At 44.8% G+C, this 262,880-nt stretch overlaps 1 protein-coding gene, 3 long non-coding RNA genes and 1 pseudogene across 16 annotated transcripts; 3 read left to right on the forward strand and 2 right to left on the reverse strand.

The window, feature by feature from the left end:
• Positions 1 to 48,652: 48,652 nt before the first annotated feature.
• Positions 48,653 to 53,030, reverse strand: LOC108349045 (uncharacterized). The gene is made up of 3 exons (XR_001836395.3): positions 52,244 to 53,030; positions 50,888 to 50,997; positions 48,653 to 49,870 (listed from the first exon to the last, which is right to left on the reverse strand). It is a non-coding gene; the product is annotated as an uncharacterized LOC108349045 (long non-coding RNA).
• Positions 53,031 to 54,117: 1,087 nt separating this feature from the next.
• Positions 54,118 to 87,449, forward strand: LOC134484107 (uncharacterized). Of its 2 annotated transcripts, none has more exons than XR_010061452.1 (3): positions 54,118 to 54,269; positions 86,004 to 86,132; positions 86,926 to 87,449. It is a non-coding gene; the product is annotated as an uncharacterized LOC134484107 (long non-coding RNA). The 2 variants fall into 2 exon arrangements; XR_010061453.1 differs by lacking the exon at positions 54,118 to 54,269 and adding an exon at positions 83,585 to 83,724.
• Positions 87,450 to 88,764: 1,315 nt separating this feature from the next.
• Add3 (adducin 3) lies at positions 88,765 to 196,547 on the forward strand. 12 transcript variants are annotated; one of them, XM_006231600.5, is made up of 16 exons: positions 88,765 to 89,009; positions 95,005 to 95,045; positions 165,521 to 165,732; positions 175,160 to 175,298; positions 178,860 to 179,011; positions 179,860 to 179,940; positions 180,754 to 180,903; positions 181,381 to 181,524; positions 181,631 to 181,729; positions 182,775 to 182,957; positions 185,416 to 185,673; positions 186,994 to 187,113; positions 188,075 to 188,161; positions 191,869 to 191,992; positions 193,666 to 193,761; positions 194,415 to 196,529. In XM_006231600.5, the coding sequence occupies exons 3-16, from the start codon at positions 165,538 to 165,540 to the stop codon at positions 194,702 to 194,704; spliced, it is 2,118 nt and encodes a 705-aa protein (XP_006231662.1). In that variant the 5' UTR covers positions 88,765 to 89,009; positions 95,005 to 95,045; positions 165,521 to 165,537; the 3' UTR covers positions 194,705 to 196,529.
• Positions 196,548 to 212,265: 15,718 nt separating this feature from the next.
• LOC134484836 (uncharacterized) lies at positions 212,266 to 216,216 on the forward strand (annotated as a pseudogene).
• Positions 216,217 to 217,816: 1,600 nt separating this feature from the next.
• LOC134484110 (uncharacterized) lies at positions 217,817 to 225,332 on the reverse strand. Its single transcript, XR_010061459.1, has 2 exons — positions 219,017 to 225,332; positions 217,817 to 218,678 (listed from the first exon to the last, which is right to left on the reverse strand). It is a non-coding gene; the product is annotated as an uncharacterized LOC134484110 (long non-coding RNA).
• Positions 225,333 to 262,880: the final 37,548 nt, after the last annotated feature.

The raw sequence follows: 262,880 nt of genomic DNA on the forward strand, positions 1-262,880 counted from the left end.
GGTCTCCTCTTGCCTTCGTGCTGGGGGAACCCCAACGAACGTTGGAACAATAAACCTCTTGGGGATTGCAGCAACTCTGGTCTCTGTGGTCTTATTGAGTGGGGGGTCTTCCAACAAACTCTTACAACATCTACCTGTGACTCCAGTTCCATGGGTTCTAACCTTCTGGCTTCCACAGACACCAACATGCACATGAAACACACACACACACACACACACACACACACACACACACACACACACAAAATAAAATTAATCAACAAATCTTTAAATTCTGATCAAACAGCAACACTTTAAAAGGATGTTTTCAGTGTCTTAAACCGATTGTGTTTGGCTTCCTTTGAAATCTCAGGTTGGTCGGGTGACACTGCCCTTCCTCTGTTCAGTAACAGGCAGCACAGAGGGAGCAGCCCCTCCCCCACAGATGAGGCAGCCCGCCCTCAGGCTGCTAAGTGGGCTGCTATTCTTTACCTGCCCAAGCTTTGCCCAACATCTGATTTGTGACCCCCCCCCCCCCCCCCCGAGAATCTAACAAAACATGCCCTGGGTTTCAACTCTGCTGAAACTGTCCTTGCAGTTGAATTAAACAACTTCTTCAGAATGCTGTCACCATTGGCTCTTGAACAAACTCCCTCCCAACTTAACACCAACTAGCAAGTCCCCCATTCTTCTTATTTTGCAACTTAGGGTTTTCAAGTGCTGGGGCAAGTCACTGAGACTTGGCAGAACTTTGGCAGAACTGTTAGGTCTGATGTCATGGGTGTCCCTTGCCATATGCAATCTCATTACTAACTCAAACCAGCCAAACAAACAAACGGAGCCGAAAAACAGACCAACGGGCTGCTTGAGCCTCAAAACACCGCGTTAAAATACTCAGAGAAAAATAAAACAGCTTAGTGCTTAGGCCCACATCCAAGAGTGAAAAAAATCACCATTTCTCATTGTTAACTATCACTTGCCCTCCTCAATTTCCCTGGTAAAATAAACTGGGTGCCCCTAAAATATATATTAATATTAATGACATAGTCACGAGAGTGTGTGGTGTGTGAGCACGTGGGAGAGGTCATGGGGGAGAAGGATAAGCACTTGGGGGGAGGGGTACACACACATACACATGGAAGCCAGAGAAGGATGTTGGGTGTCCTGTTCTACCTCTCTCCACCTTAGTCCCTTGAGACAGAGTCTCACTGAACCCAGAGCTAACCAGGCTGGCTAGCAGACCCAGATGATCCTGCTGTCTCTGTTCCTCACACTGCTGCCTCCTTATGTGGGCCCTGGGGATTTGAACTTCGAGCTCATTCCTGACCCGTGTGCCCGCTCCTTATGTGTAACACTCGTTCCTCTTCCTCACTAGCCTTTTTCTTTTAATGTCTCTCTTGCTTCTCTTAGATATTCTCTTTCATCCTTGCGTTTCTTTTTATTGGGATACAGTGCAGTCACTGTATGAGGGGTTTGTGTGTTTGCAGAGTTGCACAATCATCACCACAGTCCACTTCAGAGATTTTTTTTTTTTTTTTTTTTTTTTTTTTTTTACCGAGGAACAGTGCTATTTGGCCATAACGCATTCTAAAAACAATGTTTCACTAGGGAGGGAATTGCTGGATCGTGTCATGATCCTGTGCTTAATATTTTGAGAAACCGACACAATGTTCTGAAGTGATTGTGAGAGTTTGCATTCGTAGCAGTCGATGACAAGCTGGGTCTTGTCATTCTTTGCTGATATGAATCTCACCCTTCCATCCACTCTCCCCGGATCGCAGATGAAATTCCTGGCGGTACTTGCCACTGGGAATCACAGTGGCATTTTATTTTAGGGTGACCCTTGTTTAGCCTCTCCTTCTAGGAAACGTACTGGGGGGAAAGCAGCCTTCAGAGATTTCCTTACAGTTTACAAACCATTAAGTTTCCACAGGATGGAGTAAGCCTGCAATCTGAGTGCCCAGTCCGGATAAGTCAAATGCAAACAAAATAGAGCTAAATTTAAGCCATAAACGTGGAATTTTGGAAGTAGAAGTCCTAAGGATTCATTCTCCATCGGCTTCCTTTCATAGATTTTTTTTTTAAATCAGAACAAGACTGAGACCTGACCTGATCTGTTCACACTGAAGTCCCAGACAGCTCTGCTCAGAAAACACAGAAGCAGCAACCACTTCCAGAGCAAGGACGACATACATGCACGAGAAGATTCCGAAACGTTCAGGTGTAATGCATTCTAAAACTGAAACAGAAAGCTGGTAGCTGATTCTAGACAATTTTCAAAAGTGTGTTACTTTTATATAAAAAAAAACTTAGATTTTGCCTAAGGAATAGAAAGCTGGTTGAACTTTTAGTAGCACTTAACCATTCTTGTAGAGGACCTGAGTTCAATTTCCAACAACCATGTGTCTGCAAACCAGTCTATAACATCAGCTCCTGGGGAAACATCGCCCTCTTCTGGCCTCCTCAGGTACTGCACTCACACACACATACAGAAAACTCACGTGCACATAATTTAAAAGTCAATCTTTAAAAGAACTTTGCTTAGATAGTTGTTGCTATGGTTTGGGGTACGATTTGTTCCCCTAGAGGTTTATAAATACTAAGAAATTGTGTGTCCTTTAAGAAGGAGAACCTAATAGCAATTCAGTAAATTATTTGGTACATCGATGTTGGTGAGGATTAAGGGTTCTGAGACCCGGGAAGTTCTTGTAAGAACCAGTCGCTACGAAAGAGAACCTGACTCCCCCTACTTTCTTGCTTCCTGTCTCACCACACGATTCTGACTTGCACACTGTCCTGCTGATGTGAGATGTCTACCTACAGGCCTTCAAGACAGGCCAGCAAAGGTCGGCATGTACTGAGCGTCCGTAAGTAAAAGGAAAATAAAAAAATCTTCAACACACAACACAGTCTCTTGTAGTTTCTTATAAAAATGGAAATTTGACTAATACGGCTTGCCAATTCATAAAACAAAGAGATTTGACGAACCTCATGTAAAATGGATATCCAAAATATCCACCGATACCAGGCCTAGTGTGGTGGTGCATTTCTGTACTCGTATCCCTCGGAGGATGGAGGCAGGAGGTTCAAGACTTCAAGGTCATCCTCAGCTACACAGTGAATCTGAGGCTAATCTGGGCTATGCGAGACTCTGTTTCAAAACACCCATGTGCGAACGCACATGCACATGAACACACACACACACACACACACACACACACACACACACACTTTTAAAATTACAATAAAATCATCTAGAGTAGAGTGACACAGTCCAATGTTGGCCCAGTAGGCTTGTGTGTTGTCCTACATGCCTCCCTATTCCCTGGAAGGATCTAAATTTAGGACATCTCCCCAGATAACAGGACTGATGTGAGGTGAGACATCCACTGACTTCAGAATTCTCATCATACAGAGATCTAGGAGAGAAGGAGAGAGAGAGAGAGAGAGAGAGAGAGAGAGAGAGAGAGAGAGAGAGAGAGAGAGGAGATACCAGACAAATGAACACCACAGCCAACAAATCTTTGCCTGTTTGCAGGCCTGTCAGAGAAACAGCAGCTTAAGGGCGGGCTCTGTGGGGCCTCCCTTTGGCCTACATTTACAAAATGAGCAGCAGATCCAGCAAGACTTCTGCAGAGAAAGAAAGACAGCATGGTGCCCAAGTTCCCTCATGGGAAGGTCTGGGAACAGTGTGCATTCTTTGACCCGAAACCCTTCACCTTCTCTCCTGCGAGAAGCTGGCTGTGTTTCCAGAAAGTGCTCTACAGTGCCGCACATCAGCCCTCGTCACCATCACTAACGGAGGGACGCCCAGGCCTGGCAGCCCCACAACTCCAGTGTACTCCAAACCCTGCCCCAGTGCGGCTTCTCTCAAAGCAAAGACTGCTGCCGCCTGCCCGTCCCGCACAGTCATGTAGGGGGTGTGAAAGGACACTGCCCATCCTCAGCTTCCTTTTGATCCTCGGAAGTGGCCAGAACTCTGCCTTCTGTAGGGTCATAGGAGCTGAGAGGAGTTCTGAATGCCGGATGCCTGGTTGATTCTTACTGGCTGTGGATGCTTTGGTAACGCGTTTCCTCAGTGGCGCGAGGGAAGGAATGACCAAAACTCCGAAGACCAAAGAAAAGAAACAAGAAAAGCACGTTTTACTCTCTGGTGTACAGAAAGAACTCTGTTCCCACGAGGCATTTTAAAAGACCTCAAGTCTCTACATCTAGGTAAATCATACGCTGTCACAGCAGGCGTCATCTTTGGAGGCCATCTATTTGACTGAACTTATGAGACAAGCAGTTTGCTCTCCCCGCGACATGAGGTGATTGCCCCGACCAGCATGCGGTCCCATCCGTCTAAGGTTCCGTCAATGCCCTCATTGTAGGAAGCAAGGCTCGCACACCTGCACATGCCAGAGTCCATTCGCCCCTCACCCCAGGGGCGGGAGGCCTTGCTGTTATGCTAAACAGTCACCTTTCCCGGATTCTTGGCTCGCTTTTCAAACCAGCTTCAGAGGCCCCTGGGTGAGGTTGGGAGGCACTTGAGCTCAGAAAACGCGTGGGAGAGGAAGATCTACACTCGATACTCCCTCTCTTGGCCTGCAAGCTGAGTGTACCCGGAGTGGGATGGACAGCTCAGGGGTTAGAGCGCGGCGCAGCTGTGAAAACAACCTGTCCCAGCTCCGTCACAAAGAGGCTCCAGCAGCTTTGCGACAGGGAGGAGGTCCCAGCCTAAACGGAGGAGCCAAACAAAAATCTGCTCTTGTGTGACCTCAGCACAAGGAGGTCACCGTCCTTCCTTTGAAGTTCAATGTGGGAGAGGGATCATGTGGGTGTAAATTCATGGAGGAAAGTAACGATTAAAAAAAAAAAAAAAAACAGGGTTGGGGATTTAGCTCAGTGGTAGAGCGCTTGCCTAGCAAGCGCAAGGCCCTGGGTTCGGTCCCCAGCTCCGAAAAAAAGAAAAGAAAAAAAAAAAAAAAAACAAGAAAAGACTCTAAAGATTTTTCTTGGGGTGGGTAGATGGCTCAGTGGATAAAGCTTTTGCTGAGAAAGCCTGAAGACCAAATTCAGATTCCCCAGGACCCACATAACAGCCAGGTAGGCATGGTGACACACTTACAATTGCCGTGCTCTAGAGAGTGACAAGGGGTCCCTGTCACTAGTTAGTTAGCCAGACCATCCTACAGATGCGTTCCGGGTCCAAATGAGAGCCTCGGACTCAGTAAGATCAGAGTGACCGTGGAAGACTCTGCGTTAGCACCCTCCTCCACACAAGAGGAGCATCCGTGGGTGACCAGGCACGTGTCCATGCACGCATACACATGGGGAAAAAATATGTCCTCATATACTTGGCAGGTGAAAATGGGCTTAACCTTTAGAACTAAGCTAAGGACATACTGGCAAATGGCAAGATAAAATAAAATAAATTGTGGCACTATGTACAAATAACAGTATAATGTCATTTTAGTCTTCTTTTTTTAATTTTTAAAAATTATGTATTTATTTATCTTATATATGTGAGTACGCTGTCGCTGTCTTCAGACACACCAGAAGAAGGCATCGGATCCCATTACAGATGGCTGTGAGCCACCATGTGGTTGCTTGGAATTCAACTCAGGACCTCTGGAAGAGCAGTCAGTGCTCTTATCCACTGAGCCATCTCTCCAGCCCCCAGCCCATGCACTCTTATTCCTGCTCTGTCCCTATAGCCAAAGAAGAAGTAAAAACCCACCCAACTGCCCCCACAAGGTATTTGCACAGTATCCAAAATGCCCGGTGAAGATGACTCTGATGGAGAAGGATTTGTTTCAGCTGGCGGTTTTGGAAGACTCCATTCATGAACACTTGTGAAGCCCAGCTGCGTGGCAGTGGAATCAGATGGCCAAGAAGCAGCTTCACATTGTGGTAGAGCAGGACATAGAGAAGCAGGACAGGATACACCCAAGAATACACCCCAGTGACCCACTTCTTCTACCCAGCCTAGCTTGCTCCTCGAGTTTACAGAGTGTCCCAAAATGGTACCACAAACCAGAGAGCTAGGCTTCAACCCACGGGCTCGAGGCAAACATTTCCTGTTCGAACTTTGACTATAGAATGAATGAGTGCACTGCTGTGGGTCCACAGGGCTAAGAAACGGAAACCCTTAAGAATGAAAAAAACACACTCCCACATCCTCACTCCTGGACACGGTGAAAGAGTCTGAGAGATAGGCCCTGGGACTAAAGAGAGCCTGGGCCCCTGAAGCATTCCCTCCCTCCTCCTCCTCCTCCTCCTCCTCCTCTCTCTCTCTCTCTCTCTCTCTCTCTCTCTCTCTCTCTCTCAAATATTTTTTCACACAATATATTCTAATTATGTTCCCCTCCCTGGCTCCTCCAGTTCTTCTCCCATTCCTACCAAGATATTATAAATAAAAACAAATCAGAATATGACAAAAACAAACCAAAAAAGAGCCAAAGAAAAAGCACAAGAAACACATATAGACATAGACATGCATTTGCACACAGAGATGCAGAAATAACAAAAAACAAAAACAAAAACAAAAGCCATAATATACATGCAAAGGATCTGTAGTGTGTGTGTGTGTGTGTGTGTGTGTGTGTGTGTGTGTGTGTGGTGTGTGTGTGTGTGTGTGTGTGTGTATACTTTTTTAATGTCCTAATTCAACAGCCAAAGATGTTGACTTTCATTTGTTTTGGCCATCCACTGCTGGGCATGAGGACTGCCCTTAAGAGTGGTTTGTGTCCCCAGTGAAACTCTCTTCGGAGAAAGCTAACTTTTCCTTTGCAATGGCTATGAACTGGTGATAGCATCTAGGTTAGAGACTGGGGTTGTCCCCACCTCTCCTTTCAGCTCCAGGATCTCACCGGGCACGGACTCATGAAGGTCCTGTGCATGCCGCCTCATTCTCTCTGAGTTCGGATACACACCAGTCCTATTGTGTCTAGAAGGCCTTGATTACTTAGTGTCCTCCATGCCCTATAGCTCTTAGACTTTCTGCCTTCTCACGTACAGAGTTCTCTGAGCCCTGAGGAGAGGGATTTGGTGGAGACATCCCTTTCAGGGCCGAGTCTCCCAAGTTCTCTTGTTTTGCATCATGTCTGGAGTGGATCTCTGTACTCCTTCCCCTCTGCGGCAGGAGGAGGTTTCTCGGATGATGGATGAACAAAGCACACATCTGTGAGTGTAGCAGAATGCTGTTAGAAGTCATTTTATTGCTATGTTCCTTTAGAAGAACAGTAGTACTGGGGTTTACCCTATGCCCCTGGCCTATCTAGTCTCAGGTCTGTGCCCCTCAAGCAGTGCCGAATATGGGTTTCATATCGTGGAGTAGACTTTAACTCAAATCAGACATTGGTTGGTTCCTTCCAAAAGCCTTGTGTCATAGCTGCACCAGCGTATCCTGCAAGCAGGTCACTCTTGTAAACCAAAGGATTTTTAGCTAAATTGGTGGCTACTTTCTTTCCTTTGGTAGCATGCAGAGCCCTTCCCAGGATCAAGAGCACTGGCAGGGGTGTAGGGTCCACCTTGACGACTCTGCATTCAATGAATTGTGTCGTGTGCTCTTCATCAACGGAGGCCCACCATCAGCTTATACGGAGCAACCAGTAGTCATGGCGAGAGCCTGGGCTGTTTGGGGTTCCCATGGGACCCCTTTGACCAACAACTCAATTATATGTAACCCATTCCCAGGACTGGAAGCTTCATTTGGCAGCAAGAGTACCAATTGGGGTTCTGCCTCTGTTATTTGGCATTTCATTCAGATCCCTTTGAGATTATATATATATATATATATATATATATATATATATATATATATATGTATGTATGTATGTATGTATGTATGTATGTATATGCAACATCTATTGCACAAGATTTCCAAACAACACCTCAAATGGCCCTTAGTTTTAGCTGTCCACCCTCCTGTATTCTCTCCTCACTCCTCTCTTCACTTTTCCTCACTTGATCCTCCCATCCCAGTCCCCAGTCCCTCATCCATCCATAATTACCTATCCTCCCTTCTTAGGGAGCTCCATCCCCTGGCCACCTCTATCTCTTACTGTCAGCCTAACCTCGATGGTTATACAGATTGTAGCTTGCTTATCAATGACCTAACAGCTGACATCCACGTACAGGATAATACATTGCACATTTGTCATTCTGAGTCTAGGCTACCTCTCCAGGATGCTGTTTTCCAGTTCCATCCAGTTCGTAATACCCCACTGTGTAAATGGATCACTTTTTAAATCCATCCGTCCATGAATGGACATCTAGGTTGTTCCCAGTTCTGGCTATTATGAATAGAGCAGCATTGAACCTGACTGACCCAGTGTCTTTGCAGTAAGATGAAGCCTCCTTGGGGCATATGCTCAAGAGTGGCTGGAACTTGAGATAGATAGATAGATAGATAGATTCTCATCTTCCTGGGGAACCACAACATCGATTTCCACAGAGGCTGTATAACTTTGCACTCCCACCAGCGATGGATGTGTCCCCTTACTCCACAGCCTTGCCAGGAAGAGCTGTCATTCGCCTAATGGATCTTGGCCATTCTGATCTAAGTAAGATGAAGTCTCAAAGTAGTTTTGATTGGAATTTCCCAGACGATGAAGGACGTTGTGCATTTCCTTAGGTGTGCCTCAGACATTTGAGATTTCCTCTGCTGTGAACCTTCTGTTCACATCGATGCCCCATTTTTAACCCGGATTATTTGTTTTCTTGATTTCCAGTGTTTTAAAAGTATATTTTGGATATTAGCTCACTATCAGATGTAGAATAGGTTTTAAAAAAAATGTCTGTTCTGCGGGCTGGTGATTGTCCCACTGGCAGGTCCTTCCTTAGCTGCAAAAGCTCCTCATGTTCACGAGGTCCCGTTTGTTAACTGTTGATCCAAATGCCTGTTATCAGTGTTCTGTTCAGAAGGCCTTCTCCTGCCAGTGAGTTCAAGGCTGCTTCCCCCACTTTCTCTTCTTTCAGGGCCAGTGTATCTGCTTTTATGTTGAGAGCTTTGACCCACTTACATTGAGTTTTGCGCAGGACGGTAAGGATGAATCTATTTGCATTCTTCTACATACAGTCATCTAATTTGACCACCGCCATTTGCTAAAGATGTTGTCTTTTTTTTTCTAATGCATATTACTAACTTCTTTACCAAAATCCAGGTGCCCATAGGTGTGTGGATTTATGTCTGGGTCTTCAATTTGATTCCATCAATCTGCTTTTGTGACAGTACCATGCTGGTCTCACTACTACAGCTCTGTAGCACAATTTGAGATCAAAGATATCTCTAGACGTTCTTTTCTCATTCGGGAATGTGTTGCTACACAAAGCTAAACATTGTCCTTTCAATTTCTGTGAAGAGCTGCGTTGGGATTTTGATGAGGACTGTATTGAGTCTGTAGATTGCAGACGTGGTGGGGTAGCCCTTTTTACTATATTAAGCCTCCCAATCCATAAGGGTTCCTAACTTCTAATGACATTCTTTCTTGAACGAGTCTTGTTTCACAGATATATTAATTAGGTAAAAACTCATAGCCCATGCACTTTTCTGTAGATATATTTCAAGGGACAAGTGCTTTAAGATGCTTTTAGAAGAAAACACGGGATCCTACAGACTGACTTTCTTTCTTTCTCTCCCTCCTCCCCCTTTTCATTTTTGTTTTTCCTTTTAGGGAATGCTGGGGATTAAGTGAACATTGCATCTTGCATACACTAAGCACGAGTTCTACCACTGAGCTACATCCAATGATTTCATTTTTCATTTTTATTTTTGACACAGGGTAGCCCTACATTGCCCAGGATGCCTTGAATTGGGAATTCTCCCCCCTCCCCTTAATCTCCTAACTTGATGGGATTACAGCCTCCACCACTGGGCCCACTTTAAAATAGTGTTGGATCTGGGCCCGAGATATAGCTCAGTTGGAAGAAGCATGTTTGGCAAGCATAAGGCACTAGGTTTGATTTTCAGTACCAATAAGCCAAGGGTGGTAACACATGTCCGTAATCTTAACACTTGAGGGGTAAGAAAAAAAAAAGATCGGTTGGGGATTTAGCTCAGTGGTAGAATGCTTGCCTAGGAAGCGCAAGGCCCTGGGTTCGGTCCCCTGCTCCAAAAAAAAAGAACCCCCCCCCCAAAAAAAAGAAAAGAAAAAAATATCTTTTTAATTTCTTATATTAGATCCATAAAGTGTGTGTGTGTGTGTGTGTGTGTGTGTGTGTGTGTGTGTGTGTGGTTTTTGAGACAGGGTTTCTCTGTGTAACAACCTTGGCTGTCCTAGAACTCACTAGACCGGGCTGACCTGGAACTCACAGAGATCCATCTGCCTCTGCCTACTTAGTGCTGGGGATTAAAAGCAAGCACCACCATGCCCAGCCAAAATATATATTCTTTTTTTAAAAGATATTCATTTATCATATATAAGTACACTGTAGCTGTCTTCAGATACACCAGAAGAGAGCATCAGATCTCTTTACAGATGGTTGTGAGCCACCATGTGGTTGCTGGGAATTGAACTCAGGACCTCTGGAAGAGTAGTCGGGTGCTCTTAACCGCTGAGCCATCTCTCCAGCCCCAAAATATATATTCTTTAAAAAAAAAGTTTGATGAATTCAATTGCACAAAAAATATCTTAAATTAAGAAGGAATCAGAAACAGCGACAGCGAAAATGCTGTAAACAGTATATAAGAAATTGCATCATAAAGTCGGAGTGTTCATTTTGCCAGGATCTGAGACATTCCTTTGCAAGTGGTATTCCTTGGATCCTTGTAACCGCCTCTCAAGGACAATGCTGTGATCATCCCTATTCGAAACTAATATTTGAAGACACTCAGGCACTTCCCTACAGTCATTTTACTGCAGGAAGTAAGAGTCAAGTTTAAGAAGCAGTTGAACTCAGGAGGGTCTGGCATGTAGGCGTGTAGGCGTTTGTCAACCAGGTATACGGAAGGTTAGGGGTCTGAATTGAGGGCTAAGATTGGGGTCCAACTTCCTATCTCCACAGCGTTTTCAGATAGAGTGAGTAACTACGGTTATGGTGCCCAGTAAGCTTAGACCAATGGTGTCACAGCATTGGTCTTGCACTCTGCATTCTGATTGGTCCTGGTCTCTGGAAGGCAGCCCAACCCCTGAGCACAGCTCCTCCCACCTAAGGATCTACCTTTCTCTTTAATTAGGTCCAAGGTGGATCATACTTCCGAAGACAGTGTGTCTTCCCTAGGCTGTCCTGCGAAACTTTCCCCAGAGTGACTGTTCATTTTGCCCTGTCCAACGTGGCGACCACTGAGTCATAGATGACTCTTCTACACCTGCAGTGAGAGGCGTGACTAAAAGCTTCTGCCTGTGGCTAGCAGCTACCACACGGGACAGTACAACCTTAGGCTTCACTGACTGTTGTTTTGATTAGATTTCTTCCAGAGCTGAGTACAGCGGTTGATTGGTTTTCTGTGAATCCTGTCTTTGGATGTGATCCATTAGCATAAGAAAAGAATTAAAAACAAGGAAAGTCTACTTGTGTGGCCCAAGGATCAGTGCTGAGCCCCAGAAGAGAATCATCACAATGAATTCCTATTAACAACAGTTTCTGGCTCAAAATAACAGAAGGAGAAAACACAGCCCCGGGCATTTGGATACTAAGCAGCAGATGTTCCCGTTTCAAGGTCCAGGTAGAACGCGGATTCCAGGAAGGAGCTAATAGCTTTATTGCGGTACAAGTCCTCACTTAGGGCCCAGCTGAGGGCAGACATAAGTCCTGGCCAAGTATTCAGAGCCCTCTGAGGCCTCTCTGTCATTCCCTATAATCCTCCTGCAGCTCAGCCTGCCGCTCAACGTTCCACAGTGCAGGTCCCAACCGGAATCTGGAGAGGTGACGTGTTCCTCCAGTCAGGGGGAGGGGAGATGCCTGGGGAGCTAACTAAAGGCACTGAGGAGGACATTCCTGAAGGCCTTGAGCTCTGCTTTCCCTTAGGTAGGCCCTTAACACCGTTGCTGAGACTTCCTCTGAACAGATCGCAGACTAGCAGAAGGTGAGAGAGCAGGAGCTGAGCGGAGACACCTCTGACACCGGTGCAATCACCAAAGCTTGTCCCTTAGGGCCTGTAGAGAAGTTTCTGTGAGACAGCGTTCGGAATAGGGCAGTGCACGATCACCATTAGACAAAGGAAGCTCTAGGGGCCCTTGACAAGAAGCAGGAAAGGGCTAAGAGGACTATTAAAGAAAGGTTTCCTCTCATATCCCGGATCTAATGGTGACGTTTAGACAGATGACAGTGATGTTTCAAAACAAAGACAGGAGTGACCTAGAGACTGAGGGGTGCAGGCACCATGCCTCCGTGGTCTGTCTGCACATTAGGTAGTCCAGGAAGTATTCTGTAGGGTATGGAGAGGCACTGGCCCATTTCTTTAGGTTAAGGTGAAAGGTAAAGATAAGGAGAGAGCGAGCCTTTATCACACAGGATGCCCCAGCTGCCCCCTGAAGATGTCCCTAGGCTGGATCCTAGGGAACAGCAAAAGCAGGAACTTAGCGGATGACTGAGCACATTACAGAAGACACCTTGATGTGCTGTCAGTCCTTCCTGCTCCAGGAAGAGGAAGTGGATGGGGTTCTTATGCTGCATCCAGCCTGTGAAGTAGATCCCATGTCTGCCTCCCCCAACACGCACGCACACCTAGCCAAAGACAGGAGGTAAAAGGTTCTGATTTTTTTTTTTTTTTTAGATTTATTCATTTATTATATATAAGTGCACTGTAGCTGTCTTCAGACGCACCAGAAGAGGGCATCAGATCCCATTACAGATGGTTGTGAGCCACCATGTGGTTGCTGGGAATTGAACTCAGGATCTCTGGAAGAGCAGTCGGGTGCTCTTAACCACTGAGCCATCTCTCCAGCCCAAATGTTCTGATTTTTAAAAAAGGCACTTGCCATCTCTCTGTGAAGCTCTTTTCAGGAGACAACAGGACGTACCCTCCTTCCTCCTGCCCTCTTTCTCCTTCACCTCCAGGCTCTGCCTCAGCAGTGGTCCCCACTGGTCCCCACTGACTCCTCTCCTTCATCAATTACTCTACAGATGCTAGCGACCTGTTGACACTGAATGGCACAGAACCAGCTAAGGCTCCATCTCTGTGATGTCCTTCTCTCTTTCAGGGACTTCTTTTCTCATGAAGCTTTCCTGGGACACTTTCAGACAATTCCGAGTCGCCGCTTCTCCCTCCCGTCCTTGTAGGGATCAGGCTCCCTTCTCACTCAGCACGTGCATACACTACCCCGGGCTCTCACCATGTTCCCACTCACCTCCCCCATTCTCAACTTCCACATTGGTATCTCCAACCCAAATCCAATTTTCTGAGTCCTGGTTCCTGAAACCTGAACGGCGTGGCCCAAACACTCAGCAGGCTTTACGAACACAATAGACACAAAACACAGATTGTCTTCCCTCCCCCTGAAATGCCATTTTCTTCCCGTGCTTTCAGATGTTAGGTATCAGTCTACTCATTAACAAAACACAACCCCTAAGCAAAAGCACATCTCTCTGTCTGTCTGTCTGTCTGTCTGTCTGCCTGTCTCTGTCTCTGTCTCTCTCTGTCTCTCTCTCTTTCTCTCTCTCTCTCTACACACACACACACCCCATGTACCTCTCTCTGATACCAGGCATGGCTATCAACACACCGCCTCCCTTGGCCAAGAAGTTTGTTTTACGGTAGGTAGACATTCATCCTCCCACCATCCCTGACATAGCCCGTGAGAGGCGATACTCACTGAGAAAGAACCGCTTCACTTGTATAAACCCCTGGGAAGCTACATCATCACCCTCTGTGTGAACAGGATGAGAAAATTCTGGACACCATTGAACAACGAGAAGCCATTCTATGATCAATGGGCAGCAGATAAGACAAGACAAAGCAGGGACCCTGGAAATCCAAGAACAAGAGAAAAGCTGTCTCTGGTAGCACTGGTTGAACTACTCCATCAAGCCTTGCCTGGCAGACATGACCACTGGGGTTGTTAATAAATTCTTTGGAGGGGAGGTCTGAGGTGTAATTTAGTGGTAGACCACTTGCTTGGGTTGAATCCCTAGTGACACTAAATAAATATATAACTATGTAAATAAAAAATGAATAAGGGGCTGGAGAGATGGCTCAGTGGTTAAGAGCACCAACTGCTCTTCCAGAGGTCCTGAGTTCAATTCCCAGCAACCACATGGTGGCTCACAACCATCTGTAATGGGATCCGATGCTCTCTTCTGGTGCGTCTGAAGACAGTGACAGTGTATGCATATACATAAAATCAATAAATGAGTCTTTAAAAAAATGAATACACCCCTTTCGGTTTTAATAAGGTAGGAATTGAAGCTAGTACTTGCGACCAAAGTCTCCCTTATTAGATCCTTCGTAACCGTTGAAGTGAACTCAGCCCTGAAAGGTCATGAGCTCTGCATTCGCTTCTGGATAACAAAGCTCCGTGGTGTAGCTAAACTGTGTTTCCTCATGAAGTTCCCCAGTGTCGTAGCTACACGTCTTAGAGGCCTGCAGGAATCAATCGCGGGCCTCGTGAAGCGTCTGAAATCGATAGGACTTAGCTGAGTCCTTATTTCAGTTTCCCTGTCTCTACATCCAGGTGATAAAACATGCTCCCTTCTCCCAGCCCTGTGATCACTAGTCATAAAGAGCATTCAACTTTGTGTGGGTTTGTTTTCCACCATCAAGAAGCACAGGCTGTGAGCCTCTGCAAAGCCTCCTCACCTGCTGAGGGGCAGCATCTCATGAGACACTTGGGAGAAGCCTCTGTGTCGGTAACATTGAGATGATCTCTACTGAGGTGTCAAAATCAGAGGTCAAACTCCCACTCTTCACTCCCAAAACGAACTCATGAGGCAACAGTAATGCCTTGGAAATGAGAGTGTGGAATTGGATCGAGAACTTTTAGCCACGTGGTTCTAACATTGGCAAAATGCGGCCCACTGGGAAGTGTGTCATGTGTGTCTCACTCACCATCCACACACCCGGTTTACTGAAATGGCTTACTCTGTCTGTTTTGTCTCCTTAGATTCCATAATAGACCTAGAAAACGACCCACTTGGTTTCTGCCCCATATGTGATCATTTAGTCACCAGATAAAAAACACATATAACCTTATATTTACGAAAAGCCTTAAACAGTACAAGAGCTGTACGTAGCCTCTATGCTATTAGAATCTACTTTCCTATCAATAATCCCGAATTATTGAATTATTACTTATTGCTTACGATATGTTGGAGATGGATTCTAATGCCTTGATTCAATCGGGAATCTGCATATCCAAACATTGAAGGTTCTTGTCCCCAGTTGGTTTTTTGATCAATCAATAAAGATGCCAGCAGCTAACGGCTAGACAAAGGAGATGCGGGACCATTAGAGTTGCGTGGACTAGGGCACAGGGTGGAGGAGACAGAGATCACCATGATGTGATCGGAGAAGGAAGAGATTTAGAGCTGCAGAGGAAAGATCATCTGAAATGTAGGTGAGAAGAGAAAATGGCCCCAGAACAGCTGCCCCTGGGCAGCAAAGACCACTGGGCCCCACAAAAGGTAACGGGCAGCAGAGTTAAAGGTCGATTTAGAAGGTGTTGAGCCAGGAGTACCAGAGGGAAAAGTATGTTAGCAGAGGGAGGATTAGCACTGCCCAGCCTTTGAGTAGCCAAGACATTTCAAAAATAAGCTTGTGTGTGTGTGTGTGTGTGTGTGTGTGTGTGTGTGTGTGTGTGTGTTTCATTAAAGAATTGAGAGTTCCTAGGGAGGTAGCTGGAAGTGGGCAACCCGAGGCAGCACAGAGTGGTGTAGCATAAAATTCACTGACACAACTTTGGTCTTAAGTCCAATTGGCCAGCCCTTAGGGCCACATTCTTCCTGAGGCACCTAACCCATGACCCATGGTGACTTCTCCTTCCTCCTCCTGTACCTTCTTCCCAAGTTCATGTAACTAACCCCCCTATGCCTCTTCTACCCAGCTATTGGCTGTTGGCATCTTTATTTACCAATCAGAAATAACTTGGGGGCAGGGTCATTCAGCATCTTACCTTTGGACTCTCCTGTCTCTGGGCAACCAGTGGAGGCGGGGCAATCAGCATTAGAATACAAGCACCTACAGGCCAACCCACTACACAGAGCACTTAGCATGGCTGCTGTTCCTCAGACCTGAGCTTGGTTGCCAGCACCAATGTCAGGAGCCTCACAATCGCCTGTAACCGCCTGTACCTCGGCTCCAGGCAGTCTAACAGCTCCGCAGGCACCCACACACCCCGGCCTAGTCCAGCCACCCCTACCTACACCTCAACCTACCTCTAGGATCCTGCCAAGCCCCCCTCTGCCTAACCGCCAGCCCACTGACCCCTACCATGCCACATCCAACCTCTCCACCCAGAAAAATCTCACCTACACTCCAGGCTTGTACAAGGACGCACATCCTGTACACCAGACCAGGCCACCAGATTTCACTGTACCTAAGCCATTTCTGACTTCTAGTCTCAACTCTCTCTCTTCCCCCCCCCTCTCTCTCTCTTTCTCTCCCCCCCCCCCTCTCTCTCAGACTCAGAACTAACAAAAGAGGTCTACATGCCTAGATCTTATGGGAAACACACATACGATCAAACCAGGATGTCTCCTCCAACCCAGTCCTGTAGAAATGTCTGCCAATGAGAATTACCTGGATGGACCCCAGGGAATAGAATTTAAAGCAACAACCATAGACGTCATGGAAGAACTGCAGGAGTTTGAGGATGACATGAGGAAACAGCTCAAAGCAATGAAGGAGAAAGGACTTAAGGAGGATGACTGCTCCAGTGATGCTAAAAAAAAAACCCCACAAACCAGGCTGATGGAAACGAAAATAACAATCCAAGGCTTAAAAATGGAATTTAACAAAGAGAAGGAAACACCGAAGGGGCCTCAAGCTGAATGAAGACGAAATTGAAACCCTCCCCCCCAAAAAAAAACACTACTAGAAAACTCAAAGAAAAGCTTCACAGGTAGAAAGAGTCAAGCAGAAGAGAGGACAGGTCTCAAAGATAAGGAAGATGATGTAGACCAAATAAGCAAGGAGTATGAAAATTAAAGAAAGATTAAGGGCTGGAGAGATGGCTCAGTGGTTAAGAGCACTGACTGCTCTTCCAGAGGTCCTGAGTTCAATTCCAGCAACCACATGGTGGCTCACAGCCATCTGTAATGGGATCTGATGCCTTCTTCTGGTGTGTCTGAAGACAGCGACAGTGTACTCATCTAAATAAAATAAATAAATCTTTAAAAAAAAAAAGAAAGATTAAATCTTCAATTCCATTCTTAACCACTGAGCCATCTCTCCAGCCTCCCTATTTTCTCACAACAATCTTCCCATTCTCCTTTAGAGACTATCCACACCTACCCTCTGTCCATGTGGCTCAAATGAGCCTGAACCTACTTCAAACCCTAATCCCTGTCTTAGAGAAAGTAATAGAGAAAAGGTTCAGCCCTGGTTAATCCAAAATCCTTTGCCTGGAAACAGTGTCCCTCCAGCAGGGATTCCAAATTCAGTCCAAGGAGTCTTGGTCCTGGGACTTATGTTGAAGTCATTAAGGAAAGAAAACTGTTTTCACGGAAGGTGCTAAGATTTGAAAGCTCAAGCCTACGGCTGCCAGGCGCCATTTATCACTCACCGAGAGACTCAACTTGTCAATGTCAATACGAGAAAAGAACAGATGTTAGGGATGGATGGAGTCTAAGTCCTGACGAATCCATCTGACAGAAGCCTGCACTCCTGCCTACCCGTTTATTCCACAAATCAATGTCACCCTCAAGGCAGTTTCGGTCAGCATTTTGTTACATATGTGAACAAATACAAATTCAAAGTCTGAATTAGCACAAAATAAGTTGGAAACGAAATTGCTCTCACTATAACACATCTCTCCCTTGCGTGCGATCTACGTTTGTGAGTGAAAGTGGAGAGTAAGCCAACACCAGCAATGGCTCGGTCTCCACAACTCTAGAAGTGGGGAACTAACATCTGAGCCTGCTAATGTGTCTTGTCCATACACGAGTCATCTGTCTTCACAGAGTAAAGATTGATTAAAAAGATTTTTTTTTTCTTCTGAGACAGGGTCTCCTGTAGGCCAGGTTTGCCTCAAACTCTCCATGTAGCAGAAAGTGAGCCTGAACTTCTGATCCTTCTTCAGAGTTGGGGATTGCAGGCGTGAACCACCACACCCGGTCGATACGATCACCTCTTTACTGGGCACCTCTATGTTCCTTCCATCTCTGCAACGTCTAGGGTGTGTAAACGTCTGTTACCATTGCAGCCTGTTCCTTTCACAACCTCTCTGTTTCCCAAAGCACCCTGCCCTGTTTACATCCATACAACCCTGAACAGCCAGAGATGAATACAGCACTGTTTTACAAAACCTGAAAGTCCGCCCTGAACCAGATCAGGGAAACCAGCTCCCTACCCTCCTCTTGGGAGGGCAAAATGGGATCAGAAACAGGAAAGTCCTTGGGAAGGGAAGAAAGTCTATTGATGCCAGATGTATTATTACAAAGCCAAACCTAAGCACACAGTGACCTTGCTATCACCCCCAGAGATGAGATACTTAAACATCAGTCCTGCTCCATCTCTCTGCCCGGAGGAAAGTATGTGGGGGCTTTTCCAGCAAGGTTAAGCCTTGCATGTGTCTGACATCACATCACCTTTTCCAGAAGGGACCCATCAGGAACAGAAGAATGACATCTCCTTTATTCTTTAAGAACAGCACCCTCCGATTACATTCAACCCAGGCCAATCCAAACGTCAGAGGATAATTGTAGAGCTGTCAGAATTCAAAATTTATAGGCCGTGTGGACATATGTGATGGTTTGCTGAGGGAAATGGATTCATCGTGTGTGCAATCTATGGCAGCAGATAAAACATCCTGACAATATTACACACTTGGGGGTGCAGGGGCTGAGCGTACAATTTTGAAGGCATGCTGTTATGACATTTTGGAAATTCCAGAATCTGTACTGAGCAGAAGCAGAGGTTACAGCAGGGCTCCTCCGTTCTGCAGCTGTGCAGGACCACAGAGAACCCATCCGTTCCACAACACGCACTGCATGTTCTCTTTTCTCTCTGTCAAGTCATGGAGTTCGTTAAAGGGGTGTTTCATAAAAATTCGATTGTGGTTTAAGACAAGTTCGTGTGACAATAATAGTGATCCTTTCCGAGGTTCTTAAAACAATGCAAATAACTCTATTTAGTTTTAAATTCCAAAACTGTGGAAATTGTAAGCCGAAAGCCAAACAAAAGGTCTGCTTACTTCTCTCCAGCTGCCAGTATAAATGCCTGCTCTGTGTGTGTGTGTGTGTGTGTGTGTGTGTGTGCACATGCGTGTATGTGCATGTGTGCACGCAAGTGTGTGTGTGCACGTGTGTGTTCTCACTTGAGACTTCTGTACATTCATGCATGCATGGATGTGTGCATGTATGCATATGTGTGTGTGTAGAAACCACAAGAGGAGAACATCTGGTGCTCTTTACATCCATGTCTTTCCTTCTGTCTTACTCTCTTGAAACAGTTCCTCACTCTCTGCATTCTGCAGCATGTAATTTTTTATTTTTATGCTTTTGTTAGTCTGGTGACCCACAACCCCCAGCAGTCCACCCCCGCACTAGAGTTACCGTCGAGTGTGGCCACATCTGATTTTATTTTTTAAATGTGAGTGGCCCTGGGGATCTGAACTCAGGTCCTCGTGATTATACAACAAGTGCTGTTACCCGCCGAGCTATTTCCCCGGCCCCTAATGTCTGGCCTTTCTGTCAGGAAGAACCTTGTATTCTAACATGCATTTGATTTCTAGTTGGAAGAGGTTAGCGCGTGAAACTCTCACAGAAAGTGCAGCTTCCTCCTCCTCAATGCACTTCAGATCTCTGAGGGCTTCTTCTGTAGAGACTTTCACACATCTGCTATTTTAAACCTCACAACAGCTCAAACAGAGGATTAACCATCACACCCTCATTTACAGAAGAGAAAACGGAGGCCTTGAAATGCTTGCCCGGTTTCCAAGCAGGTGGTTTTGGCGTTTGAATTCAGAGGTTTCCACCAACACCACAGGCATCCAACCTGACATAGGCAGGGGGCACTTAACGCATTATTCACTGGTCTCCGAGCATGTACTAGTCCCTGTGCCCAGCACTAGTTTGATGTCATGGCCGGTATTTTTTCAAAGGTAGGTAGTGGCACATGACACAGGCCCAAAGCTCCAAGTTGGGATCAGAATGTGTTGGCATTTGAAGTTTTGCTTCATGCTAAAATATGGATGTGAGGAAAACTCCCTTCCCTCATGGGGATTGACCAGAACAAGCAGACGGGGAGGTCTGTCTTTCTCAGTGAGGTTAACTTGATCCCAGAAATGGTGGTGGTTCACTCTAAGCACAGAAACAGAAAGAAGGAAGGTCAGCCAAGGAGGCAGATCTCTCTATGAACCAAGGAAAAGCAAAAACAACCAGAATGGTCCAGCTGGGTTTTAAAGAGCTTGGGTCTTGGTGTGGGAACGGGACTGCTGTGTGTGGATCATTTCCAGGGGCGGGCTAGCTCTGGACTCTCGTAACTAGGGCTCACAGGTCTCTGGTGTCTGGCCATTGCCAGGGCTTAGCAACCTCCCCGCCTACCCATAATGCCCCTGTTGCCACTAAGCGGCCCTCACTACCTTCTCCTCACCAAAGCTACTTTTCAGGTCCTCTGCTGAACCACGAGCTCACCTTTCTGTCTCTTGCTCTCTATGTGTCTTTTGGCTTCTATTCTACTGACTAATTCTCTCACATGATGAGTTCGGACTTTTGAGACAAAACATCTGGTTGGCTGCTCTCATCACGGTTGGCTTTTCATGTAGAACTTTTGCACCGGACTCCCTGATAGGCTGTGAGCTGACCTGCGTACTAGCTGTCCTGCCTGCTCAAAGGCTCGTCCGAGTGCTTATTGGCTATAACTCTGGAGCTGGAGCTGGAGATAGGTACGGTCCTATGGAGCAGAGCAAGACCACACCTACCTGTGCGTAAAGAAGAGCCGAACAGGCTGCGGCCTTAGCTCTGTGGCAGAGTGCTTTCCCTTACAGGAGGCCTTGTGTTCTATCCTCAGTGATGCAAAACTGACTAATAAAGATTTAAAACCTTAAGTCCGAGCCTGTCTCCGCCTCTCCTCCCCAAGATTGGGTTTTTCTGCGTAACGTTGGCTGGCTTAAAACTCTACACGGACCAGACTGACCTCAAACTCGTGAACATATTCTTGCCTCTGCCTCCAAGGGTTATAAATATAATGAAGATATAAATGAAATGTATATGAAATATATAAATTGTTTATAAGTGAAATAAATGTATAAATATAAACGTGCTGGGATTATTAATATAATAAATACATATGAAATATATAAATCATTTACAAAGGAAATAAATATGTAAACATATAAATAAATATATAACTACTAATGTGCCAGGATTATAAATATATATACCACCCAGCCGGGACCTTAAGTCTATTATTCCATCAAAGAACAAGAGGGTTTTCAGATAAATTTCAAGATCCTCGGTTAAATCTGAATTTACTTTACAAAATTTTACTTTATTTTATGTGCATTAGTGTTTTGCTTGCATGTGTATCTGTGCATGGGTATCAGATCCCTCTGGAACTGGAGTTTCAGTTGTGAGATGCTATGTAGGTGCTGGGAATTGAACCCTGGCTCTTTGGAAGAGTAGTTAGTGTTCTTAACCACTGAACCATCTCGCCGACACTTAAATCTGAATTCTGATAAAATGTTCTAACAGCGGTGCATGCCAAAACAGTGCATGGGGCATGCAAACATTATTTACTGCTTATCTAGGTTTATGGCGTACCCCGCATTGACCTGTTAAATACAGACATGCTCTATGAGGGGGCCAGGAGGGTTCTTAGGATGACAGCCCAGGCATTGGAATTTAGAAAAACATAGCTCAACAAATGCCAGGGCTTGGCAAGTAACTCAGCTGGGAAAAGCACTTGCCATGTGATCCGAGCTGGAGCCAAAGAACCTAAAAACAGCCAGATGTAGTAAAACACATCTGTAATCCCAGCATTCCCACGGCCAGAAGGGACGCAGAGACAGGAGCATCCAACTAGCTAGGAGTGCACAGAGCGGCAGAAACAGAGAGAGCCTGCCTTCCCAAGAGGAAGAAGAGAACAGCCTCCTGAAAGTCATCCTCTGACCTCTGGAGAACTGCTGTGGCACAGGTGTGCCGTAACACATATGTGCGCACGCACGCTCACACACACACACACACACACACACCCCACAAGTATAACAGCAATACAATAAATAAACTTTTATATAAAATAAAAAAAATTTAAAATTGATGTAATCCCTCACCTGAAACATAAAAGGGACTGTTAAGATGTGGCACGTTAGTGGCAGCTGGCCATCATGACGTGGACCCTCCAAATAACTTCCATGATCTTTGCCACAGAAATTGTCAAGGAATTTATGAGGGGGACTTCAGCCTGGCCTGATTAAACTGACCCGGTTGGAGAGACTGAGAGTCCTTGTTGTGAGACCAGCATAGCACCCATTTCAAACTTGACAGCCTGCTGTGGGTCCATAGCCTGGTTCCGGGTCAGCAGCAGCGTCTCTGGCATTAGCACTGACTGGACTTTGACTCCTTGTCTTAGGTATATGGCCTCTCTCCCGTTTTCTAAATCTCTGCTAGCAAATATGACTATTGAGAGGATGGTGAATGGTCTGGGTACTGCAGATGCTATGGATTAAGATAAGCATGAAGGGCTGGGTGGTGGCTTCGTCGATTAAGTGCCTGCCACGTGAGCACAAGGACTGAGTTCAGGTGCTCAGCACCCACGCAAGGAACTCCGTGAGCAATGCTTTGCATCTACAACCTTAGCATGTGGGGAGGGGAAGGCAGATGCAGGACTTTACTGGGTAGCCAGTCTAGCCACTCAGGGAGCTAGGGAGCTAGCTAGAGTGTGCGCATGCACACACACACACACACACACACACACACACACACACACTCACACCTCAAAGGGAAAATGATAAAAATGGAATGAGGAATGTGTGTTGCAGCCACCAAGTGAAATTGTGATGAAATGGATGTAGCTTATGGCTCTACTGATGCGTAACAGATTCTGATCGTGGAAAGACTCAAACACGTTGGTCTCTGCCAATGGCTTGCTTATGACTCTAACTGCCTTTAGAGTTCAGGGTGCTGTGTATCCAAAGAAGATAGAATGGATCTTTAGCAAACGGAGTCCTTAGTAAACAGTTGCAGGTTTATTACACTCTTCTGGACACGAATAGCCCACCACCCTCCTTCCCTCTGTTAGAAGGCTACCACATCCGTTCCCGTCTCTCAGAAGACAGTCTGCAGTGCTCCCTCCCAGTTCTCACGTCTCGCTCAACGTCCAGGACGCCAGGCCACGAGGATGCAAGCGCTTACTCAGTTTTACATGTAGCTCCTCCTGGCTCAGCACTATATTGTCTAAAAATCCAGTTAAAATTACTTTAGTTGATACTTTATCACTGTCATTTTTGTTACTGTTATCAACCGTAATGTAAATATCCGTGTTTTGCGGTGGCCTTGGGTCTTAGGTTGGTTGACCCACAAGGCTTGGGGACCCACAGGATGAGAACTTCTGCTCTAACATCTCCACTGCCCAAGGGTGGAAGAAAAACTTGATAATAGCCATTAAGACATCTGTTATACAAAGAAAAAACAAACAGGAAATGCATAGTTTTTACGTTAACAGTGAGCACTGTATATAAAGATTCTCTCTGGCAGGCTAAGCCCCTTGCTATCTATCTGCCCCTTGTCTTACTCTCCGGTGGGGCTTCCTTGTCTAGTTTTCCTTAGTGTCTCCTACTGTACTCTCTTAGTGATCCCTCCTCACTCATTATAGGTGGGACGTTGTCAATGGGTCACTTCTGGAGTGACCCTCAGGAAGACCGTCCAGCCTCCAGAACCTACTTCCTGCTCAGAGGAATTTAGAACAGGAGGTAAAGGTTTGACTAACCAGAGATTATTCATCTGAGTTGGGATCTCTGTAACACAATCCCCTCAATAACAATAACCTTCCCATTTCTTTGCTTCCAGTAAATTCCAGACTCCAGGGACCACACCCAAAGTCTTTTCCTAGCTCGAGCTCTGAAGTCTAAGTTATTTGCTTTCTTGTCTCAGTAGCTTTCTTTGGACCTAGCAGCAGCTACCTTTAGAACCATCAGAACAATCAGGTTGGGTGGAAAGGCTCTGACCTTAACTTGAACTTTGCTGTAGGGGTGAGCTGCAATATTTAATTCTTAATGGTCTTTCTCCTCTCGTGTGTGTGTGTGTGTGTGTGTGTGTGTGTGTGTGTGTGTGTGTGTGTGTGTGTGTGTTTTCCCGTTTTAATCCCCATTTGGGATCCAGAATCAACAAGCTTTTCTAAATCTTGGGACTCTTTTTATCTTCTATTTTTCTTCTTTTACAGTTTATACTGGTAACTTCTTGCCAAAGATAATCATTTTTTTTAAAGTAATAATTTGTCACAAGCAGCAAGGAGTTGAACTCAAGCACTTGAAAATTCTGAGATCCTGTCTCTTTATAAGGGCTTCCTCTAGAAATGCAGATACCTGACACACCTGGTTAGATTGACGTGTGATGGCAGATAGCCCGGTTAAGACAGACTGCCCCTGCCACCGCACACTGCGTGCGGAACCCTGTTTTTTTTTTCAGCCTACGCATTTTTTTCCATCTCCCGTTTTGTCACCACCTGTTTTGGGCTTTTCACATATTTTTTTTTTATCTTCACACATTTTCATTCCTGTCGAGAGACCAGTTTCTGTACTGCTCCGATAGCTAATCGGATGTTAGAAAGAGATCCACACTATATAATGATTTAGAGACAATAGAAATCTGTTTCCTATTTGCATAACGGGCAGTTAAGTTATGCTTGCTCTATAGTAATTCAGGCATAAGACTCCTTTTCCTGTCTCTCTGGAACCAAGTGCCCCATAGAACCGTTAAACCCTGTTTGGAGAAGTGTGTGTGTGTGGGGGGGGTAATTAGAATGAGTTTTAGATAACCCACCCAAGGCCTGGCTCGAACAAAGGAGAGGAAAGGAACGAGGGCTGACACATTCCATCTATTCAGAGAACACCCAAAATAGTCACATAAACAAAAGACTAGACAACAGGTACAGGATGCCAGAGACCATGAGCCCAGGACTCCGAAGAAGCCACAGAGAGAAGGAAGACCTATGGGTGCAGAAAGCTGTTTCCTAAGCTAGGTTTTAAGTGATCTCCATGGAAACAGGGGAGCCTGAGGGAGGGAACCCTGGAAGTCAAGCCTGCATGTCTTCATGATTAGACACTCAAGGCACTTAACCAACGTCTGATGACAGAGAAGGTGTCTAGAACAAAAGCCTTTACGATTTAGGTAGGTACTGGACTCCTGCAAAGATCACAGAACAGACACCTTACTTAAATAGCAGCCCACGTGCTCAGTCTCCCTGAGAACTGCTCTCTGCTTCCCTCTCCCCAACGGGCTCCCCAAGGAAAGTCACAGTGTGGATCCCTGTGTCTATAATAAGATGTCTCCAACTCAAGCATATCTGATTGGACAGGAGTGGAAAACTGACCCCAAGCAGATGACCAAATGTTTTCCCCCAGGAACGTGGAATTGGGACAGTGAGAGGCAGTTAGTGAGATGGTGGGAAAAGCCTAGAAAGGCCTAGAACATATGTTCATGTAGGTTGGGGACTATAGAACTTTTGTGGATTTCCAGATACATAGCCTGTAATGTAAATGTGACTTCTAGAGTCACATAACATACAATTTAGACAACTGAATTTGACAACCCTGCCGGAGCTGTAAGTCTAAAATAGCCACATTTGATTATGTACTTGTAAATATATAAATATGGATATAAATATATATATATCATACACATTTTATAAAGTTATGCTATTAACAGCTCGAAACAGGATGCATGTGAGGGATGGAGTTTGCTTTCTATGGAAAAGTACCTTGATGATCTATTCAGAGTTTTTCAGAAGCAAATGTGTATTGGTCCCATGACATCAGAAGTGGGGAAGTCACTCCGCTTGAGGCAAAGGAAAAACATCCAAGATTTCTAATTTTCTCCTGAAACAGGGAGAAAACTATTTGAACAACACTGTTTTAGATGAAAGCTGAAAGTCCTCTCCCTGGAATATCAGTCTTAACACAGGAGTAGAAGCTATTGGGGGTAACAGAAAATGTCACTGGAAATGTGAAGGAAATGGAAAATGTTGACTTTCCAAAACAACTCAGACAAAGAGATAGATATTTGTAGGGAATCCTTCAATAAGCCTCACTGTGGGCAGATAAGCCCCATGGGACGTGAATGCATAAAAACAGAGTTGCTTTTGAATTAACAGCTTCAGCAGACTCTCCTCAACCAATGGAAGAACTCAAGCCTAGAAGTGAACACATCTAGGGCCAACTGCTTTTCAACAAAGTATTAAAAGTTAGAAAACCTGCACACTCTTCAATACATGATGCTGTGGATTGGACACACACACACACACACACACACACACACACACACACACACACACACACACGAAAGCAGATCCAATACCTCTCCAGTTCCAAGAAATCAACACCAGTTCTCTTAAAACTGTGTGAGTGGGTACAGGTGTGGGAATGGGTGTAGGTTTGTGCACGTGAGTGCAGTGTCTGTGGAGGCCAGAAGAGGGTGCTAGATCCCCTGGAACAGGAGTTACAGGTTGTAGTGGGCTGCCTTATGTGGGTGCTTGGAACAAACCTAGGTCCTTTGGGAGAGCAGTATTTGGTAAGTTGCTGAGCCATCTCTCTATCCCAGATTGGAGATTTAAATATAAAACCTAACAAGGAAAAGTGAGGCTGACATACAGACCAGCCGGCAGTGTGGTTGTGTTAAGTAGACCCTGCCATGTCAACAAGTATACAAAATGTTACAATTGCTCAAAACTAAGAGCTCATGAGGTGGTGGGTGACTACAAAATGACAGTGCTTTCCAGACACATCAGGGTAGCTTCACATAGAACTCACTGTGAGGACAACATGCACAAGACCTATGCAAGCTCAGGCAGGACAAGTTCTACCTCCAGCCAAGGAGCTATTAAAAATCAATGGCTATTGGAAGAGGGGGAGTCAGAGTTCTTTAAGGGTGCAACCTCTGGTAGGGTGTAACCAGGTGCCTGTGTAATACAAATTGGACTTGATAGTCTTAAAAGGAGATCAGGTAATGGGTGGAGAGATGGCTCAGCAGTTAAGAGCACTGACTGTTCTTCCTGAGGACCTAAGTTCAATTCCCAGCATCCACATGGTGGCTCACAACCATCTGTAACTCCAGTTCTAGGGGATCCAATGGGTGCATCCTCTGGCCCCCAAGGGCACTAGGCACACAAGTGGTACACAGACATAAATGCAGACAAAACACCCACACACATATAATGCATTTTAAAATGATTTTTTTAAACAAGAGAAGACATAAAATTGGATGAGTAGGGAAGTGGGGGTGGATTGGTGAGAAGTCAGAGGAGGAAGGGTGAATGGGATGGAAATATATTGTGTTAAATTCTTAAAGAATAAGTTTTAAAAAGAGCATAAAAGTGGGGGGGGAGGTTATGTTTTACTTACACAGCAGTCAAAAGATAATCTTCCTCTGAGTAATGACTCAGAGCCCAGGGACTGCATGCTGGGGCTGCACTGTCCCCTAGGACCCAGAGTGTGATCTTTATTAATACTCAACCAGCAGAAGACTTAGATCAAGGTGGAACACATCAGCTTCTTGGCCTGAAAATGACTTCCACCATAGTCACTTGGATGTTCTCGGCTAAAGTTCACACATATAGCAGGGTCTAAGTGAAGAATAAGGCAAACTGTTCATCCTGAGGTACGCCATTTTATAGAGAGAGCAACAATGTGTTACTCAGCGCTACAGAGTAGCAGTTTGCTGAGGTGCTCTATTTTGAACACAAGTGCTAAACAGAATCATTTGGCCTTGTCTGTCTAAGTAAATAACAGACTTTGATACACACAAATATGGAGAAGAACCACTCTCTGAATGGAACAGTTACAGGGCACAGAATGATGAATAATACCATGCTAATAAAACATGACCTGTGAACTTGTTGAATTAAACCAGAGTTTCATAGCTGTAGGAACTTACCGGACCATATCAGAGAGACGGAGCACATGACACTAGTACAGGGTCCTGTAGAGGTGGCTGCGCTGGTAACATGCTTGCTACACAAGAACGTGACTTCAATTCCACAGAAAAACAATTTAAAAGCCAAGCACCAGGGAGGCAGACACGGACACATGCCCACAGAGATACCATGTCACCATGTCCCCCTGAGGAGTGACCCCTGGAGGTTGTCCTCTGGTTTCCACACAATGTGTACACACACTTGCACCTGCACACACATTTGAAGCAACAACAGTGCAGTGCTGCTGGTCTTCCTCTAGAAGCAGAAGGAAGGAGGAGCGTGTTATCCCGTGGATCAGTTCTGGAGGGGTGCTCATGAACACTGTCCAGCCTGCGTAGATCATTTCCTGCTCAGAGGAGTTTAAGACGAGAGGAAAAGGCTAGACCAATCAGAGAGCACTCATCTGAGCTTGGGATCTCTGTAATACAATCCCCTTGGTAACAATAACCTTCCCGTTTCTTTGCTTCCAGTAAGTCCCAAATGCCAGTGACCACACCTAAAGTCCTTTCCTAGAGCTAGTTCTGATGTCTCAAGTATCTGCTTTTCTTGTCTCAGTATCCAGTGACAGCCACCATTAGACCATTGGAACAATTGGTTTGCGTAGGACTCCACCCTTAATGTGATCTTCGCAGAGCAGAGTTAGTAAACCATCTTCTCTCTGAGAGAGAGAGAGTGTGTGTGTGTGTGTTTCTGTGTGTGTTTCAGTCTTATTCCCAAGTGGAGATCCAGAATCCACAAGATTTTTCCAACTGGGAGACTGTCTCCTTTAATCTTTGCCGTTTATTACTAAGGATCATGTTTCTCTTGTCTACAATAAGCAGGGAGGGACTCAACTCAAACACACACACACACACACACACACACAGAGAGAGAGAGAGAGAGAGAGAGAGAGAGAGAGAGAGAGAGAGAGAGAGAGAGAGATTTCTTTTAAAAGGCTTTTCCTAGAGCTATAGTCCCAGTAAATGTTTGGCTGTACTTTCAGATTTTGGTAGTCAACAATCTTAAGAACTATTTTGCACCATTTTTACGCCTACTCTGGGGTTGTTTCTTCTCTCGTTGTACAAGTACTGAGTGCCCTTCGGGGGGTGTCTTATACACTCTGACTCCCTTTCACACACATGTTTTTACATTACTTAAGGTAGAAAAGCTGTGCAGTGACTCAGACACAACACAGATCTATTCGCCAGTTGCCCAACAGTGTGCTGCAAATGCTTCGGTCATTTGGCAGCTCAACTCCAAGCAGTAAAGACTCCCGTCCTGGGGAAAGTTTGTTGTCGTTTTATCCACCTTCAGGAGGTAAAGAGACTGTAAAGAAGTAAGTGTATTTGTCCACTGCAACTTCTGGCCCCCAAAACGTCCACATAACTTCCACTAGTGTCCCACTGGCATTATCTCAGTCACGTGACCTCTCCCGATTATGAGAGAAGCCAAGAAAATTAGTCCCTGACTGAGTAGACTTTTTCCAACAACAATTCTGTAGTTCCAGAGGTCAGGCGGTATCTGGCCCGCTGCCTGTTTTTTGTAAATAAAAATGTCTTGAGACATAGCCATGCTCGTTCATTTACGCATGATCTATGGTTGCTTTTACGCTATTACAGTGGAACTAAGAAGTTGCAACAGAAGCCGTATGATCCTCAAATCCTAAACTATTTCCTATTTGGCACCTTAACGCAAAACAAACATTGTCCACCTCTTGGCTGTAGTTTGGATCTTGACTGTCCTCCAAAGGCCTGTATGTTACAGGAACCAGTCTCTGGTACTCTTGGGAGGTAGTGACGCTCTTAAGAGATGGAGCCTAGTATAACGAAGCTATGCTGGGAGGCTCGAAGGAGATATTGAGAGCCTTACCTTCCCCTTCACTTCCTAGCAGGGGTGAAATAGGCAGCTCTTCCATCATGAGTCCCCGCCCAGCATGAGTCCCCACCCATCATGAGTCCCCGCCCAGCATGAGTCCCCACCCATCATGAGTCCCCGCCCAGCATGAGTCCCCACCCATCATGAGTCCCCGCCCATCATGAGTCTCCACCCATCACGAGTCCCCGCCCATCATGAGTCTCCACCCATCACGAGTCCCCGCCCATCACGAGTCCCCACCGCACGTACTTGTGCTACATCGGTCCCCCGTGGAGGCCAAGAGACCAGGAATTGAAATCGCTATAGCCATGAGCCAAAAGCGCCCTTTCCTCTTCAAAATTGACTTGTCACAAGTTGCCCTCACAGAAAGCTGCCCACCATACGTTCTTTTCCCTATGAAGTCTGAAACTTCTGTGACAGTCCCATACCATGCTAGGGCCCACCACCTGGACACCAAAAATAAAGCCAACCTCACAGAAGGCAAAGAGAAAAAATGAAGAGAAGCCTGGTGACCTCATTTGAACCTGAAGCCAGCTAGCCTCAAGCTTCTCATTTAGTTGATACAATATGTCTTTTTTCTCCATTTAAACTGGGGTTTCCTGTCTTGTCACAAAGGGCTCTCTACATGATAACCCCTCTCTCTAGCAACAGCAGGGGATGTAAGAAACAGAGTCTCCTTATGATTAAGACATAGAGATGAAACCAGCCCGATTTAATACTGAAATGGGTCTGGCATGAACCATGGCCAAGTCTACAGAGACAGGCGACCAACACGTGACACCTGCCTGGGTTAACCCTGCAAGCTTTTCGAGACATGGATGGCAGAGAGCCACCTCTAAATATTTCACGTCTCTGTCTGAGTCAATCAGATTTCCCAAAGCAGGTGAGGCGAGAGTAAAAGATACAGGTTCAGAGAGGCAGCTGCTTGGTGATCCCGGAGCCCCAGGAGAAAACTTGGCCAGGAAACAAAGGAGGAGAATTTTAGTCCAGCCTGTCCTGGAAAGGCTCTGTCACCTCACGCAATGAAACCTAATAAGCAGTCTCTCTTCTAGGCCAAGCCCTGGGAGCTCTCTGCAGGTGTACTGGCAGGGTATGGCGGGCTGGCAGAGGCCAGATGGCTTTGTTCCCCTGGTGCCTCCTCCTTAGAAGTTCTCATTACTGCAGGAGCTGGTGGTATTATATAACAGAAGCTCAGCCTGATTCCACTAGAGTGAACAAGAGAGAGGAAAATACCCAAATAGCTTAAACATACCACAGACTGGGAGACCATATATAGAACCCTTTAGATTTCAACAGACAGCGCATTGAAGTCCTTGTGTGCTCTAGGCACTCTATGAGGTACTCCTTAGAAAGGCAAACACTCTTCCATGATAAGATCCTTTTAGAGTAGGGCCAACAATAGTGATGTCTGCATTTCTAATAATTCCTGGCATTAGCCAAGTAACTTCCTTTCATGAATCTCTAAGAGCTTAGCAAACATTTTCTGTGAAAAAACTTCACCCCTACCCTGTCCACACACACACACACACACACACACACACACACACACACACACACCCTCCCTCATAGAGAGAGAGAGACAGAGACAGAGATGGAGAGAGACAGAGAGACAGAGACAGAGACAGACAGAGACAGAGAGACAGACAGACAGACAGACAGACACACACACACAGAGAGAGAGAGAGAGAGAGAGAGAGAGAGAGAGAGAGTCTGTGCTTATATTTAAAGATTTAAAGATTGCCCCCTGAATAAGCAAAGGGAGATCACACACACTCCCTTTTAATTAACAAACATATCCACCTGTAATTAAATGTCCCCTGAGGCATGAATAAGAGATTCAAAACCCAGGAGATAGCTATGAATTCAGCTGGTTTTTAACCCTTTGTAAAAGCATGAGAACACTGTGGGAAGAATGTAGTTTCTGCACTAAGGTATGTAGGGCAAGAATGCTCTAAGAGATTGAAGCCCAGAAGCGCAGAGGCTCGAGTGAGTGGATGTCTGTGTCGACGCTTGCAGGAAACTCATCAGACCCATCAAAGCCCCTCTGGGTCAACACATGGGGCCTCAGGTTAGAGGCACAACAGAGGAAGTTTTATTTGGGAAAATAAATAGCATCTAGAGGCAAAGAGAAAACTTAAATTATAATCCTCTATGACTAAACACAAGGCTGAATTGAGCTGAGGGGTGAGGCAAGTTTAGGAAAACAAGTCAAACACCGAGAAGGTCAGGCAGGCGGAATGTTCAAGTACAGGGTAAATGAAGCAAATGCTTCTGGGACAGAGTCATTCTTCTTGTTTGTAGCTATAGGCCTGGCAGATCTGGAATACTCAAGGCAGGCCAGCAAGCTGCGAACTTGTAAGTAAGTAAGAGTAAAAAAGCAAGAGCTGGTGTTTCTGGCTTCGGTATGAAACTGGTGGAGTTAACTAGCCAATCAGATTTTTAACTCCGGCAGTTTCTCAAGTGGTAAAACAGAATTTCTTCCTTTCCAGGAAATCTTAGTCCTTTGCTCTAAAGGACTTCAGCTAACTGGGTGAAAATAATAATAATAATAATAATAATAATAATAATAATAATAATAATAATAATAGATCAAATTAAATTAAAATTTAAAAGATCACCAATAAAAGCAAACTGCTTTATTTAAAGTCAATGAATCTAAATTTAAAGTCAATGAACCGGGGCTGGGGATTTAGCTCAGTGGTAGAGCACTTACCTAGGAAGCGCAAGGCCCTGGGTTCGGTCCCCAGCTCCGAAAAAAAGAACCAAAAAAAAAAAAAAAATAAAGTCAATGAACCGTATCTACAAAGCGCCTTTGACAGCAGGATTTAAACAAGTATGACCACAACTCAGCCCAGTCCAGATGACTGACGGGAAAACTAAGTATCTGCTGGGTGGCATTTAAATGATTACTAAGTTACTGATTTACAAAGACTTGGAGCTAGAAGGTACTCTGTAGATGGGAAATTTAACACTGAACAATGGCAAGAAGTAACAGTAGGTCCAGAGACAGAGCTCCAATTGCCAACTCCCAGGAGGTTTCTCCGCCTGCCTTTCAAGGAGTACCAGTTAGATGACATTCTCATCATTCCGATATTTATTTCTTCAATAGCCTCATGAGAACATTAGGGATAGCAGAGGGCTAAACGCAACAACAAAACTCAAAGGCTTCCAGCCGACTGGGAAGCAGATGTGGATCCAGAGCCTTGCCCGTTGTGTTATTTCGGAACCAGCTACATCCACCCAGCAATTGCTTTGGGAATTCTCATTTGTGTTTCTGTCCATCTATTCTAAAAACTAGGTGGCACCAAGACAGAGCTGTGTATCAAGACGGGGATGGTCACTCTTCCATTCCTTGGGCCCCAAATCGTGGACTCAGCTTATTTCCGATTTTCTGTGAATGAAATAACAGTGTTTGCCCTGCAGAGCCATCTGGCCGTGCACAGCATTCATTGTTTGTCTCCACCCCACCCCCAACTCCCAGCATCCCTCTGAAGTCAGAATTCCCCTGTGGCTGGGGTGGTTCCAGGATACGCTTAGAGGAACACAAAACTTGGCAAAATAATAATAATGATAATTACTATTATTATTATTAATAATAATTCATAAGAGCATCATCAATGCAAACACTCTTTCCACAAGAGGACAACTGCCAGTCTAGTGCCTTTCAGTGGAAGCCAGGGTGTAGTTGAAGAGATCACCAGAGACTAAGGTGCAAAGAGACAATGGATGCTGTCCCCCAGCCCCCACTTTGCTTACTGCTCTAAAAACCACGCTTTGCCGTGTGTAGTTGTTACTGCACGGTTCTCACCACGGACAGAACAACAACCAGGGAAACCTCTACCCTCAGTTGAGCAGGCGTCTGTGGAGTTGACTGGGGTGCAGTGAGTAGCTGACTGAATACTTATGTGCTGCGTGCAGAACGTTTAGGGTGTTTTGCATGAATGAACTCACTGAATCATCACGACGGCTCTACGATTATTACCAGTTTTTAAATGGAGGATGAAGGGAGGTTAAGCCAGAAATTCAGTTCCCTACGCAAATGCCATAGTCTATACAAGTGAAGACGAATCTTTACCTTCCGGTCTTGACATCTTTTTGCTGTCGTTGTTTTTCGAGACAGGGTTTCTCTGTGTATCCCTGGCTGTCCTGGAACTCAATTTGTAGATCAGGCTGGCCTTGATCTCAGAGATCTACCTGCCTCTGCTGAAACTAAAGGCTAGGGCCACCGTGCCCAGCAGATTTTAATGTCTTTGAAATTGGGAGATGCCCTACAGTTGATGGTATACTACCATTATGTCGTCCTTAACCATGAATCTTTATGTCTTCCTTATTGATGCACCTTATAGCCAATGGTCTCTTATGCTTGACACCTGATGTATGATAAGGAGGGGACCAGAAATTCTGGCTCTGAGCTTTGTATTCTCAGGCGCCTGCAAGGGAATTCCCACCTGCCCTGGTGAGAAATGTTGGGAATAGAGGCTTTGATTTTAGAGATTAGAGAGCACACCACATAGGACTTTTAAGACGTCCTCACAACTTCCCTCTCTCTACAATTAATCATTATTAAGCCTAATAGACAGCTCAGGGGATATGGGCATTTGACAAACAAGCATAAGGACCTAAGTTCAAATCCCCAGAACCCACATAAAAAGCCAGGTGTGGCTATGTGATCACCTGTAACCCCAGCACGGTGGCAGACAGAGGCAGGAGGATTACTGGAGTTTTCTGGGCCAGCCTAGCTTCAGGTTGCAGACTCTGATCAAGAGACTGAGGCAGCACTGAGGATACTGGCCATCCTCCTCTGGCTTGGCACGTGCATGCTCGAATCCCAAAGTCCAATAAGGTAAAAACAAACACTGTGTTCAGCCAGTGCGGAAACTCAGTAGAGCCAAGACAGCCTAAGGCAGTTTCTGAGCCTTTTACTCTTTAACCCTAACTGCTTTGCGTAAACGAAGATTTCATGCTAGTTCCAGGTCCACTACTTATATGTGCTACCCTACTTATCCCTACTCAGGAGAAGACTATCAGCCCAAAACTGCCCCAAATTTTCCTACACTGTGTACAGCTAGGAAAGGGGCTTCCTTACTTATTTATTTTGTTTGTTTATTGCTGACCAGTCTTGCAATATAGGTCAGGCTGGCCTTGAACTCACCTCAGTGTCCAGAATGACCTCCATCCTTTTGCTTCAGCCTTCTGAGCACTAGAATAGGTGTGTGTGTGTGTGTGTGTGTGTGTGTATGTGTGTATGTGTATGTATGTGTGTATGTGTGTGTATATGTGCGTCTGTGTGTCTGTATGTGTGTATATGTGTGTGCATGTGTTATGTGTGTATATGTATGTGTGTATGAATGTGTATATGTGTGTATGTGTGTCTGTATGTGTGTGTATATGTGTGTGCATGTGTGTGTATGTGTGTATATGTGTGTCTGTGTGTGTATGTATGTGTGTATGTGTATATGTGTGTATGTGTATATGTGTATATGTGTATATGCATGTGTATGTATGTATGTGTATATATATGTGTGTATGTATGAGTGTATATGTGTGTATGTGTGTCTGTATGTGTATGTATGTATGTGTATATGTGTGTATGTGTGTATGTGTGTCTGTGTGTGTGTATATGTGTGTATGTGTATGTGTGTGTATGTGTGTATGCATGTGTGTATATGTGTGTGCATGTGTGTATGTGTGTGTATATGTGTGTATGTGTGTATGTGTATGTGTGTGTATGTCTGTGTGTGTGCATGTGTGTATGTATATGTGTGTGTGCATGTGTGTGTTTGTGTGTGTGTATGTGTGTGCATGTGTGTGTGTGTATGTGTGTGTATGTCACACCCACCCCCCAGGGATGACTCACCCTTCTCTAATCTTCTCAAGAGTAACAATGTTTACACAGCAGTAAATGTAAAGCCAGGGCAAGTCAGAGGCCGGAGAAGGAGAATCAGTTTTAATGTGTGTGTTGTTTAGAATTGTTTTGTTTCATATTGGGGTTGGTAAGGAACTCTACTTTGAAAAAAAAAGAGAAAATGTGCAATTTTAGCCAATTTCTTATTCCTGGTTTTTCTATCAACAGCACATTGATTTTGTTGCCCGGGAAACTGATGGGAGTTTCTGGAGAACTAATCACTTCCTTCCAAACCAAGCGGTCACTGCACTCTGTGTTTTCAACTCTATTTTTATGGGCAACAAAGGCCATTCCTTGTAGCTCACCTGAGTCTCCCTGGAGTCTGAAACCTGAACCCCTACTCATTCCGGGATTTCGCGCTTCCTGCCGCAAACCATATGTGAGCCATGAGGGGAAAACCCTGTAGTTGATGCTGGGAGGGGAGAGGGAGGAGAATGAGGTCACAAATCCCTGCAGGACGCAATCGCAGCTCCATCCCAAGGCTGCTGGAAAAACTCAGTCCAATAAATTAAATGGCTTGTTTTTCCAGCCCTTTGACTTCACTCTTTAGCTCTTGGTGGTTGAGTCCCCTCTTCCCACTCCTTCCAGCTTCTGCAGATGCTAGGGGCCCCGCAGTGTAGCTCATCTGGATTTTGTTCTCTGCACCTGGAAAGTTCTTTTAATTATATGCATTTTTCTCTATCACACACACACACCCTTCTTTGATAGAGACACCAGTTGCCGGGGAGAGATGGATCCTCAAAAGCCACTAGCCCAGACCCAACAGAGCAGAGCATGTTAGAGACTTGTGTGGTGGTCCTATAAGGTTTTTGAAGGAAAGATACTTGGAGAGTGGGGGAGGGGTGCCTTCCCAAGGACCTTAGAGTGGTGTGGGGAAATATAAATGCTCAACGGCATGTCCCAGCACGCCCCTCCCCCCTCCCGCCCCTACTGGAATGAAGGCTGGAAATCCACTAGTAGAGAGAGCCGGTGATCATCACTAGCTCTCGAACAGATGATGACAAATCTCCTTTTAAAAAAATGCCAGCTAGCAGAACCAGGCATGCTGTCACATGTCTTTAATCCCAGCACTGGGAAGGCAGAGGCAGGAGAATTCACTGTAAGCTTGAGGACTGCCTGGTCTACATACAGAGTCTCTGGTTAGTCAGAGCTCTATGGAAACTCTGTTTCAAAATCTAAACAAAACATGGCGGGCAGAGCAGAAGAGAGATGGAGTGAGACTTGAAATCTCACAGACCTGGATCCGATTCCCGGCCTCCAGCTTGCCAGCCGGGCAACCTACTGTGAGTGACCAAAGTAGACGCCGTTTTCTCTTAGATGACTAGAATCGCCATGCAAAAATACGAACACTGTGAGAATTAAGACACGGCAGGTACACTCGGTGCTTAAAACCTAGAGGCACGGAGAGATGCCCTGCTCGGTGCCAGGACAGTGGCAGAGCAGAGTGGAAAAGCAGCGCCCTCGTCCTGAGGCAGCCTCTCTCGAGACCCGCTATAGACTTGTTTTCTTCCCTACAACAAACACTCAAACATTTCTAATTGCTCTGCGCACCTCAGCAGCACAGCTTGTCCACTTCTCTGGAAGTTACAGCTGCTTGTATTCTATGTGGAGACAGAGAGTACAGAATCCTTTCAGGAATTGGGCTACTTAAGCCAATGCAGGCTAACGCTAGGAACCGTTCACACGGTTTTCCTATCCTTCTGCAACAGACTTAAAGAGGTTTCATTCCTTTGTCTCAGCTCTGTCTTGTGACATTGTTTCTACTCTAAGGACCCCGTAGACTTCATTGGCTCTGTCTCTGCTCCCATCAGTCCTTGCAGGTGCCGAGACACCTTTAGAAGGACCACTCATCCTTGTACATCTGTGCCAGAGCTGTCTCCTAGCCTCTTTGAAACTCTGATTGCCCAGTTCCCTGTGTCCTCCCTGCTCAGAACTGCGGCTATGCTGACAATGGCCACCCTAAGGCTTCACAGGGGACTTAGCTGCCCTTGCTCTCCTGTTTGCTAAGTCTCTACTTAGACTAAGGCTATGGATAGAGCACAGGGTGACCTGTCAAATTGGAATCTCGGACAAACAACCAAAAACCTGTGTCTCAAGAGTCACATCTCATGTTGATTTTGATTCATCTGCAGCACGAAGGCCAGACTCCCACCCAGGCTTCTGCACCTGAGATACACAGCACGCAGGTGAAGTCAGTTCTGGACGATACCATCCATGAAATCTGACCACAGCAACAGCAATAACGGCTGAGATGCCCAAAGCAGCTACCAGGATAAACACTTCACACCAATTAGGTCAAAGTTAAAGCAGGTAAAGGTATCACAACCATGCCTCAGGCAACGCAAGACAGGACAAGTCGCTTTTTAAAGATTTGTTTTATTTTTTTATCTGTGTGTATGTGTGTTTCTCTATGTGAGTATATCTTAAAAGTATGCAGGTGCCCGGGGAGGCCAGAAGAGGGTGCTGGGTCCCTGGAAATAGAGTTATAGGTGGTTTTGATCCAGCCGTTGTGGGTGCTAGGAACAGAACTGGAGTCCTCTGAAGAGCAAGTGTTCCTAACCCCTGGGAAATCTCTCCAAGACCAGAATACAGTTCTTTTATTTTTTCGAAGTAATACAGTTTAAGGTCAGAGTGTGGCGCTTTGTGGCATGCGGTCCAGCAATGTCACTGACTATCCCTATGACCGTGGGGTTTTTGTTCGGCTGGTATTTTGATTTGGTGGGGGAGGGTTGTTGGTTGGTTGGTTTTGGCTCCATGTCTGTTTGTAGCTATGTACACGTGAGTGTAAGCAGAGGCATTGGATTCCCATGGAACTGGAGTTACAGACAACTGTGAGACATCTGATATGGGTATTAGGAAGTGAACTCAGACCCTCCGAAAGGTAGCATATACTCTTAACCACTGAGCCATCTCTCCAGCCCGGACATTGGGTTTCACATGATCTCTCCTAATTTATAAAATGACGGCCATAATAGCTCTTTCCTCCTGGAATGATGGCTAAAGATTAAATGTGGGAGCGTATTCAGGGCCTGTCGTGGTGTTCAGCACACACTAAGTCCTCGGGCAATGGTAGTGATGGTGGTGTTAACAGTACAGAGGACAATGCCCTTATGAGAACCGAGACAGCCTCTTTGGCTGAGTAGTTAGTACAGCCGTCAAAGGCTGACAAGCTTGTCAGTCAGGGGATGTCTTAGCTAATTCTCTGGTTGCTATGACCAAACACCTGATAAGAAGTAATACCAGGAAGGAAACGTTAATTTTGTCTTACACTTTGCAGGATACAGTCCGTCACAGCAGGGGAGGTGTGGCGGCAGATTCAAGGCAGCTGGTGAGATTGTCTCCACCGTCAATCGGCAAGCAGAGAGTAGACAGGAAACACAGCCAGGCCATAAAACCTTCATGCCTTCCATGGTTACCCTCTTTCTCCAGAGGAGCTCTACTTCCTAAAGGCTACACAAGCTTCCAGAAGAGTGCCACCAGTGGGGCAGGCACCAGTTGTTCAAACATGAGCCTGCGGGGGACATTGAACGTCCAAGCACACGGGAGATTGCTAGGAAGAAGAAAGCAGCGTGTGTTCTGCAGGTATGGTGAATACACTGTAGTTTGTGGCTTCTATCTGCACTGGATTAACTCAAAGTCTTCACCATCAAAATTCAAATAAAACCTTCAGTTCTCAGAGATTCCTTTTGGGGTGTTTGTTTGTTTGTTTGCTTGATTTTGTTGTTGCAATCTTGACTAAAGCAATTTCAGGTCTCAAGATACAAACTGAAATTTCAGCGATCGAGTTGACAGACAAAAAGAAGGAACAAAAGGGAGATACTGGATATAGTCTGGCATTTGTTATCTGTGGCTGTGGGTTAATTTCAAACTCACCACAAGATGCATTTACCAGGACACTGAGATACTGAGAATCGGTCTATCCATCAAATAAAATGTTGGTATTAAAACCTCGAGGAACCTCTCCAAAAGTCCCTCCCACTTCCTCCCCGCCCCCACCTGCCCCCCCAAGGACAAGGGCACTGAACCAGGGACATGGTCCTTGGGGGCTTTTAGCCGCATCTGAGTTTCTGCTGAGGTTTCTGCCCAGAGCTATGACTGTGGGAATGAAACCAGAGAGGGTGCCAGATGGCAGGGTGTGGGAAGCCCCAGGCTGGAATAGGATGGCCAAGATAAACAATCGACTGGAGGTCTGACAAACGCATGGGTAAACACCCAGACCAAAGTCAACAGAGATGGCGGAGCCAACCCATCTCCAAAACCAGGAGGTTTTGACACATGAGTTCAGCCCCAAGCGCTTGAAAGGACTTGTGCGGATCTGGTTCTGAGCCCCCTCCGCCCCCCACCTTTGAAGGAAGCTCAGGAGGGAAGAGGGGTGCACGGCTCGTGTAACACCACAGAGAAGGTTGGGTTTTGCCGTCAGAGCCCTCTGTAAGATTAAAATTCCACAAATGGCTGCAAGCCGGCTTACGCTGAAAAAGTAATTTTAACTGTACGTGCGATAGTAGTCAGGTGTTTATGGTTTTTAAAACCCACTTGTGTTAGAGCTGTGAGGTGAGGGTGTGGGGGTATCAGATCCTCTGGGAGTGGAGCTACAGGCTCTTCTAAGCCACCTGACATGTGTGCTGGGATCCAGGCTCGGGTCCTCTAGGAGAGTAGCCGATACGCCTAATTGCTCTGACCCATATCTTGGCTCCTAGAATGGAATCTACATAGATAAATCTAAGCCTCACGTTAGTGAGCAGGGTGTGCGGATGGTTAGTAATTACGATGCCCATTCCCGGTGATCTAAGCTTTACCAGTATGTCAGAAATAGGTGGCTGAAATCCTAGAGTACTGCCAGCTACGCAGGGGCACCCCTTTATCCTGGCTAAGGAGGCAGGGGCAGTTGGATCTCTATTAGCTTGAGGACAGTCAGGTCTACATAGCAAACATTGTATAGTTAGACCCTGTCTCAAAAATACTAAAACAGAAACAAAATCCAAAGTCTCTCCAAAACACCCGAGGTCTCAACTGTAGTTTCTTGTAAAAATCAAACAAACAAACAAACAAACAAAAAAAAACCCAACAAGTTAAATACTTTCTTACTCCATTAAGCTCTGAAAACTCAATGGCTTTCCCAGTCCAAAGTTCTTCCATCATTCTCCCCAAACATGCCACAGTCCTCCCCAAACATGCCACGGTCCTCCCTAAACATGCCACAGTCTTCCCTAAATATGCAACTGTCCTCCCCAAACATGCCACGGTCTTCCCTAAACACAGTGGGTCTGTCACAGCAACACCCCAACTTCTGGTACCAATTTCTGTTGGATTTTCTATTGCTGTGATAAAACACTATGACCATAAGAACTGGGAGAAGAAAGACTTTCTCTTATTCTTCCACAACACAGTCCATCTTCCAGGGGAGCCAGAGCAAGAACTCCAGCAGGGCAGGAGCCTGGAGGCAGGATGATGAGAGACTGTTGCTTACTGGTATGTTCCTCTTGGCTTGCTCAGCCTAGTTTCTTATTCCATCCAGGATCACCTACTCAGAGGTGTCACCATCCACTGTGGGATGGACCCATCCACATCCGTGTCAATCAAGAAAATGCACCATGAACCGGGCATGGTGGCACACACCTTTAATCCCAGCTCTTGGGAGGCACAGGCATGTGGATCCTACGAGTTCAGTGCAGCTAGGTCTTCACAGTGAGTTCTAATCTAGCCAAGACTACATTACGAGACTCTCTCTCCCCTGTCTCAGAAGTTTGCTCACAGGACATTTTCTCAACTGAGAAACGGCCCTAGCTTGGGTCAGGCTGATACAAAGCTAGCTAGCACACAGGAACTGAACAGCGGCCTTGTCCGGCAGCTCCATTTCTACCCACTGAGTCATCTCACGAACCCCTCAGTTATTTTTTAAGGCGTGAGAGATACCAGTTCCGGGTCTGCCAAGAACACCAAGACAGAAAACACACGCAAGACAAAACCAGTTGGAGCCAAGCAATAACTTATTCCACAGCTGAGTATTTCGTGACAAGACATCAGTGTTTTCCTGGAAACTCAAAAGCGATTGATGTGGGTGACCCAGCTGGTTCGGTACTCTCGCTGCTCTGGATAGCGAGATTGTGAGGACTGCGCTCAGCAAACGTTAGGTTCGGGAGAAGAGCTGATGGTGTGAGGCTAAAAGCTGTTTCAGCAAACCAGTTCGTGCGGGTTGGCTGATGACCCCCCTTGCTAGTCAGCGCGGCGTCGACTCAGCCAACGCAACAGTAGTAAAGCGTCCAGCACGCTGTCCCAGAAGCCTCTCTGCAGCCAGTCCTCACTGGCTTCATCTACTTCCTCTCCGCTTTCTCGGAAGATTGGGGTTTTCTTGTTTATTTGGTTTGTCTTCTCGATCCCTGATAAATTTGAATTAAAGCCGCTCTATGGTGTGTGCAAAGTGTTTAAAAATCCTTGTTTAAACTAGAATAAGTGATTCAACTTTGAAAGTAATACACAGTCAACATTTTCTGACCGGCAAAAGACCCCAGAGCCCGTGTGACCAAAGCCAGTGTTTATATAACAACAACAAAAAGCCTGGTGTGTATTTGCTCTCGTTGGGGGCTGGGTAGAAATGCCCGACCATCCCTCTACTGTGCAGTTGTCACGATCCGATCACCACTGCACAACCTCCCTTAGGTTAGCATGTGTGATGTCGCGTTGTTTTTAAAGCCTGAAGAGTCCGATGATGCCGTACAGCTTGCTCAGAGCGGGGAGGCGGGGTGTGGGCCCGGCTGCTCTGCTTTCTGGGCCCAAATCAATTATGCTCTAATCAGGACTGTTTCCGGAACTCGGCTGACTGAGGTTCAGAATGAAAAGGAAAAATTGCTATTTCTCCCCCAGATCTTGTTTGCATTAGCAGACTCCATCGGAGACACATCCTGTTTGACCCCTGGTGTGTCCGGGGAGGGGACTGCTCTGTTTGACTTGACTGTCACTGATCTGAGGCCCTTTTTCTTCTTTTTCAGGAAAGGCTCACAAGATCCTTAAAACTTAGTCATCATCCTCATTCTGGAAGAGCACGCTGGGCAAGCTATTCATGTTTCTCAAAGAGTAGTTCCTGGTGCAGCAGAACCCCCGGGACATTTGTTCAAGACTCCGATTTTGGCACAGTCCTCAAAAGATGCTAGCCTGATGAACTACCCAGATAATTCTGAACTGCAGCCAAGCCAGAGAGCATCCATCAGGGTGAGGACTGCCCAGCCCCAGGTCTTCCTTTTTCTACCAGTCCCAGGCAGGCCAGGCTTCCCTGTTTGTGGTCTACTGCTGCAGAAATGTTTTTTCTTTTTCTTTTTCTTTTTCTTTTTCTTTTTCTTCTTCTTTTTCTTTCTTTTTCTCTTTCTTCCTTCCTTCCTTCCTTCTTCCTTCATTCCGTCCTTCCTCCCTCCCTCCCTCCCCCCTCTCTTTCTTTCCTTCTTCTTCTCCCCCGCACCCCTGGTTTTCAAGACAGGGTTTCTCTGTGTAACCCAGGCTGCCCTTGAACCCACTCTGTAGACCAGGCTGTCCTCCAACTGTCAGCCTGCCTCTACCTCCCAAGAGCTGGGATTAAAGTCACATTTGGCACCGTTACATGTTTTTTTTTTTTTTTTTTTTTTTTTTGGTTCTTTTTTTCGGAGCTGGGGACTGAACCCAGGGCCTTGCGCTTTCTAGGCAAGCGCTCTACCACTGAGCTAAATCCCCAACCCCACATCTTTTTTTTTTACTTATTTATTTTTTATAAATACACTGTTACGGTCTTCAGGCACACCAGAAGAGGGAATCAGATCTCATTATAGATGGTTGTGAGCCACCATGTGGTTGCTGGGATTTGAACTCAGGACCTCTGGAGGAGCAGTCAGTGCTCTTAACCACTGAGCCATCTCTCCAGCCCCAGTTACATCTTTCTAAAGGTATCATGTGCTGTTTGTTAGAGAGTTATTGCTCAATGTATTTACTTTAGAATTTTAATATGTAATATTCCCTGTACAAAATTCAAGACATACATTAACTCCTTCATCGACCATGGGGAAAGTCTCTCCCACCTAACTAACAGTTCTTTTCCCCATGTTCTGTTACTGATATCTAAGTCTTTAATCAAACCTCTAGGAGTGTACAGGCAGATAAATTAAAAAAAAATCCACTCTTTATGTAGGAGGTAGCATTTCACTTTAGAACATTTTATTTTTGCCTGTTTGGCTAGAAGGTGTGTGTGATGGGCCAATTCACATTACAAACAGTACAATCTTTATCAGCCAACGTCTCTGTTCATAGCTCTTACAGCTTTGCTCAGGAATACCCTTATGGCACCTGCTTGGGTCTCTGAGGCCTGACTGCAATATTCATTCATTCATTCATTCATTCAGGAAGAGACCAAAAGAAGCACTACACTGCAAGATCCCTACCTGAACTCCCTGTGTAGACCAGGCTGGCCTGGAATTCACAGATATTCTCCTGCTTCTACCCTCAGAATGCAGACATTAAAGATGTGTGCCACCAAGCAGGGTTTACTTGAGACAGAATCAAAGAGCAGTAAGGAAGGGAGGATCTATTGGCTTGTGTGATGGTTTGCATTTGCTCAGTCAAGGGAGTAGGTGTGGCCTTGTTGGGGAAATGTGTCACTGAGGGGATGGGCTTAGAGACCCTCCTCCAAGCTGCCTGAGGACGCCCAGTCTGTTCCTGGCTTCCTTCAGATAAAGATGTAGAACTCTCAGCTCCTCCTGCACCATGCCTGCCTGGATGCTGCCATGCTCCCGCCTACTGGACTGAACCTCTGAACCTGTAAGCCAGCCCTAGTTAAACGTTGTCCTTTATAAGAGTTGCCTTGGAAAAGGGGAGGGGAATGGAATAGGGGCCTTATGGATGGGAAACCAGGGAAGTGAATAACATTTGAAATGTAAATAAAAAATGTCCAATAAAATAAAAGAGTTGCCTTGGTCATGGTGTCTGTTCACTGCAATCAAACCCTAACAAAGACAGCTTTAAGAAAGAGTGTTTTGAAGATACTGGAGGAGGAACTTCAGTGAGAATCACAGGAGCAGCATCTCAAGCATAGAATAAGTTTTAAATTGCCATTCAGAAGATTAGGGCAGAGTCTTAAGCGACGCCGCTCTGTCTTCCCCTGCCCAGGAAGGGAACCACTCATTTGTCCAGCATGATCCATATTGCATGGTGTGTTCATATCATGGAGAGAGGGAAAGAGAGTATGTGAGAGAGCGATCACACAATTACAGTACAACCCATCTGCTATTGTTAGTTGTTTTTTTTTTTTTTCCTTCGGAGCTGGGGACCGAACCCAGGGCCTTGTGCTTGCTAGGCAAGCGCGCTACCACTGAGCTAAATCCCCAACCCTGCTATTGTTAGTTTTATTGAAACTCTCTTGTGCGTTCTAAATGATGGCAACATTACCATTGGTTTGCATGTGTGGGGAAACAATGTCTACAGGGCCCAGTAGCTCCCTTTCCTTCAGACATCTACTACAAGTCTTGGACTACTACTGTTTATGAGAAAGAAATAGGGCTTAAGAGAATATAGCTGAGCTCTTTATGTATAGTGTTCAGAAATTACACAGAAAGGATTCAAAAGAATCTTTCACACAACTTTCGTTTGGGGCATTCACCAGAGAAGACTTCTTGAGCATGGGTTTAAGCCAATCGAAAGTCTTTATTAGCCAGCCAGCAACTGCCCTGAGTGTTTGGTATCCTGGTGTAACACTGACCCTTTCTAGGGTGAGCTTTTAAGCAGAAAAACCATTGTTATGAAACATAGTGTGGCCAGGACGGTATCCTTAGTGGGGCCAGGACGAGATATGCAACTGAGGAATTATACCATGCAACAGATCTGGTGTGATATTGGGGTTATTAGGGGGAGGGAGAGGAGTGAGGACCTGGGGAGGGATAGATGCAAACAAGTGGGCATGTAGTCGGACAGACAGACAGATGGGAGCAGAGGCATGAGGGGATGAGGGGAGCAGAAAGAAAGAGGAGTGCAGGGGCAGTGAGGACAACAGGAAGGGTTGGGCAGGGGAGAGAGAGAGAGAGAGAGAGAGAGAGAGAGAGAGAGAGAGAGAGAGAGAGAACGCTGCTGAGTGACAGGCAGGTCCTTTTATATGCAGTACTCACGGGTCATGTCTTAAGCAATTGCTAGGTCCTTGAGGGCAAGCCAGTTGAATGCCTGTATACTGCCCCTGATTTGACATAATTCAGTTAACAAGAACAGTTAGCCAGAAGCAGAACTGCAGAAGCCAATAGGCAAGGTTAGTACATTCAGAGACTTTCCCGTAACTATGGGCCTTGATGGATTAGGCCTTTGTTTTAGTTTTGACAGGCTGTGCTGTCGAGTGCTGAGTTTTACAGCCTGAATGATGCTTCCACCTTTTAAGACTTTTTTGTAAAGGAAGGATGATGAGAAGGAGAAGATTTACTTTTCTTTTGTGGGTGTTTTGCCTGCATGTATGCATGTGTAGCCCTGTGTTGGTCAGAAGAGGGTGTCAGGTTCCCTGAAACTGGAGTTACAGGTGGTTGTGAGCTGAGCTGCCATGTGGGTGTTAGGAATTGAACTCGGGTCCTTGCAAGAGCAGCCAATGCTCTTAACAGCTGAGCCATTGCTTTAGCTCCAGAAGATCTCTTCCTCCTCCTCCACTTCTTCCTCCTTCACTTCCTCCTCCTTCACTTCCTCCTCCTCCTCTTCCTCCTCCTCCTCCTTTGCTTGCCCAACAGGTTTTGTCACTAAGAATCTCTGCTCGCTTTGGTATTGGAGCACACAGTACCTAGTTTCAAGAAAGCTTCAAGGTCTGTATGTAGGTGGGTGACTAGAGTTTTGTTTAACATGCGTGAGGCCCTGCTTTTGTTGTGGGGTCCCTCCAGGGTTCACCACCAGCAGAGAACAAACCACAAAGGGGTGAGAATGAAAACTGGACACAGCCTGACTCGGTCGGTCAGACTGGATCAAAACCTCTAGAGAGTCTGAGCTGTGGTTTATCCTTCTTACACATTTAAGCACTGTAAAGCTTTGGGAAACCTTTTCCACTTGATAATCCTCACAACCAAGGTTTGCGGGTAGCCACATGGAAACTTCCAAGCAAGGACGCAAAGCACCTGTGACCTTTGCGATGAGAATGAATTCTATTGGCTGATAAACAGAGCTGAGATCTAGAGAAAGGATTTGTCATAAGCAGTGGATAGATTCTATTACTGGAGAATGAAAGTACACGGGGCCTTTTTTTTTTTTTTAAATAGGGATGAGTTCTGTTCAGTGAGAGGCAAAGCCCAGGGTAGGTCTAAACAATTCTCCAGATTTGGGGGGCATTCAGGTGGAGGCTGGCTCCTAATAGAACAGCACGAGATCACCGGGTGTTTTACCTTGACCTTCCAGGTGCCCAGACATCATTTCTTTCATGAAGGCCTGTGTGCTTATCAGTCCTGGTTTCTTCATTTGACTCTCCAGCATGACATAAACCAAGCATGGCGGCATGTGCCCGTAATCACAATATTTTGGAGGTAGGGGCAGGAGGATTATAAGTCCAAGACTGTATTTGGCTACAAGAAAAAAGTTCGAGGCCATCCTAACCTTTGCAGGACTGTAATGGCCAGTTTTATGTCAATCTGACAAAAGCTAGAGTTATCTAAAAGGCAAAAACCTCAACTGGCATTTTCTTTCTTTCTTTCTTTTTAATTGCATATTTTTATTTACATTTCAAATGATATTCCCTTTCCCAGTTTCCCAGACATAAGCCCCCTAGCCCATCCCGCTCCCCTTCTTCTGTAAGGATGTATCCCCTCCCTGACCACACCCCTTCTCACCTCCCTCCCCAGACATTCCCCTACACTGGGGGTCCAGCATTGGCAGGACCAAGGATTTCTCCTCCCATTGGTGCCCAACAAGGCCATCCTCGGCTACACATGCAGCTGGAGCCCTGGGTCTGCTCATGTGTACTCTTTGGGTAGTGGTTTAGTCCCTGGAAGCTATGGTTGGTTGGCATTGTTGTCCTTATGGGGTTACAGCTGGTTGTGAACCATCTGATGAAGATGCTGGAAACTAAACCCATATCTTAGAAGAGCAGCAAGTTCTTTTTTTTTTCCAAGACAGGTCTTACTCTACAGCCATGGCTATTTTGTCACTATGTAGACAGACTGGACTGCTCTTGGACTTACAGAGATCCTCCTACCTCCCCAGTGCCACAGCGCTCAGCTCCAGTAAGTGCCACTACTCAGTGAGGAACCTCTCTAACTCCTCCTCTTCTTTTAACTTTTTTTTTCTTTTCTTTCTTTCTTTCTTTCTTTCTTTTTTTTTTTTTTTTTTGAGATAGTGTCACTGTCCCAGTTAGGGTTTCTACTGCTGTGATGAAACGCCATGACCAAAGAGCACATTGGAGAGGAAAGGGTTTATTTGGCTTACGCTTCTATGTCACTGTTCATCACTGAAGGAAATCAGGATGGGAGCTCAAACAGGGCAGAAAACTCGGACACAGGAGCTGAAGCAGACGTCATGGAGGGATGCTGCTTACTGGTTTGCTCCCCTCAGCTTGGTCAGCCTGCTTTCTTATAGAAACCAGGATCGCCTGGCTGGGATAGCACCACCCACAGTGGACTGGGTTCTCTCACTTCAATCACTAATTAAGAAAATGCCAGAATCAACAAATGGCATCTCATAACACTGCAAAGCTTCTGTAAGGCAAAGGACACTGTCATTAGGACAAAATGGCAACCAACAGATTGGGAAAAGATCTTTATCAATCCTACACCTGATAGAGGGCTAATATCCAATATATACAAAGACTCTAGAGAGCCAAATAACCCTATTAAAAATGGGGTACAGAGCTAAACAAAGAATTCTCAGCTGAGGAATGCCGAATGGCTGAGAAGCACCTAAAGACATGTTCAACATCCTTAGTCATCAGGGAAATGCAAATTAAAACAACCCTGAGATTCCACCTCACATCAGTCAGAATGGCTAAGACCAAACACTCAGGTGACAGCAGATGCTGGCGAGGATGTGGAGACATGTATTATTCAGATTTCATAGACTGGAAAAAATTAAATCCCTTTGAGGGTTCTGGTTTGCAGCTACCCAATATGTGTGTATTTGTGTGATCGTGTGATTGTGTGTGTGTGTCCACACTCTTCAGGTTATTAGAAATTATCTAAATATTATCACTATCACTTAGTGTGTCTTCAAATCCCCCAAGTGCCCTGATACAGAAGTCCCATAACTGCCGTATAATTCCATCTGCAGATGGAGGTGACTTTCTGGACTCTGAGCCAATGTCCCATGCTTGCCCCATGATGCAGTGCGCTACTCGTAACGAGTAAGCTCTTGAGGGGAGAGCCCACTGGGTGGTGCTGAGCAAGATTGGTCATCAGACCTAACACCCAAGCTGAGCAGTTAGCACACGATGGGTGAAGAGGACAGGAGCCCAGGAGAATGGCCTGTGGCTGAGAGCTTGAAGTGCGCCACGCTCTTCGGAAGGAGAGCTCTCTCTGTCCTTCTGTCTCTTTCTCCTCTTCCTCTTCAAGGTTCATCTTTAGTTTGAGTTATGTATTATGTTGGACATGTACACATGAGTTCAGGAGCCTATGGAGGCAAGACGTCAGATCCTCTGGTGCTGGAGTTAAGTCACAAGCGCTGGGAATCCAACTCAGGTCTCTACAAGAGCAGCCAGTGCTCCCAACCACTGAGCCCTCTCTCTAGCTCACGCAAACAGTCCAGTTCTCACGGCTCATCGATTCCGCTGAAAGTCGGGTGTCGATCTGAGCGAGCGAAGCTCCCCACCAAAAGAAATGAAGGCTCAGAGAGGCAAGGCAGACAGTGACTGGGGGAGCCCTGAGCGCCCAGGCTCTGAGGTGAGACAGTCCCTGTCAGGTCTGCCTCTGGCAGCTCGCATCAGCGCATCTGTGGACGAGTCGCTTAGTCGCACGGAGCCACGGTGAGAACTGCGAAGATAATGGTTATGAAGATAATAGCCATGCCTACTTTCTATCCTATTGTGACACACGTGTAGGGCAATTGTGCCAACAGGAGTCTCAGGCAATAAACAGCTTCAATTGTCACTCGGGGTTCTGAGAGAACTTGACCTTAGAAAGGTGTGAGAATTATTTCAATAAGCCTTTTTTATTGTCATTTTAGAATGATTTTAATCTACAGAAAGTTACAAAGGGGGTTGGGGATTTAGCTCAGTGGTAGAGCGATTGCCTAGGAAGCGCAAGGCCCTGGGTTCAGTCCACAGCTCCGAAAAAAAGAACCAAAAAAAAAAAAAAAAAGTTACAAAGGTAACAGAGTTCCCCATATGACCTTTTTTTTAAATGTTGACATGTTAACACTAACATGGTTTATCTGTCATGACAAAAAGTCAACCTTGGTACTATCATTGACTAAACTCATTTTATTCAGGATGCAATCTAAATTATCACATTTCATATGAAAGAATTTTTTGAGTTAACCCAACAAACAGCGTCATTAATCCATTAGTGTTCTTGTTGATAAGATCCTCATATACCTTTCAGAAGCACTTGAGGGTTCCTGAAAACCATTTATTCTCTCAAGAAGCTTTTAAAAAATTACACACACACATGCACACACACACACATACACGCACACACATACACACACATTTACATACACACACATGCACACACATACACATACACACACATACACACATGCACACACACACTTACATACACACACATGCACACACACACTTACATACACACACATGCACACACACATACACACATACACACACATGCACACACACATACACACACATGCACACACACATATACACACATACACACACACTTACATACACACACATACACACACTTAAATACACACACACACTTACATACACACACGCACACACACACACGCACACACACACACACATGCACACACACACACACACACACACACACACACACACACACAGGGCTAGAGAGATGGCTCACCAATTAGAGCTCCTGCTGCTCTTACAGTTCCCAATGTCCACATGGTGAGTCACGACCATCCTTAACTCAAGTTCCAGGGAATCTTATGCCCTCTTCTGACCTCCATGGGCCTCAAAAATAAAAAATTAAATGAAAGAAAAAAGTGTTGGTCTCTTAATTGGCACAACAAATCCTTCTTTCACAGCTAATGAAATTGATACCAGTCACCATCTGCTTGAATTATCACGGCATTAATTTAGTCAGATTTGGCCCAGCAAAAATGCCTTAGCAGGTTAAAGCACTTGCTCCCACTCTGGAGTGCTATCCCCAAGTCCCACAGGGTGGAGGGAGAGAAGCAACTCCCAGAAGTCTTCCTCTGAGTGCTACACACAAGTACACACACACACACGCATGCACACACACGCACGCACACACACTAGATGATAGATAGATAGATAGATAGATAGATAGATAGATAATGGATAGATAGATGGATGGATAGATAGATAATAGATGGATAGATGGATGGATGAATAGATAGATAGATAGATAGATAGATAGATAGATAGATAGATAGATAGATAATGGATAGATGGATGGATGGATAGATAGATGATAGATGGATAGATGGATGGATGGATGGATAGATAGATAGATGATGGATAGATGGATGGATGGATAGATAGGTGATAGATGGATGATAGATAGATAGATGATAGATGGATAGATAGATGGATAGATGGATAGATGTAATTGTGGCAGTTTGAATGATAAATGCTCTCCCATTGGCTTATATATTTGATCACTTGGCCTCCGACCGGTGCTCTTTGGGAAGGTAATGGAACCTTTAAGATGTGAGCCTTGCTGGAGGAATTGTAGCACTGAGGTCAGGCTTAGAACTGTATAATCGCACCCCACCTCCTGCTTCCTGTGCTCTCTCTCTCTCTCTCTCTCTCCCTCTCTCTCTCTCTCTCTCTCTCTTTCTCTCTCTCCCCTCTTCCCCCCTCCCTCCCTCCTTCCTGCTCCTGCTACCATGCCATGCCCTCCCCACCATGAAAATTCTCTCCCTCTGGAGCCATAAGCTAAAATGAAGCTTTTCTTTCTTCAGCTGCTTTTGCTCGTGATATTTTATCCCAGCAACAGAAGAGTAAAAAATACGGCAATTTAAAAAATGAAGGTAATGCGGTTTGACTTTGCATAATCTTCTCCTCCAAGGTGGCACAGTGTCTGACACAGAGTAGATACGTGCAAAGTGTGCATTGCACAGCCGAGCGTGCTAGTGCATTTGTGTCCCCTCCTGGCTTGATCTGCTCACGCGCAGCGGCCGTTCCCACGGAGTCGGCCTTGTTTTGAAAACGACCTCTCTTTAGAGCTTACCTTTGCCTCCACACATAGAGCCTGTTTGTACAAGACTAGACGGAATCCGAGCAAATAAGATTTCCCGTTCGGCAAGCCACTCATCTCACCGCTGTCTTTCATGCAGCAAGGCTCATCCCCGAGAGGGAGATTGATTGCGATGTTGAAAATAAATGTTTTACTCTCCTCTCTGAAGAAAAAAGAAATATCCGTGTGCACAAATTCAGTTTCTGGGGAGCTACAGCAGTTCTTGTTTTTAATAAAAAAAAAAACGTATTAAACACAGATGCTGAGAGTCACCAGGGCCACTGTGCCCACCAGAAAGAGACTGGTAGGAAGTTCTAGCTTACCAAGAGCTTCCTGGCGTGACCATGTAGATCTCCATCAGCCCTGATGGGCCTCGGGGCTAACTTATCATAGCACAGATATGGCCTTCTCTTCCTGTACTGAACTCGGCACCACAGTAAGTCATTAGGTAACCATTTATTCTCCTCAGAGCACATATTACATTACAGCCATAAACTATCTACTAGACCACTGTTGCTGAAAGCGCTCCCGTGGAAAACTTAGCTTATTAGGACTAAAGAACTGGGGGTGGGGGGAGGCAGAGACCATAGCTCAGTTGGTAAAATGCTTGCCTAGAGTGCACAAAGCCCTGGGTTCAATGCCCAGTGTCGTATAAAACCAGATGTGGTGATGCACACCTGTGGGAACGGGAGGATCAGAAGTCCAACATCATCCTTGCCTACATAGTGAACTAGAATCCAGTCTGGGGTCCAGGAGACTGCCTTAGAGACACACGCATGCGCGCGCGCGCACACACACACACACACACACACACACCCCACACACACACACACACACACACACACACCACAGAAATCATTACAGACAGTCTCTAATCCGTCAGTCCTAGTGCCTGCTGCCTCTTCCTCAGAGAAACTGAGATAATAAAAATAGCGACTTGCCTCCAGTAGTTGCTGAGGTACTCAAGTGTTTCTGATGGCCGCTGACCGGTTGGTTGTACGTCACTAGCCCTCTTATACTGGTTGCTAAAAACACGTCTCAGTGGCCGAGGATTCTGAAGGGCAGAGCGTCAGACACAATATAAGCTGAAATCAGTTGCTATAGAAGAAGCGACATAAGCAAACCCTTGAGTAACCCATAAGGACACAGATACCAAGTACATCTGAGAGCTCCAAGTCTTGGTTCCTCTTGCTCCCGGATCCCATGCAATCCCTGTTTGAATGTCACTGAGGTCAAGAGAGTCTCTAAGACGGTGAATCGCTTACACAGCTTTCTGATGATGAAGGAAATGAAATGTAAATTTGAACATAGGAGTGCCTTTAAAAACTTGAAGTCGGTTGCATATTCAAAACTGCTAAAGGTTTTCTAAATATGCAGAGGAACCCAGCGACTCCAGGATCAAGCCCTCGACACAGCTGTGCCAACAGACGTCGTGCTCATAGAGCTGAGGGCAAAGGTCACCTTTAAAATGTTTGTTTGGTTACGAGTTGGCCCAGATTTCCAAAATTTCAGGCTCATTTTGTTGCTGAGTCTTATTTTATTGATTTTAATTTAAAATTTTTTTTTTTTACTTTTTGATGAACTTTTGACCCAAATTGCTTTCGCAATGTTCCATCATTTAGTGCAAGGCCATTAACAACTGGTTGAAAATGCACACGTGTGCACATACACTCCATATATTACATTTCCAAGCCAATTGAATTACAGAAGGAACCAATTTGGAAAGTTATTAAATTAAAACCCTAGAAGAGAGAGATGGGTTTTCATTGCTAATGGTTGGCATGACAACTTGGTGTGCTGGTGAGTGAGATGTGCTGAGGCCTCCTGGTTGGAGACTTTGACAAGCTCAAGGCCAGGGCTCTGCCTCTAAATCTTGTTGCCAAGGTAATACAGCATAGGCCTGGATCCGCTGAAAGGGATGCCTCAGCCATCTCGTGCCAGCAGGAGCTATCTGATTAGAAGAGAGCTTTCAAAAGGAAGAGAAACAGTACTTTTGCAGAACCCAGAGGAGAATGCAAAGGTGAGATATTGGGGACATGACCAGCAGGGAATCTGAAAGGGAAGCAGCCAGTGGTGCCACTCAGCTGCTTCATGAGCAGAAGGCCGGTGGTGTGTGAGGGCCCTCGGGCAAGAATTCCAGCCTGCCAGGCCTTTGTGACTGTGACAGGACACTGTCCTAATTTGACTCCATGGCTCAGGTTCAACAGAATAATCTCGAGAGCCCTAGGCACTGTCCCACCCCATCTGTCCATGGTGGACTTTAATTCGACAGGTCTTCTTCTCCGATAATACACTCAGGAAAATGGGTCCTAAGGGACTTTATAGGTTACACATATTTTAGGATTCAAACCCACAGGTGATCTGAATGCCTTAGAGCATCTAAGCGGCCTTCGGACATTCATCTTACTCACGCCTTGGTGCTTTGTGTTACAGGATAGTAGCCATTGATTCGTGGTCCAATGGGAGCCTCAATTCCCCAGTTGCATATGCCAGTTTATCTTGATGTTACTCACGATGAAACTATGGTCCTTAAAGGTTCTTTTGCTCTCAGAATGAGTGACAAGTCTTCAAATACATGACCCCACAGGGGTCTGATCCGGGCTCCGGAAGAAACCCCCTATAATTCCCAGGACTTGATAGCAATACTCAGTCAGGAGCGATGCATGTACCGAAGGATAGCGGGTAGACTCTGAGAGGAGTTCAGAATCCCCAACCAGTAGTTCCGATCTAACGCTCCTTGCTATTTAGCCACCCTATTATTTCATAAACAATACGGAGGAAGAAATCCACAATATTTATCTTGGCCTGTACAAATAATTTGCACTCTATAAACTGTAATGGAAAGACTATTACCCTTGTAGTCACAGCTGTCCCTGGCTATCGGCAAGGGATGCCCTCCGGTTCCAAGGTCCACAGGTACGCAAGCCCTGTGCAGATGATTGTGTAATATTTGCATATGAACTACACACATCTTCCATTCATTTTACATCATTTTTGGATCGGCCATCATAGCTAATACAATACAATCAATTGAGTATACTGCATCCTTTAAGGAATGGTGACAAGAAATCTGCCTGTGTTCTGTGCAATTTGGTTGTTTTGGGGTTTTTTTGGGGGGGGTTGTTTTGTTCTTCTAAGTGTACCAAGTCAAATTCCAACTCCTTCCTCTGCAAGTGATTTGCTAAATGAATTTGGCCAAGTTATTTGACATGATTGGTCCCTGATTCTTAAGAGTTTTGTGTGTGGTGGTGGTGGTGGTTAGGGTTGTTTGTTTTGAAGACACGGTTTCCGTGTTTCACAGGCTGGCCTCAAAACTACTTACTGCACTACACTAACTTTTCTGCCTCAGCCCCCTAAATAGCTGGGACTACAAACACGCACTGTGCCCAACTGATTTTACACATCTTTGGAACAGGTCAGCGATAGTAGCTTTTATCTGAAGGGGCCACTTCTCTTCCTACAGTGTACAGCCAAAGCACGAAGGGAACTTCAAACAGATCCTCTGGCCTCCCTAATCTCTTACCAAGCCAGCGGTGTGCTTTCCAAAGGCTGTACATGTGATTCCGGTTTGCAGTTTTGTTTAAGAATCACCGGAGAGTAAGGATAACTTATAAAGATGATCTGGCTTATATATGTGAGTTGTCATTGGCTCACTAATCAATCAAAATGGGGTACAGTTAAGCCCATTATATATAATTTCTTCAGTTTTATCTTCACATGTGAATAGGACAAAGCTCCTTGGAATGTAGAGAGAGGCTGGCGTTGCACAAAGCAGTTACATTTCCCCCATCACCATTTCACATCTTTAGAGATATCCGAGCTTTAAATGAAAAGCTCTTTGAAGTTCGTGGTTTGCAATATTCCCTTCAGTCTTTATTGATCCGAACAGAAGGATAATGACATTTATCTAATGCTCACGGGCACTTACTGTAAGAGCTCTATAAGGGTTAGTTCATTTGATCTTACTTCCTGGAATAAATGCACTGTGGAGCGGTTACATGAACTGTCTAAGACTCCAGGAGAAGAGGTGGAGGTGAGCTTTGAACCTGCGAGCTCCACTCTTAGTCACTCAACCGCTTGGTGAATTGGGTGCTCCCAGTGAATAGACAGGCAATCTCTTGTCCTTAGTTTGTTTATTCTATTCATGATTTGTATACACACTCGTGGGGGCCAGAGTTTGATGCCGGGGTCTTCCTCAACCATTTTTTCTGTCTTATTGTCTGAGACAGGATGTCTCACTGGACTTCACTAATTCTGCTGGAATGGCTGGCCAGCAAGTCCCCAGAGTCCTAGCTCCATCTCCCCAAACCAGGATTCCAGGGGCTGATGCTGTACTCGGTGTCTGTTTGCTTAAGACAGACAGGGGCTCACTGGAACTTACTATGTGGACCAGGTTGGCCACGAACTCACAGAGATCCTCCTGCCTCTGCCTCTCCCTCCAAATGGTGATACGTCTACACTCCATGATATCTCTTTTTAAAAATAATTTCTTCCGTTTTTGAGACTATAATTACATTATTTTCTCCTTCCCTTTACTCCCTCCAATCCAAACCCTCGCATATAACCCTCTTTGCTCTCTCAAACTCATAGCGTCTTTATTCATTGATTGGTGGCAGTGCTGTGTGTGTGTGTGTGTGTGTGTGTGTCCCTATATTTTCCTAACTACATATGTACATATGTACAACCTGCTCTGACTACCTAAACATGAGCTGAACAACACCAGCAGACATGCTAACTGCGATGCGGGCAGCTCTGGAAGACTCATCTACGCAAAGAACTGCAGGCCCCCGAGAAGTGCTGAGTAGAGAAATAGTCTTCCAGAGATCACACCAATGGCTTATCCAATACTACGTGCTCATTCCAGATAATATATACATACCGCTGGCTTCTTACGTTGGTGCTAGGAATCCGAACTCCAGTCTCTATGTTTGCGTGACAAGAAATTCACTAAGTTACCTTCCTAGTCCATGTCATCATTTCTTAACATGTATGCCTGGAGTGTACCCAGACCACTCCCACTAGAATCCCAAGGAACAAGTGGGCACCAGGGAAAGACGTTTAGAAATACACTCATCAGGTGACTTGGGTTTAAGAACCACTGGCCTGGATCGTTGTTTGTAGGTCACTAGCACTGAGAGTTCTGATGGTGTTAAGAGCTGTGGGAGTTAAAGTTGTTTGCCAGAATCCATCCTCAGGTACAGGCCCAGGGGCAGAGAATCAGCCCATAAGTCCCTAACTGGGCCAGCTGTACAAAGTACAGGCTCTACTCAGGAGGGCTACTCTCTCGCACACAGACAGCATGACTTTGCAGGGTCCAGATCCCATTGCCCAACTCGAGGGCAGAGCTCATGCTGACAAGAGGAAGGGCTAGTACTGGCCTGGAACTTTGATGCTGTTCTTTTTCACCATCCAAATACCACAGAGGCTCTGTGTCCCTGTCCCAGAAGGGCAGAGGCAGAGCAGGCTGTTTGGAATGCAGTTGGCTACCCCAACCTCCCACCCCCACCTCCCCATCCCCCACCCCACCCCCCCCCCACCCCTACCTTCCTACCCCCCTTCCCCTGAGGCCTTGTACTGAGCTGATCTTGCAGACTCTCCCAGAGTTCACCGGGTGTCTGTTTCAGATGGGAGTTGAAAAAGAGGCCAAGAAGGTAACCTGGAAGGGTTATGTCTTCAGGAGTTTGAAAATGTCTTACAAAGCTTATGGGGATGTAGGTTGGTTTATACAGCAAGCCTCACTTTTTAAAAATATACAATTCCATAATTTTTAAATGATTTGTTTCTATTATATGCGTATGAATATTTTGCTGGTATGCGTGTCTTGTATCACATGTACTCCTGGTGTTCAGGGAGGGCTATAAGAGGGGGTTGGGTCCATTAAACTAGAGTCATGGACCGTTGTCAACTGTCAGGTAGGAACAAAACCCTGTCCTCAGCAAAAGCAGCCAATACTCGTAGCTACTGAGCTGCCTCTCTAGCCCCTCCGTGAGTTTCCGAAGGCGGTTTTACTTATTGTCATACTGATTTTATGAGTTCTGAGTACTATGCATAGTCAGGTGCTGGGCATTGGGTAAGATACAGAACTCTTGCAGGCCCTTGGAAAACTTCCAATGTAGTCAGTCCTGTTCCCTTTGGCCCTGAGCCCTTGGCCGGCAATGATCTGTTTATTAATTCATTGATTGGTAGCTGGCATTTGAGCTATTTCCAATTTGGGCAAGACGCTGAAATTTCAGTAAGCGGGCATTCATTGAGCCTGCCTACCAAGAGACTCTAGAAGATGAGAAAATAGTTTATGTTTTCAGCTTCTTATAAAATATGATCGCTCCTGGAATTCAAACTAATAGCCAACAAAGGAAGATGGTACTTGGGCTGACGAGATGGTTCAGAGAGAGAAGGCATTTGTGGCCAAGCCTGAAGTTCAGTCCCTGGGACCCATACGATGGAACGAGAGAACCAACTCCTACAAGTTTATTCTGACGACTCCACGGGTACACATACTTATACATACACTATAAAGATAGATGATAGATAGATAGATAGATAGATAGATAGATAGATAGATAGATAATAGATAGATAGATAGATAATTTTTTTAAATAAAAGAGCTTCGTGTATGCTTCTAAAATCAAACGTGAACGAGATGGAGCAGGCTCCCGGATAGTATTGGATTGCCATCCAGAAAAAGGAAGTGATCTTTGCTGGTGGACTCCTGATGTGAAGGTGTTGAAACACATGGGGGCGCTCTAACCAACCAGCGCTACAAGCCCACCCCACCTCCACCCCATTTTTAATTCCTGTTCTTACACAGGTTGTTTGTTTTTTGTTTTTTTGGTTTTTTTTTTTCTTAGTCTATTGAAATGCTTCTATGAAAATCCTGATGAATTCTCACAACTCTTACCCTTGGTCTCTTTGGCCACTCCTGGATGTCTGGAAACAGTTTGGCGTCAGTGACCGACCCTGTGTTTAACTAGATGTCAGGGGAGGGGGTGGGGAGAGGAGGTTGGGGGGAGGGGGTAGTGGACCCAACCAGGGTTTTACGCAGGCTCCAGTCGGTTTCCTTGCTTAATTCACATGGAGAGGTCCCCAAAGCGTCTCATAAATTACAAAGAGAACTGGGATTGTCCCTAAAGTTCCTCTGTCATTACTTCTCAAGTCTTCCCAGAATGTCTTCAAAAATAATTGCTGGGCAGTGTTTCAGGAAGACTGGTAACTGCCTTGCTGGTGGGTCGGCACCTTGGCTGTTTCAGCAGCTCAGGCCCTTCGAAGGAACCACAGGGATCTTAGCAGAGAAAGGTTAAGTAAGAGCTTAGCTCTCACTGGCTTTTTGGCTTTTGAGTGGCTGTTCAAAGCAAATAACAAAAAGAAAAGAAAAATGTTCTGGATGCGTTTAAATTTTTTTTTTGAGAATCGATGACTCATTTAGTAACAAAGCACAAAATAAAAGACACTTCATAAAAATTGCACTGGCACAGAGCAGCGGAGCTCAGAGTCAACTCTGTGGTGAGGGTGCATGATTTTGGAGCAAGACCAGGTGGGGCTAGGGGTCCCCCCTATCTTTGGAAAAGCATTTGATCCATTACAAGCAAGGGAGTCTTTGCACTAACAGAAGAAACTGCTCACTTGAGAGAAGACTTTTACTCTGCCAAAAGGACCCAATCTAAAATATGACTAATTGTTTTAAACAGAAATTTATCTCTGGCTGTTATATGCAAATTGTGCAATATCACTGTCTTAAAATTAGGGAGATCGTGAGGAGATGCCAAGGACAGGGTGTGACCATCATATGACTTTTTAGGCCATTTTACTCCTATCTCCTATGCTGGGCTTTGCCCATAGGGACCATCCTAGTATGTTCTCTTTTCCTTGTTTGCTTGGCTTAAGATCTGAACCATTACAAGAGTTGGGAGGGACCTTCACTCTCCACACTCCTTCAAACTAGCATTTTCCCACTGAGCACACTTTTCCCACTAGCACACTCCTTCAAACAGCATTTTTCCCACTGAGCCTTCTTCAGAGGGCTCAGAATACAATGATGTTGTGTTAAAAGCATAGGCCGTAGTTAGGAATGTAGCTCAGCGGTAGACGGTTGCCTTTCATACCTAAGACCCCAAGTTCAATTCCCAGCATAACAAAAGATTAATTAATCACATATAACGAATCATTGCTGCTTATGTATATACAAGTAAGTTCCTTAACGTCTCAGTCTCAATTCCCCTTCAGTGTAAACCGCCAATGAAAAATCTTGATTAAGTTATTATCTATAGTTATAGATTATTGTAATCCATTGATGGAAACTGTCCAAATGTCAATGATAACATAGAAACAGTACCATAATACTACGCATCTGAAGTTGTTGAGATTAAATAAGATAACACATATAAAATAATTAAGGCTCTAACACGTGGATAAGCCCTCAGTGCAGACCAACATTATTTTTATATGTACATGCACATGCTTCGGTATGGTGTATGTGTGGGGCATATGTCAGTGTATGTATGTGGGGTGTGAGCTTCTGCATGGAGGCCACAGGAACACATCAGGTGTCCTGTCTTATCATTCTCCACTCTATTCCCTTGGGATAGAGTTTCTCACTAAATCTAGACCGAGGCTAGCAGACAGCAAGCTCCAGAGATTCTGGTTATAGGTGCACAACCACACCTGGCTTTTAATGTAGGCCCTGGGGATTTGAACTCACAGCCTCATGCTTGCACAGCAATTACACAGTTGAATCGTCTTCCCACCCAACTGACATTCTTCGCATTATTAGCATTATCGTATTCACAGAAAATACACAGTCAGCACTAAGGACAATGTCTTCCCCTTCCCATTAGAGCTGTGCTGAGACACCAGGAGCAACAGTCGTTAGCCAGCTGTCGATTCCTATGGATTTTCCTTAACCCAGGCCCACACTATTGCGTTCTGAATCCCTGCACGAGTCGTCCATCCAGGGCAGAAATGAGATGTCAGGAGCGCGCTCTGTCCATTGACAGCCTTCTGCCGGTAAACGGGAGGGAAAGAACAAATGTGAACAGAAAGGTGCCCTGTCTGTTTAATATCATCTTAACGATGTCACCGAGTCGAGGCAAAAGCTGACAATTACAGTTCTGTTTGGCAGGAGAAGTGTAGCAGAGGACAGGAAAACCCCAAAATCCCGGTTTTTCAAAATTGATTCAAGTCCTGCAAAGGATAAACAGACGAAGGGAAGTGCCTCAGAACTAGATGTGTTAACATTTCTTTGGATAATAAAGGGAGGTGCTTTATAGATAATCAGATCTTACAGACAGGTTGTATCTTTAAAAACTTTCTTTTTGCAATATCAGGGATCAAACCCAGGACCCTTCTCATGCTAAGCAAACTACACACCACACACACACACACACACACACACACACACACACACACACACACACACTATTGAGTTCTAGCTAATACAGGAGTGGTCTGTCTGCATGTATACCTACATGCCAGAAGAGGACATCAGATCCCTTTATAGATGGATGTGAGCCACCAAGTGGTTGCTGGGAATTGAACTCAGAACCTCTGGAAGAGCAGCCAGTGCTCTTGCCCATTGAGCCTGTTAACCCTCTCCTTACTTTTTGTTTTGAGACAATGCCTCACTAAGTTTCCCAGGCCAACATGGAACTTGCGATCCTCCTGCCTCAACCCCCTGAACATTGAGGATTGCCGGTCAGTGTGACCAAGGCCACACGGATAAATTTTCTTATCGTGGGTTTCCTGCTTCAGCGTGTGGATTCTGTCCGTAATTGGGTTTCTAAGCCTAGTTTGCCTGTGTGTCAAATGGAGATTCAACATTATCCCACTCGTTGGGTTTTCATTAGAATAAAATCAGGCGGATTGTTTGTATCAACAAGTGGAACCAGTGGAAATGGGACTGGGGGGAGGGGCAAAGGAAGAAAAAAATGAAGTAAAACTAAACAGAGAGAGACATCAATCTGGCAATGACAGACAGATGCTCAGACAAAGAGTGGGGTTGGCCCACTGCCTTGCCTTCCTTGTAAGTCTAAGCTAAGCAGTGGAGGAGGCTCCGAGGGCCCATAACCTTGCTAATGTGTTTGCCCGTTGGCATCTTTTGGTCCGTTCTCCACTGGGTCCTATTAGGTGAGCTTGCTGGATCGCCAAGTTTCAGAGAAAACGAACACCAAACAAAAAGTGGCCAAAATAATCACAGAAAAGTCATCTGCAAATGAAGAAGGCTTGGGGACTCTGAGTCGCCTCTGGGCCCGAAGGGGTTAAGTGCCTCTTCAGTCATACAGCTAGGAAGGCAGCCAGCCAAGCAAGAGTGGACTCTAAAGGCAGTGTGGGGTCCTCCCTGGTACATGAGGCTTCTTAGGGAGGAGGGCAGATATAATAACAATGCTGTTTTATTTCATATCTGATGCCCAAGACAAAAATGAAAGCAGAGTACTTCTAGAAGAATCTTTTAAAGTTCCACTCACAATAGGCCTCACACTTTAAAAATGGGTCACTCCCCATCACCATGGCGATTCTCCCAAGATCTCCTGGAGCCAGCAGCCGCTCTCAAACGAGGACACTCCCCACAACTGGCAACTCTAAACAGATAAATATTTCCCAGTAGAAAATACTTAGTTCCTTCGTAGGTAGCGTAGTCAGTAATCTGTTCAGGAAAGCCGCCTGAGGCCCGCTCCTTGCATTTGCTTTCCTTAAGTTCGTTAAGCCCCTTGATTACACCCACAGCAAGGTTACTACTTCCTTGGGGTGTGTGAGATTTACGTACTGGATATCAGCCACCTTCTTGCCTTCCATTTTTCTAACTGAACATAATAGCATGATTGAGAGGCCCTGGAAGAGTTCAGTGGCACTTCCAAAGGTCGAAACCATACAAAAACTACCCTGTGATTCAGCAGTTCACCTTCTGGGGACTCACCTCGATGGGTGGGAAGCAGGATTGCGCATGCTCATTAACAGAACTATTTGCAACAGCCAAGAGGTAGAAGAAACCTAATACTGTTTAATTGAATGAATATGTTGATAAAAATATAGCAGATGGGGTCTAGAGAGATGACCTAGCACCCGAGAACACTTGCAGAGAACCTGACTTCCAGCACCACATGTCAGCTCTCAGTCCTCAGTAACTCCGGCTCCCGGCACTAGGCACGCAGGTGGTGCATATCCATGCGCACGCAGGCATACACTCGTGCATGTCAAAGGAAAGCAACGAATGTTAACGTAGCAAATACAGAAAGAAAAATATAGAGAATGAGGCATACATTCTCCGATAGAATGAACCTTGAGGACGTTAAGCTAAGTAAACCACGTCTCGAACAAAAAGACAGATGCTGGGTAACTCCACTTAATGAGAGAACCCAGGCAGTCACATTCACAGAAACAGAAGAAGGCAGAATGAATGTCAGCAAGGGGTGGGAGACGTGGAGCTGGGGGGTTGTTTTAAAATGTGTAAAGTTTGGGTTTCATGAGAAGAGAAGCATGAATATAACTGATAACACCTAGAAAGATCTAGGGGATAGATTTTGTACTGTGTATATATGACCATAGGTAACTTTTAGAAAAGATTTGTTTCGTTTATGTGTGCGTGCCCGTCTCTCTGTGTGTGCATGTGTATGTGTGTGTTCGCATGTGCCTGTGTGCACACAGAGGCCAGTAAAGGGTGTCAGATCTGTCATGGCTGGAGTAACAGGCACTTGAGAAGGCCCAACTTGTCGTGTGGTGCCTGGGACTCGAATCATCATCGTCGTTGTCAAGACAGCATCTCGCCATTAGCACCGACTGTCCTGTCTCACTCACTATATAAACCAGGTTAACCTCAGGCTCACGGAGATCTGCCTGCCTCTGCCTCCCAAGTGCTGAGATTAAAGGTATGTGCCACTATGCCCAGTGGTGATTATTATTCAATTTTTAAGAAATAAACACTAAAGATGGAGACATAGAGATACATAGACACTAAGTCCTATATGGTTTTTACAAGCATATGTGCGAGTAAGTAATTTATTAGTATTGTGGTATTAAGAATTTAACCCAGGGCCTCATACCTGCCAGGCAAACACTCTACCACAGAACTATGGCCCAGCCCGTACGGCTCTTCTAAGTAATTTATATGTAATCTAAGAAGACACTGTTCTGCATTTTGCTTTCCTTCGATTAGCATGTCCTCTTAGTCTCATTACTAGCCATAGTCGCAAAGTTTCACCGTAGACACCTCTGGGTGTGAAGTCTGCTGTAAGCGTGAGCTTAAAGTCACATAAGTAAGCCAGGCAGTGTCTGAGGTGGCAGAGGCAGCGGCAGCAGCAGTGGTGGTGACAAGCCCAGCACTTGGTAGGGAGAGACAGGTGGATCTCTGTGAGTTCGGGGCCAACCTGGTCTACAGAGTGAGTTCCAGGACAGCGGAGATACACAGAAAAACCCTGTCTCAACAAAACAAGCAAACAAAAGGTAAAAACAACAATTAAAAAATAAACAATGACAGTGAATGAAAGAACAGCCAAGCCCAGCTCCTCCGGTTTCTTCTGGGGCCACATTGACCTCTGCCATCAGATAAAGAGAGCTGTTCTAGAAGCTCTAGAGTAACGGCATGTGCTGTTCTTCCAGAGGACCCAGGTCTGATTCTGACAACCATCTGTAAGTCCAGTCCCAGGGAATCTGACACATGGGACATAGACATGTGTGGGCAAAACACCCATACACATAAAATAAAGGGAAAAATTTAAAGGATGGCTGTATGAGTCCTTTAAATATTATTAGTTTTATATAAACATTACATATTTATATAATTTATATAAATATTTTAAAATATCACTAGAATTCCTTTTTTTATATAAGTTATGAGTTTAACCAAGGCCCAGAAATTAGTCTAGTGAATTTACAATTTTTTTTAATTGTCTAAAAAAAAACCAAACAAAATTCTTGGGACATAGTTCACAAAACAAAATTAATGAGATTATTTATATGAGATTTCTATGTAGAAATTCTGACCCCCATTTTAGAATGTAACCTCTTGGAAACAGGAGATGTTGCCCAAATATAATTAATTAAAAGGAGGTCAGATGGTAACAGTCTCCCATTCAGTCTGACTCATGTCCTTATAAAAGGTGGTGTTTGGATTTAACTACATAAGAAGGATATCTTGTGACACGAAGTCAGAGATCTACAGAGCAAGGAACACAAGCTCTCAGCAGTCGGTGGGGGAAGAACAGAACATACTCTTCTCACCTCCTGGAGAAGAAAACCAGGCCTGCTGACATCTTGGAATCGAAGTCCTCAGAATCACAAGACCAGTACATTTCTATTGTTCCAGCCCCAAACCAAGCAAAGCCCAAGGTTTTCATTCACATCACAGTTCATGCTTCTCTTGGACCTCTCGCCTCTTGCCCTAGCTTGAGTATGTGTGGTGGAGAAACATGGAACTGAGGATGGACTTGAACTTCTGACCCTCCTGCCTCCACCACCTAAGTGCTGAGACTACAGGCAGGACGCCACAATGACTGGCTCTTGCTCTCCCCACCCCCTCACCCCATTTCTTTGCTTCAAACTTTCCCTGTCCCTTGCGGCTCTCATCAAGTGTACCGTAACGTATCATGATACACCTGGACTTTATTTTATGTAATTAAATCAATTATGTTTGCTTTTGTTACAAAGTAATACGTATCTATTATTTTAAAATGTATTTTGGTGGGGGACTGTGGAGGTGGCTCGGTAGGAGAAGCACTTTCTGTACAAGCACGAGTACCTGAGGTCGGCTGCCCAGAACCTGTGCAGAGAGGTTGGACTTTGTGAAGTCCACCTGTAGCCGGGACCTTCAGAAGCAGAGACAGGAGCGTCTCAGGGACTCTCAAATCAGCCAGTCTAGCCAATCAGTGAGAGACCGTGTGTGTGTGTGTGTGTGTGTGTGTGTGTGTGTGTGTGTGTGTGTGTGTGTGTGAGAGAGAGAGAGAGAGAGAGAGAGAGAGAGAGAGGGGAAGGGGAGAGCATGACCTACAATCATGTGAAAAATGAACCCCATAGACTCTTGTATTTGAATGTTTAGTCACAGGGAAGAAACACTGTCTGAAAGGATTAGAAGGATTTAGGAGAAATGGCCTTGTTGGAAGAAATGTATGAGGAAGTGGGCTTTGAGGTTTCAAAAGCCTATGCCAAGCCTAGAGTCTCTTTTTCAACCTAGAGATTAGGATGTAGCTCTCGGCTACTGAATCAGAGACTGCATTCACGGCACCATAATTTCCACCATGATGATAATGGGCAGAACCTCTGAAGCTCTAAGCAAGCCCCTATCCTCAGATATTCTCCATGGACCTTCGTGGCTCACGAGGATGGCGCTGCAACTGTACTCTGACAATTACTAGCCGTGTTGCTTCAAAAAAAGTTATCTGGAGGTCAGGCATGATGCCCAGGCACGATCCTAGCACTCAGGAGGCAGAGGTAGACTGATCTCTGAGTTTGAAACCAGCCTGGTCTAGTTCCAGGCCAAGAAGGGCTTCAGAGTAAAACTCTGAAACTCTTCTGGTGAGAGTCTAGCATACCCACACACAAAAGTGACAACCTCAGTTTCCTCAGCTATAAAATGGGTATAATCTAGTTTGTCTCAGAGTTGTCCATAGATCAACAAAACAACAGTTCACACACATTTGTCCCTTTTTTTTTTTAATCATTCATATCCGGTTCCCTAACTTCTATTTTAGATTTTGCAACGATTTGGCAGAGATACTGTTCCATGTCAACGAATATTTATAGAGCTCTAGTCTGCAGGGTTTAACAGTAGCTGAAGGGACTCTGTTTCTTTGTTTTGTTTTGTTTTCTGAAGGTGCACATTTTCTGTTTCGGAGTTTTCAGTATGGAACAGGAGAGGACTCTCTGGATTCTAGTCTAAGATCGTTCCAAGGATGTGGTGTTGAGACAGTAGCAGCACGAAGTCTCAAAAGAGCAGCAAGGTGGTCCAGCAGTGTGGAAGTGAGGGAGAGAGAATTCATTACACGGTGCCTCTCCTTTCCCCTAGTGGAAGGGAGACACTGGAGCAGAAGACCAAAGCGTGTGGCTGGAAATGAGCTGAAGTCTTGTGTTTGCTCTTGACGCTTCTCACACAGTTGGCATTCTACTCCCGCCCAAATCGATAGCTTTCAGATAAACGGCATCTCTTTCCCTGTTCCCAGGGGCACACAGATGTCCCCAGGTGCACCATGTTTAGTCCCAAGGCTGTCCTTTCTTCTGGAGCAGTTTCAGAGATGTTAATATTGTCATCTGAGAAATGAGATTAAACTTGATTCTGGTGAACTCTCACTTCTGCTTTCATCTGGGCGTGTTACACACCCAGCTCACTTCCTCCTCCTTCCTTTCTGCTAAAATTCTTCCTAACCCCTACTGTCTTCTCCATCCCAGTTTTGTCTTAGCTACCCTAAATTTCATACTGAAACTCTACTACTCAAGACATTCTTAGAGAAAATAACTGCAAAACCCTTCCAATAACATTTAAGGCCGCCACAGTCCCAGAGGGAAAACTTTTTTTTTGTCCACATTGTACTGGCTTCTTGGCCTGTTTCATTTCCACTGTCTACGACAATAAACTCTTGGAGGTTTGTAACTTTGTTTCGTTTAAATCTTGAAAAGCGCTCAAACTAACGCTCTGGTCAATCACGCAGCCTAGAGTCTAGGAATTCACACAGCTCTTTGTGTTAGAAAGAGGTTGAAGACCGAACATATGTTTTGAGTTGCTTCTCTAGAGCTGACTTGTCCACTTCTTACGTATCCAGGCCCTCGTGTTCTTCCACGCAGATGATTTCCCTACCTCCCTTCATAAGTCTCTCTTTCCACTCTGCACTCCTTAAAGCTGAGATTGGCTTTTCTAACAAGCAGTTTGGACATGCCCCTCACCCTCTTCTGACTTAAACGGCAACAACCCATAAGTAAACACAACAAATCATGCTCTGCTTGCTTACACAAGTGAGAGAAGATGCCTACCAAAAATAAGTAAATTAATTTAAAAAGAATAGATATTAAATGAAACACAAACCCTGCAAAATCAAACAATTGTATAACACAGTGCCTAATCTTTGCAGAGAACCTGGCCCACATGGCAGCTCATAACCTCTCTAGTTCCAGTTCTAGGGGACCTGAACCCCTCTTCGGACCTCTCCAGGCACTAGGCACATACGTGGCACACTCTCATACATTCAGGCAAAAACATTCTTCCTAAAATTAAATAAATCTGTTTTGAAAAATAAAGCACCTTGGTTTCTAACCCCAGAAACTTATTTTTAAAGGTTTGCTCTTAAACTTGTTATCAGTTGGATTCTGTAGTGTGTTCCCTTGTGTCTAGTTTCTTTGTTCAACCTTACGGTTGAGATTCACCCATGTTTCTGAATGTAACGATTGTCTATTCAGTCTCATCTCTGAGCGAGGTCTCATTGTATCAACCCAGCTCTGCTGATCTCTTCATTCTCCTTGTTTTCTGCGTCTGCTCTGTTGAATAGGGCTGTTATGAACATCCACATGCATGTAGCACATGTCCAAACATATTCCAGAGGATTTCTGGATGTCTAAAATAATATAAGTGTATCACCAAAGTCTCAAATTTAGTCTTCAAAATAAAAGGCAAGATTTGAGATATAGCTGTGTCTGAGCTTCTCTATTAATCAAATTCCTAGATATAGTGGTGGGTCTAAAAATAAATATGTATTTCAAAATAATAATGTGCATAAGTGAAATTTCAAAATTCCAGTCAAGCTACAACTTGCTATGAAAGTATGATTTCAATTAGTTATGGAGTCATATACACTAGAACACTTTTGTGATGATTGAATACAAACATAATTGATGGAAGGTTACATTGTAATTACAGAGGATTTTATCTTGTTGCTTTCTTTGTTCGCTTCATTGTGGTTTTGGTAATTCTGGTTTTTGAGACAGGCCTTCTTCACTATGTAGCTAGGAATTGCCTCAAACTCACCAAGGTCAAGAGACCTTCCTTGGTCTTCTTGAGGGCTAGGATTACATTCAGAGGCCCCACACCACCTCCCTTTTTGTTTAGGCTCTTGCTATATAACACAGGTGGCCTCAGCTCATTCTTCTCCTTCCTTAGTCTTCAGAGTGCTAGGTTTCTAGGCATATTCCTCCCTAGACAGAGGCTACTGAAAAATAATCATTTCCTCCCTCCTTCATCCAAGTTCAAGAAGTCCCATAATTCTATTACATTGAGAAATTTGATCTACATTTAAGCTCCTTAAAAGCAGAGAATCTAGTCTAAACAATTTATCTTACCTATTTTTCTGTTGCTATGATAAAATGTTATGACCGGGGCAACTCATAAAAGAAAAACTGCTTAATTTAGCTTACCGTTTCAGATGGTTAGAGTCCATGACACAAGAGTGAAAGAACAGCTGAGAGCTGTTGATCCACAACCATGCGGCAAGAGGAAGGGCTGGGAATCACAGGAGTCTTTTGATATTACCCCCTCCAACAGGCCACGCCTTCTAATCCTTCCCAAATGGTTCCACCAACTGGGGACCAAGTTTTCAAGTATGGGAGCATATGAGGGCCATTTTTTTTCTTCTCTTTTTTTCGGAGCTGGGGACCAAACCCAGGGCCTTGCGCTTCCTAGGCAAGTGCTCTACCACTGAGCTAAATCCCCAACCCCATGAGGGCCATTTTTTTTCTTCTTCTTCTTCTTTCTTTTTTTTCGGAGCTGGGGACCGAACCCAGGGCCTTGTGCTTGCTAGGCAAACGCTCTACCACTGAGCTAAATCCCCAACCCCATGAGGGCCATTCTTTTTTTTTTTTTTTTTTTTTTTTGGTCTTTTTTTTTTCGGAGCTGGGGACCGAACCCAGGGCCTTGTGCTTCCTAGGCAAGCGCTCTACCACTGAGCTAAATCCCCAGCCCCCATGAGGGCCATTCTTATTCGAACCATCATAATACTACAATTCAGAATTCGACATAAAATTTGATATACCATCCCCAACTTTGTGCAACAATTCATATGCATATGCTCAAAAAACTTTGTGTGTGTTCATTCAGGCACACTGATCCCTGTGTACACAGATGCACATGTGCATAAATATGCACACACATGGAGTCCAAAACACAGACTTCCATGTTCTTCCAGGGGTGCCATCCAGCCTTTACAGGCTGGCCTCAGGAATCCTCCTGTCTGGGCATCTAGCCCTGAGTTACAAGCTTGCATTGGTACCATGCCTGGCGTTTTTACTTGCTCGAACCCAGGTCCCCGTGCAGCAAGTGCTTCAGTGACTGAACCTCACTCACTAAATAAATATTTTTGAATGATAAACTCATTAAGTGGCAATAGTTTTATTGAGCTTGTCATATGTGCCAAGTACCGTGCTGTTTTAAAATTTTTGCTTTTTTTTTCTCTTGGATTTTTATTGCTTGTTTGTTTGTTGGTTGGTTTTATGACAGGATCTATGTGGTTCTGGCTTTCCTGGAACTCTCTATGTAAACCAAGCTGACATGGAACTCAGATTTCTCTTGCCTCCACCTCCCAAGTGCTGAGTTAAAGGCAAGCAAGTTTGTTTGCTTGCTTGCTTGTTGGTTTTAGACAGGATCTCACTGCCTCTGGATGGCCTTGAACTCATAAATAAATGTCTGCCTGCCTCTATTTCCCAAGAGCTAGGAAAAAGTAACCTAACTACTTTAAATAGCGAGTGTCAATGTCTTAAAATCTTCTTTGCAAATTGTTTATCACTGTCAGCAGTTTATTGGTGAGGAATCAGAGACTTGGGTAGGTTATATAACTTGTCGAGATCTTGGAGACAGTAAATGTTTGGGTAGAAATTCAAACACACACATTTCTGATTCCTTAACCTTTCACAGACGACTAACTTCCATGCCTTATGGCTGGCAGTTGAATGAAATGGTTAATGTAGACATGAAGGAAAGAATGAGTGAGTTTAACAAACTGTATTCTACCACTAACAAAACAAATTTCAAGACATAGTTGACTGGAGTTCGTGACCCAGGGTGGTCACTGAAGGATGTTTCTTCATATAAGGCAGTTTCCCCCTTTGAAAAAGGCTACACCCAGGTACTCATTATCTACTGCTCTTTAATCAGCTGACCAAGTATCTAGCATATGATAGATGGCGTGCGTCCACGGTGCCAGGATGAAATGGGTGACTCCTGGGCCACAGAGGAGGCAGTGCTTAGCCTCAGGTGCGTACAGGCTGTTTGTGGGGAACTATCTGCTGCCCAATCTTACCTCCCTCAAGGACAACACTCATAGGAGTCATACTCCAGTCCTGACATTTTATTTTATTCGTGATGCAGAGGAAGCAGTGCAAAGGTAGGGAGGAGCCTCGGGGCTCAGGAATTCCAGATAAATCTCTTCTCCTGCAGGCTTGGATAGCGGTTTGTTTTTACAGAGGGCTAAACCAGACTGTTTTTCAGATCTGAGATTCTTCTTATTCAAAGGAAATAGACTAAGTCTGCTCCCTTTAAAAAGGTTTTCTCAGGCCAGCAAGATGGCTCAGCGGGGATGGGGATGAGCCATTGCCTTTGTGAAGCTAGGTGACTTGAGTTCGTCTCTGGAATCTGAGGTGGAGAGAGAGTCCCAACTCTCCCAAGTTGTTCTCTGAACTCCACAGGGCTCAGGTTGCAGCACGAGAACGCACCCCTCAGTTAATTAATCAAATAAATGTGGGGGGGAGAAATTAAGCTAAGAGAGGATGAAACAACCAAACGTTTCAACGTATTTCTGAATTTAGCTATTCTCATCTCATCATTTAAAAAATATGCAAAGACTATTCACATTTATTTAAATATATCAGTATTTAAAGTAGGGCTGGAAAAGGGAAGCTAGGCATGGTGGCACTTGCTTTCAATCCCAGCACTTGGGAAACAGAGGCAGGTGGATTTCTGTGAGTTTGAGGCCAACCTGGTCTCCACAGCAAGCTCCAGGACAACCAGGATTAGGTAGAAAGATCCTGTCAAACAAAACCAACAAAAACAAAACAAACAAACAAACAAACAAAAAAACAAAACAAAAAAATTAAAAAGGGAAGAAAATTACCATTACCGTCACATCACTCTCCAGATTTTTTTAGTTTCCAAAGCTTTTGTGAATCCATCCACCATATAACTGAATCCATTTGTGCATGTAAGCCCATAGAAGCAGAGTCAGTCAGACAGGCAGGTGCAGGATCTTCCCAAACCGTTTCCGTTTTTCCTTGTGAGTATGTCATGGATACCACACTGATCTGTACCATATAGTCTACGGAGTTTCCTCTGGGGAGTCCATTCTGGTCGCTTTCCACTATTCTCTGACTAAAAGCTTCATCCGGTTTCATTAGTTTGCTCTTGGACACCACTAGGCAGCAAACAGCCTGGTGACTGTCTTGTGAAAATGGTCATCGTGGGTGGTTTGAATAGGTCTGGCCCCCATAGACTCGAGTGCCTGAACGCTTGGCCCACGGGGAGTGGCACTATTAGGTATGGCTTTGTGGGAGCGGCTGTGGCCTTGTTGGAGGAAGTGTGTCACTGGGCGGCCGGGCTTGAGGTCTCCTATGCTCAAGCTATGCCCAGTGTGGCACAGTCTCCTTCTGATGCCTTCGGATCAAGACGTAGAACTCTCAGCTCCTTCAGTGCTTTGTCTGTCTACACCCTGATGCCAAGCTTCCTGTCCTGACAATAACGGACTGAACCTCAGAAACTGTAAGCCAGACCCAAATTAAATGTTTTCTTTTTTAAGAGTTGCCGTGGTCATGGTGTCTCTTCACAGCGACGGAAACCTGGACTAAGACGCGCATGTTTGGATCTCTGTATCATAGCTCCTTTTACATGGATTTACTAGGTCAAAAAGCCATGTTTAGATGGTCAGGAGTTATGGACAGATTCCAGAGCAGCCATTTTGAAGCTTTTTTCCTGAGGAAATTTCGGCTGAGATTCATAGTTCTGAATTATCACACTCCCCACACTCACAAAATCCCTCTCCAGAAAATTTGACACCTTTCTCCTTCAGGGGATATTTTAGCTTCTGCTCAAACCATCCCTTATTTCAGAAGGGTGTTATTTATTTGCAGGAAAACTTGAAAATCCACTAATGCCCTCCTAGTAAAAAATAAGCCAGCACCTCCACTGCACATGTTTTGTCCTTGGCCAAGGCACACACGCACATAACTTCACTGAGCTCAAGTCCAAGTTGCCGTCAGACCGTTCTCAACTGTACAAACAAAAGTGGCCTGTGGATTGAAAGGGAAGGGAACACTAGGAAATGTATAGGAAGTGATTATTTGTTTAAGACTGGTACAAGGGAAGAGTTGCTGAATTGCAGAAGAAACAGCTGAAGCAAGAACCTGAAACATCCGTGTGGTGGTGCAAACCTTAAATCCCAGCTCTGTAGAAGCAGAGACAGGCAAATCTCTAGAGTTCGAGGCCAGCCTGGTCTATATAATCGTGAGTTCCAGGACAGCCAGAGCTACACAGTGAGACCCTGTCTTAATAAAGCAAAACAAAACAAACAAAATATCTGAGACCATGCCATCCATTTCAACTTTCACAAACATTGATTTTGTGGAATGCTAAGAAAAAGAATCTTCTTCATAAGTTTATCAAGCACCCTTATGTCAAGACATTTTTGTAGAAATTACTTCTAACAAAATTTCTAGATAGTTTGCAATACCTCTATTGGACAGACAAGCAGATAGGCTCAGAAAAGTCATGCAATTCACTCAAGGTTTTGCAGCCAACGAAGGGCTTGAGTTGATTCAAGATCACCTGATTTCCTTTCCTGTAACTGAATTGTCTGTTTTACCACCCAAATAATTGACTGAGACCTTCGTGCAAATGGTCGTGCTGAGAGACAGACGTGCTGAGAGATGCAGAGTTTGCCTCAGTCACAGGGAGGTACTGAGATAAGTGATTTTTTTTCCTGTGGGAAAGTGGTTAACAGGTCACCTGTCAAAGCACATTGTAAACGATGTGCTAAGGACGTAGCACGGTTGGTAGACCCCTTGCCTGGCATGCAGAAAGGCCTGGGTTTTATTCCCAGCACATCATAAAACTAGATATGGTGGTACATGTAATCCCAGAGCTTGGGAAGTGGATCAGAAGTTCAGGGTCATCCCCAACTAACTTGGGGTTCAACACCAAGCTGGCTTTCATGAGATTTTTATGGGGGGGGGAGCCAAAAACAAACTATCAAAGAACTAAAAGCAGGGCAAGTTAAAAAAAATGAATATTATAGGTGAAATTCTGCAGCTGACCCTGGATCAACAAACTTTCACTTTCAGACCCTCTTCCTTCTGTTCCATTTTTTTTCTTTTTTTTCTTTTTCGGAGCTGGGGACCGAACCCAGGGCCTTGCGCTTGCTAGGCAAGCGCTCTACCACTGAGCTAAATCCCCCAACCCCCTGTTCCATTTTATACAGAAAGAAAGAAACATATAAATTAATGAAGAGATTTTTTTCAAGCCCGCAGCTGACTGGCACAGAACTGTGGTGACTCTCGGACTTACCTATCTACTAGCAAACCCAGGCCTCCAAATTTATAGGCACAGTTTTTAATACACACACACACACACACACACACACACACACACACACACACACACACGCAAAACCACCCATATATATATATATACATACATATATTTATATATAACTATAAAAATGCTGGTTCTTTCATTCGTTTATTTGTAACTGGCTGTCCTGGGCTGCATACGTTTCTTCTGCTTCTGTCTTTCACAGAAATAAGAGCACAAGAAAGGATCTAAGACAAGACCATCTTGTATCGTCCTACTTTTTCAGTGTTCTGGATTTCACTCCATCACAGTAGCACAAGTCTTGATACGCTTAAGGCTGCAGCATAGGGAATGAGGAGAGCTGGAGAATTTCCAGGAAATACAAAAGCCAACCCCAACCAACGCACACCCTGTAAGAATTCTGCTGGTCTCCTGAGAAGCACTCTTGGACGGAACAATTGCACGAGTCCCTTGGAGAAGGAGACAAGACTAAGAAAGATCTTTAAGAAAACCTGACGCTCTGGTTAGACGGCTGGGGGCAGAATGAACAGGGTCAGCCTATGCCTTTAATCCCAGCACTCAGGAGACAGAGGCAGGCAGATCTCTGAGTTCAAGGCCAGCCTGGTCTACAGAACGAGTTCTAGAGCAGCCAGCGCTACACAAAGAAACCCTGTCTTGAAATACCAGAAAAGGAGAGAGAGAGAGAGAGAGAGAGAGAGAGAGAGAGAGAGAGAGAGAGAGAGAAAGTAAAGAAAGTAAAGAAATCACCATGGGGTTGCAGCATGTTATGCCATGGGCAGACTTCTAGGAAACTGGCCCAGAAGAGCCATCCTTCCCCTGAAGTGGCCCTGTGTGTTCGAAAGTAGGCTGCTTACTGTGGGCACCACCCTTTATTCCTTCCCAGAAACGCTCCGTTATGAGGGGCCCCTCTGGTCTCAGAATTACCTTCCTGAAAGAGAAATTAAACCACCCCTCAGGAAAAAAAAAGAACCCACCATTTGGGGGGAAAAATGCACCCATCTCCTTATCCCAAAATCCTTGTAACAAGAGATAAATTGAATTTGGAAACTGAGGGCCCTGTTCTTGAGTCTGGAGGCTTGACTTAGATCAGACACTTACATTCTCACTATGTAACTTAGTGTGAAACCCGGGCGAGCACGTTGCTATAAAGGCTGTGGTTAAAGCCCTGCAGTTCAGTTAACCATTAACATCCAAGCACTCCGAACCCCAGAAAGTCCACTTAGTCGACTACCTAGTTCAGGGAGGTTTTTTTTTTTTTTTTTTTTTTTTTTTTTTATTTTTTAATGTAGCTTTAAATAGTCAGAGAGAACCTCGAGGATAGGTACATGGGAAGGCTAGGTTCTGACTCACTCAACTGCCAAGCTGTGTTAAAAGGTGGAATAAAAAGGGGTTGAGGTTCAGGGTTCTGGGGCCACTGCGTTGCAGGGATTCAAAATCCAACATCTGCTACTCCCTGGCTCTTTGATCTCAGGCGAACTGCTCATTCCCACCCTCACCCCCATCCCCCATCCCGGCCCGTTGTTTCCAAGTAGGTATAACAGGGTAATGTCTGATGGAGAGGTAAGGGTTAAATGAGTAATAAAATAAGAAGCTCACAATAGCCCCCATGCAAAGCAAGTCCTCCGCAAAGGTTAGTGACAGCCTCCACGTTTTCATGGTGATCACCTCCCTCTGCCCGCCTCTGAAATGAGACAACAGGCCCTACAGGATCCGTTTTATATCGAGTTTCATATCTGGGTGTTATTGTTGTGTTTGGTCTTCACAAACAGCGACCACTCCTAAAAAAAAAAAAGCATAAAATAAAAAGTTCATTAGAGTGGCTTTAACAGCCGATCTCTGCAAACAGGGGGGTGCAAGCGATCTGGGAGTGATTAGCCCTCGGTTTTATTACTCCTGTTAAACTGTAACATGCTTGTTATCTCTCCCTGGGTGTGGTTTACACTCACAATGCTGCTGGCTTTGCTCCGCATCCCATTTCAGTCAGCACGGTGAGTGAGACGGTGAGAAAGTTGCCTCGTTCTCCTGTTACCCACTCCTTAACAGTTATTAATTTCTTAGAGTCTCCAAGTTACAGGTCCTTAAAAGATATGGGGAGGAGGTCATCGAACGACGAGGCTTTAACCAAATGATTAAAGGGGCAGGATGTTCTATTTTCCCTTGGGGGCCACTGAAGGAAACGAGAACTAAATTTGACGTTATGAGTTCTCATGCTCACAAGTTGATGTCTTAGGTTACGCCCTGCTTTGGATGAACCTGTAACATGTAACCTTGAACATATAACCCAAAGGTAGAGACTCTGGAGTTCAGACAGCCGCATAGAAACTAAGTGTTGAGAGTGTCCAGGGAGGTTTCTGTCTGATGTGTAAACACAGGGCAATTGTGAAATGGGATCCAGGGACTAAACCACAGCCCTTCTTTTCCTTCCTCCTTTAGCCGTGTGACTGTTGTCAGCCCATAGAGCTACGGGTTGTCAGTCCACAGGGCTGTCAGTCTCTGCCTGACTCTCGAACCTTTACACTTGGGTGAAACTTGAGGTGTGTCAGCTCCCAGGAAGGACTTGTGAAATCTCTGTCTCTAACTGCAAATTGCAAGATTTACATCACTAAGTCAGAGCTTAGAGGACAAGCAAGTGAGACCACTTTAACATAAGTAGGGCCAGAGTTTACTGCAAGAGTAAGACTGGCTGCCTATCCTGAGGAAAACACTGTATAATCTGGCCTGGGAAGGACAGGGTGCCAAGTGAGTTCTGGGAGATCTTTGAAGTCTTATCTAATCCCATTCTCTACAGGGACCTCCCTTGAGCAGGGCTCTGATCTTAAATCTTCTTATCACTCTCCTCCAGTTTCACATGCTGCAGAAGGAACATCTGGTTGGTCCAGCTCAGGAGCCATGACAGAAAAGGACAGGATGCCAGCCCCATAGCAATGGGGTACAAAGGGGTTCCTTGAAGGATCTCGGGGCACTCTTCCCAGAACAGGAATGGATGCTGTGCAAACAAAAATACACTGGCTGCAACTACCAAGGGAATTTCACAGGCCCGTATATACAAAGTCATTTTAGATGCTCCAGCAGCTAGGCAACCGTACTTCAGTGGCAGCCCCTTCGAAATGACCCTATTCTTGTCTCCAAGGTCTCATATAAGTCAAGTGAAATAGAACAGACTTCAGGATTCTTTCACCGTTTTTTTTTTCCTTCTCAAGAGCTTTAATCAATATAACTGCGCGTGCACACACACACACACACACACACACACACACAATTAGGTTGGTCTTGAACTCATGATCTTTCCACCTAAGGGGCCTTCAGAATTTGGGTTCCAGGTATCACCAAGAATTCAAGTATTTTTGGGATGCCACTGAAATGTGGTTTCTGAAGTGAACATTTTGCGAAACATCAAAATAGCTCAACTCCTGGGTTAGCTTGCAGTTCACAGTCACATAAAGCGCTGGTCCTACAATTTACTAAGTTCAGCCCCAGACTCATAAAAGCAGAGTTTTGTAGGGATGGGTTAAGGTAAGGGCTGTTTTGAAGTATTAAGTAAGCTGACCAGATTTTGATGTCCCTTAGCTTTGAGAACTACTGACCCAGATTAAAAAGGAATTTCCAAGTGTTTACTGAGCTCGCTTCAGTGGGTGCGGACTCAAAGGCCACAACAAGACACAAGATAAACTAAGCGCCTTCTCTGACTTAAGGGGAGGAAGTGACTTATAAATAGTGTTTTAAAAGCAATGAGATAATTATAGGATGGAGTAAGGTTCTCAGGAAGAGAGAAAAGGGAAATCTCACTCCTAAGAGAGTGTTCACTTTGGCTTGTCAAACCGTTACCTTGCAAGTATTCTCCGTATCAGATATTGGTGCCACCATATCTTGAAGGTACTCAGGCCAAAGTCCTCCATAGAGCCTCAATCTCTCATCCCTCTTCCTTCTCTCATCCCACTCCCCACTCCCGTACATGACATCAGCAAGTCACGTGAGCACAGCAATGCCGGGCCTGTCTACCTCTGCTCTTAATCACAGCTATCCGTACCACCAGACCCCAGTTCGTCTTGTGCTTGTGACTTTAATAGCTTCCTGACTGGCTTTACAATGTCCAGCCACATCTATGCAGCCTTCATTCTCTGTACAGCAGCCAGATTGAGATTTCGAGTAGAAACGAGACTCTTCCTTGGCCTGAAGCCTTCTGGGGTCAAACATGTCTCTCATGGGATCTATCCAGTTTACGCGATCCAGCCCCTGAGCAGCCTCATGGCAGCCGCCTCCCCCACAGCACTCAGGAACCCCACCCTCCCTCCCTTCTTCCTCCAGCTCACCAAGCTGATCCAGCTTGATGAACTCTGAACTAACTTGTCCCTCCAGCTTCCTGACCACAGACCATTTGGGTCTCATCTCGCACTAACAAGAGTAGAGCCCGCCCAGCCTATTCACCATCCAGAAGTGCGTCTCATCCCATCCGGTCTGTATCCGTAGGGCTCCTCCCTTTTAGCGTTACTGCCACTCTAACGTCTGTGCTTTCTGAACACCGCACGAATGGTACAGCCAGTGAAGAGACCGTTATCTTGTTCACTGCTCTGTCCCTAGGACCAGAAAAGGAGTTGGCATGTCACAGCAGGTCAACCGATACGGTCACCTTGGGGAGTAGAGATACTGAGATAGATTGACAGAACATACAGGAGATGGGCAGCTTAGGCTGTCAGCAAAGGAAGCCTCTTTGGGATTCCATGGTTAATGCTTCTGGGCCTTTTGGCTAAGATCAAGGGCAGGGTTATGGGTTATAGGATATGTAAATTCCCACTTCACTCTGCACTAAGTCTACACTCCAGACAGATGCCTTGCTGTTCTACAAACCTACCTCCTTCCTCTCTCTTCCCCCGGGAGCAAGGACCTGATTCGTGCGTTCCCCATGCATACATTCCTGGGCATAATTCTGGGGGGACCTGACCTACAGAGTACATGCACCCCTGTGATCTATTTTCTCCACCATGGAAAGACCATTACTGAAACAGACGTTTACATCTTAGTGAAAATTTAGGTCAGGGTGTTACTGCTCCCAGGAAGGACTTGTTTCGAAAACGTTCTCTCTTACTGTAGACTGCAGATGTTCACATCACCCTGGCTACTCTTCCTACACAGAGACCCCTTCCTGTTTTCCCTAGCACAATTGATAGTTCCTCTCTGCAGACCCTTGGGGGTTGACCTTAGGGCCTGTGAATGCAAGCAAATACTCGACTGCTGGATTATTTTATTTACCCCCTGGAAGGTGTTTTATCTGGGGACAGAATCTCACAATGTTGTGCAGGACAGCCTTGAACTCACACTGTACCTCAGGATGGCCTTGAACTTGTCGACCTCTTGCCTCGGTTTTCTCATGCAAACAAGAGGATTCATGATACAGACTTAGCAGAATTGCTGTCATGACTAGACATACACATAACTCCCAGCCCAGTGTTCATCTCAGATTCACTCATTATGTGGTAGCAACAGAAGTTATTGCTTTTCCTGTTGTTAATAAAACTATAGCTGGATCGTAGCAATTATTAATAGGAAATATTTCCCGTAACTTGACAGCGCTTTACCTCATGTTTATCACTTGCTAGAAGGTTCACTTTTATTATCTCAGAGGGGGTGATTTTGCAATCTAGTTACTTCATACATTCGTGTTGTGTTTCCCAACCAGACAGGCTGTGTGTGCCAGACGAATATATTGCTCATAACAAGGACGCACGAACTATTTGTAATTATGTGTAAAGGCTCTGAGATTTAGAGATTTGAATTATGTCAGAGCACAAGCTGATTTGAAAAAAAAAAAAACAGACCACTTGGTCTGCAAGTTTCGTTTAAAAGCATGGGTTTGGTTATACTTGATGCCAAGGTAGTGTGCTGGTTCAAGCCCGGCCTTCCACTCATTCAAAACACGCACGTGTGTTAAGCTGTGCTACAGGTAACTAGTGTGATCTTCAAACGTTAGGAAATGCAAGGGTCCGAAGGCAAAGCCCAGTGGTAAAACATGTGCCTAGCGTGCGTGAGGCCCAGGGTACAGTTTTCTGCCTTCCCCTCTCAAATCAGACGAATAAAGAAGGGAATTATGGCATTAAGTTGTCAGCATTTCTGGCATGTTTATAAACAATACTTTTGCTGTTTCCTTCTCCCAGGAGATGGGCTTCTTTGTTGGACTCTAAGTGCTTAAAGGGCACACAGAACATGCAGCTCAATGGACAGTAGGTCCTGGAGTCAGAAAACCTAGGTCTGAATCCCAGCTCTGTTAACTATTTACTTTGAGGCCCAGGGATCGTTGCAGAGGTCACACCGAGGCTCTTACCTCAGTTTCTTCAGCTACAAACAAAACCACTAGTACCGAGCTTTAATGCTTATTTGGAGCATGAAATTGAGCATAGAAAACACTCGGTACTGGCACGCTTTATTTTGTTAAGAGAGGGAGACTGAACCTCGGGGTCTGGTGCATGCTAAGCAGCTGCCCTAGCTGGGATTGGCATGGTTTGAAAACTCAAAAATACAAGCTAGAGAGACGGTTTGACTACTAAGAGCATCTCCAGAGAACCAGGTTTGGTGCCCAGCTTTCGCATGGCTGCTAACAACTGTCTGGCTCCAGTTCCAAGAGGACCTGATACCCTCTTCTGGCTTCTGCAGGCACCAGGCACGCATGTGGTTCACAGGCATACATGCAGCCCAGATACACGTATACATAAAATAAATCTTTTTTTTTTCTTTTTTTCGGAGCTGGGGACCGAACCCAGGGCCTTGCGCTTTGCTAGGCAAGCGCTCTACCACTGAGCTAAATCCCCAACCCCACATAAAATAAATCTTAAAAAGAAGCTCAAAATGTCAGTTATCCTTCCATTGCCAGCTTATGTTTACAACGTACAAACAACAGGGCAGGGAACAAAGAGACTGCAAACACAACACTCTTCCTCTGGGCATGGAGGAAGAAAACAGACACACGCCCCAGTTACAGTGTGTCAGACATCGGAATAGAGGCTCTCCATAAGTTGAATCATTAAATTCAACTAATGAATAGAGTTAATTCAATTCACCTGCCAATCGGGTAGCATCTTAAGGCCGAAGGTACCAAAGCTCAGAGAGGGGCAGAATGTTGGACAAGTTAATATAATATTAATAATAATAATTAATAATATTATTATAAAGGCTATCTGGATCCTTTTCACCTAACGGAGAAAGAGCTGGGCAGCCTCGTGGGTGTGAGTTTTAACCTAATCATGTCTCTGAGACACCATACACACAGCATAGATTCCACAGGGGCTGCCGTGCTCAAACTGGGGTCCGATAAGTGGGAAACTCCTTTGGGGTGATTCGATCTACAGCACAAAGGTTAAAAATTCTAATTCAGCATATTTTCGGTAGAGCCTAGGGACCAGGGACTGGTGGTGTGTGATCCCATCCTACACAAACAGTCATGGGCTGTCGAGCGATCTCAGATGATAAAGGTCCCATTTGATGAGCTTGGGGACCCCAGGTCAGTCAGAGAAGATGCACCTAACCCTCAAGAGACTGGAGGCCCCAGGGAGTTTAGAGGTCTGGTGGGGTGGGTGTGGTGGGGACATCCTTGTGGAGACAGGGGGGAGGGGAGGTGGTATAGGATGTGGAACTGTGGCTGGGTGGCGTGCCGGGAGGGGAATAAAATCTGGAGTGTAAAAATTAATTAATTAGTTAGTTTAAAAAAGGAGAGAAGCCACTCCTGAAAATTGTCCCCTGACATCCACATGCACAAGGGGACAAGTGTGCACTCATACCCAAAAACCAGCCAAAGACAACGAAGGACAGGGCTGTCAAGACGGCTCACTTTCACAGATGTGCTGAAGATTGACAGCTGACGCGCTAAGACCGTACGTACGATGGGACGTCTGCCCAACGGATGGACTTTAGGTTTTACACAACGGCCGCCTCCCTTGCATTCACTCACCAGCTTCTCTGAACATGAGCTGGTGGCTTTTTCATTCTTCCTTTCTTTTTCTTAAATGGAAGTGAGGTCTTCACATGTTTCCTAAATAATAAAAATAAAATGGCAGAGTAGGTTGTTCCAAGGACTCGGGCAGATACCAAATCTAAATCCTCATCTGATTCCTCTGTCTTTTCCTTGGCTTCAACCTTAGCAGGGACTGCAGCAGTAGCAGCAAAGACAGCAGTGATGCCACTTGCTACAGTGGTGGCTGTTGCAAATGCCGATGGACATCTTTGAGCTTTTCAGTACATGGGAAGGTAGACTCAGACTCCACAGGCAAAGCCAGGACCCACCTGTACCCTTTGATGATGCGGTCTGGAATGTGACATTTAGACAAACGTCTGTAGGTAAAACATGAGTAACATTGTGGTTGCACACACACACACACACACACACACACACACACACACACACCAAAGGAACTGCAGTTTTCCCTATGATGTCAAGCCCTCTGTTGTCAAACACCTGAGGAATGATCACCCCAAAAAAAGCAGGGGGCACGCCGTTCCACGTCTTTCATGGTGACGTTGTGCTGATCCCCTCTATCCACAGTCCTCTGCACACCATCAGAATGTTGGACACTCCTCTGAGGAGTTCAGTGGCGAGGCTCAAAGCCTGGAAGAAGGAGGTCTTCTTGGGCTCCAGTCCAGTGTACGGGGTTGGCACAGTGACGTCATGAGAGGCAATAGCCTTAACCCCAGATGCACCTGATCGGCCAGCAGCGAGCTTTTGATCTCAGCGAAGTCCTCCTTGGTGAAGACCACATGCCCTGCATATGTGGCAATGGCTTCTCCAGAGTCAGCTTGCATCCCAGATGCCTTGGAATGGCCTTGAATGTCACTGTGTTCTTGCCCGTCAACACCACAGCCTCCCTTCCAGGGGACACGCAGTTCTGTTGTATTTACTTGGGGGCCTACATTGTCTGAACTCACAAGGAAATGTTTTTGGAGAATCCTCAGAAGATTGATGATCATGTGGAAGTCCTGGGGTTTCCAAGTCACCCCATCTTCCCCGGGCATCACAGTGGTGAGTGTACCAGGGATTGTCACACAAGATTTAAAGATGATGCCACTCTCATGAGAATGTCTGATGTCTCTTTCTTTTTAAACCTATGGTTCTCAATCTTCCTAACACTATGACCCTTTAATAGAGCTCATGTTGCAGTGACCCCATAACCATAAAATTATTTTGTTGCTATTCCCTAACTATAATTTTCCTTCTGTAATGAATCATAATGCAAATATCTGATATTTGATATGGGACCCCCCCCCCCCGCAAAAGTGTCGTTTGACCCATAGGTCTGACTCATAGGCTGAGATACTGTTTAAAACATGATGTTCTTTATTCAAAATGTTTACTGCAAGGTATATATATATATGTGTGTGTGTGTGTGTGTGTGTGTGTGTGTGTGTGTGTGTGTGTGTGTAAACATGAAAATGAAAAGCATCAGTTTATGAACAGGGAAGCTGGCATGTAAATGCAGATATAATAATTATTTTAAATACATGTATTTAAGACCATTAACAGCACTAACCTGGGCACCTTCAATCGAATCACGTCCCCCTCATGTTTCCTTCACACCCCCTTCCCCTTGACCACCAGAGGACTTTAAGAGCCCGTGGGTGGCCAGAGCAGTCCCCACCCAGAACTTCCCACCTTTCTGGCATTTTCCAGGGAAGAGGAGAGGTCTCGGCCAGGCACAGGGCTGGACTGGATGACTCTTAAATTGAGTTCATGTGAATTTGTGTGTGCTACCCATGAGTGGGCTTCTCAGTAGAGGACTCTTATTTTTACCGGTTGCTTGCTTCCTTGGTTGACAGAGATGCTTTTAACCCACCGAATAGTAAATATAAATACTTTAAAAAGAAGAGGAGGACCTTGAGAGTGTGAGCTAAACCTCAGAGATTTAATCAAGCCCGATTACTTAGACTGCTGTCTGTCAGATATTAGCTAAGGTAGATCATTGGAAATCAACCATATAGGTCACACGGCGCTAATGAAATGTTCCGAGGGATCTTTGAGTGCCCTGATTACCTCTCCTAGGGGATGGAAAACTCATTAGCATGAACTCCTTGCCAGTCCTTGGTCCTCAATTGCTCTCCAGACGGGTTTGGCATAAAGGGGTGATCGGAATGTACACAGAATGATCAAGTTGCAAGCGAATGGCTCTTTCACCCCTCCGATTGCACACACGACATCACATAGTACGGGAAGGTTGCTATGCTTCTTCAAGTTTACCTTTCTGTCTGAGTACTTTAAAAAAAATTAAATTTGGACGGCTGGGCTATGGAGAGAGCTCTCGATGCATGTTTAGCACTTCATAGTCAACTGCAGATCATATTTCCCAACCCAGGGGAACATTGTCAAAGCTGAGAAATTGTTAAATTGGAAACAGCAGGGGTATGTGCGTGCGTGCGTGCGTGCGTGCGTGCGTGTGTGTGTAGGTGCATACGTGTGTGTACGTTCCTGTGTGAGTATGTGCATATGTATATGTGCATGCATGTTCATGTGTGCATGTGTGTGTTCGTGCGTGCATGTGTTGGCATATGTGTCTGCACGTGTGTGTGTTTGAGGGTGCTATTTTCTTTCTGAAGCAGTAAGTATCAGAACAGATCATTTAGGGAAAGTCTCTTGAACTAGATAGTTGATGCAAAACGCACCCTCCTATAATAACCCCTTACATTTTTATAGTGCTTTGGGAAGTTCAAAGCATTTCCACATTTATATATTTCATTTGAACTTGCCTATAAAGCAGTCAGTGTGAGCGCTTCAAGCCACCTCCACCACTTGGCTCACCCGTGAGGCCCGGGGTATCAAGAAACTTGCTTGAGGTCGTATAACCAGTTGGTGTCACAAAACCAGAACACCAAGGTTTGGAAACGAAGGCCTATGTTGTCTTGGCAGAGAGCGTCTCTGTCACAGCTTGATCTGCCCAGAGCTCGTGTGGAGGTTTGCAGCTACCATTTAATTGGAGAATACAAATCAGGCATCTTAAAGCACTCTGCAGAAAGAAAGCTGCATCTCTTAGATCGCGACTGTGTCAGGAAAGGGGAACAGAGAACAGACTCAGTTCTTTCGGACAATGCAAATTAAAACACAAACAAAACACTCTGTGATCAGTTCCAGGGCATTTGAGGGGCGATTCATTCACTAAATTGTGCACTCATTTTTGTTTGTTTGTTTTGTTTGTTTTTTTAAAAGAATCTATTAAGTACCTTTCTATAAGATACTGTGCTCAGCATTCTGGGGAGATACAAAGAGAAAGTATTTAATTTGGGGTTTTGTGTATGCTTTGAATTATGCAGATAACTGCTGTTGTATTCATTGCTCACTACCAACTCATAGATGAAAAGACTTCCAGGCAGAAAATAAGTATAAACCAAAACAGATGATGGGAGAGACTGGGAAAATGAATTTCCTTCGATTCTGTTCTGGTAAGAGAATGTTGTTGTTGTTGTTGTTGTATCAATGTGATCGAAACTCTTTTCCTAGGGACACAGAGGGCCAAAGTCTCCGTGTCATCTAACAAAGTATATTACATCACTAACGCTTCCTTGAAACATAGGGGCCTGGGCTTAGATGGGTGTCAGATTCTCCACCGGGAATACTGGTTCAAGATTGGAGAAAATATACTAGTCTTCTGCCCAAGGCCTTCAGTATTCCTAAAGCTTCTCCAAAAACCAGAAAAACATTTATATAAGGCTTTCATTTCCATGGCTCCTAAAAAAAAAAAAAAATCTTTCCCTTGTGGCAGGCATGTTTGAGGATGCAAACCAAAGCCAAGGCACCAGTGCGCCCAAGGAAACGATGGCTACTGGAAGGTTCTATAAGATAAATAAGAGTTTGCTAATGGGAGGTTGGGGTGTCCCCCCTTGTTGACTTTTTTACTTTTTTATTTTTTAACACTTCTCTTGACAACTTTTTTCTCTTTCTGGTGTAAACATGTTCAAACCTGAAGGTCAAATTTGTGTTGATACTATGTTATATAAATGCTGGTTCGTATATTTCTTTAGGGTACCCTAGGTGCGCACAGACGGTGATTTTGAATGTAGCTACTTTGTTTTTGTTGACAAGCCTTGTTAAGCCCCCAAGGTGGATATACAAAACTCGACCAATTTCAGGTGTATCCCTTACCCCCCTTGCTTGCGGGTGAAGAATGGGCATGTGGCATTTACTCCAGCTCTGTCCATAATGGATTTCCACGCTTCCCATCTCTGAAATCCACAGGTGCGCTCTACAATCTGTTCTAACTCACCAGATGATGCGCCAGCCTTTAAATAAAAGCCAGGTCCAGAGAGCATGACTGCAGAGTGAAGTGGTACTCACCTCTAAGCCCAGCTCCCAGCGATGCTGAGGCAGGAGGACCATCTAGCAAGACTCCGGGTTTAGTAGTGCTTTCAGCGAGAGCATGCTCCCCTAAAGTCAGTGCTCAGCACACGGAAGAAGTTATTCATAGTGATTGAGATCACATAGGAGCACCAAGAAGAACCAGCTGTAACATGTGTGACAGTGCGCCATCATCAGGACCTGTAACAGAAGGGCTGGGCTTCAGGACAACTGATCGTCAGTGGGCAATTGGTCATGGGTGGGCTATTGGTTGTCGGTGGGCAATTGGTCGTCTGGGCATACAATTCTAATTCATTTGCACTTGCTTATTCACTTTACAGAGCAATTACGTGACTAGCAAAAATAATTTCGGGTTAGCAAATCAATTCCGATCGCATTGAAAATGAAAACTTACCACCCCTCCTTCCCGGCCTGGGGATCGAGCCCAGGATTTTGTGCTCGTTATTCCAGCACTCTACCAGCCCCTCTCAAGCTTTAGCTCAACTCACACTTGAAGGAACTCAGTGCGCCAGACGACAGAAACACAGGAATGCCACAAAGCCATCTTTACTCGGCCGGAATTGGAAATGGCACTTTTAGTGTTCATTCTCTTCATGGAAATTTCAGCCCAGATCCCACATTTTACAAAATGGAGGCCTAAGGGCCAAATGTAGCTGGCTACTTGCTCAATACCGTATAGGTCATCCACTAAAGCCATGGGAAGAAAAACCAATGGCAGAATATTTTCTGTGTTTTTATCTACTCTTATTTGGAGACCATGCCTCCACACTCTGTATAATGGAAAAGGTAATCGAAGCTCAGTGCTTAAATGAAGGAACATTACAAACAGAATATGAGGCTATCATGCAGACTTCTGATGGGCAGAGCACATTTTAATGATCTTAATAGTAGATTTAGAAACACTGAAACAAAGCCACTTGAATTTCCTGTTTTCTAATTTGTGAATTTTCACTCAATAGACTAGTATACCCTGTTATAATTTTCTAAAATTAATTTAGATACATTTTAATCTGGATATAATAGATTTTATTGAAATCTATCAATAATATATTTTCTGATTCTAAATGCCAACGTCAAAAAATATATTAGAACCGGTACAGCGGTACACACCTGTACTAATAGAAGTTGGGAAGCAGAGGCAGGCAGAGTTCTCTGCGTTCGAGGCCAGCCTGCGCCACATAACTATTTCTAGGCCAGCCGAGGCTACATGGCAAGACCCTGTCTCAAAAAATACATACCTCCCAGATTATATATAATTAATGTAACATATTACAGATATAATATGCAATATAAATATGTGTATAAATAGACGAATGTAAATATAGACATATTAGAAGTTTCAGCTATATTTATAGGCGTTAGCACTCACATGAGGTTTATATAATTATTCCTTTCATACTTCCTTTAGTAAATACTAAATAGCCTCTCTTTCTATGGTTATTTAATACAGTGGTTGGAAATTAAAGATTAGCACACGTTGTTGATCCGTTTCGAGGCACACAGTTTTACTTTGGCAATTAACCCCAATATTAGTAGAGAGGGCTCTTTAAAATTAGTGCTTCGAGCATTTCTCATTGACTCGCTCCCTTCACCCAGTTAATTTTAACCTTGACCTCCCACAGCTGAACTGCTTTGCTCAGTCTAAAAAAAATTTCCTGATTCCACCCCCCCACCCCCCCCCCGCCCGCCCCTTTACATCTGATGAAGCAACAGTGGAGAGGAAAAACCAAACCCATTCCTTTAAGAAAGATTCCGCCTCCTCTCTTCCAAGCCAGCGCCTCACGGCAACCGTGGAGTCTCTAAGTCACACACTTTACAACTCAGCATTGGGAGAAGCAGCCGCCGCTGCCGCTGCTCCGCGGCTGCAGTGGGTTTCAGTGCAGCATTGCAGAATCCACACCTAGCCGGGAAGACGGACACGCGTCGGCTCCCCTGCACGCAAAGCAGCTTTGGATCGCCTGCAGGTAAGCACAGCTCTTCCCCATTTTGTTCAGAACGCGTGGGAAAGGCAATGCTCTCGGAATGCACTCCTCATCAGCCATGCTTAAAACGTTATGTGAATCTGTCGTCCTTTGGAGATGGCTTGGGGTCTACAGTTCTGTCTGGCACACACACACGTCCTGGGTAGGAGAGACAATTATATGATACGTGCTCCTAGCGTACTTTTTTTTTTTTTTTGCTATGCGTAAAAAGGCTAACCTTGATGCATGCGAAGCATTTTTTTCTTTTTAAATGCAGAAAACACAGCCACTCCCAATCTCGCTCTCAAACACTGCAGATATTTTTAAATGGCAAATAAAATGACGGACTGAGCGCTTCCTAGATATCGTTTTCTCCTTAAGGCGTAGCAAGACTTCCCCCACGATCCTTGAGGAGTGTTTAAAAATAAGAAGGCATGGTCTTTTATTTTTTTTGAGCAAATGGGTGATAGTGGTAGACTAAAATTTCTGTAGCTTTAGTCCAGTGGAGAGAGGAGGATAAATGAATTGCACTGTGTGCCAAGAACGCTATTCATTTGCCACACTTCATATGTGGGAAGAGGAAACTACATTTTAATTAGCACGTTTTTAGGGAAAGGGGGATGAAGATGAGAGGGCTGGCGCGAAGTATTTGAGGGGGAAGAGAGCCTGCAGATGAGGAAGGAAATGAAGTGGCCTGTCGCCAGTGCCTTGGAAAGGACGGGAGATAAGGGTGGGGAATGAAGTTTGCTGTGTGTGTTAGGGTGGGGTTAACCCCAGGGACCATGAATCACTAGAATGGCGCTGGGAGGAGTGTGCTTGAGGGTGAATTCGTGCAGTGGAGAGGGCATGTGTGCCGGAGCGGTGTGCAAGCCGTGGGTGGCGGAGGAGAGCAGCGTGCGCCTGGAGGTCTATTTCGAGAATAGGTTGGGGTGAGAAACACGTCTGGGAGGCGGGGGTGGGCAGCCCAGTGTCACCTGTGGAGGGATCCCCGACTCTGCAAATGAGTGCTGCAAAGTTTGCCTGGCCTTAGACTGATTTTGAAGGCTGCTGGCGGAGCCTAGACTTTTCATCTCCCAAGAGGTCAGCTCTCAGAAGGTTTAAGAGGCAATTAGCCAAAGTAGGAGTGCAGAGTTTGGGCTGGTCCAAATGAATATAAAGGCCCTTGCCTCGTCCCTCTGTGGTAGCGAGTGAAGGCGGGAGGCTCCCCCAAACGCAAATGAGCTGGGAAGAAAATCGAGGCCCCTCCTGTGGGGGCCGTGCCGAAGTCCAACTGTTGTGGCCTCTCCCCCCAAAAGCCCAGCAGCCTCAGTGGGCCGCAGAAGCTCGATCCGAAAGCAGCGGTTCAGCTCAGATTCACTGGGTGGGGGAAGACCGTTGGGACTGGGGAGGCAGATGTTTCCGTGGCGTCAACCTCCCACCTTCAGTCGGGTTTCTCTCAGGGTCGTTTCCTTCTCCCGCAGCGGATCGGAGCTGCACCGAGGGAGGAAGACCTTGCAGAGGCGCCAGGCAGGCGGCCTGCAACAGGCCCTCCGCCTGCGGAGCACGTAGGCCCCCACTGCCGCAGCTGCACAGATACTGAGCTTGCAGCTCCAAGGGGGCCTCGAGGGGCGGGGCTAGAGATCTTAAGGGGCAGCAGAGGCGGGGCCTGGACTGTGAGAGCCTGTTGGGGGCGTGGCCTATTGGGACGAGCAAGAACGCTGGCCCCGCGAAGGGCGGAGCCAGGGGCACGCTCTTGAGCTACGAGGGCCCGGCCCGTACTGGGCGGAGTGAAGGGCGCAGGAGCGTGGCCTGTAAGAGGCGGGGCCAGAGCTCTCGGGCCATGTGGGGCGGAGCACTGAAGCTGGGGTGCTGGAAGGGTCAAGCCTGCAGGGGGCGGAGTCAAGGCGTGGGCTATGGTGGGAGGAGCTAAGGCTCTCCCGCCTGTGGGGCGGGGCCTTCGGGGTATTAAAAGGGACTAAGCTTGTAGGGGCGGAGTCATGGGCCCTGTGGAGGCGGGGCCCAAGGGGGCGGGGTAGAGGACGTTCGTGGGTAGTTCGGCTGGTCCCGCCAGAGCGCGAGGCGCCCGCCGGTAACGGTCGTCGGGGCGCGGGGCTGCAGCGAGAGGAAAGGGCTTTAAATGATGTTTTGAGGCAGCGAGAGCTAGACGCGTCGCAGACTAGGTGTCGCCGCTTCCTGCTGCCGCGGTCTCGGCGTCCAGGTCCCTCGTCTCCACGCCCCCTCCCTTCCCGGCCCTCTCCCCCCCGGAGCCGAGAGACGTTAAGAGGCGGCTGCGGCGGACCGGGCGGCCGCTGCAGCCCGGCGGTGGCGAGGAGGGGGGCACAAAGCTGGCTGCGCTGCGAGGTAATCCTGCGGGAGCGGAGGGCCGGGGGGTCCCGCCGCGCTTCCCACGCGAGGGGACTTCTGACTGGCTGGCCGCGCGGCCTCAGGTGAACCGTGCCTGGGGCGGGAACGCGAGCCCCACGGGGCGGAGGAGAGCAGACCTGGGGGCGAGGAGTCCGGGTGCGGCGGCGCGAGGTCGGGTCTCGGGCGCCGCAGAGTGGGCCGCGACTCACCGGGGTGTCCCCGCTCCCCCCGCGAGGGAGTGGGGTTGCAAAATCCTGTTCTGCCCGGAGCCTTGCTGACCCCAAAGGTGCGCGCCGGGACGGTAGGAGGTTCCCGCGCTTGGAGAAGGTGGAAGAAGACCGTCTTGATTTGTTGTTGTTCCCCCCTCCCCCCGCGTCCCCCTTCGTGGCTTAAGAAACTTCAGTCACAAGTTGAAATTGTTCACTTTATCTAATCGGTGTGACCCTCCCCAGCACACACACTAAAAGCGCACACACACACACACACACACACACACACACACACACACTATACCCCTTCAAGCATTCCTGCTACTTTATTCTTCTTTGCGGGGTGACAGCCCAGTTGGCAGCAGGTTTGGTTTGCTGGTGTTTGGGACACTTCCAACCTCTTTGGAGGTATGTAATAGCTGAGGCAAGGCCACTATTAAGCCAGGCCTCTATTAAAATGACAAGAATGGCCTCAGGTGAACTTTTTTGTTGCAGAGATTTAATTGTAAGTAGATGCCCGTTTAAAGTGGGAGTGTAAGGAAAACCACTAAATATCCTTGGCACATGTGCTCTTGGAATTGACTTTGCTAGAGTGGTGTGGGATTTAGCTCAGCCCAGAGGCTTTGAGTGAGGATTAGGAGCAAGGCTCAGGAAGGAATTGATAAGACTCTGGGGCTGGGGATGAGCTACATAAACATGTGTGAGTTCTTCACTGTGAATTATTACAAAATTATAGAAATTTTAGAGTTAGCAATATGAAATGATTGCCTTTCTTAGAATGGACTCCATCCTTAGTGTGCTGAACATGTATGTACTGCTTGGGTTTTAGCAAATCTCTAGTAAGAGTATAGTGTAATGTGTCCTTTTAAAATGAAGTTACCTGGCCAATAGAATGACTCGTATATTTAAAGTACAAGGCTGACTCAGTGATAGAATTGTTTCTTTTTGAGCACCTCTGGAAGATGTTATAGCTAAATCCCCTTCCCCTCGTATTAACTTGCAGGGTAACTTTTCTTTTTTACTAAAATTGATCTGATTAACTTTAGTGATGAATAGTGGTGGGACACTTTTCTACAGTTTTCCCACCTCGTTAAAGATAGAATTTAATCTTTGCTAACTTAAAATTAATTGACCCAGGAGTGTCAGCATGTTGGTAATACTTGCTTTAAAGGAAAAACACCCCAGCAATTTATTACCTAATGCTAACCATAGTTTAAGGAGCTCTTCAGGTAGTTGGTTAAGAGACGTTAATAAAACAATGAAGCATTTCTGCATATGGGATATCAGGAAGTGTGTGATAGTTTGGGCATATGACAGATGATCACATGACCCCTGAGAATATTCTGCCTGACGTTCAGAATATAATATGTAGTCAGTGGTTAAGAAGTGGCCGAGAAGTTATGCTGTACACCTTACTCTTGCTTACCTTGTTACCAGTTATGTTTTTCTGGACTGAATGTTTTTGTTCAGTGATGTGCAGTGCTTCACCAGTATGGTTGATAACAAGTTACGTGATAGCAAAAAGTCGTTATAAATTAGGAGCTCCTCAAAGCTGTGCTTCTGAGTGTCATAGATAGCCGGGTGCCCCTTTCTGACAACTGAGTGTGGCGTAGTTAGGGAGAAATGCTAAAACAGATACATCAAGTCAAGGAAGAGGTCTGTCTGGAAGACATGTACTAGTTGCTATTTCTTACCTTAAACATTTTTGCTATAATTAATATTTAGTGCTAGCTAGTTCACGTTCCTTTGGAAAAGTTAGCCATGTAGAATAAAATAGGAAAACTTAGCATGTCTAATGGACAGTGCTATCTTTCCCTTTAAGCATAAGCTTATGTGAAATTGTTCAAGTCCAGTTTGACAGTTGCTGAACAATCACAGATCAAGCCAGGTAACTGAGATTCAAAGTTAACGCTTCAGTGCTTTATTTCATATCTCTCGTGTTAATGTGCTCTCCTCTGAACTTGGGGTCCATGCCAAATCTTTATAGCTGCAATTGTTAGGAGATATTTGGGGTTTTGTCATTGGTTTGATTCCCTTGGCTGAAAGCCAAGACAGTTTCAGATTTATTGTAATGGCTGCCTGTGTTGAATCATCTCTGAAGAACACAAGTTAGAATACTCTGTCTGTGCTGTGGCAGGAGAAAGCTGTTTCCTACTGGATGCATAGAGAATAGTCCTCAGTTATTTGCACTCCTGCTTTGCAGAATTTTAGTGGCTGTTGGTCAGATACAGTTAAGAAAATTAAATGGAAAAATCCCAGAAATAAGCAATTCATGAGTTTTAAGTAAGTTTATACCGGTATATTATATGTTTTCTCAGTCATTGTATTCCTGCTGTGCCTAATTTATAAAGTATTATCAAAACATAACCACAGAATACATATACAGTGATTTCAGACTTTTACTGGAGTCTTGAAATGTATCCCTCTAGACTAGGAAAGATCCTAGTAATTATTTCTTTTAGAGATGGCGAATTATAGGGGTGTGTGTGTTCATATGTGTATGTTATGTTTGTATGGGGTTCTTTTATTTTCAGGTAAAATTAATGTATTTGCCTGGTTTTCATTCATTAAATGTTTACTGAGTCCAAAAAATTTAAAAGTACTAAGCAAAAAGGGTTTATTTTGTTTACTTCATGTGTGAGACTGGGAGTCTTGTCTCCTTCAGCTGTTTTGATTGAAGATCTCAGTGAGAAAGCCCTTTCATCCTTCTAGGACATCTCTTACCACACTTATAGAGGAACACCCTACAAGTCTTGAAGAATGATTCTGGCTTTCAGAGTGGTCTGAGAATTCCAAACAACCATAATCAATAACAAGTATAAAATGGACAAAATTTAATCTTTTTGAGACACAGTCTCATGAAGCCCTGGCTTGCCTTAAATCCACTATGTAGCTGAGGGTGACGTTCTTGAACATAAGATTCTCCTGCCTCCACCTCTGGAGTGCTGGGATCAGAGGTGCACACCACCACACCCAGTTTTGTGGTGCTGGTTTTCATACCCAAGGGCTGTGATTATTAGGCAAGCGCTCCCCAAGTGCGGAACATGGCTAGCCCTAATCTTTTACTTTAAAAAGTGTTTGAAAGTTTGTATCTTAAAAAGGTAACATAGATTAGTCTTAGCTGTGCTAAAATAAAAATGACTGGGCTCAGCATATAGCCTCAGATAGAGGCTAGGTTTAGATCGAGCCATTCAAAAGGACCCACACCATTACCTTATACTTTTGCACCTTCTTCAAGGTCGGCTTTGGTTAAAGCTTAGCTGGAAGTGTGAAGACTTACTGATAGAAGATGGACTTTGAATTCTGGGTTTCAGATTCTCTGAACTGGTAGTGAGGATACTGGTGTAGGAAACACATCAGCTAACATTTAAGAGGGATACTTCCTCCTGCAAGGAAAAGGCTTGAATATCAGGTTATAAAGCTCTTTTTTTTTTTTTTTTTTGAAGGGACAGTGGACATACCTGATATTTCCCGTAACCAGCTGAAGGTAAAAATATAGTTGAGAAATGTAAGGCAGTAACGTAATGTCATTAAAACCAGTGTCTCAAGTGTGCGCATGTATATGTGTGTGTTGACAACTTATTTTACTTTTGTGTGCATGTGTGTTTTGAGTGTGCACACATGCTCTGAATCAGGGTTTGGGTGCACATACATGTGTGTGGAGATCAGAGGGCAACCTTGGATGTCATTTCTCAGGAGCTATCCACCTTGTTTTGTTTGTTTTTTCTTTCTTTCTTGAGTGTTTGTTTTGAGCCAAGCCTCAGTGTGTAGCCCTGGCTAGAACTTCCTAAGTTGATTAGGCTGATCAGAGATTGGACAGTCCTTTGCCTCTTAAGTGCTGAATGTAAAGGTATGTGCTGCCATACCTGGCCTCATCTTGTTCTGTGACCATCTCTGACTGAGACTTGAGGCTGCTCGCCTTTAGTTAAGCTGGCTGGCCACCAGCCTAGGTCACAATCTTTCACCACCATGCCAGCACTGTGATTCCAGGCACATGGCTTCATTCTTGGCTTTTTCTTTTTCAATTTACTTTTTAAAATCACACATATTTGCTTGTATGCACTGGTGCAGTCATGCACATTGTGTCATGGAGTATGATGTGGAAATCAGAGGGCAGCTCGAGGTTGTTAGCCTTCTCTTTCCACCGCATGGGTCCCCACCAGGGATCAATCTCCCGTTGCCAGGCTTGGAGGCAGGTGCCCTTACCCACTGAGTCCTCTTGCTGGCTTCTTACGCAGTGCTAAGGATCAAACTCAGGTTCTTATGCTTGATGGCAGACACTTTACTCAGTGATCTCCTTAGCCCCTACATAATAATTATAATTATTACATTATGCATTAAGGCAGGTAGCTATCAAGCATTGAATCACAAACAGAACTTACTTCTGCGTAATATGCATAAACTCATTTTATTATTTTAGCCATCCCTTTGAGATTTAGTTTGTGATATTTTATTATATGTCTCTCACTAAGAACTGTCCTTAGGTGAAAGTGGAAAGGGACCCAGAGATCTGAGTCAGCCCTTTGAGCTCAACTTTCAAGGCTCGCACTTAGAGTGACTGGTCACCTGCTATTAAGCTTTCCAGCTGACGTAAGCTTTAAACTGATATTTCTGAGATCTTGGGGATTTGGTTATGTCTTTTATTTGTCATTGTCCCCAGTATTAGTGTGGCATTCTCCCACAGTAGGTCCACTCATTCTGTGCAAGGATAGCATTTCTTTCTTTCTCTCCCACACAGCACTCTCATCTTTTGTTCTGTTGGAATGACGGGGGATATAGTTACTTGATATGCCATAGAACTCCCCACACTATAGAACGTTGAAAACACTACTTACAATTCTCTGGAAATGAGCCCACCAACTGTTAGCTGCACAACTTTTCTGCTTTCACTTTCTATGTGGAAAAGGACACTAGGGTCAGTCTTGTAAGAGCTGAGGAGGTATCTGGAAGACATTAGTGGAGTTGTGATTGGGCATTAGACCTTGATACCTGGGACTTCACTGCTGCTTATGGGTCTGGGATAGATGCTGGTAGAAAGGGAAGGAGCTGGCCATGATGTCAGCACACTGCTTTTCTGCCACAGTCTCTTTCCTTTTCTTAAGCATGGACTAGTGTGTTGCCCCATCTTGCCATTTGCTTCTAACTTTTATTGTCAGGATAACATTCATTCTCTCTCCTGGGAAAGCTGGCTCTTTTCTCAGGTTGATTCCTGTGTCACTGCTGAAAATTCACTTTTTGGAAGAGAAGATACTGGAAGGAGTTTCTCCCATTTCCACAGTTGACTTGCTTTTTAAGATCTCTGAAGACAGAAGTGGGAAAACCACACACCCACATGTGTGTACACAGCACGTTCACATACCTGTGGGCCCCAGGGATCTTCTCCTCTCCATCTTCTGGGGCTGGGGGTGTAAGTTTGCACCCCCAGGGTACCTTTCCTCTGCATACTGGGGATTGAGCTCAGACCCTCTGCTCTGTAGCAGCTTTGCCTATTGCACCATCCTAGCCCAGGGGTCATTCTTTTGTTTTAATGGTCCTTACTATTTTATGTATACGAGTGACACATCTGTGCACCACATCTGGCACCCTAGGAAGTGGTAAGCCCTCATGTGGGTGCTGGGAATTAAACCACTGAGCCAACTCTCCGGCCCCAGCCATTCTTGAGTAGAGTAACATACATATCAGCAGTGAATGAGAAGTCCTCATTGCTTTAAACACATTATTTTTATAAAGCTAGATCTGCCATGGTTTTGTGTCAGAGTGTTTGATCTATTTAAGTAGATACTGAAACTTGTTTTCTTTCTTTTAAAAAGATGATTTATTTCTTTTCTGTGCATTGGTGTTTTGCTGGCATGTGTATCTGTGGGAGGATGTTGGATCCCCTGGGAGTGCAGTTACAGACAGTTGTGAGTTGCCATGTGGGTGCTGAATTGAATCCAGGTCCCCTGGAAGAGCAGCCAGTGCTCTTAGGAGTCATCTTTCTCCAGTCCTCACAGCCCCTCCAGCTTATTTCCAATTAGTGCTGAAACTAGTGTATGTGTCCTGATGAAAGGTGATGAGGATGGCATCATAGTTCTCCAAACACTCTGCAACCATTAGTTGTTTCCCTAATGAAAAATGCATCCCAGACAAGGACATAGTCAGCAGCATGTGAATATTGTCATGGTTATCACGAAATGCCATGAGGGGGCATTTTATGCCTGAATAAGAAACTTATTCTTGCTTGCCAGGGTAAAGGCTCTGAGAAACTGGTTACTTGGCAGTCAGTTGAGTTACTGGTTACATGGCGGTCAGTGAGTTACTGGTTACATGTTGCATTTGATGTATGTAATAATCTCAGCTTCTCTGGGCTTTTTCACAGGCAAGGACCCAAACACCAGGCTTTTCAGAGGGTAGGAAGTACCCGTGGGCTATTTTAAGGTTTCTGGTTTGAGCCATCTGCTTTGATGAAAGCATTCCTGGAGGAATTTGATTATCAGTTGAGTACTTTGAAGGAGTCCCTGCTCTGCGTCTGTCACACCTGACTGTCACAACAGGACTTCCTAGAGCCCCAAAGAGAAGAGTGCCATCTACTGAATGGCCAGCATCAGGTTGAGCAGTGTCTAAGTTTTCCTCCAGACTCAGGCAGTTTCTGAGGAACCAGGCCTTGACTCATTGGGAGGATCTGAAAGGCTCTTAGAGTGGAGCTGTTGCCTGCCCAACTTTAATTACAATTCCCAGCAGGAGGCCGGACTGACTGCCCTGAAGAGCCAGTTCAGCACCGGTCGGAGTGCCTGGCAAAGGAGAAACCTTAAGAAGTTGTTGGATTGATATTAAAAACAGTCAGGCCATGATGAAATTAATAAACTAGGTGGTAAACAAAATTGTTTTGAGGTATTTTTATCCCTAGGTCTGGTTATTGATGGCCCCAGCAAACAGGAATGAACTTTCCCCTCCTTGTGCTTTTTCTCTTGTCTCACTGAGTGGACACTGATTCATAGTGGGCTTGCTTTTGTTTTTGATGTATCCTAGCTATCTTCTAGGTTTTGGTTTTGTTTTCCTGTCTTCCTAAAACTGTAGAAGCAGGAGTAGATACAGCTGGAGTTAGTAAAAACTGTTAGAGGTCAGTAGAGGCCACTGGAACAAACCTGTCATAGCCAGATGAGAAGAAACTTCGGCAGGAAGAACTGAAAAGAGAAATTGTTACTCTAAGGCTCCCCTTGGCGGTTCCACATTCGTTATATAACTAATTGTTACTGTGCGAATGCCCTTGATTGTTGTACGTTCGTTACATAACTAATTAGGTAGCCATTCTTATTAGCCCTTAGTAAGAATGCCAGAGTCATGTTAAAGTATTGCATTTGTCTGCTTTAGTGAGACTTTCAGATGAGCACACAGTCAGGAGTTTATTCTAATGATTCAAAGTTATTTCTAAGTACCGTGCTGGGATGTTCACAGGTTTATGCATTTCCTTGTTGATGACTGCACAGAAGGTTTGAACCAAGATTAGAATATTTTTATCTTCGTTGTAAATTATTTTCTTTTAGATGGGTGAGCAGATGGGTAAATAGGATTGAAATTTCACTAGACTAAAGAAATATTCATGACAGATTTTTTAAGTATTCAATATTTGCTTTTTCTGTATTGTTTGTTTGTTCCTTTTGTTTTCTATTAGTTCAAGCCAGCATGAGGAGTTTATGTACCATAAAGTAAGTTATTTCCCATGCTGTAGCCATTGTTCCTAAAATATATGGCTTCCTGGGTAGGTGGGTGAGTTAACCTTACAGGTCTCTCCTGGCTCAGTTATGGTGGGGAACAGAGAGATGTTTGTTAGTTGTTTTTATTTTTATGTATCATTCATTCTAGTTGTTAGGGTGTGTGTGTGTGTGTGTGTGTGTGTGTGTGTGTGTGTGTGTGTGTGTGCATCTGTCCATCCATCTGTGTGATACGGTGGTTGCCGATGGGAGCACTGGAAGTTGCATTGGGGTCCTCTGTAACAACAGCGTTGTCCTCTTAGATGCTGAGCTGTCTCTCCAGCTCCGTGTTTTACCTAAATAGTTTTAAATGGTAGGACTTGCTGTGTGGGGCCCTGATAGCCCATACGATAGCCCACGTCCATAGCACAACAGAATCCAACCACGTACCCCTCAGATCCTGAGGGAAACCTCAACGTCATGTGCACACCAAGTGTGCTCTATACTCCACGAAGCATGATGTATCGTGCACATCTATAGCAGTACTTTATTGAATTCATGGAGCCATTCAATTAAGAGATTTATAATTGTGTGTGTGGTGCCTCACACCTGGAACACCAGCACTTGGGTAGTTGAGATTTTGAAAGAGGAGAATTGTGACCAGTTCAAGAATACCCTGGTCTACGTCTATAGTTACTGGCTACAACATAGGCTCCTGTTTCAAAACAAAACAAAACAAAACAAATGGACAAATGACTTGCTTACTCTTGTGTACTGTTCTTATTTACGTTATATAATTTACCCTTAATAGATGTCCTTATTAGAAAGCTAAAGGTCATTGTTTTGATATAACTAAAAGCTTCCTTTTTTAAAAAAAAATTCTATTTATGTGTTTGTGTGTGGATTTGTGCATGTCCATGTAGTACCTACAGATGCCAGATCCTATGGATGTCAGATCCTCTGGAGCTGAAATTATAGGCAGTTTTGAGCTGTCTTATGTGGGCTCTGGGAACTGAACCCAGGTCCTCTGCAAGATCAGTACATACTTTGAACCACTGAGCTGTTTGTCCAGCTCCTAATGGAAAGTTTCTGACCCGTAGTTCAGCAACAGCCAGCAAACATTTGTTTTCATAGTAAGGAGATGACACTCATCCAGTCCCTACGAATCCCATAGATTATGAAGAGCATAGTTCCTCAGGGTCTCACTCTGCCTTTAGAGCTAGGAAAGGTCAGCAGTACAAAGACATTAATTGCCAGTATGTGTTGAATGTCAGATGACAGGCTCAGAATACAGATTCCGTAGAAAAAAATACTGCATGGAGTATTTAGACAGAGGGAAAAGAGTAGGTCTAAAGGGAAGGTAGGATTTTACTAGTTTGAAAGGACAGAAAGAATGTGTGGGGGCTGGAGGGATGGCTCAGCAGTTAAGGGCACTGACTGCTCTTCCAGAGGTTCTGAGTTCAATTCCCAGCAACCACATGGTGGCTCACAGCCATCTGTAATGGTATCTGATGCCCTCTTCTGGTGTGTCTGAAGACAGCGACAGTTACTCACATACACAAAATAAATAAACAAAACCTTAAATATATATATATAAAAAAAAGAATGTGCGGAAGAGATTTCTGTCCGTGATGTGGTTTTTCTATAGCATGATGGAGGTTATTTTGGGGAGTGGCTCACAGGCTCTTCTTTTCATTATTTGTTCTAGAATGTTTCAGTTGTGAATTCGGACTTGGTCATGCTTACAGTTTACTCCTTGTAAAAGAATATGACTGACGAAGGCACATTTGGTGTCCTTGTGTGTTAAAATATGAAGAGTTGTGGTACATCCTCTTAAGAGGCTCGAGATGCTTGTCAGTGCAAAGAACACGAACCTCTCTGATTAGTGGTTTGGGTTACAAAGTAGCTAAGACACCTCTGGTGGTATGGTGTGGAGATCCCGGGAATGGGTTTCATAGAAGGCACATGCCATGCACGTCCTTGTCCGCGAATGTCTGTGTCAGCTCAGAGGGTAGATCGCATCACTCTAGGGGCGTGTTACCTCTGGAGTTTGAATTCTTCTGAAGCCGGGGCCTTTGGCAGCAGCAGGTCCTTTCCAATAAGCAGGGCACCTTTCCTAAAGCACACTGTACAAACATTGTCGGGTGTTTTTCCAGAAATGGCGAGTTCAGCTCTCATCCTGATCGTATTGTGCTTAGGACTGCTGTTTCCTCGTACGTGTTTCTATGGCCTCCGTTTAGATTTCCTCCTTTTGAGCAGCTTGATGCTTCTTCCTTCCCTTTGTTCCTTTATTCATTCAGCAAACATTTATTATGCAGTTAGTGGTGCACTGGCTCTGTTGTAACTACGGAGGAGTTAATAAGCAGAACACACACTCTTCTGATCAATGGAGTTGGTGTTTGAGAGAATAGATATAAATAAATGAATATATTACATGCCATGTCATGCAGAAATATAGAACAGGAGAGAAAATAAACAGAACTTTGGGGGTTAGATATCAGTTTAAATAGAATGACTGAGCAGGTGGCATGTGAACAGAGAGGCGAGACAGGGAAGGGTTCTGTGTGAATATATGAGGAAAACATTGCAGGCACAGGAAACAAGCCCAGAGCCCTCCATGCTCACATAGCTGATGGAACAGAATGGGGGAAGAGGAAACAGGAAGCCCAGGGTGGTTTGGACAAAGATATGGCAGTCTGACATGTATTCCTTTCCTTTCTGTTAATTCTTCTTTCATATATATTTCATTTGGATTGCAGTTTCCCCTCTCTCCCTCTCCCTCCCCTTCCCTTCCAGTCTCTTCTCTCACCATTTCCCCTCTTCCCCTGGATCCACCCCCCCATCCAGAAAAGAACAGGCCTTCCAGGGTCTTCAACCAAGTACATTAAATGACAGTAAGACCAGGCCCATATTCTTACACCAAGCCTGGGTGAGGCAACTCAGTAGGAGGAACAGGGTCCCAAAGGCAGGCAAAAGAGTCACATCGACCTCTGCTCCCACAGTTAGGAATTCCATAAGAACACGAGCCGCACAACCGTAGCATACGCTAACGTGTATTTCTTAAGGATGCTTTGGGCTGTGTTTTGAGAGTAGCACATAGCAGGCAAATGTGCCTAAGAGGGTCATTCAGTGACCTAGATGAGGAATAATAAATACATCAGCTCAAGAGGTGAGTCTGGGTTGAATGCTGGGCCAACAGGATTTTATAACTGGTTTGTGGGACATAACTGAGAGAACTAAGCTTGATCTAAATGTTCAGTCCCAAGGAGAAGTCTGCACAAGTTCAGAGAAAGGGAGATGACTAATCTGAGGCTCATTCGGTTGGTTGGAAGCTGCTGTGAGAGGGGTGAGGGCTTAGGATAAGCCTGAGGGTTGTCATCTCCCATCTCTGTTTGAAGGAAGGCGTACTCAATCCCTTTAATGACCAGAAGAGAACTTGTGCTGTAAGGGCCTGAAATGGTAGCGTGCATCCCTAATGGTTTCAAGGCTTTTCGTTTATTTTACTCAAACCAGACATTTATTTTAAGTTCCAGTGACACTTAGTACCCAAAGAAATCCTTTTTGTAGAATAATTTACTTTTAACTAAAATGTAAAAACAGACATGAGCGTTATTGTCATTTAAGAATGCAGGAGACTGTAAATGGAGTAGCCTGGCTGTTTCTTAGTTCACATGGTTAAAGATAGTAGCTAGCAGTTATCATCGTCCCGAGGGCTCTGCCAGCTGTGTGTTCAAGAGAACACAGGCATGCCTCCACAGAGACGCTGTCCCGCATGCCTCCACAGAGACGCTGTCCGGCAGTCTTCAGAGATGCCGTGTGCGTCATAGCCCAAAAGTGGCAGCTGAGTATGTCTTAAGGTGGAATGAAGTGCTCAGACAGACAGACAGACAGACAGACCTGTGCAACTGAAGAAGCGGGTGTGGAAGGATTCATGCCACCCTTTCACTCACAGGGTGATTTAGCAGACAGGTGTGGAGAGATGGGAGCGATGAGCAGGGCTGCAAGCGGCTGCAGAGGAAGGTTTCCTTTCAGAGCGAAGAGGAGGTTTGGGAAGTATGGAGTGGTGGGGACTATTTACAAGGCCACTGAAATAGTTTGAAAGAATAAACTTAATGCAACAGGGGTCATACCTTAGTTTATAAGAAGGCACCAGGGAAATATGTCTTGTGTGCATTTATCTATCCATAAGAAGCAGCTATGGAAGAGGGTAGGATGCTTAGCTCCTACAGACAGTAACCCAGAGGTGGTGTTGGGAAGTCCTGAGTGAGTCTCTTGAACACCTGAAGAACTTCCTCCAGGATGGCCTAGATGAGCAAAAGAAGGCTCTGTATGGTTATCAGGGAGCAGAGCCAGCTTGTAAATAAGTTTGTGAGGTCTTAAGTCAATAAAGGTGAGCCTATAAGTAAAGAGTCTGCAGCACTCAGTTCACAGTTCTTTTGGCAAGGCCAAGATGATAGTTACCTACTGAAGTGTATTACCGTTGCAGCTTACCTGCTCAGGAAGTGCATGGAAGGTGCTTTAGTTGAGTTGTCACGGACTGTCACCTTAGCAGTAGTAATACTATTACTACCGCAACGACTACTACTATTTCTGGTTCTTTTAGCATGTCACAGAGTTGACACAGGTTGGCCCCCAACTTATTATTTAGTTGAATTTCTTATCCCCCCTCTAGATTAAAGGGGTGCACTGCCACACACAGTTCTATGTGGTGCTGGGGACTGAACCTGGGGATTCAGTGTTAATGGAGTTACAATCTCAGTGCTCCCCCGCCCCATTATTATGAGTACAGATGTGTGCCATCTAACATTCTTTATTTTTTTGCCAAGATATAATTTATGTAGCATAAAATTAACTCCCTAAATTTATTTTAGAAAAAAATCTTTATTAGAATGAGCTTTTCTAGAAAAGAGGGATAATTGATTTGATGGCTGTGACTCCAACTCCACACCAAGTGTGAAGAAAGTGCATCCTAGCACGATGGCTTACGCCTGTCATTCCAGTACTTGGGATGCTGAGGCAGGGGGACTGCTACAAGTTACAGGCTATCTGGCTATGTAGTGAGTTCCAGGCCAGCCTGAGTTACAGTGTCATATCCAAGTAAAGGAAAGAAGGCAGGGGGTGGCAGGAGAGGGGATGTTTATCCTGGTCAGTCAGGGAGGATGTGGTACTTGATTTGGACCTAGTCGTTCCATTAGGTTTTAGCTACTAAGGAGGAAGGTGAATTTTCAGCCACGGTAATGGAATCCCAAAGCCATTGGGGAGGGTGTGGTAGGAGAGGAGAAGTATGAACAGTAAGGGCGAGGGCACTTTTGTGTGACCCTGGGTGGTATTTCAAGACGTTCACATTTTATTCTGTGGTACCTGTTTTAGTTGATGAAAGCCATAATCGGATGTGTCAGAGACTTGGCATTAAAATGCCATGGTAGAGAAGGGCATGAGTGCTGGCAGGGTCAGGGTTGAGGCTTTTAGAGATAAGTGAGTGAACCTAAGACCTGGCTTTGGGACAGGAAAGGGAGGGCTAAGTTGTCTGGCTTCCCCCAATCATATTGACAGTATCTTAAATATGGTATTGTTTTGATGGGCTTTTGGGTGAGGTCCACAAGAGTGGGTTACTACTACCTTACAAACAGGACCTAAGGGAACTCCCTTACCGCTCCTACATGGGATGTAGCAGTTAATCAGCTATGAACAAAACATCTGACCCTTACCAAACACCAAATCTTTCAACTTCTGGATATAGATTTCTCAAAGTCTCCAGAAGTATGAGAAATAAAAGTGTATAAACATCTTGCTGAAGATCCCTGTGGATGGAAAGTTAATGACTGTATTCTACTACTATCGCGCGATCCCAGCTCTCCTCTTGGAAATTCAGAAGACTTAGCAAGTCTTCACAATGGTCTTCCCTCCAAGACATACTTCAGAAACGTGACTACTCATTAATCTACTTGACTACTTCTCAGCTATTCTCACTGACAGTCTTTGAGACTGTTTTCATTTGGGTGTTTAGAAACAAGTGAGTAGTCAGAATTTTGGCCAAGGACGAATCTTTTTTTCCCCCAAGGGAAATTGCATCTCCACATTATGCTTTTGTACTACTATTTAAACTTTTGTGAAGTGAAATAACAAGAAGGAAATCATTGAGGGCATAGGGTGTTGCAATACCATGTCTGTCATGTCTGAGCTGTACGAAGTCATGATGTCATTTGTAAGATTCTCTTTGACTACAGTTAGTGGTTCCTCTTGGAAGCTTCAGAGTAGCCAAGTGTGGGTTACTTGAGAAGCTAAGTAAGAGATTGTGTAAGAGGCTAAGTAGGGACATCAATAATCACCTGCCGGGTCACTCTTGTTTTGTAAATTGAGTGGAGGCTCCAATCCAGCAAACCTCACAATCTGTGAAGTGACACAGTTAGCATAGGCTATGTCTCTGATGTTCCTGATAATTCTGTTAAAGGTGTGATTGGGCATTGGTATGCATGTTTATGATAAGACGTGTAGAAAACATGTATCATAGGACACTGATTTTACAACTCTTAAAAACCTACCGAATTCACAAAATTAACTTGTACATTATTTTTAAAGCTTGCTTTAGTGTTTGAAAGTATTTGGTTTCTCAAGATATGGTTTCTCTGTGGGTAGCCCTGGCTGTCCTGGAACTTGCTCTGTAGACCAGGCTGGCCTAGAACTCACAGAGATCTGCCTGCCTTTGCTGGGATTAAAGGTGTGAACCACAAGCCCAGCTAAAAGTTAAATATTAAATAATGTTCGGGAAGGGGGTGCTCAACAGATGGTTCAATGGAAGAGCACTTGCAGGAGGCCTGAGTTCAATTCCTGTCACCCACATGTCCCTCAAATCATGTTTGTTACTCCAGTTCCAAGGGATCTGATGCCTTCTTCTGGCCTCCATAGGCACATGTGGTACATAAATTTACTTGCAGGCAAAATACTCACATATATAAAATAAATCTAAAAAAATAACTTGTTTATCTAAAAAACATTCTTCATAAAATATAAGATGTTTTATGAGCATAAAATATAATGAAAATAAGCCAGAAGTATAAAAGGTACCCCGAGTATTTCAAAACTAAGATTTATTTAAGTTTATATTAGACTTAGTATCTTAACCAAATTTTTGTAAAATATCACTTTGAAATATTTAAGATTGTTTTTGAGTAAGAAATAGGACAAAGTCTATAAGGCACAGAGTTTAACATGGAAAATTATTTCATCATTCAATGGCTCAAATATCCCTTGTACATTTTTCTAGAATGTGTTTATTTTAGGGTTTCTGAAACAAGACTTTTCCTGCCTACACCTGTCCACTATATTGCTACATAAGAAGTAAAGCTAAATTTAGTTGAGAACAGCCTGGGGCGGTCTCAGTGTGGTGCCCCAGCCCTCCTGTCTCTGTTGGCATTCTCTGTCCCTCCTGCCTTACCTTCCTCTCAAGGCAGAGGTGAGGTTTGCACTCACTCTAAATACTAACCCACATTCATTGATTCCAAGAAATGTGTTTTTAAGAGTAAGGTCTATGTTTTGCAACAATAATTAGGTTTAAATCTTCAAGCTTCTGGAGTTAAGACAGGGTCACAGACCTCTGGCCATTATTTTAAAGTGAGGAATCATGACTTCAGAATTGGAGGGGGCCCTGCTCCCAAGTTGGCAGATGCTTTGGTAGGGACAAGGAGTCTTTAGAGGTGCTGGCCGGTTGATGTCTGCCTCCAGGGTCTTTCTGGGTGGCCGGTGTTTTACCTTTTACTTGGGTTTTATAGTGACAGGAGCAGGAATTGAAACTTTCAAAGTTGGAGAAGAAAAGGAGAGTCTAGAGTCCTCTGTTTCTGACAGAGGCCCAGATTCTGAAGGGACACTTGAGGCCGTGTGCCTGTTGCAGTGCTAGCTCACTGCTGGAATCCAGCACTCTGCTCTACCTCAGGGAGTCCCTCAGTGCAGTTGTGTGCAGGAGAATTCATCTAGAACTCCACTCGACCTTCCCTCTCTAGAGCAGGCTTTGCACGGGTGCCAGGCCTCAGGTGCTTGGGATTCGTCTTCTCTCTCTCTCTCTCTCTCTCTCTCTCTCTCTCTCTCTCTCTCTCTCTCTCTGGAAATAGTGCTTAGCGTTCTTTTCATTTTTTAAATCTTTCATTGAATTGGAGACTTTTTTAAACAAATGTGGACTATGTCATGAACTTTGTTGTTTTAGCAGAAAGCCGTGCTGATCTTCTGTGTATTGTTTCAATTTAGTGTGTTCACCACTGAACCGAGTCATGGATGTATATGGTAAACGTTTCTGACATGTTTAGGAACATTATATTGAAAATTCAAACTGGATGATTTGGCTGCCTTGACTCTTTTTTTTCATATTTAGCATATTTAAATGAGAAACACTTGCACTTTTCCAAAGCACAGGAAAGGTTTAGAACATTTGTTTGAGTGAAATAGATTACAGAACTTTAGACCCCAATTTTCCATTATTTTCTGCTAAGTGAGCTATTACATAAGGCATAGTAAAGAAAGAAATCTGTCGCATTAGAAATGTTAGCATTTTAAAATCTAGTTCTGTAGTTAAGCTTATTTATCAGAAAGAATTTTAGTTATTAAAATCTATTTTGAGACTAGGAGATGGCTCAGTCTGTGAAGTGCTTTCCCTGTAGGCATGGTCACCTAGGAGTAGACGCTGGCACCCGTGCTTTCAGACAGGGCCCACTGTGCAGCTCAGGCAGGCAGGGGGCCTCCTTGAGCTTCCTGGGTGCTGGGATGCAGGTGTGAGCTGTCACGTCTGGCTAAAGGACAGCTGTTGACACTAGATCTAACGTCATTGCTGCTGGCCTTTGGTAAGATACCTGTGAGCCTTCCCATCATCTTCAGATGGAGAACTGGGATAAAGAAAATGTCTCACCTTGCTTTGAAGGGGACATAACATGACATTAATAACGTATGTCATAAGTAGAGTTTCAGTACATAGTTGATTAATAAATATGCATTGACTAAATGTTTCCTGCCTGCTATGTACAATCCCTGGTGAGAAAGGAAGGAGGAGGCAGCAAGTGTGAAATGAGGGTAGGGTATTTATATTTACCAAGATTGACCCATTCCCAAACTGATTGGGTATCAGTGACCAGAAGAAGAAAGTAAGCCTTGTGGTTAACTGAGGTGACTTTGTTTGTTTGATAGATACAGGGTCTCAAAGAGTAGCTCTGGCTCCCTGGAATTTACTATATGAACTCACAGAGCTTTGCCTGCCACTGTCTCCAGTGTTGGGTTTAAAGGTGTGTACACCGCACCTGGCTCACTTATAGTCAGAACTATAAAAGGGCAGTTTACAAAGAAGTTACGTGAAATTGTTCATACTCTGCTTTGCATATAGTAAGAAACTGATTTTAACTTAATTTCAGTGCATTTATCCCATAAAGCAATAACATCTGTTTGTTCCTAAATTTGTTCCAAGTGTTGACAGCAAAAATATCAGTTTCCAAACTTTTCATTTTTTTCTTAGCTAGGATACAGGTGCATTGCGTTCTTCAAAAGAGTTCAGAGAGTACTAGATTGTTGTGATGATTTAAATCCGTGCAGTAATTTGAACAGAGGAGAGCTTCTCTAAGAGGAGGAGAAGCTCCACTTGATAACTTTAGTCAACCTAGATGCAGTGTTTGGTCTTCATCAACTTTAACATCAGCGCATCCCTAGGTCGCTGGCTTTTATGACCGTAGCTGTGTGATGTGTTCTGGGTCTGTGAGGAGGGCGTCTTCGACTGCTTGTACTTGTGATTTGCTGTGTGCTTTGGGAAATTTACTTAAAAATCCAAAATAGTGAAATGTGGGTAAGTTTGGAGAGTTCCACATAGATGATTGTTGAATTAACTGTGAACTCTTCAAAACTTCCCTCATCTCTGGTATTGTTCCTGGTGATCAGTCATGTTTGAAAATCCAGCTGTTTGCCAACACCATCTGGTTATACTTTACATACTTTGAACATATTCTTTAAGAAAAGCAAGCCATATGGACAGAGTTTTCTTTACTGATGCAAAGCTGTTCAGTGTTCTTTTAGATTTGTAGAATTTAGGGTAAACACGAATGGAATGGGTTCCACTGGTGGAATCAAGAAGAGGGTTGATTGATGTGATTGGTCAACATCTCTTCATTTTTTAGGCTCCAGCAACTGTTGTCAATGCTCTGGCTCTCTCTCTCTTTCTTTCTCTCTCTCTTTCTCCCCGTGTGTGTGTGTGTGTGTGTGTGTGTGTGTGTGTGTGTGTGTGGTATTGCTGACTGTGTCGCTTTTTGACATACTGTTGTTCCATTATCGTACTAAAGGTAATAGAGTCTTTTCGTAACATAAAGAGGGCTATGAAATGATTATAAATTCCTAGAAGCTGGTCTAACCAGAACTTACTAGGTAGGAGAAATTTCTTGGAGTAGGCCCAGGCTTGCTGCCAAATCCCAGCACCCCACTGTTCAGAATGCATCCTCTAGTCACATACATGAGACCATTGCCACCTGAAATGTTTAAGTGTACAAAAGATTTTAAAGACTACAGAAAAACGATGTAAAAATCCTCAATTTTTAATATTGGTTATATGTTGAAGTGAACTTTTCAGTGTTTCCTTAAACAAAATATATTAAAATTAGGTTGTGAGCTTGAAATCCCAGTCCTGGGGAGGGAGAGCAATGGTAGAGACAGACAGACAGTTCCCAGAGTCTCATCCAGCCAGTCGAAGCAAAGCAGTGAGTTCTGGGTTCAGTGAGAGCCTCCAAAAATAATTACATAAGTAAGGTGGAGAAGCCACTGAGGAAGGACATCCTCATATTAACCTCTGGCCCCTACATGCCTCACTGTGCAGGCACATACCTCACATATTGCACCCCAAACCTCATGTAAACTAAGCAATTGCTTTTGCTTTTTTAAAAATCTATATATCACAGATTAGCCTTGAACTTATGTTACTCCTACCTCCCAAGTGCCAGGGTTATAAGCACACATCACTTTGCACCGCAGGTCTTCCTGTTCACTTTTGATATTCCTACTGGAAAACTTAGAAGTGTATATATGCCTCTGTGACTCACATCATATTTCTGTTGAACAATGCTACCATAAAGGAAAGTGTTCATGCTGTGCTTCTTACAGGTGGGGAAGGAAAGCTTCCTCAGTTGCAAGGACTCTAGCCTTCGTACGTGTTTACTGACTTGTGTAACAAGTGTTGTTTCTGTTTGGAGGAGTTTGACTTGCTGCTACTGCCACTGTTCCGTAGCCTTCCCAGGGTAAAGTTAGACAGGAAGTGGTTGTTCTATTCTAATGGGTGCTTGCTGACTCTTGACCAGCCTTCTCGAAGACAGGTAGCAAAAATAATTTTTTTCCTACTGTCTTAGTTCCTATTGCTACAACAAACACCATCACCAAAAAACAAGTTGAGGAGGAAAGGGTTTCTTTGGTTCACATGTCCATATCCCTGTTCATCATCAAAGGAAGTCAGGACAGGAACTCAAGCAGGGCAGGAACCTGGAGGCTGGAGCTGACGCAGAGGCCACGGAGGGGTGCTGCTTACTGGCTTGCTCCCCATGGTTTGCTCAGGTTGCTTTCTTACAGAGCCCAGGACCACCAGCCAGGGATGGCACTACCCAACATGGGCTGGGTCCTCTGCCATCAGTCGCTAGTTAGGAAATGCCCTGCAGCCAGACATTATGGAGCCATTTTCTTTTGAGGTTCCCTCCTTTCAGATAACTCTAGCTCGTGTTGAGTTGACGAAAGACTGCCCAGCACAGCTAATGTTCTCTGGGCACCTGTCATGTGCAGACATTACATAAAACCTTCCACCTAGTGTTGGCTGAGCTAGTATTGTATTGTACACACTATGTTTTAATATTCTATGTGCTTTAGCATGAAGCGCAGTGCAGTACGTAAAGGAGTCTCTTGCTCAAAGATCCTGACCGATTGCCACTTTGGATCCTTGTATTGTTTTCCTCCAGGCTACCCTCTACCCCACGGGTACTGGTGAGTAGCTCAAACATCAGTGAAGTTTTCTTTTAAAAATTTAATGGAAGAAACTTATGTTACCATTACAGCATATTCTAAAATAGTATTGCAGAGCGGCTAAATTAGCTATTTACATGTGACTTGCCAAGTTGACACACCTTTTTCAAAATTATTCTTTATTTTTATTTTATTTCTTGAGATGGAGTCTCACTATATAGCCCTGGCTGACCTGGAACTAGCTCTGTAGACCAGGCTGGCCTCGAACTCCTCGATCCTTTTGCCTCTGTCTCCCAAGTGCTGGGACTAAAGGCGTGTGCCACCACCACCACCCAGCTACTTTATGCTTACTTTTTGTGGTAAGAACACTACAGTCTACTTCCTCAGATGTTTTCAAGAGACTTCAGGTTACTGACATCCTTTTGAGCAGTGTGGAACATCAGAAGCTCGTGAAAGAATGGCCTTCTCATGTTGGAACTCATCACCAAAAGTTCCAGAAGCTCTCAGGAAAAGTTGCTGGAAGAGTCTCTTCTAAATGCCAGGAATCTCAAATCCTAAGCTTCAGAGACCACGCATATAAGAAAGAGCCTTTTTACAGACAGAATGTTGAAGTAAAACAAAGGGATAAAATAAGTGTACTGAGCTGGATCAGCCTTGCGTAATCCTAGGCCATGTCTTAATGGCTGTGTCCTTGACACTGCTGCACTGAGAATGAGCAAGCAGAAATGTGCTGGCTGCTGAGTGTTAGCTGCTGACTTAGCCTGGCTGTGACTAGGGTCTGAGTGCTGTGCAGGGCTGGATGCCACCATTGCTCACCCACTGCTACCTTCTCTCAGGTTCAAGTATCTGTTACTGACTTTGGAAAGACAAAGGAAGAATAGAAATATTTAAAAAAGCAAAACTGGAGAGGGAGAGCAATGATGATATCGGAGCGCTTTTGAAGAACAGAGAGCACAGCCAGGCAGACTGCTGGACATCTGCAGTCTCAGCACATAGCAGCTGAGGCAGGAGGATTTAGGATTCATGGCCTGTGTGGGTTTCAGATTGAGTTTGAAGAGAGAGATGGGGCGGGAAGCCCAAACTGGAGCAAGTACAAAGCATGAAAGTGCATGTCTGACAGGATAGTGAGAACTCCGTTTCCTACCTGGGACAGGCTCTCGCCTGTGCAGCCTAGGGGTGGGGTTGTAGCATCTGAGATGCTCAGTTCCACAGTTGTCCTCCCCACTCTGCCTTCCCTTCATGACTCAGATCACGGCAGGTTAAATGCATGTTGTGCATGCTCACACGCTACATGTGTTGTTGTTTTTATATTGTTCATTATTTATCCAAAGTACCATCTACCTGAAATTCCATCCAGAGGAAAGGAATATGCACCAAAGAACATGCTTATTGTGATTGAGAGACCTGAGAGTTAAACTGGACGGACAAATTAACTAGGACTAATTTGGCTCGCATCCCTAGGCTTTACAAGAGACAGTGGCTGCCTTGTGGGTGAGGGAGTTTGAGCCTAATGACTTACCTAATTCAATCACTCATCCCCTTAACCCCTGTAAAATTGATTTGTTTTCGTAGGTCAATTATATAATGTTTGAGTGCATGGCATGGTGTTATTCCGAGTGAAAAGCTCTGTTGAATGACTATTTTGGAAGAAAAGATTTGGGTATATTCATAGTAAAAATCTCGGTTTGCATTTCTGGGTGACTCCTGATCTTTAGCTTCTCACCAAGTTACTGAAGGGTTGCTATAACTACCAGACGGCAGGCTTCCTAACCAGTGCTAGATGCCAACAGGCTAATAACAGAATGGATATCTGCAGAGTTAAGGTGCAGTGCACAGGATTGGAGTACCATTTCCAGCTTGGACTGCACACTGAGAGGTGGTGCAAATGCAGTTCTGTGGGACGCAGTTGTTTAGTAGGCAGGACAGTCTTGGCATGCATTTGCAATGTGTGTTCCGTGCAAAGTGCTGTGTGTCTAAGGGGTATCTTGCCAAGTGCTGGATCCATCCAGCTGGCTGGTCAGATGTGCTCGGTTCTGGAGAATGGGATTCATAGTGGAAGCAGTGTTCATGCAGTATAATTACTTTAAAATTAGTTGGTTTATAATTTTAAAAATTCTCAAATGCTATATTAAAAGATACACAGTACAGACATTAAATATCTAGCAGAACTAGTTCATGCTCATTCTGTATTCTCACTGTTAGAAGCTTACAGAAAAGCACAGGGGATAAATCATGAGCTACCCTTAGTTGATTTTAATGTCTGCTTTGAGGTCCTAGGATAACCACTGGCTTCTGTGAATCTCTATGAACAAGACAAGTGCTGCAGTGCAGACACTTAAACCTAGAACGTAGTACAAGGAGTGCTTTCCTGTGTAGAGAAAGTCGTAGTCGTGTTCTTTAAGGGAAGCAGGTAGTTACGCACCTGATGTCCCTTGGTACAGGTGAAACTGATCTCCGATGAAGACTGGAACGTCACTGCTGTGGGCTTCTACACCGTGAGGTGAGCCCTGCAGAGGTCCAGGAGTACACTGCCACTTTTCTGTTTTAAGCCCAGAGGATCATTTCCTACCGCATGTTCTGCACCTCAGCAGTTTAAAGACTTCTCAGCAGACTAGTTCCAAGCCTGTTAGGAAAACTACTTTCTTGCCCTTTCTTTGAAAGCTCACAGTGTACCTTAGCGTAGTATGGGCTGAGAAGCGAGCTTGTGGTGGCCGTCTGTCGAAAGGCAGTGCCTTCTTCAGTGACTACAGCATAAAAATCAAAGTCTCCAAAAAAATCAGTCTCTATAGGGAGCTCTTATTTTTGGAACATGTGTTGGGGAAGCAGGCTGTTCGACTTCCAGGTTTCCAGGTTTCAGGATTTGTTTTTGTGATTACTCTTCCTTGGAAATTCATATAAAAGATATAGCTGTTATATCAGTATTTCTAAGGCCATTTTACATACAAATATTAATTTATTTTCTGTAGATTCTACAGAGAATGCCTTTGAATTACTATATATATTATACATATAATTGTATGTAATGTATATCCTTATTTGAGTGTATTTTGATGCTTTTTATAATTATAGTTTTCCTTTTGCTTAAGAATAACATTTACTTCTGATCATGTAATTTTCTTAACAAACTATTTCACAAAATTATGTATATCATAGGATAAAATATAGCTATTTGAAATTTAACAATTACATTAAGGCATGGTAATGCTTTTTAAACTAGACTGTTTTTGTTTTTTTTTTTCTTCTTTTTTTCGGAGCTGGGGACCGAACCCAGGGCCTTGCGCTTGCTAGGCAAGTGCTCTACCACTGAGCTAAATCCCCAACCCCAACTGTTTTATTTTTTATTGGTTATTTTATTTATTTACATTTCAAATGTCATCCCCTTTCCAGGTTTCCCCTCTGTGTTGATTGTTTTATTTTGAATTGAAAAGGAAAAGTAAAGACTTCAGTGTTCCAAACACTGTTTTACAATCAATTATACTAATGGGGGTTTTGAGGTTCTTTCTGGACAATGGACTCTAAAGGATGTTTGAATTGCATATACATACCAAAGCTTTTGATTTGGAGTCTCTAACCTGAGTATATACATCAAAGATTTTAAGCATTCTGGTTTCCATGAATTTCCATGAATTAAGAGTGATATATGAAGGTTTTTTGTTGGTCGGTTGGTTTTAATTTAACAGCTAAATTTGGATCCTGAATCATTTCAGGGTTGAAACTTGTGTCATTTTGTGAGTAATAGAAAATCCGAAGTATAGATAAACTAAGTGTAAGCTAGTGCATAAAGTAAGCAGGTTAAACAGAAAGACCGTCAGCTTTTGAGACGTGTGGTTTATAACTGACTTCCTACCAGAAAAGATTATTCACCACACAAACACTGAGACGATGAGGTCTTATATTCATTGTACTTAGGAAAGTGTGTGTTTGGCTTTGGCTTACACTTCTGACTAACTAACAACGGTGTTTACTACAAGGCAGCACGGAGGGCTAAGCCCTCAGACACTGAGTGGAGTGTTGAGGACAGGGACCTTTCTTACGGAGATGTTAGGTCTCTCTGTGGTTATTGTGGTCATTGTCCACACTGTCTCACTTCACTCCACACTTCATTAAGACCGACTCCCATCTGAGTCTCTTACCCGTGTGTGTGTGTGTGTGTGTGTGTGTGTGTGTGTGTGTGTGTGAGTGTGTGTGTGTGTGTGAGTGTGTGTGTGTGTGTCTTGAGAATTGTCTCTTTAGGTCTGGTACACACCCCCTCCCTTTAATGCTAAATTATTTGTCTTTATGGATTCTGCCTATTCAAGTCCTATCACATTACAAGTTTCTCACCCCCTCACCCCCATGCTGGGAAATGACTGCTTTTTGTGCCAGAGCTTTTAGTGTGCTTATTTTTGCTTTGCTCCTGGGTTTTTGGGTCTTCCCCTTCTCCTTCTGTTTACCACAAAGAAAAAATAGTGTTGTTTTTTTTTTATGTTTTCTTATAGTAGTTTTATAGTTTTCGTTCTTAGAGTCTTTAATCCATTTTTAGTTGATTGTTTTGTTTTTTGTTAAAGCAAAGTCCGGGTTTCATTCCTTCTGCGCTCAAAGAGTCATTAAGACGCAGCTTCTGTCTTTTCTTGGAGCAACTGGAGGGATGCAGAAAGAATGGGATCCATGGGGATTTCTCTACTAACCCGTACTGCACACTTCAACCATGTGCTGTCCTTGATGGGGATGTGTGAAAAGACTACACAGACCATGACTAGAGAGAGTGGAACACTGGGGCCACCTTAGAACTTCCTGACTTCAAACCCTGATGGCTGTCACTGGTGTTAATCTTCACTGTCAATCAGATGGGGCTCAGAATCACCATGGAGACATACTTGAGTGTGTCTATGAAGGTGTTTCTAGGAGGGGATCTCATGCTGGTCAGCATCATCTTAGGGACACGGTCTCAGACTAAGAAACATAGGAAAGTGATCTGAACACCATGTTATCTTCACTGCTCCATCACTGTGGACAGGAGGGACCGGCTGGCTCATGCTCTGTTGCCACCCTTTTCCCACACGCCACATCTCCAGCTGATCCCAGAGGCGCCTTTCACCCTGCAGTCACTTTGCTGAGTCACAAAAGCGAGGAACATGATCGTATACTGCCTTTCAGTAAATCAGTAGGGAAGTTAATTTTCTCTACAGATAGCCACATTCTGACACATTAAGAAAAGCTTGTTAGACATGGCTACCCTGAGTGAGGTGGGTGAGAACACAGAGAGTATTCAGTGGGAAGTGTGAAGTGGTTTTCTTCCCAACCTAGTGACGACATTGTATAAACTTGTTTGTTTGTCTGTCTGTCTTAGCATGCATCTCTGACTGGCTTGGAGCTTGCTGTGTAGACCAGGCTAGCCTAGAAGTCACACAAATCTGTTTGTCTCTGCTTCCTGAGTTACTGGGATTAAAGAGGTGCACCTCCACTTCCAGCTCGATGTTGTAAAACTTGTCAAAAAGAAAAAAAGTCGGGGGCTGGAGAGATGCTCAGAGGTTAAGAGCACTGACTGCTCTTCCAGAGGTCCTGAGTTCAAGTCCCAGCAACCACATGGTGGCTCACAACCATCTGTAATAAAGTCTTAAAAAAATTAAAAAAAAAAAGGAAAAAAAAAAGGTCATTTACTGGGTTAGTTTCTTTGAAGCATCAGTGAACAAATGGATGGTGTCAGGATCACACAGCATCCATCTAGTAGAATCTGTTAATTTATGTGTAATTGAACAGCAAATTTTTATGATTGTCACCTACTATATAAGGACTACTTAATTCCATATTTAACTATGCACTGTCCTATTATAATATAAAACAGATAATAGATTTATAGCAAAGATTATGTCAGTGAAACATTTATATGCTGTGTTCTTTGGACTATATTCTATGTGAAATGGGAAGGCATTGAAAGATTTATAGGAAGTGGGGTAATGTGGTCAGGTTTGTGTTTTTAATATCTTATTTTGGCAGTGGTATTGAGAGTAGCTGGAGAGGTTTAAGGGAAAATGTAAAAAGATCACTGTAGTATTCCAGAGAGAAAGAATTAAGGCATGAAATAAATTGAGCACGGGTAAGAAAAACTAGCTTAAGAGGGAAAATGGTAAAGTCAGAAGAATGTGGAAGGGGAAGGGCAGTTAAAGAGGTTCAGGCATGGAGAAAGACTACTGGGGCAGACATTCAGACGTGTCCTTCTCTCTCCCATCCTCATCCCGCTTCCCTCCCTGTCTGCCCTCCCACCTCCACTCCATGGACAACTAACTGTACCAGTTTGGCTGTTTAGCATGAAGGTCAAGACACTGGGGCAGGCATAGGAACTAAACCAGGCAGATAGAGGTGCAGGTGTGTCAGACCTTGGCAGGAGAAACGGTAGTAGAGGTTGTGGCTGACAAATATGGCTGTCCAGGTGAGTGCAGAGCAACATCAAGAATGGAGCTCTGACACCTAACGCTGTATAGAATCATCCTTTCTTAATAGCCACAGCCCAGACTAAGCCCGACTGAGTTGTAGAAATGAGGTCTGTCCCTAGGCTCATCTTTCTTGTCTATAGCATGCAGGGAGGGAGTTAAAGCTACTGGTTCTGATGCATTTTCTGCTGGAGTAATTTAGTATAAGATATTCATGGTGCATGGCACATATCCACAGGTGCCTTCATTAAGTGTGGGCAGTTCCTGCAGTTGTGGCATCTGTCATTTAAGATCATTAGCAAATAAGGGTGTTGTTCTCAAAGATAACCCTGCAGCTGTTTTTTGTTGTTTTGTTTTTTTGTTTTTTTTTTCCCGGAGCTGGGGACCGAACCCGGGGCCTTGCTCTTGCTCGGCAAGCTCTCTACCACTGAGCTAAATCCCCAAACCCAAGCAGCTGTTTTACATACTTCAAAAAGCAGGTACTCACAAATAAGTACTCAGGTCACCAGCAAGTTCCTTAGCCCTGATCCTGCCCATCTGGAAGGCCCAGACTAGTGAGATTGTTAGGTGAGCATTTAAAAGTTCTTTCGCAGTTGGACATGATGGTGCACACCTTTGATCCCAGCACTCCAGAGGCAGGGACAAGAGGCAGTTGAGGCCAACCTGGTCTACAAAGTGAGCCCAGGACAGCCAGGACTCTGTTATACAGAGAAACCCAATCTTGACACCCCTGCCCCAACAAAGTTCTTTAAGAGTTTTATGCCTGTATGTATAATGTATTTAGTAATTAGGTGCACTCCATGCACCTCTCCCAGCCATCCCTCCAAATAAAACCTTTCCTCCCAAGTCTCCCTCCTTTTATGTCTTCTTTTTATGTGTGACCCACTGAGTCTACTTAGAATTGTTTGCACAAGGGTAGGGAGGGGGAATACTAGAACAGGGACAACTAATCAGTGCCTACGCCAGGAAGAAAATGACACCTCTCCCTTTAGCAACTATTAACTGCAAATTAATGTAGTCCTTTGGGGAAGAGTGGGTCCTAGAGGGTCCCTCCCCTATTCATGCTATTCAGTCTTAGCATGTTACCACACGGTGAGTTCGTGAGTACAACAGCTATTTCGTGTCTGCTGGAAGACTCTTCTTGCTACACATCTCCCATCCTGTGGTCTTTAAATTCTTTCTGCCCCCTCTTCGACATTATTCCCTGGCTGTGTAGTAGTTGTATACATGTCTGTCAGGACCCAGCACACCATCCAACTCTGCTCAGTCCCTCCAGCTGACTTCTTGAACTCTTGGGATCACAGATGGCCTTTGAGAATTGATGAAAGCTATGGATACTCCCCAGAAAAATTCATGGATAATTTCCAACCTCTCTTTGAGAGAATTCAAATTGAATTTTCTGAAGTCTATCCATGGAATTTTGGGGCTCCCGTGGATGCTATATGAAGAAATTCCTTATTCCCATCAGTAGTTGCAAACATCTTTACTTGAAGCCCTTGGGAGGCTAAAACAGAAAGATCGTGAGTTGAAAGATGCCCTGGGCAATACAGCAAGACCTTGTCTCAAAAAATTGAAAGCACAGCCCTGGAGATGAGGATCAGAACTCTGGCTGCTTTCCAGCATGCATACGGTGGCTCACAGCCACTTGTGACTCTAGGTCCAGGGCTTCTAGTCCCTGTTCTAGCCTCTGAGGAGAGCAGACACACATGTAGAACAAACTCATACGTACATACGGGTAAATTATGCACACACATAAAATAATAGTAAAATCTTTTTTAAAAATGGAAAACAAAATCTTAAATATAGATAAGCCCACTTCTTTTAAAACTTTGTGACTTTATTTGTTGTAAAAGAAGTTTTGAAATAGACTTTGTGACTTGATTATTAAAAATGTATAATAAGTATATACCAGATGGCTGAGAGTGTTTAGATCATAGCAGAAGAAGGAAAAGTAACCCTAGCAATTTACCATAGTGATTATTCTACACTCTTTACATTTCTTTTTTTTTTTTTTTTTTTTTTTTCCCGGAGCTGAGGACCGAACCCAGGGCCTTGAGCTTGCTAGGCATGCGCTCTACCACTGAGCTAAATCCCCAACCCCTACTCTTTACATTTCAATAATAAAAAGAATGGTCTTGATATACTTTCTGGTTTCTGCTTGTTTACAGAATACATACATTCCTTTTTGTGACAGATGGTAATGAAGTAGCTTTGCACTTTTTAGCATGCAGTTATTACTATTAGACTTGTCTATCTGGATTCTACAAGGTCATTTAGGTGTTAAGTAAATTTTATATTTGTATTTCTAGACACACTCTAGTAGACTATACATGCTCTCATACCCTACTGTTTTTATGTATAAGGTTAAAATAGTAAAATTGGTATTATACTGTTGCCCTGGTCAGTGTCCCATTGTTGTGGAAAGACACGATGACCATAACAAATCTGATAAAGCTTTAATTGGGGCTAGCTATAGTTTCAGAGGTTTAGTCCATTGTCATTATGGCAAGGGAGCACTGGGACAGCAGGCAGGCAGGCAGCAGGCAGGCATGGTGCTGGACAAGTAGCTGAGAGTTCTATATCTGGATCCTCAGGCAGCAGGAAGAGAGAGAGAGAGAGCCTAGCTTGGCTTTCAAGACCTCAAATACCACCCCCCAGTGACACACATTCCTCGACAGGGCCACACCTATTCCAACAAGGTTACACCTCCTAATTCTTCTCAAGTAGGGCCACTCCCTGATGACTAACTATTCATATATATGAGCCTATAGGAGCTGTTCCTATTCAATTGTTTTAATCAATGTGCCCAAAATAAGAACAAGTGAAATAACCCAGAACAGATGTTAAAATGAAGCTTTAATTCTAATGTATGTGTTTTTACAAATTTGACTGTCACATAAGGCAGTTTGTCAGTATTTATCAGTTAGTTAAATACTCCTAACACCTGCTTCATCAATTGCATTTATAGGAATTTGCTTTACATTTTATATATATTAAAAACAAGCTGGCCAAGTTGTCTGTACAGAGACGTGTGTTAGAGCCGAGTTGGTAACGCCGTCATTAGCCATGTGCTGTAAGCACTGAAGAAGGAGCTCACTTTGCACACACTGACTTAGAAAATGTCCACTGTATATGACTAATTTTGAAATTTAAGTTGTAGACTGCACAATGTACTACATGGTGCTTTTGGGTTTTTTTCTCATTTTGGGGGTGAGGGTGGAGGATGGGGGGTGGAGCAGGGTATTCTTTTTGAAATGTGAATAAGAATGTTTCTGTTTGTGTTTACTAAAAGAGTACCAGACAAATGATTAAAGCTTACTTTGGGGTGATGGTTCTAAGTAGTAAGTATTAAAGCTTACTTTGGGGTGATGGTTGTAAGTAGTAAGTATTAAAGCTTACTTTGGGGTGATGGTTGTAAGTAGTAAGTATTAAAGCTTACTTTGGGGTGATGGTTGTAAGTAGTAAGTATTGTGTTTGTGATTCACTAACGCTTTCAGGAGTCAAAAGCATCGCATAGAGCTTGGATCCTTAATCACGTGTCGGAATGGAATTAGGTGGAGTCGCTGTTGTGTGTGTGGTAGGTGGAGCACGCAGCTGAGTTAGAGCTGCATGCACAGTGTGGGACTGTTGCTTAGCTGGCTTGAGGGAAAGCCAGCGCTCTGGAGAAATTCACTAGAGTGCTTTCACAGGTCTTAGCATCTAGTAGGTGCCTGACAGCATTAGCTGTTATTGTGCTTCTGAAATCTTTTGGCTGACATGACGTCAAACTGGAAACTATTTCAGCATGAAAAATAGGAATAAGACATCCAGGCAGATGTTTTCACAATGCTTGATTGAATTATTGAACTTTCTGCCCAGGGGTTCTGAATTATGCTATGTACACATAGAATATAGTGGTAAACTAAGGCCTTCCATTATCTTAATCTCAGAAATGCTGTATATTTTCCAAATATTAGTCAGCTTCAAAATACATATATTTGGACTAAGTATACAGTTCTGTACTTGGCAGAGTTGATAGAAAGATGAACTGCCAAATTCTACAGACTAAGTTGCTAGAGAGGTAGTAGTTTCTAAGGTTGAAAACCATTGATGACCTTGACAGTTTAGTGACTTGTCTTTTCCTTGAGTCTTCATATTTATAATGTAGAAATCCATAGATAATCTTAGTCCCTGAATGTGCTGTTCATAGGTGAAATAAAAGATACAAAAGGCACTGAGGCTCCGTGCAGATTGGATGAGCCATGTAACCTTTGCCTTTAGACTTTCTCTGCATCGTAGGTTTTCTCTCGTTGGAAGACACAGACACCCGTTATATCAATTTCTTAAAGGAAAGAGACAGTAATGGTAACAATGAAATTTTTTGTAAATCTATTCTAGCCACTGTATAGTATTTTGGCTTAGCTAAGGAAGCATACTGATATATAATGTTTGTGCTAACATACATATGAGTTTATAACCAAAAGGCTATTCAATTGCAGCCTGATCCCAGCCTGCCTTGTTTAGTGAGAAGGGGTCTGTCTATGTAGACTAGGCTGGGCTCAAACTCAAGAAATGCACAAATATTGGGATTGAAGGTGTTGCAGGCCACCAAAGACATCAGTGCAAAATCACCTCACAGTCGCCAGTGTCATTACTACTGAGATGATGGCTGCTTCACTGCAGCGTCCTCCTCAGGTCCAAAGTGCAGGGAATCCTTATACTCCTGCCAGCACAGTCCACAAAGGTTTTAACATCCACAGCACGCACGTCTTTATTTCTGCGAGTGCATTGCATATGGGTTGCTCACTTCAGTCTGTATGTGCAAACATTTTTGTCTCTGCATTGAATAGTGTGTCTTCCTGCAAAGCTTTGGGATCAACTTGACTAGGAGAATGGAGACTGAAGAAACAAAACACACACACACACACACACACACACACACACACACACGGGGTGGGGGGAGAGAGGGAGGAGAGGGATGGTGGGGATGGGGTCAAGGACAATGTGTTAGCTAATCTCAGTAGGCTCTCTCTAGGGGCAGCCCAGACGAATTTCCAGTGCAGAGGCTGTGGCTGGTCCTCTGTACACGTGTAATCACCATCTGTACTAGGACCACGGAAAGGCCTATGGGCTGAGGTAGTGGGGCCCTTGACATGGCTGTGCTTATGACAGCAATATACATGACCTGAACTTCATCCACTCCCACAGAATGGCCTGTTTCCTAATAAGTTGATTTCTTGTTTGAACATTTTTGGATGCGACCACTAATACTTAGAAAAATAAGTGAAGTGTGAGAACCAGCAAGGATGGAAAATTGACAGTGCTGTGGAATAGTATTAGACATTCTCGCTGCAGCAGTAAGAGGTAAGATAGGATATTAGCGCCACAGTACTGAAGGGCAAAGGTAGGACATGAACACTACAGTATTAGAGAGTAATATAGCCATTAGTAGTATGTAGAGATGACTGCCCAGCTATGTCCCAGGCGACAGTGGATATACAGTTTAGAAGCAAATGAATATCTTTACTTATGCTTGAGGATGAAATTGATTTTTTTGCAAAATGGTCAAAGAATTTGGAATGGAATGTAAAGTTAGTCAGGAAACATATACTTCAGGTACTTTGGAACAACACTAGTAAATTTTGAGACTGTGGAGTTTGAAACCATTTACAGGATTTTACACTCAAGATCCAAAGGCCAGCCTCTGTTAAGACAAGACAGTGTTCTTTGTAGCTGGTCTTCCTCAGTGTCTTCGCCATGTTACCCAGAGTTGGAAGGGAACTTGGGCTCTTTTTTCAAGGCGTATTTAAACAATGATCATTCTGGTGCAGAGATGGCATTCTAGCAATCTGATTCTTTCCAGACTTGTGGTTTTACGACAGTTATTGGGTTCCAGTGGTCAGTGGTGTAAGAAAACACTAGGCTACTACTTTCCCCAAGAGTTCTTAGGTCGAGTACATCTTCTGATACCTTTGTGATGGAGGTGGAGTGATACGTAGTGATTGTTTCCTCTGCTTATGACGTGTACTCCTTCTGAGTCTCAGTATTCCCCTCAGCCCATTCTATAGCCCACAGCACACTCTGCTAGTTGGATATTCTGTAGCAGGTAACCTGTATGCACACGCAATACATTATACTGTTGGAATAATTGCTAGTGATTTCCTCAATATTTGCTCTAGAAAATTTTCTTTTTAAAACAATGGGAGAAAGTAATTTTACTACTGAAGAGGTACTTTTGTTTTTCCTACCAGATTTTCTATCCCTGGGTTCATAGGTTAGATAAATATATTCATCAAACTTAAAACAAGTGTCTTTGTAAATGAGTTGAATATATATATATATACATATGTATATGTATATATATTATTAAGACTTGAAGCATATTGTTTGGTTAGCAGTATACTCTAATGAAGACTCTCAGGTATCTTAGAATTGGAGATTTTGTAGGTTATTTTTACATATAATGTTAACCTTTCTTTTAAACGGTTGGTTTTTCTTAAATTAAAAAAAAATGCATCTATGTGTTCTGTATCTGCATCAGTCCCCCCTCCCTTCAACTCATTGGTCCTGCTCCCCCACTCCCTCCTAAATTCACGGCTTTATTTTATTACATGTATATGAATAAATACATCCTACTGAGCCCATTTAGTGTCTCTCCTTAGGTTGTTTTCTACAATTTCATTTTTTTAATTGGATGTTTTTTATTTACATTTAAAATGTTATCCCCTTTTCTGGTTTCTCATCCATAAACCCCTATCCCATCCCCCCCTCCGCCTGCTTCTATGAGAGTGTGCCCCTACCTACCCACCTACCCCTTCCCACCTCCCCACCCTGACATTCCCCTACCCTGGGGCATCAATCCTTGGCAGGATCAAGGGCCTCTCCTCCTACTGATGCCCAACAAGGCCAGTCTCTGCTACATATGCGGCTAGAGCCACTGGTCAGTCCATGTATAGTCTTGGGATAGTAGTTTAGTTCCTGGGAGCTCTGGTTGGTTGGTATTGTTGTTCTTACCGGGTTGCAAGCCCCTTCATCTCCTTCAACCCTTTCTCTAACTCCTCCAATGGGGACCCCGTTCTCAGTTCATTGGTTGGCTATGAGCATTCTCCTCTGTATTTGTCTCTGGCAGAGCCTCTCAGGAGACAGCTATATCAGGCTCCTGTCAGCATGCACTTCTTGGCATCCAAAATATTGTCTGGGTTTGGTGGCTATACGTGTATGGGCTAGATCCCTAAGTGGAGCACTTTCTGAATGACCTTTCCTTCAGTCTCTGCTCCAAATTGTCTCTGTATTTCCTTCTATGAATATTTTTGTTCCCTCTTTTAAGAAGGACTGAAGCATCCACACTTTGGTCGTCCTTCTTCTCATTGAGTTTCATGTGATCTATGGATTGTATCTTGGGTAATCTGAGCTTTTGGGCGAATATCCACTGATCAATGAGTGTATACCATGTGTGTTCTTTTGTGACTGACTGGTTACCTCACTCAGGATGATATTTTCTAGCTCCATCCATTTGCCAATGAATTTCATGAAATCATTGTTTTTAATAGCTGAGTATTACTCCATTGTGTAAGTGTACCACATTTTCTGTATCTTTTTTAAATTTATTCATTTATTTTATGTATATGAGTACACTGTAGGTGTCTTCAGACACACCAGAAGAGGGTATCAGATGTATTACAGGTGGTTGTGAGCCACCATGTGGTTGCTTGGAGTTGAACTCAGGATCTCTGGAAGAGCGGTCGGTGCTCTTAACCTCTGAGCCATCTCTCTGCCCCACCAGTTAGATTCTTTAGACATGTACATGAGGGATAAAGTATTTTGGCTATTCTCTAACAAACAATGCATACTGGAAACAGTCTGATGACTATTAGCATGCATGGTGTAAGTGTTTGTCATCGCTCTGAGGTAGAGCGTGGTGACACTAGCAGGGCTGGCAGTGACCTCTCACGGGCGCAGCCTAAGCACAGGCTCCATGAGCCAGCGAGGGGCTGGCTCCCTAGGAGACTCATTGGACTTCAGGTTTGTCTGACACAGCAGCCTCTAGAGTTGTGTGAATTAGCTTTATTTAAATGAGATACTCTTGACTTGGCAGTTAAGAGCCCTGGCTGCTCTTTGAAAGGACCAGGGTTCATTTCCCAGCACCCACATGGTAGCTCACAACTGTCTATAACTCCAATTCAGGCGATCTGAACCTCTTTTCTTTGGCTTCCTTTTAAATCAGGTGTGTATGTGGTGCACAGACATACATGTAGGCAAAACAACCACACAAATAAAATAATAATAAATTTAAATTGCATTTTAAACATCTATGGAAATAGAGAATTTAAGAGGATAATTTTGCCTTATGAAATACTTTTTTTGGGTTTCGTACCCTTCAATTTTAATATCATTACTACCGTCTACTTCACTGAAAGGTTCCTAATGACTTAGAAAGACATTAGCAGTGTGGTTATGTTTGCATTGCATGTGCCATGGACTGACATAGGCACCTGCTTACCACAGTGCCTGTGTGGACCACAACTTGAGGTCTCTCCACCCTTCGGGCCCTGGGGAGTAGACAGAAGTCTTTGGGTTGCTAACCCCTATTCTTGCCTGCATTCTTCCCACTACAACAAAACAGTTGATTTGTGTTTGATTTTTTTTATTCCTACCTGAGGCTAAAAATGGTGCAGGTTATTTGCTCACACTGTGAGTCCTGAGACTGTGTTCTATATGGAAAAAACCTGCTTCTTGTAGCATGGCTCAGCCTTAGCACACACCTTTAATCTCTCTGGCTGGAATATAGAGACACCTCAGTGCACACCTTTAATCCCAAACAATAAAGGTAAAGTTAGTTTGTAGAAGGAAGCAGCCATGTTTGAAAGTGATGTCTAATTGAGGGGCAGACAAAGTGAAGAGTCAGAGACAGATCTGTGAGAAGCCCAACTCTCACAGGAGAGGAAAGGGAAGCTACTTAAGAGAGTAGTGCCCAGAGAGAGAGGACATAGGAGGCAATTCTTCTGGGAGAGTTACAAAGACAGGCTGGAGAGAGAACACACTGGACACAGGTGAACGGGCCAGAGAATAAGGAACCAGACAATTAGAACAGATTGCCAGAGTTCTTTGAGGACAAACAGCAAAAAGGTCAGCGGCTGAGGGAGAAGCGGATTGAGCCAGTGAACTTGGAGAGGAGGCCGAGCCGTAACAGTGAGTTGAAGCAGTCAGCCCGAGCTCAGAAAGAGCTAGGAAGGGTGGGGTTACTCAGCAGCAGGTCTCAGAGGCTGAGCATGGCAGGTCTAGGTGCCATGGTACAGAGTCAGACGCTTCCAGGATGAAGCCTAGGTTAGCAGACAGGCAGTAAGCGTCGGGGGCAATTTCATATGGGCAGATACAAGTTACTTTTACGTACAATGTAGTTTTAATGAGCAGGATTTTAAAACTTGTTATGTCCTAATGTCTACATTACGAAGTACCCTTATATACTTCATGTGTGCCAACCTATCCCAAATGAGTATTCCGTCCTCCCTTTGAGTGCACCAGACGCTGCAGGCAGAATGCAGAAAGGGGAAGCTTCCTGGCCCTCCACAGAGGATGTGCTTGAGCCACAGCAGGGGAAGAAGGTTGCTGTTGTGACTAGCAGGTGACTCACCAACACTCAGAACACTGTCCTGTATCAATGAACCTCTTTCCTTTTGTTTGTGAGATCAGGGGAATGGAGAGGATGTTTTAATTATGTTTCCTGAAATTGGACACTGTGCTCTGGGGCTCAGCATGAGTTCTGTGGCATATCCAGAAGCTTAAAACACTGACACATGCATTTAGTCCCAGCACTTGGAAGGCAGAGGCAGATGGATCTATGAGTTTGAGGCCAGCCTGGTCTACAGAGTGAGTTCCAGGACAGCTGGGGCTACAGAGAAACCTTTATCTTGAAAAACCAAAAATAAAAATAAGTAAAAACTGAGACTGCAATCTGTGTACACCCCAAGACTTTATTTGAATGGTGGCTACAGCAGTGGAATTTTTGTTTTTATCGTTGGGGATTTAGCTCAGTGGTAGAGCACTTGCCTAGCGAGCGCGCAAGGCCCTGGGTTCGGTCCCCAGCTCCGAAAAAAAAAAAAAAGGTGTATGCCGCCAACACCTAGCTACAAAAAATTGTTATCTGCATTTTCATCAAAGTTTGGAAGCTGCTCTGAGGAGTCAAACAAAGTGGTGACGTGAAGGAGAACAGACTCATGTCTAAGCTCTGAAGGCAGAGGACTTGGTCCCCAGTAGGCCTCTAGCACAAAATGGGATTACTGGCATTCAAAAGAAAATTGACAGGGTAAACATACTTGCTAAAATGAATAATTTAAATTGTTTTTAAAATCTGAACTAAGGCTAAAGTAGTGATGAAATGTATGTATGCATGTGTAGAAAATTTGACCTATATAATCATTTTCAAAAGGTATAGATTTGGGCTGGAAAGACACCTCATCTAAGAGCACGTTGGCCTCATCTTCAAGATCTGGGCTCAATTTCCAGCACCTACACAGCAGCAAACAGCTACTTGTAGAATCCTAGCTTCCTGGGCACCAGGCACACATGGGACACAGCCATACACAAAGTTAAAGCACCCATACAGATTAAGTAGAATGTAAAAAATAGAGTTTCATGTTTCAGGAAAGAGATGGAGTAGGGGGGAGCTAAGAGGACTGTAGGGATTGTGTGTGATTAAAAGAACATCATGGACATTGTCTCGGTCAGGGTTCCTAGTCCTGCACAAGCATCACGACCACGAAGCAAGCTGGGGAGGAAAGGGTTTACTCAGCTTGCACTCCCACATTGCTGCTCATCACCAAAGGAAGTCAGGACTGGAACTCAAGCAGGTCAGGAGGCAGGAGCTGATGCAGAGGCCATGGAGGGATGTTACTCACTGGTTTGCTTCCCCTGGCTTGCTCAGCTTGCTCTCTTATAGAACCCAAGACCACCAGCCCAGGGACAGCACCACCCACAATGGGCTGGGCCCTCCCACTTGATCATTGAGAAAATGCCTTACAGCTGGATCTCATGGAGGCATTTCCTCAAGGGAGGCTCCTTTCTCTGAGATAACTCCAGCTTGTGTCAGGTTAACATACAAAACCAGCCAATACATACATGTATGAAATGATCAAAGACTTTTAAAAATACATAAAGGTCCTTGCATGAGTATAAAGTGGAATTAATGGTATCGTTCCCTTTAAGTGTATTTGTACTTGAGATAGAGAGCCCACTGAGATGAAATGATCTTCCCACTCAGACAAGCTCAGTTAACTCTGTTACCTCCTGAAGAGACTTCCTGCTTGTTTGGTGTGTGTGTGTGTGTGTGTGCGTGTGTGTGCGTGTGTGATGTTTTGTTTAAAGTCTGTGCTGTCTCCTTCAGGAAACTGTATTTTATACAATGTCTTTTTTTTTTTTTTTGTCATTTCCACTTTGATATGAATTACGAAGTTATCACTTTTCTATGAAAAGTAAATTTCCCAGCAGTCCTGGCACTTGCTGTGAGAGGGGAACTTGGAGCAGTTCCTTCTCCCTGCCATATATCCCATGCTCCTTCATGCATGAGTGTTGTCTGGGTCGGCAGCTTCCTGCTCAGAGCCAGCTGTTTGTGTATCAGACTCATGCTGGCGCTTCCTGTGAGGACTCACGCAATACTGGTCTGCTGCCCTCCGAGATAAAAAGGGAGTTGGGGAAAACACATTGAAAGAAGAAAAAAAGTATTAATTTAAAAGTAATTCTATGGCATTTTGTTTAAAAATGTCTGCAATTCTGTCTTGTAAGCATGCCCATTTGAGCATATAGCTGTCTCCATTGTTGGGAGTTTGTCTTGTTTGTTTATGTTTAATCACATGCTCATGCGTGCACCTTGGGTCTTTACGCATCCAGGCAGACTGTTTCCAATATTCTAAATTCACTCCTAAGTGGGGTTGGGGGAGTACCCTCCCATATTACTGTTAGTTATCTTAGTCCGAAGTCGCCGCTTTTTGTGCGTGTTGCTCTGGTGCCTAGAACATTGTGTCAGTGTTTCTTTGCTTGACTGACTTCTCTTTTTAATTATCAGTTTTAAGGACATGTGAGTTACAAAGCATTTTAATTCCATATACTCTCTTTTGGCTTCCATTGCCTGGGACCTGGATTAAGTCCTTGTCTGTGAGTTACATCATGTTCTGTGAAGGGCAAAAGGAAAATTTGGATTTCTAAGTTATACTTGTTGCCATGGAAACAGCTTTCAGAAGAGGCAGGCTATGCAGTGTGTGTAGAGGCTCGCATTCAGGAGGTAAGGCTGGTTGGCCGCGCTTGCTTCAGCCTGTTTATTCTAACAGTGCAGCAGACCCTTGGGGTTCTGTATTTTGGAACATGGTAACTAAAGGCTACCTATGGACTCCCCAAAATATTGTCATTCATAGACTTGCTGACACTTCCTCAGCGAGGCTTGCATGGGTCTCTGCACAGGCCCAGGTCAGAGGTGAATGTGCGCTGGGAGTAGGAAGTGAGGACAGTGGAGCTGGAACTGGGGACATTTGTGTTTTCTGATTGCTGCTTCCTGTTCAGCTGAGGAGAAAGTCCTGTAACCTCGCTGTTAGCCAGAGAGGCCTGCAAGCTTGACAGACCACAGCTGTATCCTGTGCTTGGTGTGAAAAGGCGTTTGCTTCCCCCTGTTCATTTAGTTTTTCTGATTTCCTAATACATTAAAGCTTACTCCAGTATTTGATGAAGCAAGAGGCTGATATGTGCCGAGAGAGATGCCAGTGTGAACACCAGCTAAACACTAGAGTGTAGGCACGCAGCGAATTAAATGGAGTGTGTGTGTGCGTGTGTGTGTGTGTGCGTGTGTGTGTGTGTGTGTGTGTGTGTGGTGTTGGTTTTAGTTTTCTCTGTGTAGTCCTCACTGTCCTGAAACTTAATATGTAGACCAAGCTGACCTGGATCTCAGAAATCCACCTGCTTCTGCTTCCTGAGTACTGGAATTAAAGATTAGTTCCATGGCTAGTCTGAAAAAATTAATTTACATATCATATTTCTAAGCGTGTGCGTGTTTTTCCTGCGTGTATAGCTGAGCACCACATGGATGATGTTCCAGTGGAGACCGGAGAGGGCATTAGAGTTTCTGCACCTGGAGTTGTAGATGGTTGTGAGTGGATGCTGTGAACTAAATCTGGGTCCTCTGTCAGAGCAGCCAGTGCTCTTAACTTCTGAGCCATCTCTACTGAGTTTCCCTTTTTCTTTTTCAAGAAAAGGTTTCTCTGTGTAGCCCTGGCTATCTTGGAACTTGCTCTGTAGACCAGGTTAGCCTCAAATTCGGAGATCTAAGTAGATCTGCTTCTGAGGTATGAATGCCCCCACCTCAATACAGGGTCTCACTATGTAGATCAGGCTAGCCTTGAACTCAGAGACCTGCCTATCTCTGTCTCCTAAGTAAAGGGATTAAAGGTATGAGCCACCACTTCAGTCTTAGAATAAAGTTTTAAAACTAAGTCTGACATAGATGCTTTAGGTCAGGCTACTACACACATGGACCCCCATGCCTACATCATTTCTCTTTTACGTCGTTTTGTTTTGCATGCTTGTGTGTTTTGCCCGCATTGTATATCTGTATCACATTTGTGCCTGGTACCCAGAGAGGACAAAAGAGGGTCTTAGATTCCCTGGAACCGAAGTTACAAACAGTTGTGAGCTGCCATGTGTGTGCTGGGAAATGAACGCAGGTCCTCTGTCAGAGCGGCCAGTGGCCTTAACTGCTGAGCCGTCATCTCTCCAGACCTTTCATGACTGCGTATTTAACACTTTATTTGCTCATGATCTCAGCTCTCTTCCTCACTGTTACTTCTTCTCCATTCACCAGATTGTTATGTGGATATAGTTCTAAACTGACAATTCTCACAGAAATTGGCAGTTTTTGTTATACGTCTAGTCTTATTTTGAAGTCTGCTACAAGTGTACCAGTCAGTTGTAGGTGAGATATGCCTCCCAGCTTCTAATTTGTTCCCAGCCACCTTTTCCTTGAATCTGGCTTCTCTCTTATCCCTTCTGTTAGTTTTTTTTGGAGTTAACACTCTCTATTTCATATTCTGTTTAGTTCTTCCCTTGTTTGTAGTTCTTGGAGAGGAGGGCAATGTTTTGCTGTTTCTCCTGAGTTTTGTTTATTCATCCTTGTGTGCTTTGTCGTTCTGAGTTCTGAAGTTGACAGGGTTCTAGCTATGGGAATTCTTAAGCCATCAATCTATTTGTTATTAATTATCAATTTTCATTACTGAAGAAGGAACCCAAGGCCACCCATCTGCTAAGCAAATGGTCTGCCCCTGATCCAGTTTGGACCAGCTGATTTGAGCACAGCACTCTTCTAGAAAGGAGACTGCTTCCCCTTTCGCAGAGTGTGTTAGTTTGCCATGGGCTACCTGAGACATTGTATCCTTCTCTCAGCCTAGACTTTCCGACTGTCTGGTCTGTAAATTCCAGATAGAAAGCTGAAAAAGTCCTTGTGAGAGAAAGAGACCTTTTCAAGGGTCATAGAAAGATTCTCCATTTTCCACTTACCATTCTGGGGAAAACAGAAAGCAGAACACTTTAAACACTCAAACTTCATTTGGGTTTGAGTGTTTAAAGTGTTCTAAGTTTTACCAGTCTAACCCTGATGTCTTTTGCCTCAGCCATGCCCCATCCACAGAGCTACCAAGCCTGCCTCTGTTTCTCGTGTTTGCTGTTTTGACATTTCCTTTTTCCCTGTGTTAGTAGACACACAACATTGTTGTCTAAGTTTGTCAGACATGGTCTCACTTTGTAAATCAGGCCTACCTGGGACTTGAGACGCTCCTGCCTCAGCTTTCTTGGGCCTTTGTTCGTTGTTAACTAGTGATGTAACTCTTCATAATTCCGACTTCATGTCATCCTTTTCAACCCTTAATTATTAGTGAATTTTAAAAATTGTTTTTAGTTAACATAAAAAATGATCTGAAACGAACATGGAGAAGGAGGGATTTCTGCATCCTCTCCTCCATTGTCAGTTGGAAGGATAAGGCTTCCAGTTCCTGACAGCGCCTGAGCCGTTCTCCTTTTCTACGTGGTAGGCAGGTTGTGTTGGGATGCAGTTAAATGTCCAGGATTTCTGGAAATGACTCTCTGGTCAGACGTGTTTTCGGAGCTGGGCTGTGTTGAGTAGTGGAGCACTTGCCTGGGTTCCATTTCCAGCACTGCTCACCAAGTCAAACCAAACCAAACGACTTGACCTGACACAGAAAAGGTGAGCGTGTGGTTTACAGCATTAGCTACCCTCTTCGTTTCTACTCTGAGCAGAATGTTAGTGCAAGAGCCGCTTCTGTTGTACGTTAAGAAGGTTAGTCTAGGTGCATAACTGCATTCTGCTTATCACGTACATCTTGACTTCTGTGTCACAGGAAAGCAAACCCTGTTGAATGGATGGATGGTGCCCTTTCTCCATTCTGTAGAGGAGTAAAATTAATGCTTACAAGAGTGAGTAGTTGATTAACGTAGTAAATCATCCACAAGAAATGCCTCCCTAAAGCTTGAAGTACCTCCTCATTGGAAAGGGTTATGCAACCTTTCAGAGACTCGGCGGAGCCCAAGGTGTCCGCTTTCATTAACTTTCCTTTCCGAGGGTGTAGCAAAGGGAGTACCTACTAAAGTTGAAACTGAAAAGAAAGTAATTTGCTTCCTAGAGAAGTCCTTTCTAAAGTCCATCTTGTGGCTTCTAGCCACACAGTTGAAAAAAGTGTAGTAATAATTGCTTTCCATTATTTACAGGTTGGTTGGGGATGGTGTGTGTGTGTGTGTGTGTGTGTGTGTGTGTGTGTGTGTGTGTGTGTGTTTTCATTCCTCTTCTCAAGCATATGGCCTCAGACATACTAAGCAGAACTGTTTAACATCTAGCTTCAAGTTTAAAACCAACTCCAAAGGTAGGTTGGGCCTTCTCTACCCGCCGTGGCTCCATTTCGTCAGGTGCAGCTTTGGGAATCAGTTTAAAGGATCAGGTGCAGCTTTGGGAATCAGTTTAAAGGAGTCAAGAGTTGGCTCAGATTAACGACTTGGCGGCTTGGAGCCCAGCAGAGCCAAGTCCTGCTTATCTTGATTTACGTTTTAAGTGCCTAGCATTGAGACTTGTTGTGTCTATCAGCTGCCAAATTTAAAATCAGAATAGCAAAAAGTGGTGCTTATCTAGGCACCCCAAATTATTGTCAGTATTACTTATTTAGGCCTTGTTATTTCAAGAATAAGTAGTTCCTGGGATTAAAAGGTTTTATCGTCATGAAATAATAATGTCCTGAATTAACATGGACTCTTCCTCTGAGTTCTCCGTCTTTCCTTTTCCTCTGTGAGACATGCATACTGCCTTTCTGACATGCTAAAAATGCCGTTGCATCTGCTTAGACTCCCTTTATCCCAGTGCTATGACTTACTCACTTTTAACATACTTTTAAAGAGATAGCTGTTTATACATCTTAATGTGTTCTATGTTAAAAACTCCCCTTCTTTTTCTCCCTTCTACTGTAGGATTGTGCAACCTTTCAGCTAAACAAAACCAAAATTGTTCACTTGCTCAATGTTCCACTCCTTGAAGTCAGCCGCACAGCTCCTGGGGTGTGGCCCGCCACACTTGATCTTCTTATCTCCTGCCACCACCCTGCTGCCCACAGCCCTCTTCGGCTTTCCTCACACCACCCAGTCTGTGGACCGCCCCAGGAGCAGTTGTTTTTGTGGCCTGTTTTTCCTTCTTCTGTATATTCTGAGGAAGTTACTTATATGATGTCTGAAAGAGACATGTGTCATTGAGAAATCCCTGCCCTAGGATTAAACTTTTCTGTGTGAACATTTCAAAAGGCAAAACAGCTTTTCCAATTGTTAGAGTTTACATATTACAGTTGCAAACTCACAAGTGTAAGTCTTTACAAATGGCTTTTGCTTATGTGAACTGTTTGTTCCCCAGAGTTGGATGTACCCAATATAATGTGATTAAATGCAAGAGAGGATATACTTAAAAGAACCTGGCAGAGACTCTAAAGAATTCATATAATATCAATAACTCTACCTTAATGTAGAGTGATTAATTATCTTTTGTAGAGACATTAGTTATTTTTTAAATCATTTTTCTCATGATGGTGTGTTGCAAATGATCGTTATGTCCTTTAAATTCATTAAAATGAGGAGCATGTGTGAACATAAATGAAGTTTTATATCAAAAGTAACTTGATCAAAATATTTAGTCATCAGCAATTTGACATAATTCCTTACACCTTTACAAAGAGTCCCGTTCATCTTTGTAGCCTTCACCCCTTTTGTTTCCAGAGCTAGTGTCAAATGAAGGCTAGGAAAGGCTGTGCCTGTCACTCAGCTGCATTCCCAGCCCTCTCCAGATGTTCTGTCTCCCAGTGCACAGAGGTTAATTGCTTAGGTGTTTGGTTAAACAACTCTGTCAATCAGCATCTTTTCCCTTCTTCTCAGCCCTTCCAAAAAAATGTAGCCCCTTATGCTTGACACCTGTGAGGTAGGTCTTCAGCCCGTTGACTGTGTCTGCTTCCCTGCATTGAGTGAGCCTTGGTCTCCTGACCTTGGGATCAGCCTGGAGCCTTCCTGTGCCTCTTTCTGAAGTGATGGCAATGTGGTAGACTACAGTTCGACCAGCTTAATTAATTAACTAATAATAAGTAATTTCATTGGCTCAATTGTTTGTATGACATTGTTTAGCTCAAGGTAAAAACATGGATTATTCCCAGAAAGTGTGCATGAAGGTCAGAGGTTAAAGTGACAGTACAAGCATTGACACAGAATTGTGTAGTTGCCTAATAGAGCACGGGCTCCTTGTAAGTGAAATCATACAAACCACTACACACTGTTAACCAGTGACCATTTCTTAAGCATCCATTTCAGTAGCTCATATTTTAAGGTAAAGTAATGCTGTATATAAAATACAACTTTGCATGTCTTTTCCCTCCCCCTCTCATAGCACATATGTTTTTGAAATCAAGTTCCAATGTAGGTAGGATCCCTGAAACCTTTCCCATTGGGTCTTTCCTCTGAATCTCTGGTACATGACTGGTACCAAAACAATACACTATTACTACTGTTTTAGAAGTTATCTCCTCATATACAGTAAGTTGATAATATTTTAGGGTTGGGGCACTCTCATTTTGCTTTTTGTAGTCTCTGGCATGAGACTGGTACATAGTAGGTATGCAATAAATTGTTGTTAGTAGAATAAATTAATTCAAGCAAAATGTAGAAAAAAATTTTATTGGTGAATTGATTCACTAAGTTGGCCTTTAAACATAAGCTTTAAACATCTAAAGTCAGAGTGACCGCTTGGTAAGTACACTGTAGATTTACCATAGAGCAAGTTGATACTTTAGTAATACCTGGGGACAACATTCACATCAGAGCTGTATTTATGAGCCACTTTTGGTTTGGTTTGGTTTCCTTTCATGCTGCCAGTTTGCCACGTAGCTGACGAACCTACCAGCTATAGAATGGGAAAACACCTCAGGATACTTTAGCTGAAAGCAGAATTATGCATGGGCTACAGAATGAGGGTGGAGATGGGAGAAAAGTATCTAAACCTGTTTGTGGTCCTCACGGGAAGAGCATATGATAGCAGCTGATATGATATGGAGACAGCATCGGAAGGAGGGCACTTCCTTATTGTGTTGTCAGCCTTTGACCTTAAACAGTGTGCCTCAGAGAGGGGCACGGAACAGTGCGGGTCTCCTATTTACAGCTGTGTGCGTCTGTTTCTATGGTTTGTTTCATCTGGTGTCTCACACCTGGGAGACTTAAACAGAAGGAGAAAGAATTCGTTGCTAGCCTGGGTTCTATAGAGCCTTGGACATCAGCCAGGACCACAGCGTGAGACCCCATCTCAAAAGTAGAGTTTTGTTCTTTGTTGTGTTGCTTCATGGTGCTGGGACTCCCACAGCCTGGGAGAGCCTGGGAGAGCCTGGGAGAGCCTGGGCAGTGCTCGCTCATCCCAGGCTCCTCCCTTTATCATTGCCTTATTCATAAACTCCCGTATTCTGTGGCTGTAGGAACGAGTGCAGGATGCTGTACATGCCGAGCTAGTCTCTTAGTACAAAGCTGTGCTCTAACACTTCTTACACTTTCTAAAGTTTGAGACTGGGTCATTAAGTTGCCTAGGCTGGCTTTGAACTCACTCTAGCATTTCTAACTCAGCCTCCCAATAAATAAGCCGCTAGATCCATAATCCTGGGGTATTTTTAATTGTACATAATTTATTTGCTCTTCTCTCTTATTTTTTGTCTCTATAAATTTGCGGGTGTATGGATGTGTGCGTCTGTGGGTGCATGCAGAGACCAGAGGAGGGCATTGGATTCTCTGGAGATGGAGTTCTAGGTACTTGTGGCGTGGGTATGGGGAGCTGAACTCGAGGCTGCTCTGCTGTCCAGCCCCACCCCTCTTCTCTGTGGTCTTCGCATCTTCTGAGACACCGGTGGCTAGTGAGGCGTACTGGCCTCAAAGAGCCAGAGCCTGCTTTGTTGTTGTCCCTCAGGTGTGCTGACCTTGGTGATGGAGTACAATCTTGCTAGTTTAACTTTTGTCTGAAAACGGGCATCACAGCTAATCTCTACAATTAATAATTGGCAAAATAGCACTGTCTATCTTGGTAGGCTTTTCTGTTATGGTCCAGGGGAAAAAGGCCTATTTTATACATTGATCATCTTTTATTCATCTTACCTTCCTTTTTGAGAGTTGCTACCTTTTAAAGCCTGAGTGGTCTGTGTTTGTTTTGTATTGAGTCAGGATTTCACTGTGCAGCTCTGATTGTCCTAACGTGTGCTCCATAGAACAGGCTGTTGAACTCACAGAATCCATCTGCCCCTGCCTCCTAAGTGCCGGATTAAAGGTGTTCGTCACCATTATTTCCAGCCTACTTTTGAATCCTGATTCTCTTTTAACAATTAGCAGTCTACCAAAGCTTTAAGAGGCAGGGACAGCATTAGCATCCCTAACGTCTGTGCTAAGCAGCCCTGCCTTTAAGTTGCTCAGCGTCAGATAGACCAGTGAATGGAGAGGAGTGAATAGATGTAAGGAGCGCCGTGCTGGACGGGAGCAGAGGCTGAGACCTGTAGAGTGGCTGCTTTCCTTTGCAACCCATCTTCACAGGACAAGTAAGTAAAATTTCATCTTCCCCAGATGAGAAATGAGAGGACCTGGGAGAGGTTGTCAGACAGGAATTGTAATTCACAAGCCCAGAGGTATCTTGTCTTCCTAGGTTACGGGGGTTGCCTTGTGGTAACACCCTTCCTGAGAAACAGAAACCCCAGAAAAAGAAAAGCTTCTCCTGAGCCCTCCCACATTCAGAAGCATCTCTGGCTGGAGCTGTTGAACAGCAGACTGCTCTGTGAAGCTGCTCCCTTCCTGAAGCACACTGCTATCAGCCATTAGCTTTGGTTACCTTTGGAATTTGACTTCCTCAGCTAAATCTCTTGTACAATTTGCTTGCCCTCCAAACTGAGCTTTCTTTAATCAAGAGTCTCCACACTAAATATAAAATCAGCCTTTTGTAAAAATTGCCTTTGATTAAGAAGATACTTCAAGAGTTGTTGTTGTTGTTGTTGCTGTTGTTGTTGCTGTTGTTGTTGTTGTTGTTGTTATAGGTTTGATGTGTGTCAGGGGGCGGGGTTCCAAAGACCAGATGATAACTTGTAGAAGTTGGTTCTCTCCTTCTGCGCTGGAGTCCTAGGGATCAAACTCAAGACATGGCTGGACAGCAAGCCCTCTACCCACAGACACTTCTCCTACCCGCATCCTTCTTTTTTTAATCTCAATCCCACTGGTTGCACAACCTTACTTGCTCACCCTCTCTGGTTTCAATCTCATCTGTAGGGTTGTATGTAAAGCAGTGGGCAGTCTCCTTTGTTTCAGTGACACTCCTCTGATAATGTCCTATGTGATATATATTCTATGTGATAATATTTCTGTGCCAGGCCTGTCACTACCCTGCTATCTTCTTATTTCTCATCTTCTGGCATTTGGCCTTCTCGACCAGTGTTCCAGCTTAGTTAGTTTTTACAATGAAATCATAAAGGTATAATTAAAATATTAGGGACTAGAGGGATGGTTCAACAGTTAAGAGCATATCCTGCTCTTCCAGAAGACCTGAGTTTGGTTCCCAGCAACCAGATTGGGCTGCTCCAGTCTGGTTACAACAACCATCTGTAACTCCAGCTCCAGGAGACTTAGAGACCTGTCCTCCACAGGCACCTGCCAACATGTGTACACACATACAAACACATACACATAAAATTAAAATTATAATAAGCTAAGTACTGGAAACTCATTTTTAAACTTCCTATCAAAGGTCTTCATGAAGTCTTGTTAGTGCTACCCCAGCCTATAGACTGTCATTAGTTTAGTCTGATAAACAGCTTGCACAGAACCACCTTTCCTTAGCAATCGTGTAGGTGGGGAAGTTCCTTCCCCTGGGTATTTTAAGCTAGACTGAGTGTCCCTCAGAGCTGGATCTTGCCAGACAAAGGTTTAGTCACTAATGGTTATACCATACTTCTAGGGGTAATAGCACATGAGCAGAGAATTCTTTCTCCCCTGTATGTTATCAACTAGATAACATTTACTGGGAAGGAAAAAGGCCCATTTTTGGTAGTGTTTTCTATTTCAGTCTACCACATATTTAAAGTGCATTTATTTAACAAATGAAGCTCCAGGCCTCAGAACTTAAGTTGAGGCAATTTCCTTATTATGCTGGATTGAGTTCTGGTTCCAGACCCTGGTGGGGGTGAAGGGGCAAAATGAATGTCCCATCTGCATTATTTTTGAGAAGGTACCTGAACTCTTCTGCAGCTAACCTTGACTGGTGAACAAAACAGAAAGGCGAGTGCCCTTAGGATTAACAATTCAGCCATAGAGGTAGCCAGTTCTCATCTCATTAAAAACAAGTAAAAAGCAAAACAACCATAAAACTAAAATAGTTTAGTTTTTATGCTCTTTTTCTTTCATAATAACTAGTCATAGCCATTTTATCTACTGAAAATGAATTTACTCTATACAAAATATAGAATAACAATGGTATTTTACAAGATTTAAATGACAAACATTTAAGATAAAATGTGAGTTGATGGGCAAAGAGAAGGCATAGGCTCCTTTTCTCTTTTTACCTTTGGTTTCTATGTGCATTGATGATTTGCCTGCACGTATGGCTGTGTGAGAGCGTCAGGTCTTGGAGTTCCAGACAGTTGTGAGTTTCCATGTAGTGCTGGGAATGGAACCCAGGTCCTCTGAGAGACCAGACCAGAGACCATCTCTCCAACCAGGAGGTAGGCTCACTTTTGAGTTACTGATCCCACACTGGTTGTTAAGCCCTCGGGCATTCAAGGTGCTTTCACTTAAAATCCACGAAGCTGATGGTCGGAAGGAAAGACAGTCTCACTCCTGACCATTACCCTAGAAGACTGGATCTGGAATATGTTAATCTTTGACACATGTGTATGTCAACTAATGTCTGAACTAACTAGAAAAGCTCGCTTTACTGCATGACTGTGGTAAAGTACCACTTCCTGAGAGCTTTTACATTGAAGGTGTGGGGTGTGTGTGTGTGTTTTCAAATAAGTATCAGCCTTATTTAACATACTAGAGCCATGTGGGTTCCTCAGAATGTCACATCTTTTCTCTGCCAATAAATCAGTGTCTATTCTTGTCACTAAATCTGATGTCATTGGCAGATTTTCTACTCTGTTAGATGGTAACACTTAGAAATGAGAATTTTTAAAATGTATTTCTTGTCTCTGTGATTGGGGAGTTTTTGAGTTTTTAGAACGATGAAATAATAGTGACAAGCCCCAAGGAAACAGTCTGGATTTCATTTTGTCTCCTGACGGTGTGATCTTAGGCACATTCCTGACATGTCACAGGCAGCACATGTCTCTGGATGTGCAGTGTCAGTTTTCAGTAGTTGAAAGCCCCAAAAGGAAACAGACTGATTTTCCACGCACAAACAGCTGGGCAGCTGTGGATGGAATCAATTGCAGATCTATATTGGCCATGTTTTTCTTCTCCTGTCATTTCCTTTGCAGCTGTGAAAGTGAATTTTGGCTCGAAAACACATTTCCAGCAACGTGAATCCAAAAAGTATTAAGAGAAGATTCTTCTAATAAGTAATAAAAGCAGGCCCCTTTGGGCTGTTGAGTCCTGGGTGATGATGAGGGACAGAGGTTGTAGCAGGTGACTCGTGCTTCCACAGCTGGTGGGAAGTACTAAGCAGGCACCTGCACGTGAGAGGAGGTTTGGAATGGTTACTCTTTCTTTTCAGGGTGACCACACCCCTAGGAAGGCTGGATTAGTGAGTATCCCCTTCATAAGGTCCTAAAAGAGGGTGTTCCAGGCAACCTCTCAGAACGGTGAGATGCCCAGTATTCCATGGTGAATGCCATTATTCCACTATTCCCTTATTCTCTCAGTATGAGGGTAATACAGCATTTATTATTAAACATTTTCCTGGGTTTCTCTCAAAACCTTTTCTGTTGTTTGTTTTACTAAATTATATGTAAAAATTTGTGACAATGTAAAAAAACATGTTTGGATATTTTAATCAGAGAAACCTTTTGTATGATTATAGAATGGAAACTTAACTTGCACCTCTGACTATACATGTGCAAAACATGGTATTTGTTCAAAATCAATGTAAGTAATTATTGTTTAATAATAAATTTAATACTGAAAATTTTTTAAAAGATTTTTATATTGTAGTATTTGTATTCTGTAGAATATCTTATTTGGAAAAAAGTCATACAATAAAATTTTAAACTAAAATTCTTATAAAATTTGTTAGTAGATTATTGTGAAAATTTTTGAAGTATAATTTATTTTAGTGATCTCCAACAAAATTATTTTCTTTTATGCACACATTTATTGACACACCAAAGAAAGTCCATAAATCACATTCTTTTTCATATATATATAGTGTGTATCTGTGTCTGTCTGTGTGTGTCTGTCTGTGTGTGTTGGCATACATGGACTCATGTGGAGGTCTGATGACAACTTGTAGAAGTCAGTTAACCTCTCTCTACCACATGTGTTCTGGGAATTAAACGAAGGCCATCAGACTTTTTAGCAACAAGTGGCCCTGTCCGGGGAGCCATCTACTAGGCCTGACATCCTTGTTTGAAAGAGGACTCTTGCTATTGGAAATGGGATGCTTTTTTTGTTTTGATGTTGTTGAAAGTAGAGGATTGGTGAGGAAGAACACACAGAGAGTTTGTGTTATGTTCAGGTCCCCTAAAGTAATATTCTAGAGCAAGCAGTGTTTCTGACACCTTGAGATATGTAAAAACTGCTGTTGCTAAACTTAGAAGCTGGCATGGTTGGACTTCCTTAACAGTAGTCCACTTCCACCTACCCATGTGTGGGCTGGGCTGCATGGGCTGCCTAATGAGTCTATCTCTTCTCAAAGAGAAAGGAGCCTGCAGTTTATGCCGTGGCAGGCAGGCTGATCTACAAACATGGACTTTTCCTGTCTCTTCCAGAAGAACTAACCAATGAGTTTTGACTCTGGGGCCCTGGAAAATGCTGTGGCAATATTAATGTGCAGTTTGCTCTGACCGAAATCTGTCTGGGTGTGTTGTTTCCCCTAGAGTGGGCTCCACCCTTGCACTAACCACACTGTGTGGATCTCTTGCTGCTTAAAACAAAGATCATTTTTAGGGCAGCATTGCATCAGAATTGCCACACGAAAACAAGTTTAAGAAATGTGCAGAGGCTTCGGGGGTTTTGTAAGTAGTGGCTTGTGTATTCTATTACCAATAGCTACTAGCTTAGGTGGGGACACAGCCGAGAAGGAAGGTTGGCTAGTCCTGTGCCAGTCACTAGCAGCATGAGTACTTGTCTTTGGAAGTAAGCTGTGGCTTCTCACTGCACGGATTATTGTAGGTCGTTTGTCTGCTGCTTCTTTTTTATGCTATTTAGCTACTTGTTCTTGTTTTTGACTGTGGTTATCATTGACTGTTTAAAGGAAGGAAAACAGTAGCAGTCTACCAAGTGTGCAAATCTTCTAACGTTAAAGTGTTTAAAGAAGGGTTTTGTACTGAATTTATTAGTCACTTTTACAGCATAATTGGGCAATACTGCATTTCGAGACATCGTGGCATGAACTTTGTGTGTAAGAGTGGGTTCATTGAATTAAAAACAGGCAGCCTCTAAAGGGCCTTTATTTCTGTCATAATGATGCTTTGTCCTATCGCTGTTGGGTATTTGTTGGAAGAGTTGGGGCAGGCTGCAGCCCAGAGTTCTGTTCCATGCCTGGGCAGTTCTGTCGGTTCCGTTGTCTCTGTGTTCTCTCTAGAATTTGTGACGTGAATGGTAAGTTGAACTGTAGGAGAATTATTGTTCAGTGGGGTCTGTGTTGAGCAATTTTTTCTCAACCTCTCCTCTCAGAAGTCTGGGTTTTGTTTGTAGCTGGGTTTTAAATGCCTATAAAGTGTTCGATTGTGTACTGACCAAAGTGGGCATGTTGAGAGAGGCGGAGATTCGTGATTTGTTCTCTGTGTTACTTGTTCATTATGTACTCTGTCAGGGGTGGGCACACCCATTCAGTGCAAGCAAGTTTAACAGCCTGCCCCAGTCGAAATCATAGTCAAATGTTGAAACTGGCAGATTTCTGTAGAGCTTTTGGGGTGACGTTGTGTCATCTCTTTTGTTCTTAAACTTCCTGCCAGCACCTTGCTTCAGCTTCCTTTGTCACTTGTTTGTAAGTTAGTTGTCTTCTAACTTGGCTAGGAGGGAAGAATAAAGTAAGTCTGCTGTCACTGGAGAAGGCAGTCAAGAGATGAGCTTACTTTGGACATTATGTTCTTCACCTATGAAGTTAGGAACCCAGGCTGGCCCTCGTTGATACATACGTTCCAGGGTAGAGGGCTGTAAATGTCTTTGTAATGGAGTACACTTATCCAGAGTCACCAATAGAGAATGCATTAGAATTGAGCAGATTATGCAGCTCACTTTTCAGGTTCAGTCTTATGAATGCCAAGCCCTGCACTAGATGCAGCTGCCAGGAATTGAAGACATCTGTGTTCCAGTATCTGGGATGCTCTATATATCAGCTCATCCAGAAGATGGGTTCCCAGGGGGGATGCGGCCAGCTTGCGTGGCGTAGCTGTTACCGTCCTTGACTCCTTCTGGACTCTGCCTGCGGCTGTTGTCTGTACAGACTTGACTAAGTAGCTTTTAAACTTCCCTCCAATGGATTTTGCATCAAGACCCAACCCCCATATGTATCACTTTAGCTTGGTAATAAGCCTCTCATGTAATACAGAAGCAATCTACTGTTTTCTGTTTCATTTTGAAAAACGTTGACTTTAGTCTACTGAACCACTCTGCTGTTCCTTTACCTGTAGGGGAGAACAGTTGTCCCAAAGCAAAGCTTGGCAGCCAGTTTGCTGTTAATTATGAAATTAGATTATTTTAAAATTTGTTTTCATTTGGAACTTTTCTTTAAAACTCAATAGTTAAAATGTCTACCAATTCTCTTATTTTTCCTAGTAAAATTACACAATATAAAGAAAGAATAGAGTGACTTTTTGCCAGGCCCTGTATACCTGTCCCCAGACCTTTCTGCTGTAGGAATGCTGAACACATTTCCCCTCATTCATGCCAGACCTGGTTCAGGAGAACCGACGCGCACACCATGACATGGGAAGGTTGGAAGGTCTTCTCTGGAGAAGTGGCTGTGATGGACTGGGCGAATCCCTTCCTCTTCCTCCCCGGAAGTCGCTGCGCAGGGCATTATAGCTCCCTCTGCTGCAGTGCTCCTTGTTGTTGCTGCTGCTGCTCTGTTCTGTTGTCGCTGCACACCTTGGATTTGTTTATACTGATGAAACTTGTAAAAAGATGAAGGGATATAAAAGCATATTTGACCATCTCTTTGTTACCGTAATCCCCTAAACTTTACTCCCTGAAGAGTAATTTCTTCTCTATTTCTCCAGAAATTTCCAATGACTGTGAATATGAATATGTCTGTATATGCTCAATACTTAGATGACTTTTTAAATCCCATGTAAAGTGAGCTATACACACATATTTGCATTTGGCTCCTACTTGGTGAGAGGCTGTCTAGTAAGTACCGGGTTATTCAGCGTGTGCTCAGTGGTTCCTGTTTTGATGTATCTGGACCAGTCTAGATTGCTTCCCACAGATTCCCTCTGTTGGATGTGCTTTTGCTTCACTGCCTCTGTTTTGAGACAGAGCCCGTGCACTGTGGTAAAGAATGACAGTGCTTCGTGAGAGCAGAGATTCCTCGCCCACCTTCCTCATCTGATTAGACAGCCAAAAGAAGGCCTCACCCGTCCCCAGCCACACATGGCAGGATAAGAACTGCTCCATGGGAATAGTTTTGAGCACAGTAGTGAGAGAGCCTGGTAACTCGAATGTGAGATTATGGGATTGGAGGCACCAGGTCTCTTCTTTTTATCTTTTATCATTTGTAAATTGAATGAGTTTTTTTAAAGATTTATTTATTTATCTTATGTATATGAATACACTGTAGCTGTCTTCAGACACACCAGAAGAGGGCATCATATTCCATTACAGATGGTTGTAAGCCACCATGTGGTTGCTGGGAATTGAACTCAGGACCTCTGGAAGAGCAGTCAGTGCTCTTAACCGCTGAGCCATCTCTCCAGCCCCAATTGAATGAGTTTTAATCCTCCTTCTAACTTTAATATTTATGCAGTCTTTTGTTGTAATATTGATTTAACTTATAAGACCCAAGTTATATGATTTCTGTTATTGAAATTATATATAAACATGTATATATATATACATATATATATATATAATTTAATATAATCAATCATATGGTCTGTACTTTATCTGAATATGGCCTAGGCTGTCTGGAAGGGTCAGACTGTAAGAGAGAGCAGTGGGATATTATTCTGTATGTCACAGAAGCATCTTTTTCTGATGGTTTTCTTTCCTTTCAGTAATGTAAAGCCCATTCCAGAGGTAATACCCCATCTTTTAGTCAAATGTTGAGAGAGAAAAAATTATGAAATAATATTTGCTTTTAAGTGGATCTTGATAATTTCAGTGAGCCCAACCTTTAAGAGATAATCCTGGGGCTTTTTAAAAAAAAGTGGCTCCAAGGGTCGGTAAGGTGGCTAAGGCAGCAGCAAAACATGGCCTGAGTTCAATTTCCAGGACCACATATGGGAGAGAAAACCACGTCCCACAAGGTCCCCCTGACCCCTTCACTTGCACAGCAGTGTGTTCCCACTCACAGATGAACAAATGGGACTTGTGACTTCACAAGTTGGTTTCAGGCATTTTGTTTAAAATCCTTTTACATTTTAGCCCTCTCATTCTCCCCTTGTCTCTTAAATGCTGAAATTGGCACTACTTGACACGATCGGTTTTCTACTTTAGTGCTGAGGAAGCAGGCTGGGAAGTGACCTGTACAAGGTCATCCTGCCACTGAAGTTAAAAGGTAACAAGGTCTGGGAGTTCTGCTGCATCACCCATGAGCTGGTCAGCATTGCCGGCTTCAGTTCTGGTCTCATGCGTGAGTTAGACGGTCGCTGTTCTAGAAGCAAACAGCCACAAGAACTGCATTTGTAGTCACAGCTGCGTGTAAGACATCTCTGAAGGCCTGGTAGTTGGGAGTCTGTATGTGTGTGCTTGGCAGAAGGCCTGGTACACCTTAGATAGGTGGACTTCAAAGTCTGCGTCTGCTGTTCATCCAAGTAATGGTAAGTAGCTACTGCGCTTTCTACAGTGTGCAAGTGCAGGTCTAGTACTGTCCTGCATGGAGCTGGTAACGGAGATGGCCCCACTGCAATCTCCTGCCTCTTCCTCTTCCTCTTCCTCTTCCTTCTTCTTTGAGACTGGGCCTCACTGTATAGACCAGGCCTGCCTGAAATTCATAATCCTCCTGTTTCGGGTCACAGATGCCTGGATTGTAGATGTGTGGCACCACGCCTGACTCCTATTTCTCCATTGGTTTCTATTGTCAACTGGCTTGTGGACATTAACAAAATTACTTGTTAAAATTTGAATTTGTGAACATAAATGAAAACAGTTCATTTTTAATGGTTTAAAAGAAGGCTGTTAGAGTAGTGTCAGTTACCATCAGTGCTCTTCTGTCCGTGGGTCTAGGGGCTGTGTTTTATTAATCCAACTGTAAGTGACTTAGACGGTGTCAGAGTCCTTGGACAAATAAGCTAAAGCCTTGTTTTCCCTATGGACGTTTGTGAGACAGGGAGGCTGTCGTCATCACTGTGCTTCATACAGAGTTTCTTCTTTAAACAACTGCTTCCATGAGATTAAGGCTTGGAAATGATGCTGCTGTGTTTTGAGGACACACTCTGATAGCTTCTTTGTCAATTCCTCTAGTGTGGCATTTTCAATGGAGGAAGTTCTCCATGGTTGGGAATATACAGGATGCTGCTGGCTACAGGATGTTGAACAAACTTTGCTTAAACATTTGAAGCCGTGTTAGGAAAACAATTCACTGACAGCAAAACGGACAAATAGATAACAGTTGGAGCTGAAGCAGAAATCTATTCTAAAGGAGAGGGACAAAGAAGAGGAGGAGGAAGGAAAGGAGAGAGGGGCTTGGGGGGACTGAAACAGACGCATTACTGCTTAGGTCTGACGCCGTCCTCCCTGGGAGCCTAGTGTCTGCCTGGAGTCCTGTGACACACAGTGGGAATTCACTTCCTATCAGGAAATGCTGATTTTCAATGTATTATCTTGTTGAGACAACCACAGTGAACAATAGGCTATTAACATTTAGAACAACAAGTATCATAACTAAGCCAATATTTGCTTTGTTTTGAGTACTCTTCTAAAAAAAAAGCGTTGGCTGAGCTTCAGGCTCATCCGACCAGCAGTAACTGCCGAGCATAGGAAAGTCATGACCGATACCAAGAGCCAAGCGGAGAAGGAGCAGACGCATCAGGAGCACCTGTGTGGAGTAGCAAGCGTACATGGCTTCCAATCCATCTTTGTGGTGTGAAAACTTCCAAAGCCTGTTTTGAGTTTTCACACACATCAGGAAAGAAAGCTGGGGAAGCCTCAGATTCAGATCTCTCTTGACCCACATCAGTGCTGTTGCTGTCAGTTTCACAATTTACCATGAAACTGTATGTGCATGTGTGCGTGAGTGTGCGTGTGTGTGCGTGCGTGTGTGTGTGTGTGTGTGTGTGTGTGTGTGTGTGTGTGTGTGTGTGCGCGCGTGCCTGGTGCTCACAGAATCCTCACAAGGTGTCGGATTCCCTGAAACCAGTAGCTATGAGCTGCCCGATGTGGATCCTGTGCAGAACCACTGAACCATCCAGCTCTCCACCCTGAAGAAGGCTTATTTATTACTTTTGAGTTAGAAGCAACCTTGTTCATTTGAGTGGTCAGTTCATGCCTAGTCTGTACCATACTTATGTGGAACAGTGAAACTATGGAGCTAGAAAGGGTGTAGAGGTCATCGGGTCAGCCCTCTTCGGTTTGTGTGTGAGGTTTGGATCTTTACCCTTCAGATCTTCTGTCTTACCCCTGAACTCCTCAGCAGTCTCCAGCTACTAAGTATCTAGAGCACCTTTTCATTTGCCAACTGATAAGCTGGTGTTTACTCTGACTTCTTACAGACAGCTTTTATGCTCTCCATGCTTACACTAGGAAGTCCTGGGCTGGCATGGAGGCTTAGTGCATGCAGGTGCTTTCCGTGCTAACCCGTGCTCCTTCCCCAGAAGGCATGGGAAGGTGGAAGGAGAGGACTGACTCTTCAGAGCCATCCTAAGAGCCCCCCCCCCCACACACACATGCCACAGCACGCCCTTCCCCATGTGCACACCCTTCCCCATGTGCACACACAATAATAAGTTTTAAACTAGAAAATTCTTTAAAGAAGGGACTAGACTGCTACCTATATTTCTTTATGCCCTTTCCCTTATACTTGAATTGGGAAGTAATTGTTTATGAATTAATGTTTACTCTTTGGATCAGTAGTGTTGTCAGAATTGGGTTTTTGTTGTTATTCTGCTGTGTGTGTGTGTGTCTGTCCACATCTACGTCTGTGTGTGTGTGTGTGTCTGTGTGTCTGTGTGCACGCGCGCGCGCGCGCATGCGCACACGTGCGCATGGATATAGGCTACAGTCCAGCATCAAGAATCTTTTCATGGGGCTGGAGAGATGGCTCAGTGGTTGAGAGCCCCAACTGCTCTTCCAGAGGTCCTGAGTTCAAATCCCAGCAACCACATGGTGGCTCACAACCATCTGTAATGGGATCCGATGCCCTCTTGTGGTGTGTCTGAAGACACTACAGTGTACTCATATATAGTAAATGAATAAATCTTAAAAAAAAAGAATCTTTTCATGTCACTGCCCGCCTTAGTTTTGAGCAGGGTCTCACACTGAACCTGGAGCTCACTGACAGGGAGACTGGCTGACCGTGAACACAGTGACCGACCTGTCCATTCCCCACTGCAGTGTTCGCTACAGGTGTGTGTCTAATAGCTAATGTGGGTGCTGTTGGTCCAAACTCGGGGCCTTGTGCTTGTACTAGATACTTTACCCAGCTTTCTTTTTAAAGGGTGATATTTTTATAGTATTGTTTCTGGCCTCAGTGTATGTAATAAGTATAGCTTTTTAAAATTAAAATTAAAAATTGCTCTTTTTATAACCTCACACTTTTCTTTAATGACTTTGTAGTCATTAATACATTTCAAATGCGAGTGGCAGTATTTATTAATTACCTCAACCACATGGTCAATTTATATCTGTCTTGGTTTATTCTTAGGTAGGTAGAGTGCAATGTTAGGGGTCAGTGGTCCTATTGAGTAACTTTTAAGCACATAATAAAAAGTTGTTGGTCCAATTTCTAGACAGACGAGACAAAGTAATTTAGATGCAGTGGAGTGGAGTGGAGGAAGGCTATGTTTTGACAGGGAGGAATGAGCTGACTTTGAATAGGATCTCAAGATAGAGACTGAACCCAGATAATAGAGATATGAGGGGAGAACAGTCTAAATGTGTAAGAAATGTGGCAAGCCTTTGGGAGAAAATTCACTTCCCATCAACCTAAGAGTGGCAGGCCTTTGAAGTCTTTTTCAGAACCTGTGTGGTATTTTAGATCGCATAAGCACTGCTACCAGGATTCCTCATGTTTTGTGTGTTCGTTTTGTTTTGCTTCGTTTTGTTTTGTTTTGTTTTGTTTTGTTTTGAGACAGTTTCATGTAGCCTGGGCTGCACAATGCCAAAAATGGCCTCAGACTTCTGATTCTATCTCTGTCTCTCAAGTGCTGGGCTTACAGACACGTGTGCCACCCTACCTGGTTCTTATGCTGAGGACTGAGACCTGGGGTGGGGTGGGAGGTGCACCAGGCTTGTGCTTTGTGACTGAGCTGTATCCCTAGCTTCTAAGTGTGTTGTTTTGTTTTACAGATGGGACTGCAAGATGCTTTTCTACCTTAATGGGAGGGGCTAGGGAAATAGTATTCTGGAGAAAAATTGTAACAAGTGGCTTGTGCTTCTCAGTAGCAGCCAAGAACCATGAGAGCTGATATTTAAAATAAAACTTTGTAGCCTTTTCACAAGAGTATAACTCTATTCCTTGACGTTATTCCTTGAAATCTAAAGTAGACACACCATGTTGGCCAAACTGTGGAGAACTACTTAAATTACTAAGCCATGAAGATGGCTTTTTCTTTGACAATAGCGTACTTGATGTGGACTGTAAGTCCAGCTAAATAGACACTCTAGAACTATGCTGTGAGTCCAGTCTTTGTGAGCCACAGAAAGACAAGAGTGCTGCTTCGGGCCTGAATTTAAAGATAGCTAGCAATAGAAGTGAATCCTTCAGACGTGTGAGTGGCACAAAACCAATACTTAAAGTTTACTCTCTACTGAATTACCATGAAAACAGGCTCAGTTTCAAAAATATTATAAGTTGCTTTAAATTTTTATGAAAACAAAACCTCCAATTTTTCCTGTTTTTTTTTTTTTTTTTCCGGAGCTGGGGACCGAACCCAGGGCCTTGAGCTTGCTAGGCAAGTGCTCTACCACTGAGCTAAATCCCCAACCCAATTTTTCCTGTTTTTAACACTGAATGCATGCTTATTAATTTCTTTGAAGTGGAATGTAAGGTATTACATGACTTTTTCAAAGACTATTTATTGCCCACTAGTTTCAAAAATTAGTATCTTAAGCCTTAGTATCTTAAAACCTTTATGGAATTTAAAAAAAGTATTATTCATATTTCATAACTTTCTTATATCAGTGGAATATATATGCATGTGATCTGTAATCCACATTCTGTGTATCTTCACAATGTAAAAATAGAGTAAGATTAAGTAGAGGGATTTGGGTAAGGTAGGCTCTCTCTCTCCAGACTTGTTTATTAAGAGAAATGATAGGTTAAAACAAAACAGGAACACCTCATACTCTTTTAAACTTTGACACTCACTCTAACTAGGGAGTAATCGGAAAGACAGCATTTCTTATAGGAATTACTATTATTCATATGTTAGTGTTTGTTTCTCAATGTCTTTATAGATTCTTCATTTTCTAAAGTCAACATTTCTGTTGCTGTTTTTTAAACAGACTTCCATGAATTAAATGATGAAGTTGGTTTAATGATATCTCTTCCCTATGAGTTTGATATTGGACTTCTAAAATCCTCTTTGATTTTCCTATTTTTATTAAAAATAAACAGCTTGGAAATTTGGGCTGCCTCTGTCCTCACTGTTTCTTCCCTATCTGTGTGTGCCAGGACAGACAGTCATCTGGAAGGTGAATGGCACAGGTCAGAAAGCACCAAGACACACCCACGCGCGCGCACACACACACACACACACACACACACACACACGCATGCACACACGCGCTCATGTTTCCCACTCTTATCAGCTACTCTGCTTTCCAAACTAAGTTCCATTTCTGTGTCAGACAGAACCAGCAGATCTATACAGCAGCTCATGTCTGACACCGTCCTAGGTAAAATAATGGAGCATGTGTAATCTAGGTACCAAGATCTAGAAAAGTCCTTTTTAAAGTTAAATATTATAATTCTTGCCTAGATTCCACTTTGTGGATTGTTGGATTTTGCAAATAACCAGGAATGTTTGTTTGTTACTGATCTGATAAGAATTCCCAAGTGACAAACTGTTCGTTTCACTCTTCTGGTGTCCAGATAAAGATTTTGAAGATAACCAGTCCATGAAAATATATATCTTACTAAAGAGTTCACATTTAAGATGGGAACCTTGATTTGAGTCTAGCATAGCAGAGAGGTTGAAAAGTTTTGCCAAAAGATCTTAACAACTTTAACTTTAAGTCTATCTAAAATGACTCAAACTTTGGAAATATGAGGTGAAGAGAATTCTAGTTCTAGAGCCAAAAACAAGAGTGTGTGTGGCCTTGGATAAGTAATATTTTGTCTCCACTCGTTTCCTGTTGGTAGTTTGAATGAGAATGGCCCCTGGAGACTCATAAATCTGAACGTTTAGTCGTCATAGTCCCTGTCTGTCCCATGTCCCACTGCCCCACAACCATTGGTAGGACTGTTTGAGAAGATTACGAGATGTAACCTCATTGGAGGAGGTGTGTCACCAGGGCGGACTTTGAGGTTTAATAAGCCATCGCTATTCCAGTTGCCCAACTCTCTGCCTGATACTTGACAGATCAGAGCTCCTGCTCCAGCACCGCCCTGCTCACCTGCTGCCATGCCCCCCCACCCCCAGCTGCTCACGTCCTCGTTTCTTCACACGGCAGTAAGACACTTCCTTTTCAATAAACTGAGGTAACAATACTACATCTCAGGGGTATTATCTAATTCAATGGTTAAAACTTGCTCCATCCTTAAATAGTCATAGCACAGGAGTTCAAGAAATGTTGAATATTTTGAAAACATTCCCCTCTTGCCACATTTTTATTCCAGTGTGATTTGGTGAAAACACAAGAATAAAATAATGCAAAGTGGCTGAACAAAGAATGAATTCAGGTAAACAAACCCTTAAGAAGAGGGCAGGTTCTCAACAAAAGGCGATTAGAAAGAGCCCAGTTCTGTGACCAATGAATATGAGGGACTTACCACACCTGCCATAGGCAGAACACAGGACAAGGTACTTTTCGCAAAGGGTAGTAATGGGTAGAAGTCCTCAGAGAGAAGCAATGGGAGGGTTCTGCATTTGAGTATTTGAAATTGCCCAGTAGAAAAATAAAGGGATTTAGATCACCCAGGAATGACTAGAGGTCTTCAAAATTAGTAACTCAGCAAGGCTTTTGTCTGTTTCTTAATTAAGTAAAGTCAGGGGCTTGGGGATTTAGCTCAGTGGTAAAGAGCTTGCCTAGCAAGCTCAAGGCCCTGGATTCGGTCCTCAACTCCGGAAAAAAAAAAAAAAAAGTCAGATATCAGGGTGGAATCCAGTAGCTACATGGACTTGACACTCAGCAGCACTAAGCCAGCTTCTTCCAGGATCTCATAACCTGAAGGGACCAATCCCAGCAATGCCAGCATGCTGCTAAACCTGGAGATCTGGTGTACATAGTTTCTCTTGTAGAGAAAAGGGCAAAAATGCACGCATACAGAGCAAGAATGTCAACTAACTGTGGCCACTGAAGTCCACCCTTGCTTAAGTGAAAAGGGCATTTCATCAAAGTACTATTTTATGATTTGCTAGCTGCCTAACATGTCCGCTGTGCAAGAAGTGAGCCCCGCTGCAGCTCGTGTTTGTGATTGGAATTCTTGCTGAATCATCCTTCTGGGGTTTTACAAAGACCATTTCTGTTCACAGTCCAACATGATAACATTTCTTGCTTCATATTTCCTCAGAAACTTTTCAGTCTTCCATACTTAGCAAAGGTTACAGCATTGTGAAAAACACACTGTCTTGTCCTTGTGTCAGATGTTTTGTTTGAATTACTACTCTGTTTTTCATTGGTTCTGCAAAGCTTAACTCTGCAGAAGTGTGTTTTCCGCACTGTTATGATAGTAAAATGTTTCCTAAATAGGTATTAGTTAGCATGGAAACTCCATCGGAATAGTTTGCTCATGCTGCCATACCCAGCATAGCGAGATATCAGGAAGCAGCAGCATTTTATTATATCCTGAGAGTTCTGGGGCTAGAAACTCAAGATATTGCCAACGGTTCCTCCCAGAGGTTCTGGAGAGAATGTGGCCAGGTCTCCTTTCTGGCTTGACACAGCAGGCTTGTGGCGGTGTATAATCCAGCAGCTCAGTGTAGATCCGTAACTTGTGATGGGTAGGATTGCTTCCTGTAAACCTTTCATTTCATAAGCCTAACCTAACAAACGCTATGCAGTATAGCACAGTGTTCATAGTACGTAGTATAATAGAGTGTACTTAGAGCAGCTGAGTGCACTGACTGTGTGCGCTCAAGTGGCTGACTGAATGCAGTCCCTTACTGCTTGCCCAGAAGCAAGAGAAAATGCCCCCGGACAGAGAGAGGGGGCTCAGTGCTTAAGAGCACTTACTGCTCTTGCCTCCAGCACCTACCTGGTAACTTAAAACTGTTTATGATCTCGGTCTCAGGGGACCTGCTGCCCTCTGCTGGCTCAGGCATGGCTGTACACAGCTGGTGCACAGACATACATGCAAGCACCTACACACATGAAAAATAAAGGAGGAAATTTTTTAAGAAGAGAGAGAAGGGGTTGGGGATTTGGCTCAGTGGTAGAGCACTTGCCTAGCAAGTGCAAGGCCCTGGGTTCGGTCCTCAGCTCCGGGAAAAAGAAAAAGAAAAGAAAAGAAGAGAAATACCCCATATGGTGAGCAAAGTGCCATTACTATATGTTTACAGAATGTTGTTTTACTTAATAAAAACTTGAGAAAAAACAGATCATCCCACTCACTATTAGGCCTATAAAAAAGATCAAAATTCAAAGTATCATTTCTGCTGACTATATATTGTTCTCACAATGTCATGAAGTTAAAAAAAAAAAATTGTGAGTCAAACCATCCTAAGCTGGGAATTCTCTATTTCCTTTTGAAATACTCAACTTTAGCTGTAGGGCTGGCAAGACGCTCAGCAAGGAAAAGCACTTGGTAAAGAGCCCTGTGGACCTGAGTCTGATCCTAGACCCGCCCCGCCATCCGCCATAGAGGAGAGCACTCCTGAGGTGGTCCTCTGCCCTACAGGAGCGCCTAGGCACACACATTATACACACGTGCACATACAAATAAATCATAAAGGAAAGAAAAACTTGAAATCTAAAGGATTATAATTTTGGCAAATAAAGATTTTGAAAAAATACTTTTGTGAAACAAATTTCTGGGGCTAATGAAGAATCTTCGTTTTATGAACTTCCCTTAAAATCCATCATCAGGTTTCTATCCTCGCAGGTTCTAACCAAAGACACTTGGAAGTAATTTCTAGGCTCTGTTCTCTGGATTTAATGCTACACATCTTTGCCTACACTACATTTCCAAGAAGAGAGCAGATCATGTTCTGATTCTGTGGGCTTCCTCACCAGCCCAATTATAAAGGCTGGACGATCTTGTTTAAATGAGACCCCTTTGTGGTACAAATCTGTTTACTTACAGTTATATTTTATCAGCTATGGTAAAGGAAGCCAAAGTCTACAGCTGAAATCCTTGAAATAGTTCAAAGTCTGTTAAATGTTCTTGTGTATTTTACTTCACTTTTATTTTTTAGTTGTGTGTACATGCGTGCATGTGCACATGTGAGGGACGTGCCTGCAGAGGCCAGAGGCTCCCTGGAGCTGCAATAACAGTGGGTGCTGGGGCTGGACCTCAGGGCATCTGCAAGAGCAGGGTGCGCTCATAACTGCTGAGCCATCTCTCCAGCCCCTTCCTCCCTCCTCCCCTTCTTGAAGTCAGGCCCTTTGTCTTATTGCCCCGCCTGCAGGCCTCTCCTATCCCACTGAACACAGGACTGCCCCAGGGAGAAATTCAGACGTGTGCTGTATGGTAACACCTCAGTTTGCTAGACTTTGAGGTAAAAGTTTCCTTTATATGCCCAACTCACTTTTAATAGTGTGCTTTGTAGGATGGATTTCTTCAGATTGAGGAGAGTTTGAATTTTTTTTTATATCTATAATACAAGAATTTGGGAGATGGAGGCAGGAAGACTGAAAGTTCATGGCCAAAAAAACCAAAAACCAAACCAAAAGACCAAAAAAATCACACACTCACACACAAAACAAGTAACCAAAATTTTTTTAGCTTAAGAAATAGATGTAAAATGGGAGTTTGGGGATGTTTTCTATATCACTTGTATTTTTAATATTCATTTAAATTTTTTTTCTGAGGAGTATGGGTAGTGTGCTGTAATATTTAAGAATAATTGACTTCGGGGTTGGGGATTTAGCTCAGCAATAGAGCGCTTGCCTAGCAAGCGCAAGGCCTTGGGTTCGGTCCCCAGCTCCGAAAAAAAGAAAAGAAAAAAAAAAGAATAATTGACTTCAAACACAACTGAAGAAAATGTCAAAGCAAGGAGTTTTGATGTTTTGAAACTCAGTCCTGTACAGACAGTTAAGTGACTGAAATTCGTGGAGTATGTGGGAGCTGGTCCTTACCCAGGAGGAGTAAAATGGTATCGAGTCAACTCTGAGGAGTCGCTAGAAACTAAACTGTGAGCCTGGAATCTCCAGTGGTCCCCCACCCCCACCACACACCTAAACCCTCGTCTGTCATGTTACCTTCTGGATTATTTCCTGGATCTCATGCAGTAACAAACTAACCTGCGGGAGGCACTCTCGTGTCACCCGTCCTCTGGTCTCCCCTTACTTATCTCATTTCATTTCCAAATATTCCATGTTGACAATAAATTATGACTGTAAACATATAGAGAGTGTGTATGAGAAAAGGTGAGATTATCTGTGTAGAGCACAACATCTGGTTATGAGAAAATGAATTACTGATTAGAGTTTCGTCATGTCGGAGTGTACATGCTTCTGTCTTGTACCCATGTTCCTGGACTGTCAGAGGACAACTCTAGGGAGTCTGTTCTCTCCTGACACCTTATGGGGTCCCAGGTTATAATCAGGTTGTTGGGCCTATGGGCAAGCACTTCTACCTTTTGACCCATGTAATCTCTCTGCTGACTTTCCTTATTCAACATAGTCAGGCACTGTAGGTCAGGCTTATGTGGAATGTATTGTGACCTAAGCTGGCCTCGAACTCATGTGCTGGAGTCACAGGCCTGAGCCGCCACACTAGACTCCACGATTATAATAAGCCAGTTTCCCTCCATTTCTTCTCTTTTTTTCTTTCTCTTTATTTTTGTTTGTTTAATTGGTTGGTTGTTGTTGTTCTTGAGTCCCAGTCTTGCTGTGTTAACCAGGCTGGCTTTCCCTCCACACTCCCCTTCCTCTGTCTCGTGAGCACTAGGAATGTCTGTCTGTCACATCCTTGTGCATTTGATGTATTGTACCTAACCCTTTAGATCTTTTCCAAGCTTGTTTCATAGTAAAGCCTTCAAGCTTTCAAACTAATGCTTACTTAGTTTTAGAGGTAAAATGAAAATGTTCACATTTGGCTGATAGCCTATAGCTGATACATTAGCAGCTATCTATGCAGTTAACACCTACAGCTCCCATAATACTAAGCAGGCCTGTGTGGTCTTCTGAACCTTCCGGAAAGGCCCCTCGCCCTGAGTACTTTTTCTCCTTGCTTAACTTCAGAATTATATGGATACACTGCAGTACTTTACGGCCCCATCCATAGCTGCTGGCACTTCCTCCCTCAGTCTGCTCATCTCCTACTAGTGTCTGTCCGTACATGCTTACTCACATGTTTTATTCAAGAGTAACAGAGAAAAACAGCAAGTTTATAAGGCGTATGGTCATGAGGAAGTGTAGGGTGTTGTGGGAGCGCCTGCTCCAGGAGGACTGAGGTTTGTAGGTAGAAGCACAGCTCGTTATTAATACCTCTGCATTTGTTATGCAATCTGGAAAACAAATTTGGGCTAATTCTCTAGTCGACTTCTGCTTCTAACCTTTTAAAGACATTAAGTGAAATGGCATAATGATAAAATGTTAATGGATGCTTCCATATGTCTAATAACTCAGCACTTAGGAAACTTGTCTTTTCGGTGTTTGGATCAAACCATTCTTTAATTACCTCGTTTACATGTTTGTGCATACTAAGTTGATAGACCAGGAAGGCCACTCATGGACTACTGAGCTGTAGCTCTTCCCTTCAGCACTAGTCTTGTGCCAGTAGCGTTATCAATTATAAAGAATGTTGTGATAGCCCTGTTCATTTATCTTTCATTGAAGAAGTAAATTTAGACCGTGGAATAAAATGAAAGTAACGTGTAACACTCACACATGTCATTACTATGATTTTGTACCAATGTATGATGCCTTGAGCATTGTACTGCTCAAATCCCACACAGTCCAAGAGAACTGGCAAGGTATCAACAGCCACTGCGGCGACAGTGTGCAGTGTGGTGTCAGGAGTTAAAGCGTTCCTCTTTGGGGGATGTAGAAAGTGCCCTCTGCGCTGTTTGATGGCAGGTTTCCTTGTTTCCATTTTTCTTAACTACACGTTCTGATCATTTCTCAACTGTACTGACTGCTGTATCAATGCACATGAAGCTGTGTCCAACAGATGAGAGCAACTGAAACTGAGAATCCCTGCTTAAGGCTGTGCTTTGATGCTGCTTGGGCAGGGTCTCAGTTGTTTCCTAGAACTTAAGATATGCTCACTGTTCCATGTCGGAAGAGCTGACACAATAAACAGCGCTTGTTTCTTAACCAAGTGCTGCTTTTGAACTCTGACGAGTGTGATTATTATTCCAAGTGTGGGGCAGTCGGCTGAGACTTGAATGCACAGCGTCTCTCCTTATTGGAAAACACTTAAAACTACCGAGAATTTGAAATTTGGAAAGACGTTTTTGTAAGCAGTCACTTTGTTTAAACCACTGTGGTGCAGGTTGCTGTGAGCAGGTTACTTAGGAGTCGTAGCTGCAGCCAGCACCTGCCGTGGTGGGGATCTACCACAGGTTCCACTCCAGATGTGCAAGGTGGTCAGGAACTTGCTAGTGAAACTTTTAAGGTGATAATTTTATAGGGATATAAATTGCACATCATATCCTTTTCCTATTCAAAGTGTATAACTTGGTGGGCTTCGTTGTTTTGAAGCAGACTCTCAGGAAACCCAGCCTAACCTGGAACTTGCTAGGTAGCCAAGGATAGCTTTGAACTTTTGGTCCTCCTGCCTTCACCTCCCAAGTCCTAGGATTATAGGCTTGTTCCACCACACTTGGTTTATATGATGCGGGATATAAACCGGGGTTTCATGAATTCTAAGCAGATACTGCCAGTTGAGCTATTCCCCAGCGCGTTTTTTCATGTCGTTAGAATTATATGGTTATCACCATAATTATAACATTTCATCATTCTTTATAAGAAATCTCACTAGAAGCCACTCCTTATTTTCTCCCAACCTTAAACAATCAATAATCCAGATTCTGCTCTGCAGGCCTGCCTGTTCTAAATATTTCATGTAAATGTGGTCTGTGATAACTGGCTTCTTTTACTTTTCATAGTGTTTCAAGAGTTCACATGTTGTGGAATGTCCACACTTTTTGTTTATGTTGTGGCTGGGGACTGTATGTGTGACATCTGTGGAGCTGTGTACATGGATACATGCACCTGTGTTCATGCAGAAGCTGGAGAAGGATAGGGAGTGGCCTGTTCTTTCACTGTCTTACTCTCTTAAGGCAGGGTCTCTGACTGAAGCTGGGGCTAGGCTGGCAGCCAGCAAGCCCAGTGAGCCAACCACAGAATGCATCTCATGTCAACCTCTGGCCTCTAGGTACACACATGTATATGCAACAGCACACACGCGTGCACACGTGGACCTAACCATACACATGCATATACACAGGAAAAATGGAAGTTGCATCTCTCTCTTCTACTTACACACCCCTCGGTTTTCTGTGCATCCACACACACATGCTGTATAGATCTCTCTGTTTGGTTTCTCAACTGACTAACTTAGAATTTCTAGAGCAGCACATTGAAACCTATGGCACAACCCAGGACTAGATCAGTCATCAGTGCCATCAGTATTTCTTTAAAAGGTGGGGAGAAAGACCTTAACATGGAAAATATCAAGATAACCACCGGAGTATCAGGTCATTAACTTACTTCATTATATATCCTGTTTTTATGTAAATACAGCAGAAAATGGTTTTCTTATTGTGGAATGCTATTTTTTCAAAGGGTCTGAAAGCCACCGTTCTAGGATAGCACTTCTGTGTCATATCCTACCCGTTGACACCATGCTGCGTTGGTACCACGTGGACACTGGGCATGAGACTTTTAAAGTAGAGTTTTATTTATTTATTTTTTTTTTTGTTCTTTTTTTCGGAGCTGGGGACCGAACCCAGGGCCTTGCGCTTCCTAGGCAAGCGCTCTACCACTGAGCTAAATCCCCAACCCCACAAGTTGAGTTTTATTTATTCTCAATGTCCTCTTCCCAGCCCCAGCCCCAGCCCCAGGGCTGAGGATCAACTCCAGCACCATTGCTGCTAGGCAGGTGCTCCACCGCTGAGCTACAACCCCACCCCTAACGATGCCTCTTCAGGTCTCTTATCACACTCATGTCTGTGTGCATGTATGCAAGTCAGAGGTCAAATGTCAGCAAGGTCAAGATCAGGTGTCTGCCCATGGAGTCATTCATTGGCCACACTCCTAGTGTCTCTATTTCTAATCTGAACAGCCAAAGAGTGTACCAGAGGGAAACCCACAAGGCTGACAAGTTTATAGTGTTAACTGCCAGAAGTCTTTACATTTAATGTTAAAAATTATACTTTTTCAGCTGGCAGAGCACTGTTCAAAGATATGATACTAGTTTGCACTGGTTTTCACTAGTTTATACTATTTTAAAGTTCAGGTGTGCATTACTGGTAGGTACTAAAAACATGCCTAGATAGATGTGTATGGTATTTTTAAAAGGTGTGGTCAGTTTTAAAATGAAGGGTCCATGGAGCTAAAATTTATCAGTTATCATCTGGATACAGAAGTATTTATGCTTTGAGTGAATCGTTTGGGCAAAGAGTAGAGAATCCGCCACTAAGGTGTTCCTTCCCTGGGGGACAGAGATGACCGATGCACAGATTCCTTTCATCCTAGGACAGTGTCTCAGGGATTTATTGCTGTGACACCATGACCAAGGAAACCAACTCATAAAAGAAAACATTTACTTACAGGTTCAGAGGTTCAGTCCATTATCACTAAGGCAGGAAGCATGGCAGCGTCCAGGCAGGCCTGGTACTGGAAGGGCTATGGTTCTGGATCTTGATCCAAAGGCAGCAGCAGAAGGCTGTCTTCTGCAGGCAGCCAGGAGGAGGTCTCTTCTGCACAGGTAGAGCCTCAGAGCACATCCCCACAGTGACATACTTCCGCTAATAAGGCCATACCTCTTCCAGTAATGCCATACCTCCTAAAAGTGCCACTTTCCATGGGCCAAGCATTCAAAGTACCACAGGCCATGTTTAGTTGGTTGGCTGGCTGGCTGGCTGGTTTTGGATGGAGGATCAAAGCTTTCCAACATTGATAGTGAACTGACATTGGAAAAGAACCTGCTGGCTGCCCACTTCATTGATTAGGATCATGGGCTACTGGCTTCAACAGACCTAGCCAGAAGTCTCCATCAATCACTTGGTAGCTTTTTACTTCACTTCCTCTTCTGTAATGTGAACATGATGTCTGCAGTTAAGATTTCAGTAAGTAAACAAGCCAGTCTATGTGCCTCCCTCAGCCCTGTGGCTGGCACATAGTCCAACACTCTGTGGTAGGTAGGCTACTTTTTGATTAGAAAGAACGAATAGAAGGTTTCAGAGTTTTTTAGGCTAATAATTAGCTGAAATTTCTAGACCATTTCTTTCCATGACATTTAGCTTTGTGAAAGGTCTCATGGACTATAGTCATATTTAAACTGCTCTGACTACAGAGTAAGTTCCTCTCAAGATCACACTTGAAATTAGTATTTCCCCAATACTGCATTCCATCCTGTGTCCCAGAGGGCTTTGGTTAGCTTAGGAAAACTGCTATTATAACCACATTTTACATCCCACAACTCGTTGAATCATCATGAGAAGTCTCTGTGGTACTGAATTCCAGGTGTTATGGTCCATGCATTTTTATTCAGATGCAATTTAGTTATACTGGTTAAACTGTTTCAAAATGCTTTCTGGTACTGAAAATGTCTAAAGGTAGGGGTAATATAAACTTTACCCTCTGCAGAGCTGATCATAAACTTACATCACTGGAAATGGAGACTGCTAATTTTTTTCTACTCTTACAGAATATTAATGTTATTAAGATTAAACTTTAAAATTAAAAGTTTAGACAATTATAGCTGCACATGCAATTATAAGAACCAACAGGGAAGCTGTGTACCCTTCATATATTTCCCCCCATTAGTAACATCTTACAAAACTTAAATGGAAGAGGGGTGGGAAGACAAGGTCAAAGTCTAGAGAGAGATATCACTAAAGACCTTTGAAAAGAGCATGTGGCACAAGGTACAGCTAGTGTTGTAGAAGCGTCCTAAAAGCATCCACATCTACATGTGTAATTAACTTAGACTAGGAGGCACCGTAGAGTAGTGGATGGGAGGAAGTGCCTCTCCAGGCACCTTAGGCTAATTTTTAGCCCAGTGCTAGGAATGGGTTACATCTCTTTGAGTTGTTGGTCCAGTAGACTCTAAAACACTAGAGGCTGTTGCCATTGCCTTGGTTACCCTACAGAACTTGATGGTAAGACCCTATTGCTGAAAACAACGTGTTTGAGTCATAGAACTTGGAGAAATGAGACTGGTACCAACTTGGCAGTGTCATACCTACTGGCTACCTTTCTTAGTGCTAGAAGATGCTATCCATGCTGTCCGGGGAGGAAAGGCATCATCAGTCGTACCCAGATGTGAGCCCTAAGAGCTACAGCAATGTCTTGCCTATCAACACATCTATTCTGGGAATGCTGGCCACTTTCTGAATGCATTTAAAGCCCCCCTCTCATGATCTCATGCCTGGCACCACAGACAGCATCAAGAAACCGTGGCTGGGTTGGTCATATGTACTAAAGGAGAACTTATTGCTATTTTTTTCTGTCAAATGGATGTAGAAATAAACTTCCTTCTACATTCGTATCTTTATTCCCATGGATAGTGCATCCCACAGCCCTCATCAGAGAAGCTCATTTCTAGCTTCTCTAGCACATACCTCTCCCAGGGGTGAGGGCGCCAGGAAGAATCTAAGAGCCAAGCAGAGGATGAGTAGTGAAGCAGTGTTTTCTGGACACAACAGAAAAGTTGCACACATGAGCTCGCGTGGGTAAGATCAAGCCACTTACACTCCTACCATGGGTGGAACAGGGAGTCGCTAAGTCTCAGCCCTAACTACTGAGAGGAAGAGAGTCAGTTTTCTACAGGGATGTGGCCTGTGAGAGAGTCTCCTTGCTCCAGTAGATGGCCCTAAACACATTCAAACACTGGTCACCAGTGCTTTAAAAAAATGAAATTGGGAGGAAATGATGGAGGGGAAGGAGTGATAGGGAGGAACTGGAAGGGAGAGAACGGAGCGGGCTTGGTGGGAGAATATCATATGCACTTAGGACATTCTCATTAAGACACTTACCTAAAGCTGGGTTGCAGTACCCACTCAGTAGCAGGGCTGACACTGACCCTCTTCAGGTTTTCTTGTTTTGCTCATGGTCACTTAATGCATATATTGAATCTTAACTCCACCCTGAGCATACTGTCCTCTCTCACAGGTCAGCCTCTGCTCTGTTCTCCATTTCAACAGTGTTGCCATTTGAGGAATTTATGTAAATGAATCCAGCACCAGATAACCACTGCAATTAGCTTTTTTTTAAGGGTTATATACTCTTTGATATTATACACAAACCACAGTAAGTGCCTTTCAGTGATAAAAGGCGACAGCATCCTTGACATGGGGATTCTAATTCAGTCAGCTTTGTGAAGAATAGACAATTGCTTCTTGATGGTTAGCCATTGCCCATAACGAGCCAGCAGGCACAAGCTGAGACAACAGTGAGGCTTGTTGTTTCTGAGACGGCGATCGATTGTTCCTAGTGTTCAAACACAGTCACATGCCCAGTTAAGTGGTATCCTCAGATGAGGGAGTCAGTTGTTCATAGAACTTCTGAGGCATCTCCTTGACTAATGTGGAGATGAAGTGCCTTCTGCCTGAGTGATGTAGTCAGTGTGGCAACTGTCACAGTTCTGACATCTCTTGGGAAGTTAGTGAATTATTCTGAGGAACCTAGTCCTGTGTGTATCATACATCAGGAAATCATACCTGCTAAGGAACAGAAAGGATCTTGAGGGGGGCAAAAGCTGGGCCTGACACAAAGCCAGCATGGGGAGGTCCGCCCACGCGCCTCACTGGCAGTGTGCAGCGCGTTACTCTGGGGTGTTTTGAGCATCATTCCGTTGAAAAACTCAGTTTGACCAAGAAAACAAGCACAACAGCAACAAGAGCAGGAGGAAGCTGAAGAGGAAGGGCAGGCCAATCTGTTATCCCCTAAGTAGCTAAATATTGGTTAGCTCGGAAGGTTCCACAGTCGACACAGGACAGATGGCATCATTCCCCATGGTTGGTCCTGTACTGAGCAGAGATGTGGGTGATGATGTCCCTGCTCTCTACCCTGCCTAGAGTAGGATGCTTAGCTGTTTCCTCTTCCTGACATGAAGACCTGTCAACTCTGCTGCTCCTGGCCTCCAGCTTCCCTGGGAAACAGTAGAGCAAATTAAGATGCACATATACAGGTTTAAAGTCAAAGCAGGAGAAAGAGGATGTCTCAACCACATGACACTGGCTTTTTTTTTTTTTTTGCCTGAATTTTACCAAAGTCTAAATTTATGTTTTCTTCCTCAAATCCAAATGAGTTGGCTTTAGCGTGTATTCTAAGTTAAATTAGTTTTATTTTTACATATTTATTTTGTTTTTAATTTTGTGTATTTATGTGTGTGTGTGTGTGTGTGTGTGTGTGTGTGTGTGTGTGTGTGTGTGTGTGTGTGTACATGGATGGGCCAGTGCTTGTGTTTTGTGGGGCTTTGGATCCCCTGGAGCTTTTGTTAGAGGTATTTGTGGGCTGTTTGATGTGGGCACTGGGAACCAAAACTGGGTCCTCTGCAAGAGCAATGCCTACTCTTTTTTTTTTTTTCTTTTTCTTTTTGTCTTTTTTTTCCGGAGCTGGGGACCGAACCCAGGGCCTTGCGCTTCCTAGGCAAGCGCTCTACCACTGAGCTAAATCCCCAACCCCCACAATGCCTACTCTTAATCACTGAGCTATTTCTCCAGTCCCTTAAATTAATTTAAAATGTCACATCATATATTTTTTTAAAAATTCAGTATTTAGACATGAATTTTTATTAGCTCTGAAAATAGTAATTTCTAACTTAGCATTATAATTTAAGATATGTTTTGTTTTCTTTTGTTGTTGTTAAGAAGTGTTTTCTACATAAAACCTTTTGTTGTGTCCTTGGAGAAGCTGTCTTATGTTTTAAGGCGCTTGGGATCCAGCCATGAGTGCACTAAGAACAACTCTCTCACCGCTGGGCATCCATCAAGCAACCTTCTCCATGAGCCCACTTTTTAATTTCTTCTCTTTTTAGATTTTACTTTAATGGTGTGTGTGTGTGTGTGTGTGTGTGTGTGTGTGTGTGTGTGTGTGTATTTTGCTCATATGTATGCACCACATATGTGCCTGATGCAGAGGCCAGAAAAGGGTGTTGGATCCTCTGGGATTGAAGTAACAGACAGTTGTTAGCCTCCGTGTGGGTGTTAGGAACTGAACCAGCTTCTCTGGAAGAGCAGCCAGTGTTGTTCTTAACCACTGAACCATCTCTCCAGTCCCTGAAGGTTCTTTTAAAAGAAAATTTGTTTCCAAAAGTTTAAAAGTTGTACTTGGCTCCTGTCGAGTGGATTTACCAAGGTGCTGTAGTAAGTGTCTGTGTGTTTACTCTGTAGGGAAGAAGACTGGAAGCATGAGTTCAGACACCAGCCAAGCGGTGATCACCACCCCTCCTCCTCCCAGCATGCCTCACAAAGAGAGGTATTTTGACCGAATCAATGAAAGTGACCCAGAATACCTTCGAGAGAGGAACATGTCTCCTGATCTACGGCAGGACTTCAATATGATGGAGCAGAGGAAGCGAGTCACTCAGATCCTGCAGAGTCCTGTGAGCTGACGTAACCCTAAGCCTTCCTTCCTCTTTGGAGCCCTTGCTAGGATGTAATGAAATAGTGGAAACTCCTCAGTAAAGAAGGGCTGGGAAAACGGTGAACTTCTGCTTAAAGACTGAGCGGACTCACGGATAAGAGCTAAGGGAAACTTTAACAGTAGCGAAGTCATTCAATAATGTAGATTCTCTGTGTGTGCTTTCTGGGTGTGATTCCACCTAAAGACAGACAGTGGCTCTACTGAGAGCTGGAGGATAGCCAATTAAGACATCCGAGCCGAGAAGCAAGTGCACCACAGTCATGACTGGAGAACAAGCTAGCTACATTCATGTGCACATTTTGTGTCCCTTTGGGTACTCTAACTTCAACATTCATAACAGTATAGAAAGACTTGAGGATTTGAGGAGCTCTGCGCTTTAGTAAGCTATTGTTAAATTAACTCATGTAGGCACATATATATGTATTCCACAATAACTAGACTAAAGTGTATTATAAATTTAGTGTAAGCTGAAAATTTTGTCAACGCAGTAGTTGACTTAAATCATATTGGAGTAATTTGTTAAGTTTCTTCCAGTGGTTTAATGCAGTGGTTCCCAATCTTCCTTAATGCTGTGGCCCTGTAATACAGTTCTTTATGTTGTGCTGACCCCCAACCATAAAATTAACTTTGTTGCTACTTCATAACTAATTTTTCTACTATTATGAATCATAATGTAAATATCTGTGTTTTCCAGTAATCTTAGCCAACCCTGTGAACCCAAAGAGGTCACGACCTACAAAGAAACACTGCTTTAGTGGAATTCCACAGGTCCCATAAAATGATGGGAAGTGAGAGAGTCGCTGGATTTGAGAGGCAGAATGGATTTCTAAGTTTATGCGTAGTGAAGATTGCAGGACTCCTCAGGCCGAGGTGGCTCACTTAGGCTCCTGGGATCTAGGTTAGGGGTCTGCTGCTAAAATAAGCACAGGCCGTGCAGGCTGCATTTCTGGTGGCCTGGTAAATCATTTGGTTCTGTGGCCCTGTGAAGGTAATCACACAAGTTGAGTCCAAAGCCAAAGGGGAATTCCATCCTGAGTAATTTTCCCTCAGCAGTGGCCTTAATGAAAGCACGGAAAGACAAGGGATAAAGCAGTGCAAGCTTTGAAGGATTTCCTAAGTGTAGTGCCTGTTTAAAAGACGCCTTTCAAAGAAAGCAGAGACGAGCCAGAGAGAAAATGGCAGAGTTCGTGCGCTGTACCTTGCCACAGATAGGAGCTAACTTACTACCAAACGGTTATCGTAACCTGCACTGTAAAGCATTGGAACAATGAAATCCAGACCACGTTTTGTTCAGGATTGTAAAATATTGACTTTTTTTGTAGGATAAATGTCCCAGAGAACCGGTCAGTAAAAATGGGAAAAGTGCTAACTACATTTATATGCCAGATTTTTCTGTTTTCCAGTATTCTTCTATTAAAGACATCATAGCTTTGAGAATATTTTATTTTTATTTATTTATTTATTTATTTTGAGACAAGGTTTCTTTGTATAGCCCTGGCTGTCCTGGAAGTCACTCTGTAGAATAGGCTGGCTTTGAAATCAGAGAAATCCACCTGCCCCTACCTCTTAAGGATTAAAGGTGTACACCACCACTGCTGGGCATACATTTCCATTTTTAACAAATTAAAAGTATCGACTTTATTAATGGAAAAGAACAGGTATTTATCTGCTCAAAAGAACAGTCAGTTTTTACTCAGAAAAAAATGAAGAGGCTAAAATTTAATTAATTAATTAATTAAAAGATATAATTTTTCCCCTTAGAGCTTTGCCTAATGAATGTTAAATTTTGTTCATGAAATTTTGGAAAAGCGTGTGACAGTGGTGTTCACCTTTCCTTTGAAGTAGCATTTCTCAACCTATGGTCGTGACCTATTTGGTTGTCACATATCAGATATCCTATGTATAAATATTAACATTATGATTCATATAAGTAGCAAAGTCACAGTTAATGAAGCAGCAGAACTAACTTTATGAGTGGGAGTCACCAGGAGGTGGGGGCTGTAGTGAAGGGCAGCAGCACTGGGAAGGCTGAGAAGCACTGCTTTAAAGGGTCAGACTTCCCTCTACAGGAAGCGGCACTGTGGCCTCTAATAGTTCCCTCTTCCAGGTAGCAAACCATTCCAACCAGCTCACACAGTTAGCATTCTTGTTACCTCATGTTTCTGAAAGGCAGCCGCTGAGAAGCAGTTTAGCTGAGTAGTCAGGGCTCGCCTCAGCTTTCCTATAAACCTGCAGCCCAGACACCTGCCCAGGCTGCTGTCATCTGCGTCTCTTCTGGAGCTCCTTGCAGAAGACTAGAGTTCCTGTCACATGCACCTTTCTTTAAGGCTGCTCGGCATGGGGTGTGTTCTTCCCTCCAGCTTCCACCCCCAAGTGCCAGCACTAACTACCCTGGTTCCTTTAAGTACAAGTTTGCAATGTTTCTGCCTCTATAATTCTTTTAAATTTTCATTGGTCACCTACAAATATATTGAAGGCTACTTATTAGACAAATTTATAATCAATAAAAACCTAAAGCAAAGACATTACTAATTTATGTTTATAAATTTTAAATTTTAAATAAATTTTTAAAATTTAAAATAATGTCATTTGAGAAGAAAGCAAATGAGAGAAACTAACAGAAGCAAAATGCTCTCTTAGTTAAACTTATACTGTGCACCGGGTACCTGCTACAAATGTATAGCGGGCTGTGATCTCCAAACAACTCCAACTCAACACATGAACAGATTGAAACCGGAAGCCATCACAGAACTGGCTGAATGGTTTTGGCTTGGTTAAATGGCGGCCTTGGAATTTTAACCCAGGTGTGGTTCTGTTAGGCTGTAATTACCAAAGCAGGGGCAGGTCCTGCTCACAAGACCTCTCTGGCTTCACTTTTGTGGCTTAAGCTAATCAGCCCAACCCTGGGAGCCTTTCTAGAGTAAGACACTATGGGTCTATACAAATGTGAATATTTGATTTTTGCATATGCAAATATGGAAATATGCAAAAATAGCACTTTACTCTTTCGCCAAAAATGAAAGAACAAAGAATTTGTCTAAATGTTGTGGGTATAAGGAAAAAAAGAATTGTCTTGTTTTAACTTTGAAGAAAAATATTCTCTTTCTAGGAATTTCACGGTGTTTTTCACGTTTGAAGCAGAGGTAGTGTAGCTCAGACACCCAACACAAATAGTGTTTAAATAACAGACATCCCCGTGCCAGAGCTTATTTCAAACACAGAAGAAACTGGCGTGCCCTTAGGAGAGCAATTGGTTAGAGTCACCACCTTCTTTCTGGTCACTTAGGAAAGTTAAGACACAAATATTCTTTATAAACTTTATTTGTATGCCAATTTGAAGGAAAGTTATTCCAACCCTGACCGTCATATAAAGTCAGTGCAGGAGGAAGACCATCCAGAAGAAAGTTTGGTTAATTTGTTTTTTTCTCCTCAGTAAAACCAGTGGAGATCTAGTCCTAGGTTAATGCATTTCTTAGTGGAGAAACTCTAAGGAAGTCAGTGTGCTCCGTCCTATCGTGCTTTAGCAGAAATCTAATCACATAATTGTACGCTACCATAGAAGCAAGTCTGTGATCCCCCACCCCACCCCCCCCCCCCACACACACACACACACACACACTTCCTCTCTACTAATTACTATGCAGTGTACTATCCAGAAGTGGATAGAGCTCATCTGATGTCTTTAGCATGAATCAGTATTCTGTTCCCTAAGTCTCCTAAGGTAGACATTACTAGTAAATCTGCCTGTGTGTTTGTTTCATTGTTTGTTTATAGCATTAACTAAAATGATTCCATCCGGTCAGATTCTTTTCAAATTGTTCTTTTATCCATGTTTGTGTGTTCAGGTGCCCTTGTGTATGTGAGTTCATGTGCACAGGTGCATAGAAGCCAAAGACAGTGCTCCCTCCCCACTTGTTTTTGGCAGGCAGGTTGTGTGTGTGGGTGACCTAAATCGGTCAAGTAGGCTAATCTGGCTAGCTAGCTACCCCTAGACATCCTCCTGTCTCCGCTTCCCTGCGGTAGGATTACAAGCATATGCCTCCACCTGTTTCTGTTGTTGTTTTAATATTTTATTAATCCTTTGAGAATTTTACACATACCCACAAAATATCTTTATCATATTTAGCCTATACACCTCAGCCTAACTCTTCTTACTCCTTGATTTTATACCTTCTCTCTCTCTCTCTTCTCTCTCTTCTCTCTCTCCATATATATATATATATATGTATATGTATATATGTATATATGTATATGTATGTGTGTGTTTGTGTGTGTATATATATATATGATACACATATATCCCATCAAGTCCAATTTGTGCTGACCATAATGTACACATCAGTGTATGGTCAGTCTGCCAAGGGCCACACTCCAAAGAAAGGAGCCTCTTCCCTCCTCTTGGACCCATCGCTGCTCCTTAGCTAGAGATGGTGGCTTGTAGGCTGCTGTCCCCTCCATGCTAGAGTATTCAAGGGTTGATCTTGTGCAGGCACCCACAGCTGCTGTGTGTCCAGAAGACACTGCTGTACCCCAGCCCTCTCCAACCTCTGGCTCTTAATCTTCCTCCTCCTCTTCCTCGAGTTCTCTGAGTCTTAGGGAAAGAGCTGTGATGAAGATGCCCAACTCGTGGCTGAGCACTCACCGCCATTTTACCTTCTGCCCCTGACCACCCCTGACCAGTTGTGAATTTCTGCACTAACACCATCTACTGCCCGTAGGAATTTCTCTGATAAGGGCTGAAAACTCTATTAATCTGTAGGTAGAGAGATACATATTTAAGGCACAGATTGATATTACATTCATTTAGCACATTGTAGTAGTAGGTTCATCCCTGGGACCTATGAGTTCCTAGTCATGGAATCATGGTCAGATTTATAATACCAGGCATGAGTTTCCTTCTGTGGAGCAGGCCTCACATGCAAATTGACAGCCTGTGTGGTCACCCCCCTAGCAATTCATGTTACTACGGCACCCATGGCATTTGCTAAGCTTCTTTCTATGTAAGTTATGGGATTGAACCACGTCTTCCTGCTTGCATGGCAGACACTTTATAAAGAGGGCATCAGATCACAGTACAGATAGATGGTAACACCATGTGGGTTCCGGGAATTGAACTCAGGACCTCTGGAAGAACAGCCAGTGCTCTTAACCTCTGAGCCATCTCTCCAGCCCCCTATGAAACTCAGTTTTATAGTCTTACTCAACAATAAAAGAAAATAAAAGGATGCAAGATTCAGATAAGCGCAACTCTTTCAGCATTTTTTACCTAAGCATGATATACTCCATTATTTTAGACTTGTATTTGATAAGGGAGCTGTTTAAACTGTCAGTTTTGGAGACAAACTAAGTTTTCAGGTAGGATTTTAAGTTGCAACATTGAATTACTTCTTTAAAATGTGTAACATGCAAAGAAGTTGATAGACAGATTTTATGCAATTACTACACAGAAGAAATCAATCCTCCATTTAAATAACACTGACAAGACTATTTTCTAAATAATAACCCAGCTAATGGATTTTGCCATCCTTTAGGAAAATGGAAAGTTGGTATTATGGTAGCTGAGATAAAGTAGACATAGAAAAGGAAAGGCACATGGTTCTTGTCTCCTGGTGCGGCTGCATTGGAAGGACAGGTAGCAGTGCAGCCGGAAGACGGGCGCCCTGAACAGACGGGAGGAAGTCTAGAGTTCAGACTGGACACAGAAGAGAGGGAACGCTGGGACTTCCCCAGCGAGGCCATTCAGGAGGGGACTCCGAGAAGAAGGGTACATAAGACACAATGATATAAAGGAAGGAATTCTATCTGACACAGCGGAATGAGCAAGCAGGCAAACATGTGCACTGTAATGAAAGGATGCTGAAGGTTAGACCTGAGCGTTAGGATCTGAGGGCAGGCAGATAAAACAAGAAAACTCGTGAAGTCCCACAGAGCCAACAGGTTTGTTCATTACTTCTTTTTAAATCTTTTCCTTAATGTATTGCATAATGTATTGGCGTGCAATGCTTGGGTTTTTTTTTTTAAGATTTATTTATTTATTATGTACAAGAACACTGCAGCTGTCTTCACACACCCCAGAAGAGGGCATCAGATCCCATTACAGATGGTTGTGAGCCACCATGTGGGTGCTGGGAACTGAACTCAGGACCTCTGGAAGAGCAGTCTGTGCTCTTACCCTCTGAGCCATCTCTCCAGCCCGCTTGTTTTCTATTGGTGTTCAAGACTTACCTCACCCATCGTTTAGTACGAAGCTCACTTACCTTGTACTTCTGTTTCCTCACTGGTAAACAAGGAACCTGCTTTACACATCTGCTGTGAAAATACACGGGCGCAACAGACATGTGGGGCACACTGCCAGCACACACATTGATAAACTAAAACACAGGAGACTTTTGGGTCAATACTTTGAAGATTATAGTCATAATTTCTTGGATTATACTCTGGTCTTTGAAGGCTTTAAAGACTGTCACCCTGACAGCATTCTGGCTTAATTGTACTGTTTCTAGACTGTCACATCACCAGTCCCTCCTTTGTTGTGCTCATGTGTAAAGATGACTTTGTGCTGTGGGTTTGTATGTTGTTACTGGAGACTTAACATGCTTTCCCCTCTGGAAGCCAGGGTGTGGTGGAAGCTGGCTGCCTGCCTACAGGCTAGTGTCTGGCTGTGTCTGATGCACCTTGCTGCATGGGGCAGACATATGGCCTAGCACTCCAGGTCACCACAGTCCACTAATAACCTTAGTGCTGCATCGCCATCCAACCAAAGGCTCCTGTGCCAGGGCTCATTCAACATCTCTGGCCCAGCACACCTCTGCCTGATACTTGGTTTCAGAAGTACAGCCCAGCTCTGATAAAGTTAGGAAAAGATCCTCTGCCCAAGTCAAAGTTCTACCTGTAGATGTTTATTCCCTTTAGTTATTAGCTGCGCAGGCTTGAGCAAGTCATTGCATATTTTAGGAATCTTTCATGTGTTTATGTCAGTCAACTACAAAGAATTACTTTTTGACATTTGATATAAGAATGTAATTAATGACTCATCTTAAACAAAGTGCTTTTAATATTTTGTTGATTGGTTTATTGGTTTCTGTATTAGAAACCAATGTATTATCGGTTATAACTATAATGTTATATATTATATATAAATTGTATATATTATATAATTAATATAGCATACATTATATGATAGTATAAATATGCAATAATTATTTATTATATATTAGAGTCTTGCTATGTTACCCTGGATGGCTTACCTGGAATTTAATACATAGCCCAGGCTGTTCTCAAGATCAACATCCACCTGCCTCAACCTTTTAAGTATTGGGATTATAGGTCTATATCACCATGCCTAGCCCTTTTAATATTTGAAAGTTGAGAACATTTACTGACAACTTCCTAGAATGAACTGGAACCATTTATATCATAGTAATTGTTATACTTGCTTCTGTTTTATGACATAAGTAGTTATCTGAATAACCTTCCAAAAACATGGGACAAAAATTGACATATGTGACAAAAAATTAAATGTTTAGCTTTAAGAGAATTATCATCTTTTGATGTTTTGTCAGTTGTATGAACAGGCTAGGGGTGTGGTTATTTACATTAAAAATAGCTTTCTTTGTGACCTACAGAAGTCATTTAGACTTAAAGGGACAGTCATCCCTGATGTCTCCCATGACATCATACATAAGCCAAAGCTTTCGGGTGGTACGTGCCGTATTGTGGGTTATATGGAAGTGAGAACATGTTTACCAACAAAAGAACCGGTGTCTGTGTCCTTACCCCTGTGATCTATTACCTGTGTGACTTTGAATACCTTGTGAATATACATCGTCTTATTTAGCAGAAATTTCTGATCACCTTAACAAATGCTTATAGCTCTCTTAAGCAACAAGTTGCTCTTTAATCTTGAAGCCATTAAATCAGACTCCGAGCAGGTTTCCTGGCCCTGGGAGATTAGATAAACTTTAACCTGTTTCTAGCAAGTATGTACAAGGTGTACACTTAATACCTTAACCTCATTCCTGGTTATTACTTCCTCCTTGGGTTTATTTTTCACATTAGCTTGACTTTCCTTGCCTATGTTTATATTATTTTATTTTTGTTAGGAACTATTTTCAAATCTTCTTGGAAGACACTGAGTAACAGACCATGTCCCCCTCTTGGAGCTGATGTAATGAGTGATATAGATATAGATATAGATATAGATATAGATATAGATATAGATATAGATATAGATATATCATAGTCAGTGTAGTTTTTTAACTGAATCAAAGAATGTTAATTATAGCTGCTTTCAACTGAGCATTTAAAATGGTTTTGGGGGTTGGGGATTTAGCTCAGTGGTAGAGTGCTTACCTAGCAAGCGCAAGGCCCTGGGTTCGGTCTCCAGCTCCGAAAAAAAAATGGTTTTGTTTTAAAGGGAAGATCAGGTTTTATAAGAAGAGATTGACTGGTTACCATCTATCCATGCTTTTTCTATAATTACATAAAAATTCACCGAGGATATCTGGAGATTGTTTTCTTTTCAGCCTTTAGCATGGGAAATAAAATGTGGTGCCTGTCTCTGTAGACACTGTATCTTCATTTCGTTTGATTAAGAGCACCTAATGTTCCTCTCCCTAAGAGCTTCTTGCTGCCTATTTCATGTTTCATATTTTATTGTCAGTGGCATAGTTAGAAGCCTCAGAAGAGGTTTGGGAGAGAGAGTTCACACAGGGTAGAGGTTTGGGAGAGAGAGTTCACACAGGGCAGAGGTTTGGGAGGGAGAGAGAGTTCACACAGGGTAGAGGTTTGGGAGAGAGAGTGTGTTCACACAGGGCAGAGGTTTGGGAGAGAGAGTGTGTTCACACAGGGCAGAGGTTTGGGAGAGAGAGTATTCACACAGGGCAGAGGTTTGGGAGAGAGAGTTCACACAGGGCAGAGGTTTGGGAGAGAGAGAGTTCACACAGGGCAGAGGTTTGGGAGAGGGAGTGTGTTCACACAGGGCAGAGGTTTGGGAGAGAGAGTATTCACACAGGGCAGAGGTTTGGGAGAGAGAGTTCACACAGGGCAGAGGTTTGGGAGAGAGAGAGTTCACACAGGGCAGAGGTTTGGGAGAGAGAGAGTTCACACAGGGCAGAGGTTTGGGAGGGAGAGAGAGTTCACACAAGACAGAGGTTTGGGAGAGAGAGAGAGTTCACACAGGGCAGAGGTTTGGGAGAGGGAGTGTGTTCACACAGGGCAGAGGTTTGGGAGGGAGAGAGAGTTCACACAGGGCAGAGGTTTGGGAGGGAGAGAGAGTTCACACAGGGCAGAGGTTTGGGAGGGAGAGAGAGTTCACACAGGGCAGGTTTGTAGCATTGTGCTCCGTGCGAGGTGTCTGTGCTCAGCTGGTTATGTGTGTGTTGCAGGCCTTTCGGGAAGACCTAGAGTGCCTCATCCAAGAACAGATGAAGAAAGGCCACGACCCGACCGGATTGCTAGCGTTACAGCAGATCGCCGACTACATCATGGCCAACTCCTTCACCGGTTTTTCTTCACCTCCCCTGAGTATGTGCCTTGCGATTCTTCATTCCCTCCACTGAGGAACACTGCATTTCCTTAGCTCCCTGTTCAGCTATATAACATACAGCTAGGTCTGGTGGCACAGCCTACAGGACCAGTACCAACTGCTCAGTGGAGAAAGAAAAGGGTCATAAAACCAAGGCCAGCCTGGGAAACTTAATGAAGACCCTCAGAAGTAAGCAAGAGGTGTAGAGATTACTCAGTGGCTGGTACTGTGCATAGGGCCACAGGTTTAATCCCCAGTGCATTTTAGAAGCTAATAACGTCTGATCCTTAGAGTAGTTTATCAGCCAGCCACTTAGTAGACTTTGACAGCCTTACTAAAATATCATAAGACACTACATGGTCACTATCCCAGATGGGAGCATCTTAATTAATCTGGAAAACCAACATAGTAATTTGTGCTTTCTTTTGGCTCACAGTTTCTGAGTGATTTCAGCCCATCCCAGCAGGAAAGGCAAAAGAGCTCTGACTGTGAGAGGAGAGCCTAAGACAGAGCAGCTTCTCACAGCACAGGAAGCAGACCGAGAGGGCCTGTGCCTGCTGGTCTACTTCTCAGCAGCTACCCCACTCCCAAAGGTTGTACAGCCTTCACCGTAGGGCGCAAACTGCAGACCAAGCATTCAACATATAATGCTTTAGTGAACATTTCAGAATCAAGCCACAACAATGCCTGTAGAAGAAACTGCTTAAAAGCCATTCACAAGAATGTGTGTGTCCCCCTTCCTGTGTCCTCCTGCTGAGAGCTGGAGTTGACTATAGCATGGAGGAGACTGAGGGAAGCTGAAAGAGGAGGACAGAGTCAGATTTGGAGGGTATTCCAGAGAGACTGGGGCATTATCGCTTAGCTCACTGCTAAGAGCAGCTGTTTGTGTCTCTGACCTCCCTGTGAGTGCTAGACCCACTGCTGGAAGCCCTAGGGCATGGGCTGTGACTGTATTCAGAATCTGCAGTGGCAGGCAGGTGCCAGCCACACATGGCTGGCAGACATCCCTCGAGGAAGACACAGGAGAGATAGGGCTTTTCTTTCTTTTATGTCCCCTTCTGCCTCTTTCTTTTGTTGATAGAGATTTCTAAATCAGATTTTCTTGAATTCAAGTCTTTTCCAAACACTTGAGACCCAGTAGTAGGAGAGTGCAAGGCGGGGTATTTGTAGAACTCCAAGGGCACCATTGCCTTGGGCCTGAGGGTCCTGGGATAGCAATCTAGGGAAAGGAAGTGGGTCAGACTGAAAGGCTTCACTATTAGACCCAAGAAGCTGCCAGCATAGAAACTGAAAGCCCGAGTGAAGAGAGGATTGGTGGCTGATGATCTGAGTGAGTGCCAGGAAGGAAAGGAAACAAAGTCAGATCATTGAAAGAATCTCAGGGAGCAGTCCATGCCTGCACTAGCTGTGTGGTTGTGGGTATCTGAGAGAGGAGAACACCATCAAGAACCCTAGGGAGCTTAGTGGCAGGCTTGACATGCTGGGGATGGGCGGGCATGTGAGTCACCTAGCTTCCAGAAAAGCCGTCTACCAGAAGAAACAAGAAATCAAAGCTTGGGCTATTTTTAAGCACTCTAACAGTGGGCATTTGTACCAAGCACTGGTTTAGAGACAAGGACTACACAGGCAGATTCATTTTCTCTTGGCGTTAGGAAATACACTAAGTAAAGCAGATGATCAGACGATAGGCATTGCCAGGCCAAGAATTCCAGTATGGCGATGTGCTGGAAGTGTCTGGGAAGTGCATACACAAGGTCAGCACAGATGACCTCTCTGGGGAGGGCCTGTATCACCTGATGCTTGAAAAGCAGGGTGTGCCGCCTTAAGATGGAGAGAAAATGTCAAGTCCAGGAACCTGGTAAAGGTACCAAGTAGGAAAAAAGTGGGGATGCAATTGTGCTCTTCAGGGAGCAGAAATAAAGATAACAGCCTGCTTGCTATCGGAGGGGACAACGAGGACAGAAGTAGATGAGAGCACAGGCAGGGCACGTGATATTTAAATGCGATGGTGATGGTTTGGAAGTTGGATCTTGTTCCTACCTTTGTGGGAAGACATTTTTAAACTGGAATGATTTTTAAAGCCACACAAGATTTTCTGTGCAAGAATGGACTTGAAGATTTCATACGTTTAATAAGAAGACTAGGAAGAACCAGGGTTCAGGATATAATTTGGGTTGGGAAATGAAAGAAACCTGTGACATGTTTGCCTTAAGTTGTTGAAATGCAGTCATTATACACGAGGTTGAGCACACAGGAGAGTGCCTGGGCGGGCAGATGTAGAGAAATGCTACCCAGGCGCCTGCGCCACGTGGGGGAGAGAACTAATGCAGATCCTGCCCTCTGAGCATCCGAGTTTCCATATCAGGAACATGTTTGTACTTATAGGTGGCAAAGCAAGGCAGCAGGAAAGCCATATCCCATCGCCCAGTAGTAACTGGAAGTCAGGAAGTGCAAATGAACCCATTTGGAAGATTTTTTTTTTGTGGTGATGTAAAAAAAAGAGAAATTATGTAGGGAGTAGAAAAAGTAAAGAATAAAATAATGGTGACTATAAAAGTTTATTAAAAATTAAAGTATTTTAGCTGGGTGTGATGGCTCAAGCCTTTAATCTTGGCACTTGGGAGGCAGAGGCAGGTAAATCTTTGAGTTTGAGGCCAGCCTGGTCTACAGAGTAAGTTCCAGAATGGCCAGGGCAACACAAAGAAACACTGTCTCAGAAAAAAAAAATGTTTAAGTGTTTTGTTTGGCCTATATATGATTGAAACTATTTCTTTGGGGTAGTTTGTAATATTTCAAATTTTGATGATCTCAAGCTTTCAACCTACCATTTATTTTATTTTTGAGACAAGATCTTATGTAGTGTAAGCTGGCCTTGAACTCATTATGTAGTCAAAGATGACCTTGAACTTGTGATCTTGCTTTCTCTACCTCCCAAGTGCACAGGTTATAGGAATGTACCACCACACACACCCAGTTGGGTTGGGAGGAGGGAGAAGAGGTGAAAAGGGAGGAACATTCCGAGTCCAGCAGCAGGGCGAGCACTGAGAGGTGAGCAGTGAGCGTGAGCAGAAGCTGTATGCTTACTCAGTAACAGGTAGACTTGGTAGCAGGAGACAGAACCCAGACAACTATTTGCATGCATTTTTTCCCATTTTAGATGCTTTTACATTTGACTATGTCAAAATATTAGGAAGATATTAGAAAGTTATCTTTCAATTGATTTTCTTATTATTATAAGAAACAGCTGTGTTTCTTAGTGGCATTTTTACCTTTGGGGTCATCTGACCATTTTTTCCAAGTGAGGTAACTTGCAGTCACTCTCTCACAGGTCTAAGGTGAAAAACCTCTCACCAAGCCATTAGTGAAGACAGCAACCCTTATTTTTATTCTCATCACATTTCTCTGAAAAGACATTGAATTAATAAGCTATAGTATGTGCTGATAATTTCAGGAGGTTGTTCACAAAGCTGGAGTTCACCAGACATGGGCTACTTGCCAGCATCTCATTGTTAGGGTAAAGGATTACTTGAGTCAGATCTCTTGTGTTTTTCCCCATTTAGGTCTTGGCATGGTCACTCCTATTAATGACCTTCCTGGTGCAGACACATCCTCGTATGTGAAGGGAGAGAAGCTCACTCGTTGCAAACTCGCCAGCCTGTACAGACTCGCAGATCTGTTTGGGTGGGCACATCTGGCAAATACATACATCTCGGTGAGTCCTTTTCCTTTGGTTCCCTTTTCTGAAACTCTAACTAGATGACAACAGTGATCTTTACTAGAAAGTCCAATTTTCAGATTTAATGATAAATTAAACCTCATCTCCAAGGGAAAGACTAATTCCCCAGCTTTCCTCTTCCCTCTCTCTTGTCTGTGATGTTCCTTCAAAGACCAGCTGTAGAACTTCCCAGAAAGAAATCATGAGTGACCCCCTTCCTGTGATCCATAGCCGAGCAGCCTCAGTTACACTGAAAGGCATTGGGACAGCAAGAGCAGAGCACACAGGGTTCCTCCTGTGTTTGTGTCATTATGAGCACTTTTCCTCATTTGCTTACAGACAAGCACTGAAAGTTAGGAAGTGCAGAGGAGAGAGCATCAGGGTCTCATGTGACTGAGGCCAAGTCCTCACTGGCGCAGAAGAGAGGCTACTGAAAGCGAGGGGCAGAAGGGAGGCAGAGAGGCTGGGGAAGGAAGACAAGAGAAGAAAGAGAACAAAACCAATTTCGAGTGAAAAATACCACAATGCTTTGTCAACTAATAAATCCATAAATAATAAATACACCTCATCTGTTCACTGTTATCTGTTTTCACCCTGCCACACTTAGAAGGATGCCGCTGTTTGGAATAAAAGCCATCGAGACCCTGAGTGGGAATGGTATGGACAGTGCGGCAGGTCCCCACAGCAGCCATTCCTCAGTGTCCCCACCTCACCAATATTTGATTCCCTCACAGATGGTTTTTTCCTCCAGACCCCTGTCCATTGGAAACATAAACCTAGCCACATTTATGCTGTAAATGCAAGTGACTTCTTGTTCTAAGCCCTTGTTTTGTTGTTTGTTTCAGGTACGAGTAAGTAAGGAGCAGGACCACATCATAATCATCCCCAGAGGCCTCTCTTTCTCTGAAGCCACAGCCTCTGCTCTGGTACTGTTCCCATCCCTGTGTTACTCTTCTGGGTACTCTGTGTTTAAGAAAAACTTTAGAGTTTAAGAAAAATAGGGTGACTGATGATGACCATAAGTGACTTGGAGATATCTGATACTTTTTTCCTTTCTTGAGACAGAGGTCTCACCAGACAATCCTAACTGGCCTCAGACTCACAGAATCCTACCTGCCTCTGCCTACCAAGTGTGGGATTAAAAGTGTGCACCACCACACCTGGCCCCGCCTAGATTTTAAAGAAAAACTTTTGACCTTGTCCAACTTGTATACTTAGAAATTGTTTTTCCAAACAAGGTTAAACTATAGTCCAGAGTTGCATGTAAACTGTCTAGTTGCTGTGAGAATGGCCCCTGCCTTGTGTCTTCTTTTCTCCATGACCCCATGCCCAGCGGCTGTCATGGGTGTGGGATTCAGTTGGACCCACAGGCGCCCTGGGTGCCAGTGTCAGCAAGTGGCACATCTCCAGCCAGTGGCAGCAAGTGCTGGCCTTGGCTCACACCTCTGATGAAGAGCTTGAGTCAGTCAGTCCCCTGGGAGCTGGGTTGCTTAGTAAGTGCTAACTTTTGTCTCACATAGTACTTGTTTCAGAACTACAGGAACAAAACCGTACCTTTTCCTTTACAAATTGTTTCTGGTTGCCTGTGTTCTGTGTGATGAGTTCAGTTGTTGCAACAGAGGACCATAACATCCAAAACACTATCTGGGCAGATTTGCCAGTCCCTGAGTTGGCTTTTAGGGTATAGAAGAAATGTGGTACATATATGCCAATGAAATCTATCTTTCTAATTTTTCCAGGTGAAGGTCAACATAATAGGAGAAGTGGTGGACCAGGGGAGTACTAATTTGAAAATTGACCACTCAGGATTCAGTCCCCATGCTGCAATCTATTCAACCCGTCCCGATGTGAAGTGTGTGATACACATCCACACCCTCGCTACAGCAGCTGTAAGTCAGCCATGTGCCAAACACATGACCACACAAAGTCCTGTTTTCATGCTTCCCAACACGGTGCTCCACGGTACACCCTGCTAACCCCTCTGCATACCCAGAAAACAAAAGGTTCTTGGAGTCAAAGGCTGCCACTCTAGGGAGCACCTGCAGATAAAACTGAGCACTTGAATGACTGGGCCAGTCAGGGTCAGAGACTACATCCTAATGTACTGGATGTGCATTTGAGCTGTGTGTATCTCCTTAAACGGCCCTCAGTCAGGGTCGGAGACTACGTCCTAATGTACTGGATGTGCATTTGAGCTGTGTGTATCTCTTTAAATGCTCCCTTCTTTCCAGGAGGGTAAGTGGAGTGGGAGGTGGGCTGCAGTGACAAGCCCTGTGTATCGCCAGTCCTTTCTGGGCTGCCTGGAGAGTCGGGTTCTGATGACTGTGTGCAAAAACTAAATGTGGAATCTTGGGCCCGATCAATAGGTGTCTTCCATGAAGTGTGGGATCCTTCCAATTTCCCAAGAGTCTCTCATCCTGGGAGATGTAGCCTATTATGACTACCAGGGGTCGCTTGATGAGGAGGAGGAAAGAATCGAACTTCAGAAAGTTCTGGGTCCAAGCTGTAAGGTATGTAGTGGTCTGTGTCTACAGGGCTTTCTTTGTTGCTGCTGCTTTTGGGAAAGCCTTGTGAGCTGTGTGCTCATTTAACAGCTCACCTGGGCCTCTATTCTAGGTGCTGGTCCTCAGGAACCATGGCGTGGTAGCTCTTGGAGAAACACTTGAGGAGGCTTTCCACTACATCTTCAATGTACAGATGGCCTGTGAGATTCAGGTAGGAGCCAGACATGCCTGCTTTCTCCTCCTCTACATTCGCCAGTAGTTGGGTTTGTTTGTTTTCATGGTCCTGTTGACCAACGGCTTATTGTTCCAATAGAAATTCTACTCTATTTCATTGACAAAGCTGTGAGCTCAGTCATCCCCGAAGTGAAGAAAAGGAGATGAAAATGAAGTCCACAGGCCCAGGAGCTGAGGAGCATGACTTTGCCCACAGTCTTACTTCGTTACTTCGCTTTCTCTCTAGTTACGGCACTGTCTGAGAGAAACAGGGGCTCCTACACTTCAAGAGCTGGGTGTGTTGTGTAAAGAGCTAAGACCAGGGGTTGGGGATTTAGCTCAGTAGTAGAGTGCTTGCCTATCAAATGCAAGGCCCTGGGTTCGGTCCCCAGCTCCGAAAAATAGAAAAAAAAAAAAAAAAAGAGCTAAGACCAAGACTGGAAGTTTTATGAGCTCGTGCAGTTAGCATTCCTACTCTTCGTTATAACACATTGGACACCTTTTCCTCAGAGATGCTAAATATATGGAAAGGCTCTAATATCCATCCTAAAATCAAGCAGATCTACATGAAGTAAATGATAATAATTTTATTTCAAGGCCAGAAAAAGAAGGAAGAGAAAACTGTTTCTAACATGAGCAGACAGTCTCTCTGTGTAGCCAATGCTGGCCCCAGACTTGGCATCCTCCTGCTGTAGCCATAGTTAGAATCTCAGGAATGTGCTACCAGGCTGTCTCTGTCTGCTGACTTCTCTTGACCAAATCTCTTTTGCAGTTAAGGTCCTTTTCTAGTGGGGCAGTGAGAAGCTTAACAAAGACAAAGAGCATCTATCTCCTCCCTAAATGTCCTTAAATGTGAACACATCTCCATATTCCTTCTACAGACCACCTTTCACCAGCAGTATTAACTAGATAGCCATGGAGGTCCAGCAGCGGCCGGGGGAGTCCTGTGAACTGTTGCCAGATTAAAACTATGGCTTTTGGACAGTAAGATCTTTGTTACTGTCCTTACAGACTGCTTATTTGTCTTCTCCCACTGGTTCCAGGTGCAGGCTGTAGCAGGGGCAGGGGGAGTGGACAATCTTCTCATACTGGATCTTCAGAAATACAAAGCTTTCACCCACGGTGTTGCCATGACTGGAGGAGGCGGTGTGAATATGGGTTCCCATCAGAAGTGGAAAGTTGGCGAGATTGAGTTTGAAGGGCTCATGAGAACCCTGGACAACTTGGTATGTGAAATTTCAACCTAGACTTGAGTTTCATGTCTGTGATTCATGAACAGTAAGTCTCATCTCCCTTTGGTTTTAAAACACATTTCTAACTCCTGGGACTTGAATTTGAGCCCACAATGGCACTATAGTGTAACTACAGTGTAAGCACAGTGTAACTACAGTGTGGGTACAGTGTAACTACAGTGTAAGAACAGTGTAACTACAGTGTGGGTACAGTGTAACTACAGTGTAAGCACAATATGACTACAGTGTGGGTACAGTGTAACTACAGTGTAACTACAGTGTAAGCACAATATAACTACAGTGTGGGTACAGTGTAACTACAGTGTAAGCACAGTATAACTACAGTGTGGGTACAGTATAACTATAGTGCAATCACAGTGTAACTACAGTGTGGGTACAGTGTAACTACAGTGTAAGCACAGTGTAACTACAGTGTGGGTACAGTGTAACTACAGTGTAAGCACAGTGTAACTACAGTGTGGGTACAGTGTAACTACAGTGTGGGTACAGTGTAACTACAGTGTAAGCACAGTATAGCTACAGTGTGGGTACAGTATAACTACAGTGTGGGTACAGTGTAACTACAGTGTAACTACAGTGTAAGCACAATATAACTACAGTGTGGGTACAGTGTAACTACAGTGTAAGCACAGTATAACTACAGTGTGGGTACAGTATAACTATAGTGCAATCACAGTGTAACTACAGTGTGGGTACAGTGTAACTACAGTGTAAGCACAGTGTAACTACAGTGTGGGTACAGTGTGACTACAATGTGAGTACAGTGTAACTACAGTGTGAGTACAGTGTAACTACAGTGTGGGTACAGTGCAACTACAGTGTAAGCACAGTATAGCTACAGTGTGGGTACAGTATAACTACAGTGTGGGTACAGTGTAACTACAGTGTAAGCACAGTGTAACTGCAGTGTGACCACAGTGTAGGCACAGTGTAATTACAGTATAATTTGTCACAGTTTTAGGAGTCAGGCAGTATGTACCCAATTGTTTTCCTTCCCACCATGAATACTGATTAAATATAGTTACTATACTATATTATATTCTTTTTTTACAAATTCTTTATGTGTATGGACATTTTGCCTACATGCATGATGTGTGCCCTTGGTGCCTGTGGAAGCCAGAAGACAGCATTAGATACCTTGGTTTTGGAGTTAAAGTTGCAGGCTGCCATGTGGGTGCTGAGAATTGAACCCATGTCCTCTGGAAGAGCAGCCAGTGCTCTTAACCACTGAGCCATCTCTCCAGCTCCTATGGTGTATTCTTGAGTTGTATCCCCCTATATACTTGAAGGCTATATTCTTGGACCAATTTCTTCCTATCTCTAGTAACCACCACTTAATCGTATCTGCGAATTCAACTTTAGGTTACACATGTAGGTATGCCTGGGTGGTATTTGGTGTTTGATGCCTGACTTTCTTCAGTTACCATAATGTCCTCCAAGTTCACCCAGATTGCCACTAATGCCAGAAGCTGTTTAGTATTCCATTATGGATATGCCACATTTTCCTTACTTTTCTTCTACATTGTTGTGGGTTTTATTGAGTCATAATGCACAAAGCTCAAATGTTTTTGTCTGTACAACAGAAAAATCTTTTTCCAAAGCTTACCACATGTTCATTATCCATCCCTCTGTTGATAGACAGGTAGGTTGATGCTTTGTCTTAGTTACTGTGACTAATTCTGCAGTAAAAGTGGAGCTGTGAATATCTCTCAGTATGAGTTTACTTCCTTCAGATTGGTATCCAGTAAACAGTGAGATTACTAGACTATGTAGTAGTTCTGTTCAGTCTATTTTAATAGGATGAGGAACCTTTTGATTATGGGTGTATTAATCCATAATCCCACCGAACAATACACAGGAGCATTTGTCTCTCTTTCCCCTTTTCCCTGAGACTCAGCTCTGATGTGCCTGATAATGGACACCCTGACAGATGCAGTTTCATTTGCATTTTTCATGGGTCTGTGCATTTGACTGTGGTCTTTTGCAGAACACCCAGGTCCTTGGTTTGTGTTTCTTTAATAGGTAGTTTTTGCTTGTCATTTTTATTTCGCTTCTTCTGTATAGGACATTGACCACTTAGACACATAACATGGGAGCTGTCCTCTTAGATTGTTTACCATCTTCATTGGAGGGTCAGGAGACAGGTTCTCTTTAGACCTAGGAAGAAAGACTCCCAGCTCCATTTTCCCAAAACCAATCCCATGTGTAGAAGTCAGTTCCATTGGGAGTCGGGTAGAAGCTGGACTGCCAGCTGCCATCACTTCCAATCACGTCTTGAAACTGGCTTAATTTCTACTGCAGTGCCCTATGGAGGCTGTGTGCGGGTTATTTCCCCTCTTGTTTTTCACTACGGGCCTCTCTGTGAACCATGTGTCTAACAATGCAGCACCGAGTGCTTGGTTGGCACAGGCTTGGTTGCTTCCTCCCACAGGGCTACAGAACAGGCTACGCATACAGGCATCCTCTAGTTCGAGAGAAGCCTCGGCACAAGAGTGACGTGGAGATCCCAGCAACTGTGACTGCATTCTCCTTTGAAGATGATAGTGTGCCACTCTCTCCCCTCAAGTACATGGCACAGAGACAGCAGCGTGAAAAAACAAGATGGCTGAATTCTCCAAATACATACATGAAAGTGAATGTGCCGGAGGAGTCCCGGAACGGGGAAACTAGTCCCAGGACCAAAATAACGGTACGCCTCCCTTCTGCATAGCATTGGCTTCCAAAGTGCTTCACCTACTTACTGGTGAGTCGACTGGTCGACGCCTGAGTTATCAGGAAAGAGGGAAGTGCTGTCAAAATGGTGCCACTGTCTTTATCAGGTATTGGCTTTCAGGCTCTATTCTAAGCCTCATCCCTGGATAATCTGTTTCTTCTCTTAATACAAAGTGGATACTTTTTTTCCTCCCTTCTTACATAGGAAAATCAAGAGGCTGGCTCGCTGGTGAAGTCAGTCTGAACGGCAGCACTAACTTGAACCTTCTTGATACCCACTGCATTACACCGCTGTGCAGCTTTTCTAGCTCAGCACTCAATGAAAGCACGGCTGCTTGCTTCCAACACCAAACCGGGCCTTAGTAGCATAAGTTAGTATAGGATATATAGTTGTTTTTACCCTGTAGGTAGAGACTGGGTTACTTTATCTGTTTTACATTTTTGGGTTCCCATTTGTTTTGTTTTGGAGTGTATCCCACCAAACTTCCTTAGGGGTTGGGAGAAGGGAGGAGGGCTCACTGTGTAGCCCTGGCCGTCCTGCCCGTCTTTGCCTTCCGAGTGCTGGTATTAAAGGCTTGTTCCCTAACAGCTCCACCAAACATTCCTTAGCTATTTAAAATTAGTTCAAACTGTCATATAAGTACATAAATTCAATATGGAAATGTTTTAAACATTTACTTTATAATATTTCTTCAGGAAAAGATACATAATTAAATTCCTAAGTTTCCTAGAATTTATTTAATAATTAGAGATTGCCAGTCACCCACCATTGTTCTTACATTAGCCTCTCTAAGGGTGAGAGTGGGAAGTGAGAGGAATTCTAGGAGGTCCTCAAACCCTGTAGTTCATTAGACTGCATGCCGCAAGCCCTGTCCTAATGTCAACCAAAACTAAAAAAATGTGCACCTTAAAGACACATCTGTGACTTCTTGGCTGTTGTTACCCTATGAGATTCAACACAAGAGACAGAACTCCAAATGCCAGTCAATGCAGTCGTGTGTATGTCTGTCTGAAGTCATTTCCACATCGTGCTTTCAGCTGCCCAGAGGAGCGAGCTTTAATCAGAAGTGTAATTAATTAATTACTCGTATGCACTGTGATTATCTTTGCTCCATCTTAAGGGACTTTCTGTGAGGCCTCTCTAGCATGAGATCTGAACTAAACAACAAGAAACTCTTAGTAAAATCTGACTGGCAGCAGTACTATGCCCCCATGAGTCACTACACAGCTTCTTAATGCCTAATATTTCTGCAGTGCAAAGCTTCACTCTAGAAATGATTTTATTTTTGTTCTTTAGTGGATGAAAGCAGAGGACCCCTCTAAAGTTAGTAGTGGAACACCTATCAAAATTGAAGATCCCAATCAGTTTGTTCCTCTAAACACGAACCCGACTGAGGTGCTGGAGAAGAGAAATAAGGTGAGGCCCAGCCCTGTGAGGGATGCAGGATGTGGGGGGCACAGGAGATGCTTCCTGTAGCTTGGGCTCCTGTATCGGGTTCCATTAGCTACCACCCTTCCACTCCTTTTTCCACCCCAATCCCTTCCAAGACCCCAACACTAGGTAGGAGAGAAAGAAGGTTAGAGGGGAAGGGGCGTAGACCTCTTTAGACTACTTCCTGCTGATCAGGGGCATCAAGGACCTTGGGGCACATCCAGTCTCCATTGTCAGGACATCTTCTACAAGCAACCCATCAAAAGCAAACGCAGCAGCAGCAGCCAGCGGCAGGGGAGGGCGGAGGCTGCTACAGTAGCCTCCCCAGACCCTCTCGGGGCTCTCGCATTTATACGCTCTCAAGAGTCCCTAGAATTCTAAACTCTCTGCAAATGGCAAAAGTCATGCCCCTCCTAGAGCACGGGACAATCATAGTCAGTGGCTGTGGACAACTGGAAACAGCCCTATATCCCACACCTGGTATTAAAACAAAATCACAGTCACATAATGTAACTGGGCTTTTTAAGAAACCAAAATTTTCACTAGTTTTTACCCTGTTCAGTGATTAAATCACCAGGGGTGACATCTGGTCACATGCTTAGAAATTTGAGTGCCTAAGAGTTAACTGCATTATTTTAGCTTGATTAGATCCCTCCAGCTCTGGCTAGTCATTAGTGAACCGGTCTGTGAGAAGAACATATTCAACACCTTCGTGCTTTAAAGGCCTTGTATTGGTGGGAGTGGAATTCTCTCACAGGTCAGACAGTAGGAGACTGGATGCCAAGGGGGTGGGCATCAGTGCCAGCATTCAGATGGTGGGAAGGCTTCATGAGCATGAAAATGAAAGACTCTTACTTGAGAGTGTAAAAAAAAGCAAGCTTTTAGGAGAAGAGCAGGCAGAGGCCATCTGCATGGGTCACCCCAAGAACTTGTTATTTCCATTCAGATTCGGGAACAGAATCGCTATGACCTGAAGACAGCAGGGCCACAGTCTCAGCTGCTGGCGGGGATCGTTGTGGACAAACCGCCTTCTGTAAGTCTGAAGCTCTACGTCTCGGGTCCCATGCTCCACGGGAATGCCTCGCTTTGTAATTTTCTTCTTCTTTTTTCTTACTGAAGTTGCTATAAGTAAAAGTTTAAAAAAAAATCCATGAAACTTAAATGCTACATTTCATCCCCAACTTTCAGAGGCAAAGATGAACTGTTTGTCCTCTAGAGGACAAGGAGGGAGAACTACAGGTTCGAGGACAGCCCAGGCAGCATAGCATGACACCCATCTAAAAACATGTTATCTGCTTTCTCTTGGTTTATTAGTTTAAACCCTGATTCACTTATCAGCTGTCAAGTAGTATTTGTTTCTCACTTAAAGAGGAAAGGCACTGCCACTTCTACTGAGAGAAGCCTATAAATTATGATTCCTGATTTCAGTGATTGTAAAATATGGAGTAAAGTTCACCTTAAAAATAAGAGAGCGACACCTTTATAGATGAACATTCGTTCAGCCTGTCACACTTCCTGTTCACACTTCCAGTCCTCCCCAGCCCTCTCGGAAGGGTTTGGCTGGCTTGTTGATAATCAGCTCTCAGGACTCCGTTATTGTGTTTACTATTGAGCCGGGATGGTCTCCTATGGTTATATTGCTTCCTTCCTTACACAAACCCCGCTTGAGTTAGCATTAGCATAGTGTTTAGGGGTCTGTCACCAGAGCTCTCCCCAGACCTTTAGTGTGATCCTCAGAACCACACACAAAAGAGATTGCAAATAAATAACCTTAGTGACTTACCTGACGATAAGAAGCTCCAGCTGCAGTAAGGAGAGTAAAGGTCAGCGTGGGCACTGTACATATACACAGACAGCTACATCTGTAGAGACTGACAGGACGTCGGCCATTCTAGGCAGACGAGAAAGGAGACTGAAGTCATACAGTTAGAGCTGAAAGGTCTGATACTGAAATTCAGAAAACCACTAGGGTGTACTCTGAAAATGTATAATCTAATAAGTTAGAAAATCTAGAAGAAATTGATGAATTTGTACATTCATATGGCTTATCATTATTGGGCCAAGTAGTTTAAAAACAAACTAACAAAAACAACTTAACAGATCACTAACAAGAGTCAAGACCAAAGCAGTAACACTCTCCCAAAAGAGAAACCCTTGGCCTGGAGCATCACTGTCGACGTCTATCAGACCTTGTAGGAGACCATTGGTCCTCAGACTACTCTCATAAAATAGCAGAGGAGCCCCTCACTGGCTCTGCATGGGCAGTAAGTAATGCCTCAGTCACACCCCAGATAAAAATATAGTGGGGAAACTAGAGGCCAGTTTTCTTGGTGAACATAGATGCATAAGTGTTCAATACAATATTCGCAGATGAAATTTAAGACATTGAAGGATCACACAGTGTGATCTAGTTGCTTTCATTGTAGGAATGTAAAGCTGGCTGGACATCTGCAAGTCAGTAAACATCTATCACATAAGCAGACATGCCGCACACAAGCAGACATGCCGCACACAAGCAGACATGCAGCACACAGGCGGACATGCAGCACACAAGCGGACATGCTGCACACAAGCAGACATGCAGCACACAGGCGGACATGCAGCACACAGGCGGACATGCAGCACACAGGCGGACATGCAGCACACAGGCGGACATGCAGCACACAGGCGGACATGCAGCACACAGGCCGACATGCAGCACACAGGCCGACATGCAGCACATCAATATACATCACATAAACATAAAAACTGAAAAACACGTTGATCTCAGTAGATACAAAAAAAATCCTTTAATAAAATTCAACATACCTTCATGATAAAGTCGTGAGGAAGCCAAACCTTCAATCCTAGCCCTGGGGAGGCTGAGGCAGGAGGATCTCTGAGTTTGAGGCCAGCCTGGTCTACAGAGTGAGTTCCAGGACAGCCAGGTCAACACTGAAACCCTGAATAAAAATCCTGAAAAGTTTAGGAATAGAGACACTCTGTACCTCAGCGTACTGAAGACAGTGTATATACATTAGAGCTGTAGCCAACATTAGTCAGTGGGCAGAGGCTGCAGACAGGGCTAAGATGTTCTTAGCAATGAGCAAAAGAAAGAAAGGACAGAGGAAAGGAAGGAATTCGATTATCCTTAGTAAGAAAATAGCTATAGTACTGAAAGCAATCTACAGATTCAGTGTAGTCTCACACACATACACATATACACTCACATACACACATACACACACATACTCACACACACATACACACTCACACACACACATACACACTCACACACACATACACACACTCACACACACTCACACACACATACTCACACATACTCACACACACTCACACACACATACACACTCACACACACATACACACACTCACACACATTCACACACACATACACACACTCACACACACATTCACACACACATACACACACTCACACACACATTCACACACACATACACACACTCACACACACATTCACACACACATACACATACTCACACACACTCACACACACATACACACTCACACACACTCACACACACATACACACTCACACACACATACACACACATACATACACACACACTCACACACACACACACACACACACACAAGACAGAGAAAAGGAGGAAAGAAAGATTAGAAGTACTACAATACCTGACTCCAAATTGCAGAGCTGAGGTAACAAAACCTGGCACAAAGCCTCCGTGTGAGTCAGTGGGCACCACAGAGAGCCCAGAATATGCCCTCACACCAATATCCAAGGGACTTGTGACAAAGTACCAAAGGTGTCTATCAAGAAAAGGCAGGGAACTGCTTACCCACTGGTGGAGGGCTAAAACTACTTCTTCACCCTGCACAGAAGTCAATTCAAAATATACCAAAGACCTCACTTAGGACTTGGCGTTCTGACACTGCTGTGAAAAATGGCTGGAGAGCTGGCTCAGCGGTTAGGAGCTCTGACTGCCCTTCTCAAGGCAGTTCAATCCCAGCACCCACATGGGGGCTCACAGCCATCTGTCATGGGATCTGGTGCCCTCTGCTGGTGTGTCTGAGGACAGCCACAGTGTACTCACATACATGAAATAAATCTTTAAAAAAATTAAACAAAATGAAAACAAGACAAAGATCCACCTGGAAGCACAAAGGACCCCAAATGACCTGAGTGTGCGTGCGGCTGAGTGACACTCGCTCACGTGGCTGCACACTCTCTGCACACTCATCTTCTTGACACTCGCTCACGTGGCTGCACACTCTCTGCCACACTCATCTTCTTGACACTCGCTCACGTGGGTGCACACTCTCTGCCACACTCATCTTCTTGACACTCGCTCACGTGGGTGCACACTCTCTGCCACACTCATCTTCTTGACACTCGCTCACGTGGCTGCACACTCTCTGCCACACTCATCTTCTTCCATGGAGCCTGGTGCTCTACTGACTTGGACTGCTTGAGTGGGTGTGCCCAGGAGTTACACTGGGGTCACAGGGTAGCTCTGCTTATAATCTGATAAGAGTATTTAAAAAGCATGTGCTGCAGGTCCGTTTATGTCCAGTTGCTATGAAGTATGTAATCACAAACAAATGAGCGGGTAATGTGTGTGTGTGTGTGTGTGTGTGTGTGTGTGTGTGTGTGTGTGTGTGTGCATGCACACGTGTGTAAATAGGCAACAGGTAAGTAAAGATATGGAAAGCACTTGGTAATGAATCTGACCTGTTGGATTTTTCCTTTGTAAGACCATGCGGTTTGAAGACGATGATCAGGGCCCACCAGCCCCTCCTAACCCATTCAGTCATCTCATGGAAGGAGAACTTGAAGAATATACGAAGACAATCGAGAGAAAGCAGCAAGGCCTGGACGGTCAGTTCATGCTTAGTTAGGTCTGGGGTCAGCGTTCTGACAACACAGAGTACCCGAGCTGGAGGACAGACAGAAGGCCAGGCTCTTGCACTCTGTCCCAGCTCCCCTGCTCTAGACCTTTCTGAGTACAGAGAGCCCCTCTGCAGGTCAGAGGGACCTGCTCTGCTCAGAACATAATTAGAACATGGTGGTGTTATCATACAGTTTATAACACCAAGGCCCATAGGAACAAGAATTTCCAGACACAGTAAATACAGGTCTTGCTTTGAACATTGCATGCTATGTGGATTTTTAGTCACAGATCCTCCAGTACACGATTTTAATAGTTTGTGAAATCTCTGTTCCTAGTGTCCCAAGTTGCCAATATAGTCATTTCAAAACCAACATTTAATGTAAAGTGCTAGGAATTTGAAAGGACTTTCCTGGACACATGGGTGCTCTGATGCAGTGGAGTTTCTCTGACTTTGCAAGTCTTTGTAAGTTTATGATAGGATAGTTAAGAACTGATGAAGAGCCAACCATAGAGGTGCATGCCATGACCCCAGCACCTCCTGGCTGAGCCTCGAGGACTTTTTGAAGAGTAGCCTAGGCTAAGTGGGAGATATTGTCAACAATAATAATAATAATAATAATAATAATAATAATAATAAGTTGTTAATAAGAAGTGCTAGTGCTTGAGTCCTAGCTCTGCCTTGCTCCAAAACTAAGGATTAACCTTAGCAGGGCACTGGGTTGGGGCGCTGGGGCTGGGGCATTAAGCTACCTGGAACACAGTGAACTGTATATAAAAATGTCTGGGCAAGAAGGATTCAAGGAGGAGGATGAGAAGTCTCTGATCCAGAAAGAGCCTCTCTGTGTGTTGTCACATCAGCATTTAGCTGCGGCTAGCGTCTCTGCCCAAGGAAAACAGTCAGTAGCAAGAGAGTTGTTGTCTGTGCTACACACCGTGGCCTCACCTGAGGGCTAATGCCAGTGACACCTGGGCCGTCCACGAAGCCATTTGTATTAGTATACCTGTGCCCTACGCACAAAGGCAGGTTGGGCGACTCTCAATGTCCTCACAGGAAGGATGTCTAAGTGGCGTACTGACCTTGTTTGTTCTAACATAAGATGGAAGGAGGCCTCTTTTATACTTTACGTAAAATGTCCTTATTTAATCTCTTACCTTTGAAAGCCCCCGAATGATGCCAGGTAACAAATGCCATGCTCTGGATGTCACCTTTTACATAGACTTTTGTAATTAGTTCCTTTTACATTCCTGCATAAGCTCACTAATACTCTAACCAGAACCACTAACAAGAAATTGCTAGGAACATGGAGTCTCTGCCTGTTGATGTAGCAAGCCTGCTGAGGCTCCATCAGTCTTTTCACTGACGGTGTGTTCTGGTTTTCTGTACTAGCAAAAGCTAAAGCATACACAGTCTTCCTCCGGCCTGCCAATACCCATGCTTCTTTTAACTCATATGCAAATTGCTGTACAGCCAGAAGTTTTAACACATCAACCTCCTCAGAATCCTAGTGACTGACACGTGGGATGGCAGTCAGCATGCTCAGTCCGTAGCTGCTGCGCTTGCCGTCTCTGCGAGCAGGCATTGGATGTGCGCACTAACTTCTCTGAAACCGTAAGCTTTGTTTTGTTTGCATGGCTTTTAACTGAACATCTTATTCAACAGACGCTGAGCAGGAGTCACTGTCAGATGATGCTGCATCTGTTTCACAAATTCAGTCTCAAACTCAGTCACCGCAAAGTGTCCCTGAGAGATTAGAAGGTATTCAATGTAACTCCCCACAGCCGTCACCTCGTAAGTCTTGTCATGTCCCATGTCCCATGGAAGGGATGGGACACAGCAGCTCTGTCGTGTCCCACACGTAGGAGACAGCTGCTACCTTTACTCACTGTTGTGTGCACTGCCCGCTGTCACCTGGTTCCGCCCACCCATAGTTCTGTGAGTTTGTGGAATTGCAGTTGCCTTGCCATGCCATGCGCCTTCTAACCAACAGCACGAAGTCCTTGCAGTCTTAAGTGTCAAGCAGCCCTCAAACTAAAGAAAAATGTATGTCGCCATCTTCACCTACAGTGAGTTGATTACAGTGGAGAGGCAGGCCATCAAGCGACAGTGTTTAAGGCTGTTTAATACTTGTCTTCTCTTCCCCTTTGTATCACTTAAGAAAGTTAGCTTCGGGGCTGGGGATTTAGCTCAGTGGTAGAGCGCTTACCTAGGAAGCGCAAAGCCCTGGGTTCGGTCCCCAACTCAAAAAAAAAAAAAAAAAAAAAAGAAAGTTAGCTTCATGCTAGTAGATACGTATGTTATCAAAACAGTAATCTATCCTCAATAAATGGCTCTCAGAACGTTCTAAAACTTCTCAGTGCTGACTGAGTCAATAATTAATCCCCACCCCACCCGAACCCCTCCTTTTGTAGAAAACCACGAGCTGTTTTCCAAGAGCTTCACCTCTGTGGATGTGCCTGTCATTGTGAATGGCAAGGACGAGATGCACGATGTTGAAGACGAGCTCGCTCAGCGCGTCAGCAGGCTCACGACGAGCACCACCATAGAGAACATCGAGATCACCATCAAGTCCCCAGACAGAACTGAAGAGGTCCTGTCACCCGATGGCTCGCCTTCAAAGTCACCATCCAAGAAAAAGAAGAAATTCCGCACACCTTCTTTTCTCAAAAAGAACAAAAAAAAGGAGAAAGTTGAGGCCTAAGTAGTCTTTCTGTAATTTGTACATTACATTGTGGCATTGCACAGTTAAATACCATATTTTAGTTAATCGTTAATATACGGTGGTAGAGCATATTGGGGGTATATAGCAAACTGGACTTTAAAACTGGAAAGAGGTTTTACTAAAAGGAAAAATATTATTGAAAACTTTCAAATTCATCTCTTTTTATATGTCCAAAAGTGACTGACCTTTTCAGCAGCTGCTGGTTTTACTTAGCCCTCCCCTCTTAGAGCACGGTTACCACTGCTCTTTAACAGATGCTGCCTGGTAATCAGGCTCTCCAGCATAGCGTTGGAGAGGAACTGCCAGTGAGCGAGAGAGTTTACTTCTCTACAGCTGCTTCACTTGCTGACCAGATACACTGTTACCATGGTTATGGACTGTACTTTGGGGTCCCCATTGTTTCCAGGGGCATTAATGAAATGCTTTAAAAGCTACAACAAGAATCTAGAACATTAGTATACATTGGCACATCATTTTTTTTAATGTTTTATGAAAAGATTTGTTTGGAATTTTACTCATAGTATGAAATTCCCTTACCTGGAGTAACTGTTTGCCAAAAAAGTCATTTTAATAAACTATGATTTTTGAAGAACTTCCTTTTTTATTAGTTTAGAAAGCCCCTTATTTTTCATAGAGGGGATTTTGTACACATAATATGAGTTATTTAGTTTAACTCTTGCAAAAAACAATTTTTGTATGTTAAAATGTTTGTATACCTTCAGTATAAGGTGTCATGTGCATTTTAGCCAATCAGTTAGGAGTAAAGCATGCCTGAGGCTTCTCCTGAGCATAATTCACGAGTCCAGGGACACAGCATCCAAAGGGAAGGCATATGAGGTCTGAAGTCGCGTGTGAACCGTGTAACGTATTGCGCTTAGTATCGCTGATGGCTGAAGAGCATCTCATAAGGAGGCGACAAGATGAAGAGGCTGAAGTGGGAGGGAGAGTGAGGGAGAGGACGGGAGTGGAGAGCGACCTGACAGTAATGGAGTCCACAGCAGAATGTGGAGATCGACTTACGGAAAATAAGGCCCAAATTTCTAAAATCTACTTCCTGCCAAAATCAATGTCTTGGTTGACATTTGAGTTTTAAAAGAGGTTTAAAGTGTACGTCCTTTTAGAAGGCGGCACTAGAATAAACCAGCCAGTCCAATCCCACCAGCGAGAAAACTACCACATCTTGATTTTTGCAGACTTAAATTTTCTTTTAACTTCCTTTCTACTGTAAATACAAATTTAAATCTAGATTTAATATAGTTTTCTCCATTTTCCCAAGTAATGTCACAGATCACTGTAAATGAATGATCCCAATACTCAGTGAGTGGAAGCAAAACGCCTGGCGGGTAAGTTGGCATGCAGACGTGACGTGACCGCAGTGCTCCCTGGGCTGGTTCTGTCTGAGCGTGTGATGCCGCAGACGTCGCCGTAGACCTCACTAACTACTGGAACCTGTTAGTCTCCTAGTGGGAACGTTGAGTCGGGAACTGTGTGAGGGTTTTATGTTCTGCATCACTTTCGTTGTATTACACATGTGTAGACACAGTAACCTGTGAATTGTCCTCTTCCATAACTTTTAAAGAAAATATATATATATATCTAAATGAATGCAGTGTGCATAAATATTTTTTAAACACAGCAGTAAACTATTGCACCTTTTTGCTAATGCTTCTCTTTACTTGCTTTGACATAATGAATGAGCCGTGAACTCAGTATCCTGTGGAAAAATGTGTAAAAGTTATCTGATATTGCTCTTAGATGTTATGCTAATTAATGTTAAATCACAATAAACAGTATTTTAAATATATGCATTTGGTATAATGAGGCTTCTGTTCAGGAGTGGTTTCTTCGTTTAGACTTTGATCTGCCAAATTTGATGTGAAACAGTGAAGTGATAAAATTGTCCTCTGAGGTAAGGCAGCTGGATAAGCTCATTTTCAATGTAGTTAAAAGTCCATACATTTATCTGGGCTTGGTGACACATGACTTTAATCCCAGGACCCAGGAGGCAGATGGATCTCTGTGAGTTCCAGAAGAGCCAAGGCTACAATAGTAAACCGTGTCTTAAAATATTTTTATAGACATACGTGCACCACGTACCACACATATTTGCGTGCCTTGGTTAGGTATGGGGGCCTAAGGATGCTGTGTACTAAGCTCAAGCATTGAAATCGTATGGATAACAGTAGGGGGAAAAGAGCAGAAAAGAGAACGCCCGTTCTTCTGTTAAAGTTCAATCTTTTCCTTCCCCTCTAGTTCTTGCCCAGTTACATTTCAACCATCAGAACATGAAACTCATTTGTGTCCTGGTTTTTTTCTACTTAAAACAACCCACCCTAGAGACTTAGGGATGCAGGCATGGAGGCTTAGGAGCTCAGGCCTCAGCTCTGTGAGGTCCTATCTTCAAAAGAGAGAGAGAACCACACCCTCAGAGGTTTTCAACCAAATCCCCCATGAATAATTTATTTTGAATTTTTTTTCTACTTTGTCCTAGAAATGGAGTGTAAGAGGAAGACATAATAACTGGAGGTTCTAGTCAAGCTTTTTCAATAATTACCTATTACAAAAACAGAGGACTTCAGAGAACAGATTGACAATCTGGGGCATAATAACTTGTTTCCTCAGCTGGTAAATAGCCCAGTGGTGAAAAACAGTGTTTCAGACCAAAAGCCTGCTTTCGTGAAGCAGCACTGACCGCTGCCTGTGCTCTCACCTGAGGGTAGCTCAGCGGAACTATTTTTTAAACTCACACTGTGCTTACATGCAAATGATCTTGGCCAGCCTGGCATTTTAAAAAGAAGTTTTCTTTGTGGCCACTAGGGGGTGGGACTAACCTAACAATCTGGTTTCCAGTTCTTGCAAGCTACTTTTTTCTCAGACTGTAGATACCATGTTCCTTGTGAGGAACTTGGATCTTTCGTTCGTTGCTTTTCTCACGAGAATGTTCCTCCGCTCAGTTGTCTTAGCAGTTCCTAGTTCACCAGGACACGTATTGCCCACAGCAGTTGTGATGCCTGTAGACATCAGTTGCCTAGACAGAACCAGGAGATGCCCACAGGTTCATGCTGGTGACCATGTAGCACTTCCTTCTTTTTACAAAGGAAGTGCTTGCTAAGGCCTGTCCCTGTTATGTCTCTTTACACCAAAGACCGTGGTGTACATAATCTTTGTATCCCAATAAAGCAGACAGTAGTGCCCCGTTCTGTCGATGACGACTTGGGTTTGGAGAACATAGACCGCAAGTCCTGGGTTTTGACCTTAGATTTGGATCCCCAGAATTTGCAGTTCCAGCTCTGGCTTCTTCCCACGCGGCTCGACTTAGTTGTCTTGTTTTGTTTTTAGAAAAGAGCCAAGTCCAGCACGGCAAACTAACAGCCAAGTATACTTAGATAAAACACTGACTTTTGATTTGAGAGAAATGGTCTTCCTCACAGTCACCTCAGAATGACGCGCTGTGGTGGGTCTGCCTGGAGCGTCAACTCTTGGGTCTTCGTGGGAACAGAGCAAGGTGCCTATATCTGCTTCAGGGGAGCACTTGGCCCTGGGGCACCCAGGTCCTTCTACCCAGGAATCCGAGGTGACCGACATTCACAGGCAGCTTTAAAACCTGCAGAGATCGCTTGGTCTAGACATAAATGCAGATCCACAGTGACGGGAGGGAGTTACTGAGGGGAGAGTGTCTGTCACGTGCTGGAGTGGGGAGAGATTGTTTGGAGGGGCTGGTCGTAGAAGAAAGTGGCAAACTTGGTTTTCAAAGGGGTTCATTGCCAGGAAATGGCTGTGAGGCGGCAATCCCGGGTCCACACTTAGTGGAGGGAGCTGCCTTTAGTTGTTACCTTGGTTTCTGACTTGGAGCTGGGCGAGTGTGCATCAGTAGTGCAGCCTGAAGTTCGGGGAAGCCTCTAGGATCAGATTGTGTCTGTGGTACTCAGAGGCCGTGCACTTCCCCCACACACCACGAAGGGCACAGAGGCAGAGTTGAAGCATGGGTCTCCACATCTGAGCCTCTCGCTTTCCAACCATGATATGGGTTAGGGTTAGGCTTAGGCTTAGGCTTAGGGTTAGGGTTAGGGTTAGGGTGGCTCTGTTGGAACCAAAGGCACCTAGCTCAGGATCGGGTAAATGCTAACGTTTCTGCAAACATTGGAAATAGGAATGGTGGGTAAAGGACATGAATGGTAAGACCAAGCCTGAGTGCATTACCACTCACTGTTCTCTTAACGTTTAAACTTAGTAGGGGATCTGCGGTTTGGAGCACCAGAGACCTGGGTCCTGTGGCTTCCATCTACAGCTCCAGGAGATCCAACGCCCTCTATGACCTCCAAGGCACCAGGCACATGTGGGGCACAGACATACATTCAGGCAAAACATTCATACACATAAAAATAAAAATTTTAAATCTAACAAAAAAGCTAACTTTAACATGTTTTTAAGCTATTAAATTCTCCCTGAATTGTTTAAATATTCAGTATTCTCTCCAGTTAATCATAATGCTGTTTTCTTTCCATGTGGAACTTAAAAGTCACTTCTGATTTAAATTACAAATGAACATTTTGATATTCCTAGTGCCTAGTAGGAAGAGACAGAAACAGAGAGGAGAGAGACAGACAGACAGACTGACTGACTGACTGACTGACTGACTGACTGATTGAGACTACTATTGTTTTGAGACCTGTAGAATTTCTGCCGGGAAGGCTTGACACAGAGCCAAGGCTATTGAAATAAGCCAATTTTTACTTCTGTTTTATTGTTATATACTTTAAGGTTTTGCCCTTCTCTACAGCCAGCCTTGAACTTGATTCTGAGGGCGTGGAAATCCCTTATTTTCAGTCTCGGATAACGCCCGCCCGTCATTAGGCAAGGCTCCTGCTGAGTGTCTCGCCTTAAAAATACAGCATTGGTTTTGCTCATTTCGCTGCTCACGTGCAGCAAAGAAGGTTTCTGAGAAATGATTAGATTTTTTTAGTATGATTTTGAAATGGTAACTAAGGACCACGAGTCTGTCAGACAAGTGTCATCAAATAAGAGGACTACGGACACCACTTTGCTTGATTATTAGACTCTGCTCCTCAAAAGCCGGTGTGAGAGCCCAGCTTGCTGTGCCCATCTGTAATCATTTCCATGCTCAGAAGACTGAGGCAAAAGGGTCTGAAACTTAAGTCCAGTCTGAGTTATATAGTGAGACCCACTCCCTACGAGAGAGAGAGAGAGAGAGAGAGAGAGAGAGAGAGAGAGAGAGAGAGAGAGAGAGAGAGAGAGAGAGCGCACTGGGAATACAGCTCAATGATAAGATCTGTACCTAAAATGTGCACAGCCCTAGGTTGGATCCCCAACTGCAGGGGAGTTCCTACATGAGAGGAAACAGGTTAGGGTGGGAGCCCGAGACCACTTCCCCTTGTTGATACTGTGATCCCATCTTGCTTTCACCTGTGCAGGCATTGCACACTGCCTCAGTCTCTGTCAGTCTGTCTATGCATCAATCCTGTTGGTTTGGACATTTTGGTTTTATTGGTCTCTCTTGCTTGTTGTTTTGAATTCTGGTTTTCTTGAAGGAGGTGGCATAGATGTGTTTCTTTTTGCTTGGTTTTGTTTTGTTTCATTTTTAAGAGAGGACAAAGTTGGGTTGGTAAGAAAGTCAGGAGGGTCCTGGAGAAATCGGAAGAGAAGAAAAACAATCTAAATGTATTGTGTGACAAAAATGATTTTCACTTAAAAAAGAAAAGGTTTGCAGCCCAGCCCTATGGCCAGGGCAGTGCTAGGGCCTCTCCAGTGATTGCTGGCCAGGCTGTCGCCCTTGGAGGGAGGGGCTTTGCTTCACAGACAGGATCCAAACAAGCCGCCTCCTTCGAGCTGAGCTGTCGCCTGCGAAGGTCCCCACCAAACTAGGGCTCTGTGCTGCCATTGGGCTGTTCCTGTTGGGTAATGCAGGGTGGAGTGCAGCGCTGACAAACATGACTCCAGAGTGGACGGCCCCAGCTTTATGGCAGAACATGTAGATACAGCTAACTCGTTGAAGCACACGCAAAACTTCCAAAGTTTACGAGACTAACAAGTCAGACATCACTTTCTACCTGCTTGCTACTGGGAATGCCAGCTTTAGTTGTTTGAACTGACAGAAAGGTCATTTGAGGAAAAGAAACCCAAGAATGTATCCCAAATATAATTCACCAATCCACAGAGGTAGGGATGGGTAAAGCTCTTTTCCTTCTGAATTTCTCAGGTTTGCAGGCTTCTCTACTTATATACATTGTGAGATCACATCCCATTTTTTGAAATTAAAACAAACATATTCTCTCTCTCGTGCGCGCGCACACACACACACACACAAACACACACACACATACACATACATACACATATATAAAGAATGATAGAGGCTTTGTTGAAAATATTCCTTAAATAGCTTTAAGTCAGGATTGTGTGTATAAAGTGTTTTGGCTCCGTCTGACCTTTAGGTTAATATTGAGCAAGAGTGAGTGCACATACACTTGCCAAAGAGCGAGTGTGGCTCAGTTAACTGCAGAGCGGGGCAGACGGGGCAGACGGGGCAGACGGGGGCAGACGGGCTGGGGCAATTCTGGAATGGTTCCCACTCACTGAGCAGGTCAGGTTTGAGGCCAGCGTGAGGTGAAAGAGCCACTCACCAAGTTCAGGCCGACAAGTGAGACCCAGAACCTCAGAGGGGCACCCACGGTGGCAGCTGGTAAAGTGCTCTCTCTGTGCTGGGGATGCTCCAGTCCTGTCAGTGTCTTAGTAAGAGCACAGGGCTGCGGCAGGAGACCCAGCCAGAGGAAGCTGCAAGAACAGCACTGCCTTGCTTTTCTGCGGGCTAAGGTGAGAACCAAGGCCGGACCTCAGGTCTAAGGGACCTCAGGTCTAAGGGACAGGGTGCACAGGGACGGCTGTTACAACAGGGACTCAGACTTACGGAAATTGCCTATGAAGATCTGGTTACCACTGAGGAACCAGAGACCAGGCCAAGTCGGCCCTGGCTGCTGGGTGCTAACGACTTTATGTAAGTGCTGTAAAGAGAAGCGAGGTGCCTGCCTCAGTTTCTCCATCAGCATGTGCTAGTCCTGAAGACCAGAGCCAGGTGAACATGTAGATGGTACTTCGGAGGCAGGAAAGGCCTGGTTGGGTTTTCACAGGAAGTGGCCTATGTGATAACGAGGTGCTGGACTACAGAACGGTGTTACACCAGAGGAAAGACTAATTGAGCAAAGGCCAAGTGCTACCCAGAGCTGTGGGGATGCTCTTCTGCTCTCTCCTAACTAGTTTTGAGTGTCCGGAAGTCATTTCCCATAGAGCACTGGAAATGCACCTCAGGAGCACTGCTGAGCAGAAGAGGGTCAGCGTGGTCAGGGCTTCCAGTTTGCTATGAAGGAGCCTGGGTTCTTCTGGCTCACCCTTCCCTTCATAACCATCTGTGCTCACAGCTTCGGCCACGAGTCAGAAACCTCCGACCTGTGTTGCCACAGCTGCCCAAGTAATAACATCTCAGTCCCTCCCCCAGCCCGATGTTGGAGGCTACCCTGCAAGAGCAGATCTGCATCTGCAGGCGTGTGTCCACACAGTGGCCGAGCCACCAGGGTTACCACACAGGCTCGCACCCCTCACCCCCTAACCCCCCACCCCCACCTTCTAGCTGCCTTCTCCACTTGGCCCCACTGGAGGAAGATATTTGCAGTCACCATAGTAACCTCTCCCTGCTCAGTGCATTCTGAGTGCTATCATTGGCTAGCACTCAGACACACTGAATCAAGAGGATCTCAAGTTCAAGTCCAGCCTGGGCAAGTGAAACCTTGGCTCAAGAGCAAAAGCATAAGTCAAGTCTAACAGATAGAAGCTCACTGGTGTATATAAACTTTGGGTCTGATTAGTTTCACTGTGTGATGATTTTTATTTGTATGTTCTTTATAATAAAGTTGTGATAATACAATAGCCACCCCCCAAAAAAATATAACAATTTAAAATAAGACTTTGCTGAACTTGAGCAGTACCTGAGTTACCAGCCTGTCCTCAGTCAGCGCCATCCATTCAGCTCCAGACAAACAGGGACTCAACCGTGCTGGGCCAAAAATAGACTGTCTTTTTTATTACTCGAGATTGGTAACATGATTCACCTTGGTTATATGTTAATGACATGTACATAAGCCAAAGACATTTTCACAATTATAATTAAAATCACATTTCTTTAAAAGAGGGCTTATGAACAGGCTGGCATGAGTCTGCTTGGTCTCCATCTTGGAGATGCTCTGGTGACTGCTAATGCAGACCGCTAACAGTCTGGAGAAGGGTCAGAAAGAGGTCCACATCAGTGCTGGGCTGATTGCTGATAGGGCTACCTCTTCCTCCTCTTCTTCCTCGTCTTCTTCCTCCCCCCTCCCTCCCCTCCCCTCCTCCACCCCCTCTCCCTCCCCTCCCTATCCTCCCCCTCCCCCTCCCCTCCCTCTCCCCATCCTCCTCCTTCCCCTCCCCCTCCCCCTCCCCATCCTCCTCCTATTTTGGTTTTGGTTTTGAGTGTGGTAGAGCCCAGACTAGCCTAAGATGCACAGTTGAGAACAACCGTGAACCCCAGATCTTCCTCCATTTCCAAAGTGGTGTGATCACAGGCCTGTGTTAGCAGGCAGCTAAGTATGCCGCTGCCCTTGTTTTAGTTTTGTTTTCTTTTATTGGGTTTTGTTGGGGGAAGGGTTGGGTTTGGTCTCTTTGCTTTTCTGTTTTTGACAGTCTCTCTGTAGACCAGCTGTCTTGAGGCTCACTATATAGACCACTCTGGCCTCAAACTCACAAGTCTGCCTGCCTCTGCCTCCGGTGTACTAGGATTAAAAGTGTGTACACTATGCCAAGCCACAACACCTATGTATATATCATAGTCTAATGGTTGTGTATAGAATGGGGAAATTTTTGAAAAAGTCTTTCCTACCGTCTGGTACCAAATTTGCCTTGAAATTTAATATATTACACACATTTGTATGTATAAGAAAAAACAAACAAGAAAAAAAAAACACCCAAACAGTATGTCTTTAACATGTGCTGCCACTCCTTTAATCCCAGCACTCACAGGTGGATCACTGTGAGCTTGAGGCCATCCGGGCCTACAGAGTAAGTTCCAGGACAGCCAGGACTATAGGAAGATCCTGTCTCAATACCCCCCTCGCAATCCCCAAAAAGGTGCTTTCTTGGCGGTAGAATGTGACTTAATCCTCGACTCTTCAACCAGCATGAGGACACACTTGTACCCTCAGCACTCGGGATCCTGAAACCAGAGGAAAACTACCAGTTCGGAGCCAAGATGGCCTGCAGGGTACCAGACAGGGCTACAGAGCAAAGGGCTGCAGAGCAACAACACACTGTCTCAATGAGAACCTTTGATGAGGGAAGACTTTAAAGATCACAACTTGTGCCAACTGAAAGATACTGAGTTACACCAATGCCAAATGGTAGACTTCGGAGTGCAGAAAAGCCACTATCTGTAATGAACGGAGACAGTTTATATCATGTTTGCATGTGCATGAACATTCCAGAAACGGTAGACACCACAGGGGCGTTCAGTAAGAAGCAGAATAAGCCTTCACAATGAACCCTTGTTTGTTCTTACTGTGTTTTCTGTCTGCTACCTATGTCTAAAGTGATGTCTTCACGACGCAGTACCTTTTTTTATAATGCCTAGTGTCCCTGAAATCGGTCAGGAAACGTTCACTATGGAAGTGAGCCATCGGCACGGCTGTGTTTGCCATCTCCGAGATGCTCAGTGTGACCTGAGCAGGTAGGCAGTTTTGAGGTATTAGCCATTCTACTGTGCAGTCAGTCCTATTTATCCAGAGGCCTTGTGTCGAGTTGCTGTCCTTGTGAAGAGAGCAACCTTCTTGTCCCGGCTTCCAGGAGCTTACAGCTGTGTTTCATCTTCATTTTCTGGTACAGCCGACCCACAACCACCATCCAGTTCTATATTTATGATGCTCCTGTCTCCACCTCTTGGGGGGTTCTAGGGGATACACCTGGGCTGGCCCACCGTTTATGACGTCATCCTTCACCATTTATGACACCAGTCATCTTCAGATCCACCCACCCCCCACCCCCATTTCCATCCTGTTTTACTTTTACCTATTCAATTTCAAAACCTCTTTGGAAGGCAGTGGGTATCTAATGCTAGGTAATAAATCTCTCCGAAATGCAGATGTTTAAACAATGCGCCCTGAAGGGGGCTGGAGAGAGAGCTCTGCAGTTAAGAGTACCTGCCACTCTTTGAGAAGATTTAAGTTGTTACACTGCCACACTTGGTGTACACGTAAGGTCAGACTGCACATTTGCTGCTGTATCTCGATTTCGATGAGGTTGAAGTCAGAAGACGTTGCAGCTAGGATGTCAGCCAGAGCCATCTGAGAACCTGGCCAGGCTTGAGCATTGTTGGTATTGATGGTGGACAGTAGATGTTCCCTGTGTGGATTTCTCCTGATTTTCTCTAGTGTCCTTCTGACAAGGTTGTTCCCAGAGTAAAGAACAAAATGGAAACCGTAGCACCTGGGCAGCAGTCATGTGCCTTCAATTCAGGCAGGTTTTATCCATCAAAAATGAGCCACTAAGTAGTGCATACCTGTAATCCCAGCATTCGAGAGGCTAGCCTTGGCTAGCACGACAAGGCCATGAGAGACACTGGGCCTGGTGACATACTTCCTGACCCTTTTAATCCTTTTAAATAGAACCACTAAGTCATGACTAAGGACTCCCATCTATGAGCCTGTGAGGCCATTCTCATTCAGACCACCAATCAGTGACATTAGGTGACAGCAGAGCGGAGGGAAGGTACTCTAAGCCGGATCTCTTCTGTGTCATGGGTGTTTGTGTGTACTTGGTTTCCATGGTGGGGCTGGATTCATAGGATGAGGAAAGTGGAGCTCTGGAGAGGAGGAAGAGCTTGCTCAAGGTCGGGGCCAGTGACAGAGGAGCATATCATCCACATCAACCCAAGACCCCTCCCATGCTCAGTGGAAAACAGAGTCTCCGAGAACTTACTGCTTTGACTGTCTAAGCCAAGGCCATTCTGCCACCAGAGAGAAATGAGATTAGCATATGAAGATGTTCTGACAGCTGTTGGATGTGCTTGTAACACACAGACCACACGGGCGTGGAACCTCCTCCAGCTGTACCCCTGTGTCTCCCTTTACCCATATTTGCCTCCTTTAACCCCCGGCTTGGAGAAGCATCGAGCTCCTCATCATGGCTGCTGGCACCGTGGAAGCCCATAGGGTCAACAGAGCAGTCTGCTGCGGAGCCCAGAGGTGAGAGGGCAAGGCCCTCCTCCCTCGTATGGGGACAGAGCCAAGTCCAGCACGGAGGAGATAGGACATCCCATCGGCCCTGGTGCCTTGCTGTCCTGTGGGCACCTGATAAGGCCAGGGAACCACCCACTCAACTTGTGTGTGCTTCCAAATATAGATTTCTCCCCACTCTGGCCATAGCCATTACAATGTTTCTTCTAAAGGCCTGTCTTCTCAGCTGGGAGATGGAGCTGGTCCAGGAGAGGGCTAGCTCGCATTGGTGTGAGCTTAGCGTCGGGACTTGGGGGACAGGAAGCAAGGCTGACTTCCCACTTCCACTTCCTCTCAGCAGTGGCAGTCCCGTCCCCCCGGAAACAAACGTTTCTGTCGGATATTCTTTTCATTTTACCAGGGCTCATGCCTGGAGCATTCTCCACCGGTACTCGTCGCAGGCACAAGTGTCTGCACAGAGAATTTCCCCTATGTTAAAAGCTGAAAGGCCAGGACTCTTACTGTGGGCCTGAAGCCCAGGTAAGAAGCTTGCCTACTGACCTATTAATCTGGATCCAGAGGCAGGCAGGCATAATGAAGAAGGTCAATTTACCAAAGCGGCCCGGCAGGAAAAAACTGCCGGTAGGGAGACGAGCAGTGTGACCCGATACCTAGGGGAGACTTAAGACTTCTGACACCCATTGGTTGCCAACAATGATCTGGCTCCCAGACAGCGCTGTCTCTGGGTGTGGCTCAGGCCCCTCCCTGGGCGGTGGGAGAGCAAAGGGAGCTATCAGCAGAGGCTCCAGGCTTTACTCCCGTAGAGCAATTGGGTCTTGGTTGGCCTGGATATGAGGTGTGTTTGGGCAAGTTGCCCTATCCCAGCAGGCACTTCACGGGATGGGCCAGAGCCACCCTTCATGGAGTAGAGGGACCCTGGGAGTCACCAAGTCTGTAAACCTACCACTGGCCGACTATATCAGACCTTCATCCTGGCCTTAAAGCCAGCAATTTAGAACTGACCTTAGCTTGCCTCATAGCTGGGTTGGCCCCTTCCTTGGAAGCTCCAGGATATATGACATTCATGAGTAGGTCAGGGTGAGTCTATATCTTGCCTGCTGACCAGGCCTGAGTCAGTGTCAGTCTGTCCTGTGAGCCCCTGAACCAACCTCTGTACAATGGCCTGTTACCAAGTCACCCTGAGCCCCTGAAAGCATCAGGCGTGGGCTCTGGAGAGGTGGCCTAGTGGTAGGGTGGACGGAAATGACAGCCAGCCCCAGGCTGCTGTGCGTTGCACCTGGCTTGGCAAATGCCATCTGGACCATCACACTCCTCGGACTATGAAGGTGTCAGGCTATGGCCGCCTACCCTGTTCACGAGTAAAGACCTGCAGGCCCACGGAGATTGAACACTGTGCCCAAGCCATGATTAAGTGGGGTGGGAATTCCAACTCTGCTGTCTCTGACTCCCGAGTCCCACGAGCCACTGCCTCTCTGAGAAGAGCCATGGCTTTTGTGCCCATCGTCCCCACGTTTTGCCCTTCTGCATCTCTGCCTTGCCTCCTCCCATCCCCCATCCAGAACACAGGGGCAGTGCAGCGCCCTCCTGCCCTAGAAGCTGCTCAGGTAGCCCATGTGATTCCCTGAAGCAAGACAGGCTTTTCTAGAACAAATCGGGCGTGTGTCCTTTAGGAAGCAGAGCCCAGCCTAGTAAAAGGGTGCTGGGTGCCAGGTGCCCTGGGCTGTGATTAGGCCGGACAGACTCTGCCCCAGAGGATAGCAAGGCAGAGGCTGTGGCTTCGAAGTAGGTGAACTTTGGAGCCACACACCCTGCCCTGACACAGCCTCGTGACCTCAGTTTTCTGGGCCATGAAGTAGGGATGAGCTACCTTCTTCATGGTCTCCACACTGGGACAGAAGGCAAATGCGAGCTAAACTCCTGGCACTCTGTTGTCCCAACCCCAGGCATCCCGATGTCAGTTAAAGGCGCCCTGTGAGGCGAGACCCTTCCTGGAGTCTACCTGCTGTCCCCATCCCCCCCACCCCCACCCACGCGTCTTCCTGTCTCCTTCCTCTTCCACTTTCTTTGTAGGTGGCTGGAAGTCTCCCACAGGCCAAAGAGTGAGCCCTGCCCTCACTCAGGTAGAACCACTGACACACCTGTAACACTTTGCCCAGAAAGGTAACTAAGCCAGGTCCTGAGTCACCCAATGAACTGTGCTCCTGACAGCCAAGCCTGTGCCCATGGTCTCAGCAACACCCCTCACCACAGGCTTCTACCCCACTCCAGTCCTCTCATTCTCACCCCGACCTCCACCTGAGGGCTCCAGCTTGGGCTGGAGAATGAGCTGAGATGGCTACAGAGACCATGGCCATGGTCATTTTAGCTGGAGACGACACTGCAGGTTCCTGTTCTTCCTCCTTCCCTCTCCCCCACACGCAGAGGAAAGAGACACAGGGAAGGGTGGGGACTACCACGCCTGGATGGCTAGCTTTCTGTGTGCAGGGTACTGGGGCTGCCTAATCAACAGAGAGCAAACAGGGTAGACTCTGGGTCTGAGATGAAGGGGAGGGAGTTCACTGGGACAAGGTATTGGGAGGGGTCTCGGGAGAAGACCAGATGGCTCCTACCATGTCCCCATCTGGGTCTCTGCTAACTTTAAGCCAAGTGAGCAGGGCCAGGCAGACAAAGGCACTTGAAGGAGGTGTGGCCTGAGTGGAATGGTGGAGGAAAGCTTGACTTTCTCCTTCCCTACCCCCCCAGTTTGGTACTCCACTCTGGATGTCGCCATCCCCAGGTGCCAAGAGAGAAGTCCCAAGCTCCTATCTCGGATGAATTTTATATCCTGTCCACTCGAATGGACAGCCCCTCCTATGAGGGAAGCCCTGGGTAGCACCAGGGAGTCTCTTATTTTGACCAAGGGCCTGAGGTCCCTGCGGTCCTGCTGATGTCAGAGACTAAAAGAGCTCAGGGCTGCTTGGAAGTGTCTAGCCTTAACCACTGTCTTGGGACCCATACTCCTGAGTCTGGCCCCCAGCAGAATGGAGCTTGGAGTGAGGAGAAAACAACTGCCTGCTCTAGGCCTGGGACTATGTACCACGTCCCCTCCTGTACTGGGATACACAGCTTTTTACCAAACTTAGTAGCCTGAGGAAGAGACAGGATCAGAGACACGTCCATTCTCTCTGGAAAAATTGTTCCTCCGTTGCTTCTCCTGGGATCTCTGGGGAGTCCCTTCCTGCCTCCTCCTGGCCCACAGAAGCCTACACCTTCTCAGCTACCTAAAATCTCTCCTCTCTCTCCAGGCCCATCCCAGGCAGCATGCAGCTAAGTCCTCCTCAGAGAGAGCTGATTCCTTTCAGCACGGTTTCCCTCATCTGTAACTGGGAGAGTGAAGTATGTATGGAGGTAGACCTGCCATCCCTCCCCCTGATCTCGGCAGGTGCCCTGGAATGTAACTCAGAGGTCATAAGGCCACTGAACCCCAGAACAATATCTCTGAAATCTCCCTTTTGGCACCTTTTTCCTGGCCATTGTTGAGGCCTAGTCTACACACCTGTTGCCCACCTGAATCATTTAAACAATGAATTCATTGGCGCCCCTCCTCCTGCCCGCTCAGACTCCCACCCCTTTCCCCTTACTGCTCCCAGTCTGGGCCCTGCCACCCAGCCTCAGCTTTCAAGAAAGAGCTCTTGAAAGCACAACTCACAGTCCTCTCACTGTAGCCTCACGGCCCTGTAACTTAGCTTAGAAATGAAATCTAACCTCCTTTCCATGCAAGGTAGTTGTCGTCAGTGATTTGGTCCCGCCTGCCTCTTGGCTTTACTTCCACATTGCCACCCACCGCAGCTCCTTGCTCTGTCGCCTAGGCCTTCACATGGGCTCTTTTCTTGCCACGACTTCACCTAGCTCGTGTGGGCAGAAGGGCGTCTGCCACGTGCAGGGTATATGCCAAGCACTTGCACGTGCTATGAGCATCCCCTCTTGATAGGATCAGGGCTAAGCAGTTACCATTCAGATCCCAAGACCTCCTCTTTCTGCTATCATCTGTTCCAGTGTCCCTTTCTCTCCACAGCCTTCCATGGCTCCAGGTGTGGCGGCTGGATCCGGTTCCATGTTTTGTAGGGGACTGGGTGTTGTGTGATGGTGAAACTCTTCTGTAAAGGTCCATGTGGGAATACTCATGGGATCACTAGCTCCTGTGTCCAGGGACTAGTCTGTGTGTGGTTCAAAACTGGCTGGGGAGCAACCTGAGTGACCGTGTATGATTTACAGCTCAAGAAAGTGGTTTCAAAAGAGAGATAACCTAAGTGCCCATGACAGGAGAGAAGACAACAGGAGTTACCAGTGGTACAAAAGGTTGGTGTGAAAACATTTTAAAAATGATGAATAGTGGGCTGGAGAGATGGCTCAGTGGTTAAGTGCACTGTCTGCTCTTCCAGAGGTCCTGAGTTCAACTCCCAGCCACATGGTGGCTCACAGACATCTGTAATGAGATCTGATGCCCTCTTCTGGTGTCTGAAGACAGGTATAATATGCTCATATATATAACATAAATAGATAATTTTTTTAGAAAAAATTGATGTATAGCAACAAAGAAGTTATGGAACTCAAAACAGAGCATTTGATCCCATGCTAGGGCTATGTGTGTGCATGCATGTATGTGCATGTGTGTGTGTGTGTGTGCGTGTGCACATTCATGCATGTGTATGCGTGTGTGTGCTTGAGCATGTGCATGTGTTCATGTGCAAGTGCAGGTGTGAGCATGTGTGCACATGTGCTTATGTGTGCTTATGTGGGGAGGGGGATTGCCAGATATAAGGTCTTTTCTGGGGCAACATAGATACATTTATCCTTTCGTGGGCCAGGTTAGGAGGCTCTATCTGAACATTCTAAAGTCTTCAGACAGTAAATAAATATCAGATGTGTGGTTTCTAAGCCAAGAGAATAGGAAATCATCCTGTCTGCTTCCCGCCTGGTTTACAGTATAGCCAAGAACCCACAAACTAGCATGGGGAAGCTGAGAGAGTGGGACAGGGTAGTGTCCATCTCAGGGAGGGGCTGCAGGGACATCGGAATTTCCTTTATTCTTGTCCAGTCTCTGTCTGAGCGTTGAGGCTGAGATCCACCACTCCCTCTTCAAGACCTATAAAATGACTTCCCTTTGGAATGCTCAACAACCAAAGCTCTGAGGTCAAAGTTAATAAGGACTAACGGGGCTTAGAGAACAGCCAGCCAACCTCTGTGTGTTAATAGCTATTATCAACATGATTAGATTCAGAACCAGCGCAGAAACATATCTGTGAGGATGTTTCTAGAAAATCTTGAGGCAAGTGGGAAGCCCCGCCCTGAACGTGAGCAGGACCATCGGTGAGGTTGGGTCCCAAACTGACTAAAGAGAGCTGAACACCAGCGTTCACTTCTCCTTCCTGACTGTGGCTTTGATGTGACTACCTCAGTTCCGCTGCCGTGCCTTTCCCACCAGGATGGAAAGCACCCTCAAACTGTGAGCCAAGATGAACCCCATCTCCCTTAGGCTGCCACTCACCAGACATTTGATCTCAAGAAACAGCAACACACTTCTTAAGGTCACCCAAGACCTAGAGGATGGGGATACTCCTAAGAGGACCTACAGCCCCAGGAAGTCACCTCTCCTTTTGACCAGAAAGGTCACAGAGACCCCGGAGGCTGCACATTGTGCAAAGGAGGGAGTCAGGAGAGGAAATGTTCCCTGTGCTTCTGAGGGACACTACAAAGTCCACCCGACCCTGAGCAGCCCCAGCAGATGCTGCAGTGGGGAATGGAAAAGTTAAGCCCAGGGCTCTGCTGAGTCCCTGGGGAGCCTGGCCTGACCTTGACAGGAGAAGGGAGAGCGATCACTTTTGACAAGCTATGTTTCGAAACACTCAGCCCACCAACCAAGAACCTCAGCTTCGTCCAGTTCTGCCAGGGGGCCTGGTAGGATTAAAAACTTCCAAAGGTACCGGGTGTGGTGGCACACCCCTTTAATTCCAACACTTGTGGAGAAGAAGCAGGAGAATCTCTGAGGTGGGGCCAGCCTGGTCTATGTAGCAAGTTCTAGCCCACTAAAACAACATAATGAGACCTTGTCTCAGAAGCAAACAAGCAAATCAACAACAAAACACAATGACAACAAAAGTCTTCCAAACACCTCCAGATGACCAGCTTCTGTGAAGTTTAAAGGGTCTTTTCCAGGTGTTAGTAACTATTCCAACAGCAATTAATCTCCCGGGAATTAACTGCTGACTAGGGTACTTTCCAGAAAGTGAAATGCAAAAGAACCCAGTTGGAACTGTACGACAATCACTCAAAGCGGGCCAGCTTCTGAAAGGTAAGTCTGCGGATCACACCCTGCAGCTCAAGTATGTGGATCCTGGGGACCGGATAGCACTCGCTGGCTCGCACAGCAAGCACTTTGCCCACACATCCATCTCATCCGAGTTTAAGGTGTTCTATTCCCTATCAAAACTAGTCTGTCTCGGTTCCGAGTAAATAGAAATCTATTAAAACAACAAAAAGGGGGGTTGGGGATTTAGCTCAGTGGTAGAGCGCTTACCTAGGAAGCGCAAGGCCCTGGGTTCGGTCCCCAGCTCCGAAAAAAAGAACCAAAAAAAAAAAAAAAAACAAACCAAAAAACAAACAAACAAACAAACAAACAAAAAACAACAACAAAAAGGGCATTCCTGCTCTATCTCCCCAGAGTTCCGGTCCTGTGGACTGTTCTCCCGCAGAGGTGGTACACCCCCTACAACCCGCAGCGGGAAAGCGTGCGCGCTCGTCCAGAGCCTTGCCAGGCTGGCAGTCTGGACCACAGCTCCGTGAGGCAGCCGCACTGGTGGGCAAAAGGGGATGGGGAGAGAACAAAGGCAGGGTCGACCTCTGTACCCTGCTGCTTCCCACCTTCACCTTCACTTTGCCTTCTTTCTTAGATGCTATTTCCTCCTAAGCTGGGGAAGTACCCAGTGGGCTATGAACAGAACTTAAGACGCCGTGAAATGAAAACAATCTTCAGGATCAACAGGAAGCCCAGACACAAATCAGGAGAAGAGCGTGCAGGGATGGGGTGGGGTGGGAGTGAGGGAATGGGGGGGAGGGGGTAGCGTGTGCTGAACTTGCTCTTATTTTAAGTGGTCACGGTGGTGGTGGCGGTGGCGGTGGGGAACTGAGGCCAGACACAGGAAGCTGGGTTTCCCAGCCTCAGCTTTTGATGGTTTCCTGGTCCCCTTGGGCCTATTGAAAAGAGGCCCACTGAGGTGATAAACCAACCCTTTCAAGTTGTTGCCTTTGTCTCTGAAAGATCTATTATGATCATGCAGAGCTGCCCCGAGAGAGGTTCCTCAGGAGTAAGACCCGGATGTGTTAACCAGGGGCTTGGCATTGCTGTAAATAGTGGAGTGGGCTTGGGGCAGACACTCCGGACAAGGATGGTCAGCTTTCATCAGGCGCTCTCCCGGGTCAACTACCTGACTTCGGTTGTTAATCATGAGCAGGAAAGGTACTGAGCTAGCGCCTTGGTCTGCTCCGGGCACTATGACTAACGCTCCGAGCTGAGTGGCTTATAAACAGAAGCCTCTTTTCTAAAGTACACGGCTCTGTAATTATTTGTTTTTGAGGTGCTGGGAAATGAACCCAGGGTCCCACAAGTTATGTACAGCATATACTTCTCCTCTGAGCCACATCCTCAACCCCAGAAACTTCTTTCTCACAGTAGTAGAGGCAGAAGACTCACTCAGAGAAGCTTTTCATCCAGTCTTCTGTGGTAGCGCTGTCTCTCCCTCCCTCCCCCCCCTCTCCTCCCTTCCTCCTCCCTCCCTCTCCTCCCTCCCCCTCTTCCCTCTCCTCCCTCTCCCTCCTCCCTCTCTCTCCCTCTCCCTCTCCCCCTATCCCTCTCCCCTCTCCCTCTCCCTCCCCCTTCTCCCCCTCTCCCTCTCCCTCTCCCTCTCCCTTTCCCTCCTCTTCTCCCCCTTCTCCCCCTTTCCCTCTCCCTCTCCCTCTCCCTCTGTTCTACCAGGCACCAATCCCAGCCTGAGAGTTCTGCTCTCATGGCCCTATCACATTCAAAAGTCTTCACCTTCTAACCCCATCACAGTGGGCGTTAGATATCAACAGAATGAGTTTTGAGAAAAATAGAAACGAAACTCGAATCTCAGTCTTGTAAATTGTTTGCTGTGTGATTTGGGGCAAGCTATCTGATGTCTCAGTTTCATCACTGAAACGTTAGCTCAATGAGGTGCTGCATGCAAAATCGATTCCTTTCGATTTGAAAGAGCGGTTGCTGATCTGACTCCCCTGGGAGCATGGGAGAGCATCTTGGGGGCTGTAAATAAAGGAGTGTGGTCCTCAGCAGGGTCAGGGTGGAGCTTAGGGGCTGTTCAAAGGCTTGGCCACAGTGACCCCTACCCCCAATTTGACTGTTCTCCCAGCATGCCCGTCCCTGAGTCCACCAACTCCACACACCTACCAAGTGTCTGTCTTACTCCTTTCTTGTTGGTCCTCCCAGCAGCACGACTTACAGGAGAGCTCCAAGGCTGGAAGGGATAGGAGGGCGGGGAACAGAGCCTAACGTGGCTTGCAGCCTGCCGGGAGCTTCAAGACCCCATACAACCTTCTCCCTGCAGACTCTGTTTACCCAACTGTAAAGAAGGACTAATTAAGAGAACCTTTCTCTTCGTCTGGGCATGATGGTGCATGCCTGTAATCCCAGCACCCTGGAGGATTGTGAGTTCAAGGCCAGGCCAGCCACCCTGTCTACAAACAACAAACAACAAATACCTTCCTCCAGGTCGGTGTTTTGTAGAGCAAGTGAAGTGTAGGATTACACAAAATACAGTCTGTTCGCACCGAGTCTTGCTTGCTTATTTATTTATTTATTTATTTATTTATTTATTTATTTATTGCTGGCATGTGACATTTAGTCCCCAGCGGGGCTGTGGCTCCTCAATCAGGTCTTATTGCCATTGACAAGCTCGCCTCCTTGGAAGGCACTGGCTGTGTGACAAAGCAAACACAGACTCCTAGGCTGTGTGTGGTGGTGCATGCCCTCATTCCCAGCACTAGGGAGTGGGAACAGAGTTCAAGGCCAGCCTAGCCTACACAGGTTCCAGGCCGACCAGGGCTGTACAGTGAGACCCTATCAAATAAATAAACTACATATAGGTTCTTAGAGCTCATGTCGCCTGCATAGTCAAGCTCTAGGAAGGGAACCCCGGCATCTACACTGGATCCTCAGGTGCCTCAGGCAGCCAGGAGGCCACGGCCCTCGGGGAAGCACGGTCGCACTGGTGCTCCTTGTCACCTGCTGAGGCTGCTTTGGCTCATTACCCAGACTGTCCACTGGCCATGAGGTGATGAGCTGGCTGTTTCCTTCATTCAGCAATATGCAATAAGGACTCAGTAAAGGAGGTAAGTACATGCTCTGTGAAAGCAGCAGGACCTGAGTTCAAATCCCCAGGACCCATATAAAAGCTGGGCTGTGCCTGCAACCCTAGTGTTGGAGTGGGGAGGCAGGCAGCTCCTCTGAACTTAGTGAGAAATCCTGCATCAAAAAGAAGGTAGAGAGTTTTCTGCACTCTCACGAGACCAGAGAGAGCAGGCACTGCCTCAACCTGCTGAACCATGCCAGCAAGTTTGTGGACCTGTACGTGCCTCAGAAATGTTCCTAGAGCAACTGCATCATTGGTGCCAAGGACCACGAGTCCATCCAGATGAATGTGGCCAAGGGTGACAGGCTCAGAGGCTGGTTTAATGGCCAGTTTAAAACCTATGCCATCTATGGGGCCATTCACAGAATGGGCAAGTTAGATGATTCTGTTCTCCGTGCAGCTAAGGCTGATAGAATTGTCTCAAAGACCCTTTGATCAGAAGAAATCAGGAATATTTGTCATAAATAAAAGTGGGAAAGTAAAATCAATCAATCAATCAAATAAGGTGGAGAGAGACACCTGACATCATCCCCTGGCCTCCCTATATGTTTGTATGAGTACGCTTGTCTGTCTGCCACCCTAACACACACACACACACACACACACGCACACACACACACACACACACACACACACACACACACACACACACACACTATCCACTCAGTGTTTCTTGCAATCCCACCACCTGGGAGAATGAGGCAATAGGACTGAGTTCCAAGACAGCCTGGGCTATGCAGTGACACCATGTCTCAAAAAAAAAAAAAAAAAAAAAAAAAGCAAAACAAAATGCCCAAATAAAAATCCTTTTAGAAATGAAAACAGAAAGAAAAAAAAGAAAAAAAAGAAATGAAAACAGGAGAAATGGCTCAGTCGCTAAAAGCGAATGTTCTCCCAGATGATACGAGTTCGGTTCCCAGCCCCACGTTAGGAAACTCGGTCTCCTATAACTGCAGCTCCATGGGATCCCACCCCCTCTTCTGGCCTTCATAGCCACGTGTGCACACATGGAGCACAGATACACACATAAATAAAAATAAAACAAACCTTATTTTAAGAGGAAAATAGAGCAATGTGTATCACAGGCTGACTGAACAAACCAAGGGTAGACCCCGCAGGATGGGGCCACCAGCAGGGATGGGGCCTGGATGCATGTCACGCACAGGTGAACCTTGGAAACATCTAAGTGAAGGACGCCGGTCCCGAGGGATCTCCGCCCAGCTTCACCTCCACTCAGCACACTCAGCCACACACAGAAACAGGAAGGAGGTAGGTGCTTCTGCAGGGCCGGGAAATAGGATGAGCGCCCACGCCCAGACATGATGAAACCTCCTACGGTTGAGTAGTGCAACACTAAAAGCTGGCCCAGTGCGTACTTCAGATGGGTGAAACTGTGGCATGCAAACTAGACCTCAATAACTCTGCTATTAAAAACAAAGAGTTAATTGTGTCATATATCACCCAGGCGTGGTGGCCCACACCGTTGGCCCCGGAGGGAGGCAGAGGCAGAATGATCTCTGAGTTCAAGGCCAGCCTCTTCTACAGACCGAGTTCCAGGACACTGAGAAACTCTGACTTGGAAAAGAAAAGAAATTATATATATCAAATATCAAAAGAGTGAAGATTGTGACAAGGAGTCTGATTTTTTTTTTTGTTTTCCTTAGTAGGTTTTAAGCTTTGCAGTTTTTAAAATTCATTTAATTCTGTATTCTTTGACAGTTTCTTCCACGTTTATAATGAATTTTCATCCTTCTCCATCCCTGTTCGGTCTCATTCCCACTCCCTCTCCTGCTGAAACCCTCTGAATTTCCTGTATGTGAGTGTGTCTGAGTGTATAAATATGTAGGTATAAACGTGTGTGTGAATGTGTAAGTGTGAATGTGTGGGTGTGCGTGATTATGTAAGTGTGAGTGTGTGAGCGTGTATAAATGTGTGAGCATGTGTGTGAGTGGTTGTGTGTAAGTGTATGTGTGAACGACTGTGTAAATGTGTGAGTGAGTGTGTATATGAGTATATATAAGTGTGTGTGTGTGTGTGTGTGTGTGTGTGTGTCCCACTGAGCTTAGTTAGGGAAGTTACTGGAGTAAGGACAACCTGTCAGTGGTTATGCTGAAGAACGTGACCTCCCCTCTCTCTGCCATCATTAAGTCTCACCAGACCCTCAGAAGAGAATGGGGCTTCACGAGCCCAGCCCTCTTCTGTGATGAGATGTAACAGTCTGTCGGATGTGCGCTGGCTAATCAGTTACTATAACCAGACGAGCATTTTACAGAACTTATTCCCTCCTCAATAAAATCTTAAAACGAAGATGGGAGGAAGGCAGGGAAGGAGGGAGGGAGGAAGAGAAAGGAAAGAATTAACAATGCAGGAGAAGATAGAGACATTTTCCACATCATTAATTTATCTCTTAAGAACTTTTATTTTTAATCAGAGAACCAGAATAATCTACTTAAAGTTTATTTAATAAACCCTATAATGAAATCCTTCTGTTTATCTGTTTTGAAACGGGTCTCACTGTGTGGCTCTGCGGCTGTCCTGGAACTGGCTCTGAAGACCGGGCTGACCTGGAACTCACAGAGATCTGCCTGCCTCTGCCTCCTGAGTGCTGGGGCTAAAGGCGTGCGCCACCGTGTCTGACTGAAATTCTTGAAAAACAAAATAGTGTTCTAGCTCTGAAGTCTGGCTTCCCAGGTTGGAATCCCAGTTGTACTTGTCCCTAGCCAGATGATTTGGGCAAAATTGTTACTCTTGGTGCTTCGTCTCCTTCTATGGTCACCAATGAAACTGCATAAATAAAGTCTTAGTACCTGGGCCGTGTTAACTGTAAACACTGGCTGTCACCGTGTTGAGTCAGGCAGAGTCTAAGCCTGTGCTATCTGACGTGGAAGGAGCCAGCACTTGGAGTGGAGACTCTGAACGAAGTTATGATGAGAGTCTAACCCATGACCTTGTTTCAAAGACTTGGTGAGCAAACGACGTAGTGACTTTTAATACTGGTGACACAGGAATGATATCCTGGCTTAAATGAACTGTAGTGACATCATCTGTTGATCTTTGCCTTTTTTAAACACGGTTCCTAGGAAATTTACAACAACACAGTACACAACCAAAGTCACAAATAATGGCAGAAGTATGCAAAGCTTACCCCGCTTAGCTCAGGAGCGAGTGCCTGCCGTCGGCTGGTGCCACCTTGATTGAGCATTGCACCAGAGCGTCAAGGCAGGGGAGCTAAGAGACCATAGGAAGTGAGAGGCATTCAGCCTGTAAAAGAAAGAATGGAAGTATTTCTACTTATGTCTGTCTGTCTGTCCACATAGACAAGTGATCTTTCACACTGAAAGTTCTAAGACGTCTCCATCACTCAACCCCACTGTCCCGAGAAAGAGCTGGAAGATACTAATAGCTTGTTGTTATAACTTATGAGTTCAATACAAAAATCCCCACCTGACTTCTATGCAGTCATCCATAGGCTGGTCCTGAAATTAATGTGAAATCTGAGGAACGCAGATTAGCCAAACAAACAAACAAACAAACAAACAAACAGCAAAACATAGGAGAAGAAGCGGAGAGGACACGCAGTTCCCAAATGTAAAACTTACCAGAAGCGATGGTCCTCGGCGGCACCGTGCGAACCGACCTGAGGATGGGCACACAGAGCCACAGACCAGCAGGATTGGGCGGGGCTGCCAGAACTCCGCCCGGTTGAGGCAATTGATTCTCAACAGGATGCCAGGGCTGCTCGACAGGGAAAGAAGGAGATCTTTCAGCTAACGACCTGGGGCAAACAGAGCCGTATGCTGAAGACCGAAACCGGATCCGCCTCCGTACCGTATGAAAAATTAACACAGGTGATCGAGGCTTAGGAGCTGCCTCAAGAAAACCCTGGACGGAAACACGGGATAAGCGTCTGTCGCCAGGCGCGAACGTGTGCTGCCATGTGTGCCGTCCCGTGCTTGCGGGGTGGAGGAGGGAATGGCGGCCATTTGAGGCTACTCTGGACTGTATAGCAGGCCCTGCTTCAAAAAGAAAAAACAAACCAAACAACGAAAAAAAGGTTTAAGATTTTAAGCATCTGGAGAGGTGGCTCAGCGGTTAAGAGCACTGACTGCTCTTCCAGAGGTCCTGAGTTCAATTCCCAGCAACCACATGGTGGCTCACAACCATCTGTAATGAGATCCGATGCCCTCTTCTGGTGTGTCTGAAGACAGCGGCAGTGTACTCATATAAATAAAAATTTTTTAAAAGATTATGAGTATCAATGGTGTATTGTGCATCATGATTAACGCAAGTATGATTAGAGTACACAGGGGTAGGGGTGTGTGTAGGTAAATGCAGGTTCAGCCCATTTTACACGAGAGACTTCATTATCTGACGGTTTGGACAAGCGTCTATAGGGTCCTGGCATGGTCCTCCCACCCCTGCATCCACGGGCAATGTCTGGACTGGGCAGATCCAGAACTACAGGAAGATGTGTGGCTACCACGGCAAGGAGAGCGCAGGGGTAGGGAGACTGATGACGGGTGTGGGATTTCACTGGAGTGACAGGAACGGTTTCGGACCAGGTGGCAGCTGTGCAGCCTTCTGAGTTTACTAAAATCCACCGAAAGGTCTCCTCTTTAAGAAGTGAGTTACATACAATTTGAGTTATATCTAACTTGGTGGTCGATGAATTACATATATATGTCTCACATTTATTAAAGCCCTTATTAAAGGCCCTATTAAAAATTAGTTACAAACATTTTTTAATTACTTCTGGTTTTTTTTTTTTTTTTGCTTTTTTTGTTTTTGTTTTTGTTTTTGAGACAAGATACTGTCATGTAGCCCAGGTGACCCGGAGCTCACCATGTAGACCCAGGGTGGCCTTGAATTTGCTATGATCCTCCTACCTCTCCCCAGACCATTGGTGTGCAGCACCACACCCAGCCCAAGGTCCATGAAACTGAGCGAAGGCACCAAGATTTCCCACAAGGCTCCTGCACACCTTGCCACTGTCAATGTCCCAACCGGAGCGGCCCCTTCCTTATACTTGATGGGACTACGTGGACACACCATCACCCTCCAAAGTCTGAGGGCTACATTGGGGCTCATGGTTGGTTTTACAAAGTCTTTGGGCTTTGGTGGTGGTCAGGTGCCCGCCATTGGAACATCAGACAGGACAGTTTCACAGCCCGAAAAATTCCCTGTGCCTCATATATCCCTCTGCCCCCCCAATCCCTGGCAACCACACTGAGTCTTCTAATAATCCCAGAACAGTGCCTTTCCCAGAAGGCCGCAGGGCTGGCGTCACTGTCCAGAACCTTTTTCAGATTGACATCTTCCACCCAGCACTGTGAATTCATGTTTCTTCCATGTCTTTTCATGGCCAAACAGCTTGTTTCCTTCAGAGCTGAATACTATTCCACTCTCTGGATACATGACAGGTTTTTCTTCAGCTCATTTACAGACACTCGGTTTTCTTCCAGGTTTGTACAACAAGGACTAAAGCTGCCATAAACCCGGATGCACATACTCCAGTGTGGACATAAACTTTCGGTTCATTTGTGAAAACGCCAATGGATGTGATTGCTGGTCTTGGGACAAAAGAATACATCATTAATTTTGCAAGAAAGTGCCAAGTCCGGTGTGGTGGCTGAGTGGGTGTGGTGTTACATACCTGTTATACCTGCCACTTCAGCACTAGGGAGGCTGAGGCAGGAGGACCACACTGACCTGGACTGCATAGAGAGTCTTCGTCTCTAAAGAATATAGCAATGCTCACAGAAGCCCCGACTCACCTCTGAGAAAGCCAATGACACATCTGAACTGTGGGGCTCAGAAGCTCCAATTTACAAAGAGGAGTGGAAGGACTTGACTTGGGCACACAAATTAGCTGAGTCAAACAGTTGCTGGGGTAAAGATTTACTTGCATTTGACGGTTTTTTTCCCCTTGAGAGCTTCATAGATAAACACTGCGTGTATATCGATCCTGGCCTCTCCCTCTCCTCCTGCCAACTCCTCCCATGCCCTGTCTAAGTTTATAACCTTTTCTTTTTTGACTGTACACACACACACACACACACACACACACACACACACACACTTATGCACACATACACAAACACACACACATATATAGAACCTGATAAACCCATTTATACATTGCTGGCAAGCAAATGTGTCTGGTGCTGACCACTTGGGACTGGACAATTATGGGGGAGCCTGTCCCTGGAAGAAACCATGTCTGTCAGCAGCCACTGATGACGTCAAACAGCTGTTTGAAGACAGACCAGTGGTGCACTCCATGCTTCCTGAGTTCTGGGCCAATGTGTATAGTCGGTTGGGATTAAACATCAAACAAGATCTCTTCTTGAGATCCCAGCTGGACCTCAGAGGGTCACCAGACAGTGCCCTTCAAGCCCTAAGGAAGTGCTGGGCTTCGAGGGAGCATCTCCACTTGTGAGGATTTATGTTGCATGCCCGCTCACATGTTCAGTCACTTAGATGCATGGTTACTCACTGCAGCCTCATTTCTGGCAGAACTCCTGGAAACAGCCCATGTCATCACTAGATGGCTACCCACGTGTAATGACACATTCATGACACACACAGAGAGACCGCAGGAGCAAGGAAGCTCTTTGTGTACAAACAGGAAATGACGTCTAGGAGCCATCATCTAGTGAGAAAGTAAGACGCGGCCAGGCCTGCTGACGAGGCTACTTGGGAAATCGAGGCCCGAGAAATTGTAAATTTAAGACCTGACTGCACTCTGGACCAAATTAAAAACCAGTTCCGCCAATTTGGTGAGACCCTGACTCAAACGAAAAAGGGCGAGGTGGAGCTGAGGATGTAACTTGGTGGTGAGCCTGCCTGGAATGCGAGAGGCCTTCCCTGGGTTCAATTACCCGCCCCAAAGACTCCAGGACTCTCTCTGGGACTTGATATGGGAAGTAGGAACAGGGTCACTGTGCATGTGTTCCGGCGGCCCTCCCTCCCAATTTCACAAGGACCTTCCTGGACTCGCAGGAGCAGGGGTGGGCAGGACAGTGGAGGAAGTGAAACAGAAGGGCCCTGACTGGTGGTTTTTCTCATACATCAGGGTTCCCTGAGGAAGGGAGCAGGGGCTCGCCCAAATGTAAAGTGGTTCTGTGGCTAAAATGTGTAAAGAAAATCAACTCCATCAACGCAGACCTCAAACGCTAACAAGGCCGAGTACACTGTGACATGTCACATACCATGTGTACTATCGTTTCCCAAATGTACTTGCCCACAGAACTGCTGTGGAGAGCAATCCGGGTGGAACGGTGATGGTCGTACATGGAGTGTACTTTGAGAAACGCTGCGTTTCAAATGTAAGTGAGCATAAGGAAATTCAAAAGTGGGCTGTACCACGAATCTGCCACTCAACTAAAGTGGGCTGTACCACGAATCTACCACTCAACTAAAGTGGGCTGTACCACGAATCTGCCACTCAGCTAAAGTGGGCTGTACCACGAATCTGCCACTCAACTAAAGTGGGCTGTACCACGAATCTGCCACTCAACTAAAGTGGGCTGTACCACGAATCTGCCACTCAACTAAAGTGGGCTGTACCACGGATCTGCCACTCAACTAAAGTGGCTGTACCACGAATCTGCCACTCAACTAAAGTGGGCTGTACCACGAATCTGCCACTCAACTAAAGTGGGCTGTACCACGAATCTGCCACTCAACTAAAGTGGGCTGTACCACGAATCTGCCACGCAACTAAAGTGGGCTGTACCACGAATCTGCCACTCAACTAAAGTGGGCTGTACCACTCAGTTTTTGTTGTTAATTTGTGTGGGGGATGGGGGGAGAGGTTGGTTTTTGTTTGTTTGTTTTAACACGAAGCATAAGCTATTATGGAGCTGGTGGGTTACAACCAGCTCTAAAACAAAGGATTTAGATAAAACAGAAAGTAACAGGACACACTATTTTTACAACACACATGTGTACACACATGCATGCCAGGCTGTGACAGCAACCGTGCTTCCTGTGAGCGCAGTACTCCAGGCCTGTAATCTCAGCACGCACGAGGACAATCTCTGACTTCGAGGCCAGCTTGAGCTATGTAGTGAAGTCACAGCCAAGCCACAAAGCCTGGCTTTGTTCTTTTGGATGTTATTGTTGTTTAAAGTAGGAGTAGCTCAGTCCATCAAGTGATTTGCAGTTGTGCGGACCCGACTTGATACCCCAAACTGATAAAAGAGAAAACTAACCATGTAGCATGTGCTTATAAACCCAGTGCTAGGGACATAGACACTGCACGTTCACAAGCTGTGGTACCCACAAGTGATCATCCCCAAGCCCAAACTGGTTCCCCCTTTCCCTGTGTAGAGTCCAAGTGTCCCTTGGAGAGTATACCCAGCCTGTGGCCAATGAACTCAACCTGCCTGTCCCTTCTCCATCCTAGACAATACACCCATCTATCCGAGAGAATCAAGCTCCTTAGTCCCACACTTCCCAGGTTTCCCTGCAGGAACCTTCATATCACACACACACACACACACACACACACACACACATGCACACACACACATATATATATATATACACACATACATATACATACACATATACATCATACAACATATCCACATACATCCACACATGCACACATACATATATACAAATTCATATATATGCACACATGCACACATACATATACATATTCATATATATGCACACATACATATACATACACATATACATACATACAACATATCCACATACATCCACACATGCACACATACATATACATACACATATTCATATATATGCACACATACATATACATACACATATACATACATACAACATATCCACATACATCCACACATGCACACATACATATACATACACATATTCATATATATGCACAATGCACACATACATATACATGCATATACACATATACACATACATATACATACACATATACACACACATACACACATGCACACATACACATACACACATGGTTTCCATCCCTAACAGTGCTTAGTCGTCCTCATTCCCTGGTTTCAAATACCTCAGGCTCAGTGACATTTCTCTCCTAACTGTCCATCTTCTGAACTAGGCTCCAGGTCCCTTGCAGCTATGGACTGTGCCTTGTTATGACATATCTGGTCTGGTCTCCCTGCATAGCACACAGGTCAAAGCTCAGCAGAGGCCAGTGAGCAGACCCAGAACAGGGAGGAAGTTTCAGCTGACTGAACACTAGGAACTTCTCAGGATCAGGGGGGCCACAGCCAGCAAGCTGCTCCAAGCACTGTCTCCATGAGTACTCACTGACTAGGTCCACACCCCTGGGGAGTCTACCCTCACACGGTGTCCCAAACATGAGGGATTACCAAGAGGCTTTTTTACTCTAACCATGAGCAGGGAGGTCTGTAGTCTTTGTCAGTGGGTCATGCCATGAAGAACCCTGGTGACCTTTTTAAGAACAGTACCGGGTTGCCTCTCTACGACTTTCAGAGTGAGGCCCAGGAATCTGCTTTTGAACAGGTGGCTGATGTAAAAAAGTTCAGAACTTAATGACCTGGTGATAAAACTGCAGGTTCTTTCCCTGGACTCAAACTCAGGGTCACGGGCTCACAGTTTAGCAAAAGGGCAAATGTCGAACCATAGATGACAAGACAAGGGATCGTGCATTAACAACAGGATGCGTTAGAAAGCATGAACAGGCATACCTGACCCTCACCTCAGCCTGTCCGGCTGGAATCTGGAACTTGGAAATGGCAAGCCAAGTCTTTGGTGTTGTGACATACACAAACAACAATCTAAGCCTTGAGTGTTGTTCACCAGGAACTGGACCTCAAAAAAGGGCCTGAACAAAACCCATGTCTATTGAAATAGAGTACATACACACACACACACACACACACACACACATGCACATACACACATACACATACATGCATATACACACACATGCACACACATACATACACACATGCACACACACATACACACATGCACACATATACACACACATACACACATGCACACATACATGCACATACACACACATGCACACATACACATGCACATACACACACACGCACATACACACACATGCACACATACATGCACATATACACACATGCACACATACACACACACACACACACACACACACACACATACCTCTATGCTCTGTTTGAGTCAAGATGACCCCTATGTACAGAAAGATTGCAATTTAAAACCACGGCAGCCTTCGTCACTTAGCCAGCCTCCCCAAGGTTGCTATCTCAGTTATAGGCTGACCTAATAATCATACATACCTTGTGTGGTTGTCGATAGGATTAACCCAATCAGTACATGCACAGGACCTCATTTCTTGTATTTTGGCCATGGCAAATATCTGTAATGAGTAGCTAGTAACAGCTTTAAGCATTAAAAAAAAGCAGATGACCTGGAACTTGGTACCCACCTGTGCACCCCGTTCATGAGGCCGATGGAGGAGGATCGTTGAGTTCAAACCAGCTTGGTCTTCATGGTGAAACAAAACAACACTCCCCTTCTCCTCCCCACCCCCAACACACGCAAAACTCTTAGTGATCCAAATGGAGGTTATGAAATGACATTTTCTGCGGCTCTGAGGGACTGCAAGGTGGTTTGTTACGTCTAACCTCCTTATCATGGTCTGATGCCTCGGTCAGTTATGTCAGTATGGTGCTGAGGGCGGGGAATTTCGCCTCTCCAGGCCTGTTAGCTCATCTGTAAAATGAGCGAAAGAAATCGTGCCGCTTACTTTAGGAAACTTACATGAGGATTAATGGAGAACCTGTAGTGAGGGTGTGGTCTCCTTGTTGGCACAGCAAGCCTCAGTGAGAGCCTGGAAACTGCCACTGTCAACGGGGCACTTGAGAGGAGTTCGAACCGCGGGCACTTCAGAGGGGACAGGACCTCTTTCCCCAAAACCATTACCAAAGTAACTGGGGAATCAGCCCTCTTTTCACCCACGTGCTTCACTAAGGGCAAAGGAGGTTACAAGCGAGCAAGCATGGGCTCCCTCGGTACTGTGGGCCTCAGGGTGTCAGAATCTCTGAGTCCTCAGCAGTAGAACCAGAAACTAAAGCACACGTGGTCGTCCTCCCCCACCCTTACGTGGCTCCTCCCAGCCCTGCTCCAGGTATCTCTGGGGCATCGGGGCGGCTCCTAAGACAGCCCAGGTGCCTTGGAGCCTGTCAGAAGGTGCCAGAAAGTCTGACACAGTGTCTCAGGAAGGACTTGCCTAAAAATAGAATCTCAAAATCTCAGGCCACCCAGGAGTTAGGAACCCTGATAGGGCATCGGGCACAGCGTCTCTCAGGCTTCTCAGACTCGCGGTACTAGGTAACCGCAGACACAGAGGGCCTCCCTGGAGGCTCGGCTCCCGCTCAGAAGGGAGGGCCTGGGGACCAGAGCGCTAAGGAGCATCTCAGGTAATTCTTACAGGCAGGCAAGTTACAGCATCTCTTGACTGCCCGGGAGAACGGGACATCATCATTGTTTCTTGAGGGAAGATGGAGTTAACCGTTAAGAAGGCAGACTTTGGAGCCAGATGTGGGCAGGGGCCTTGGCGCTCCCAGCTGCTCGCTCTCTCAGCCGCATTCATCCAGTAACTTAATGGTTTCTCCTCTGTGATGTGGGGACAGTAATTAATTGCAGGCATCTACTTCCCAGATGGTCAGTAGGTTTAGTGATGGCAGCGTAGATAAGAGTGCAGTGTGGGGCTCGACGCTGTCCTCAATAAAGGCCTTGTGTCAGAAGGGGAGAGTTGTTCCACGTTCTTTCTCGGGTTGACTGACGTGGGCAGCCCCTGGATGTGTATATCTCAGGGGCACTGCTGCATCACAGCTTCTCTCTCTCTCTCTCTCTCTCTCTCTCTCTCTCTCTCTCTCTCTCTCTCTGTGTGTGTGTGTGTGTGTGTGTGTGTGTGTGTGTGTGTGTGTGTGTGTGTGTGTGTGGTCCTACAGGCATCCGGAGGCAGACATGACATACCACCATCCAACACACACATCACGCAGTTCAAAAGATCGGATGTTCCCCAACCCTTAGACAACCATGGTCCCAAATTCACAACCTCTTATGTCGAAAATGCCACAAGGCCCCAGGAACAGTGTATCGAGCAAAGGACCGGGAGCAGGTGAGCTGGTGGCCCTCAGTAGCTCACTAGCATGAAATAGCTGTGAGAATGTGAGAGGAGAGCGAGCTGCTGAGTCACTCCACCAGACCTACGTGCCGCCTGAATCAGCAGTTAGGAGGCCTTCTGCTGCTGGCCGGCATCCAAGTCAAGGTCTTCTGGTGACCAACCGCAGCCCCTCTCTTTCCATCCATGGAACACATGCCCCACAAACGCTGGAATGGCTGCTCCCTGTTTGCTGCAGAGGAAAAGGACCCCCCCAGACCCCGAAAGTGTCCTGTTGGCCAGCTGTGGTCAAACGGAGGGTGATAGAATGCTGTCTTGAGGTACCTTCCCTCCCTGTAGCTACTGAGGGCTCAAAACCTTAGAGGAGGCTGTCTTGGTGTTCTTCCGGCCTCTCGGGTGGACTCTCTCCAAGCCCCTGTTTGTTATCTGTGAAAAGAGAAGAAACTTTAGTATCCATTTCCCAGAGTTTCTGTGGTGCAGCTATTGTGAGAGCCCAAGGCTAAGTTTATCTGTGTGAGCTGAGTAGAATGGGCCACCCCCTCTTTTTTCTTTTCTTTTCTTTCTTTCTTTTTTTTTTTTTTTTTGTCTTTTACTTTGTTCCCAGTGGGGACACTAGCCACAGGCCAGGAGCCTGTTTCCACAGCTGTGAAATATTTAGTCTAAAGTCTGGGAGTCAGAGCATTCCAGAAGGGCCCCATAGAGCCTACAGGCCTGCGGAGAAGACAGGAGTAGTCACAGAGAGGAGGAAATTGTTCAGTTCCAAGGGTTGGGGAACTGCCACCAATGTCCTCAACCCTGAGCAGTTGATTCTGTGACAGCAGAGAGGTGGTGAACCTGAGGCTTTCTTAGAGATGCCCTTGGCACCTTTGTGGTCCTGGACTCACTGTTGTCCCAGGAGGGGAGGAAGGGCAGTACTCATGTCCCATTTTCTGGACTTGGCATAGACACTTTCCTAAGGACAAAAGTGGGTGTGTCATTGCCATATAAAAAGTTGTCTAGTGTCCCAGAATCTGAAAGGAAATCCTTCCTCTTCCTGATAGACGGTGTCAGGGATAAGAAATAGGCCAGAGTTGGTTTTCTGGGATGTGGCCCTCCCAGGCTTTCCCAAGAGATTCCCCCACCTTTGCTTTCTTTCTGGATTATTCCTTGTGCAGCAACACCAGGGCCATCAGGGATCAAAAGCATTTTTATTACACTTTATTTGTGTGTGTGCGAACGTGCACACTGTCACACGCACAGCATGTGGAGGTCAGAGGGCACCTTGCAGTAGCTGGTTCTCTCTTTCCATCACCTGGGTGTTGGGTATTGAACCTGGGTCATTGGCCTTGGTGGCAGGTGTCCTCATTCACTAAGCCATCTCCTCAGCCCCCCTAGAGCATTGTTTTAAGCAGTTAACAAAGGACACTTTTTTATTATTATTCCATGGTCCATTTAGCAACTGTAAGCTTTCTGACAGACATAAGAGATAAGGAGCCCAAAAACAAAACCAGGAAGACAGATCTCAGGCTGTTTTAAGCATTGGGTTTGTTCCAACTCTCACAAAGGCTTAGATCTTGTCCACAAATGGCTATTCTTTGTAAGGCCCCTGCTCTTCTTAGAGAGTAAGACACAGTGACTCACCAGTGATTTCTGGGTATTTAAGAATCTTTAGGGGCTGGGGATTTAGCTCAGTGGTAGAGCGCTTACCTAGGAAGCGCAAGGCCCTGGGTTCGGTCCCCAGCTCCGAAAAAAAGAACCAAAAAAAAAAAAAAAAAAAAAAGAATCTTTAAGCTCTGCGGAGCCTCCGGGTGTCAAGTCGGGAGCCCAGCCCTGCTTCCACAGACAAGGAACATGAAGGGAAGTGACTCACCCAGAGGGCACCTGGGAGAGTCTTACCCTCCTGAGCAAAGGAGGGGAAACCCTGCCCCATCCATGCATGGTTCAGAGTCAGCCAGACCCACATGAAGTCATCATTACGTGATGCTGTGCTCCGTAGCTGAAGCTTCTGGCGGCACATTCATCTGCGGAAAATAATACCTCTCACAGGGTTTTGTGAGGATGTAATTATTGCCTGGACACTGCCTGGTAGGTCATCATCTACTTATCCCAGAGCTTGTCCCTCCTCCTCCTCCTGCTCCTCCTGCTCCTCCTCCTGCTCCTGCTCCTCCTCCTGCTCTTGCTCCTCCTCCTCCTGCTCCCCCTCCTCCTCCTCCTGCTCCTCCTGCTCCTCGACACCCTCCTCCTCCTCCATACTCCCTAATTCTCTTCTGCCTTAACTTCCACAGTATTTACATGGCTGCCTTGGAGCATCTCTCATTGTTTTACCGTATTCATCGACTAAAGCCTGCAGTTTTCTCGCCGTGAGCCCTTTGAGAGAGATGGAGCATCAGAAAGGGCTCACGTTTACGTCCCTGTCCTCCCCTGTGACTGTTGGTCTGAGCCAGTCCACACAGAACAAGGGGTCACATATTCCCAGGATGGCATCATAAAGTCAGTACAAAGTCCTAGGGAAAGAACTCTGTTGATATTTCCCCAGTGGCCCGAGGCCTAATACACTCCCTCTTGCCTTCAATCACCCTTTTAAAACACAGGAACGACCCATGTAGCTTCAAGAGGCACATAGGCAAAGAGCCAGGCTAAGATTTAAACTTCAAAATAAATTAAAGCCATTTTGCTTAGTGTTTCTTGAAGTATAGGGCCCAGGGATCTGCATACTACACATTTCAGGCTAAAGAAAGGTTTGAGGAGAGACCCGTTACATTTCTGAATGTGTAATTTAAGGTACTAGATAAAGAAAGGAGCTTAAGGGGTTGGGGATTTAGCTCAGTGGTAGAGCACTTGCCTAGTGAGCACAAGGCCCTGGGTTCGGTCCCCAGCTCTGGAAAAAAAAAAAAAGAAGAAGAAAAAAAGAAAGAAAGGAGCTTAAGAGGGAGAGAGAAGGGGTTGGGGATTTAGCTCAGTGGTAGAGCGCTTGCCTAGGAAGCGCAAGGCCCTGGGTTCGGTCCCCAGCTCCGGAAAAAAAAAAAAAAAAAAAAAAGAGGGAGAGAGATACCAGTCTCCTTTACACACACACACACACACACACACTCACACTCACACACTCTCTCTCTCTCTCACACACACACACAATTAAACACAGGAACTCACTATATATATATATATATATATATATATATATATATATTTTTTTTTTTTTAAACTGGTCCTGGAGAGACAGTTCACTTGCAAGTGTGACTACCTGAGTTTGGAACCCCAGAAACCCTCATCAAAAGCTAAATGTGGGGGTTCATATTTGTATTCCCAGTGACGTCTAGATAGGGGGATCTCAAGGTTGTCCTCTGACCCCCAGAAACCCTCATCAAAAGCTGAATGTGGGGGTTCATATTTGTATTCCCAGTGACGTCTAGATAGGGGGATCTCAAGGTTGTCCTCTGACCCCCACACCCACATACACCCATCAGTATGTGTACACTGACATGTGCATGTACCTCTCCCACACACAAACACACACACACACACACACACACACACACACACACACACACACACACAGTTGGACGCCCTGTCTTTCTGGTGATTAATGAGTGCCTGACTTGCTGGTGTAGTTGAAGGGTGTGAGAAGCCCTGTTTGCCCCCTAACCTCCTCCAGTGTGCTGGCTTGCTCTGTTCTAGGCGTAAAGTTCTGTCGTAGATGCTGCTGAACGTCTTGGATTGGGTTTTTACATCTGGGGTCCTTAGAAGCGTCCCCCACATTGCCAGCTCAACATTGGTTCATCTTTAAACTGCTGAAAGTCCAGGTCTTCTCTTGTAGTCCTGCTTGCTGGACCCGAACCCTGTGCTCCCCACTGGGCTGTATTCCCAGGCCTTGGCGTTCAGTACTGAAATAACCACAGTTCCCCTCCTCACTGGTGCACGCTCCTGTTCTTTTCAGTGATGAGGTTTTGGACCCTGGGCGGCACAAGTCTCTCTCACTGTCTTTCAGATTTCTATCAGGCGTGATTAAAAACAATAACAATGCTCATTACCTTAAAAAAAAAATAAAACTGCTACCTTTATTTTAAAAGGCTTTCCCGTAGCTTTTAATCCTGGCATATAAGATTTTACCCAGATATGATCAAGGCTCAGAAACTGCTTTGCATATTCATTTACCTGGAACTGTTTCACATGCACTTTACCATAGAGCCACTTACACTTCGCCGTTAACGTAATATCAGGTGCCATAGCGGTACAGCAGCTTGGTAGAGCACGGCGTATTCAGCCGACCCCTTCTGCCGAGTGGTGGGACAACTCCCAAGCCTAGTGTGCAGCACCATACAGTTAAATCTCTGAACAGCTCTTAAACCCTTGACCAACTTCTCAGTGATGGCTTTCTGAGAAAGCCATTTCTAGGGATCTGTACCCTTTGAATTTCGATGTCTTAGAAGGAAAGGGTCATAGTTACTGTTTCGTTCACACTTCATAACCCTCCCCCCCAGGCCTCCTCTCAGCCCATGCTCCCACACAGCCCACCTTGAGAGCTCTAGGCAATGCCAGGAAGTAGTATTGGTTCTCTTGTGGTCTTCCTAGAAAAGGGCTGATGATCTTACCAGAAAATACCACGGTTCTTGAAAGACTTGGCTGCCAAAACACACCGTGCAAGGGTTGTCGGGCAGGACCGTGTTAGCTTGTATAGAGGAAGAACCCTAGTATTCGGGCTGACTTCAGTGCTTCTGGGACACATGGGGCATGAATGATGCTCCTTGAGACTAGGTGATGAAGACAAAGAGAGGTTCTCCCCACAAATTTCCAAACCCCCCAGGAAAAAGATCCTTTGATCGGAAGAGCCCAAGACCTCCATGCTGTGTGCAGGTCAGAGCTGGTTTGTTACCAAGGGGCCGAGAGAATTGCATTTTAAGCTCTATCCATTCTATTACCTGAACAGTAGAAGATACTGCCTGTCTGATACTTGGGGCTCCTAATGGGTTGTACAGTAAGCACTGATAGACTGGGGAGCAGCATGGGCTTTGGGGGCTCCAGAGAGCCTTTCATCCTCACCAGGTTCCTCAGGTTTGGATAGGGGGGATAATGCTGGATAGGGGGATAATGCTGATACTTAGAGAGCCTTTAAAGCCACAGTAAAATCTAATGATGCGATATATATGCAAACATGGTAAATACCAACAAGAACACAAGATTTCTGAACTTGCCATTCGGCTGTCATCGGCTAACAGAAGAATGCTTCCTCTGTGCTTCTGAATAGGGGCCATAATGAGTGTCTCCTCTTCAGTGTCAGGTGACCAAGCTTAGCAGTGTGTACATACACACACGCGCGCGCACACACACACACACACACACACACACACACACGCACGCACAGAGAGAGAGAGAGAGAATCTCAATCATCGTGCAAAAGGAAAGGGAAGAGTTTTGTCGGTATCAAACTTTTCCCCATCACCTATTTTATTCAATACTTTATAAGAGATTATTATTATTATTATTATTATTATTATTATTCCCATGGAAGAGAAATAACTTATTAAAAATTAAATAATTTGACGTGTGCTAGAGCTGAGATTCAAACTCATCTGTCTGTCTTTCTGTCTGTCTTCTGACTCTAGGACCTGTGTTCTTGCTCTGATAACTTACTGTGTCTTTATTTGACATGGTCAATATGTCAGGAGGTTAGGCAGCAGACAGAATTTGGAACTACATTGCTAGCCTCTTACATATATCTTACATGTATATGCTGCTGCTGCGTAACAAGTCAGCTCAAAATGTAATGCCTTAAATAATCCACGCGCGCTCAGCTCTCCCGTCTGCCCTTTGATCTGGAGCTTCCTCTGGGCCAGAATAGCACCCCGAGTGCATGCTCTTGTGGTCATCCATGGATTAGCTGTGGGGTAATTTGTTGATCTTGGCCAGTCTTTCTTACCTGTCTGGGGCCTCAGCTGAGACAATAAGGCTGACTGACTCACGGGCTCTCTTATCATCCAGCAGGCTAGCCTGGGCTTGTGCTCACAGTTCAGTACAGGAGTGGGTAAGACCTTTGAGAGCCTTAGCTCAGACTCAGCTTTTGCTACCCAGAGAACGAAGCAATACGACTGTTACACATGCTTACCCTGAACTAGAGCTTTTAACCCCTTTAACACTGCCATGGACAGAAACAACTAGAAGCCCCATTTCACAGACAGAATTGGAGTTACAAAGGTATTAGGTAAATTAACCCAAAGGGACAGGACTGCTCCCTTTGTGTCGGGGCGTGATTAGAACCGGAACCCACTCCCTTAACTACAGCTCCTTTACAGTGAGGTATTTGTGATACAGTGCTCCCCTGGGGAAGGACAGAAAAGGGAGCTGGGCTCCGTTACCCAGCGCTGCGTGCCTGCCTGCACAACAGTGGCAGGTAGCCAAGCTAACCAACTTCTGTGACCTCCTTCTCCAAGACGATCCCAAGAGAAGGGACAGGAAGGGTCCTGAAGGTGCAGCCTGGGACACTGGCCCCTCCCCACTGGAAGTGTTTGCTTGTTTACATCAACATTTTCTAAGAGAGGTCTCAAGCTGGGACTTCCCATGTCTGACTCAGTGTGACAAGAGCTGTTTGGGGAGATCTGGGAAGCCCTTAGACCTCAGAAGACCAAACTGCTTCGTCAGCATTGCACAAAAATAGCCCTGGTCAAGGCAGGTACTCCCTCCCCGGTTTCCCCTCCAGCCCTGCCTGGCCTCCAAAGAAACTGACACAGAGCTGACTGCACTCAGGACAGGGACGTGGCTGGGAAGAGGCCTTTACGGGGACTCACCAGCGACAAAGGAAGGAAATGAATATGCAGTATTGGTAATTATACTGTACACGTCCCAATTTATACTTCAATATGTCATTTCCATAGTAAAACTGGTGAAGCACTTAATGACACGGACTCACGCCAGGATGTCGCAGGAGGAGAGGGTGGACCCTCCCCACCCCAATCGCAAAATTGCCTTCAGTGAGGAATTCCTTCGTGGCAGGCCAACTGTTTAAAGGCAGGCATATGCCGGGGGTGAAGATGCATCCCGAGGCTTTTAGGGAAAAAGGAGTCAGGGATGACTGGCCAACTGCTATAGTGCCTGTGATCGATGGCTGTGCCCAGTCTGCTCCAGGGTGGAGGTGCAGCCTGCAGGACCCCCAGTCCAGATTAGAACAGAGATGTGCTCATCTTACGATAAGGTGTAAGTTACTAACAGTCTCATGCACGCGGCTGTCCTCTACAAAGCTCACAAACCCATTGCCTTTTTGGCTCAATTTTTTTTTCACTTTTGGAAAGCCAACAGAAAAAAATATTTAAAACATTACAGACAAAAAGAACTTGTCTTTTCTGAAATGGGTGCTGCGTGAATGGTCATTTCCAAGGAATATCTTCTAGCGAATCTTGATCTGAGAGCCACAAGTATGGGGTAGAATGAAAGAAAATTCTCTAGCAGGGACACCTGGAACACAGATATTTTCAGTTGGAGAATCATATAATATAGTTCAATCTTTTAATTCCTCAAGATCTCCTTTTTCACCCACTATTTTATCCACCTAACCAAAAGTCAATTTAAGCTTTAAAAGAGAATCAAATCCAGTTAGGGACCAAGGGACAATAATGGGGGGTAAGGAACAAAATACCATGTATTCTCTAATATGTAGAATCTTACCTTATAGACACATACATGCACACACACACACATACACTCACACAACATATACTCACACACATGTATACACATACATTCACACACATATATACATACACAAACATACACTCACACACTTATACATGTGCATACATACACACATACACCCACGTACACACACACATACACTCATACACACATATACTCACACACATACATCACACATATACACACACATACACACACACTCATACACACATACACACACACATGTGTCACACACAGGTGACATTAAAGCAATAGGGAACTATTTGCTGGAAGGCAGAAGAGAGACAAGAGTGTCCAGTGGATGGTGATTTCCATGTATAAAAATGCCACGGTGAGCTTACTGCTTTGTATGCTAACTCATAACTTAAGAAAGGGGAGCTGGTTCTGATGCAGGGCCTGCTCTACCAGATACTGATCTAAGCACTCAGCAGATACTTAGCCCATTTAATTATAAAGATAAATAGTGAGGCTTAGTGCTACGCTCTACCATTGCTTCAGTAGAAGACCGTGAGGTAACAAAACCAACCTCAGGGGGTTGGGGATTTAGCTCAGTGGTAGAGCGCTTGCCTAGCAAACGCAAGGCCCTGGGTTCGGTCCCCAGCTCCGAAAAAAAAGAAAAAGGAAAAAAAAAAAAAAAACCAACCTCAGTCAACAAGCAAATAGGAAACTGTGACTCACCTCCCCCTTCTCGTTCCACTCCGTTCCAGTTTTAGAGCGTTCTCGGAATCTCTACGTCTTGGACTGGGAGACTGTTTGTTTGGTAAGGTGCTTGCCACACGCACACGGATACCAGCGTTCCATCGCCAACACCAACGAGAAAAGTCGGGTGTGGTAACATGCTTGTCATCCAAGGACTGGGAAGGCAGAGACAAGAAGATTTCCAGGCTCACTGGCCAGCCCCAGGTCCAAGGAGAGGTCCCATTTCAAAATACAATGTAGGTGACTCCTGAGGAAACAAGTTGCAGGTACACACAGGCCCTCCCTCCCTCCCTCCCCCTCCCACCCACTCAACCCTGTGCACCTGGTTTATTGTCCCCAGATAGCCACTCCTCATGGGGTGTGATCTCTTCTTCCAAAGGAGGCCTGCTGATCTGTGTCAGAATAAAAGAATAAAGGAAGGGAGAAAAGGAGGAGATGGGGGGGTATATTGAAGCCACAAATGATATTGACGAATGCACGTCGGTGCACACAAAACTCTTCTTAAGTACTCACAGGAAACTGGGGAGCTAGGTGGTGGGTGTCCAGGAGCGAGAGAGGACTTCTATGTCTCAGCACTAGGGACCTGTCAATGGCCACAGTCCTTTGCACTGTCTGGATTTCCCCATATGCTCTTCCTGTTTCAAATTCAAAATGACCATCTTGAAAAATGAAATAAAGAGAAGAAAGACGCAGTCATACTATTGACCAGCATGTACGCGCTCACCAGAAGGGAATGGACACGCAGTTAAATCGTATAGAAGAGAAAATTCAAATCACAATGTGTGTAGGCTACATTATTTTCTCTGTGTATAGAAGTGTACATCTTCAAAAATCCATATGCCTGTGTCTGCATAAATGAATACAAACATATGAAGAAAAATCTGGAAAGATGTGTGTGTGTGTGTGTGTGTGTGTGTGTGTGTGTGTGTTTGAGAGTGTGGTAGGACACACAAGAATTGAACTTTTATTCTATTTTATATGTTTATATCATCTCAAATGATCATGTCCAAAAAGAATTAGCTTATTAGGTTTGAAAGGGGCCTGGGACCATAACTGCTCTCAAGGAGATGAGGCTCCTTGGGCCTTCAGCCCAGATTTGGAATGGGCACCCCAAATCTGGTTAAAGCCTAGAAGCTTCTTCCCTTTTGAAGGAAGTAAGCCTGCTGGCTTTAAAACTTAAGAACTCTGTACCTGAAGATAAGGCAGGGGGCCTCTGCAAGGCTGTTGTGGGTGGAGGGCAGTGGACGCTGTAACAAACCTCACTGCTGATGCTGTCGCCAGGGCCGGCTGGTGCTCCAGGAAGCAACAATGAAAAGATATTGGCAACTTTGACAGAGAGGAAATTGCTTTCTTCTGTATGAAGGAGGAGTTGCGTGTCGAGGACAAAAAGCCACTTGCCCTGACAAAATGCTTAATTAGAAGATAGGTGGTGGGGTGGGGGGTGGTGGTGGGGGTGGCATCACTTGCCGAGGATCCTAGGGGCTGTGTGCACTCACATTCTGTCTTCTGAGCTCCGTGATCAGGGCTGACCAGGGCTGTGTGAGAAAGTGGTATGGGCTGTCTTGGACCTAGAAAACCTACCAAAACTGCCAGCATCCTAACCTAGGACAGTAAGTGCCACCTCAACAAGGGTAGAGAGGACAAGGTGAGACCCCAGCGTGGGAACCCAGTCGCTGGTCCCTGCTTAGTGACCTGTGGATGAAGTGACTGTGGTGATCACGCAAGTGGTTTGCACGGTGCTGAAGACATGGGCTCCTGGGCCAAATCCCATGGTCGAGTTCCCCAGGCCCTCTGCTTCTTACTGGGGACTTGGGTAGGAGCCCCGTGCCTCGGTTTACCGTACGTAGCTCAGCAAAATGAAGATGCTGCTGCTGCCCCCATCATGTTATAGACCCCTTGCTAAGATCAACCGAGGCTACCCATTCGCAGGGGCCTAGACCACAGTGATTAGCGGTCGGCACATAGTAGGGCTACTATCCATGACGATGATGAACGTAAGAAAGCATGACCCGGAAATTCCAGCTTTTAGTCTCATCGGACATTATCCATCCACTCCTGTTCCTTTAAAAATGATACAAAACGGGGCTGGGGATTTAGCTCAGTGGTAGAGCGCTTACCTAGGAAGCGCAAGGCCCTGGGTTCGGTCCCCAGCTCCGAAAAAAAAGAACCAAAAAAAAAAAAAAAAATGATACAAAACAGGGCGTCTCTCCCTTCTGTGCCAGGAAAGAGAAGGTAAAGAAGGAAGAGATTGTCCTTCACGTCCTGGGCTGTCCCCACTCCCCACTGCAGAGCTGAGACGTAAGACCCGCATTGTCCCAGTTTCAAGACAAACACCTTCATCTCTAAGTGGTTCTTAGACACATTGGCCGGCTAGAGATATAGGCTAAACGCTCGCTTGCTGTACAACCTTGAGTGCGCCCCGCCAGATCGAGGGCGGCAGCCATGGGGCCTCTTGAGGAGAATTTTAAAGCCAAGATATTCTGTAGTTACTGCTGGCCACATCCTAGAAGTCCAAAGTCCGAGTCTGTCCCTGTGGGCTGGCATCACTCAAACTCGGATTGAGCTGTATTTAGGAAACGCTCCTTCTCCACTAGCTCAGTGCTCCTAGACACCGGTCTGCCAGTAGCTAGGCGGCACCTAGTCACCAAGTGCGTGCAAGCAGCAAATGTTGCAGGAATGGTTCATTAAAAGAGCCACCTTGGAACTGGGGATGTGGCTCAGTTTACAGAATGCTTGCCAGTATATACCAGCTCCTGGGTTTTATCCTCAGCACTGCATGAAGCCGGGCACACTGGCACATGCACACTCTAATTTCAACACTATCAAGGAGGAAGCAAAACTATCAAAAGTTCAGTCATCCTCAGCTCCAATGCGTTTGAGGCTAACCTGGTCTATGTGAGACCAGGTCTCAAAAGGGGCTGAGGAGACCACCATCTCCATCACCTTCCTCAGACATCACAGCCAAAGTGCCAGTCTCCGTGGCAAAAGCCATGTGCCTCAGTCATCTCCTCAGTCATCAGAAAATGCTGTCAGACCTTGAACATTAGAGCAATACCACAGGATAGAGACAGAGTGTGTACTGTGGGGTACGGTGGGAAATGGACGGGTTCCTCCACAGCTGGCAGGAACAAATAAACCACAGGACAAATGAACAGTACTGCAGAAGCAGCTTTACTGTGACATTGTTTACAGCAGAATTTTTCTGTGACATTGTTTACAACAGAGATTACTGTGACATTGTTTACAACAGAGTTTACTGTGACATTGTTTACAGAAAAAAAAAACCTACTTGGAAACAATTTAGATGTCTATCCTTGGGAGGTGGGCTGAGTGAATACGGTTGCAACAATACAATGGGATATTGTGTTGTATGGACTACTCACTGGTGTGGAAGGATGTCAGGATTGGGGTGTGTGTGTGTGTGTGTGTGTGTGTGTGTGTGTGTATGTGTGTGTGTGTGGTAGGAGGTTAAGTCTGTACAGTATGGTACATTTCCGTGAAAATAAAAAGTCCTTCTGCACATACACATTTTTTTAGGCAAACCACTGATAGTGGACCTGTAATGCAGGGTCTAATACACTGTTCATGCGTTATGACAATAAGAGCTTTTTAAGACTTTATTTTTGGGGTTGGGGATTTAGCTCAGTGGTAGAGCGCTTGCCTAGCAAGCGCAAGGCCCTGGGTCCGGTCCCCAGCTCCGAAAAAAAGAAAAAAAAGACTTTATTTTTATTTGTGTACATGCTTGTCTCTCTGTGAGCATGCCATGCATATGTAAGTGCCTGCTGAGACCAGGAAGGACGACTTAGAAGCCCTGGAACTCCAGTTCAGGAGGTTAAGTCACCCAGTGTGAGTGCTGGGAACTGAACTCAGGTCCTCTGAAAGAGAAACGAGAGTTCTTCCCTGTTTTTTCCCCATTCATTTATTAACTTTACATCCTGATTGCTGCCCCTACTTCACGGCCCACCCCCTTCTCCTCTGAGAGGGTGGAGCCCCGCCCCTGAGTATCCCCCCCACCCCCATCCCAGCTCGTCAAGTCTCTGCAGGGTTAGGTGCATCTTCTCCCGTTGAGGCCAGAGGTTGGAGTTTTGTGTGAAAGCTGTGTAGCCTAGGCTGCTCTGATACCTGCTTTCTTTAGCTCTGCCTTCCGGGTGCGAGGATCCAGATGTGCCACCATATCAGGCTTAGGTAATTTTCATTATTTTACTCTATTTCTTCATTTCATGGTGTTTTGACAATTCTTAAAATGGTTTCTGTTGTGGTGTTGGTAGCGGTGGTGGTTTTCTGTTTGTTTTGTTTTTGAGGACGAATAGCAAATCCAGTTGGAGGCCACAGAACTCTCAGACCTTGAGGGAAGAGGGGAGGGAGAGGGCTCCAAGCTCCAAATGTTTCAGAATTGGGCCCACAGTCTCTCAGTGCTCCAAGCCCCAGCAAAGCCCCTGAGCTTTCCAGAGGCTTCTTTGAGCCCATGCCAAATAACCACAAATTGCCAAGTCCTCTTTTTTAGGGTCATGTCTTCCTGGGGGATGGACATGTTCTACATTATGTTACTGGGCAGACCATGGCTCTGCTGCATAGCTACCTCGTTCTTTTGACAAGGCTATTAAGAAAAGAAGGAGGAAGAGAAGGGGAGGGTGGGAAAGAGGGGGGAGGAGGACAGAAGAGAAAACCAGACAGTATTGCTCCAGAGAGCTGTGGGTGGGAACCAGAGCTAGTGCTACTGAAGCAGTACACAATGTGTACATGCATCTAGACAGTTTGTAGCAAGGATTCCATTTAAATCTGTAAACTCTATCAGCGTGTAAAAGTGATACACACTCCAAAGAATCAGGCCTTCAGATTTAACATTCTTATCTTTTCCCAGGCTTGCAACGTGCAGTAAGACACTCACCATGCCAGGCTGTGGCAAGAGCCGCAGCTCACACCCAGTAGGTACTGTGTTGTAGGACAAGCTGTTGATGCTAGATGTATTAGATATGTGAACACACTTCCTTTTTTTTTTTTTTTTTTTTTTTGGTTCTTTTTTTCGGAGCTGGGGACCGAACCCAGGGCCTTGCGCTTCCTAGGCAAGCACTCTACCACTGAGCTAAATCCCCAACCCCGTGAACACACTTCTAACTTACAATAATAACTTACAATGGAGATGATTAGGGCACAACCTAACTGTAACTCAGGGAAGCTGTGGGTGTAACACACACACACACACACACACACACACACACACACACACACACACACCTTGGCCTTCACATGGTGGAAGGAGAGAATTGACTCCTGCAAATTGTCTTCTGATGTCTACATGGGTGCTATGTAACAAACACACACACACACACACACACACACACACACACTCACACACACACACACACTAAATAAGTAAATAGGTAATAAAAATGAAACAAAGATGTAGTTGTTCTAATTTATTTGCCTTTTGTGATGGCTGATCTTGGAGAAGAGGGAACCACAATTACAGAATTGCTTCCAACTGACTGATTCCAGGCATGTCTCTGGGGCACTTTCTTGGTTGCTAATTGGTAACCGTGTCATCCCTGAGCAGGTGGTCCTAAGAAAGCTGACTGAATGGGAATCCAAGCAAGAGAAAGTCAGTAAGCACCACTCCTCCGTGGCTTCTACTCAGGAACCTAGAGAACTGAAATGAACCCTTTCCTCTTCCTGGTTGCTTTTAGTCAGAGTGGGTTGTTTTCTTCTGTTTTTTGTTGTTTTGTTTCTGGTTTTCCGAGACAGGATTCTGGAATGGGGTTGATAGATGAGGCTGCCTTTGAACTCAGAGATAAAGGCCTGAACCACCACACCCAGCTCTAGTCAGACTGTTTTTCATCACAGCAGCAGAAAGCTAACGAGAACACTTTTCCATAGCTATCTTAGGAAAAAAATATTTGTTGTTATATTTAAGAACCTTGCTAGGGCCATTGCTAGAAAATGCATATCACTGTGGGAGAACTGTACTTCTACGTTCAGTCTTCCAGTCCATGATGTGGATTTATCACAACTTATTTCTTTGGTCGTGGTCCTCTTGGATTCCCCCCACCAGCATCTCACGAACACTTTACACCAGGGCTGCAGTTCCACCTCGTGTGCCTTTTATTTGAATAGCTGTAAATGGTATCGCGATTTCCTTTTGTTATTCCTGCATTCATTGCCGGTGTATGAGGCCATCATTCTTGGGCCTTCATTTCAAGTCCTGCATCACTACTGGGCTTTCTCATTCATTCTGGGTTTTGGTACTGTTATTTTCTTTTCACTTTCTGGAAGGTTCCTTGGGACTATCTATATAAACAACCACGTTGTGTAGAGATTGGCTTCATTTTATCTTGTCCTTTCTAGACACATCCCTATTGTTTCCCGCCCCCAACCCCCTTGCCTTACCGCACTAGAGAGACCATCTCCACACGGCCTCAAGTTTAGGATAAAGGCATTAGTGTGATGTCGTTCTGGTGTGGATTCTGGGAGATGCAGTTTATCAAGTGGAGGATGTTCTTGCTTTTCTTTTTTTTTTTTTTTATTAACTTGAGTATTTCTTATATACATTTCGAGTGTTATTCTCTTTCCCAGTTTCCGGGCAAACATCCCCCTCCCCCCTCCCCTTCCTTATGGGTGTTCCCCTCCCAACCCTCCCCCCATTGCCGCCCTCCCCCCAAAAGACTAGTTCACTGGGGGTTCAGTCTTAGCAGGACCCAGGGCTTCCCCTTCCACTGGTGCTCTTACTAGGATATTCATTGCTACCTATGAGGTCAGAGTCCAGGGTCAGTCCATGTATAGTCTTTAGGTAGTGGCTTAGTCCCTGGAAGCTCTGGTTGCTTGGCATTGTTGTACATATGGGGTCTCGAGCCCCTTCAAGCTCTTCCAGTTCTTTCTCTGATTCCTTCAACGGGGGTCCTATTCTCAGTTCAGTGGTTTGCTGCTGGCATACGCCTCTGTGTTTGTTGTATTCTGGCTGTGTCTCTCAGGAGCGATCTACATCCGGCTCCTGTCGGTCTGCACTTCTTTGCTTCATCCATCTTGTCTAATTGGGTGGCTGTATATGTATGGGCCACATGTGGGGCAGGCTCTGAATGGGTGTTCCTTCAGTCTCTGTTTTAATCTTTGCCTCTCTCTTCCCTGCCAAGGGTATTCTTGTTCCCCTTTTAAAGAAGGAGTGAAGCATTCACATTTTGATCATCCGTCTTGAGTTTCATTTGTTCTAGGCATCTAGGGTAATTCAAGCATTTGGGCTAATAGCCACTTATCAATGAGTGCATACCATGTATGTCTTTCTGTGTTTGGGTTAGCTCACTCAGGATGATATTTTCCAGTTCCAACCATTTGCCTACGAATTTCATAAAGTCGTTGTTTTTGATAGCTGAGTAATATTCCATTGTGTAGATGTACCACATTTTCTGTATCCATTCCTCTGTTGAAGGGCATCTGGGTTCTTTCCAACTTCTGGCTATTATAAATAAAGCTGCGATGAACATAGTGGAGCACGTGTCTTTTTTATATGTTGGGGCATCTTTTGGGTATATGCCCAAGAGAGGTATAGCTGGATCCCCAGGCAGTTCAATGTCCAATTTTCTGAGGAACCTCCAGACTGATTTCCAGAATGGTTTGACCAGTCTGCAATCCCACCAACAATGGAGGAGTGTTCCTCTTTCTCCGCATCCTCTCCAGCATCTCCTGTCACCTGAGTTTTTGATCTTAGCCATTCTCACTGGTGTGAGGTGAAATCTCAGGGTTGTTTTGATTTGCATTTCCCTTATGACTAAAGATGTTGAACATTTCTTTAGGTGTTTCTCAGCCATTCGGCATTCCTCAGCTGTGAATTCTTTGTTTAGCTCTGAACCCCATTTTTTTTTAAAATTTTTTTATTTATTCATTTATTATATATAAGTACACTGTAGCTGTCTTCAGACACACCAGAAGAGGGCATCAGATCTCTTTACAGATGGTTGTGAGCCACCATGTGGTTGCTGGGAATTGAACTCATGACCTCTGGAAGAGCAGTCGGGTGCTCTTAACCGCTGAGCCATCTCTCCAGCCCGAACCCCATTTTTTAATAGGGTTATTTGTCTCCCTGCGGTCTAACTTCTTGAGTTCTTTGTATATTTTGGATATAAGGCCTCTATCTGTTGTAGGATTGGTAAAGATCTTTTCCCAATCTGTTGGTTGCCGTTTTGTCCTAACCACAGTGTCCTTTGCCTTACAGAAGCTTTGCAGTTTTATGAGATCCCATTTGTCGATTCTTGATCTTAGAGCATAAGCCATTGGTGTTTTGTTCAGGAAATTTTTTCCAGTGCCCATGTGTTCCAGATGCTTCCCTAGTTTTTCTTCTATTAGTTTGAGTGTGTCTGGTTTGATGTGGAGGTCCTTGATCCACTTGGACTTAAGCTTTGTACAGGGTGATAAGCATGGATCGATCTGCATTCTTCTACATGTTGACCTCCAGTTGAACCAGCACCATTTGCTGAAAATGCTATCTTTTTTCCATTGGATGGTTTTGGCTCCTTTGTCAAAAATCAAGTGACCATAGGTGTGTGCGTTCATTTCTGGGTCTTCAATTCTGTTCCATTGGTCTATCTGTCTGTCTCTGTACCAATACCATGCAGTTTTTATCACTATTGCACTGTAATGCTGCTTGAGTTCAGGGATAGTGATTCCCCCTGAAGTCCTTTTATTGTTGAGGATAGTTTTAGCTATCCTGGGTTTTTTGTTATTCCAGATGAATTTGCAAATTGTTCTGTCTAACTCTTTGAAGAATTAGATTGGTATTTTGATGGGGATTGCATTGAATCTGTAGATCGCTTTTGGTAAAATGGCCATTTTTACTATATTAATCCTGCCAATCCATGAGCATGGGAGATCTTTCCATCTTCTGAGGTCTTCTTCAATTTCTTTCTTCAGTGTCTTGAAGTTCTTATTGTACAGATCTTTTACTTGCTTGGTTAAAGTCACACCGAGGTACTTTATATTATTTGGGTCTATTATGAAGGGTGTCGTTTCCCTAATTTCTTTCTCGGCTTGTTTCTCTTTTGTGTAGAGGAACGCTACTGATTTATTTGAGTTAATTTTATACCCAGCCACTTTGCTGAAGTTGTTTATCAGCTTTAGTAGTTTTCTGGTGGAACTTTTGGGATCACTTAAATAAACTATCATATCATCTGCAAATAGTGATATTTTGACTTCTTTTCCGATCTGTATCCACTTGACCTCCTTTTGTTGTCTGATTGCTCTGGCTAGAACTTCAAGAACTATATTGAATAAGTAGGGAGAGAGTGGGCAGCCTTGTCTAGTCCCTGATTTTAGTGGGATTGCTTCAAGTTTCTCTCCATTTAGTTTAATGTTAGCAACTGGTTTGCTGTATATGGCTTTTACTATGTTTAGGTATGGGCCTTGAATTCCTATTCTTTCCAGGACTTTTATCATGAGGGGTGTTGAATTTTGTCAAATGCTTTCTCAGCATCTAATGAAATGATCATGTGGTTTTGTTCTTTCAGTTTGTTTATATAATGGATCACGTTGATGGTTTTCCGTATATTAAACCATCCCTGCATGCCTGGGATGAAGCCTACTTGATCATGGTGGATGATTGTTTTGATGTGCTCTTGGATTCGGTTTGCCAGAATTTTATTCAGTATTTTTGCGTCGATATTCATAAGGGAAATTGGTCTGAAGTTCTCTTTCTTTGTTGGGTCTTTGTGTGGTTTAGGTATAAGAGTAATTGTGGCTTCATAGAAGGAATTCGGTAGTGATCCATCTGTTTCAATTTTGTGGAATAGTTTGGATAATATTGGTATGAGGTCTTCTATGAAGGTTTGATAGAATTCTGCAGTAAACCGGTCTGGACCTGGGCTCTTTTTGGTTGGGAGACCTTTAATGACTGCTTCTATTTCCTTAGGACTTATGGGGTTGTTTAACTGGTTTATCTGTTCCTGATTTAACTTCGGTACCTGGTATCTGTCTAGGAAATTGTCCATTTCCTGCAGATTTTCAAGTTTTGTTGAATATAGGCTTTTATAGTAAGATCTGATGATTTTTTGAATTTCCTCTGAATCTGTAGTTATGTCTCCCTTTTCATTTCTGATTTTGTTAATTTGGACACACTCTCTGTGTCCTCTCGTTAGTCTGGCTAAGGGTTTATCTATCTTGTTGATTTTCTCAAAGAACCAACTTTTGGTTCTGTTGATTCTTTCTATGGTCCTTTTTGTTTCTACTTGGTTGATTTCAGCTCTGAGTTTGATTATTTCCTGCCTTCTACTCCTCCTGAGTGTATTTGCTTCTTTTTGTTCTAGAGCTTTTAGGTGTGCTGTCAAGCTGCTGACATATGCTCTTTCCTGTTTCTTTCTGCAGGCACTCAGCGCTATGAGTTTTCCTCTTAGCACAGCTTTCATTGTGTCCCATAAGTTTGGGTATGTTGTACCTTCATTTTCATTAAATTCTAAAAAGTTTTTGATTTCTTTCTTTATTTCTTCCTTGACCAGGTTATCATTGAGTAGAACATTGTTCAATTTCCACGTATATGTGGGCATTCTTCCCTTATTGTTAGTGAAGACCAGTCTTAGGCCGTGGTGGTCCGATAGCACGCATGGGATTATTTCTATCTTTCTGTACCTGTTGAGGCCCGTTTTTTGACCAATTATATGGTCAATTTTGGAGAAAGTACCATGAGGAGCTGAGAAGAAGGTATATCCTTTTGCTTTAGGATAGAATGTTCTATAAATATCTGTTAAGTCCATTTGGCTCATGACTTCTCTTAGTCTGTCTACGTCTCTGTTTAATTTCTGTTTCCATGATCTGTCCATTGATGAGAGTGGGGTGTTGAAATCTCCCACTATTATTGTGTGAGGTGCAATGTGTGTTTTGAGCTTTAGTAAGGTTTCTTTTACGTATGTAGGTGCCCTTGTATTTGGGGCATAGATATTTAGGATTGAGAGTTCATCTTGGTGGATTTTTCCTTTGATGAATATGAAGTGTCCTTCCTTATCTTTTTTGATGACTTTTAGTTGAAAATTGATTTTATTTGATATTAGAATGGCTACTCCAGCTTGCTTCTTCTGACCATTTGCTTGGAAAGTTGTTTTCCAGCCTTTCACTCTGAGGTAGTGTCTGTCTTTGTCTCTGAGGTGTGTTTCCTGTAGGCAGCAGAATGCAGGGTCCTCATTGCATATCCAGTTTGTTAATCTATGTCTTTTTATTGGGGAGTTGAGGCCATTGATGTTGAGAGATATTAAGGAATAGCGATTATTGCTTCCTGTTATATTCATATTTGGATGTGAGGTTATGTTTGTGTGCTTTTCTTCTCTTTGTTTTGTTGCCAAGACGATTAGTTTCTTGCTTCTTCTAGGGTATAGCTTGCCTCCTTATGTTGGGCTTTACCATTTATTATCCTTTGTAGTGCTGGATTTGTAGAAAGATATTGTGTAAATTTGGTTTTGTCATGGAATATCTTGGTTTCTCCATCTATGTTAATAGAGAGTTTTGCAGGATACAGTAACCTGGGCTGGCATTTGTGTTCTCTTAGGGTCTGTATGACATCAGTCCAGGATCTTCTGGCCTTCATAGTTTCTGGCAAAAAGTCTGGTGTGATTTTGATAGGTCTGCCTTTATATGTTACTTGACTTTTTCCCTTACTGCTTTTAGTATTCTTTCTTCATTTTGTGCGTTTGGTGTTTTGACTATTATGTGACGGGAGGTGTTTCTTTTCTGGTCCAATCTATTTGGAGTTCTGTAGACTTCTTGTATGCCTATGGGTATCTCTTTTTTTAGGTTAGGGAAGTTTTCTTCTATGATTTTGTTGAAGATATTTACTGGTCCTTTGAGCTGGGAGTCTTCACTCTCTTCTATACCTATTATCCTTAGGTTTGATCTTCTCATTGAGTCCTGGATTTCCTGTATGTTTTGGACCAGTAGCTTTTTCCGCTTTACATTATCTTTGACAGTTGAGTCAATGATTTCTATGGAATCTTCTGCTCCTGAGATTCTCTCTTCCATCTCTTGTATTCTGTTGGTGATGCTTGTATCTACAGCTCCTTGTCTCTTCTTTTGGTTTTCTATATCCAGGGTTGTTTCCATGTGTTCTTTCTTGATTGCTTCTATTTCCATTTTTAATTCCTTCAACTGTTTGATTGTGTTTTCCTGGAATTCTTTCAGGGATTTTTTCGATTCCTCTCTGTAGGCTTCTACTTGTTTATTAATGTTTTCCTGTGTTTCCCTAAGGGAGTTCTTCACGTCTTTCTTGAAGTCCTCCAGCATCATGATCAAATATGATTTTGAAACTAGATCTTGCTTTTCTTTTCTTTTCTTTTTTTTTTTTTTTTTTTTGGTTCTTTTTTTTCGGAGCTGGGGACCGAACCCAGGGCCTTGCGCTTCCTAGGCAAGCGCTCTACCACTGAGCTAAATCCCCAGCCCCTAGATCTTGCTTTTCTTGTGTGTTTGGATATTCCATGTTTGTTTTGGTGGGAGAATTGGGCTCCTATGATGCCATGTAGTCTTGGTTTCTGTTGCTTGGGTTCCTGCACTTGCCTCTCGCCATCAGATTATCTCTAGTGTTACTTTGTTCTGCTATTTCTGACAGTGGCTCGACTGTCCTATAAGCCTGTGTGTCAGGAGTGCTGTAGACCTGTTTTCCTCTCTTTCAGTCAGTTATGGAGACAGAGTGTTCTGCTTTCCGGCGTGTAGTTTTTCCTCTCTACAGGTCTTCAGCTGTTCCTGTGGGCCTGTGTCTTGAGTTCACCAGGCAGGTCACTTGCAGCAGAAAAGTTGGTCTTACCTGTGGTCTTGAGGCTCAAGTTCGCTCACGGGGTGCTGCCCTCGAGCTCTCTGCGGCGGCAGCAACCAGGAAGATCTGCGCCGCCCTATCCGGGAGCTTCAGTGCACCAGGGTTCCAGATGGCGTTTGGTGTTTTCCTCTGGCGTCCGAGATGTGTGCAGAGAGCAATCTCTTCTGGTTTCCCAGGCGTGTCTGCCTCTCTGAAGGTTTAGCTCTCCCTCCCACGGGATTTGGGTGCAGAGAACTGTTTATTCGGTCTGTTTCCTTCAGGTTCCGGCGGTGTCCAGTTCTTGCTTTTCTGAAAGCTTCGTTTTGTTCTCATCATAAATGGGCAACTGCCCCTGCCAAATGTTCTTCTGAGTGCGTTGATATGATTGTGTGGTCTTTCCCTTAGCTCATTAGCGCTGGGTATCACGAGTTTTCAACCACTGAATCAACACTGCATCTCTGGATAAACCACTCGGTTGGGCTGTGTGACTCACTTCGCTGTGCTGAATTTTACACACTCACACTCCATAAAGGGTTCTTGCGTGCATCTACATGATGGATGTGGGTGTGCAGATTTCTTTTTATGTGCTGCCTTTAATTTGGGTGTCAATACCACTGTCATAAACGAATTGAGAAATGTTCTTCTGCTTCTTAGATTGTTTAGAATCGTAGTTAATTCTTCCTCATCTTAATACAGATGGATATATAAATACATATACATTATGTCATGTGTATGGAAACTTTGCTTACATGTCTTTCTATACACTACCCTCATATCTGGTGTCATCAGAAGCCAGAAGTGTCTTTCAGATCCCCTGGAACTGGAGCTACAGATGGTTTCGAGCCTCCGTGTGTGGTGGCATGGGGACTCGAATGTTAGTCCTCTGAGAGAGCAGCCAGTACCCTTACCTCTCAGCCATCTCTCCAGCCCCGATCTTCTTTATAAGTTTTTAGAAATTCTATAGCAAGATTTTATTTTTTTTTAGGCGTGCTTTAATTAATTCAGTTCACAATTCAATTTGCTTAATAGTTGATGGGATATTTAAATTATTTCATATCGAGTGGCTTGTGGTTCCTCTATAAATGTCACACGGTCCCTTTATCTTGTGGATGTCTTCAGGGCCTGAGTAATAGACTCTGCTTCATTCCTGATGTTGATAATATGTGGGTCTCCTGCCTTTTTCATTTGTCAACCTTGCTAGAGATTTGTCAATTTTATTGACCATTTCAGAGAAACAGCTCTCTGTTTCATTAAATTTTTTTCCCTCTACATTTTTTTTGTTTGTTTTATGTTTTGTGGGTTTCTGGCTTCGTTTTTCCTTTCTTCTTGCGCTGAATTTATTTTTGCCCTGCTTTTCCTGGGTTCTTGAGGAGTAAGCTTAGGTTACTGACTTCAGGGTTTCCTGCTTTGTTCACAGGAGCTGTCCAGTCCATTCACTTTCTCTGCACATTTTGAGATACTATATTTTAATTTAATTCACCTTCTTACTTTTCTTCATGCCTCCCTCTTCAGTCCTGGATTGCATGGACGCGTGTTATTTACCTGGTAAATATCTGAAGACTTTCACCGTGTTCCTGTTAACGACTTCTAACTAGAGTCCACAAGAGCTGGAGAACAGGCTCTAGGATCTCCATATTTTGTATCTCTTGTGTCCCAGGACACAATCTACAGTGATACACTCTGTGGCCTCTTGAAAGCCCGTAGATCATGTTGGTGGGTCGATCAGTTCTGCAGATCCGCCCGTCTAGTTGTTCATACTGAGACAGGCTCATCAAAAACTACGAGGTCTCCCAACTGCGACTGAGGGTTTATGTGTTTCTCTTCCCAGTTGGCGTCACACGGTTTTCAGGTCTGCCGTAGAGAGGCATTTGTGTAGAATCTTCATCTACTGGCCCTTTATCGTTGGGTCATTTTACTCTTCCCTTGGTCGTGGCTCCTCTCTTATTGTTTGGCTTCTGGGTTTTGTTATCCTCCTCTAAAGTCTACTTTGCCTGATGTTTAAAGCCATATCTACTTTCTTTTATTAATGTTCACATAGTATGTCTTTTAAAATATTGCAACACAGTCACTTATGCAAAGTGCGTTTCTTGTAGACAGAAGTATGGTTAATTTTTGATGATTTATTGAGTGTATTAGAAGGTGGCAGCTCCCCGGATAGTAGCTATAACACAGTTGGAAGGCCAGTTATGTTTTTAATCTACCTTCCCAATCTCCGTTGAGCGATTGGTAAATTAGACCAAATATTGGTACACAGTGCTTAAGTCCAGTGTTTTAAATTTTGCTCCTGTTTTTCCCTTTTCCTACCTCCAGTGGGGTTCGGGTAACAAGTAGGTCATCCCTAGACTTATTTTCACACATAGGTGAAGCACTGCTGGCGGCTGTCTGAATGTTTTCCTTTGTGTTCACTTTTTAGATTTTTAATTGTGGCGATGCTGCAGAAGATCTCTTTGCATGAAGCCCGTGGGACTCTACATTCGTTATTATTCTTATCACCGTGGCTATTATCAGATTAAAAAAAAAAAAAAAAAGCAACTTCCAAGGGGAAAGATCTATTTGGGCAGACGGTTTGAATGACAGACCTCAACGATGGCAGCGAAGGGATGGCGGGGGCGGAGTGGGGCACGGGGAGCACGGGGCCGCTGTCATGGCGGGGGGCCCGCTGTCGTGGTGGGAGCTCTCAGACAGATGCTTGCTCACACCGCAGCTGACCAGGAAGCAGAGGATGAGGTTAGTCCAGTCTATTAACGGCAAGGCCTGCCCCCAAAAGATGTGCTTCCAATCAGGCCTCATCTTCCAAAAGTTGCATCACTTCCTGAGACAGCACCCCAGCTAGGGACGAAGCATTTAATGGAGTTGCAAGCACTTGTGAGGCACCTGACGTGAGAACTAGGAATTGAACTCAGGACTTCTGGAGGAGCAGGAAATATTCTTAACCACTGAGGTATCTTTCCTGCCCCTCCACCTTACTTTTAGACATGAGGCCTCTCAACGAACCTGGAACTCACTAATGTGGCAAGACTTGCTGGCCAGCAAGCCCCAGGGATCCTTCTGTATCTGACGCTGGGGTTTCATACGGGTCTTCAAGCTTGTACAGCAAGCACAAGCTCGTCTGTGCCGGCCCCTCAGCTCCTACTGTTGTTTCTTCCCGTAGTTTTGAAGCCTGCTCCCTCTCTGTTCCCTGTGTTTGTGAAGCTCTGGTAATGGTTATTCCGTTGAGGTAATTTCTACTGTTTCTATCCTCAGCTCACCAGTCCTCTCTCTGACCCCACACCACCCCACTGGGCATGTCAGCCCATCCACCCCAACCCATCTTTGTGTAGCCCTCTACCCCACCCCATTCTGCATGTCGGCCCATCCACAGAACTTTCTCTTTGCTTATTTTAAAAACTTCCATTTGTCTCATTGTGATTTTTAGTTCTTTACTGAGACTATTTTTTTCCATGCGTTTCAACAATGAGACACCTTTTTATGGCTGTTTCTTTTTGTCTGGGGATCGCCATCTGCTTTTAAAACTGATAGATAAAACTCGAGAGTACAATGATATGTGGGCCGGTATGTTCTGCTAAACGACGGATCGAAACAATGTTCGTGTCATTGGCAAACTTCTTCTTCGGCAAGGACACGGACTCTACTCTTAGCGATTTCCAAGTATACACTGCATTGTTATTAACTATAGTTACTGTATTGTACCACAGAGCTCATGTATTCCTCCTTTCTAACTAAAATGTTGATCATTTGACCAACATCTTCTCTAGTTCTCTCTCCTTCCTATACCTGTGGTCTCCCTCCCCTTTGTGTCAAGATCTTCCTGGTTCTCGGATTGAATGATTTCTATACTGACGCTTTCCAGCTGTATTCTAAAGTCTTGGGTCTTATTTAAAAACTCCCATTTCAGATGGCTTTTTCTGATATCGTTACGCACGACAGAGAAGCAGGAAAGAAATGCCTTGTTTCTGTGAAGCAAAGATCAGAGTCCAGGTTCCCTTGCTGGCCTCCATTGACATCTGGGGAAGACACTCAGACTGCAAAAGGTGTGGGAGAGAATCCCTGTGTGGGAGAGAAGCCCTGTGTGGGAGAGAATCCCTGTGTGGGAGAGAATCCCTGTGTGGGAGAGAATCCCTGGGTGGGAGAGAATCCCTGGGTGGGAGAGAATCCCTGGGTGGGAGAGAAGCCCTGGGTGGGAGAGAAGCCCTGGGTGGGAGAGAAGCCCTGGGTGGGAGAGAAGCCCTGTGTGTGGTGGCTCACACCTTTAAATCCCAGTACTCAACAGGCAGAGGCAAGTGGATCTCTGAGTTGGAGGCCAGCCTGGTCTACAGAGCAAGTTCCAGGATTGTCCCAAAACAAGAAAGAGAGACAGGGAAAGAGGGAGGGAGGGGGAGGGGGAGGGAGAGGGAAGGGGAAAAGGAAGGAAGGAGAGAGATGTTCTGTGTCACTAGTCTCCTTTGTGTGCATGTGCGTGTACGCACACACATGTTCCTCCGTGCTCATGAATAATGCGGGAATGCATGTGGAGTTCCCATGACTACTTAAGATACTGCTTCCTGCCCTTTACCTTACTTTCTGACAGGGTCTCCTTGTCTTGTTCTCCACTGTGTACACTCGCTTAGCTGCCTCGAAAGATTCCTGGTCTCCTCCACCCTCCACCTCTCTGTCTAACTTTAGGTGGGCTCTGGGGATTTGAACTTAGGTCCCTACACTTGAAAAGCCAGTGTTTTACCCACTGAGCCATTTCCCTAGCCAGAGCTTGACAGGCCTGGGCTCCATATTCTGTCTTCTCTGATGTGGTTCTGGTATAGGTGTTACTAGAAGTTAGCGGTTTGGGTGGAGAATGGGCAGGACCTCGGGCTTCCTGCAAAGTTGGCTGCAGGAAAGTGGTTGTTACCTCAGAGCTTTCTATCTTGGTGGGCCATGCCTGTCCAGCTTGTTTGGTCTTCTTTGGTCTATAATTCCTGGTGTGTCTGACAGGCTAGCTTCTTTACATCCATGACTAGGAACCAGAAGGAAAAACCAAAATCCAGAGAACAGTACGATGTTGTTCTTCTGTTTTGAGCTCCCTGACCAGGCTGCAGGTCTCTCCTTTCTGAGGTGTCTTATGTGTATTTTACAGGTGCTATGCAAGGTTGAAAGAACAGATAAAAGGATGTTTCTTACCTTCCTGCAAATAGTTTTTTTTTTCCTCCCTGTTTTTGTTTACTTTTCAACCAAAGCACATCCCACCAGTATGCTGTTCACTCAGTCCAGATTTTAGGCCAACTCACCCATGCCTCAAAGTTCTAGAAGTCTCTTGCTAAGAGATTGTCTCCAGGAGATGTTCTGAGTCAGTCTTTCCAGAGGCAAAACGAGGTCTGTATAGTTTGAGGACCCTTTCTGGGTAAGTCTGTAATCACAGTAAAATTAACCCCATAAAATGCTGTTACATGTTGATAGCTCAGAGAAGATACCTTTCTACTCACAGTGGAGAGCTCCAGGAGGACCAGCTGCTGGGGCTTCTGTCACCCACACCAAACCGATAATCAGTGATGTGCCCCAAGTTAATTATCTGCAACCCACCACTTCGTCTTCTAGGTCTGTCCTTGTAGAAATGCAAGCTAAATTCCAATTGGGTTTCTCTTATCAAAGTTGAATCAGAAACAAACCTCTGGATATTAACAATCAAGGGAGGGTTTCCTTGGAGCCTGACTCTCTCAGAGCTTTCCTGTGCAGCTTCAAAGAGAGTATATACCGGCCTTGGTGGTTTTGTCTCAAGTCCTGGCGGAGACAGGCTTTTCCTCAGAATATCCTCAGGAAGACAGTTAGTAATCCATGTCTCCTGGTTAAACAGCGATGACATAACCCCCCCCCAACGCAAAGCACCCTAATCAAATGGTCCTCTTCATCAGAGGTGGGGGGGCAGCTGTTTCTCCAGCTCTGAACTCTGTTCAGGCGTGGGGGATGGGGGTGGGGGACTGGGAACCCAGTGACAACTTTTCCATTGGTTCCTCACTTGTCCTAAGGTTCCTCCCCATGTTGAACAAACACAAGCAAAATGCCGCCTGTTGCGATCCGACAAAATATGCACCATTACTTCAGCCCTTTAGGGATTTGGAGGAGGGGGGGTGGGGGGTAACGGAGACAGATGGCCAATGCAATTATCACTAGAAAAACAGGTTTGTCCTTCAAAAAAAAAAATGACAACGGCAGTGGGCTCTCAATGGCAGGTGAAATTTGAAAAAGGATTAGAAAAGGATTACTAACAGAAAGGAACAGGTGCGTCCAGGGCACTAGGGCGACGGGTGGGAGGGGCTTCGACTTTTGAATGACACTTTGGAATAGCCCTTTCGTACCTCAGTTCCATTTGCTATCCAGGGAATTTGACAATGGTCAATAAGGGTGGGCCTCCGGACACAGGCAAGTTAAATAAATTAGGGCAAACAGCAGGATGAGTATAGAAGTTCCTCCTCCACTCTCTGAGGAGAAAATGTACCCTGAAGATGGCGTGCGGTACATTCATAGCCAAACAGATGTTTGAAGAGAAGGCAGGGAACCCACAACCCTCCAGGAGCTCCGCCCTCTAGGAGCCCTGCTGTACCATCTCAGAACGCTGGGAATGGGCAGAAAATACAGCTCGTCTCTCCAGGGACAGCTGTGGAGTCCAGGCCTGAATTTCCACAGGTGAGTTGGTCGCAGACTTGTGAATGGAGTTGCTCCTCTGGCCTGACCCTGAGAGGCACCTTTACCGCCAAGCTCACACCCACGCAGTTGGCCTTTGCTTTATTCTGTGTGAAGCCCTGCTTGAACAGATGTGGCCTATCATTTTGTTTTCTCCTCAAAGCCCGAGCGGGCAGGTCCTAAACCTGTCTGCGTTCGGCAGAGGGACTTTCTAGGAGGCTCGAGGTAGTGGCCACGAGGGAACAGCAGCCTCTGCCCTCCTTTGGCTGCCTGTAAAGGGCGTCCAGGAAAATTGGGCAAAAAAGTAATAACAACCATCCACTAACGCCTCATCTGTGGAGAACCCTGTGCTAAGCATTTCATAGACGTAATCACGTTTGCTGTCTCGGGGTCAGTAGATGTTTTGGGGATGCAGAAAAGCTTCAGTGGATAAAGAACTCACCATTCAAGTGCAAGAACCTGAGTTCAGATACCCAGAACCCCTGGGAAGCCAGGTGAAGGGGCAATCATCTGTGATCCCCATCTTTCTAGTAAGAAAATAAGTGGGGACAGGATCCCAAGAAGCTTTGGGATCTGCCTACTTGGCATACACAGTAGCAACAAAAGTCCTGCTCTCAATCAACACGAAAGGTAAAGACTGACACCCGAGGTTGTCCTCGGACACCCAAGTGCATACCATACACAGCCACACACACACACACACACACACACACACACACACACACACATGCACACACACACATACATGCACATACACAGAGGCACACACACGCACACACACACAAACATGCACACATGCACACATACACAGAGGTACACACGCATACACACACACAGAGAGGCACACACATGCACACACACATACACACACACATACATACAGAAGCACATATGCATATACACACATACACACACATGCACACACACATACATACATACACATACACACATACATACATATACACACACACACATGCATACACATCACTCACACACACGCACACATACATACACCCACACAGTAAGTATACACAAACTTTTTTTTCCTTTTCTTATTTTCGGAGCTGGGGACCGAACCCAGGGCCTTGCACTTGCTAGGCAAGCGCTCTACCACTGAGCTAAATCCCCAACCCCACAAACTTTTTGAAAAAAAAAAAAAAGAAAGAAAGAAATGTAACTTTCTTCGTTGTCCATTTCTTTATCTCTAGGGAGGTGATGTTTACAATTCATGGAGGGATTTGAAGAGTGAAATAAATTGTGGATGGAGAGTGGGGACTGGAATAGCTTAAGCGTTACATGAATATCAGCATTTACAAGTATTGGCCTCTCCTTCTCCAGTCCCAGGTTCCACGTAGGCTGACAACTACACCACCATCAGCCCAAATTACGGCATCTTTAAAACAATATAGACTCGGAATGGTGGTGTAGGCCTCTAATCCCAGTACTGGGAAGGCAGAAGGGTGAAGACTTTGATACCAGTCTGGGCTGCGTAGTGAAAACCTATTACAAAAGCAAAGCAATGGAAGACCAGAGTGCGTTTATTCTGCACACAAAGACATTCATATGCAAAGGCTGTGAGGCTAGAACAGCACAAGAAGACATTTTTCCTACACCAGTTCAATGTTATTTAAGTGTCTAGTACATCTTAGCTCTTTCAGGATGATGAAGAGAGACCCCGGAAATGGAGAGGACCGTCAATCCTGACCTCTCCCTTTGGAACTTTCTACCCAGGTCATCTGTGATACTGATGAAAATATATGTCACAAGTCTGGAGCAGATCCCTGCATGTGTACGCCGGAATGATGTGTGTTATTGTCATGTGCCTGCCTGTCTGGGATGGGTGTTTGAGAGTGTAGTTATATGGAAATAACCTCTGATTATGCTCCTGACTTTTGCGGGTAGGTTATAATTTCTGACAGTTGTTTTGACGTGACTCTTTGGCAAGGCACACATACCTGTGAGACACTTTGGCCTTTGTGCATGCTCAGTACTGGGGCATTTGTTCAGAGCGTGTGAGGCCCTGAGTTCAATCACCAGCAGCACAGGAGGGGAAATATGTTCAGCTTTTCTGACATGTGATGCATTATGTCTTTCTCACGCTGAGGCAGATGCAAGGCAGAATGAAATACGCCTGGTGGCCAAGGAGGCGTGCGAATGGTTAGTTCAAGTAAGAAGAATGGAAGGGAAAACATGGAGAAACCCTTCCTCATTCTGTCTTGTGACTATTCCTACAACATCCAAGAGAACACGGCAGCCGGCCGTGTAAATCCTACTCTAGATCCAACTTGGAGTTTTCACTTCAGTCGTTGGAGGGACATAGGAAACAAGACGCCTGTCTCTGCTCGCCTGTGTGTGTCATGTGTGTAGTCTTCACACGTATAGCGTGTGAGGCAAGAGACGAGTCCTGTAGGGACAAGAAGTCTCATCCGTCGCTTCTCCTAAAGTGGGCCTGGCACACTGGAGACTTGCAGTGTCTTCTGGTGGCATGAATTAGTGTGTGTGTGTGTGTGTGTGTGTGTGTGTGTGTGTGTGTGTGTGCAGAGTGCACGAGGATGAGTCTGCTGTCCTAGGTAAACAGTCTGACCCCAGAGCCCACAGCTTTGTTACCCACGAGCACTGTGCTCTGAGTCAGGAAACGGAGGCTGGCACAACTTCCGGGGACTTAGGAAAAAGAAACCAGGAGATAAGGAGAGAGAGAGGGAGAAAAGGAGGAGGGAGGGAAAAGAGAGAGGATGGGGGAAGAGGAAGAGGGGTGAGGAGGCGGCCACTATGGTGTCTTACAGGGGAAGATGATGGCTGATGCCTGCAATCCCAGCACTTGGGAAGCTGAGGCAGGAGGATTATAACAAATTTGAGGCCAGACCGGACCAGTTTGGATTACAGAGTAAGACCCTATTTCATATATTCATCTCTATGAATTCGAGGCCAACCTGGTCTACATAGTGAGTTCCCAGGGCAGCTAGGGCAACATAATAGTGAGATTCTGTCTTGAGAAAACACACACACACACACACACACACACACACACACACACACACACACACCATGTAAACAGTTTACTGGGGAGTCTCCATAGCAGGTTCCAGCATGAGAGGTCAGTTTTCCACAGTCCCCAGCCCCGTGGCTCATGGCCTTGGCTCTCAAGCTTCAGCATCTTGAAGACTTCTCCTCTCACTGTTGTCTTTCAAGAACGAGTGGGCGGGGCCTATAACTGAGCTCTTCCGGATGCTCTGGCCGGAGGCTCCCAGGTCCAAGACTTGGGTGCAGAATGAGTCTGAAGCCAACCTGGGTAGCTCACAGAGAGTCTCTCTTGAAATAATAGGGTAAACGAGGGTTGAGACTACATCTGTGGGAGAGAGCATTTCCTTAGCAGGCATGACACTCTAAGTTCAGTTCCCTGAAAAAAAAAATAAATAAAACAAAAACAAGTGAGAAACAGGCTTGTCCAGAGATAAGGCAGACCTGGGGTAAGGTGCCAGCCTCTGTGCTTCTGTCCAGAACTTTGCCCCTCTATTCTTCTTGTGCTGGTCCAAAGCCTGTTGGCTAGTGACATTCCACACTGTAATTAAATGAACATAGGGAATGTGGGGAGTAGCTGGTGAAACCCTGTACCCCAAATGAGGGCAGAGAGACCCCAGGGGGCAACACTGTCCACAACCACACAGGGTGCCCTGGAAGAGCCTGCTTGGACTCTGGCTGGCCTCTAACTCTTGCTCCCACCACTTTTGTTTATGTTTCTCCTAAAAGCCAAGGACTCTCAACCTGAAACTACCTGGCATGTGTCACTCTCCACACTTCCTCATTTTCCCTTTCTCCAAGGCTAACTCGGGTCTTCTCGTTTCGTAGACACAAAGACTCTGAAAGGTTAAATGACTTATGCAAGGTGACATAGACGATGACTAGGAAAAAGACCCCCCATTCTACTTGCCTGCTTCCACTTCCTGATGCCTAGTTGATCATTAAATCTTTGCTATTACCAATATTTGTTATTTTTGGCATAGGCCCTCTTTAATTGCAAAGATCTCTAGAAAGAATAGTGTTCCAGCCAATTGTCAATGACTGCAAAATCTTAGAGTCCTTTGCAGAAGTCATTTTTACGTGAGCGTCCGTGCACGTCCATGCATGTGCAGGTGCACATACGCATATGTGTGCATGTGTGTGTAGAGGCCAGAAGGCAACCCTGGGTGTCACCTTCAGGAACGACATCCGCCTCCTTTGAGACAGATCTCTCTTTGACTTGACGCTTACCGGTTAGATCAGACGAGATGGCAAGCAGGGCCTCACTTGGATCTCCACCTCCCACCCCTGGGCCTACAGGTGTGCACCACCACAGCTGGCATCTTTGTGAAAGCTGTGGCCTGATGGAGAGCCTGTTATGTCTAGTCTCTCTACACCAGCTTGCCTTTCAAAGCTAGAATTGCAGGTGGGCCACCATACCCACTCAGCATGGTATGTGGGTTCTGGGAGTATGAACTGCGGTCCTGAATGGATCTTCAAAATAGGAAATATTAATATCCAGGAATATTCCTTTAATCCCAGTACTCAGGGGATAGAAGTAAGAGAATCTCTGTGGGTTTTAAGCCAGCGTGGTCTAAATAGCGAGTTCAAAGACAGCCAGGCCAACTACGACTCTGTCTCTAATGCCTCCCCTCAATATGTAAGTATTAAATAATTTGGGAGACGCCCTAGAATGTGGAGATGTGGGAAAGGCTCCCCCGTTTGCCCTAGGCCATGTCTTGATTGCCTGGTAATTAGGGGAAAACTGACCTTCGCCATCAGAGCGTCTTATTACAGAGGGATCCCATCCTGTCCCCAGATCTGTTATACAACAGCAAAGAGAGAGAGGCCAGCAGAGCCTCTGTGCTTTTTGGTAAGGGAACTTCATCCATCTGGCTTCAATGGGTTTCTGGCTTCTCCACAAAGGCAGCATTTAAGTACTTAAACTTTAATGTGAGTGGCACAGACAGTCAGATGCCTCTTCTCCACATCGGAGCTGCAAAGCCACTCCAACCAGGCAGGGAACACATCCATCGTTTTATGCTATTCATGATCCCTCCTCAAGGGCAGGGGCCAGAGGATAGGCACACCCTTCTTGCCCTTCGATGAGTTCATAGATTCTGGTGATTTTGGATAGAAGGCACTCAGAGCATGGCAGAGCCAAGTCAGGTGAAAGGAGAGCAGATATAATACCCACCATAGGAGCAGGTGACAGCAAGTGAGATTTCACGTGGGGCAAAAACTAATTATCCTCTGGCCGGGTCTCTGCCCATAGCTGAGCGTACGTGCGGTGAGATTCGGGAGCATGCCACAGGAGTAGCAAATGGTCAGTCAACCCTTCTAAACCAGGAGAGGATGCAGAGACTCACGGTTGTCCTCGGTCCTGCCACGCCCGTGCATTCCGGTCCCTAACCCTCTGTCCCTCGGAGTCCTCTTGACTGTCACAGGAGGTGAGGTTAAGAGCGCCAGAGAGGAGGCGCTAGCTCAGCTCACTGCCAGGTGATTCATCCTCTCAAAGGCCAGCGTGAACAGTATGAACTGTGTACCAAGGAAAGCTCCGAGGGTTGTCACTCAGGTGACAGGACGGCACAGGAGCCCATGGTTATGAAGTCCGAGTACAAAGAACACAGGGCAAAGAGCAGGGTGGGAACTGGACGGAGACATTCTGCCAAGGTCCAAGGAAAAGCCAGAGGTGGAGTGACAGCCTTGAGGGAAGAGAGAACGAGGTGGGAAGAATGGGGTTAAAGAGTACAGGAAAGCCCAAGTGGCCCAAGACAGAGGTAGAGCATCCATGGCATTGCAAGATGGAGAATGTCAGGGCAGCCCTTCCATCGCTCTCTCAGTAATTAACCAGGCTCTGCGTGCATAAAGGCATAATTACAGGCAAAACAGCTCCTTTGAAGTAAGAGTATAGAATGTCTAGGGGAAGAGGGATAAATCGAGAACAATCTCACTTTGCGATGTAAACGAGGTTGATAGAAAAACACCACCAAACAAACAAACAAACAATCCCAACAAACAGGCGGTTGGGCAAACAAGACCTAGGCTGAGCAGGCAGCCCATTCCCCCGGCCAACCAGAGGGTCCTAGATGGCCTCATTAGACATTTCTGCTTTTCTTCCCCAGTCCACACACCTTCTTATCAGAGCGTCTGCGTCCATGTCCCCTACCTGTTCTCTGCAGATATTCTCAGCAAGTTTCCAAAGAGGCCCTGTTTACTTCTGGAATCAAAGCCCGAGAGAGAGAGGAGGGGTTCCAAAGGGCTTGAATGGTTCCTCCTGGGAAGCAAAGCTAATCAGGAATGGAGCTGAGCTTGTAACCCTGCATCCTGGATGCCTGTCCTGTGATATAACCCCTGAAGTACCTCTCTTTCTGCAGGGGCCAAACTTTATTAGAGAATCTGTTAATTGGGGGGTACGAGGGGGAGGAGAGAGAGAGAGAGCTCGAGTGAGAGAGCAAGGCGATGCTAATATGATTTAACACTTGATAGGCTCTGAAAAAAAAAATAAGGAAGGGGCTCCAGGCTTTAGCCTGGCGCGTTCATTGTTCACATACATGCTACCAAAATGAATACATACAACTAAACTTCATGCAAGACGCTGGGGGCACAATTGCAAAAAGATTCTGTGAAACAAAAAGACATTTCTCCTTCCTCTACTGTGTCTCTTGTGGTGCCATTGTCTGACGCTAAGAACTCACAGAATAACAAAAAACAATGCCCCTTCCATGGGGGGAAAACTTGATTTGGCACCGGCAGTGGTGTTTTCCATGGGAGTGATGGTGGAGCCGTGGTTGACTGTGGGAATAGTGCAAATCAGCACTTTATGGTAGATTTTCTTCAAGCCATTGTTTATTTTGGCTTTGGTTAGATCTGTGGCCCAGCTTGAAGATTCCCAGTGGGTTTTCTAAAGCTTGCAGACCTATGAGAGATGGAACGGGGATAAATAAATAATTACGAAACACCCTTTCCCTACCCCAACACTCATGAGTGGGGTGTGTCTGTCTCCGTGGGTGTGTGCACACATACATGTGGTTTGCAGTACTGTATATAGGCAACCCATTCCATCATTAAAGAATTAAAGTGAAACTCTGGGTTAGCTGTTAGCTGGCCCATTGTCTCACAATTATCTTCTATTTGGGGCACAGGAGATCAGAGCTGTTTCAAAAAGTATCAGTTTTTGCAAACAAAACAAAATAACAACAAACAAACAAACAAAAAAAACCCAGCTTGTTGGAAATTGGGCCTATACAAGGCTTTAGTCTTTAGATGTTTGTGGATATTTAAACATGAACAGTTCAGAGTCAGAGGGTTCTTAGAGAAACAGAAGAAATGTCAGTAATCATTCTGATAATGGACTATGAGCGTTGAAGTCACAGCTTTACTCTAGCCAAAGAGTGTGGAGTTCAACCATGAGAAATCTGCCATGAGATGAAAAAAGAGCAAAGAGTATGAGGACGATTGCTATTTTCTGATCCAAAACGTGAATGCGTTTATTTCTAAATGCCAGATATTGCTTGTTCTTGACATAGAAGCAAGTTAGTACATATTTAAGTCTCTCCCCCACCCCAAGTGTGTATGTGCA

This window comes from Rattus norvegicus, chromosome 1 (genome assembly GCF_036323735.1).
Source record: "Rattus norvegicus strain BN/NHsdMcwi chromosome 1, GRCr8, whole genome shotgun sequence".
Taxonomy (NCBI): Eukaryota; Metazoa; Chordata; class Mammalia; order Rodentia; family Muridae; genus Rattus; species Rattus norvegicus.

Excerpts from the sequence above, each read along its gene's own strand:
- Add3 (XM_063281377.1), top strand. The coding sequence starts at position 142,844 with ATGCCTGGGCAGTTCTGTCGGTTCCGTTGTCTCTGTGTTCTCTCTAGA. Across the intron at positions 179,941-180,753 it reads AAGCCACAGCCTCTGCTCTG|GTGAAGGTCAACATAATAGG; the intron begins GTACTGTTCCCA and ends TAATTTTTCCAG. Across the intron at positions 188,162-191,868 it reads TTGTGGACAAACCGCCTTCT|ACCATGCGGTTTGAAGACGA; the intron begins GTAAGTCTGAAG and ends TTCCTTTGTAAG.